Source organism: Crinia signifera, chromosome 1, assembly GCF_055691185.1.
Source record: "Crinia signifera chromosome 1, ASM5569118v1, whole genome shotgun sequence".
Taxonomy (NCBI): Eukaryota; Metazoa; Chordata; class Amphibia; order Anura; family Myobatrachidae; genus Crinia; species Crinia signifera.
The window spans coordinates 426,146,361-426,365,597 of record NC_139217.1 but is presented as its reverse complement, the minus strand read 5'-3'; the positions used below and the strand labels follow the sequence as shown (position 1 = coordinate 426,365,597).

At 44.7% G+C, this 219,237-nt stretch overlaps 4 protein-coding genes across 6 annotated transcripts; 1 reads left to right on the top strand and 3 right to left on the bottom strand.

Moving 5' to 3' along the window:
* Positions 1-9,458: 9,458 nt before the first annotated feature.
* On the bottom strand, positions 9,459-18,678 carry POLR2I (RNA polymerase II subunit I). Its single transcript, XM_083151939.1, has 6 exons — positions 18,449-18,678; positions 16,813-16,867; positions 14,953-15,026; positions 13,551-13,625; positions 13,395-13,446; positions 9,459-9,605 (listed from the first exon to the last, which is right to left on the bottom strand). The coding sequence occupies exons 1-6, from the start codon at positions 18,505-18,507 to the stop codon at positions 9,543-9,545; spliced, it is 378 nt and encodes a 125-aa protein (XP_083008065.1). The 5' UTR covers positions 18,508-18,678; the 3' UTR covers positions 9,459-9,542.
* On the top strand, positions 18,596-20,665 carry BLOC1S3 (biogenesis of lysosomal organelles complex 1 subunit 3). Of its 2 annotated transcripts, none has more exons than XM_083151938.1 (2): positions 18,596-18,892; positions 19,673-20,665. In XM_083151938.1, the coding sequence occupies exon 2, from the start codon at positions 19,688-19,690 to the stop codon at positions 20,240-20,242; it is 555 nt and encodes a 184-aa protein (XP_083008064.1). In that variant the 5' UTR covers positions 18,596-18,892; positions 19,673-19,687; the 3' UTR covers positions 20,243-20,665. The 2 variants fall into 2 exon arrangements, with proteins under 2 accessions (XP_083008064.1, XP_083008062.1); XM_083151936.1 differs by having other exon boundaries at positions 18,597-18,892; positions 19,669-20,665.
* A 9,238-nt stretch (positions 20,666-29,903) lies between these two features.
* On the bottom strand, positions 29,904-125,024 carry ANKDD1B (ankyrin repeat and death domain containing 1B). Its single transcript, XM_083151610.1, has 15 exons — positions 124,841-125,024; positions 105,631-105,734; positions 101,112-101,210; positions 98,719-98,817; positions 94,958-95,062; positions 87,835-87,933; positions 86,031-86,129; positions 84,776-84,874; positions 52,244-52,342; positions 51,754-51,852; positions 49,882-49,980; positions 46,385-46,480; positions 43,734-43,926; positions 37,954-38,085; positions 29,904-32,155 (listed from the first exon to the last, which is right to left on the bottom strand). Exons 1-15 carry the CDS (start codon positions 125,022-125,024, stop codon positions 32,097-32,099), a joined length of 1,665 nt encoding a protein of 554 aa, XP_083007736.1. The 3' UTR covers positions 29,904-32,096.
* An 8,991-nt stretch (positions 125,025-134,015) lies between these two features.
* On the bottom strand, positions 134,016-213,489 carry POLK (DNA polymerase kappa). 2 transcript variants are annotated; one of them, XM_083151934.1, is made up of 16 exons: positions 213,206-213,489; positions 210,616-210,846; positions 182,423-182,579; positions 181,382-181,501; positions 177,429-177,581; positions 174,102-174,233; positions 170,470-170,635; positions 167,819-168,061; positions 165,506-165,630; positions 162,751-162,917; positions 161,317-161,349; positions 156,476-156,572; positions 143,574-143,745; positions 141,370-142,272; positions 138,202-138,244; positions 134,016-135,722 (listed from the first exon to the last, which is right to left on the bottom strand). In XM_083151934.1, exons 3-16 carry the CDS (start codon positions 182,558-182,560, stop codon positions 135,638-135,640), a joined length of 2,577 nt encoding a protein of 858 aa, XP_083008060.1. In that variant the 5' UTR covers positions 182,561-182,579; positions 210,616-210,846; positions 213,206-213,489; the 3' UTR covers positions 134,016-135,637. The 2 variants fall into 2 exon arrangements, with proteins under 2 accessions (XP_083008060.1, XP_083008061.1); XM_083151935.1 differs by lacking the exon at positions 210,616-210,846.
* Positions 213,490-219,237: the final 5,748 nt, after the last annotated feature.

Genomic DNA, 219,237 nt, shown 5'->3' with positions numbered 1-219,237 from the left:
CTTCCCAATAAGAGGGCAAGGTATGGCATAAAAATGTATAAGCTGTGTGAAAGCACCTCAGGGTACACCCACATGTTTAGGGTATATGAAGGGAAGGATTCAAGAATTGAACCGCCAGAATGCCCCCCCTCCCTCGTAGGTGTTAGTGGAAAAATTGTCTGGGATTTAGTGCACCCCTTCCTGGATAAAGGTTATCACCTCTATGTGGATAACTTTTACACTAGCATCCCCCTGTTTAAGGCCCTTGGTTCAAGAGGTACAGCAGCTTGCGGTACTGTGCGCAAGAACCAAAGAGGCCTCCCAAAAACGCACATTGCCCAAGTAATGAGAAGGGGTGAAAGCAGGGGAATATGCACCGAAAATATGTTGTTGGTCAAATATAAGGACAAGAGGGATGTCCTTATACTGACAACAATTCACGGAGACAGTACCACCTCCGTCCCTGTACGAGGTACCAGTACCCACACCTCAAAACCTAATTGTATCCTGGATTACAATAGGTACATGGGCGGAGTGGATCTTTCAGATCAGGTACTGAAGCCGTACAGTGCCCTGCGGAAAACAAAAATCTGGTACAAGAAGCTGGCCGTGTATATCATCCAGATGGCACTGTATAACGCTTACGTGCTATTCCGTTCTACCGGCCAGAGGGGGACATTTATGCACTTTCAAGAGGAAGTCATAAAGGGCCTAATATTTGGGAACCAGCAGGCAGAGGGCCCCAGTACTTCTAGTACTGGCCCCCGTATTGTACCAGGGCAGCATTTTCCTGATGAAATCCCCTCCACTGGAAAAAAGGGCAGGACACAAAAAAGGTGCAAAGTTTGCTATAAAAAGGGAATAAGAAAGCAAACTATTTTCCAGTGTGACACTTGCCCCGACAAACCCGGCCTATGTATAAAGGAGTGTTTTAAAATATACCACACAGCTATGGATTATTAGGTTCATAATTTCACCGTGCTTCGGGGGTCTTGCTAATGCCACATAGCACCCACCATTTATTCCACCAGAATCTGAGCCGCAAAATCCAAAAATCACTCCTTCCCTTCTGAGTCCTGCCATGCACCCAACTGGTATTTTTTGGTCACATGTGAGGCATTGCCGTACTCGGGAGAAATTGGGGCACAGATTTTGGGGTGCTTTTTCTCCTTCATACCTTCTGAAAATGAAAAATTTTGAGCCAGAACTGCATTTTTGTGTAAAAAAATGTAATTTTTCATTTTCACTGCCCAGTTGTATCAAAATTGGTGAAACCCCTGGGGGTTTGAAATGTACACTATACCCCTAGATGAATTCCCTGAGGGGTGTAGTTTGCAAAATGGGGTCACTTGTGGGGGGGTTCCACTGTATTGGTGCTTTGGGGGTCTTGCTAATGCGACATAGCACCCACTAACATTCCACCAGAATTTGTGCTGCAAAATCCAAATATCACTCCTTCCCTTCTGAGTCCTGCCACTTTTTGGTCACACATGAGGCATTGCCGTACTCGGGAGAAATTGGGGCACAGATTTTGGGGTGCTTTTTCTCCTTCATACCTTCTGAAAATGAAAAATTTTGAGCCAGAACTGCATTTTTGTGTAAAAAAAATGTAATTTTTCATTTTCACTGCCCAGTTGTATCAAAATTGGTGAAACCCCTGGGGGTTTGAAATGTACACTATACCCCTAGATGAATTCCCTGAGGGGTGTAGTTTGCAAAATGGGGTCACTTGTGGGGGGGTTCCACTGTATTGGTGCTTGGGGGGTCTTGCTAATGCGACATAGCACCCACCAACATTCCACCAGAATCTGAGCTGCAAAATCCAAAAATCACTCCTTCCCTTCTGAGTCCTGCCATGCACCCAAATGGTATTTTTTGGTCACATGTGAGGCATTGCCGTACTGGGGAGAAATTGGGGCACAGATTTTGGGGTGCTTTGTCTCCTTCATTCCTTGTGAAAATGAAAAATTTTGAGCCAGAACTGCATTTTTGTGTAAAAAATGTAATTTTTCATTTTCACTGCCCAGTTGTATCAAAATTGGTGAAACCCCTGGGGGTTTTAAATGTACACTATACCCCTAGATGAATTCCCTGAGGGGTGTAGTTTGCAAAATGGGGTCACTTGTGGGGGGGGTTCCACTGTATTGGTGCTTTGGGGGGTCTTGCTAATGCGACATAGCACCCACCAACATTCCACCAGAATCTGAGCTGCAAAATCCAAAAATCACTCCTTCCCTTCTGAGTCCTGCCATGCACCCAAATGGTATTTTTTGGTCACATGTGAGGCATTGCCGTACTGGGGAGAAATTGGGGCACAGATTTTGGGGTGCTTTGTCTCCTTCATTCCTTGTGAAAATTAAAAATTTTGAGCCAGAACTGCATTTTTGTGTAAAAAATGTAATTTTTCATTTTCACTGCCCAGTTGTATCAAAATTGGTGAAACCCCTGGGGGTTTGAAATGTACACTATACCCCTAGATGAATTCCCTGAGGGGTGTAGTTTGCAAAATGGGGTCACTTGTGGGGGGGTTCCACTGTATTGGTGCTTGGGGGGTCTTGCTAATGCGACATAGCACCCACCAACATTCCACCAGAATCTGAGCTGCAAAATCCAAAAATCACTCCTTCCCTTCTGAGTCCTGCCATGCACCCAAATGGTATTTTTTGGTCACATGTGAGGCAGTGCCGTACTGGGGAGAAATTGGGGCACAGATTTTGGGGTGCTTTGTCTCCTTCATTCCTTGTGAAAATGAAAATTTTTGAGCCAGAACTGCATTTTTGTGTAAAAATTGTAATTTTTCATTTGCACAGCCCAGTTGTATCAAAATTGGTGAAACCCCTGGGGGTTTGAAATGTACACTATACCCCTAGATGAATTCCCTGAGGGGTGTAGTTTGCAAAATGGGGTCACTTGTGGGGGGGTTCCACTGTATTGGTGCTTGGGGGGTCTTGCTAATGCGACATAGCACCCACCAACATTCCACCAGAATCTGAGCTGCAAAATCCAAAAATCACTCCTTCCCTTCTGAGTCCTGCCATGCACCCAAATGGTATTTTTTGGTCACATGTGAGGCATTGCCGTACTGGGGAGAAATTGGGGCACAGATTTTGGGGTGCTTTGTCTCCTTCATTCCTTGTGAAAATGAAAAATTTTGAGCCAGAACTGCATTTTTGTGTAAAAAATGTAATTTTTCATTTGCACAGCCCAGTTGTATCAAAATTGGTGAAACCCCTGGGGGTTTGAAATGTACACTATACCCCTAGATGAATTCCCTGAGGGGTGTAGTTTGCAAAATGGGGTCACTTGTGGGGGGGGTTCCTAAATTTTAGCATCTTATGGTGCCTAGAAACCTACATGGTGCCTAAAAAATAATCTCATAAAAAGGAGGCTCCAAAATCAAGTAGGTGCTCCTTCTATTATGAAGCCTGTGGTTTGGTCAACGTGCACACTAGGGCCACATATAGGATATTTATGAAAACAAAAGAATTGGGGGAATCAATTTTTAGTCACATTTCTCTAGTAAAATCTACTGTGTTCCTTAGAAAAATGTATTAAAATTGCAAATCTGCAAAAAGAAATAAATTTTGAAATTTCACCTACACTTTGTTTTAATTCCTGTGAAACACCTAAAGGGTTAACAAACTTCCAAAATGCTGTTTTGAATACTGTGAGGGGTGCAGTTTTTGAAATGGCATCATTTATGGGGGTGTCTCACATACAAGTCCCTCAAAGTCACATCAGAACTGAACTGGTCCCTAAAAAAATCAGTGTTTGAAATTTTCTTGAAAATTTGAGAATTTGCTATTCATATTGTAAGCCTCCTAGTGTCCAAACAAATTAAAAGGAAGTTGAAATAATGATGGAAACATAAAGTAGACATATGGTCTATGTTAGTTATTAACTATTTTTAGTGGTATGATTATTTGTCTCACAAGCAGAAAATTTAACATTTTGCAAATTGCTAAATTTTCCATTTTTTTACGACATTTTGGTATTTTTCACAAAAAAACACAGACTGTATCGACCCAAATTTACCACTAACTTGAAGTACAATGTGTCACGAGAAAACAATCTCAAAATCACTGGGTTAAGTAAAAGCAAAAAAAAGTTATCCCCACTTAAGTGATACATGTCCGATTTGAAAAAAAGGGCTCTGTCAGGAAGGCAAAAACATGCTGTGTCAGGAAGGGGTTAAACTATCTTTTCATCTATTACTTTATAATCTATATGTGACCTACGCAGTCATACATCAGTGCTTCCCAAACTTTTTCAACTCACAGCACCCCAGAGTATCAGAATGGTTTTCACAGCACCCCTAGGATAAAAGTTTCTTATTTAGAAAAACATACTAAAGTAAATTGTTTACTCAGACTACGTGGATGGACAAAAGTGAATCGTGTCCCTCACTATGGCCCTTATTCAGATTCGAACGGTACGGCCCGCGTGCGGCCGTACCGCCGATGTTTTCCGTCTGCACATGCGCAGAGGTCAATCTGCGCATGTGCAGGCGAATTCGCCGCACATAAATTTACTACGCCGCAAAGGGGGCGTATAGGGGAGTGAGGGGCTTCATGCCCTCATTTCCCTATGTATACGCCCCGCGTTTCATGGGCGTTCCCATGCAAACGCGGGGCGTATGCATGGTAATGAGGCTATGACGCCAGTGATGGGGGCGGAAAGCTGACATCGCCGGATGTCAGCTGCCCGCCCCAATACAAGCTTTCACACGGACGATTGTCCGTGTGCTCTAAGCTTGCGTGAGCGGGGGGAGCGTGCGGCCCTGCCTTCGATGGTCATCGACCATCGAATGCAGGGGGCAGCTCCCAACATGGTGGAGGCGTACGCCCCGCCATTTTTATGCGGATCGGCAGCCGTCCGTGTACGGACGGCCGTGCCGATCCGTCTTGTAGGCGGGGATTCGTCTGGTGCGGTCGGAGCCGCATATGCGGCTCGACCGCACCAACCAGAATAAGGGCCTATATGATTGCCACTGGTTTTGCCTATTACAATGACCATATATAATTTGCATTGTCCTGGACCACCAAGCTGAGAAACCCCAGGGCGCCACAGCACACAGTTTGGGAACCTCTGGCATACATGTACATAATGCATTCTAGGTAATATGTAATTACAAATGTTTACTTGGTCCATCTGCTATAACAGGTCTGCCTACAGGTAGGTTCAGGGGAAATGTAAGGAACAATTATTTCACAGAACATGGTGCCTGCAGCGCATTCCAGGGGACACTTCTGTAAAATAGGAAGCAGGTGACATTTTCCCAGTGATTTTTACAGATGCGCAGCCAATGACGTCTCAACGGAGAGGTGTGATTAAACGGGCGGAGAGTGTGCAGTTTACGCTTTTCAGGGCATCAAAGAACTTGCACCCTCACATGATGATTTGAGTTTTTTGGATGGCAATATAACAAATTGTATGATTGTCTTTAGTTGAGTAGAATGAAATGTGCATCATATTTCAAGTGAGCTTTTCCTTGTGGCGCATCAATGCCCATGTGACTGGCAGCACTAAAGATCATTTTATTATGATTCTGGGTAAGTTATGACTAGAGACAGGATTATATGCAACAAAAAAAGCTTGAAATATGCATGCAAATATGCATGAAAAATACTTAAAATATGCATGAAAAGTGTTAAAATATGCTACATTAAATAATAAAAAAGTAATTTTTAACTTATTTATTTAAAAATCAGCATACAATTAGTTGCAAATAAACCTCAAAAATAGGCCCACAGCATCTGCAGATGTCAGTATGCTGGCTGCTAAAGCAGACTGCAGCGTCCAAAGCTCTTCTTGCATCAACTGCACGGACCCTCATCTCCAGCGCCGATGGATCAAATGTCAGCATAGCGTGTGAGGGCGGCTCAGTGGAAGGCTTCCTCCCTGCGCCGCATACTCACTGTGACACGGCATTTCCTCCACACCGCGTAATGTCACAACCCTTCTGCCCGCCTCCTCTGCTGCAGAAGCCTGTCTCTTGGTGTAAAGTCCCAGGCCAGGGGCAGGCAAAGGTTCAGGAGCTTCGTAATGGCATCCGCTCTGACTGAATTTTATCAACATGGATTGGCAGCCTAGAGCAGTGTCAGACATAGCGTACATCCAAGGTTCCCCACACTGCGCACATATTGCCCCAGCCTGCACACTCTACCACTACCTGGCCAGCAGCAGCAAGGCAATGCAGTGCTGTGACTCGCTGGTGGGAAGAGGGCGGGGCCTAAAATATGCACCATCACTAGATTTTAGGTAAAATATGCAATAACCAGTAAGAATGGGCAACATATGCAAATGCATATAATCCTGTCTCTAGTTATGACCCATGCATGTGCATTGAGTTGGTACACCACAACATGAATATGAGTGGAAGATATGTGAAAACACATCGCACATGTTTTTGTGCCAACTGTCACAATTAAATGAAAGGTTTGGCTGTGATTGAGAAACATACAAACATCTGATTTATTTATAATATCCATGCTGGCCATCATATTTTTCACACCTTTCAAATTCACGCATCTGACGTCTTTTGAAGTAACGGTGGGGTTTGCTATTCAAATGGCTTTTTTTTTCTTTAGAGGTCTAATCTGTTGTAGTTGTCTTAATTATCACACCCATTTATTCCCCTCTTTTAATCTCACACCCAATTTATCTCTTTTTAAAAAAAAATATATCACAGATTGCATTATTATATTTGCGTGCCATTTTATTCCCTATTTTGTTGCACCCTGTTTAACTCCGCCCACCGTATTTTGCCCCGCCCTGCTGGTTTATTTAGCTGCAGTGCTGCATTTTATGGGAGAGAACATGCGGAGCATTGAGGAGTAGTTTTGCCCCTGTTGAAGAGAGGCTTGCGAGGTTTTCTGTGTGTAAAGTATTATTTTTTAGTTTTTATCTGCCTTTCCCCCATTGCTGCCCCAAATTAGATGCCCACAAGTTCACCCTGCCCTATGCCCAGTCATACAAGTTTGTCTCCATTATAAGAGCGCCCCTCACCTTATTAAGCAGACACCATTTAATTCACATGACCCTCACCTGACTACACCCTGATGTGTCCTGCTCTGTGCTTTCAAAAAGCAGATGTGCGAGCAGGCAGATGCCACATTCAGGAAACACTGGGGAAGACGAAAAGCAGAGGAGGTGTGCTGTAGCCCACAGGAGAGGATGAGCCGCTGTGCATGGAGCCTGCCACCCACAGGAGAGAAAATGGGCCGCTACGCTGTGCAGGGAGCCGGCCGCCCACAGGAGAGAAGACGAGCCGCTGCGCTGTGCAGGGAGCCAGAGCCTGGCGCCCACAGAAGAGGAGCCACTGAGCTGTGCAGGGAGCCAGAGCCAGTCACCGCTGACCCACGGGTGATCTGTCTGACACACACACACTTGTGAAACTTGTGTGTGAAAGAGTGTGGGGGGCATTTGCCCGTACACAGTCAATAGGTCGACAGTATTAAGGTCGTAATGCATTGGGTCAACCACTGAAGGGCTAAAGGGCTTTGGTAGACATGGAAAAGGTCAACAGAAGCATCAGGTTAACAATAGGAAGGTCAATATTTAAAGAGTCTACATGGATTTTTCACGTTTTTTCTGAGCCGACAGGTGGTATTTCATGCCCTACTAGAGCGTGGAGGGAGAATATAATAGTATGATGAGGGCAGCGAGGCACCAAGCCCGAAGCATGGCGAGCACACGCAGGGCACTTTTTCGGTGTCAATGTCGACTACTTTATGTCAACATTAGGGACAAGAAAAGTGAAAAAACAATGTCAACGTTTTGACTGTTCACCTTCGACCTAATGCATGTGTCAACCTTTTGACCCAGACAACCTTAGCCATGTTGACCTTTTCCAAGTCTCAACCTAAGCCCTGTTGACCTTCAGTGGTCGACCCAATGACCCATACGACTGCACAGCGTGGGGAGCTCAATGAAGCCCCTTGCGGGCTCGCTGCACTCGCCACACTGCCCTCACCACCTATTTTATTCTCCCTCTATGGGGGTCGTGGACCCCGACGTCGGAGTACTGACTGTCGGAATCCCGACTGTCGGAGAGTCGTCCGGCACCCGGTAGGTGTGCCTATACTCTATTGCACAGGTTCTCAAACTTGGTCCTCAGGACCCAACACAGTGCATGTTTTGCAGGTCTCCTCACAGAATCACAAATTAAATAATTAGCTCCACCTGTGGATCTTTTAAAATGTGTCCGTGAGTAATGAATACACCTGTGCACCTGCCGGGTGACCTGGAAAATGTGAACTGTGTGGGGTCCTGAGGACAGAGTTTGAGAACACCTGCTCCATTTTTTTTTTTTTTTTTTTTTTTTTTTTTAAGTTTATCCTTAACCTCTTATAAAAAAAAAAAAAAAAGGATTAAATAAAACATTCATTTAAAAACAAAAATCACCACCCGACACCCACGTGAATTATGAGAAAATGACCAAGTTTAGACGACTATTAAAAGGCGGGAAACTTATCACCAAACATTTGAATACGAAGCCCATTGAAAATGACTGTGAAATAAAAGATGTTCAAAAAACTGTAAACTTTTAAAAGACAGGGAAGAATTGAATGGGTGTGGTATATGGTCCTGACAGTAATAATCCCTACTGGCCGGACTCAGACAGCGGGGCAAGCGCAATGAAGCGCCTTGCGGGCTCGCTACGCTCGCCACCTATTCTATTCTCCGGTGGCCGTCGGGACCGAGTGCCAGGGTTTTTATCGGTCGGGATCCCGACTGTCGGGAAACTGTCCGGCACCCGAATTGAATATCACAACATATAAAAGGTTGTGAAATAAAGGGAGAACAGGCGTGAACAAAAGAACAGACCAACATTTGAATACCCCCATAGTCTGTATATCTGTTTATCCATGGCGCAGCTGTTCTCCCAGTGTCAGTCCACAGTGTATATACAGGTGTCTGTAGGGGGTGATTGCTCTGGACTTTATTTTAAATACAATTTTCTGCTGTATTCAACCCAGTGTTCTCCTAAAGGTGCCCATACATGCACAGATATTCGTGTGCTGTTCGTTTTGAACTTTACAGGTGCCATGCGATTTTGGCACTGGAAGGGGATGCGATGCGATGCGATGTACTGTGCAGGTGCAATGCGATTTCAGCCTCTTTTATTTTTTTATTTTTAAGTTAATAGTCACTAATGAACATCGCATCGCATGTACTCCAACTGATGCAATGAAGCACAAAAAGTACTGCCTGCAGATACTTTTTGTGCTTTACAATATTGTACCTGTGGGGACGCGCATCACATCGCATCCCCGCAGGTACACGCTGCGAGTTAAGCCAATGCGATTTGAACTTTAAAAGTTCAAAACGCATGCTAAAATCGCAGTGTGTATGGGCACCTTAAGACTAATGGGAGCTTGAAGAATCATCTTCATCAGATCAACTTACATAAATGTTATATGTATAGTAACCCAGACAAGTGAACACTGTCTTTCCATGCAAAAATACTACACATGAACATTTTCTTGATTTTAATAAAAAAATGACATTTATTCAAAATAAAAACCTCTAAACACAAACTAGATAAACACCCAAGGAGATCACTCTGTCCAGCGATGCCCGCAGTGTGGTGCAGTACAGACATAATACAGTCGCATGGCATCCTAAAATAAAGGGATAAAAAGAAACTGAAATTCATGTCAAATTTAATAACATATATCTAAAATATTTTGGGAAGGCACCGGGCCATCTCTACATCTTACACCAGGGAGTGCCGACTGCTCTACACATTTTCTAGTTTATCATTTATAATATTATATTTATATATGAATAAAGAAGCACAGCGGAAGCCAGTAAATCTTCAATAGAGAGAATATACATGAAATATATTGTTATAGCCTAACCGAGGTATAGAGTCACAATAATAGTAATATGATAATATACTAGAAGACAGAAGGTGAAAATACAGGTTACATAATTCAGCAATTGATAACACACGATAGTTATGTTTCCTTTAAGATTAATGGTTTGTAAGCGATTAATCCATGTAGGCTCTCTCCTCAGAAGAGTGGCATCCCTATCACCCCCTCTCTTTAACAGAGGTGTATGATCAATCATGCCTTAGCGGAGGCTTGACAGATTGTGTTTACTTTCCAGAAAATGAAGCGCTGTACAGATGGATGATCGATATTGATTGCAGCCTCACATACATCGGTAAGACACAGAGGAAGTCTAGGGAGAGAACGGCGGGCAAAGACAGATGATCTGATAGATCACATACATACTCTCACAGGTAAGATGATGGTATTTGGATATTAGCCATTGCGTGGATGTGTAAAGTATCACCGGAAATGAGGTATTTACATGTCACACACATCCACATCTCAGGCAGCCTCGCTTTTGACACCTAACAAGTTCTTAACAGGTTTCTTGCCTTTCCCTGTAATGTCAGATTTTACTAGTATCCTGTGTAAATTACTAGCCTGTAAATAACAGACCGTTAAATCAGTGTTACTCAGATCCAGATCCTTATCGGTTTTAATAATCTGCCATAATTTAACTTAGAAATCTGACTAAATTCAGCTGACGCAGCAACATATTGTGCTACCCAGGGCAATTTCTTACTAATATCTGTTTTAAAATTCATACACACTGGGCGATTTTGCCCAGCATATATGCTGACCGATGATGGGGGGGGGATCACTGGGTTGAAAGACGCCGAACAATTTTCACTTGTTTTAGCGATTTTCCCAGGGATGGATGACTTTCCATAGGACGCTATGGAAAGCCATCTACTCCATCGCTCATCTGCTGATAATACCGGCAGTAGAACAGCTGGGCCAGCGATGATGCAGGATGATACTTACCGCTGTTTTGTACATACTGGGCGGCTTTCGAGCTGAAAGCAGCTCAAATGAGTAAACTTTAGGTTTAGTTTGTAATAAGTCAGATTGGTTCATGGATAGAACCTCCAATTTTGAGGAAATCAAGTTTAATGAGTAACCTCTAACAATAAATTTATCAACGAGAGCATCGATCTGTCTAGGAAGGCAAGGAACCTGTTAAGAACTTGTTAGGTGTCACAAGCGAGGCTGCTTCAGATGTGGATATGTTACCTCATTGACGGTGATACTTTACACATCCAGACAAGGGCTCTAATATCCACATTTACCATCATCTTACCTGTGAGAGTATGTATGTGATCTATCAGATCATCTGTCCTTGCGGCCTCACATACATCCGTAAGACACAGAGGAAGTTTAGGGAGAGAACGGCCGGCCATCGACCATCCATCAGTACAGCGGTCAGAGTGGTTCTAGTGAGCAGTCGGTGGCCCGGAATTTTCTGGAAAGTAAACACAATCTGTCAAGCCTCCGCTAAGGCATGACTGATCATGTACCTCTGTTACAGAGAGGGGATGATAGGGAGAGAGGCTACATGGATTAATTGCTTATAAACCATTCATCCTAAAGGATTGAATGAGACATTACCAGCACCATGTTTTATTATTTGCTGACTTATGTAACATGTATCTTCTGCGTTTTAGTATATTATCATATTACTATTATTGTGTCTCTATACCTCCGTTAGGCTATAACAATATATTTCATGTACCGGTATATTCTCTCTATGTATTATGTTGATCTGTTACGGCAGTCTTATGTGTCTTATGTGTTTATCAACACAGTGGGTATCATGGTGTCTGGGTTACGGTGCGGTGGTGTGATTGCGTCATATGTCTTAGGCGCATGGACATGACGTTATCACGCTGTGTCTGGAATTGCCTACTGGAGGGGCGGCTACACATGCAGGGTGATGGGATATAAGGTATGAGCTTTTTACAAACTGATGTTTTTCCAGATGACAATCTGAGTGATTGAAATGTTGAAGAAGATTTACCGGCTTCTGTTGTGCTTCTTTATTCGAGTTGTGAGTGCCGCATATCAGTGTTCAAGGACCTATTGGGAACTAGGCTCATAGAAGCATATTTAAATAACCAGCTAAAAATCAATAGCGTCATGGACAATATAGCTGCTTATTTCTGCCCCATAGCTAGTCATTAAAACGGCGCAATCTAAGGTTGACAATAAAATATGGCACAGTACAGCCATGGAGAAAATCTCAGTTTAATGTGAATAAAATCCAAATATTGACATAAATAGGATACCTCAACCTGTAAACACCACTAATCGTGCAGTTTCAGGCTCTCTACAGTAGTTGCCTCATGGTTTCCTACCAGAAGGCTGTGTTTTTATCTTTTTGCTGCCCTTACCCTGCCCTCCCTTATATTATTTCAAATATCTTTCTCCATTATTGTTAACCAACGGAATTTGTCAAAACAGGAGTGAAATTTGGCAAGAAAACATTTGCATTCATCATAATGACCTGTAATGTTTGCCTTACATAGGCAATAGAATTTTTTTATTATTATTTGAATTTATATAACAAATGTGAGCAACGCTGGCATTTTTAGTGGATATTTTGCACTTCTCTCACAGATGTTGGCACTCAAAGGGTTAATGTCATTTTCCCAGTATCTGGATGGAAGATGGATGTTATAAACATCCAATAGTTAACACCAGATGGCCGACAGTCGATAAGTTGCCAATAGGTCAACCAAAAGACAAAAAAAATAAGTAAATGGTTTTTCATGATTTTTAGGGTTCGGCTGCGGAAGGGCATGGTTAGAGTTAGCCACCAAGGGAAGGGTTAGATGTAGGGTTAAATCAACACAATTTGCATATGAACACTTTGACCCCGTCAACCTAAATCTATGTTGACCATTAACTGTAGACCATTTGGTCATTGGTTGACATACTGACTGTCCGCGGTCTCTTTGCGCTTTCCTTTTTCTAAACCAAAATAAATGGTTGACCATTAACTGTAGACCATTTGGTCTATGTTGACCATTAACTGTAGACCATTTGGTCATTGGTTGACATACTGACTGTCCGCGGTCTCTTTGCGCTTTCCTTTTTCTAAACCAAAATAAAGCTGTAGAAATAAAATATCTAAATGTGAAGTATTTGTATATCTTATGGCGATCTTAAGCACGTTTTACAAGTAATTGCACTGTATATTGCCTTACTGGCTCGATAATCAATGTGAACCACACGAAGATAAGCTAAAAGCAGGTAGACATTAGCAGCTTGTAGACTTATCACTAGTTCTTGCATTCACGTTCTTGGTATAGTCCGCTACATGACTAGAGGACTGGCGTGTTGTATTCCACCACTACTAAGAAAGAATAAAGTTCTCTCTACATTTATACCTGGGTTGGTTGGTTTTGTATCTAAAATCGCTGCTATAAATCTAGTGACTGAAGTTTCTCCAGCTCCCACAATCTGCTGGCTACTATACTTGGCCCTAAGAGTGGAGTCTTCAGGTAGAGGATACTGTAGGTTGAGGGACAATGCTATGTAAGCTGGAAGAGGCTGAATATAATACAATACCTCAGCTTTGGCGCTGTGAGACTGGAAAAACACAGCTTCTTTATGCCCGCACCTGCATGAGAGAAGTGCATTAGATACAGTCCTGACAACATAAAGTAAGAGACTGTGAGAAAGAACAGGAAGGGACGTTCTGCTCTGTGAGAGGAGGACACTTACTTAGAACAGGGATGATCCTCAGTACGAGGTAGTGTGGGGTCTTGGGACACATCAGCAATAATCTGAGTCAGCTCACTAAGCAAAGACATAGAAATCAGTTGGAGAGCTATAATCATAGGATAACTTATTTTAACAAATGAAAGCACTTCCTCTTACTCTCCAAAAATGATTTAGCTGGAAAAGACTTCATCAGCTACAAACCTCCCAGAACAATCCGGGAAATGCAGGGGGTTTTTTAGGGAGCGCTCCCCACTGGGCAAAGGTTTTATTGGGGAGTGCTCCCTAAACAAAATCCTTTCCCGGGGCTGGGCAGCAGCGCTGAGCACTCCATCAGCTGCTGCCCGACCCTGCCCCCGGCAACCCCGCTGTGTGTGGCGTGATGTTAGCAAGGTCACGCCGCACACAGACGGGGGAAGGAGGCAGGCCCAGGCAGAGGCTGAAGCTGTATGTAGTATACAATACTGGAGGAAAAAGATTCTAAATCGAAACGCGTTGGCTGGCTTTCTGGATCTGCACAACCTCCTTTTTAAACTTTGGACCATTCTATGCTGGACATTTAAACAAAGGTACTGGGTGTTCACTCGCCATCATCTCTAAGCTTATCCGGAGAGTTTATTGGTGTCATTTAGTGTGAGTCTCAATCAACATCTATCACCCACCTTTGGAATATTTTACAGTGTACCTATGGTCTAAGTGTATTTTAATAATTTTTTGGCATAAAAATAATTTTTTTCCAAGCAAAAGAAACCCAGATGTGCTTTGAAAATTCCTGCCAATTGTGAGTTATTGGTACGCTTGCCTCAAAAAGAAACCTTTATATGTTTTATAACATCTTTATTTTGTGAGTGAAAACGTACGCCCAATCTATTTCTATTGAACACCAGGGTGGACTTGGTGAAGGCTATATTATCATTGAGGGGGAAAAAAAAGATACCTTTACGTATTTGAAACACACACTCCTTTTGTGAGTGTGGTACGTTCTATTTCCATTTCCCTTGTATGTTTTGAAGTATAAATACAGTTCTACACATTGTGTTCTTTTCCTTTTTCCGCATATCGACTCACGGGGACGGGAGATTTGAAGAGAACACACACAGACAGCGCTTGAATATATCCTTACTCCTGTTTATTTATCAGAGGCTGAAGCTGAGCACATCACTGACCTCAGCAGCGCTGCCCGACAGGAAGGAGCGCAGGCAGTGGCACTCCTGAGAATTTTCCAGGTTTGCCAGTTTGCACACTGGAGAATAACCCATAAAATTCTCGGAAGTACCAGTGAAGGGGTTAATATAAGTCTTTTGTCACCCCTAACTATTCGATGTCATCATTTTTATAAAGAGCCAGAAATGATCTTCATCACAGTACAAATGGAGAAAATTTCCCACCAAGATACGATACTCACTCTACTTCGTGCGTAATCTTATTAACATATATACAGCTGTTGTCGGCCTCTTGCTGGTAGTCACAGTTCCGGCACTGTAAAGAAAAAGATGTTGCTTAAATAAGTTGCATTATCAGGAAAATAAAGAATGAATCCATTATACAGATATCATAGTCAGAGCACATGGAATATTGCATTTCTTCTCAGCAGGTGGTGCGATTCTGTGGTGTTCTGCTATATTAAACTAGGACCCATGCCATGTACTCTATGGAGAACATAACTTCTAGGCACACTCCAAAAATACAATAAAAGACTTCATGCAACAACTAAAGCATAGCAGAAAGGGGTATTTGGATCCGCACAGACTTAATTCATCTATTCATGCATCTTAAACAGAAACATCATTTGTACCAATATGTTGGACTACCTCTCAATACTTGTTGTAGTCTTGGATTGGTGGTGCGCCTAACACAATCAGTATTGTGACTGAATAAGAAGGGATTTGTTCACCAAGGTGTGAACAGAAAGACAAATGTGCCTTTTTGGGTGCACTCTTTTGACAACTAAAGCATGCAAGAGAGAGTAACAGCCCCATCCCTCATGCTAAATGAAAGACAGGCCACGCTAAGCAGTATTTAAGAGATTAACATGAAGCTTATGTGGTACAAGTAAGGCTAGACGTGGTATAAAGTCAGCGATACAGTAGATGTAACATTTACACAGAGCTGCTGTCTTGCGGGGGATACGGTCGTTATGGTCGACACATCTTAGGTCAACATAAATTGGGTCAACCACTGAAGGTCAACACTGCTTAGATCGACAATGGCAAGGTCAACAGTCAAAAGGTGGACATGAGTTTTTCACCCGACAGGCGGTATTTCATGCCCTACCATCCAGTACAGAGAATAAAATAGTGTGCCGAGCATAGCAAGCCATTGTGCCCGAAGCAAGGCGAGCGTAGTGGGCCATGCAAGGGGACGCGGTACCCTTAGATGGTGTCCATGTTGACATTTTGGACAAAAAAAGTGACAAACTCATGTCGACATTTTAACATTGCCATTGTCGACCTAAGTGACGTCAACCTTCCATGGTCGACCCAACGTATGTCAGCCCAATGATTCATATCTGTCTGAGGAGGCATCTACTAATGCCATGTTCTCACTGCGAGTGAGAAATACACGGCTTTTCCCCGGCATTGAAATGCTGGGGACTGCCGCGCTGGACCCCCGTTCTCACTGCAAGGCAAATTCCCGGGTGAAGAAGTTCTACCCGGGAATTTGCCTTTTAACACGGGTATTTTCACAGTGTGAACGGGTCAACCCGTGTCTGCATACCCGGATCTCAGACACGGGTAAAAAGAAGGGTCACACTGCCGAAAATCCCATGTTAAAAGGAAAATTTCCGGGTCTGCATGCTAGACCCGGGAATTTGGCTGCAGTGGGAAAGGGGTATAAGACAGAATACACCGTGAAGTCACTGGCATGAATGAGGTATATCTGCTTACAATGAATGCACACTGGAAATCATCTCTTCCATCTAATATGATGCTACACTAATACAAAACAGAACTGGCGGAGTTAGAGCACAGGCCTAGATAATTATTACTGCTATGTGGTCTTTAAAGCAGATGTTCCTAGAAATCATTAGCTCCTGGAGGACTGACAGCCACATACAAACAGGGATAAAGGCAGAGCTAGGAGGAGGAGAGGGAGGATTTTACAGTATACACAGAGCTCAGGACGGTATTCCAGGTCACCCATCTATGCTCACTCTGCCCCCATTCACCACCATCATGACTAGCAGTGGAATGAAATGATGCCATCATGTGCTCATTATCCTTGAACAGTCCTAGACTGAAACAGTATACAGTAGCTTACTCACTGCATATAGGAGGATGCGATTCTCTTTGTCTTCTTTAGGGTACAACATGTTGTTGCTACAAGAGAAGAAAAACTTATTAACAGCGAGCACCATCTTACCTCACTGTAATTACCCAGATTTGTTTTATTACCATGTTTATTCCAAAGTGTGAAGTTTCGCTGCATAAAATCAGCTTTTCATCAAATATCCCTGCAGGTATGCTGCAGGGATATTTCAGAGGGATTTGTAGATTTAGGCCAATATTCAATTACTGGTGAAAAATCATCAGGTATTTTTTTTTTTTTTGCTCTATCCAATTTGGACGGCCAAAATTAAACCATTTTTGCCTGAAAACACATGGTTTCAGTGTGTTTTCATTCAGAAAAGACATTGAGGGAAATGTAATAGGATGAGAGAATCAGAATGTGAGATTTGGTAAGAAATCTCAAAAAAAAAATTTCAAGCGGCAATCATTTACAATTCAAAATCAACCAGGTTGATTTGAAGTGTAAATGATTGCCACTTAAAAAAAAAAACCTGGAGATTTCTTACCAAATCTCTCACTTTTTGAATCTCTCATCCTATTACATTTTCCCCATGGTTTCAGATGAAAACAGGGCTGGTTTCAGGGATTTTGCTTCAAAATCCCATAAACTTAATCCCAGAGAAGCTGCAGTTTATTATAGGGACTAATAGACTAGCCCTGCAGGGAAGCAATTATTCCTTATGCCCCTATCCGATTTCCTCTGGGTAGGGGCAACGCAGTGCACAAGTAACCCATAAATATCCCTTTTACACTGAGCAGCAAATTACCCGGTTAAAAACTTCAACCCGGTAATTTGCTGAATAACACAGGTATTTCTTTGGTGTGAAAAGGGCCGACCCTGCTAAAAGGCAGTAATTTGCTGCTTGGTGTGAAAGGGGTATTAGGGATTACATGTGCACTGCATTGCCTCTACCCAGTGAAAATCAATACATAGTGCCCTGCCTCTTTCAAAACCCATGCTGTTCCTCTTGCCTGCCTGGTTTGTAGCTGTCTGCTGGGATGCTTCTAGAACAGGTCTGGTCTGGCATATCAGTGCTGAAATACAGACTGCACTGTGATAGAAGCACCACAGCAGAGAGTGACACCGCAGGCAGGGAAGAGGAACGGCTTGTGTTTTGAAAGATGCAGGTTCTAAAATGAACACTATATGGAAACATGGAGAACAGACACTCATAACACTGATAGTGGTCAGCAATTTCCTTTATTACCTCAGGGCAATGGAGCAGTAATGCTAAGTACTGTGCCGATTGCCATACAGAAAATAGCGAGACCAACATATACAGTGTGGTTTAACAGTGGAGAAAGAAAGGAAGTGGGGGTTTCTGTGTACATTCTCTCTCAGGGGAGCGTTCCTGAGTAGACACCGCACATGCAAAGACCTTTGGGAAAATGCCCTCTGCGCCATCATCCCAATGGTCACTGTGATGCCAAAGTGCTGTGAATGAGTGCAGCATTTGCCATGTGAGCCCACCTGGACCCATACCGCCGGAGCGGTCTGTAAGCAGCTCTCCCGTTATTCTATAATAGTAAAGGAGCTCATGAGATCTCTCCCTGACAGCGGCGGTCACCTGCACATATAATACTGAGTCACACTAGTCGAGACCCCCTCACCATTCCTGGCAGAACCGAATCCCCACAAAGCCCGGCTCGTAGGAACCGTCGACATCCATCTTTAGCTCGGGCGGAAATTAAGAACACTTCCGATGCTAGAATCCTCTGATCCTACAACTCCCCACTTCCGGCTCAGCGTGCCCCACTTCCGGCTCGGACTGGCAAGTTTCCAGCACGTGACAACAGACTCAGCTGACTCTCCCGCTTGCTGCCTTTTTTCCGTTTGGCGCTTGAACCCAATGCTAGTTTGGAAGTCTTGCCCCACTTCCGCCCACACAACCCAGAAGTAGGAGGGGACATTTTCTTCCTGAGAGGTGCGCAGCTGTTTCCGGCAATACATGTCACACCAACTACTGTTGTGGCTACTACTGGCAGCCCACTATCCTCCATCAGCAGCGTGACTTGTGCAGTGCCTGTACTGTAATACACTCCTGGAGGGACAAGGTAATCCATGCTTCACTGCTGGCAGCCGGGGGTGGAGACTGGTGTTCTTCTACTCAGTACAGTGTGGGGTTGCATGTAATATGATACATGCCCAGATATAAACACACTACAGTCGTACAGTATGCTAGGTAACCACTGCTGTATGAACTGGCAGAGCTTCTGGATACTATATTACGTCTCTGAATATAGCTGGAAGAGTGAGCATTACATCTCGGCCATTACTGCAGCAGTATGTGTGGCCCTCCAGCTACACATCCCAGCATGCCTTGCCATAGTTTTAGCATTCCCTAATAGCAAAACTGTGATTAGGCATGATGGGACTTGTAGTTTCTCAACAGCTGGAGGGCCGTAGTTTGGACATGCCTGGCTTATGGTGTACTAGATACCACTTATCTCTAGAAATGAAGCCATCCTCGCTGTCAAACCCCCTCGCCGGCCATTCGCTGTATTCAGTGTTCCGGGACCGGGAAAGCTGGCTGCAATTTGTGGCGAGTCCCTTCATTTTGATGGCCGCACTCACCGTTTCCACCTTACTGAAGAGAACCAGCGAGGTGGAAATGGTGAGTGAAGGGGAGGCAGTTGAATACTGATGGCGAGCACTGTGCGCCATCATAGTTCGCCATCAGAGCATTGAATATACCCCTAAGTGGAAAAGGTGCACTGGGTAAAATTGATGGTGTAGGATTGAATGATAGCCTTTTCGTTTATTTGTAACATTAAGTCATTTGCATATATGTTCCTAACCGTTTACCTTTTTTTTTTTTTTTGTGTTGAAGCCAGTTTTCGGTTTCAAAGATGTCTTCTCGAAGCTTACAAACTGTTGTAAAGGGGGAAGCATCTGAGACTGATGACGAGGAAGAGATGTATGTGACTTCTATCCCAACTGGATCATTCTCTAGTACCTGTGGTGTAAAAATCCAAGGAGAAGCCTCAGAGACTGATGATGAGGATGACAATGTTGCTGAGATAAATGACACACTTTCCATGAAGCTGGATAAGGACCTACCTCCATTGGTGGTCATCAGGAATAAGCAAGAAGGTTCCCCGGTTGGTATGGAAGAGAAACCTATTGTGAATATACAGCAGCCAGGCCGCTACAGCACATTACTACAGCAGAAACTGTTGGAAAGCAATGCTCGTCTGTACCACGACGTCAGCAACACTATACATCAGGTCTATCATACAACCACGAATGAGATCCGAACATTGACCAGTCAGCTTAACCACTCACAAAATGGCATTATTAATGCGTCTCATAGTATCCGACTGGCCCTAGAAGATTTGAAAGGAGTGTGTGAGAAGATTGACATCATAACAAGCTGTAATCTACTTCCTGATATCAAGATCTAATTGCTCTGAACTTTGGTTATTAAGAGTTACAGGGTAAAGCATATAGACTAGTCTAGTGCAGATGAAGGGTAGGGATGACAGCCCATTAATCTGGCTACTTTAACGATGGTCCGAAGGATCGCCCAGGTTTGATAACCAAATTATACAGACTGATTTACAGTCATTTTTTTAGGCTGTGAACGATAATGGTTCACAACTATTGAGTTCTCAGCTGAGCTAAATCACCATTGTTCAGTGTAGTGGCTGCTATAGATCCGTGGGGTAAAAATCTCTTGAAGATTTGCCTTCATCTGCAATTACATGTAGTCTAATTGGGGCATCTACCCAACTAATTAATTGAAAAATTGATTTCTGTTTGCAAAAATACCAGTTGGATGTATTAAGTATAATAACTAAAAGAAAATAAAAAAAACACAAGTATAAGGACTTCTGTCTATTTATATTATATAGATACTGTAGATATATTTTCACAAAGAAAACGTTTGGTGGACAGGTGCTCAAAATACGACTGTGTAGTTCAAGACTTGTCCAAATGGAACAGACCTAATAGTAAAATTAGGTACGCGTAAAATTGGACTACACCTCCCTCCAGAATTAGTACCTTGGATCCAAATGCACACAAATCTGAAAAAAGAGAGAAATGGAGGGGTGCACTGTAGTGCATTAAAAGATAGCTTTAATGACAAAATACTCTGTGGGCTGGTTACCACAATTTCTTCTACGATCCCCATGGCAGCCATAACATTGGGATGTATCCCTTTCCCCATAGATTAGACAGGAGTTTTTTCTCTAGGACCGCCCACCTTGGGTATAACAGCCTCCTCCTCCTTAGCCTCAGTGTCTTTTTTTCCTGTCTCCGTTAGAGAGGACAGAGTAGGAGTCAGTTATTTTACTTTCTAACAGGGCTACCTCCTATACCAGTGGGAAGGAGAGCTTGCGAGGGGGACCAGATTTATCTATACCCCTATGCACAACACCCGTTTTTATGACCAGTCAAATACCTGTCAGACACCAGTCTGGGTGCAGGAGCTGTGGATAAAGTTCGTTTCCAGCTGGACACAACCTACAGGCGCTGTGGTACAGGCGGCAGCAGGGCTGAGGTGATACAGGCTAAGACGCTGTTGGAAACAGCGTGGTGAGCAAGCGGCAGTCCCAGCTGTAAGCCGTGACTGCACGCTGCGGGGATAGACACACTAGGGCGGAAGTACGCGCGGCGTCTACTTCCGCCCAGAACAGCTCCAGTGCGCACTACAACATTGCCCCCGGAAACACGGAGGGGAATGTCTGTTCCGCTCGGCTATCCTGAAAACGGCTGGCGCAGTAATGAAGGAGTTAAGGCGCCATATTTAAACGCAGCAGATAACGCTGTGCTGTGCACACGCTGGACTGCAGAAACAATGGCTGAGATGGAAGTGCCTGCTTCCCCTAAGCTGGACAGTGCCCCTATGAGGTAAGCCCTTAGTGTTTTTGGGGCATTAGATTTCTTTTATTTCTAGCTACTTAGTGTATTCATTGTCTCTTATAGTGTGCCTACAGAAGTTATCCCTGTGCCAAAGAAAAGGTTGTCTAAAAAGAAATACATTGAATCTAACTGCATGTCATGTGATAAGGTGTTCTCTGCGTGTCAAAACAAGTCACTATGTGAAGAATGTGAGACAAGACATAAGGAGCCCATAAAAGAAGTGCCAAAAAAATCAGATCATACGGAGATACTAAAAGAACTGATGGCTTGGATGAAACAAAACTTTGTGTCGAAGCATGAATTCGTCCAGTCACAGACAGCTAAGAGGTCTAGGGCCCTTATTCAGATTCGAGCGGTACGGCCCGCGTGCGGCCGTACCGCCGATGTTTTCCGTCTGCACATGCGCAGAGGTCAATCTGCGCATGTGCAGGCGAATTCGCCGCACATAAATTTACTACGCCGCAAAGGGGGCGTATAGGGGAGTGAGGGGCTTCATGCCCTCATTTCCCTATGTATACGCCCCGCGTTTCATGGGCGTTCCCATGCAAACGCGGGGCGTATGCATGGTAATGAGGCTATGACGCCAGTGATGGGGGCGGAAAGCTGACATCGCCGGATGTCAGCTGCCCGCCCCAATACAAGCTTTCACACGGACGATTGTCCGTGTGCTCTAAGCTTGCGTGAGCGGGGGGAGCGTGCGGCCCTGCCTTCGATGGTCATCGACCATCGAATGCAGGGGGCAGCTCCCAACATGGTGGAGGCGTACGCCCCGCCATTTTCATGCGGATCGGCAGCCGTCCGTGTACGGACGGCCGTGCCGATCCGTCTTGTAGGCGGGGATTCGTCTGGTGCGGTCGGAGCCGCATATGCGGCTCGACCGCACCAACCAGAATAAGGGCCTAGGTCTCAAGCCGGGCTGAGCCAAGAGGAGGGTTCATCCGGCATGGAGGAACCAGATAAAAATTCCACTGATGAGTCAGGAGAAATAGAGGAGGATAGAACCTTTAACCTGGATATAGTGGAGAGCGTTCTAAAGAACATATACAAGGCAATGAACTACCAAGAGGCTGCAGGTACCACTACGGGAAAGGACCCGCTATTTGAGGATAGATCAAAGAAGGGGAGGTCCTTCCCAGTGAATAAGGTAGTGAGGGAAATAATTGCTAAGGAGTGGGTAAATGTTGACAAGAAACTCACCCTTAGTAATAGAGTGGATAAAATGTATCCATACAAGGATGAAGAATTCATGGCGTGGTGCAAGATCCCTAAGGTAGACGCGGCGGTGGCGGAGCTCACGTCAAGGTCTACAATACCGGTGGAAGACGCTGCGGCCTTCAAGGATTCCATGGATAAGAAAGTGGAAACTGCCTTAAGAAAGGTACACACGGCATCTTCAGGGGCACTCAGGTCATCAGTCGCTATTGCCTCAGTATCCCGTGCTCTGAGACTCTGGGCAGCAAACCTACATACGGATGTAGAAGATAAAATATCTAAAACATATATCTTACGCAGTTTAGAGATTATGCAAAAATCTATTGACTACCTGTGTGAAGCGTCACTGGACTCGGTGGCATTTGCATCAAAATCCATGGCAGCCGGGATAACTGCAAGACGAGCACTATGGCTAAAACCATGGAGTGCCGACGCAAATTCCAAAAACAAACTAACAGCATTACCCTTCGAGGGAAACTATTTATTTGGGTCTAAACTTGACGCCATGATACAGAAACTGTCTGGCGGAAAATCGGTCCGGCTGCCACAGGATAGAAGGAATAGGTTTCCCTATCCGGGAACACCTAAACCGTCCTTTAAGGACGCAAGAAGCTACAGGCCTGGAAAGCCATACTATAGAAGAGGGAACCCTAATCTCTCCCGTCAGTCCTTTCGCCAGTCTTACCGAGGAAAATTTCAGTCGGACAGAGGTGGAAGGCTATGACTATCCACTAAACATCAAGATAGGTGCAAGACTATTGAATTTCCCAGAAGTCTGGAAAAGGACGATTGCGGACAGATGGGTCCTGAATATAATTCAGAGGGGCTATTCAATAGAGTTTGCATGTCACCCGAGACAAGACCGGTTTTTAAAATCCAGAACACCAATATTGAAGGAAGAAAGAAGAGAGTTGAAAATAAAGATAGAGCAACTCTTAGAAATAAACGCCATAGAGGAAATTCCCAGGCTACAACACAAGAGAGGCTTTTACTCGAACTTATTTCTAGTGAAGAAACCCAATGGAGAATACAGGACAATCCTGGATCTGAGGGATCTCAACCTGAATATAAAAAAGATAAAATTCAGGATGGAGAGCCTGTCATCCATTCTAACTGGGATAAGGAAGGGAGCGTTCCTAGCGTCAATAGACCTAATGGACGCCTACTATCACATCCCAGTAAACAGATACCACAGAAGGTTCCTCAGGTTCGAAGTGTTAAACAGGCATTTCCAGTTTACTTGCCTGCCCTTTGGGCTAAGAACATCTCCGAGGGTCTTCACGAAGGTTCTAGTAACCTTGATTGCAGAGCTAAGGAAGCAGGGAGTCCTGATTTGGCCATACCTGGACGATCTGCTAATCGTAGGGGATTCGGAAGTAGAAGTCCTACAAGGTCTAGAGTTGACACTATCTACACTAAGGAGACACGGCTGGGTAGTAAACGAAACCAAGAGCCACCTTCTACCAAGTCAGATTATTCAGTTCCCGGGGGTCCTGATAGACACTGTGAATTTCAACATTGCTCTATCACCAGAGAGATGTATAAGAATCCAGGAGATGATAGAAAAGGTCCTGTATTCGAAGAAAGTGACCTTCTTGATGGCCGTACAGTTGCTGGGCATGATGACGTCCTGCATAAAGGTTATACCTTGGGCCCAGGCAAATATGAGAGGGCTACAAGGGTGCCTGTTACCTCTGATCCGAAGAGGGTACGGGGACCATCAGCTTATCACACTGAACGAATCAGTAAGAAGATCCATACTGTGGTGGACAAGGGATCTGGAGAAAAGAAGGTCCAGTCTAGAGAGTCCAAGATATGCGGTAGTAACTACAGATGCCAGTCTGACTGGTTGGGGAGCACATATGAAGAATGCATCAGTGCAAGGAATATGGTCCCTAGAAGAAACTATGAATTCCTCGAACGTAAGAGAACTTCAAGCAGTCTGGGAAGCAGTAAGGCTACTGAAGAATTACATAGTGGGGAATCATGTCAGAATAATGTCGGACAACGTCACGGTGGTCTCACATATAAATCATCAGGGAGGCACCAGAAGCAGGAAACTGATGAGAATATCACAGGATATTATGATATGGGCGGAGAAATACCTTCTCTCGATCTCGGCTATATACATACCAGGAAGGAGGAACGTAGTAGCAGATTTCCTGAGTCGAAAGCTACTAGATCCGGGAGAATGGGAACTGAACGAAGAGGTGTTCAGGGAGATTGTGCAGAGATTCGGACTCCCGGAAGTGGACCTGATGGCTACTTATGCCAACAAGAAGGTGAGGACATTCTGCTCAAGATATTATCATGCCCAAGCAGCAACATTGGATGCCCTCACGATCAGATGGCAATTCAAACTAGGGTACATATTCCCACCTTTTCCCCTGATAAACAAGGTGATAAAGAAGATACAAGAGGACAAGGCAGATCTAGTGGCAATCCTACCATACTGGCCACGGAGGGGCTGGTTCACAAACGCCATGAGGTTATCAGTGCAGAAACCATGGGAACTACCCAACAGACCGGACCTACTGACACAAGGCCCAGTACTACACTCAGAACCCGCGACATTATGTCTAAGGGCGTGGAGATTGAGCGGCAAATACTAAAGAAACATAATCTCTCTTCACAAGTCACAGACATGATGTTGAAAGCCAGAAAAGATGTTTCTTCTCTAGCATACTACAGGACATGGATGAAATTCATCGAATGGGGGCAGTTCTCAGGTGACTATGGTAAGATTTCCACTGGAGAGGTGTTACAGTTCCTCTTTGATGGATTTCTCTTAGGGCTGGCAACGGCCACCATTAAAGCTCAGGTATCAGCGTTAAGCGTTCTGCTAGACAGACCATTGGCGGAAGAAAAGGTGGTAAAGAGGTTCAGCAGAGCCATGAAGAGAGTAAGACCCCCAATCAAGTCGATAGTAGCCCCTTGGGACTTGAACTTACTTCTTACAGTATTAGCCAAGCATCCATTTGAACCACTCATGGACATTCCACTCAAACTGCTTAACTGGAAGGTGGTCTTTCTCGTAGCAGTCACATCTGCAAGGAGAGTGAGTGAACTACAGGCGCTGTGGATCGAGGAACCCTATCTTATCGTGTTCCCAGACAGGGTGGTGCTGAGGACACACCCACAGTTCTTACCTAAGGTAATCTCTAGATTTCACCTTAATCAGGAGATAACCCTTCCCGAGTTTTACCCAAATCCTCAGAGTGATGAGGAGGAAATGTGGCATAACTTGGACCTGGTGAGGGCCATATACTTGGAAAGAACCAAGACATTTAGAACCTCCAAACACTTATTTGTAATTCCTGAAGGAATAAAGAAGGGAGGAGCACCTGTGAAGCAAACGATCTCTAGGTGGATAAGAGAAATGATCTTATTCGCCTACAAGAAAGAGAACAAGGTGGCACCTCCGATCGTACAGGCACACTCGACTCGGGCAGTCTCCACATCATGGGGAAATAAGGCGAAGGCATCAGTTACAGAGATCTGTAAAGCGGCTACCTGGTCGTCAGTCCATACATTTTCTAACCATTATGCACTCAACGTATCTACTGCCCACTTTGGGAACCACGTGTTGCAAGGAGCTATGTCAGCGGGACTGACATCGCCATAAGTAATTATAATACAGCTATCCCTCCCGTGTGGTGTACTTGGGTATGTCCCAATGTTATGGCTGCCATGGGGATCGTAGAAGAAAGAGCCGAATTATACTCACCGATAATTCCTTTTTCTTCCTAGAGATCCCATGGCAGCCACTTGTTACCCTCCCGTGTTATTATTGTGTTTTTTCTCCAGGCTACGGAGACACTCAAAAGACACTGAGGCTAAGGAGGAGGAGGCTGTTATACCCAAGGTGGGCGGTCCTAGAGAAAAAACTCCTGTCTAATCTATGGGGAAAGGGATACATCCCAATGTTATGGCTGCCATGGGATCTCTAGGAAGAAAAAGGAATTATCGGTGAGTATAATTCGGCTCTATATGTATCACAATAATACCAAGCAACAGCACCAACGTATATATAAATAATATTATATATATATATATATATATATATATATATATATATATATATATATATATATATATATATATATATATATACACATTGATGCAAAGCGGATCAGTTCCCATTTTTAGTAGTAACTTTTCTCTATCTCCTCCCCTCTTAGAGCCCAACTACAGTACATCTGTACCTGTCCCTGGAAAGCTGTCCCTGTTTTTTGATATGTTCAACTGAGAGAGATGATTTTGCAGCCTGTAAAATGCCGGTCTCACCATTATCTCCTTTCATCTGTACCTACCACATTTATATTTAAAATGCTAAAAAGTATTCTAGTAAAATAGTATATACAGTACAACGCATTAGGAATTGTGCTGTATGATACTCTAGCTCTTGTGACAGTATTTTGGACCCATCATTTGCCACATCAATAGTGACTTGCCTGTCTATCATCTGAAACATTCTTTCAAGTCAGATGCTCTGTGCTTAGAGATAATCGAGGATGACTTCACCAAGCGAGATTCTGATGCGTTTCATCACAGGAGAATTGTGCCTGATGAGTACTCCTGTGGGGAGCATTGCGGCCTTTCATATGTCTTTCGAAATCTTATAGCACAGAGCAGATATCCCAGTGAGAGAGAGTATATCTAGCATGAGTGCTCTAAAATCGAAAATTACCCACATTTAGCATATTTGTCCCCAATCACTGTGGTGCAATAATTCAGCGGTGCTTTCAGTAGAGGGGTGATTTTGCACTTTAGAAGAGCTAGTCATATTGTGACTTATATGTGCCAATGATTTGACAAAATGTTTCCTTTTTGGGGGAGATGTGCCTGCATTAAATGTAAGCTATGGATTTTATGCATTAAAAGATTTAGTAAAGTATTTTATACACTACGGTGCTCTCATCATTTGATAGTCTCTGGTTTCAGTTAAAGACCAATGATTCTGGTGACGTCTAAGAACCGGTGGTGCAGGTACAGTTTTTGGTCTGGGAACTGATGGCTCAGTGGTCGGTCTGGGAACCTATGGTTCAGGGTATCCTGTGCTGTAGTCTGGAAGCCGATGATAACTGGAGGTGGTATTAGCAGAGTATCAGGCAGGTGAACTAGGGATAGGCCGCAGTAGCAACAGGATAAGGCAACGCTGGATTCAAGTAATCTTAAGCTGAGAAATCAGCCTCTTGGATCTCTCTTAGGTGGAATACAATTGTTTAAGGCGCTGAGCTGTTCTAAACTCACTCCTTTTATCCTCCTCAGTGGCAGCTGATTGGTGAGCTTTCTTGTGACTGCAGAATGGTCCAGGATTGGACAGCAGGGTTTAGACAGGTCACAATGGGGTTTATTCTAGTTCATTCTTTCTGACAAAATCCTTCTTAGATGGACAAAACCATGTGCACTGCAGAAGGGCAGATGTAACATGTGCAGAGAGAAATTTGGGTGAGTTATTTTGTTTCTGTGCAGGGAAAATACTGACTGCATGATTTTACACTTCAATATAGATCTCACTTTGAAGAAAAACCCCACCCAAATCTAATTCTCTCTGCACAAGTTACATCTGCCCCACCCGCAGTGCACATGGTTTTGTCCATCTAAGAAGGATTTTGTCAGAAAGAATGGACTAGAATAACCCCCCAATGTACCTGAGTCAGATGACACATGCTGTGCTTTGGGGAATGGAGTGCATGGATCAGCTGACTCTGGGTGTCATGGCGGCACCTATGCAGCCACACGCTGGACTACATGCCGAACCACAGCGATAAGGTGCCACTGGGACATCAGGTCAGCCCACAGTAGCTCCGGCAACCGACCTGAGACAGAGTATTGACCAACATATGGGTAAAACTTGCGTGCAAATGCAGCATTTCCTGACACCTATTTTAGTTTGTCTTGGTACATAGGGCCTGATTCAGAGTTGATCACTGCATCAGTGAATTCGCAAATCAGCGATTATTGAATAATTGCACATGCAAGAAAACCATGAAAGAGAAAAGCAACAGAAAATGCATATGGACCATAAACCCAAAGCGGCAAAGGTTGACTGACAGAAAACCGGCGTTTGGGGGTGGTAATAAGCTATTTTCTAAGTGTCAGAAAAAAACACAAGCGTGCCTATGTGTTTTTAAGGAGGGGTTGTGATGTCAGCGATGACAACTTCCACCCTGTCTCAGTTGCAGATTATGATTTGCGGGTAGATAACTATTTGCAGTCCATTTTGAAATTACTTGCAAATTTACACAGGGTGGGTTTCCTTTCTGTCTGCGCGGCAGCTGTCTATAGGCATTCATCTGAAACTTTGCAGAATACCAATCAGGTGTCAATGAGGCCCTTAGTTTGTAGTAATTCTGTTTTCAATTATGTATATTAAGCACAATGGAACTTGGTATAAAAATAAGTGATGGTCGCTACATCATAGCACTTTGTATACAGATGCGGGCTCATTTGCACACAGAGTTGCATATGAAATGAATCAGCGCTTTTATTGCATCAGATTAAGACTAAGGCACACATTCTACTGAAAAATACGCTGGGCGCAGAAGAACTCCCACAAAAGTAGAACTGAGATTTGCAACTTCGTATGTGTACAGCTACCAGTGATAGGAAACCTGATACAGTACGTCGGCCACACTGGGTTGCCCTCCAAACTTCAAAAGGAGCGAATTACTCTTACACTCCATAGCAAGTTAAAGAAATACATATAATCAATGAGAGACACCTTTCTGCATTAACATATAGTATTGGTAGAGATTTTAAACAAGCATTCTAAGTAATCAATTATGACCTTGATGTTGGTCTCTATATGTATATCACGGTTTCTTTGTTTTTAGATACACTTCATCCAATCTAAGAGGTCCTTTATAGTTCACTGACCTTAGGGAAAACCCTATTTTATCATACGGGTATCCGTGTAGCAGATGGATGCAAAATGTGTGCAAAACAGTACAATACAGACGGTAACCAGTACATTTTATTTATTTACAGTTTCTTATATAGCGCAGCAGATTCCGTTGCGCTTTACAATAGTAGACAGTGATAAGACAAACTGGGTAACAACAGACAGACTTGGAGGTAGGAGGGCCCTGCTGCAAGCTTATAATCTACATTAAATACCACAATTCCTAGTCCACAATACAGTTGTGTATGCAGTAGTGTTTTCTGCATCGGCTGATTCTGTACCCAATAGCATGGAGCAACAAATCGGTTCAGAGCTGCTGAAAGAGACGTCGAGGCCACAAGTGAATGGAGTAAAATGGTGTAAGGCCAGGGAGGTGGTGTATACTGTAGGTGATGTGCAAAATAAGCCAGTGTAGGGGTACTTGAGGGCAGTAAGATACAATGGTAGAGATGATTGTGCTACGTAGTGATACATATGGTCGACGGATATATTTTTATGACCATTTGGATATTCAGCATCCTTTTTAATGTATGAAATGGGAAAGTCTGATAGAATGAGAGAGATTGTTTCAGTGTTCTTTATGGGACTGAATGGGAGAAATTTTGTTTATGGGAATGATGTGTAGTAACCAGGCTGCAGGAGAGGCAACGGTCGTTGGCTGAAAGTTCAAGGTGTTGGGTGGAGTGGGGTTGGTGAGTTTAAAGAGAGGGTACTGTAGTGGAAGGGGAGCAAGTTCACGGTAGGGGTGGGGGGCAGCTGCTGCATTGACAATAGGTTGAAAGGAAGCTGGAGTGGCCGGTAAGTAGAAGGTTGCAGTAGTCAAGATGAGAAATGATCAGAGAGTGGATACTAGTTTTGGTGGCATTCTAGGAGAGAGCGGGTCTGATGCAAGCAAAGTTGCAGAGCTGGAAGCGACAGGTTTGGTTAAGAGATTAAATGCAGGTGAGCAAAAGAAGACCGATACAGTGGAGAGGGGAGAAAGTGGTGTTGACAGTGATGAAGAAATCATGACGGTAGGAGACTCAGGATGGAGGAAATATATGTCATGCATTTGGCAGTGTTGAGCTTGAGGATATCCAGAAGGAGATGTCCGAGAGGCAACTGAACACCCAAGAAAGGATGGAAGGGGAGAGGGTCAGGAGAGTTGAGTTTCATAGTCATATAGGTGACTTTCAAGAAGGAAGGGACTGATTTTACCTAGGGCGGAAGTGTACAGAGAGAAGACTAACGACAGAACCCTTTGTCCACAGGAGTGATGTATAAAGGGAGGTGAAATATGAGGAGGAGACAGAGATTGATGGGGTAGTAGGTTAACCAGCAGTGCCAGAGAGGCCACTGGTCTGAGGTGTGCAGAATAGAAGATGGTGATACACAGTGAGAAAGGCTACGGAGAGCTCCAGGAGGAGGAGTAGGGAGAGCTTATCCTTGCATTTGGGGGGAGAGCATTTCCAGTAGGTTGAAGGTGGTATAATCCAGATTGGAGTGCTATGCAATATGCTTATGTAATTGACATTTTTATGCTTCTGTTAAAGTTATACTTTTAGACATTGTATTTTTATTCTCCTTTATTTACAGTATATGGCTACACAAGGGCTCTGCAGTGCCAATCACACAGTACATAAACAGATAAGCAAAACCGGAAACAGTGAGTACAATGGAGGAAAAGTACAGGGTACATAAACATAGCTGAATCAGCAGAGGACACTAGAGTTTGACTCGCATGTATTTTGTCTACAGGCAACTGGGATTAAGTTACACCACTGTACAACAAATTTGTTTGGAAAATGGGCAAAACCATGTGCACTGCAGGTGGGGCAGATGTAACGTGCAGAGAGAGTTAGATTTGGGTGAGTTATCTTGTTTCTGTGCAGGGTAAATACTGGGTGCATTATTTTTACAGATTTCAGTTTGAACACACCCCACACAAATGTAACTCTCGCTGCACATGTTACATCTGCCCCACCAACAAATTTGTACTGCAATCAGATCTGAATAAGGGCCATTATGTTCACTGGAAGTTCCCCTGTGGAAGTGGGATAAACTTGGACCTACAGTACAATAACTACATGGCACACAACAAAAAACACATTTCTAAAGTGAACAGTATGCGACCTGGCATATATAAAACTGTACATATACACATTGGGCCGTAGGCCTTTATTATTATTATTGCATTTTATTTATAAGCCTTTATTGTTGCTGAAAGGACACCGGTAAGCTGGTGCAGGTGTTACCTTATACCATAATGTTGTTAAAAGTGCTTTTATCCTGTATCAAGAAATGATGCATTTCTTGGGCTGTATACCATCACTGCTCTGTAATCTGAAGTTTTCTGTGGAAGAAAGGAAGATAATAAATATATTGCACTATAGACAATAGGGAACTTGTTTTGTGCTCACAATATAATTTTTATAGTCTAAACTGAGAAGCCTGGGGGTGCGGGATACTCAACACTCATTCAGCAATCCTATGATCATTTATCCGACATCAGAATCCCAACTATAGTGTGAATAGAATAGGTGGTGAGCACGGCAAGCCAAAAAAGGGGCTTTAATTCACTTGCCCCCCTCTCAGGCTCCTGATGGTCGGGATTCCCATGTCGGAGAAACGACCATTGGAATCCCGACAGTCGGAGTGTTATACCATACCCAAGCCTGTCAGTCAGTGAGAAAAGACATCACTGGTGGTTTTAATGCATGGAAAAATCCCATTGATTCTGCAGTTTACAAAAAAGAAGTGGGTTAGCATGCGTTATCCCCGGATTTACCATCCAGGGAAATCCTATTTAATTGTGTAGCTTTTTCCCCCACGTGGCATAGATAATTGGGTTTCCCATATTCTCTTAAAATACCCTTCATTCTCTGTAACATTTGTGTAGTATTAGGTCACACACTTCTCTCTTACTAAATTGTTCTTGCTATAACACTACACCTTTATCCATTAAGAAAACACTTTACAGTAATGTACATAAAGCAATTACAATGCAAGTATTCAAGGAATAAAATGCTATACAAGTAAACACTGTAGATCACATTCGGTCATGGAGAAATCCCATCTAACAGATAAGTATAGGCTAATGCATGCTGACGCCGTAATATGACTAATGCATGCTAACTCTTTCCTAATAAAGAGGAAACACTCCTGCAAGAGAACAATAGTACACATGATTCAAAATATATATTTCTCAGTATAATGGAACGGTAGAAAACAAACAGAAAACGAAAAGGCAAAAAATATATATATATTTTCTCCTGGATTCGGAGAATGAATAATTTGTTTCACGGAGAGAAAAATTTCAAGTTCAGATAACATCCTAGGGTACTTGTTTCCTAGCACGGCCACAATCGTTGGGATCGTGTACCTTTAAGTTAAGGTACACGTTCCCAATGATGGACCCGATTTCTTTTGAAATCAGGTCCATTTTGCCGGCAAAGGGAAAAAATCGGGGGCATCGCGTCGGTCGGGACCATTAACATTGGTCCCGACGCGACCGACGCGATGCCCCCGATTTTGCCATAGGCTTCAATGTTAAAATATTTTTTAACATTGAAATCGTGAGCACAATGATGAGATGGACTTGATTAAGTCCATCTCACATTGAGAAAAATGTGAAATGGGCCAATATGACCAATTTCACATTATATATGGCCCCGTCGTCACCCCACGATAGACGCCAACCCGAAGCGTGGCGAGCGGCGGCGGTGCGCGTCCTCCGACCTTTTCATTCCCCTACTATCCACGTCGGCGTGGAGTTGAGAATATATAGTGTGGCGAGCCCTGCGAGGGGACGCGTATACCTGTGAAGTTATACGTGTCCCCTAGCGGGGCTTGCTGCGCTCGCCACGCTTCTGGCTCGGTGGCTCGCTGCGCTCGCCACATAATATATTCTCAACTCCACGCCGACGTGGATAGTAGGGGAATGAAAAGGTCGTAGGACGCGCACCGCCGCCGCTCGCCACGCTTCGGGTTGGCGTCTATCGTGGGGTGGGGTTTACGTAGTAAAATTTGGGGGTCTAGGGAATATTTTACATTTAATCCAATGTAAAATCGCGTCCCAGGGACCCGATTCACATTTGATTCAATAAAAAAATCGGGTCGGTCGCATCGCATCGCATGCGACCAAATTGCATGCGATGGACGCGATTTTTACGACACGACCACCCCGATGTAAATCGGTGTGGCCGTGCTAGGAAACAAGTACCCATCCTAGTAATAACACATAGGCCATGATTCTGACCCGGTCGCTATGCAGATGTTCATGTACTTAAGCAGTTTGCTACTATACAGATAGAGCCCCTCTCATTATTGTCCGGCTCTCGCCAGACCATCCCCGCTGGCGAGAGGGACTCCATCAGACTGGGACGCGTGTGCGTCTCACGCACACATGCGTCCCAGTCTCTCGGCGGCTGGGAAGCGACACCCTGCCCATCTCTGCTTCAGGGAGACGTGCATGGTTATGGGGGGTCGAGGTGACGGACGTCAATGGGGAGCTCCGTTGCCACTGGCGGGAGCTGCCTATAGAATCTCCAGCCCCTGCAACGATGACACGGGCTACATCTGTACATGCATGAAAAACAGCAGGACAGACTTTCAAGATGAGCAGTGTTCCGGCTGGCCAAGCACATCCAACACAGATGCCAGTTTAAGCCGCATTGAATGAAGCAATTCAGGGGCAGATTTAGTGTTCTTCCTCCCACCACCTGTGCAGTAATGGAGTAATTAGCAGAAGTTACTGCTCCAGGTCCTACATGTTGAGTGGAAGATAGAGCACCCCTGCCATTCGTGGGAGGGGAGAATGGGTAAGGGCCCCAGTGTATTGCTTTGCCCAGGGGTCCACACTGCTGTAAAGATGGCCCTGCTCGTCCCCACCTTCAAAGAAATTCAAAACAACTCCAGCAGCAAAGAAGGTCACGGCAGTCATGTTTTGAGACCACAAGGGCATGCTTCTTGTTGATTTCCTTACCAAGGGTGATGGGTGTGGACCACTATTGTGACATATTGAGCTGCGGCCAGAGGGCACGTCATTGAAAAATTACCTGGGATGCTGCGAACATGTATATATACTGGCAGACTCTCATTCAGTTTAGTGATATCACTCAGGTGCATGGAAGGAAGGGAAGGATCATTTTAAGTAAGAAAAAACACATTGTTTCCCCCATCATACTCAATGATACCAGTATCAACACCCCAAACAACACCAGAGCTATGTACAGAAACTGACGGCTTGGGACTTACCATGTATTTGCAAATATATGTAACCAAGATCTTTGAATTATGCGAACAGTGGTTTTTAAATCTGGTTACTGGTATAATTCAGTGTGAGGGGAAACAATAGCCTTTATTCAGATCTGATCGCAGTACAAATTTGTTCTCAAAATGGGCAAAACCATGTGCACTGCAGGTGGGGCAGATGTAACATGTGCAGAGAGAGTTAGATTTGGGTGGGGAGTGTTGAAACTGAAATCTAAATTGCAGTGTAAAAATTATGCAGCCAGTATTTACCCTGCACAGAAGCAAAATAACTCACACAAATCTAACTCTCTCTGCACATGTTACATCTGCCTCACCTGCAGTGCACATGGTGTTGCCCATTTTGAGAAAAAATTTGTACTGCGATCAGGTCTGAATAAGGGCAATGTGTGTTTTTTCTTACTGCAAACAAGTGTCATATTGTTGCATGGTAACTCAAGGCCTCACTCAGGCAACCGCACAAGTGAGTTTTTATGGTGCTACCATTGGGAAGTATTGGGTCATCCTCCCAACATCCCATACCTGTCACTGAGTGATTGCCACCTATTTGGGCCATTGAAGAAGCCCTTGGTTAGAAGGTGATTTGCAACTGACGGTGAAGCTCAGCAGCTGTCATGTCCTGGCATCAAGAGCTTGACTTTTGTCTTCTTCTGTGCTGAGATAGATGCTTTGGTGTACCCATAAACAAGTATGGGGGCTATGTGAAAAAATTATCTGTACCCGGGTCATACTATTGATTATACATACTGTATATGAATGAGTTGAATAGATTTCTACAATTAGAGGTCTTGTTACTTTGGGGCAGATTTATTAAGCTTGGTGAAGTGATAAAGTGTCTGGTTTTTATCACCGGCCAATCAGCTCATATCTGTCATTTTTCAAACCAAGCCTGAAACTTCACAGGTAGGAGCTGATTGGCCGGTGTTAAAAACCAGACACTTTATCACTTCAACAAGCTTAATAAATCTGCCCCTGAATTAATTGAACCAGCCTTTTAAATTATAGTTAGAATTCAGTGTCTCATTATACCCAACAAATCAATAAAATTGATGGTCACTTTCCTGAGTACCGATGCCCTTCTTCTAGATTAGAAAAATGGTACTTGTTTCCTAGCATGGCCATCGGAAAAAATCGCGTCGGTCGCGTCGGGTGCATACCAAAACGCACACGACGCGACCGACGCGATGTACCCGATTTCTCCATAGGCTTCAATGTTAAATTATTTTAACATTGAAACTGAGTACATTTAACATAGAAAAAAAAGGTAAATGGCCCAATATGGGCCATTTCTCATTGGCTATGGCCCCGGCATGTGTGTGAAAAATAATGGCCCCCCATTGTGGCCGCCACCCCCACGATTGACGCGAACCCGAAGCGTGTCGAGCGCAGCGAGCCCGCGAGGGGCGGCGGTGCGCGTCCTCCGACCTTTTTTATTCCCCTACTATCCACGTCGGCGTGGAGTTGAGAATATATAGTGTGGCGAGCGTAGCGAGCCACCGAGCCCGAAGCGTGGCGAGCGGACGCGGATACCTGTCAAGCCCGCGAGGGACGCCCCTCGTGGGCTTGACAGGTATCCGCGTCCGCTCGCCACGCTTCGGGCTCGGTGGCTCGCTGCGCTCGCCACACTTTATATTCTCCACGCCGACGTGGATAGTAGGGGAATGAAAAGGTCGGAGGACGCGCACCGCCGCCCCTCGCGGGCTCGCTGTGCTCGACACGCTTCGGGTTCGCGTCAATCGTGGGGGTGGCTGTCACAATGAGAAATGGCCGAAAGTGTGGCGAGCGTAGCGAGCCACCGAGCCCGAAGCGTGGCGAGCACAGCGAGCCCCGCGAGGGGACGCGGATACCTGTCAAGCCCGCGAGGGACGCCCCTCGTGGGCTTGACAGGTATCCGCGTCCGCTCGCCACGCTTCGGGCTCGGTGGCTCGCTACGCTCGCCAGACTTTATATTCTCAACTGCACGCCGACGTGGATAGTAGGGGAATGAAAAGGTCGGAGGACGCGCACCGCTGCGCTCGCCACGCTTCGGGTTCGCGTCAATCGTGGGGGTGGCGGTCACAATGAGAAATGGCCTATATTGGGCCATTTCCCATTTTTTCCTATGTTAAATGCACTCATTTTCAATGCTAAAATATTTTAACATCTAAGCCTATGGACAAATCGGGTCCATCGCATAGGCTTCAATGTTAAAATATTTTAACATTGAAGCCTATGGAGAAATCGGGGGCATCGCGTCGGACGCGCATAGGCTTCAATGTTAAAATATTTTAACATTGAAGCCTATAGGGAAATCGCGGGCATCGTGTGCCTTAAAGTTAAGGCACACGATGCCCGCGATTGTCGCCGTGCTAGGAAACAAGTACCAGAAAAATAAATACTCACCACAAGAGGGCAGTGTAGTGTAATCATCTATTGCAAGAGTAAAAGCTTAACCGCACTGTGTTAATTAGTATGTGTACTGCATATACTCAGGGCAGCCGAGAGAGGGGGGGAGCGGGTACAAATTACCCGGGCCCAGGCTTGCTGGGGGGGCCCCACAGGGGCCCTGGTCCGACCCCTCCCTTCCCCCTCCATCCCTCCCGGGTAGCAACAGCAGCACACACTTTTATAGCATGTGCTGTGCTGACAGCAGGCTCAGCATGAGTGTCTCGCTGACAGCGTGAGTGGTCATGCTGAGCCTGCTGTCAGCACAGCACATGCTGTTGGTGTGTGCTGATGCTGAAATTACAGTTTTTAGAGTTTTCTTTCACCCTCCTTTAAACATTTTGGGGGCGTGGCCTAAGTGCGGTAGGTGCCCACACTTAGGCTACGCCTCAACATTTTTACCGGGGCCCAGCATTTCTTTCGGCTGCCCTGCATATACTGTATATGAATATTTACCAGCGAGCTGCAGGTGTCCTGTTCTTACCAGATCTTCATACAAAGATTTAATTGGATTATGGTTTTGTAGTAAAATCCCATGCAACCATATTAGTAGTGTCCTGTGGCCATGTTCTTTGTAACTTGTTGTATCTGTTAGAGACAATATACAATTATTACAGATGAAACTATGAATGACACTGGTTTTAGTAGCATTAGGTTTCCTCTGATGTCTGACAGTGTTACATGGCATAGAGAAATGTATCCTCATTCAGTAACGCCTTAATGTAACAGCATGGTAAGTGCTATATGCAGCAGGAGCACAGCTGAGATAATGCCTACACGTTTCAGAGACACACCATAGCTCTTCACATGCATAATTCACACAGTTTGTACATTTACAATAAACGGAATCTTTAAAATATTTCTGCCTTTTAAGGCAAAAGCCCCACCCAGATGTCAGAGTACAGGGAATGCTATGCCCAGACCCCCGTCCATACAGTGCACATTTACAATCCAAGCTCCTATCTAATGGCTGATGGCAGAAAGGTTTTAAAACTCCACTTGTCTTAATTTTTGCACCATGATATGTCTCGAGATCAATTGGTGAGTACTTATCACAGTGCATTAGCCCATTATTATTATTATATGGTACCACAAGGGATGTGCAGTGCCCAATACAGTGACTTACAGTTGAATACAATAGAGGACAAGTCAGTGGCTTAACAATAGCCCCCCCCCAGACCCCGTGCTCGCAGGGAGGCGCTGATTAAATGTGGGGGCCGGGGGTCTGCGGGGCTATCATTCACTGCACTGCTGCTGGAGCTGCCGGGACCTCAGATCTACTTGTCTCTTGTCTGCGGTCCAGACTCCCCTCCTGTCAGGCTTGTTAATGAAAAATGACCATCACAAAATGGCCACCCCCTAACAGCAGACTGTTTTTCAGGATGCTAGAGGAGGCCGCTGCCTCCTCTAGCATCCTTAAAAAGTGGGAAGATGATCAGCCTCCACATGTAGCGATGTGCATTGTGAGCGATGCTAGATGATCAGCCTCCACACGTAGCGATGAGCATTGTGAGCGATGCTAGATGATCAGCCTCCACACGTAGCGATGAGCATTGTGAGCGATGCTAGATGATCAGCCTCCACACGTAGCGATGTGCGTTGTGAGCGATGCTAGACGATCAGCCTCCACACGTAGCGATGAGCATTGTGAGCGATGCTAGATGATCAGCCTCCACACGTAGCGATGTGCATTGTGAGGGATGCTAGATGATCAGCCTCCACACGTAGCGATGTGCATTGTGAGCGATGCTAGATGATCAGCCTCCACACGTAGCGATGAGCATTGTGAGCGATGCTAGATGATCAGCCTCCACACGTAGCGATGAGCATTGTGAGCGATGCTAGATGATCAGCCTCCACACGTAGCGATGAGCATTGTGAGCGATGCTAGATGATCAGCCTCCACACGTAGCGATGAGCATTGTGAGCGATGCTAGATGATCAGCCTCCACACGTAGCGATGAGCGATGCTAGATGATCAGCCTCCACACGTAGCGATGAGCATTGTGAGCGATGCTAGATGATCAGCCTCCACACGTAGCGATGTGCGTTGTGAGCGATGCTAGATGATCAGCCTCCACACGTAGCGATGTGCGTTGTGAGCGCTGCTAGATGATCAGCCTCCACACGTAGCGATGAGCATTGTGAGCGATGCTAGATGATCAGCCTCCACACGTAGCGATGAGCATTGTGAGCGATGCTAGATGATCAGCCTCCACACGTAGCGATGAGCATTGTGAGCGATGCTAGATGATCAGCCTCCACACGTAGCGATGAGCATTGTGAGCGATGCTAGATGATCAGCCTCCACACGTAGCGATGTGCGTTGTGAGCGATGCTAGATGATCAGCCTCCACACGTAGCGATGTGCGTTGTGAGCGCTGCTAGATGATCAGCCTCCACACGTAGCGATGAGCATTGTGAGCGATGCTAGATGATCAGCCTCCACACGTAGCGATGTGCATTGTGAGCGATGCTAGATGATCAGCCTCCACATGTAGCGATGAGCATTGTGAGCGATGCTAGATCGCTCACAATGATTAGATTGCTCAGCACACAGCAATGCACATGATGTGATTCCCACGACCTGGCGATTAACTAGATTTATCCAGTATGCTGGATATTAATCGCCAGGGCGATAGCGACAAGCAGGGCCAAGCATCCCTATCGCTATGCCCCTACACACAGAGCAATGTGGGTCATTCTTTAAGTTACATGTGTAGGCCCCATAGAGACATGTTAAATGTAAGAAAGCCCTGGGACATACAAGAGGAGATACCAGAGAGACATTTCAAAACAGGAGTAAGGGAGTGCAGGATAACGTTCAGGGGATGAAAGGTTGATTCGTGTATCATCAGCATAGAAATTGTATTGGAAGCCAAAAGAGCTAATGAGTTCTCCTAAAGAGGATGTATAGAGAATTAAATGGAGAGTACCAAGAACAGAATCTTTGGGGACACCTATAGCCTATAGGGGGAGATTCAGTTGCCTGCAAATCCTTGGTCTGGCCATATCTGCATGGTGGACACCGCACTTTATGGAAGCAAGAACTCGCACCAAAGTGTTTTCTATTCCATACAATATTGAGCACTTTTGTGTAAATAGGGAATTTCGCTAAGAGGCAACATGCTCTCTTTGCCAGCAATTGGAACAGCCCCCCCCCCCTCTCAGTTTATATATGGTGTCACCAAAATGACATGTTTGCACCCCAATCTGTCCTCCCTAAGAGGCCAGGCCCCCTCCCCCCACGTTCATCTAGGCCAGTGGTTCTCAATATCGGTCCTCAGGGACCCCCAACAGTGTACGTTTTCCAGGTCTCTACACAGAATCACAGGTGAAATAAATAGCTCCACCTGTGATCTTTTAAAATGTGCCAGTGAGTAATTAGTGCACCTGTGTATCTGTGAGGTAACATGGAACCATGCACCGTTGGGGTCCCTGAGGACCAAGGTTGAGAACCACTAATCTAGGCCATCCTTAGACAATCATGTCAAATTTCTCCCCCCCCCCCCCCCCCAGAGGTCTTGATGATCAATAATAGTACACACCCCCCCCCCCCTCACTCACCCACACACACACACACTCACCCTTAGTCCTAAAAGAAAATCCATGTTTATACACCATGTAAAAAGCCCCGTTTTTGCACTACACTCCTCTTGCTGTACCCTTAGAACATGGGTCTCCAGATGTTGTGAAACTACAAATCCCAGCATGCCTTGCCAGTTTTGCTATAAGGGAGTGTTTAAACTGTGGCAAGGCATGCTGGGATTTGTAGTTTCACAACATCTGGAGGGCCACAGTTTGAAGACCCATGCCTTAGAACAATGTGTTTTACCCCCTCCATCATCACATATCTTTTTTTTTTTCTTTTTTTTTTACCCCTCCTTTGCTTCCACTTGGGGTTACCCCCAACACACACTCTCCTATCGGCATATACTCCTTCCCCTACATGCAGAGTGCAGAGGAGTGTGTATCAATGGGGACTGATGATCAGTCTCCCATGCTGCAGCTGATCTCTGCCAAATAGTGCACAGTGGGGAAGCATTACTCCATCTTCATTGCACTTTGATCACCTGCACAATGCCAGTTGCAAGGCAATCTGGGGCACAATTCTGGCAATGTTGACAGTGATCAAAGGCCGCCGCATCTCTGCAGCGTGGTTACAGCACTGTTCTCTTGGAAGATGACATCATATGTATTTAACTTTATTTAACAAGAACAACAACTAAAGTAAAACCATTAACATATTTTTGATAATCATGTTGTCACAATCGTGGGAAAATGTAATTTACTGTGCAATTTAACCAGAGTATTGATAAAATAGTGCGTGCATAATAGAGCCACGCCTCTTTTACAGCCAAATATCCATTTAGTAGGGGGTTCTGATAGTTATATTAACCCAGGATGAGCAAAAAGAGATATTGGACAGACATAAAGCATGGATTAATGAGGAACCTCTGCCAACTATATGGAGGCAAGGTGTAAAACAGATGTTACATGGGCAGCACAGTGGTTAGCTTGCGGGTTCCAGAAGGCTGGCAGACCTGATATCAGAGGTCACGCTGCGGAGCCTGTCTGCTTCTCTGCGCCCACCCGCCAGACCACCGCCCGGCATCACTGCCAGGCTCCTGCACCGCTGCCCACCTCCCGACCACCGTCACTCCGGCTCCCAATCACAGCCGCCCAGCTACTGACCACCCCCGCCCGACTCCCGCCCTGATGGCCGAGTAAATTACACTGGGTTTGGGGGGACAGAGGGGGATTAAAGTTACTAATTATTTTTCAATACCAAATTCCAGGATTGAAAAAATGCCCCGGGATTGGCATCCCTAGTTGATACCGAAAGTTAGACATGTATTATTATGCCCATACACAAGAGCGATATTGCTTACAATCATTCGATTTCGACCACATCGATAGCAATAAATTGCATGATTGTATGCGCATTGAATGTGTCACCTGATGTGATTTGCGGACCTGCCTGTCGAATGTCGCGCTGCAAAATATTATGTGCTGAGCATAATATGTATCTAATTGCATGAGCGATGGCATGTTGTTTTTAACCACATGCGATCACTCTCAATGTGATCATCGGGGTGGCAGGAGGGCTGGTGGCAGGCGTCTGTGTAGCAGATTAGGTGGCAGGAGGGGTGGCAGTGGGCATCCGTGTAGCAGAGTGGGCGGCAGGAGGGTTGGCGTGCGGCAGATTTGAAAATGCATTTCAAAAGAGAGCTCTCTCAGCCGCCCGAATGTGAGGTCCCTGAGAGCTCTTTCAACAAATCAGAGGGCTGTCCAGTGTTTTGAAATGTTTTTTTCAAATTCTGCCGCCCGCCCCACGCCAGCCCTCCCACCCCTGCTCCACTACACCGCTGACAACCCTTTCCAGCACCCAATGTGGAATCGCAGGTTGCATGTGACATTGGATGCTGGATAAAAAGCACTTGGACAACATAAGATGTGATCGGATGGGATGGGACTTCGCATTGCGATGTCACATTGCATCTGATCGCACAAGTGTATGGCCACCATTAGTTAGACATTGACAAAAGTTAGACATGCATTAGTTAGACATTGACAAAAGTTAGACATGCCAACTCACTCAATATGGCAACAACCAACTTTTTTTTTTTAAACCAACTTGTTCATACTTTACCATCCCAGTGGGCATAGAGGGAGAACACAATTGTGTGCCGACCACAGCGATGCACCACGCTCGCCATGTCCGTGGACGCGGTACACTTATACGGTGTCCGTGTACACATAATGATTTTCCATATCGAAATTTTAGTTGTGTCATTACCTTTGTCACTGTTTAGACATCAATGTCTAACTAATGCATGTCTAAATTTTTTCAATGTCTAACTAATACATGTCTAACTTTTCTCAATGTCTAACTAATACATGTCTAACTTTTCTCAATGTCTAACTAATGCTTGTCTAACTTTTCTCAATGTCTAACTAATGCATGTCTAACTTTTCTCAATGTCTAACTAATACATGTCTAACTTTCTCAATGTCTAACTAATACATGTCTAACTTTTGGTGACAACCTATTGACTGTCTGATTAGACACTGTCTCTGAGCTATTTCATACCCTCCCAACTCTGAGGTCTTGTGTTCCCTTCAGACAGCCACTGAAATATTCTCTGCAGAATATGTGTGCACTAAATAAATAACCTAATAAATAAATGCTAGAGAATCGTTGACAATACAGAGACATTTAGCTCACCAATTACCTGTCCACTGCATCTCAATGGCTTTAATCTGCGGCTCTGTGAACTGCCACAAATGAGCCAGTGCCTTCCATTTGTCAGGTTTGAGCTGCTGATATGCCAAATTCCAGAGAGCTGAGCGAATCTGGCTGGTCTTTGAAGCGTGATCTTGTTTGAACGTCACAGAGTCCTCCGTGTTAGCACATCCTATAAGCTCCTAACAAAAGCAATAGAGTCCAATGGTGTCAAAGATGACAACTCAGGATAGGAACAACATTCCATTTGATTGTATGCAAGATTACAAATTGGTAGGTTAAAGCCACATTTTCATTATTATACTATTTCATTTCTAATGCTACACAGGTACAATTCATTTAGTCTAATAGGAATTAACATAGAATTTGATGGCAGATAAGAACCATTTGGCCCATCTAGTCTGCCCTTTTTTTTACCCTTCAGGTAATCTCAACCCTTTTTAATCCTTATTTATTTGTAAGGATATTCACATGCCTATCCCAAGCATGTTTAAATTGTTCTACTGTCTACTGTTATTCCACTTATCCACTACCCTTTATGTGAAGTAATTATTTCTAACATTTCCCCTGAACCTACCTCCCTCCAGTTTCAGTGCATGTCCTCGTGTTCTATTACTTCCTTTCCTTTGAAGAAAATTTCCCTCCTGCTGTACTATGTTAAAACCCTTGATATATTTGAAGATTTCTATCATGTCCCCCCTTTCCCTTCTCTGCTCCAAACTATACATGTTAAGATCTTTTAGTCTTTCCAGGTAAGTTTTGTGATGTAGGCCATGCACCATTTTAGTTGCCCTTCTTTGTACACTCTCCAATGTATTTATAGCCTTCTGAAGATATGGTCTCCAGAACTGGACACAGTATTCCAGATGAGGCCGTACCAATGACCTATAAAGTGGCATTATTACGTCTTTTTTTCTGCTACTGATTCCTCTCCCTATGCATCCAATCATCTGACTAGCCTTCCTCATTGCAAGTAGTAGACTAAATTAATGTAGACTTAAAAAAATAGTTATAAGAGAGTTTGCAATCTAATGGGACATAAGCAGAGACAAGAGGAGTGTACATTGGGATAGTACCAGGTCTTTAACAGTGTACATAGTGTAGATAGGAGTAGGCCAAGGTATTGAACTTTCAGAGAGCATTTAAAAAGATTTCAAAGCTGTGTCTGGTCAGGTGTGTAAGGAATTCCGCATGTAGGTTGCAGCACGGGAGAAGTGATGTGGGAGGAACGGATAGCTTTCAGAGGAAGATAGATCTAGGAAGAGTATTTCACGTTGAGATGCTGAAGGGGTTTAGTGTTGAGGGCTTTTTAGAGGAGGGTCAATAACCTAGTTTCTCATTGATATGTAAAGATATATGCAGAGTGGCTCAGTGGATGCTGGAATAGGATAGAATAAAGCGGAAATGGATCAGTGAGGAGAAATCCAGGTAAGAAAAGGCTGCAGTAGACAAGGTAGGAGAGAAAGAGTTTGTTGTATACAGTGTGTTAAATGGGCATATTTTAGCAATGTTTTGAAGGTGGAGGTGACAGGATCAGGAGGGGCACTGTGTATATATATATATATATATATATATTAGTGTGGAGTCAAATGTGATAAGAAAGGCTGCTATATTGGAGCAGATTTATCGACAAGTGATATCCTTGTTACGAATAATAAATGATGCTCCAGCCAATCAGCTAGCAACTATTTGAAAAATGACAAATCTGCCCCATTTCCAAAGAAGAACAACATTATATTAAGGGGGTTGCTATCATGCTAAGCAGCAAAAATAAATAAATCGCTGCTTAGTGAGCCATCTAACACCGCCCATGGGAATGCCTGCCCCCGCCGCAGTCCATCCATATCCTCCGCTTTGGATGTTTTGCATTCGCAGACCATCAGTTGACTTTTCCCCTGTTAGCAAATATAAGTCAGCAGCTCTGCACATGCGTATATGTGAATGTGCGCATACGCAGAGCACAAACATTGGTCCCCAGGCGAATACGCTGAAGACCGATCAGATTAGAATCATCCCCTAAGTGTACACATCATATTACACTTCACAGCTCATTGTAAGCAATATACTGGATTTCAGTGTTGCAAGTAAGGGGGTACGGCGTGGTACGGAGTACCTGTAAGAAATATGTTGCAGGTACGCAGTACCACTTACCCCTGATCCACTGTCATTTCTATTTTAATTTTAAGTCTAAATATAATGCATCCGCAGCCCGCCCACCCAGCGTTATGATTGGTGCTGTATGCAGCTACCGGCTACTGCTGATTTAGCCTGTCACACTGACTGGCATCAGCAGCGCCGACAGCATGAAGAGCAGGCTCCACTATTGTAAGCACAAGCTGCCTGGCTCTCCCCCAAGCAAGAGCCAACCCACCCCCAGTCATTCCCAGTTTCTCATTCCCTGTCTCCTGTGTCCACGCCTCTATTGTCATTTAGTCACTCCTCTAGCTTTGTGTGACCACGCCCCCTGATGACACATGACCATGCCCATTTTTGGTGGAGGCTATCAGTACCACCAAGAAAAAAATTCTACTTGCACCACTGCTGGATTTCATTCAGGCTTAGTACATTATACCTATAGTATTAGCTTATCCTTGTTACATGTGATCATTAGCAGATACATTTGGAATAGTATTTCCTTACCTTTATCCATGTGTGGTATCTTTCTGCTTTAATGATCATATCTACAATGAGCGTGTGATGGCTTCTTGCTGCTGCAGTCAGTGCTGTTTTACCTTGCTGTAAAAAAGCCAAATACAATCTCCCTCAGATTCACTATATGGCAGGTTTTACTAACACCACACTTCATACAGATTGCAACACAAGCATCAAGGTCATTCAAGCTGGTAGGACAGGATTAAATGCCCCCATACACTACTGAGCGGTTTTGCATATGTAGCTTACATGCGATACCCCACCGACTATCCGCTGGGAAACAACCGGGCTCCCAGGTGGCAGGATCGCATAAGATACATGTATGCTCTCCTTTTGCATATGATGTATCGTATGCAATGTCACTGACTGCCACAGGATCCAAAATAGACTTGTGGCAGCCATGGCGATCGCCGGATCCAATGCACAGGACCATGCTTTGGATCGGATCCAGAGGTAAAAGGCATACGATGTGGCACTTTTCACACCATTTCATAATAGTGTAAAAAAGTGTATGGGGGCATTTCATCCTGCCCTACCAGCTTCTGCACTTTTTTCAACTTGCTGGACAGCATCTGAGCCGAATGCTGCCGGTGCTCAGCGCTGCCCACCATAAACAGATCAAATGTGCATGGTCATTTGGATCGCTAGATCCTGGCTCCAATACCGGGATTCAAATCCTGGGGAAAATGCTCTAAATCCTGGGATCCCACCAATCCCGGGAGTGACATCCCTACTTAGATCATCAATCTCACTTCTAACAAGTCGAAAAGTAACCAATTACTGATTTCCAATAAAAATGTCTCCCTTATTTAGTAGTCCTAATCTATGTGCCTCCCGACCCTCCCCCAAGATAATCATTGTAAACATACTCTATAGGAATTCATCCCAACAGCCACGGTCATTCCCAGCAATGAGCTAATGCACTTATGGAGATATAAACCAGACGGTACTTGTTTCCTAGCACGGCCACAATCGCGGCCATCGGGTGTAATTTTTAGTGGCCTGCGACGCGACCGACGCGATGCCCACGATTTTTCATTGAAATGCATTGAAAACAGTGAAAATCGCGTCGGTCGGGTCGTATGCGGCCAAAAATGCTTAAATGGTCCACACGCGATGGCCCCATAGGGAACAATGTTAAATGGCTAACTTTACCCCCGATGACCGCGATTTCCCATAGGAAACAATGTTAAATGGGTCAATTTACCCAAATCATCATAGGGAACAATGGTAAATGGGCCAGAAACCCCAAAAAACACCCCTGAACATTGACATGTCCCCCCAAAATTATTTCACGCCACCCCGCGATCAACGTGAACCCAAAGCGTGGCGAGCGGCGGCGGTACGCGTCCTCCGACCTTTTCATACCCCCACTATCCACGTCGGCGTGGAGTTGAGAATAGAATAGTGTGGCGAGCGCAGCGAGCCACCGAGCCCGAAGCATGGCGAGCACAGCGGATACCTTCACAGGTAAACGCGTCCCTTCGCGGGCTTCACAGGTAACCGCGTCCCCTCGCGGGGCTCGGTGCGCTCGCCACGCTTCGGGCTCGGTGGCTCGCTGCGCTCGCCACACTTTCTATTCTCAACTCCACGCCGACGTGGATAGTGGGGGTATGAAAAGGTCGGAGGACGCGTACCGCCGCCCCTCGCGGGCGCGCTGCGCTCGCCACGCTTCGGGTTCACGTGCAATGTTCAGGGGTGTTTTTGGGCCATTTACCATTGTTCCTATGATAATTTGGTTAAATTGAGCCATTTCACATTGTTTCCTATGGGAAATCGTGGTCATCGCGGGTAAATTGAGGCATTTAACATTGGTCTCTATGGGGAAATCGCGGGCATCGCTACTGGCCCATCGCACCCGATTTTTTAGTGCATGCCCCCGATTTTACACCCGATGACCACGATCATGATCGTTGTGGCCGTGCTAGGAAACAAGTACCGAACAGACATTAAGGCTTGCCCTAATCCAGGTATAGATCCTGACTATACACTGCAGGGGGTATGGGTCATAGGGTTGACAGTACAAAGGTCAACATGCATTGGGTAGCCATGCATCAAGGTTGACATGAGTTAGGTCGACAGGGACATTAGGTCGCCATGGTTTTTTAAAACTTTTTATCCCGAATGTTGACACAGTCGACATGGACACTACAAAAGTGCACCTCCTCCCGTTGCATGGCTCACTCCACTCAGCATGTTTCGGGTACTATTTTATTCTTCCGCCACACCCTAATGGATGGTAGGGCATGAAATATCGCCTGTCGCACATGTCGGCTAAAAGAAAAGTGAAAAACCCCATGTCAACCTTTTGACCATCGACCCAGCACATGCCAACCTAACGCTTGTATCAATCTAATGACCCTGTCGTCCCAATGCATGTCGAGCTTAGTGCTGTCAACTTAACGACCGTATACCCACTGCAGGCCAGTTTATATGAGATATGGTGCAGATGTAACAATTCAACAATGAGCCAATAGGAAGAGTTTCATTCACTCATGACTATTTCCTCTGCTAGTCTTGTGGTATAAAATATACGCTCGCGCTCCTCCATCTAATAGCAGATGTTTCATTGTAGAAAACAAGAAAAAAAAAAACTGAAATTTTTTTTGGTTCTCTCTACACATTTGTGTTCTAGGCATGTTCTCTGTATGATTACTATGTGAAAATATAAGAGTGGTATAACTTGCAGGCGGTTGGGATGCTGACGGTCAGCATGACGAAATTGAAATCCCCCTCGCTGGTACTCAGACAGGGGGGGTGAGCACAAAAATACCCCTTGTGGGCTCAGTGGCTTGCAGCTTCTTTTTTCCCTCTATGGGGGTCGCGGACCCTCACGAGGGAGAATAGCCCATGCTAGTTGGGATCCCGACTGACGGGCAGTTGAACAGTTGGGATTTCGACATCAGTATACTGTCGCAACTGTCAGACAGTCATCTGGCAACCGAAAATATAACCCTCATGTTGCGTCTGTCACCATCAGTGTGCGACCAGTCTCTGAACCTGTAACCTGTATGCAGTGGCTGCTGTTTTTGTCCATACCAAGTCCGCTGTGCTTCATATACAGAACACAGATATACAAGTGTTGCAAATCAAATGAATCAGCACAGTCACTCAGTGTGTCCTAGTTGAATCACACTACAACAATTTTCTGTGTGAAAGGAACTTGGTGCTAGCAGAGGTGCATGAGTCCTCCGGTTGGCTCACTCACGCCAGGCATCTCATGCTGCATGATGTATTGAGGCCAGATGTATGAGGAGAATACAATGTGAGAGACTCCCAGACATTTTGAGGCTAGTAAGCATCAATGGCTATGCCAAAGCCAACCATACATAAAGAGTGTGCTGGGTGCTCTGTATTGTAAACTGTGTAGACGTAGATTGTGAAAATGATGGTAAAAGGGAATGACTGCATCCTCACTGACAAAACCATGTACTAGACTCAGCCACCCCGCTCCGTCCTTTACACACTTATTATTATAAAGTCACCTTATCTGCAATCGTGAAGTCACAGCCGGCTTTAAGAAATTTTTCCACCATATCCACGTTCTTTAGTTCAGCTGCTAGATGCAGGGGGGTCTGTCCTCTCTATAATGCATACATACAGATGAGGGAAGTGTTAGTGTTTATATCATCAGAACAATACATTTTTTATAAAACAAGTGTCGCTGGCACCCTGGGTTTATTCAGTGATTAAGAATCTAGTCACCTGACAGCCTCATATACAGGATCATACAAGTGGCATTTGGCATTGAGTGGGCGAACATAGAATAATAACAATTGGTACCCATCGGGTCGCATCGTTATACCACTAATTAAGGTATACAATGGGACCCAATGGGACCCGATTTCAGGGATTTTAAAAGCCGACTATACAATTTTTATATTGCGTCGCATGCCATTATAATGCATGCGATGTGATGCGACGCGATCATAGCCGATTTGCCATTGTACACCCACCCTGATGGCTGATTGCTATGTTAAATGCACCCCCATTGTTAACGCCACCCCACTATCAACGCCAACCCGAAGCGTGGCGAGCGGCGGCGGTACGCGTCCTCTGACCTTTTCATATCCCCACTATCCACGTCGGCGTGGAGTTGATTTTATATAGTGTGGCAAGGGCAGCGAGTCACCGAGCCCGAAACATGGCGAGAGCAGCGAGCCAACGAGGGGCCGCGGAATACATGTGAAGTAATCCGCGTCCCCTTGTTGGGCTCCCTACGCTCGCCACACTATTTAAAATCAACTCCACGCCGACGTGGACAGTGGGCGTATGAAAAAGGTCAGAGGACGCGTACCGCCGCTTTAACAATGGGGGGGGGGGGGGGGGCATTTAACATATTAATCAGCCATCAGGGTGGCTGTACAATAAAAAAGCGGGTCGCATCGCACGCGATATGATTGCATGTGATGCGATACGACCAATTTTTGGTCGTACAATGCCCTACGATGGAAATCGTGGGCGCCGTGATAATACACAAGTACCAAACCATTTAAAATAAAACATTAGTAACATAACATTGAACATTATACTGTTAAGAAATCACAGGAACTGTACCCTACAACGGTAGCATTTAAAATATGACATGTTTCCATAAATGCAGTAAATGACCCAAACGTGCGGAATGCAATTGTTTATTATGTCAGCAGACACTAGATGGTACAGTATCCTAAGGAACAATTCAATTGTTGCTTCTTTCGGGCGAGAACAGCTGATGCCGCCATTTTAGATTGCAGCCCCCAGAGGTCTCACCGGCTTGATTCGGTTTCATAATAGTCAAATGTATTATGATAAGTAACAGTAATTCATGTTCATCATTTCATTACACTAGCTGCAATTATATGCATTTTCGATACCATTCAGTCATTAGTGAATGTCATGACCGTGTTGATGTTCTAGATTGTGTTAATTAGCCGTCAATTAATTGCACACGGCTCGACTTTCATACACAACTATATTCTTGTGTTACATAGCCACTAGTGAATCCTGACACAGCCTGATTACAAGAACCTGACAGCATATTATTTTGTTTTTTAATATATCACTATTTTTTTTTATCTGTGACCAGGATCTTGCCACGACAAGCACACTTCACTTTAGACACGAGATTGGGCATACATCTGTGAACTGGGTTGACCCTTTCACACCAAGCCAATACACATGTTGTCCTTGCAATAGCCTGGGAGATAGATTGATAGATAGATAGATAGATAGATAAATAGATAGATAGATACTATATCAAACATGTTATATTACCAAAACAAACTATTAATAAAGGTAAAATATAAGACATTGGTTTTAATTTAAATAAATGAATTTCCTACCAATAAAGAAGACGGTTATATTTGTTAACTTACCACATTGGTGGCATTGATATCATATCCCGTCTCTAGAAACACATCCACCACATCCATGTGATCACCAAGGATGGCCAAATGGATAGGAGAGTTCCTATCCTGAAATGAACAAAGGTTACATTAAAGTCAACACATTCTAACCTGTATTATTGTGCCTAATTATTCTTAATGATAATAACAAGTTATTGTTGTTATTATTATTTGTATATTTTATTTATAAGGCACAACGTGTATACATGTATACACATACATATATTTAAATAAGGTGCTGTGCGTGGGGGGGGGGGGGGGGGGCGGGCGCATCAATAGTTATCTTGTCTCTGAGCAACTAGGACAAACTTACGCCATTGGCTAGATGTGCAGGTAGCCATCTCTTATCATTGGTCACTAATATAAAGTCACAAGACCAATTTTAAAACAAAAGCAATGTGACATTTCACATAGTTGGGGAATTACAATGTAATAATCATTAGAGCTGCTATTTACTTACATTGGGATTTGGTGTCCAGTCAATGTCGTTCTTAATGAGGAACTTGACCAGGGATAAGTGACCCTTCTCTGCTGCTATATGTAATGGAGTGTACCATTCCTGAAAGTCAAATATATTGTAGATAACAGAATTGATATTTTAATTAAGCAAGATTAAATGACACTAATGAAAGTAGAACCATACAAACCACAAAGTAAAGTTATTGTACAAAACTGGGCTATTAAAAAAATATCGTAAAATAAATGTTTAATTATTATCACATGAACATTTTGTATTAGAATAAAAGGGTTATTAGGCTAGGTTCAATTGACACAGAATAAAGCTGGGATGAGGAAAATCAATCCAGTGGTTGGGATCAGTGAATGCAAAACCACGAAGGAGGGAACGGGATGTGAGAAATGGGGAGGAGAGGCCATAAGCAGAGCTAAGTGTGCAGGAGGGAGTGGTAGGTGTAGGGGGAAGGAGTGCTGTGTAGGGTTGAGGGGAATCCGAGTTTGATTTCTGTACTAGATAGATAGATAGATAGATAGATAGAGAGAGAGATAGATAGATAGATAGATAGATAGATAGATAGATAGATAGATAGATAGAATTCCTTTATTCGTCTCACAATGGAGAAATTTACAATTGTTACAGCAAGGTTCAAGTACAGATAAGGGTGAAAATAGCAATAAGATAAGAAGTCCAAACAATATAAATCTAGAATCTAAGAACATGTAGGTCTCTACAGACCATGACAGTTGTACATTCTGATTGCAGCAGGTAGAAAAGACCTGCGGTACCTCTCCGTTATAGCTATAATGGGGTTTTGGTTTGTGATCACATGACTCACCAGACAATGGATATGAGTCAGACTTGATGGCTCATATGCAAATTTGCCGGTAACTGCCCTGTGCAAAACTTGCTATTCACTATTCACTGCAAATCTATACGCAATTCATTGACCATCTAATGAGTTTTCCAGTCTGTGCAAGTGAGACAACCCAAACTTTAAGACTCACAGATTTACCCTGTTATACAACATCCAAAAAAGGATGGACCAACTAAAGTTAGATAAGTCAAGGACAGTTCTGGCAATTCAATTGTTTTCCCCACACTGGGCACTAGGGAGGTGCGACATGGAGAAATTCAATTGTTGCTTTGTTTAAAAGTACGTTAGCTGCGGGGACTTTAGAGGCCCAAAACTGTAATTTAGATGGATTTAGACATTTTATGAGTCTAAGCCCTGTTAAGGGGGGACATGCGCTATATGCATGAGCACCCAAATACAATTAAATAGTAAAAAAAAATTGAGAAACTAAATATCTCTTTTGGACTGGAAAAATAGATAATCAAATCCAATTGAATTACTACTATTTACTCGTTGTTCAAAAATTCTTAGCACACCATGTTATAGCCAAAATTATCTTTTGGTAACAAGTTTAGTTTGTTATATATTGTAGAATCAGTCATGGAAGCTGGGGAATTCAAATAACTGCAATCATTTTTATTGATGCACAAAGCTGATTTTTTTCATCTTCAGTATTTTGCTATTTTTTTTTCCGGAATATCCAATTAGCCCCCTGCTTTTTGCGCCTGAAAAATATCAATATATGTTTTCCCTTACGGATTGTCGAAAACTGGCTTTTTATCAGGCAATCAAAAATTCCCAATAAAAGTTGTTGGTGGACCCATTTCAGGATGAATTGGATAGCACTGGGGAATCAATTAGCCTTTAAACATAATACAGAATTATTTGCTTCAATAAGGGCCCTTGCTTCATAATAAAAATAAAAAATATTTGTGGTTTTCTTTTTTCAAAACTTTCATAGTCCAGTATAAAATTAACAATATAATAAAAAATGTTTACTGAGAAATCCTTTAATTATATTTGAAGTACAATTAAATGAGAAGTGTTCCAACAAACCTAGCAGCGCTTCTCATTTCTAGAGTGATATCCAGGGGTAGATACAGAAAAAACAAGGGGGAAACCATGATAGGGGAAGAGGTGTAGGCAACATGTCTATTTGCAGGCAGTGGGTGATAGAGAATGTGACAGAAAGAGGCATTGGCGGCACCAGAGAGAGAATGACAGAGAATAGGTGATAGAGAGAGAGGCAGTGGGTGGCACCAGGGAGAGAATGACAGGGAATAGGTGATGGAGAGAGGTAGGGGATGGCACCAAGGAGAGAATGACAGGGAATAGGTGATGGAGAGAGAGGCAGTGGGTGGCACCAAGGAGAGAATGACAGAGAATAGGTGATGGAGAGAGAGGCAGTGGGTGGCACCAGGGAGAGAATGACAGGGAATAGGTGATGGAGAGAGGTAGGGGATGGCACCAAGGAGAGAATGACAGGGAATAGGTGATGGAGAGAGAGGCAGTGGGTGGCACCAAGGAGAGAATGACAGGGAATAGGTGATGGAGAGAGAGGCAGTGGGTGGCACCAGGGAGAGAATGACAGGGAATAGGTGATGGAGAGAGGTAGTGGATAGCACCAGGGAGGGAATGACAGGTATTAGGTGATGGACAGAGAGGCAGTGGGTGGCACCAGGAAGAGAATGACAGGGAATAGGTGATAGAGAGAGAGGCAGTGGGCGGCACAGGGAGAGAATGACAGGGAATAGGTGATCAGGGCCCTTATTCAGATCGGAACGGTACGGCCCGCGTGCGGCCGTACCGCCGATGTTTTTGGTCTGCACATGCGCAGAGGTGAATCTGCGCATGTGCAGCCCCCTTCGCTGCAGACGGATTTCGTCCGCCGCAAAGGGGGCGGATAGGGGCGTGAGAGGCATCATGCCCTCATTTCCCTATGTGTACGCCCCGCGTTTCATTGGCGTTCCCATGCAAACGCGGGGCGTATGCATGGTAATGAGGGCATGACGCCACTCATGGGGGCGGAAAGCTGACGTCGCCGGATGTCAGCTTTCAGCCCCCATACAAGCTACCACACGGACAATTGTCCGTGTGGTCTTAGCTTGCGGGAGCTGCCGCGGCGTGCGGACCTGCCTTCGATGGTCGACGACCATCGAATGCAGGGGGCAGCTCCCACCATGGTGGAGGCGTAGCCTCCACCATTTTAATGCGGATCGCCAGCCGTCCGTGTACGGACGGCCGTGGCGATCCGTAGGGTGGGCGGGGATTGGTTTGTGCGGCCGGAGCCCCGTGTGCGGCTCTGGCCGCACCAACCAGAATAAGGGCCAAAGAGAGAGAGGCAGTGGGCGGCATCAGAGAGAGAATGACATGGAATAGGTGATGGAGAGAGGCAGTGGGTGGCACCAGGGAGAGAATGACAGGGAATAGATGATGGAGAGAGGTAGTTGATGTCACCAGGGAGGGAATGACAGGGAATAGGTGATGGACAGAGAGGCAGTAGGTGGCACAGGTAGAGAATGATAGGGAATAGGTGATGGAGAGAGAGACAGTGGGTGGCACCAGGGAGAGAATGACAGGGAATAGGTGGTAGAGAGAAGTAGTGGGTGGCACCAGGGAGAGAATGACAGGGAATAGGTGATGGAGAGAGAGAGGCAGTAGATGGCACCAGGGAGAGAATGACAGGGAATAGGTGATAGAGAGAGTGGCAGTGGGTGGCACCAGGGAGAGAATGACAGAGAATAGGTGAAGGAGAGAGGCAGTAGGTGGCACCAGGGAGAGAATGACATGGAATAGGTGATGGAGAGAGAGAGGCAGTGGGTGGCACCAGGGAGAGAATGACAGGGAATAGGTGATGGAGAGAGAGGCAGTGGGTGGCACCAGGGAGAGAATGACAGGGAATAGGTGATGGAGAGAGAGGCAGTGGGTGGCACCAGGGAGAGAATGACAGGGAATAGGTGATAGAAAAAGAGGCAGTGGGTGACACCAGGGAGAGAATGACAGAGAATAGGTGATGGAGAGAGGCAGTGGGTGGCACCAGGGAGAGAACGACAGGGAATAGGTGATGGAGAGAGAGAGAGAGGCAGTGGGTGGCACCAGGGAGAGAATGACAGGGAATAGGTGATGGAGAGAGAGAGGCAGTGGGTGGCACCAGGGAGAGAATGACAGGGAATAGGTGATGGAGAGAGAGGCAGTGGGTGGCACCAGGGAGAGAATGACAGGGAATAGGTGATGGAGAGAGGTAGTGGATAGCACCAGGGAGGGAATGACAGGTATTAGGTGATGGACAGAGAGGCAGTGGGTGGCACCAGGGAGAGAATGACAGGCAATAGGTGATAGAAAAAGAGGCAGTGGGAGGCACCAGGGAGAGAATGACAGAGAATAGGTGATGGAGAGAGGCAGTGGGTGGCACCAGGGAGAGAATGACAGGGAATAGGTGATGGAAAGAGAGAGGCAGTGGGTGGCACCATGGAGAGAATGACAGGGAAAAGGTGATGGAGAGAGAGGCAGTGGGTGGCACCAGGGAGAGAATGACAGGGAATAGGTGATAGAAAAAGAGGCAGTGGGTGACACCAGGGAGAGAATGACAGAGAATAGGTGATGGAGAGAGGCAGTGGGTGGCACCAGGGAGAGAACGACAGGGAATAGGTGATGGAGAGAGAGAGAGAGGCAGTGGGTGGCACCAGGGAGAGAATGACAGGGAATAGGTGATGGAGAGAGAGAGGCAGTGGGTGGCACCAGGGAGAGAATGACAGGGAATAGGTGATGGAGAGAGAGGCAGTGGGTGGCACCAGGGAGAGAATGACAGGGAATAGGTGATAGAAAAAGAGACAGTGGGTGGCACCAGGGAGAGAATGACAGAGAATAGGTGATGGAGAGAGGCAGTGGGTGGCACCAGGGAGAGAACGACAGGGAATAGGTGATGGAGAGAGAGAGGCACTGGGTGGCACCAGGGAGAGAATGACAGGGAATAGGTGATGGAGAGAGAGGCAGTGGGTGGCACCAGGGAGAGAATGACAGGGAATAGGTGATAGAAAAGAGGCAGTGGGTGACACCAGGGAGAGAATGACAGAGAATAGGTGATGGAGAGAGGCAGTGGGTGGCACCAGGGAGAGAACGATAGGGAATAGGTGATGGAGAGAGAGAGAGGCAGTGGGTGGCACCAGGGAGAGAATGACAGGGAATAGGTGATGGAGAGAGAGAGGCAGTGGGTGGCACCAGGGAGAGAATGACAGGGAATAGGTGATGGAGAGAGAGGCAGTGGGTGGCACCAGGTAGAGAATGACAGGGAATAGGTGATAGAAAAAGAGGCAGTGGGTGGCACCAGGGAGAGAATGACAGAGAATAGGTGATGGAGAGAGGCAGTGGGTGGCACAGGGAGATAATGACAGGGATTAGGTGATTGAGAGAGAGGCAGTGGGTGGCACAGGGAGAGAATGACAGGGATTAGGTGATTGAGAGAGAGGCAGTGGGTGGCACCAGGGAGAGAATGACAGGGAATAGGTGATAGAAAAAGAGACAGTGGGTGGCACCAGGGAGAGAATGACAGAGAATAGGTGATGGAGAGAGGCAGTGGGTGGCACCAGGGAGAGAACGACAGGGAATAGGTGATGGAGAGAGAGAGGCACTGGGTGGCACCAGGGAGAGAATGACAGGGAATAGGTGATGGAGAGAGAGGCAGTGGGTGGCACCAGGGAGAGAATGACAGGGAATAGGTGATAGAAAAAGAGACAGTGGGTGGCACCAGGGAGAGAATGGCAGAGGATAGGTGATGAAGAGAGGCAGTGGGTGGCACCAGGGAGAGAACGACAGGGAATAGGTGATGGAGAGAGAGAGGCACTGGGTGGCACCAGGGAGAGAATGACAGGGAATAGGTGATGGAGAGAGAGGCAGTGGGTGGCACCAGGGAGAGAATGACAGGGAATAGGTGATAGAAAAAGAGGCAGTGGGTGACACCAGGGAGAGAATGACAGAGAATAGGTGATGGAGAGAGGCAGTGGGTGGCACCAGGGAGAGAACGACAGGGAATAGGTGATGGAGAGAGAGAGGCAGTGGGTGGCACCAGGGAGAGAATGACAGGGAATAGGTGATGGAGAGAGAGAGGCAGTGGGTGGCACCAGGGAGAGAATGACAGGGAATAGGTGATGGAGAGAGAGGCAGTGGGTGGCACCAGGGAGAGAATGACAGGGAATAGGTGATAGAGAGAGTGGCAGTGGGTGGCACCAGGGAGAGAATGACAGGCAATAGGTGATAGAAAAAGAGGCAGTGGGTGGCACCAGGGAGAGAATGACAGAGAATAGGTGATGGAGAGAGAGGCAGTGGGTGGCACCAGGGAGAAAATGACAGGGAATAGGTGATGGAGAGAGAGGCATTGGGTAAGTACTACTGTACATTACAATGTATGTAACTGGGCCCAGATCCCCGGCAGCAATGACAGCCTCAATCAAGGGAAGGTCAGGTTTGGAGTAACAGGCAGAGAAGCTGGGAGGAGAGGGGATCGTGGCCCCTCCTCTACCTCTGACCGGACAGTCACCGCATAGGCCCCTGTCACATGCTTCGGCTCCTGCCGGGCAGTGAAACCCTGCACGGACAAAAGCTGTGCCGTGCACAGTAGTTAATAATGGACACGATTGTGCCCATTCACACAGGACAGCCACAGCCCGCCGCCCGGTTGCAGCTGGCTGTCACCTCTGGAAGGGATGGCTGCAGGGCCGGTGCAAGGCGGTTTGGCACCCTAGGCAAAACTTCTAATAATGCCGCCCCCCCCCCCCCCCCCAATTTCGTTAGGAATATATATATATATATATATATATATATGTATATAGTGTTCATTCTAGCACCCGCTATATTTGAAAACCCATGCAGTTCATCTTCCCTGCTGGGGTGTCGCTGTCTGCTGTGGTGTTTCTAGCACAGGTCTGGTTTGCATATCAGTGCTGATATACAGACCACACTGTGCTAGAACCTCTACAGCAGACAGCGACACCCAGGCAGGGAAGAGGAACTGCATGGCTTTTCAAATATAGCGGGTGCTAGAATGAACACTATATATATATATATATATATATGGGCTGGTGCATCACTCAAAGCGACTGTAGATATTGTCCTGGCTGATACAATATTAAGAGCAACGTTTCAATGCCTTCGTTATGGCATTTTCATCAGGCCATAATAAAGGCATTGAAACGTTGCTCTTAATTTTGTATCAGCGTGGACATTATTTACAGTCGCCTGGAGTGCTGCATCAGCCCCCTCCTGTCTAGCATTGCTTCTGTGCGGGCACCCGGTGCACAGCAATGTACTTCAAAGGGGGAGCCAGATCACTGAGGACTATATTATATATATTTCCTTCTCACACCTGTACTCCAGCTCTGCACCCAGCAGTATCCCTTACACACATGTAAGCAGGCCCGGCCTGCACCATGCTCTTCCCTAACACGTTTCCCAGCCCTGCAACACACGTCCCCCAACTCTACACTTTACCCAACACACATGTTCCCCAGCCCTGCAACACACATGTTCCCCAGCCCTGCAACACACATGTTCCCCAGCCCTGCAACACACATGTTCCCCAGCCCTGCACTTTAACCAACCCACATGGGGATGTACTCCACTGTCATTCCTTTTAGTATGTCCCTACACAGGTCCCCCAGCCCTGCACTTCAACCAACACACACATGTAAAACCATCCCTACACTTCCCCCAACACACATGTAAAACCATCCCTGCACTTCCCCCAACACACATGTAAAACCATCCCTGCACTTCCCCCAACACACATGTAAAACCATCCCTGCACTTCCCCCAACACACATGTAAAACCATCCCTGCACTTCCCCCAACACACATGTAAAACCATCCCTGCACTTCCCCCAACACACATGTAAAACCATCCCTGCACTTCCCCCAACACACATGTAAAACCATCCCTGCACTTCTACCAACACACATGCTTTACTAAAACCATCCCTGCACTTCCCCCAACACAAATGTAAAACCATCCCTGCACCTCCCCTCCCTCAAATACAAGTATGTCCCAGGCCAGTCACCTTTTCTTTATGTTTGGATGATCTGGGCTGGCAACCATGCTGGCAGCAGTGGCAGGGTGAGGTCTCTTTAGGATCATCATCTTGTGCTGGAGGGGGCGGAGCTTAGACGATCTCTGTGTGAACGAAGAGCAGCAGCAGGAAGCAGCAGAACTAGAGCAGGGACACAAGCCTTGTGTTTGCCAGCTGCTGCTGGAAGCTGAGCCCAGCAATCACCCGCAGTACCTGCTCCCAGGACCGGGTAACAGGTTTCCGATGTACAAAATGTGCTGGGGGAAAGTGTCAGACTCTCCTACAACTCACGAAGTCCATTAAAATACTTAATTAACATGATCACAGTACTGGAGCGCCCTCTAGTGGCCAGCGCCCTAGGCAGCTGCCTAACTCTGCCTAGTGGTAGCTCCGGCCCTGGATGGCTGCCAGGCTGTGGCCATCCCCACCATTCTAAACTTTTGCGTGCGGCACGGCTTCTTGGCCGTGTGGAGTTTCGCCGGCTGGCAGGAGCCGGAGCGTGTGAAACAGCCCTTAAGAGTTTATTTCCAAAGATGGAAGTTCTATTTCAGAATGGATCTTGCTATTGGCATCCAATCAGATTCTACTTCTCCTAGAAGATAATAAATAGAATCTGATTGGTTGCCCATAGCAACATCCCATCTGAAATAGAACTCGCATCTTAGTAAATAAACCTATTGGGGTCCCATTTATTAATTAAAATAACACCAGCAGCATTTTTACGTTTTATAACCCATGCGATACGAATGAGTATGCAGCTAGTGTAATTCTGACCTCTGACAGGGGCATAACTAGACATTCATAGGCCCCATAGCAAAGTTTGTAATGGCCCCTATGTACCAACTAATGGTGATAAATGTATATAGAAAATATTATGGGTACAGTAAAGATGGGCCCCCTTCAGCTCTAGGCCCCATAGCTGCACCCCTTGCACCTATGGTAGTTACGCCTTTGCCTCTCCAGCACTGTCTCCCCACCCACAGCAGTGTCCTCTGGTCTACTGCTGGCAGCCTAACATTGCCAGCAACAGCAAAAAACAATAGGTTTGACAGATGGATAGCTGCGCCCGGGGCTGCTGCTGTGTGTAATTTCTGTGGGTCACCAAACTCCCACCAACAAAGTACAATACACAAGAAAATGAAAAAACACTTCAGCGCTGTCCCTAATTGATTCTGGAATGAACTTGCTTGATGACTTCCTGGTTTGACTGATGTCTTACGACACTGTCTGAACAGGATGAGGCCTCTTACTGACCTCTGTGGGGGTCCCTATATGCACATAAAGGTATCTTTTATGTGTTCCCCAGGATTGTCTCACTTCACTCCTCCTCTGACCTCGCACTCTCTTTCATAGACCCAATATAGATGTTACTGACCTTATATAAAGGCCCTATTTTCATATAAAGGTATCTTTAGTACAGGTTTAACGATCCTCTGATGACTTCCTTGTCACTTTAGACTCCCAACATTCACATCAACACGTCTCAAAGACCAACACTCACCTCTATATGAGGCCCTATAGGCACATAACGGTTTCTTTGGTCTTTTCAAGGTAAGGATATTCTCCACAACCAGCGTACTCCATAAAAAATTTATTCCATATGGTACAAAGTAAAAACAGACGATAAAAAATGTGTTAAAAAAACAAACACAAGAATGGTGAGACCTTAAAGTTCAAACTCTCCCTGTATCCGGAACAGGTTGAGCTGAATTTGCCAGATGTAAAATAGCACAAAAAAGTCTCACCATCAGCTGTGTCCCCTCCTTCACCAACGCGTTTCGGGCTCCAGGTTATAGCCCTTTTTCAAGGTGTGAGAGGTAAGTATACTGGGGTGGTTTATATACCTGTCCCCTTCATTACTATAAAATAGCAATACAAAAAACCTGGGCCGGAGCAGAAAATAACTGCCTCCTATAAGCCCTCCTAAACAACTAACTAATACATTTTCAGTTCCTGGCTACACTTCTAATATATCAATATACCTAATACACATGCTATCACATAATATAAGTAATGCAGCGCATACAGTATGGGGGAAATCCACCGCTTCCCTTCCGGGATTATAGTCCATGTTTCCTTTCTTTCTCAACAACTCCTCACACACCTGTGAGAGTTGCGTCGCGTCACTTCCGGTCCGGCGGAAGTGACTTCCGGTTACCGGATCGTGCGCAAACACCCGCTTCAGTGGTTCCACTTGTCACTATACAGCTCTCCTCCCTGTGCGTGCGTGAAACGCTTCCTCTATGCGCTTCCTCTGCAAGCACAGATGTCACATCCTTCTCCGTTTGTATATACAGCGGGGGCCATTTTGGATGTTCCATTTTCATAAGAATCAATGCTGTAAGCTATGTGTCCCCACTTCAGGGAACCATGATGTAGCCAAAAACGTAATTGCTCTCTCCATGGATTAATCCAGACATAGACAAACATAATAAAAAGCACACGTTAGTAAATTGCAATTTCATAAAAACATTTTCATAAAAAACACTTTACTTCAAAAGCCACATTTAACCCATTTGGTTCAATTGTCTTGTGAGAATAGATTTTTTTCATTTCAGCACAAGACAATCTTTTCTCCCTGTCATTGACTCTCCAGTGCTCCTTTATTACATTTACACCACAGAATGAAAATAAATGTTTAGTGTCGCAATTATGTATATTTTTAAAATGCAGAGACACATTATGGGTTTCAGTCCCCTTTTTAATATTTCTCACATGTTCTGCCATGCGGGTCTTCAACATTCTAGTGGTTTTACCAATGTATTGTTTGTGACAAGTACATTCAATTATATATATGCAGAATTTAGTGCTGCAGGTGATAAAATCATCGATGGTGTACCACTCATTTGTCTGCGTGGACTTATATTGATTAATCACCCTATTGTCACTTTTACACACCCTGCACATTGAGCAGGTCCCACACCGATAAAAACCTTTCGATTTTATAGGGTTCAGGGGGGATGGTGTATTAATGGCACTGGTGACCAGGAGATTCTTTAAGTTATTGGCTTTCCTGTAAATAAAATGGGGATTTTCGTCAACGAACTGCTTAAGGATGGGATCACTCTTAAGGATACCCCAATGTTTCCTGATGATTTTTTCAACCTGTTTGGATTGGCTGGTGAATTTGGTGATAAAATTCACCCCTCTATGTGCATTACTCCTTTCAGGTTGGGGGACCGCTGGTGTTGCCTTCACTACATTTTGTACTGATCCCCTACCCTTTTCTCTGGCTTTAGTAATGACATTCTCTTGGTAACCCTTATTTATAAATTGCTTTTCCAATTTATCTGCATGGACCTCATATATGTCCAGTTCCGTGCAATTTCTGCCAATCCTCTGGAACTGACCATTGGGTATGCTGCGCAACCAATTTATATGATGGTTGCTTGTGTAATTGATAAATGAGTTACAATCCGTAGTTTTCTCAAAATTGCGGGTTTTAACCTTACCATCCTCCACATAAATATATAAGTCGAGGAAATTAACATTTGTTTGACTTTTATCAAAAGTCAATTTTACATTGATATCATTACAATTCAAAACATCACAAAAATTACTTAAAGAAACATCGTCCCCATTCCAAATAAACAAAATGTCATCAATGTACCGCTTCCAGGACACCAGGCTGGCACCGAGCTGCATGTTGGTAAAAATGCTCTCCTCCTCCCACTTTGCCATAAATAAATTGGCATAGCTCGGTGCCAGCCTGGTGCCCATCGCGGTACCCGTTAGCTGCAAATAAAAATCCCCATCAAACCAAAAATAATTATTATTTAAAATGAGTGCTATACCCTCCAATATAAAATTTCTTTCATCTGTTGGAGTCCCTTCCTTGTTTAAGAAATGTTCTACGGCTTTTAAGCCTACTGTATGATCAATTATAGTGTACAGGGAGGTCACATCAGATGTGACCAAGGTGTACCCTGTTTGCCACTGAACACTATTGAGAACATCAAGGGTAGCTGGGGTGTCTTTGAGATAGGATGCAGTTTTTTGAACCAGTGGCTGCAGCAACGTGTCCAAATAGTGCGACAAATTTGAAAGCACTGAATTGGTGCCCGCTACAATCGGGCGACCTGGCGGATTTATCATACTTTTGTGTATTTTGGGGAGTATGTATACTACAGGTATGGAAGGTGTTTCAATCATAATATACTCCTTGGTTTTCTCCTCCAATACACCCTTCAGTGCATACATGTTGAGAAAGACCTCCAATTTTTTACTAATTGCCCCTGTAGGGTTGCCTCTTAATTTTTTATAGGTTTTATTGTCTAGCAACTGTCTATAAATTTCCTTATTGTAGTCCTCTGTATTTAAGACTACAATACTCCCCCCTTTGTCCGCCGGTTTTACTATAATTTGGTCGTTGTCTTTCAACGTTTTGATAGCATTCCTTTCACCTTTGGTTAAATTGAGGTTCTTAGGGGCCTTAATTTGCATTCTATCAAGATCGTCCCTTACTAATTTTTCAAAGGTCTCAACTAGATGTCCCCTTTTATGAGCGGGATAAAAAGTGGATTTTTTCCTGAAAATTGATACAGTATCGGTGAGAACTTCTGCACCATTATCTTGTATTTCCCCTGCTGAATTTTTTTCATCAAAGAACCGTTTTAGGGATAACTTCCTTACAAACTTTTGGAGGTCGACATACACCTCGAATTTGTCAATTTTGTTCGAGGGAGCAAATTTTAGACCCTTCTCTAGTAAGGAGCTCTCATCTTGTGTAAGCTGGTAATTACTCAGGTTAACAATTTTTGTTTTGTGATCCTCTACAGGAATAATATTAATTCCTTCATTATCAGCTTCTAGAGTGGTTTGGGTGGGACTTTTCTTTTTTGGTTTAGTCCTATGAATTCCCTTCCCTCTCTTACCCCTCTTTCTATACGTTTTGACCTTTTCTATCTGTACCTGGGGGTTGTCGGTCTCCGGTCTAAAAAATGCTGATCATTACCATTAACTTCATTAGGGCTGTTGGTTACTTCCCAAGATGATTTATTTTCCCTCCAATTATTGGTTTGTCTGTAATTGTTCCTCCTCCACCGTTTTTCTTTTGGTCTTTCCCATCTGTTCTCTTCCCACCTGTCATGGTCTCTCTCATCTCTATCCCTAGATGGCAAAAATTCTGTTTGCTTGGGTCTAGGTGTGTTTCCATGGACATTAAGTGGTTTTTTTCTTAATCCATAATTGAACACTTTTTTAGGGATATTAGTGGGGGGGGGGGGGTTCACTGTTTTCATTACTTTTAACTGTATCAATTTTGGGTAAACGTTTTTCTTTATTGGTTAAGTTGTGTTGGTTCCCTTTTTTATAATCATCCTTATCCCTCCAGAATTTTTTCTTTTTCTTAGCCATAATATCCCTCTCATTCCTTTCTATTTTAACAGTTTGCAGCTAACGGGTACCGCGATGGGCACCAGGCTGGCACCGAGCTATGCCAATTTATTTATGGCAAAGTGGGAGGAGGAGAGCATTTTTACCAACATGCAGCTCGGTGCCAGCCTGGTGTCCTGGAAGCGGTACATTGATGACATTTTGTTTATTTGGAATGGGGACGATGTTTCTTTAAGTAATTTTTGTGATGTTTTGAATTGTAATGATATCAATGTAAAATTGACTTTTGATAAAAGTCAAACAAATGTTAATTTCCTCGACTTATATATTTATGTGGAGGATGGTAAGGTTAAAACCCGCAATTTTGAGAAAACTACGGATTGTAACTCATTTATCAATTACACAAGCAACCATCATATAAATTGGTTGCGCAGCATACCCAATGGTCAGTTCCAGAGGATTGGCAGAAATTGCACGGAACTGGACATATATGAGGTCCATGCAGATAAATTGGAAAAGCAATTTATAAATAAGGGTTACCAAGAGAATGTCATTACTAAAGCCAGAGAAAAGGGTAGGGGATCAGTACAAAATGTAGTAAAGGCAACACCAGCGGTCCCCCAACCTGAAAGGAGTAATGCACATAGAGGGGTGAATTTTATCACCAAATTCACCAGCCAATCCAAACAGGTTGAAAAAATCATCAGGAAACATTGGGGTATCCTTAAGAGTGATCCCATCCTTAAGCAGTTCGTTGACGAAAATCCCCATTTTATTTACAGGAAAGCCAATAACTTAAAGAATCTCCTGGTCACCAGTGCCATTAATACACCATCCCCCCTGAACCCTATAAAATCGAAAGGTTTTTATCGGTGTGGGACCTGCTCAATGTGCAGGGTGTGTAAAAGTGACAATAGGGTGATTAATCAATATAAGTCCACGCAGACAAATGAGTGGTACACCATCGATGATTTTATCACCTGCAGCACTAAATTCTGCATATATATAATTGAATGTACTTGTCACAAACAATACATTGGTAAAACCACTAGAATGTTGAAGACCCGCATGGCAGAACATGTGAGAAATATTAAAAAGGGGACTGAAACCCATAATGTGTCTCTGCATTTTAAAAATATACATAATTGCGACACTAAACATTTATTTTCATTCTGTGGTGTAAATGTAATAAAGGAGCACTGGAGAGTCAATGACAGGGAGAAAAGATTGTCTTGTGCTGAAATGAAAAAAATCTATTCTCACAAGACAATTGAACCAAATGGGTTAAATGTGGCTTTTGAAGTAAAGTGTTTTTTATGAAAATGTTTTTATGAAATTGCAATTTACTAACGTGTGCTTTTTATTATGTTTGTCTATGTCTGGATTAATCCATGGAGAGAGCAATTACGTTTTTGGCTACATCATGGTTCCCTGAAATGGGGACACATAGCTTACAGCATTGATTCTTATGAAAATGGAACATCCAAAATGGCCCCCGCTGTATATACAAACGGAGAAGGATGTGACATCTGTGCTTGCAGAGGAAGCGCATAGAGGAAGCGTTTCACGCACGCACAGGGAGGAGAGCTGTATAGTGACAAGTGGAACCACTGAAGCGGGTGTTTGCGCACGATCCGGTAACCGGAAGTCACTTCCGCCGGACCGGAAGTGACGCGACGCAACTCTCACAGGTGTGTGAGGAGTTGTTGAGAAAGAAAGGAAACATGGACTATAATCCCGGAAGGTAAGCGGTGGATTTCCCCCATACTGTATGCGCTGCATTACTTATATTATGTGATAGCATGTGTATTAGGTATATTGATATATTAGAAGTGTAGCCAGGAACTGAAAATGTATTAGTTAGTTGTTTAGGAGGGCTTATAGGAGGCAGTTATTTTCTGCTCCGGCCCAGGTTTTTTGTATTGCTATTTTATAGTAATGAAGGGGACAGGTATATAAACCACCCCAGTATACTTACCTCTCACACCTTGAAAAAGGGCTATAACCTGGAGCCCGAAACGCGTTGGTGAAGGAGGGGACACAGCTGATGGTGAGACTTTTTTGTGCTATTTTACATCTGGCAAATTCAGCTCAACCTGTTCCGGATACAGGGAGAGTTTGAACTTTAAGGTCTCACCATTCTTGTGTTTGTTTTTTAACACATTTTTTATCGTCTGTTTTTACTTTGTACCATATGGAATACATTTTTTATGGAGTACGCTGGTTGTGGAGAATATCCTTACCTTGAAAAGACCAAAGAAACCGTTATGTGCCTATAGGGCCTCATATAGAGGTGAGTGTTGGTCTTTGAGACGTGTTGATGTGAATGTTGGGAGTCTAAAGTGACAAGGAAGTCATCAGAGGATCGTTAAACCTGTACTAAAGATACCTTTATATGAAAATAGGGCCTTTATATAAGGTCAGTAACATCTATATTGGGTCTATGAAAGAGAGTGCGAGGTCAGAGGAGGAGTGAAGTGAGACAATCCTGGGGAACACATAAAAGATACCTTTATGTGCATATAGGGACCCCCACAGAGGTCAGTAAGAGGCCTCATCCTGTTCAGACAGTGTCGTAAGACATCAGTCAAACCAGGAAGTCATCAAGCAAGTTCATTCCAGAATCAATTAGGGACAGCGCTGAAGTGTTTTTTCATTTTCTTGTGTATTGTACTTTGTTGGTGGGAGTTTGGTGACCCACAGAAATTACACACAGCAGCAGCCCCGGGCGCAGCTATCCATCTGTCGAACCTATTGTTTTTTGCTGTACTATTCTATCACTAAAAGACAGAGGGACGGTTTGCGACCATTCTTCTATAAAATCATGTTTGCCCATAGGGGACGTCGCAATATATATGCGAAGGAGACTTTCTTGAGAGAAAGTAATGATGAAGTAGTGTGTACTACTGATGAGGATTTAGAGACGGCTATGCTTAAATTAGAGAAAGCATTAATACGGGAGGGAAAAATATGGTGGGAACTCACTACTCTAGAAACCTACTGTGCTGAAAAAATTGTCCCCCGTGGTTTGAGGTTGGAGAAAATCCCTTCCTTTGGTAATGAGTCTAAAGAGTTTATGGACTCTTGGTTCAAAATTCTTGATGACTGTTCCATAAAATTAATGCAATTAATTATAACCCAAAAAAAAGAGGAGTTGGAAAAGATAGAAGGGGAAATAGCCGTATATAAATCATTGGTGGAACCCTATGCAAAATCTAAAGAATATAAGGATTTAGAAGAAGCCGTAACTGTTAAAATAGAAAGGAATGAGAGGGATATTATGGCTAAGAAAAAGAAAAAATTCTGGAGGGATAAGGATGATTATAAAAAAGGGAACCAACACAACTTAACCAATAAAGAAAAACGTTTACCCAAAATTGATACAGTTAAAAGTAATGAAAACAGTGAAACCCCCCCCCCACTAATATCCCTAAAAAAGTGTTCAATTATGGATTAAGAAAAAAACCACTTAATGTCCATGGAAACACACCTAGACCCAAGCAAACAGAATTTTTGCCATCTAGGGATAGAGATGAGAGAGACCATGACAGGTGGGAAGAGAACAGATGGGAAAGACCAAAAGAAAAACGGTGGAGGAGGAACAATTACAGACAAACCAATAATTGGAGGGAAAATAAATCATCTTGGGAAGTAACCAACAGCCCTAATGAAGTTAATGGTAATGATCAGCATTTTTTAGACCGGAGACCGACAACCCCCAGGTACAGATAGAAAAGGTCAAAACGTATAGAAAGAGGGGTAAGAGAGGGAAGGGAATTCATAGGACTAAACCAAAAAAGAAAAGTCCCACCCAAACCACTCTAGAAGCTGATAATGAAGGAATTAATATTATTCCTGTAGAGGATCACAAAACAAAAATTGTTAACCTGAGTAATTACCAGCTTACACAAGATGAGAGCTCCTTACTAGAGAAGGGTCTAAAATTTGCTCCCTCGAATAAAATTGACAAATTCGAGGTGTATGTCGACCTCCAAAAGTTTGTAAGGAAGTTATCCCTAAAACGGTTCTTTGATGAAAAAAATTTAGCAGGGGAAATACAAGATAATGGTGCAGAAGTTCTCACCGATACTGTATCAATTTTCAGGAAAAAATCCACTTTTTATCCCGCTCATAAAAGGGGACATCTAGTTGAGACCTTTGAAAAATTAGTAAGGGACGATCTTGATAGAATGCAAATTAAGGCCCCTAAGAACCTCAATTTAACCAAAGGTGAAAGGAATGCTATCAAAACGTTGAAAGACAACGACCAAATTATAGTAAAACCGGCGGACAAAGGGGGGAGTATTGTAGTCTTAAATACAGAGGACTACAATAAGGAAATTTATAGACAGTTGCTAGACAATAAAACCTATAAAAAATTAAGAGGCAACCCTACAGGGGCAATTAGTAAAAAATTGGAGGTCTTTCTCAACATGTATGCACTGAAGGGTGTATTGGAGGAGAAAACCAAGGAGTATATTATGATTGAAACACCTTCCATACCTGTAGTATACATACTCCCCAAAATACACAAAAGTATGATAAATCCGCCAGGTCGCCCGATTGTAGCGGGCACCAATTCAGTGCTTTCAAATTTGTCGCACTATTTGGACACGTTGCTGCAGCCACTGGTTCAAAAAACTGCATCCTATCTCAAAGACACCCCAGCTACCCTTGATGTTCTCAATAGTGTTCAGTGGCAAACAGGGTACACCTTGGTCACATCTGATGTGACCTCCCTGTACACTATAATTGATCATACAGTAGGCTTAAAAGCCGTAGAACATTTCTTAAACAAGGAAGGGACTCCAACAGATGAAATAAATTTTATATTGGAGGGTATAGCACTCATTTTAAATAATAATTATTTTTGGTTTGAGGGGGATTTTTATTTGCAGCTAACGGGTACCGCGATGGGCACCAGGCTGGCACCGAGCTATGCCAATTTATTTATGGCAAAGTGGGAGGAGGAGAGCATTTTTACCAACATGCAGCTCGGTGCCAGCCTGGTGTCCTGGAAGCGGTACATTGATGACATTTTGTTTATTTGGAATGGGGACGATGTTTCTTTAAGTAATTTTTGTGATGTTTTGAATTGTAATGATATCAATGTAAAATTGACTTTTGATAAAAGTCAAACAAATGTTAATTTCCTCGACTTATATATTTATGTGGAGGATGGTAAGGTTAAAACCCGCAATTTTGAGAAAACTACGGATTGTAACTCATTTATCAATTACACAAGCAACCATCATATAAATTGGTTGCGCAGCATACTATGGAAGTCGAGTTACACACACGCCATTTTAGGATAGTATGGCCGCCATTTTGGTTCGCAGAGTTGCGCAAATAAAGTTTCCATACCCGAGTATGCGTGGCAAAGTGGACCAGAAGAGTAACCATACTATCACACATAAATTCATAAATACATACTGACACTAAGTAAAATGTAGTTAAAGGTTTAGAACGCCACACATAGCTTAGTTAGCCCTGCATACATCTGTCTGTATCGTGTTTAGTATCGTTCCGTTCCGTTCATTGTGCGAAGTATTCCGGTCATTGCGAATATTTCGCAATATACACGACTCAATAGTTATGGACATAATCCATAATCCAGGGACAGTTTCTGTTGAAAGAATGTAACAAAGAAATCCAGATGAAACTAGCTCTTATCACTGCTGACGCCGAAACCACCGAACAAAGGACTCTTAAAGTTCACTCCCCTGGACCTAGCCAAACCAGGTGTATCAGCTTACCTTCCAATCACAGATGACCTGACATTCGACCCCTGACCAATGAGAACGGCCTTTGACCTCCCCTTTCTGACCCTATAAGATAGGCGACCCAGAGCAGCCAAAGTCTCTTCGGCACATCTACCTTTCCCTGACCTGACCACCGGACTATAGTTCATCCCTGAACGATAGTGAGCTCTGACCGGACTACACTTCGCATATTTGATGAGAACGGTAACGGTTGCATTTCACGGTATTTATTCTTAAAGTATTGTTGGCTGGTTGTGTCTTGTATCTGTATTCTTTCCCCTTAGCAGAGTCTGTTTAGTGTTCATTGTTAGTATATTGTATTACTTGTTATACCTGTTTATTCTCATTTCTGTAACCCCCTTTTGTCCATTAGGGACTTAAATACAACCTTTTTACGGAGTTCTTATCTCCTTATTTCTATACAGTGGTCGTGTCTGTTTATTCGCATAATAGCGACAAGGTATATTACGGACACTGTCAGATAAGGTATATTCGCAGATTAGAGACAAAGTACTGCGAAGGAATCTCTGATTAAGGTATTGGTTCTTGGTGTACATAATACAATAAAAGGTACGCTACGCTTTGTTCGCACGTAGTTAGGTATAAAGGGTACGTTGGTTGCGGACTTATTACGTAACCAGTGCTTTTCACTTATTGTCTCTCTGGTCATAATCAAATCAGCATTAACAATTGGGGTGCTCGCCCGGCCGTTTCACATTCCAGAACTCAGTACCAGGCGTGCGACCCGACCTATACCAGCAAAAGGGTGGAAGTATTATCCATTGCTGGATAGGCCAGGTCCGCGGCGGTGCGGGGTTTGGGAAGTGCTAGCGTTGAACCCGGAGCACAATAAGTGAAAGCCACGTGTTTAAAGCATACATTAAGTGTTTAGTAAACTGTACTTCTGCCTGCCACAAGTAGTTTAACGGGGTATAGTGTCTTGAGTTGCTTGTTCATTACAGTATATGTACCACGTGCGATAAGGTTCGCACACGTGGAATCTGTGTTTATTATAGTACATAGAGGATCCCCTCTGCGCAAAACTATAATTGTTTATTGTTAGTTACCGCAAAAACAGGGACTCCGCCACGTGGCGACAAGTCCTGGGCCTTTTGCAGTAATGTAAAGCGTCTATTGTGTATTACGCAAGGTGCGCGCGCACGTGCCCACATCGGGAAAGTTTCGCATCTTTGTACGTGGTTTACGGATAAAGTGCGGGATTTATTTCGCATCTTGATACGTAACGCTCGGACAGAGTTAAGGGATTTATTCCACATTTAGGCGCAATTACTGCGTATAGCGAAACCCGAGCGCAACCTTGCAAATACACTATAGAACACGTGGGTGGCCGATTCATCGGCGGCCTGTGAACAACACACGTACACACGTGGCTGTTCATTGGTACTGCACACGCAGCACACATAGGAACTAAAAGGTGAACAGTGTTAAACCACTAACTTTATTTAAACAAGTATAGTAATATACTGCGAATAAGGCGGTGATTAATAAAAGAAAAAAAAAAAAGTTTTTTCTTTTTGTTCATTTTTTTCATAAGCAAGCAACTCAAGCATTATTTTAATAGATTCCTATAGTTTATTATAAGGGATTTATACCTGCATAAGAATCTAGTGAAAAGCTACCGGCCTGGGAAAATTTTCTGTACAGAAATATTTCAAAAATAAGCATAAGACCGAGGTGTAACTAGCGCCCAGTGTGAAAAATAACTGAGGCGGACGGGTGTGGGACGGACACGACCCAAGCGCAGTGTAGTCCAGTGTAGGACAGGTCCAGTTAGGACAGGGTGTACGTGCCGACGTACACATAGGAACTGCCCCTTCAGTGGAATTAATTCCGCTAGGAGGGTACAAGAAGATACATCGGAACGCACTTGTTTCCGATTAGCTACTTTAGAAATCCAATTTTTGAGGGTATAGGAAAACAAGTTTGTTATACCCTGGAAAAATTGTGCCGCACCAAGCAAGTTGGCTAGAAGTTCGCTGCTAGTTGAAAGACTTGGTGATTGAGTATCGTACCTCGTAGCCTTCGCACCTGCTGAATTGTGGGACTGTTCTAGGTTGCTGTAGAAGTGAGTGGTTGGGGAGCTCTCAGATAAGTAATAACCCACCGATATCTATTAAGCTGTGAACGTTTATTCATGTAACTATGGGTAATAACGGGTCACACTGTGATAACGTGCAAGATAGGGAGGAAGCAAGCCGGCCAAAAGGATCGGCTGCTTTTATTATGTGCAGGAAGCACGGTGAACTCGCAGTTGTTTACCAAAATAAATGGAGAAAAATGACACAAGGCAGCAAGTTAGAATTTCCCAGTGTTGGTAGCTTCGATCCAGAAATCTTATCGGCAGTAAAAGATGAAATATGCCTACTCTCCAGTCGTAAGGAGAGAGTGAAGCATATAAATATTCTTAAATTGTGGCAGAAGGAAGGACAGGAACAATGGGGAACCAGAAGTCTGGCAATACCTGATGCAATCAGCCACAATAAAAATGCAAATGCAACCGCTGCCACAATAGAATCAGCTCCCCCACCCCCATATGTGCCGAAGGGGTTAATGACTTATAAGAAAGACATAAGTAAGAACGTATCAGTTGCTAACTTGTACCCTGTTTTATCCCCTTATAAGGAAACCCGAGAGGAGAACGAGCAGCTGTTGGCATTGGCCGTCTCCCATGCAATTAACATGATTGAGGGAAAAGCTCAATCCGCTGTTGAGGCCCCAGCACAGGAGGAGGAGACGGCTGATGCCAACAGCGTAGTATTGGACTCAGGTAAGGATGCACTACACAGCACAGACACGGACGATTCCCAAGCAGGTCCCAGTAATGCAGATGTGGTACAAACATACCCTGTACGCACACTGGAGGTTCCCTATGGTAAGGCAGACAGAGAAGGTGTGATACCTACCAGAAAGATGACCATGCTAAACCCATGGACACGGTTAGAGCTGCGGTCCATCATTACAGACTTCCCTGATCCTAGGAAAGATCTGGCAGTGTGCCGGAAATTTGTAAGGGATCTGGGAAACTCTGATGAGCCCACCAACAAGGATTGGAGAATCATGTTGAGGGCCTGTCTCCCCACTCACATTGACATCCCGAAATTCATTCAGGATAGTGGATTGAAAGTGGACAAGGACATAAATGATGAGATCAACCAGGAAAATATACGCCTGATTAACTTACAGTTGGGAGTATATTTTCCTGCGACAGTGGAATATAGCAAGATGTTTACCATCAAACAAAAGGATGGCGAACCTGCTGCTGATTATTTCGCGAAGGCTTTGCTAGCGGTATCAAGATACACTGGTGTCTCCGAGCCTAAGGACGACCCCCACCTGAGGGAAATGATTGTCTCTGTGCTGGTGGAAGGGCTTAGCGAAAACCTGAGAGCCAGAGTCCAAACTTCTTTCCCAAATTGGCGTGGAATGACGGTGGATGCCCTAAGGGAATCCGCTGTGGACCACGACCGCAACATCAAGAAACGCAGAGAACTGCAAACTGACAAACTGATGATGGTTAGCATCCAGGCCCTTACTAATGCCCCAAACAAAGCTGCATACCAACAACGAAACACCAGGGACACAGGTAGAAAGCCAATTATCTGTTACAACTGCAATAAGGAGGGACACATCGCAGCTCATTGTAGGTTAGGAAACCACAGGAGTTATCAGACACATAAGCGAGAATGGGAATCTCACAAAGGTGAGACACGGAGATACCCAGCCCCTAGACAATGGGAGGAGACAGACAGGTCACGCAACATGCCTCCTCCCCATCTGATGGCTGACACTGTGCTAAGGGCAACCCAGGTCAGACCATAGGAAACAGGTCATACCTGTATCCTACAGCCAGTTAGACTAACACAACACCTTGGAGAGGAACCTCAGGTGAAGGTTGGAGTAAGGCAAACCTTTTTGGTTGATACAGGGGCGGCCAGATCTGTTCTCAACACTCCTCTTCACTTGGGTTTCACTAACCAATCAGTAGCAGCAATTGGGGTAACAGGAAAAATACAACATTACCCACTGACGAAACCAGCGGAGGTTACAATTGGGCCTTTGCATACCAAACATTCTTTCCTGTTGGCTGCAGCGGCCCCGACTAACCTCCTGGGTAGAGATTTACTATGCAAAATGGGATGTGTCATCTATTGCACCCCCGATGGGGTATTTCTGGACACTCCTAGAAATCTTACACAAGAAGTGCAAGATATGCTGGATAGTCCTCAGAGGCTAATGTTGTGTTCCACTGTTGTAGAATCAAATCCATCTAGGGTAGCTGAAATTACAGCACAAATACCGAGTTCCCTTTGGACTAAAGATGGACAGGATGCTGGGCTGATGGCAAATGTAGCTCCAGTAGAAATCGGCTTAAAAGAAGGCAGGATAGCCCCAAAAATACCGCAATACCCTTTAAAACCTGAAGTTGAGCTAGGAATATTTCCAGTGATCCAACGATTGCTCCAACAGGAAATCTTAGTTAGAACTTCCAGCACGGCCAATAGTCCCATCTTTCCTGTGAAAAAGAGCGGGGGGAGGGGCTACAGACTAGTGCAGGATTTAAGAGGGGTAAACAAGGTAGTTGAGAGCCAATTCCCCGTAGTGCCAAACCCAGCTGTCATCCTAATGCAAATCCCACCTCATTGTACTCATTTCACAGTCATTGATTTGTGTTCAGCATTCTTCTCCGTCCCTTTGCATCCTGACAGCCAGTATCTGTTCGCCTTTACTTACAGAGGAGTACAGTATACCTGGACACGACTTCCCCAAGGGTTCATAGACAGCCCCAGCATCTTCTCCCAGGCCTTGCATGATTGTTTACAATCCTTTCAACCCATGAGTGGTTCGATACTGATACAATATGTCGATGACTTGTTGTTGTGTTCTGGGTCACTGGAGTCATCAGTGGATGACACTAGACAGCTACTGATGCATCTCTCAGAGACAGGACATAAAGTATCAAAGGATAAGCTGCAATTATGCCAGACCAGGGTTAAGTATCTGGGACACTGCCTTACCCAAGGGCTGAGACACCTCACCGACGACAGAATCCAGGCGATTCAGAACATGGTACTGCCACAGACCCAGCATCAGATCCGTACGTTCCTAGGCATGTGTGGATACTGTCGCAATTGGATCCCAGGATTCTCTATTCTGGCATTACCACTGCAAGAGATGGTTTCCTCAACTAAGCCTGATCGGGTCTCTCATACTGAGGAATCTGAACTGGCTTTCGAGGAACTAAAGGTGAGCCTAACCAAGGCCCCAGCACTGGGAATGCCAGATTATGGGAAACCCTTTGAACTGTACGGAACTGAATCAGGTGGGTGTGCGGCAGGAGTGCTTGTACAAAAACATGGTGATGCCAACCGACCAATAGCGTACTACAGTGGCCAGCTGGACACAGTAGCACGCTCACTCCCAACTTGCTTACGAAGTGTGGCTGCAATAGCACAACTAGTAAGTAAGAGTGAGGACGTAGTGTTGGGACACGATTTAACTGTTCATGCTCCCCATGCTGTCTCTGCCCTCCTAAATTCTGCCCAAACACGTCATGTGTCCTCAGCACGGTTCACTAAGTGGGAACTGGCGCTGATGGCCCCAGTAAATATTACCATCAAAAGATGCAACACACTAAACCCAGCCACATTCCTTCCTCATGTGCCTTCCAAGGCACAAAGGGTGGAGGGTGATGGGAATGTTGCTGAATATGGTAAAGCAGAGTTTAGTGAGAGTGAGGACAAACATGATTGCATGTCCTACCTGAATCAGACCTTCACAGCACGTCCTGACATAAGCGACAGCCCATTAAGTGAGGTAGACATAACCTTATTCACAGATGGTAGCTGTCATAGACAGACGGACACGGGAGAGCTGTGCACAGGCTACGCAGTAGTAGATGGAGAAGGTATTGTGGAAGCTGAACCCTTGGGACCACCTCACTCAGCACAAGTAGCGGAACTGGTGGCACTGACCAGAGCATGTGAACTGGCCCAAGGAAAATCAGTCAACATATATACCGACTCCAGATATGCTTTCGGAGTAGTCCATGATTTTGGAGCCCTATGGCGCCTCCGAAATTTCATGACGGCGGCTGGCACACCAGTGGCGCATGCGACATATATTAGGAGACTTCTGGGAGCTATTCAGCTTCCAGACAGAGTGGCTGTTATCAAGTGCAAAGCTCACACATCAGAGAAGGACCCGGTGTCACTTGGTAACAGCCGCGCTGATGAGGCAGCGAAAAGGGCCGCATGCCCTGTAAATATTTTCACCCATCCCACCAACCTTTGTACACTGAACATGGTATCCACATCCAAACTGATAGACATGCAGAATTTGTGTTCCCCACAGGAAAGAGCAGTATGGAAGTCGAAGGGATGTGGCCAAGAGTCCACCGGACTTTGGAGAGATGGACACGGGAAACCAGTGGCCCCCAGAGCATACCTTCCTAGTCTAGCCGAGGCGGCCCATGGGCTGACACATCTTGGGAAGGAAGGTATGTGCAAGCTGGTAAAGGCCTACTGGTGTGCACCAGGGTTCGCTTCTCAAGCAGGTAGAGTGGCAATGTCATGCCTCACCTGCTTGAGGAAGAACGTTGGAAAAGCCATCCCAACAGAGCCATCCCACATCCCTCCTACAGAAGGCCCTTTCCAGGTAATACAAATCGACTTCATACAGTTACCACCCTGTAGAAATTTGAAATATGTATTAGTTTGTGTTGACATGTTTTCCAGCTGGGTGGAGGCTTTCCCCGCTGCCTCCAACACTGCTACCTTTACAGCAAAGAAAATATGTCAGGAGTTTGTCTGTAGGTATGGTATCCCAAAGGTCATTGAGAGTGACAGAGGCACTCACTTCACAGGAGAGGTCTTCCAAATCATGTGTAAACTCCTGGGGATTAATAGTAAACTTCATACTCCATATCGTCCCCAGGCGAGCGCCAAAGTTGAGAGAATGAATGGTACTATTAAGAACAAATTGGGTAAAGTGATGGCTGAAACAGGGTTGTTATGGCCAGAGGCACTGCCTATTGTGTTGTATAGCATTAGGACCACTCCCAGGACTCCGCTCAACCTGTCCCCCTTCGAGATATTGTTTGGTCGGCAGCCACACATCATGATAGACCCACAGGATGATCTAAAATGTAATAATGAGCTAACTGTACAGTATATCCTAAAGCTAAACAAACAGCTAAGGGAGCAACAAAAGCAGCTGAATTTACTGAACCCTGATATGCCTACCGAGAATTGTCATAATCTTAAACCAGGAGACTTTGTTATGATCCGAAATTTCTTACGCTCAGGTTGTTTGATAGACCGTTGGGAAGGACCGTACCAAGTTTTGTTGACCAGCACTACATCGATTAAAGTCGCAGAGAGAGAGACTTGGATACATTCGTCCCACTGCAAGAAAGCCAGTAACCCAGAATCCCAGTGTGCAGAGAGCGAGAGAGAAGAAGTGTCGCTAGAAGCATTGTTTCGGGAACACTGAGAAGCAGCCAAGGTCGAGCAACCTGAGCGAACAAAGGTCTAAGAGCAGAGCAAAATAAAAGTCCCCTGGTAGAGATGATGGAAGGACTCCAAGCAAAAGGTTCACAGTTATGCATATATGTCTTTGTTTTCTTTCTGTGTTCTTCTCTTCATCCTAAAATACTCGGTGGCTGCCACATTCTAGAGCGATTGGAGCGGAGTTCTGACAGTGTAATAATGGACCCAGATATGGGTGAGGTAGAATCCCTAAACCAGCTTGACACTTTGCCCATGACAGGAGAAGGTAAAAGGTATGAGGGAAACGTAGTTCAAGGGCTATGTGATGAGTTATTGTCTGGTGAGTACTGTGTCTGTAGATATTGTCAACCTAAAATTGAAGAAGAATGCATCCAGCGATGTCAGTCCACAAGTAAGGCAACTACAGGCCGACATCCTTTGAGTGATTACCACTCACTAGTGGGTAAGGTCTTAAACCAAACAGAATGCTGGGTGTGTTCACAAGTGTTACATAAAAGGAGTAGTGTAGGCCTAGTCCCATACCCGCTTAATATTACAGAGATAAGCGTATTAAATAAGGGGAGGCCATTGGATAAGAGATACCTGTATACCAGGTCCCCTAGTCTTAGATTACACCCATACCAAGTGGATAAATCCCTGGTATGTATGAACTTCTCGAGTTCCAGAGCGATTGGTACTTGGGAAGTGACATGGCATAACCAGACAATAACTTACTCCCAGCGTCCAGATGGAGAGCCTATTGATAAAGAATTGTTGTTAAAAATCCGAACCAGTGGGAGACACTATAAATATGTCTACACGGTGAAGAGAAGTAAAATGATGGCCGGCAGAGTATCAGCCGGCTACTGTAATGTAACCCTACAGCCAGAAATCTGTGAGGAACAAGTCAGGGAACAGGGGACGGGGATGTTCTTATGGATAATGTGTGACAAGATCATGAAATACTCTGTCCCTTATTTTCTCCCTGACGATGTTTATTATATTTGTGGTAGGAGGGCGTACAAATGGCTCTCCATGAACTACGTTGGTATTTGTTATCTAGGCAGAGTGTTACCGGAAGTGATGACCCTCACACACGATGAGATGATGAACATACACAGAGGTATTTCTCCTCCTTACACTCATACCCATTATGACCAAATCCATAAAAGGGATTTAACAATAAGAAAAGAACCCCTAGCTTCTGAAATGATACACGAGTCGTTCGGTATCCAACTCCTAATTGCTTTAGATATCACCCATACCGCCAGAGGAGTCATCAATTTTAAATATATACAAGCATTAGCAAGCTTGGTAGATAACATCACTGAGATTTATGATGACACCTTTAGGTACACTGGGAAGGAGTTGCAAGCGTATAAAAGAGAGCTAGTCCAACATCGGATGGTGCTGAACTATCTGACAGCTATGACAGGAGGATATTGTGTCACCCTTTCTACACAGTTTGGGGTGAAATGTTGTACATATATCACCAACAATACTGAAGACCCAGAAGAAATCATCGATCACCGGATGGATGAGATTCTTCAGCTTAAATGGGAATTTAGAAGGGAACATAATATCAGCCTGGCAGAAATAGGTAACAAAGTTAGCGAATGGACCTCCTGGTTGAATCCAATGCACTGGTTCTCTGGTTTAGGAGAATAGGCGCAGGGGATCATAGCTAGCATAGGAAAACTCCTTCTCTGCATCGGTGGTGCCATCATAGTCTTTGTGTTATTGTTCAAATGTTTAAAGGTGGTGACCCGGGGAAAGACAAAACGTACCGAAATCATGAGTGTAAGAACGAGAGATACAGAGGAAGACCAGGGTTTGGTATATGACCCTAAAATCGAAACCACCTCCCTTTAAAGAAACCATATTTGTGAACGTGTATATGTTGTAACCACCCCTGTTTTTATTTTTATCCCAAAATTGTACATTATCCTTCGTGACCCTGAGTAGGTTGTTCGATAAATGCGGCCCATCGTTTATCCATGATCCTGGATCGGCCGAGAGCAGATGGTTTACTCCCCTTATATGTTTAATTCATGTATCCCAATTTCTCTGTTAGGATTATGAATTTCTGTATTGTCGTGTGAAATGTTTTGTATTGTAACAGTTTTATAATTACTGTTAAAGGGTGGACTATGGAAGTCGAGTTACACACACGCCATTTTAGGATAGTATGGCCGCCATTTTGGTTCGCAGAGTTGCGCAAATAAAGTTTCCATACCCGAGTATGCGTGGCAAAGTGGACCAGAAGAGTAACCATACTATCACACATAAATTCATAAATACATACTGACACTAAGTAAAATGTAGTTAAAGGTTTAGAACGCCACACATAGCTTAGTTAGCCCTGCATACATCTGTCTGTATCGTGTTTAGTATCGTTCCGTTCCGTTCATTGTGCGAAGTATTCCGGTCATTGCGAATATTTCGCAATATACACGACTCAATAGTTATGGACATAATCCATAATCCAGGGACAGTTTCTGTTGAAAGAATGTAACAAAGAAATCCAGATGAAACTAGCTCTTATCACTGCTGACGCCGAAACCACCGAACAAAGGACTCTTAAAGTTCACTCCCCTGGACCTAGCCAAACCAGGTGTATCAGCTTACCTTCCAATCACAGATGACCTGACATTCGACCCCTGACCAATGAGAACGGCCTTTGACCTCCCCTTTCTGACCCTATAAGATAGGCGACCCAGAGCAGCCAAAGTCTCTTCGGCACATCTACCTTTCCCTGACCTGACCACCGGACTATAGTTCATCCCTGAACGATAGTGAGCTCTGACCGGACTACACTTCGCATATTTGATGAGAACGGTAACGGTTGCATTTCACGGTATTTATTCTTAAAGTATTGTTGGCTGGTTGTGTCTTGTATCTGTATTCTTTCCCCTTAGCAGAGTCTGTTTAGTGTTCATTGTTAGTATATTGTATTACTTGTTATACCTGTTTATTCTCATTTCTGTAACCCCCTTTTGTCCATTAGGGACTTAAATACAACCTTTTTACGGAGTTCTTATCTCCTTATTTCTATACAGTGGTCGTGTCTGTTTATTCGCATAATAGCGACAAGGTATATTACGGACACTGTCAGATAAGGTATATTCGCAGATTAGAGACAAAGTACTGCGAAGGAATCTCTGATTAAGGTATTGGTTCTTGGTGTACATAATACAATAAAAGGTACGCTACGCTTTGTTCGCACGTAGTTAGGTATAAAGGGTACGTTGGTTGCGGACTTATTACGTAACCAGTGCTTTTCACTTATTGTCTCTCTGGTCATAATCAAATCAGCATTACAATACCCAATGGTCAGTTCCAGAGGATTGGCAGAAATTGCACGGAACTGGACATATATGAGGTCCATGCAGATAAATTGGAAAAGCAATTTATAAATAAGGGTTACCAAGAGAATGTCATTACTAAAGCCAGAGAAAAGGGTAGGGGATCAGTACAAAATGTAGTGAAGGCAACACCAGCGGTCCCCCAACCTGAAAGGAGTAATGCACATAGAGGGGTGAATTTTATCACCAAATTCACCAGCCAATCCAAACAGGTTGAAAAAATCATCAGGAAACATTGGGGTATCCTTAAGAGTGATCCCATCCTTAAGCAGTTCGTTGACGAAAATCCCCATTTTATTTACAGGAAAGCCAATAACTTAAAGAATCTCCTGGTCACCAGTGCCATTAATACACCATCCCCCCTGAACCCTATAAAATCGAAAGGTTTTTATCGGTGTGGGACCTGCTCAATGTGCAGGGTGTGTAAAAGTGACAATAGGGTGATTAATCAATATAAGTCCACGCAGACAAATGAGTGGTACACCATCGATGATTTTATCACCTGCAGCACTAAATTCTGCATATATATAATTGAATGTACTTGTCACAAACAATACATTGGTAAAACCACTAGAATGTTGAAGACCCGCATGGCAGAACATGTGAGAAATATTAAAAAGGGGACTGAAACCCATAATGTGTCTCTGCATTTTAAAAATATACATAATTGCGACACTAAACATTTATTTTCATTCTGTGGTGTAAATGTAATAAAGGAGCATTGGAGAGTCAATGACAGGGAGAAAAGATTGTCTTGTGCTGAAATGAAAAAAATCTATTCTCACAAGACAATTGAACCAAATGGGTTAAATGTGGCTTTTGAAGTAAAGTGTTTTTTATGAAAATGTTTTTATGAAATTGCAATTTACTAACGTGTGCTTTTTATTATGTTTGTCTATGTCTGGATTAATCCATGGAGAGAGCAATTACGTTTTTGGCTACATCATGGTTCCCTGAAGTGGGGACACATAGCTTACAGCATTGATTCTTATGAAAATGGAACATCCAAAATGGCCCCCGCTGTATATACAAACGGAGAAGGATGTGACATCTGTGCTTGCAGAGGAAGCGCATAGAGGAAGCGTTTCACGCACGCACAGGGAGGAGAGCTGTATAGTGACAAGTGGAACCACTGAAGCGGGTGTTTGCGCACGATCCGGTAACCGGAAGTCACTTCCGCCGGACCGGAAGTGACGCGACGCAACTCTCACAGGTGTGTGAGGAGTTGTTGAGAAAGAAAGGAAACATGGACTATAATCCCGGAAGGGAAGCGGTGGATTTCCCCCATACTGTATGCGCTGCATTACTTATATTATGTGATAGCATGTGTATTAGGTATATTGATATATTAGAAGTGTAGCCAGGAACTGAAAATGTATTAGTTAGTTGTTTAGGAGGGCTTATAGGAGGCAGTTATTTTCTGCTCCGGCCCAGGTTTTTTGTATTGCTATTTTATAGTAATGAAGGGGACAGGTATATAAACCACCCCAGTATACTTACCTCTCACACCTTGAAAAAGGGCTATAACCTGGAGCCCGAAACGCGTTGGTGAAGGAGGGGACACAGCTGATGGTGAGACTTTTTTGTGCTATTTTACATCTGGCAAATTCAGCTCAACCTGTTCCGGATACAGGGAGAGTTTGAACTTTAAGGTCTCACCATTCTTGTGTTTGTTTTTTTAACACATTTTTTATCGTCTGTTTTTACTTTGTACCATATGGAATAAATTTTTTATGGAGTACGCTGGTTGTGGAGAATATCCTTACCTTGAAAAGACCAAAGAAACCGTTATGTGCCTATAGGGCCTCATATAGAGGTGAGTGTTGGTCTTTGAGACGTGTTGATGTGAATGTTGGGAGTCTAAAGTGACAAGGAAGTCATCAGAGGATCGTTAAACCTGTACTAAAGATACCTTTATATGAAAATAGGGCCTTTATATAAGGTCAGTAACATCTATATTGGGTCTATGAAAGAGAGTGCGAGGTCAGAGGAGGAGTGAAGTGAGACAATCCTGGGGAACACATAAAAGATACCTTTATGTGCATATAGGGACCCCCACAGAGGTCAGTAAGAGGCCTCATCCTGTTCAGACAGTGTCGTAAGACATCAGTCAAACCAGGAAGTCATCAAGCAAGTTCATTCCAGAATCAATTAGGGACAGCGCTGAAGTGTTTTTTCATTTTCTTGTGTATTGCCAGCAACAGGCTGCGGAGACCACCAGTCTGCACATGTATATGGCTTCTACTCCAGTCAGGGACATAGCAATACCAGGAAGGATGCTCCCCCAACGTGCCATTCCATGACTCCTGCTTCAGGTCCCCACACACAGTGCTCCGTTGCCCCCTAAAGTACTAGCACTATGGACAACTCTATAAAAAACAAACAAAAGGGAGACAGGAGCAGAGCCGCCATTCTCTCCGTTGGGGAAAAAAGGCCCTGAAACGATAGGGAGAGCACGGCCCCCTGTGCCCCCTGTGCCCCCACCCTGCATCCACCAGTGGTGATAACCAGAGAAAAGAGATTGACATGTAAATTGCATACCATCTATTTCAGGTGCTTTATGTACAATTACTAGTCCTTTTGTTATGGTATAGTATTAAACATATTATTATAACATTATTTGCTGCTAGTGGAATTGCAAAATAAAAGACCTACCTTGGTTGTAGTGTTAATATCGCTTCCATCCTGCAATAACTGATCAGCACACGTTTCATGTCCTCCTTCCACTGCCAGGTAGAATGGTGTAGCCCCTCTCTACAGAAGAATGTATGGAGATATAGGAGGTTATTCTGGTTCACACGCAATGCTACGTGTGATTTAAATGCCCCCTGTCGCTTGTCCAGCTGCCCACCCTCTTGCTCGCCAAATTTGCCTGCACGGCTGCGAATGGATGTTTTGCATAAACATTGATTCGCAGCCTTGTGGGCAAAGACCACATCATTCGATGGTCGCCAACCATCGAATGATGTGGAACGAGCACGCAAAACAAAGATACTCTCATCACTGCCCCATTTGCATGGGAATGCTCTGCGTTATCATGGGAACACCCATGAAATGATGGGCGTTAATGGGCACATCGATCCGCCACTACCCCACGCCCTCCGCCCACATTGTTCGCTGCACTCGGCGTCTGCACATGTGCAGAAATGTTTTGGGGCATGGCCTAGCGAGAAGGGTGTGTGGCCTATACTCGCGATGCCCCCGCGAGGCCATGTCCATGATTTCGCCACTGTGGGGGCATGAATGCGCACATCGCCTATTCACTGGTGACAGGGGGGACTCCCAAGTGCCCCCACCGCTGCGGGACACAGGATGCGGGAACGTCCCCAAAAAACGGGATGTTCTCACGGAGAGTGGGACAGTTGGGAGGTATGCCTATGGTTATTGAGAATAATCTCCCTGATAACAGCTGGCATCAGAAACAATTGACTATCCCCAGGGAGGGTAACTATCTGTGGTAAATTACTATGACTTATTGAATATCCCCATCACCATTCATTTAAAGCACATTTTAAAAAACTCTAAAACTCTAAAACTCTGACTAAATACACTATATGGGGCCAATTCGGCATTACAGCGCATGTGCAAACACCGGCACCAAACGGCTTTGGCGAGTTACACATTCGCGTGGCCATTCCTTGAGGGGAGGGAGGGCTGGGGCCAGATGGGGGTGGAAACAGGGCTGGACCATGGGAAAGCAGACAGGCTGATGCCGGCTGGCGGCGGCGGGCGGCTGACGTCACAGGATATCAGCGCCCGCCCTGTCTTCGGCAATTAGGCAACAAAGAGTTCAAAGGACGAATAATGGGCATCATGATTGGCATTCTTAGTTAAGTATAAAAACACTTTAGGTTTTTTTATGCTCTCATTAAACATCATGAATTTTATTTCTAGCTATTCTTCTACGTACCTTATTGGGACTGTCCTTTTCTTTCCAATCCTCCAACAGAACCTTCACCACTACACCGTGCCCATTAGCGGCAGCCAAGTGTAGCGCTGTATTGCCGTCCTGTAACAGATTTTAGTAAAAAAAATGTGAACAAGAATGATGAACGAGTCGAGTGGCTGTTCCACATGTGTTTCAGCCTGTGTCCTACAATCAGTACCCGGCTAATAGATCTACAGTGAAAAAATACAGACAATAGGTCAACCCAAACAGTTGACAGGGTCAAAAGGTCAACATTTAATACAGTGCTGAAGGTACAATCTCTTCATCATTTCCCATCCACATGGACTACAATTGGGAATAGTCCTTGTTCGAAGTGTGGAGAGCAAAATGAGTCTGCAAGGTACATATTTATTCTCATTTGACTTTGATTTGATTTTGTGAAAAATACAAAATGACCACTCACACAAACAGACACTCACAAACAACTGTTGTCAACCATTTTTGTGTCAACCTATTCACCTACTTTTCTACTGTCTAGTCTATCTTTGTACTGTAGAACTATTGAACCAAACTCTTATAATCTACAATGATTAATCACACTAAAACCAATTGAAATATAACTTAAACCATTTTCAGACAGAAATGTTGGGTAATTTTGCCTAGCCCAAACCCCCCCATCCCTCCCCCACACACAGGAAAGCAAATTACCGGGTTAGAAATTCCTACCCGGTAATTTGCTGAATAACAATGACCCTTTCTTCTGTGTGAAAGGGTCAACCCAAGGTCAAAAATCCCAGGTCCTTGACCCTGGTAAATTCCTGGGTCCGAGACCTGGGATTTAGGACCCGGGTTGACCTTTCACACAGAAAAAGGACCCGTGTAGAACTGCAAATGACCTGGTAGAACTGCTTCACCCAGTAATTTAGTTTTCTGTGTAAAAGGAGTATTACTGATATATGCAACAACATTGTTTCAGACACTTAACAATAAGGGCTGTATGTGCAAATGTAAATAAATTGCACCAGTCGCAGGGATTTCAAAATGATCATGCGGGGCACACAAGATGGCGACCCCCATGGCCTAAAATAGAAAGTACCATATCATTATGCAATAAAACATTTCTCAAGGTCATGTAGAATCTTTCACAAATGGGGTTGATGCACTAAAAAAAGGGGTTTTACTGCATTTCTGAATGTACCAAAGCTCCCATAGGCTGGGCTTTGATGCAGGGGGTAACGTCATCTGCAGCTGGCATTACATCATAGAAGCCTACTGCTTCTCTACACAGCCCTGCTGTGTGAGGGATCCAACATGGAATCTTCCCAGCATGTCCCACAGCCACCGGGCGCCGGCGTCACTCTGCACATGCGCAGATCGACTCCGGGGTCAGAAACTCAGAAGTTCAGGGACCGACGGAGATCGCAAAGGGAAGCTTTCTTAGTACATATGCGATGAGCATCACTACGTTGGGCAGTGTGATGTACCGACAGTGATTAGTACATCCCACCCATGGTAATTGTCATACATCTGCAAGGAGATGTATCAAGCATATATAGGTTTCTTTACCACAGTAACTGTCCTTATTCTTAACTTAAAATCTATACATTTGTACAAAACTATATTTACTATTTCACATAAACTACGCTATTGGATATAGGTTTGTAGCAAACATTAACATCATCTACACGCCTGCTTAAATTTCATTTCAAATAATGTTTCATTGGAGCCACAAAAACTCCCATGCAGGCTGACCTGCTGTCACCATGACATACTGTACTGTATAATATGTTTGTGTGAAGGTAGATGTGCCCGGAGATTACTGTACCTTATCTTCTACTGATGAGAACATTCCCAGGGAAATCAGAATGTTGATTATATCAAGATGTCCATTCTCAGCAGCATGATGAAATGGCTCCTTACCTTTCTGGGGAGGAAAATAAAAACAGAAATAATGAAGAAAAAAAACTTAATTAGATAAAATGCAAAAAATACAAAGATAATTTTTATAAGACAACTTATTATCTGTATTTTCTTAATGATTTATGGGGTAAGACGCTGTGCGGGAGGCAGCGGGAGCTGTGCCTCCAGCTAACAATTGAATAACCAGCCACGGATCTCACAGCCTAGGATAGTACTGGTAAATACAGGGGAAAACATGTCATGGCATTCCACCTGTTTTGTCACTTGCACCAAGTTGAACCAGCAAGGGAGAGAACACTATAGTAGGGAGGGAATCGGTACATCTGTCAGAATGAACTTAGGTCTACAGTCATTAGGTCGACCCCACTAGGTCAACTGGCAGGAAGGTCGACCTGACTTAAGGTCGATATGGGCCAAGGTCGACATGACTTAAGGTCGAATTTGCATAAAGGTCGACATGAGGAAGGTCTACTGGTCATAAGGTCGACATGGGTTTTTCCCATTGTGTATTACTCTATCAGCTGTTTGCTGGCATTTGGGGGGAAAAAATATATATATATTTTTTTGGCAGGGGGAGCATCATTTCTAGTTACGCCACTGATTCCGCTGGTAGGCCCTTAATGCCCCAGTCTGACAATGAGGGGTACATTTACTAAGATGGGAGTTCTATTGAAGATGTGATTTTGCCCATAGCAATCAATCAGATTCTATTATATTCTAGTAGGTGTTTAAATAAATAAGTAGAATTTCGTTGGTATGGGCAACATCCCATCTTTTATAGCACTCCCATTTTATTAAATTTACCCCTGATAGTCCATATGGGTATTGTGTTTATACCCTGAACATTTGTTTTAATCAAATTAATTGCTTCCCTTATAACCACACTAACACTTTTCTGTTTGCTTTACCTGAAGCACAATTTCAAAAATAATTATTGCTGCATTACACATTATGCCGAGTGCTGACACGGCATGCTTTATCCCAAATGCCGGGTCGCTCCAGAGCCAGAACCAGGTGAAAATCCTGGGTGTGACCTGGCATTGGCAATGTGAAAGGGGGGTATTCAATACCGGGTCCCAACTGTGGGTACGTTCGTGACAGTCAGGACCCTTGCCCGTTTTCATTCCACTCGCCAGTTTATCGGCAGGTCAATGTCCCACCTGCCGAAAAAGGGGGCGTTTCTGCGAACATGGCCATGGATTGTCGAGCTGCCTCTTCAATGCTGTTGGGAACGACAGCAATGAATAGGCGACCGCCGCTATTTCCCCTGACGGAAATAGCGGCGGGAATTGAATACCCCCCTTAGTGTTTAGTTATGGCACAGCAATGTATCATACACACAGTGACAGCTATTGCAACTGCCATAATCACAGTTCAGGCACAATGTAATGTGAGCAAATATCAAGTGCTCCTGTGTAAATATGACCTTCAAAGTACTTTGAGTGTCCCAATATGTGCGTTAGAGTTACCTAGAAAAGAACAGATCTGCGGGGTAATGTACAACAATGTAATAGGGTGCAGACTCTAAAAATTAGGATACATTGTACATACAAAGTGCTGTAGTGCTTTCATGAATATGTTTTTGTTATGTAGACTGTACACAGACATATTGCTGGAGCTAGAGAAGAAGAACTCATAAAAGGAACTAGAGTCAAATGTCTCAAAGGCCCTTATTCAGATCTGATCGCAGTACAAATGTGTTTGGAAAATGGGCAAAACCATGTGCACTGCAGGTGGGGCAGATGTAACATGTGCTGAGGGAATTAGATTTTTGTGAGTTATTTTGTTTCTGTGCAGGGTAAATACTGGCTGCATTATTTTTACACAGCAATTTAGATTTCAGTTTCAACACACCCCACCCTGGTGGGGCAGATGTAACTCTCTCTGCATATGTTACATCTGCCCCACTTGCAGTGCACATGGTTTTGTCCATTTTCCAAACAAATTTGTACTGCGATCCGATCTGAATAAGGGCCAAAGAGTGTATTGTATCAACCTCATACTGCTCTGACCTAAACCTAGAATTGGAATCCAACATAGGAACAGCCCCAGTGCAAACATTTAAAACAGGAGAAACCAAAACCTGCTAGGCAGACCTAAGGAAAACAGCCAGAGCTACAGAGCAAGGCTCCAAATATGTGCTCGATGTTGGGGAATCCCCCGGAACAAACACAGCAGATGGCACAGCAGGTGCATGCCAGGATGGCAGGATACAGATGACAGGTGGTAATTCCATGTTTCCATTGCCACCCTGGGTTTTTGGCAGGCACAGATCATCTCAGCTCACAGACTCCTTTCACACTGCACCTTGGACCCATTCATGGGTCTGCGCACATTACATATGCACAGGGTGGAGACCCGCTCATTAAATATGCAATGCGCTGGCTTCCCACTCATTAGATATGCCCGGAGCGGGACCAGCTCAGCGCTCAATGCCTGTCAGCTCAGCCAGTGTCGCCCGTAGTCCATCGCCTCACCCCTTCTTGCAGGCTATGCTTGCTCTGGGCATGTGCTCACTCAATGTGCAGATATAAGTAGCAGACAGTCCAGCCTTCTTGGGGCAGAGGATCAGGTCAGGGGACTGGTTGGCTCAGGTGAATCACCTGACAGTCAGTCATGGCTGTGCCCATGTTCCTGATGATTTGTTTACCTTAAGGAATCATGAATAAATGCATGCAGTGCTCAGATATGTTGAAGACACCAATTTATACATGAATCACAGGGACTAGGGAGGCAGCACTGATAAACATAGTAAGGCTCAGACCCCGATCTATGACAGCAACATCCACAAAACCTACTTATTCACCCTTGTTTACTGGATCTCTGAATCCTATCACCTTCCCTCCCTCCCACTTCACTAACTGTTGTATCTGCTCACTACGGGCGGGATGTATTAATATACATCGCCGCCCCTCACCGCCCAGCCGCCGCGATGCTACCGCATATGTACTAACATATGCGGCTAGCATCGGGGTGCGGTGACGGAGGCCCCCACGATACCTGTGATGTGGATTGCGGGGGTCTCCGTCACATCCCGGTGGCTGTCAGTGTCCCCCTGCGTCTCCTCCTCCCCCCTGCAGCCGGATGTCCTCCCGGCTGCGACACCTGCTGGAGGAGGAGGAGATCGACAGAGGACGGGGGGGGGGGGCGAACGGGCAGCGTGTGGCGATAGAAGCCCATAGGCTTCTATAGGGTATCGCCACCCAGAGGCGATACCCTGCCCGGCAGAGACGGGTCGGATGGGTAATGGTACATAGGAAAATGCGGTAATACCTCAGTTTTACCGCATTTTCCCTTTAGTACATTCTGCTGTACATCACTTCCTTCCTTTGACTTTTAGAATGTAAGCTTTGCAGGCAGGGCCCTTCTTTCTAATGTTTATTCCCTCCCCTATATCCATTATCTCATTCAGCTGGTTAAAATAAATGATTAATGCCTATAATTATTAAATGTCAGTATTATTCTCACACTTGCAACTATGGAGCTATGCTTGCACTATTTACTGTATATTTATTATGTGCCAGTTTTAGGCCCGGGACTAATTTCCAGGTGGGTGACCACCATCTCCCCCACCCCCCACCCCACCCTTCACTTACCGCCTGACTCAGCAGGTCCCGAAGCGCATCCTGGTTTCTTCAATGCAGGACTCCAAATTAAAATGCAGCACCGGTGGGTGAGCCAATCAGAGCTTGTGCACTGGCAGCGGCTCTGATTGTCTAACAGTACACAAGCTCTGATTGACTCAAAAGCCGTTGCAGTATTTTAATTGGCTGCCGACTTCCTGTATTGAAGAAGCCAGGCTGTGCTTCGGAACCTGCTGCGCAGCGCAGGCAGTACACAGCGGAGGGTTGCTGTGGGCAAAATGAGCTGCCCTGGCCCTTCCAGAGGCTGGGGCCTGAGACAGCTGTACCCACAGCACCCCCCTGTTGGCTGCCCTGCCTCCAATCTCTGTCTGCACAGCCCCCTCTGTCTATGTGCAGCAAGTTTAAAACAGATCATCTTGCTTTCTGTTAAGTAGTAATTTGGTCCATCAAGAGGCCTCTAGTGGTGACTGGCGGTACTCCACCTCAGAATTGAGGAGTAGTTAGCCTTTTATATATAGATACTGTTACTTGGTTTACAAATCTTTGGGGCCTTATATATAAAAGCTAGCAAATATATACAGCATCCAAAATCACTGTCCCCTTCAGATTGCGTTAATTGTGTCTGCGGTTACTACGCTCTCACGTGGATTATCACTTGGTCATTGCATCTGGCAGCTACGACAATAAGAGAATGGGCACACCTTTGCAGAATCAATATTTAAAGATTTTGTTTTTGTACGAGTAATACTAAATCTCATTAAGAAAACAACAGCATTGTTTTATATTTACAAAAAGGGAGTACTATGTAATATAATCCAAACCCTACATATATTATACAGGGCTGCAAATGGCCTGCTTCCGTATCAATGGCAAAATCTCAGAGTGCTGATGTTATCAAAGTGATCATTATTATACTTCTTCACACAAACACCGCAACACATAGGCACATATGCAATTAGTGTCGGATCCATTCACCAACAGTGGCATTGGGATGGATCTATAAATATATAGCATATATCTGGAAGGGATGCGGTTACCATCCCAATGGACAGGATGCAGGTGTTCAATATGCCAATGCCAGTATCCCGGCTGCTGTCAGAGCACCTGCGCCGGAACTTTGAAAACATCAGCATGCCGAAGCCGGAATGCTGACATCCGGTAATCTGATGCCGGACAACATCCTGAGCACTGGGATATTGTATGTATCCCCATCTGGAAATTCCCCTTTTGAAATCCTGTGTTTGGCCCTGCACAGATGCACAGTGTAATGTGAGAGGGAATGGGACACAGATACACAGTAATGTGAGAGGGTATGGGACGCAGATGCACAGTGTAATGTGAGAGTTTATGGGACGCAGATGCACAGTGTAATGTGAGAGGGTATAGGACACAGATGCACAGCGTAATGTGAGAGGGTTTGGGATGCAGATGCACAGTGTAATGTGAGAGGGTATGGGACGCAGATGCACAGTGTAATGTGAGAGGGTATGGGACGCAGATGCACAGTGTAATGTGAGAGGGTATGGGACGCAGATGCACAGTGTAATGTGAGAGTTTATGGGACGCAGATGCACAGTGTAATGTGAGAGGGTATAGGACACAGATGAACAGGGTAATGTGAGAGGGTATGGGACACAGGTGCACAGTGTAATGTGAGAGGGTATGGGACACAGGTGCACAGTGTAATGTGAGAGGGTATGGGACGAAGATGCACAGTGTAATGTGAGAGGGTATGAGACACAGATGCACAGTGTAATAGAGGGTATGGGACACAGGTGCACAGTGTAATGTGAGAGGGTATGTGAAACAGATGCACAGTGTAACGTGAGAGGGTATGGGGCACAGATGCACAGTGTAATGTGAGAGGTTATGGGACATAGGTGCACAGTGTAATGTGAGAGGGTATGGGACGCAGATGCACAGTGTAATGTGAGAGGGTATGGGATGCAGATGCACAGTGTAATGTGAGAGGGTATGGGATGCAGATGCACAGTGTAATGTGAGAGGGTATGGGGCGCAGATACACAGTGTAATGTGAGAGGGTATGGGATGCAGATGCACAGTGTAACGTGAGAGGGTATGGGATGCAGATGCACAGTGTAATGTGAGAGGGTATGGGACACAGATGCACAGTGTAATGTGAGAGGGTATGGGACGCAGATGCACAGTGTAATGTGAGAGGGTATGGGACGCAGATGCACAGTGTAATAGAGGGTATGGGACACAGGCGCACAGTGTAATGTGAGAGGGTATGTGACACAGATGCACAGTGCAACGTGAGAGGGTATGGGGCACAGATGCACAGTGTAATGTGAGAGGGTATGGGACGCAGATGCACAGTGTAATGTGAGAGGGTATGGGACGCAGATGCGCAGTGTAATGTGAGAGGGAATGGGATACAGATGCACAGTGTAACGTGAGAGGTTATGGGACGTAGGTGCACAGTGTAATGTGAGAGGGTATGGGACGCAGATGCACAGTAATGTGAGAGGGTATGGGACGCCAGTGCACAGTGTAATGTGAGAGGGTATGGGGCACAGATGCACAGTGTAATGTGAGAGGGTATGTGACACAGATGCACAGTGTAACGTGAGAGGGTATGGGACACAGATGCCCAGTGTAATGTGAGAGGGTATGGGATGCAGATGCACAGTGTAATGTGAGAGGGTATGGAACGCAGATGCACAGTGTAATGTGAGAGGATATGGGACACAGATGCACAGTGTAATGTGAGAGGGTATGGGATGCAGATGCACAGTGTAATGTGAGAGGGTATGGGACGCAGATGCACAGTGTAACGTGAGAGAATATGGGACACAGATGCACAGTGTAATGTGAAAGGGTATGGGGCACAGATGCACAGTGTAATTTGAGAGGGTATGGGATGCAGATGCAGTGTAATGTGAGAGGGTATGGGGCACAGATGCACAGTGTAATGTGAGAGGGTATGGGGCACAGATGCACAGTGTAATGTGATAGGGTATAGGACGCAGATGCACAGTGTAATGTGAGAGGATATGGGACACAGATGCACAGTGTAATGTGAGAGGGTATGGGGCACAGATGCACAGTGTAATTTGAGAGGGTATGGGATGCAGATGCACAGTGTAATGTGAGAGGATATGGGACGCAGATGCACAGTGTAATGTTAGAGGGTATGGGACACAGATGCACAGTGTAACGTGAGAGGTTATGGGACGTAGGTGCACAGTGTAATGTGAGAGGGTATGGAACACAGATGCACAGTGTAACGTGAGAGGTTATGGGACGCAGCAGGTGCACAGTGTAATGTGAGAGGGTATGGGGCACAGATGCACAGTGTAATGTAAGAGGATATGGGGCACAGAAGCACAGTGTAATAGAGGGTATGGGGCACAGATGCACAGTGTAATGTAAGAGGATATGGGGCACAGATGCACAGTGTAATGTGAGAGGGAAACATACCACATCTTTGATGTTTAAGTCTCTCAACTGCATTTCTTTTAGCAGATATTCCACGATCTCTGTCTTATTCTGCTGGGCAGCAAAATGGAGAACATTCATTCCATCCTGCAAGACAAAATCATGTTTCCTTCTAGTTAATATTACAAAAAGTACAATTCGTTTTTATGATGACATAAAGTGAACATTAATGGCTGTGGGTGAGGTGAACATATTACAAGCTGGTATACTGTCACAGTACTGTTACATAATGAAACTATATTATCAGGAAATCGGAAATAATATTTTTTTCTGCCATTGTTTTTATTTCCTTTATTACATATTTAAAAAAAAAAACTGTTAACAAAAGTTATCATCAAAATGATTCCTTGGAACATGCTGCACTTCCAGGATACATTTCACCCATTGTATGTACAACCTTAATATAACCTCCTGAGCATGTCACCATGCGCTCCCGTCACTCTCCACTATCCCACAAAAAAACGACCAAACAGCAGGTCTTAAGGTGACACCATATGGTCCACATGGATTAGGTCGACAGGTGCAAGTTTGACATGGAAAAGGTAGACAGTTGCAAAAGTTGACAGGTAAAAAAAAGTCTCCAGGATTTGATAAAGCTCCCACAATGGAGAGAAACGCGTCAGCACCTGCCCGGACCCCAACCGCACAGCGTTTGCACAGACCTGGTCGGACCCTACACTAACATCATTAACCGCCTCTGCCGGAGGTCTACAACCCAACAAGCACTGCCGAGGAGAGAACCAGACGTCCTGGTGAAGTTCTGATCACGGCTTTCCTCCTTTCACTGCTGGTAGTTGAGGAGAGATAACATAAGCTACAAGACCGGGCTGGGTAACTCCTGCCTCCCGCACATCAATACGAATACGAATTGCCGTATTTTCGGGATAGTAAATGTAAAAAATAAGTGTATTTCTGGATACAAATACGCCTATTTTTTTTACAAATTTCCTTTAGTAAATTTCCCTCTTTGACTATGTTGACTTAATGCATGTTGACAATATGGCATTGACCTGTTGACTAGCAATCTATCAGATCTATAAGTGGGGCATATGTACAATGGGCATCATATGTGGGGCATATGTATAATGGGGCATCACGTTGTGGGGCATATGTAGAATGGGCATATGTATAATGGGCATCATGTGTGTGGCATATGTATAATGGATCATCATGTGTGTGGCATATGTATAATGGATCATCATGTGTGTGGCATATGTATAATGGGCATCATGTGTGGCATATGTATAATGGAGCATCACGGTGTGTGGCATATGTTTAATGGAGCATCACGGTGTGTGGCATATGTTTAATGGAGCATCACGGTGGGTGGCATATGTTTAATGGAGCATCATGTGTGTGGCATATGTTTAATGGGCATCATGTGTGGCATATGTTTAATGGAGCGTCACGCTGTGGGATGTTTGCATAATGGAGTGTCACGTTGTGGGGCATATGTACTGTATAATGGGCATATGTATAATGGGCATCATGTGTGTGGCATATGTATAATGAGCATTCAGGTGTGGGGCATATGTATAATGGGCATCACAGTATGCGGCATAGGTATAATGAGCATCACGGACTGCACTATTGGGGTCATGTGTATCTGGCACTCTACTATTGGGGGCATATGTGTATCACATCTCCATTTTCCATGGCTGCACCCCATGTGGCTACAGCTCTTAGAGAGCTGACCATGCCCTCATATTGGAAAAAATGGGGGATGTAGCCTCGCAGGAGTTCCACGGTAGTAGGTGAACCCTCTAATTTTGGGCGCGTGCCTTCGGCACGCGCAGATGTCTCCTCTCCTCTGCCTCGTGTTGGGAGGTATGTTTGTGACATATTGGACATAGCAGTGTGTGGCATATTGTGTCTGGGGCATTGCAGTGTGTGGCATAAGGTGTCAGGGGCATTTCGGTGTGTGGCATAATGTGTAAATGGCATTTTTTTGGATATTATGCAGATTTTTAGAAACAAATTTAATTTAGTAGCTCTTCGGGCGGTTTATTTTGTCGCGAGTAGCTCCCGCCCCGAAAAAGGTTGGAGACCACTGGTCTAGTGTGTTGCCATAACATCAATATTACCGTCTGAACATACATGTACAATATCGGCTAGTGTGTGCCCACTACATAATTAATATCGTCTGTACATGCATGTCCAATGTCATCTAGTGTGTACCCATTACATCATTAATATCGTCTGTACATGCATTATTTATTTATTTTATTTATTAACAGTTTCTTATATAGCGCACACATATTCCGCAGCGCTTTACAGAGAATATTTGAACATTCACATCAGTCCCTGCCCCAGAGGAGCTTTCAATCTATATTCCCTACCACATGTACACGCACACACAGACATTCTAGGGTTATTTTTTTTTTTGTTGGAAGCCAATTAACCTATGTGTATATTTTTGGATTGTGGGAGGAAACCGGAGTACCCGGAGGAAACCAACGCAAGCACAGGGAGAATATACAAACTCTGCACAGTTAGGGCCATGGTGGGAATCGGACCCATGACCTCAGCGCTGTGAGGCAGTAATGCTAACCACTACACCGTCCGTGTACAATATTGGCTGTTGTGTACCCATTACATCATTAATACCATCTGTACATACATGTACAATATCGGCTAGTGTGTGCCCACTACATGATTAACATCGTCTGTACATGCATGTACAATATCGGCTGTTGTGTACCCACTACATCATTGATATTGTCTGTACATGCATGTACAATATCCTCTAGTGTGTACCCATAGTCAGTTTATGTCAATTCAATCGTTAGGGCGTGAACAGCTACCGATACTGCCAGCATTTCAGCTTGTGGCCACCAGGGTGCCCAAACTACACTTTTTGCGGTACTTGTGAGTTATCTGGGCGCCCGATTTTTTTATTGTATGCCTTAAGTTAAGGCATACAATCAGATGCGATGGGATGCGATATCGCATCGCATCGCATCGCATGCGACCATCGGATGCGATGACCCGATTTTTCCATAGGAATCAATGTTAAAATGATTCCTATGGAAAAAGGGGTCCTTTTCATACCCCTACTATCCAAGTGGGCATGGAGTTGGATATAAACCTGTGGCGAGCGTAGCGAGCCACCGAGCCCGAAGCGTGGCGAGCGTAGCGAGCCCCGCGAGGGGACGGTATTCTGTGTCCCCTCGCGGGGCTCGCTACGCTCGCCACGCTTCGGGCTCGGTGGCTCGCTACGCTCGCCACAGGTTTATATCCAACTCCATGCCCACTTGGATAGTAGGGGTATGAAAAGAACCCCTTTTTCCCATTGAATTCCATGTTAAAATGGACTCAGTCCATTTTAACATTGATTCCTATGGAAAAATCGGGTCATCGCATCGCATCCGATGGTCGCATGCGATGCGATGCGATGTGCCCGATCCGACCCGATTTAGAAATCGGGCGCCCAGATAACTCACAAGTACCCTTTTTGCTTTGTGCCCATTAGATTAGTCGGGCATAGCAGCCTCTTTACACTGATAAACCCATTCTATATGAACACGACATGTACATGAGAACAAATTCCAAGGAAGGACCAATATTGCTATATAAGTTAAATAAGTATAAAAGCACTAAGGTTAAAAGTCGTGTGATTTATTTGATCACAAAACTCCTCATCACTGTCCTTTGATAACCATAACATTTAAAGTACAGACTGGTAAAGTGCTTTCATTGTAATAATCAATGGCTGGTTCACTGCAGGTTTATGGCATACTGACCTGATTTGTGTTCTTCTGACTGGCTCCTGCTTTAATTAACATCTGCATCATACGCAGGTCTGACGCCCAGGCAGCCAAGTGCAGGGCAGTGAGGCCATGCTGGAAGCAAGAAGAGACATCAGAATATGCACAATCCACTTAGAACCAACAATCGTTTTTACTGGAAATGATCATAATACAATTCTATTACACTCTATAACATATATGTAGAACAATACACCTGCCCCATATGTCTTGTCCACTGGACAAACTTAGACTACACCTCCCACAGGACACTACATCTCCAAACAATAGGGGACATTTACTAAGATGGGAGATCTATTTCACATAGGATGTTGCTATGGGCAACCAGTCAGATTATGGTCCAGATGCACTAAGCTTCAAAAATGCTAAAATTGAGAATGGTAAACAACCAACCAATCAGCTCCTGTCTGACATTTTTCAAACACCGTCTGTGACATGGCAGGTAGGAGCTGATTGGCTGGCTGTTTATCACTCTCCATTTTATCACTTTTGAAGCTTAGTGCATCTGGCCCAAAAACTATTATCTTCTAGAAGGTGCTAAATAAATAAGTAGATTCTGATCGGTTGCCCATAGTGACATCCCATGTGAAATAGAACTTACATCTAAGTCAATGTCCCCCAACAGAAGCCACATCCAGTGTAGGGATAATTTTCTGTGGAAATCTCTTATATATTTAGCCAGATCTGTCACTCATCCCCTGTGTATATAACGTTCCCACCCAGCGGGATACACAAACCTGCCCCCCTAGGGAAAAGACCAGTGTTTTATGTGTATAACGTTCCCGCCCAGCGTTATACATAAACCCGCCCCCCATAAGGAAAAGACCAGTGTTCTACTCACCCCCTTGACATCACCTCCCCCCGCCCAGCCAGGGCTACAGTACACGCCCACCATCCACCATTTCTCCACAGCCACCATCCACCATTACTCCCGCACCCCCCTCCTGCCCCCCGCAGCACACCCCCCCCCCATGATTCACGGGACCCCCACGCCCTCTCCCGCAACCCTCCACCCCTCCCGCGATTCGCGCCACCCCCCTCCCACGATTCACGGCACCCCCCTCCCGCGATTTGCGCGCCACCCTCCCGCGATTTGCGGAACCAAGCCCCCTCCCGCGATTCACGGCACCCCCCGCGGACCCCCTCCCGCAATTTGCGGCCCCCTGCGATCCCCCCTCCCGCGATTTGCGGCCCCCTGTGATCCCCCCTCCCGCGATTTGCGGGCCCCCTGCGATTCCCCGCGCCCCCTCCCGCGATTCACGGCACCCCCCTCCTGCTATTTGCGACCCCCCGTGACCCCCCCTCCCGTGATTCACGACCCCCTCCCGCGTTTCCAACCCTCCCCTCTGCGATTCGTGGCCCCCCCAGTGATTTGCGGACCCCCGCCCCCTCCCACGATTCACTCCCCCCCTCCCTCGATTCGCGGCACCCCCCCTCCCACTATTTGCGGCCCCCCACGACCCCCCCTCCTGAGATTCATGACCCCCCCGCGTCCCCCTCTCGAGATTCGCGGACCCCCGCACACACCCCCCCTGCGCCCCCTCCCTTGATTCACGGCACCCCCCGCACCCCTCCCGCGATTGACGGACCCCCACAACCCCCCCTCCCGCAATTCACTGACCTCCACAACCCCCCTCCCGCAATTTGCGGACCTCCCTTCCCGCGATTCAAGAGCCCGCCCCCTCCCGCTAATTGCAGATCCCCGCAACACACCCCCCTTCCCGCAATTTGCAGACCCCCCTGCCCCCCTTCCAGCAATTCCCCCCAGCGGACCTCCGCGACCCCGCTCCCGCATTTCACATACCCTCGTGAGAATGGGGGATCCTGTACCGCCACAAGCAAGTGCCGCCCCTAGGTGGGAAATTCGTCCCTAGCTGCTGCGCTGCAGGTTCCCCCACTGTCCTCTGCACCAGCACCACAACTTTTATCAATGTCTTGCCCTCATACCACTATTATACAGCCTCCTGTTCTCATGCACCCTCACTCCCTCCCAGTGGGAGGAGACGCTCACCCACTGCCGGGAGCTGCATACTGTCCCCCACCCTCTTCCAGTTTTAGGGATGCCCATCGACCATCAATGATTTCAAATCATCGATGGTTTATGGCCGATGTTGAATACTTTTGCCATTGATGTGAGAGGACCAGATGGTTTCCCTACATCAATGTCAAAGGAGAACCAATCAAGTTTTAATATTTTTTAAGGTGCCGGGACACAGAGCATAGCTCCGCCCCCCCCCCCCCCCCTTTACACCCGGAAGTCCCGCCACCGAGTTCTGATTGACCCATGGCCTATTCAGTCAGATATAATGGATGACCATCGATAGCTACAACAATCGATGTTTGTTAAATACCATGGTCGTGTATTTTACCTTATCAGCGATATCCACTCGGGCTTTGTGTTTGAGAAGAAACGTCACTGCATCGTGGTGGTTTCCGGCTACAGCAAAATGAAGTGCTGTGCGATCCAGCTATGTGAGGAATACAGATAGTTATGCACAGATTAACACCTGTATTAGACTAGTATTTATCATTTACTTTGCCACCAAACTTGCAAATCAATGTTTCACTATAGTACAGCGGTTCCCAAACTTTCTAGAATTACGGCAGCCTTGAATAGACCATGAACATTTTTTTCCACGGAACCACTAGGATAAAAGTTTTTTTTTATGATACATTTCGAAAAAATATTAAATGAAGTAAATTGTGTCTACCTCTTAGGGTCCATTATGTGGTGGTGTACGATTGTGCTTCTGATTGTCTACATCTATATATACTGTATATAAAAAGGCTTACTACTCCTCGCTGCTATAAGGTGAAGTACCACCACTGACCACTAGAGGCCACTCGACTGACCAAATGACTCCTTTGTCCTAAGAGATGTCATAACAGAAAGTGAAAGCAATATTTTCAGGGACACTAATATGTTTTAAACTTGCTGGATATGGAGAGAGGGAGCTGTGAAGACAGAGATTGGAGGTAGGAGCAGTTAGTGACAGGGGGTGGGGTGTTGTGGGGTAAAAACTTTCACAGCTCAAAGTGAAAGTTAAAACTTTCACAGCTCAAAGTGAACGTAAAAACTTTCACAGCTCAAAGTGAACGTAAAAACTTTCACAGCTCAAAGAGAAAGGATATTGCAGAAGCTGTCGGTTGTGGGACCGTGCATCACCGTAGCTGGGGTGAGTACACAAGGAGGGGTCCGTGCTTAATTTGTAAGCAATGTAGTCAGATTGCTTAGAAATAGGGCTACAATCCATGTGTATCCCATATAACTCCCAATTGCAAAGACGGCAAAAACCGTTAAATGGTTCAGAAATTGTGTATGATTTGCGAGTGGATCGCGATTAGCGATCCATATGCAATTCTCTCGCAATTTAGCCAGGGGGGGTCTTTTCTTTCTGTCTGAGTGGTGGCTTTCTCCTTGCAGTTTACTGTGACTTCTCATATTAAAGGTCAGGTCTGAATCAGGCCTTGGATGCACTAGATTTGAATAGTACCACAGAACATGCAACTGGTGGGAACCATGTTTACATCCATGCAAATGTTTACATTTTTTCTTTTTCATTTTTTACTTTAAATCAGATGCCTTATATCAATACTTCGGGTAACATTCTATGGGATGCGTTGTTTTTTTTTTTTTGCGATTTTTTTTTTTTGCAAAAACGTCCGAAATCGCATGTTTTTCCATTTTCGCATATTTAATGAGCTGCGAAAATGTGAAAAAAGTGCGATTTTGGCCAACAAATTTGACATTCTGGAAATGCGATGGCTGTTTTTCGCAGCACATCGCATCCAGATGTTTTCACATTGAAAAGTATACAAATCGCATATTTAATGGTATGCGATTTGTATAAATGTATCTAAAATTTGCCCAAAAATCAGACCAGGTTCTGATGGGCGAATTAGCCAGAACCCTGCACAGATTATTGAGATCTGTGCATGGTTCTGTTTGAAAAAAAGTGTTAACCAGTGTAAAAAAAAAAAAAACAGCGCGGGGTCCCCCGCCAGAGCATAACCAGCCCCGGGCTCATTGAGCCGGTGCTGGTGACATAAAATCACGGTCCCCGACAAATAGGGGTCCCCTTTATTTAATGAAACCAGCACCAGGCTCAAGGTCCGGCACTGGTTCCCAAAATACGGGGGACAAAATGACTAGGGGTCGCCCGCATTTCAAGAACCAGCACCAGACCCAACCAGCCAGCAGGGTAATGCCACAGCCGGGGGACACTTATTATATAAGGTCCCGCGGCCAAAGCATTATCCCCCTGGCTGGTCAGCATGGGCAGGGGTCCTGGGGAAGTGGGGACCCCCCCAAAGAAGGGGTCCCCCCCCTCCAGGACTTACCAGCCCATGCTGAAAGTCCGGGGCTGTCCCCGATGCCCCTGGGCGGTGGGCATCGGGCCGACTGACCAGCCAGGGGGATAATGCTTTGGCCGCGGGACCTTATATATTAAGTGTCCCCCGGCTGTGGCATTACCCTGCTGGCTGGTTGGGTCTGGTGCTGGTTCTTGAAATGCGGGGGACCCCTAGTCATTTTGTCCCCCGTATTTTGGGAACCAGCGCCAGACCTTGAGCCTGGTGATGGTTTCATTAAATCAAGGGGACCCCTATTTGTCGGGGACCGTGATTTTATGTCACCAGCACCGGCTCAATGAGCCCGGGGCTGGTTATGCTCTTGCGGGGGAACCCGCGCATTTATTTTTTTTATTTTAAATTGCGATTTCCTGCAAATGTGCGATTTTCAGACCTGAAAATCGCACATTTTCAGGACTAAAGAAATTGCATCAAATCGCACCTATTCACACTATTTGGGCCGTTTTTCGCATCTCATTAAATATGCGAAAAACGGCCCAATCTTGCGATTTTCAAAAATGCGATTAGGTGCGATAAAAAACATGCGGATTTTACCGCATCCCATAGAATGTCACCCATCATGTTATTTGCAGTTTGTGTGACTTGCACATTATTTATTTTACATTGTACCCCCTGCTTCTTGTAACACTGTATTTGGAAAATGTATGTGTATTTATGCAAGGGACAGCTAAGTGTTTCATCTGATATTCAGGTAAATTTCCATTGATATTGCAGGGTTGCCGACTTTTGTTATCTCCTCTCCGGGAGAAGCCGGGAGAGGAGACTTTCAGCAAGAGTTTGGGGGTGGGGCTTGAGAGTGATGTCATTAAGCCCCGCCCCAAGCACAAAAATGACCCTGTTTTCCTATCTGGGCTAAATGACATGATTATGACAATTTAGTCCCGCCCCCTCCCGGAGATCGGCAAATCAGGTTAGCTAAACGCCGTGATTAGGGGGGGAGGAAGCCACAAACAGGAGGGGCAAGCGGGGGTCCCCCAGAAGCCTGGAGGGTTGCTCACCTTTCTGGGAGCTGGGAGGGGGACCCGATTTTCGAGACCCTCCCAGCCATTCCGGGAGGGTAGGCAACCCTGTGATAGTCATGCTGATCATGAGTCTGTGAAACATTTGGAGCACAAACGGCACATATCTGTGCAATGTGGGGGGACAGGTGTGGTGTAGTGTGGTTGGCTAATAGGATGACCAGGTGTAGTGTGGTTGGCTAATAGGATGATCAGGTGTAGTGTGGTTGGCTAATAGGATGATCAGGTGTAGTGTGGTTGGCTAAGAGGATGATCAGGTGTAGTGTGGTTGGCTAAGAGGATGATCAGGTGTATTGTGGTTGGCTAAGAGGATGATCAGGTGTAGTGTGGTTGGCTAAGAGGATGATCAGGTGTAGTGTAGTTGGCTAAGAGGATGATCAGGTGTATTGTGGTTGGCTAAGAGGATGATCAGGTGTAGTGTGGTTGGCTAAGAGGATGATCAGGTGTAGTGTGGACAGTTTAGTGCTTTAGGCTAAGATTAAGTCACTCACTCACGAAGTGTAAGACACTCTTGGCTGTATTCCATTAGCTCACCCCCATGCGTCCATACAGCTATATGCCGCACATACAGTAGCCAGTACTTGTTTGATATCCTGAGTTTACTGTGTATGATCTCAGCTATCCTAGTGACCATTCCTGTCTGCTCCCAGTGTTCTGCTTCTGCGGTTTCTGGTGTATGATTTCGACTATTCTCCTGCTTGGTCCTTCTGTGCCTTACCTGTGATATTCAGTGTATGACCTCAGCTTGCCTTGTGACTATTCTATTGCCTGCTCCCAGTGTACCACATTCCATGACTCCCTGTGTATGACCTGGCTAGTACTTGGACTTTCGCTCATGCCTGCTCCTTTGTTACCTGTATCTGTTCACAAGTTCCAGACTCAACTAGTTAGACCACAAATTCTCCAGAGCTCACTCTGCCTTACTCCCGGTATTTACCAGCACTATGTGGGAAACCTGAGCAGGGGACCATGACCGGCATACCAGGTCACTGGTTAAAACCAACGATACGGTTAGACTTCACTCCCATGAGTCCTGTCAAGCCAATTCCCGGGTTCCTGACATGGCTAGTTAGACCATGAGTACTCCAAAGCTTTCTCTGCCTTACTCCCAGTGTTTACTAGCGACCAACGTACCATGTGCAGAGAAACTGAAAGCCAGCTTGGAGGGGTCACTGGCAAAAACCACTGGTACAGTTAGACTCCACCCCCCTGAGTCAGGTCTAGCCAATTCCCAGTCTGGTATTCACCATCCCAAGCCTAAGGATGTGACATCCCAGTTGGGCAGCTCAGAAAATGCTGGACCCATATAATTGGTATCCCCTCTGCACCGAAACAGATATATCAGGCACCTTCTTGCACAGGTACCCATCCACCAGTTTGCATATTAGTCCTACTCCTTCCTTGACCTTAAGTGTCTGTAAATCCTAAGTTCTTCAGTGTAACCCCACAGAAGAATCAAATATTACAATGACTATTGTTAAGGAGCACAAATACTTACAACATTTCTAGAGTTAATGTTCAGTTTTTTTTCTTTAAGTTTGGTCATTTTCTCCACATCATTTTTTTTGGCCGCTTGATGGAACTCCATTTCGTTTTTTAGCACTGAAACAACAAACATTCACATGTTCGGTAAACTCACCCAGGATTCACCTACAACAGCAAGTAAGTTATTCAATTCACTGGCCACCACCTTTCAGCAACAACACAGCAGATGTTGTAGTAGCCAACTATGGACTTGAGGATCATTATACATTGTAAAAAAGATACCAGCTGTCTTCCAGCTGGGTGGAGTTTATCTCTTGGGAGTGGACTCTATATAGTGGGCTTCCTTGATAAACTGGGCCTCCCCCAGGTGTGGAACATAACCCACCACTATTGGAGGTCCTGATACACTTCATAATAGATAAGGGTATGGGTCATAGGGTCGACAGTAATTAGGTCGACAATCAATAGGTCGACCACTATTGGTCAACAGTCGAAAGCTGGACACATGAAAAAGATTAGCATGCATTAAGTCGACTTGGTCACAAGTTTGATAGAAGCAATAGGTCGACATGGAAAAGAATGACATGAAAAAATGTTGACGCATATTTTTTTCATGTTTTTTTGTTGTCTATGTCGACATGGACACCTTATAAGTGTACCGCTTCCCCTCGCTACGCTCGCCATGCTTCGGGCATGGTGCCTTGCTACTCTCGGCACACTATTATATTCTCCCTCGATGTCCACGTGGATAGTTGAGTATGAAAACCCACCTTGAAAAAATAAAAAAATCATTTTTAAAAACTCAGTCGATCTTTTTCATGTCGACCTATTGCTTGTATCGACAGTTTAGTTTGACCATGTCGACCTAATTCATGTCGACATTTTCATGTGCCGACCTTTGGACTGTTGGCCAATAATGGATTATCTATTGACTGTCAACCTATCGACCGCATGCATAGATAACTAATCCAAGCAATCGGTCATGGCCCTCCCCCCACTTTGACATTTGCACCGGTTCCACTTGTTATGAAATTCTCTGCACCAATAATAATACATGTGCTTTAAAAATAACAGTAAAGCCCCGTACACACTAGATGATCCACGCTACTGTCAATATCATTAATGACATCGCAGTGCTGTGGGTGGACGATATTGTTTAGTGTGGTGTACGCACTATAGAACCTGCACCTTAAAAAAGGGGTTAAGCACCCCGAAACATCGGTTTTTGTTGCACCCATGTTCATTACATAAAAAAATATTTTTTGCTTAAACCAGTCTCTGAGTGCCACTGACTACTACAAGAGCTTTACCTATACCGCAGAAGGTACCTGAGCATTGCAAGCCGCGCTGGAGGGAGTGCCGGTCCGCATCAGACTGTTATAATTACAGTATAGAAATGACCCAACGCGTTTCATCTAGACAAGACTTCATCAAGGGAACATTTTAACAATCTTCCAGCAAAAATAGATTCTAAGAAAGTCCTTGGAAAAATCCCTTTTATTTTTGTGAAATTTGGAAGTATTCCTGATCCTAGATTTTATTTAGGTTCTCAAAAGGAACTTTATTTGATAGAAATAAATTTGTGATTATAAAGAACAAAAGAAGAAAAGAATGTCCCAAGGCGCAATCAAGGAGTTCGTGCTGCCTCAATGTTGATGGAGGATCACTGGAAACGCCTCCTTTAAAAAGTACTGTAGCTGGAAAACAACAATGATGGCGCTTGACTCCGAATAATATTTGATGGTAGAACAATTGATGTGACGTTCATATGGACGAAAATCAAAAATATGTGTCAGATTCTTCAAAGTGAATAAATCATATATGATAGACAGCAGTTGGCTGTTGAAACGCGTTGGTAAAGGAGTGACTGATCTTTTCACCTGGGTTGTGGCCTTGCCCACTCCTGGCCACTACTCAGACGGTTCCCATTTTTATTTTTACACTATCCCACATGTGAGATTATATATCTGGGACATCGAGTATTACTAAAGAAACCGCTATGCACACATAATTTCCAGTCTTGCTGTAAGTACGGTACGCATAATTGATACTTGGGACCCCTCACCTGTGGTGTCGTCCTATAAAGAAACCTTTATGAACACGGTGTTATAAGACCTCCTGTGAGTTTGGTACGCCATAAAAATTCCCTATGTACCCTAACCTATTAATGGATCCATTGTTATCCTGAATTATATATATATGTATTTTCCTTTTCATTACGTAATATTGATTTATGGACCTACATCAATGGAGCTCTAGATACAACTGACGGAAGTTAAAGTAACTATTATGAGTGTATAAAGATATTTTTCTTAGTGAGTAGGTACGCAGCCTACTTACACCCTATAGTGTTTGGCACGGAAGCTGTTCCCATAAAAGAAACCTTTATACACACGATTCATTTTGTGAGTTTGGTACGACTTCATTCACCATTCCCTTCACATATATGATTTATTCACTTTGAAGAATCTGGCACATTATATTTTTGATTTTCTTCCATATGAACGTCACATCAATCGTTCCACTGTCACCTATTATTCAAGCGCCATCAAATTTGTGATTATATTAACACCATAAAAGCACTTAGGTATGCTTATTAAGCCGATCCCTGTGGGGCTATAACCTTACCCAGTATGAAAGATGGATGAATTTGAAGGTCTATCCAGGGCCGGCGCTACCCACTCAGCAGAGGATGCAAGGCAGGTAGGCGCCAGGCAGCAGAGGTGCACTCCCAGTCCTGCATCCCCTGCTGTCCTGTCACTGTGTCCTCTGTGGCTGCTGCCGGGCGACTGCTGCTGCGCCTGTCATACATACATGACAGGCAGCAGCACCGACAACACAGAGCTCCCTCAGGCTCCTTAATCACCTGGAAACAAAAGAATATAAGTGGAGTCTACACAGCGCTAATAGATGACAGATATGACAAAAAGTACACACGTCACTTCCCTTATTTATCGTTGAGGGTCTGATGGCGTAAAGAATCTTAACTTCCTCAATGGTGTCTCATAGGAATATTCACATACAGAAGCATGGGAAAATAAAAATAATGTATTTTCTGTCAGAATACATATAATCATACATAGGAAAAATAAAGTCCCAATGTGATTCACTCTCAGGGGAAAAACACAGGTGCTTTGATAGATGTCCTTCCACCCTCAAGTGCAGGAAAGTTATCGTACCGATGAACTCACTTTAGTGAGGTGCGGGACCCACACGTAAAGGTATCTTTAAGAATATGGAAGATCGTACCCCACTCACAGTAAAAGAAGGTAGAAAATTCATATAAAGGTATCTTTTAGAAAGAAAATTTCATGGGGGAGCGTACCCCAACTCACTGTGGAAAAAGAGGTGCAACTCCCATCAAGGTTTCTTTATGACACTTGGGTTTGGTGTCCAAAAAAGATTTTATTCATAAAACACTCCGAACATATGAAAGATAAAAAATGTACAATCCAAAAAAGTTTACAGGGAGGCCCTTTTCACCTTGGAGAAAAAACTAGATACACAAGTCAAAGATGGAAGAAATATGACCTGGATGTGGGTAGGTCCGGACTGTCCACACAGATGGTAAGGGTCCAGGGTGTATCAGTCTTGACTGGCAAGGGGTCAGGGTGTCTCCACACAGCTGTGGAGACACCCTGACCCCTTGCCAGTCAAGACTGATACACCCTGGACCCTTACCATCTGTGTGGACAGTCCGGACCTACCCACATCCAGGTCATATTTCTTCCATCTTTGACTTGTGTATCTAGTTTTTTCTCCAAGGTGAAAAGGGCCTCCCTGTAAACTTTTTTGGATTGTACATTTTTTATCTTTCATATGTTCGGAGTGTTTTATGAATAAAATCTTTTTTGGACACCAAACCCAAGTGTCATAAAGAAACCTTGATGGGAGTTGCACCTCTTTTTCCACAGTGAGTTGGGGTACGCTCCCCCATGAAATTTTCTTTCTAAAAGATACCTTTATATGAATTTTCTACCTTCTTTTACTGTGAGTGGGGTACGATCTTCCATATTCTTAAAGATACCTTTACGTGTGGGTCCCGCACCTCACTAAAGTGAGTTCATCGGTACGATAACTTTCCTGCACTTGAGGGTGGAAGGACATCTATCAAAGCACCTGTGTTTTTCCCCTGAGAGTGAATCACATTGGGACTTTATTTTTCCTATGTATGATTATATGTATTCTGACAGAAAATACATTATTTTTATTTTCCCATGCTTCTGTATGTGAATATTCCTATGAGACACCATTGAGGAAGTTAAGATTCTTCACGCCATCAGACCCTCAACGATAAATAAGGGAAGTGACGTGTGTACTTTTTGTCATATCTGTCATCTATTAGCGCTGTGTAGACTCCACTTATATTCTTTTGTTTCCATATTTGTACATGTGGGGAAGGTGATCCCCCGATAAGTGTCAGAGTCAGGCATAGCAGCTGCGCAAGGAGGAGTAGGAGTTGTGGCCCCCCTTTTGTTCCTTAATCACCTGGTCATCAGCAGGGATGGAAAGGGGGCAGGGCTACGTGGCTGAGGGGGCGCTACTTCTGTAGGTTACTGTGGGAATCATGTATAAGCAGCGCTACTACTATCACCAACTGGTATGGCCATTATGTATAAGCAGCGCTACTACTGTCGGCAACTGTGGGCATTTTATATAAGCAGCGATACCACTGTGGGGATGTGCAGGAGTACTTGGGCCATTACGTGTAGCATAAAGTGTGTCATTATGTCATATGGGCATTATGTTGTGTGGCATAATGTGTAATGGGCATTACAGTGTGCTGCATATTATGTAAGGGGCATCTGGATGTATGGCATAATGTATAATGGGCATTACTGTGTGTGGTATAATGTGTAATGGGCATTATGGTGTGTAGCAAAATGTGTAATCGGCATTACGGTGTCATTGGTACTTTTATATGGCCACGCCCCTTCCCCAAGAAGCCACGCTGCTACATTTGTGCTGCGCGCCTTTGGCGCAAACTTTTCCTGTTTTGCCTGTGGGGAAAAGGCAGTCACCAATTCCCTTTCTGGCACAGGGCACCAAAATGGCTAGTTAAGGCACTGGTGCTGTGTAATGTGAATAAGATTGTGCTACTGTGTGGTGTAATTTGAAATGGGAGTACTATTGTGTGGCCACACCCCTTCATTGTGAGACCACACGTCTTTCTTTCAGTGTACGCTGTACCAGTGGCGTAACTATACAGGGTGCAGGGGATGCAGCTGCTATGGGGCCCGGCGGCTCGGGGGGGCCCGAAGGTTTAGCAGGCTATCCCCTGCACCCTCCAGAAGTTTTTTTCAATTAGTTTTTTTAAACATTTAGCTGCCGCACGAATAATTGCGACGCGCACGTCACCCCCAGCGGATGTGGTCCCCGACTCCTCCCCTATGCTTTCCGCATCACCTTTTGCCGGCATCTATGAGCAGGAGACCCAGCGCTGATGAAGAGACTGCCGGGGTACAGCCCATCCTAACAGCGCAGCTTACAAGGAGAGACTGCCGGGTTCAACGACCGGCAATGTGGAGAGTCCATTAGAGAGCACAGTGCGCAGATGGAGAAAGCCTGCCGGGACACAGGAGATCACACTGCGCCGCAGACTAGGAGCTGCCCAAGCGCCTGCCAGGGCACAGTGCCACCAATGAGGAGAGCCTGCTGAGCCTGAGGCTTACTATGGTACACAGTGGGGGAGGGGTTATCCAGGTACACGATGGGGGAGGGGGGCTTAGTGAGGCACACAGTGGGGAGGGGGGGACTTAGCGAAGTACACAGTGGTGGTGGATAATTAGGAGGTACAAAGTGATGCCTAAACAGCCCTGCTCGTTGTCTCTTTTTCTGTCTCTCCCCTCCCCAGTCTCTCTCCTCTATATCCTGCTGTCTCTGCCACGGCCCCCTCGCAGTCTCTCATTTTCATTTTCTGTCTCCCTCTGGTCTCCCCTAGCCATTGCTCCCTCCTTTTCTCTCTCCCCCTTCTCCATTCACTGCTTTCTTTGCCCCTGTCCACTCTCTTTCTCTCAACCCTCTCTCTCAATTTCCCTCAATTTCTGTCTCACCTCTCTTAGGGGGGAATGCCCTAATGCAAAAATGCAGTAAAAACCCGTTATCGGGTTTTTATCGCATTTGGGGTGCACTGAAGCCCCACTGCAGGATTACCGCGACAGGGGGGATCGCCAGCAAAACCTGGCGATACCCGATAGAAGCCTATGGGCTTCTTACTGTGACCCCCACCACCCTGCGCTGACCAACGCTGCACCACAATGATGCATGCCTCCCCCCCTCACCTGAGTCAGGGCAGAACAGTGCTGTCTTTTGCAATAATTATTGCATATATTAGTGCATACGCAATAATTATCTATGCGGTAGAGGGGGGGGCCTTTCCAAGATTTTGCTATGGGGCCCACAAAGTTCTAGTTACGCCCCTGCGCTGTACCTTTCTAAAGTATGGGAGGGCACAAATTTATAGTTTGCAGGAGGGCGCCGAACACCCTAGCACCGGCCCTGGGTCTATCTCTACAGAGGACCTCTGTCTCCTACAGGGAATGGCAAGCAGAAGCCCATTGAAGGATCGAAATAAACAATCATTGGATGAACTTTCTCTCTCTGCTTCATTGAAATTGGATCAAGATTTATGGACTGTATATTTAAACTGTAGGCGCCATACCACTAGTGGGTAATATATTGTGGTTTTCTGTTCCCTATTAATTATATTATATTCAATTTTGTTTGTGCCCACTGTAGCATAAGAATAGAAGTGGAAAAAAAGGCAGCGGCACTCGGAGACTTTCAAAAAGTGATTGTGTATTCAAATCATATAAACAGACATGTATGGCAAAGCCAATGTTTTGGGGAGCACTTGTCCCATATGTATGCCTTGAAAGAGGTGACAAGTGCTCCCCGAAACGTTGGCTTTGCCATACATGTCTGTTTATATGATTTGAATACACAATCACTTTTTGAAAGTCTCCGAGTGCCGCTGCCTTTTTTTCCACTTCTATATACAGTACACATATATATTAGTAGTCATATGGGAATAATACTTTGCCGGGTGCCTTCAACAAGGTTAATAATAGACGTCGATAGTGCTGCGGCACTCCAGACGCATTGCTTGCGGTAATGATATATTTATTGAAACTAGCAACGTTGCTAGTTTCAATAAATATATCATTACCGCAAGCAATGTCATCAGTCTGGAGTGCCGCAGCACTATCTATGTCTATTGTATATATTTTATTTCTTTTTTTCCTTTCCTGGTGTATTCTACATCTGCATGGGAAACCAGGTGCATCACTATTTCGCTGCCATTGGTACTGTGCATTGAGTACAGCACTAATAACCTGAAAGGGCTCCTGGTTTAATACAATAGTCCTTTGCTTTAGTTATTGCTTATTGACAAGACCGAAGAAACCTAAAATGTCAGCCAGTAATGTGTATTGACAATGCTTTTAAAATACATCTGTATATAGTTCACAGTGAAGGCCATCAGCAGCCCCATATAATGTGATGTGCACTTACCAGAGCCATCTTAACCGCAGTGTGGGCCCCTGGGCAAAGCAATGCACTGGGGCCCTTACCCATTCTCCCCTCCTAGGGGTGGGGGTTGCTATCAGCAGCAGATTTGATGTCCCACGGGTGGCAGGGGGTGCTCTATCTTCCACTCAACATGTAGGACCTGGAGCAGTAACTTCTGCTAATTACTCCTTTACTGCACAGGTGGTGGGAGGGAGAACACTAACGTGTGGAAGGGGGCACTGAGCTGAATGAAGGGTCCCTTGTAAATGACTTCCAGGGAGGTAGGGGGTGTTTTATATGCAGGGGAGAGTTGGATAATGGAGTGGGCTTAATATTCGTCATTTTCCGGTGGAAGGGCAGCTTGTTTGACTGCAGATATCGCCATTATCTGGAAATAGATTTCTTAGCCTTCAATAGTATAAAAACCTAGAGTCCCAACTTTCAGGCGGTGCTGGGAACTTGGGGATCAGAGATCAGGAGCCAGAGCAATCCATTGACAAAAATATAAAACTGTACACCAGACGTTTGGAGCTGGAGCAGGGACCGGCTGCTGGAAGGCTGATATATCTGGTTCTGGGCATGATAGCGACAAGCCGCTTGTGTCGACAGAAAGGGGAGAGTCCCAGCTTTTGTAATATACTCTCAGAAAAACTCTAAGTCAGAGAGAACCTGAGAAATATGACTGGGAATTGCAATTAACAGGTCGGATGTGGACTGCTGCTTTGAAGTTAGATATCTCCAGTTCCCCAGGGCCGATTTTCAAAATTCTGGTATCCCTGGAAAAAGGGGATCATCAGTTTTCAGCATAGGGCCCTTATACACCTGGGGCCCCTGGGCAAGTGCCCATTAAGCCCATACGAAAAGACGGCCCTGGCACTTACTGGTCTCTTCTGCAACATCCTTATACTCTAAAGAGAACACCCAGTATTTGCAGTAAGCTAATTTACCACTACAGGGCAAGGTATCATTGACTGATACTCTTTTTAACTGTCTTTTGGTCCTCATATAATGCAGGGTTGCAGATTTTTACAGTCTCCTCTCCGGGAGAACGCCAGAGAGGAGACTGTCAGCATCACTTCTGGGGGCGGGGCCTGATGGAGACATCATCAGTCCCTGCCCCCAGTGATGCAAATTCCGCAATATGCGGGTCTCCGATGAGGGGTGGAGCTAAATATGCCTGATTTGCATATTTAGCATCACCCCCTTGTGCCGAAACGCCTCGAATCGCGGCAATTTCAATCTTATGCCCCCAGGTAAATGAGGGGGGGAAGGGGACCGCCAAAATCCGGGAGGGTTGCCCACCTTTCCGGGGGGCGGGAGGGGTACCCGATTTTTGGGATCCTCCCGGCCATTCCGGGAGGGTTGGCAACCCTGATATATTTGTTATGTACAGTCTATTTGTACTTTCTTATACTGACACTTGGGGGGTTATTCACGTTGGCTCAGTAAGCAACGTACATTTACTGCTTACAAAGCGGTTAGTAGCCAGCCACTGGGCGAGCAAATTCACGCCCCCTTTCCGATTCAAACGGCCGCATTTGCATGCAAATGGATGTGTATGCTCACATATCTATTAGCATGTGAGTGTACGGGGAAAAACATCATTCAATGATCGGTGACCAACGAATGATTGTTCCACACATTCGCAAATGAAATTCAGTCGATGCTGTTAAAGAGGATTCCGGAGGTCGTCATAGATGCCAGGGGACACTGTGGACATTGGGGCACCGAGAGGGGACCAGGTAAGTATACAAAAAATTAAATAAATTCCAAAATCTGTACAAAATCCATTATCCAAAATGTTTGTGGTCCTGATACTCAAGGGATCCTAAGGGATACTTAACCTGTATATATAAAAGGCTAACTACTGCTCACCTCTTTGAAGGACCAAATGAATCCTTTGTGAAAGTGAAAGTAGAGGGGGAAGGGAGGGGTCAGACCAGGGCCCCTGCAGGGCCCCTCCAGCAAGCCTGGGCCCGGGTAATTAGTATTCCCCCCCCCTCTCGGCTACCCTGTTTCCCTGCACAGAAACAAAATAACTCACCCAAATCTAACTCTCTTTGCACATGTTACATCTGCCCCCCTGCAGTGCACATGGTTTTGTCCATTTGAGAAGGAATTTGCCTTTGCGAGTGAACCAGAATAAGGGCCCTTGTCTGTTAATACAGAGTTGATGGGCAATGAGTTGGCTGATTAAGCTACGGATAAATTATTTTAATTGTTTTGTGCCTTGCTACACAGTCTTGGGGTTATTATAATAAGGGCTGCCTTGCAAAAGCTTCCAATTATCAATGTGTTGAGGTAGTAAATATAAAAAGGCAATACATGCGATTTGACATTTCCTTCATAGACACGCCAAGAATGGCGGCTTAGTCGTTTATCCCCTGGATTTAAGACACAGTTTACAGTTTGAATTGAAAAAAACCAAAAGCAATCAATCCAGTTGTGTGGCTTTGGGTGCATTACAGGTAGGACTCACCCTGCACATAACAGCAGTAACAACTCACAACTCTGGTTAAACTCAAGCCAAACTGGATCAACGAGGTTGTAACATTTCATGTTGCCGGCAGTGCAGATTGCTGTTGATCAGCTGCTAACTTATGGACTCTAACAAACACGTTCTAGCTCCCGGAGTTTTATAGCCTAGGTAATCCATGTAAATCATTTATGTAATCCAGAGCCAGTGGCAAACGCATGATTTTTAGAGGGAAGTTTCCAAATGTAATCCAAAGTCTTTCGCTCTGCAGCACATTGGAGTAAGTACGGGAGTCTGGGGGGAGCGGTAACAGCCCTGAAGATTGGTATTTTTATACACTGAATACAGTATTAATATTTAACAGTACAGATGGTCTATAGCAGGGATCGCCAACCCGTCGCTCGCGAGCGACGGGTAGCTCGCCCGGTGACTTTTGGTAGCTAGCCTGACATTTGATGGGTTTGTGTTTGTCGCCCGGCGGCAGGAGGTCAACACCGCAAGAAAGTGACCTCCTGCTGCTCCGCCGCCGTGTAGTGGATCTTGCTTGGTGGCAGGAGGTCAACGCCGCAAGAAAGTGACCTCCTGCTGTAAAGTGACTCACTTTGCAGCAGGAGGTCACATTCTTGCGGCGTGAGCGGGAGATTCCGCACCTCCTAATAGGTATCTACATGTCCCAATGAGAGGGAGACTTGCCGCTGGAGGGGGAGGAGACGGTATGCTCTGCTACTGCAGGCGGAGGTCCGGGCTGAACAGTGTGGGAGAATGGCAGCATCAAGTACACCCAGGGTGAGCAAGCCCACCACCATTGTTATGTGTTACATACAGTGGTGCAACTGATCCCTTCATCCCCACAAGATGCGTCCTCCCATCCCTGTGCCACCTACTCACCACTGGGCATCCTCCTCATCCCTGTGTGCCACCTACCCACCACAGGGCATCCTCCACATCCCTGTGTGCCACCCACCATGAGGCATCCTCTGATCCCATAATGCAACCCACCCACTACGAGGGCCTTCTCCCATCCTTGTGTGCCCCCCACCACAGGGTATCCTCACATCCCCATGTGCCAGCCACCCACCTTTGGGCATCCTCAAGCCTCTGTGTTCCAGCCACCCACCCACCATGGGGCATCCTTGTGTGTCACCCACTCAACACTGGGCATCCCTATGTACCAGACATAATTCTGGGCATACCTGAATCCCTGTGTGCCACACTCACAGCAACTGACTTCCCTCTGTGCCCCACACACCACTGGCATGTCCACATACATGCATGCCAAACAGCTTCTGTACTGAACATTGTTTTCTCTCTGTACAGAGCATAATGTGTTTAATGCAGAATTTAAGTACAGATCACTCACATCACTGAATATATTTGTACTTTATGGAGCCCTCTACTAGTGTTCTCCCTGTAAATTATGGATGCATAGGTATTCTATATGTCCTCTTCCTATTCTAAGCCTCTCATCCCTAGGTATGTAGTTATTAGTCCCCTCCGTTTATGAAGTCCCCTGATCACTGGATATATGTGTATTGTACTTGTTCTGGCATAATATGTACTGGGCATTATGGTGTGTGGCATGTTGTGTAATGGGCATAACAGTGTGGCATAATGGTGTGCGTAATCCTAGCACAGTGTGTCCAAGTGGGTCTAGCTGGCGCAGTGTGTATAAGTGGCACTATTGTGTGGTGTAATGTAAAATGGTACTATTATGTGGTCATGCCCCTTCCCCACAAAGCCATGTCCTAAATTTTTGACACAGACCTTCGGCATGCACTGTACCTGTTTCAGGGTTGTCTTTTCTACAATATATCTATTTTGCTTTATGTTAGTTGGCCAATTAATACTTCCCCCTGACCCACAATAACCACAGTGAGGGGTGCCCAAATCTATGTTTGCTTACCCCCCAAAAATAGGCTACAGTTCTTAGAGCTCTGGCCATGCCCCCACAGCAAAAAAAAAATGTGATGTAGCCTTGCAGGAGTACCACGGTAGCAGATGTCCATTCTCCTCTACCTCCAGTGTTGGGAGGTATGTATGCAGCATATTGGACATTGCAGTGTGTGGCATTTTGTGTCTGGGGCATTGCGGTGTGTGGCATAATGTGTCAGGGGGATTACGGTGTGTAAAGGGCATTTTTCGGCTATTATGCATTTATTTTTTTTATTTTTTTAGTAGCTCTTCGGGCGGTTTATTTTGTCGCGAGTAGCTCCCGCCCCCAAAAAGGTTGGAGACCACTGGTCTATAGTATAGGCTGTTTCAAACATTTAAATAAGATAAGTGGTCAGGAAAAGGTTAAACATGCCATAATAAATAAATACACAGGCATAATAGAACCAGTACTGCACTTTCCAAGCTCACATTGCAGGGGCAAACGCAGAATTTTCAGAAGGGGATTTCCAGAGAGGGGCAGAGGAAAGCACGGAGATGGACACTGAGGCTGGTTTCACACACTCTGGCTCCTGCCGGACGGTGAAATCCCGCACGGCCAGGGAGCCGTGCCGCACACACTAGTTTAACATGGAAGGGATGGCCACAGCCCGGCAGCCGTCCCTTCTAGTGGTGGGATCCGGCTGCAGCCGTGCGGCCGGGTCGTGGCCGTCCCGTGTGAATGGACACAATAGTGTCCATTCACAACTAATGTGTGCGGCACGGCTCCCTGGCCGTGCGGGATTTCACCGTCTGGCAGGAGCCGGAGTGTGTGAAACCGCCCTTAGGTGACTCAGTATATGCCGGGTCAGTTAAAGTATTATAGATATACCAAATTTATATATATATATATATATATATATATATACAGTATATATATATATATATATATATATATATATATATATATATACACACACACAGTATATATATATATGTATATATATATATTCACATAACAGCAGTGTAGACCCCTGGGCATAGCAATGTATTGGGGCCCCTACCGATCCTCCAGCAGTAGGGGTGGGGGGTGCTATGAGTGTAAGCTTTCATGTCCCATGGATGGTAGGTGGTATTATATCAACCGCGTGTAGGGCCTGCATCAGTCATTTCCACTAATTACCCCTTTACTGCACAGATGGTGGGAGAAGGGGGCATTGGGCTGAATGAAGGGGCCCTGCTACATAACTTCCAGGGTGGTAGAGGATGTTTAATATGCAGAGGAGGGATGTATAGTGGAGTGGGATTATTATTCATAATTTTCTGGTGGGAGGACAGATTGCTTGACTGCAGATATCGGGGGGGGGGGGGGGGATCTTAGAATGCACACCCAATATACATGTGGTGCTATCATGCCGGGACTTGTAGTTTTGCAAAGAAAAACACGTGGTGCAGATGCACACTCCATATTATTAATCAATCAATCAATAACAGAGGTTCTTGGTATATCAATTGGCCAAGAAATATTTGCCCACCAACCAGCTTCACGGTAACCTCATTTCTGGTGGGTCCCTAATACTAAGTTTGGATCTGGGGCGCAGAACCCCAAAAAGGCCAGTATAAGCAATTCACCCCAGGGCAGCACACAAGTGAAAAAACTAAGCTAGAAGTGTGTTAATAAGAAAGTAGCAGAAGCTAGAGGTTAAAATGTGTAGTGCTAGAGAAAGTATAATATTAGTGAAAATTAAATAGTGCTAAATAAATGTTAGGGTGTGCCACCCCGAAAGCAACTCGGTTACAGCAACCTAAGGGGAGCCGCGCCCCAAATTCATCCCCAAGACTAGCAATAAGTGTCAATTTTTAGGTCTTACCTTCATTGTGCCTACAGTTTGCAGTCAGATATTCAGATCAGGTATTTGACTGCAGATATCTCCAGTTTCCGGAAATAGATTTATTCGATTTTAATGGAATTAGGCTGGTTTCACACACTCCGGCTCCTGCCGGACGGTGAAATCCAGCACGGCCAGGCAGCCGTGCCGCACACAGTAGTTGTGAATGGACACTATTGTGTCCATTCACACTGGAAGGCCACGACCCGGCCGCACGGTTGCAGCCGGATCCCGCCACTGGAAGGGACGGCTGCCGGGCAGTGGCCATCCCTTCTATGATAAACTAGTGTGTGCGGCACGGCTCCCTGGCCGTGCGGGATTTTACCGTCCGGCAGGAGCCGGAGTGTGTGAAACCAGCCTTAAAAACTAGAGAATCCCACCTACCAAATGGTATTGGGGACTAAGGGATCAGAGTCCAGGAGGCAGAGAAATCTGCCAACGAGAATATAAAACTACATACCAGGTGTGTGGAGCTGGAGCAGTAACCAGCTGCTGGAAGGCTGATATCTCTGGTTCTGGGAACAGTAGTGACAAGCTGCTTATGTCCATCAAAGGGGGAGAGTCCCAGCTTTTGGAATATATTCTCAGAAAAACTCTAAATCAGACAAAACCTGAAATATCTGACTGGGAAGAGCAATTAACACGCTTGGATGGGGACCACTGCTTTGAAGTCAGATATCTCCGGTTTCCCAGGCCCCATTTTTAAAATTCTTGTACCCATGGAAAGAGGGGACCTTCAGCTTTCAGTCTAGGGGCCTTAGATTCCTGGGGGGTTTCTGGGTACTCAGAAACCCCCCTGCATGCGCTACTGCATTCTCCCACTTCATGGTAAGGCTCCTGTCTCTTCTTCCTGGCAGCTACACTCTGGTCTATTGCGATGTTTGAGGGCTAAGATCCACACACACACACAGCAAACTTGGTAGAAGAAGCTGCTCCCACAGGACATCTGCTTCGTCCCTTACACTGATGTGGTGGCAGCTCTATTGATCATACTATATGCCAGTGCGATTTTCATAATTTAAGGCACTTGCCAAGAGGAGGGGGGTTTCTATGCAACCAGAACACCCCCCCCCCCCCCCCGCATTTGCCTATGAGAGCTGATATGCATAATTTCTGTGCAGCAGAAGAGAAGCAATCATGTACAGCACAATGGCAAAGTTGTCAGTACCGAGACACAGAATGACTAGCTGCCTGCATGGCTGGTGTTTCTTATTCATATTATGTGGCCTCCACACACCCTTAAGAACATCTAGTGCTGCTGATATCAGAAGACGAGCAGTAACGGTATGACAGCTACAAAGGTACTTATGTAGTATCTGGGTGCCCGATTTTGTGATTGTATGCCTTACCTTAAGGTATACAATCAGATGCAATTCTACGCGATTTTCGGCAAAATCGCATGGCGAGCGCAGCGAGCCCCGCTAGGGGACGCGGAAAACTAAATAAAATCAACTCTATGCCCACTTGGATAGTGGGAAAATGAACAGGACCATGTTAACATTGAATCCTATAGAAAATCGCATCGCATTGCATCGCATGCAATATCGCATGCGATTTCGATGCGATTTTCCGACCCGATCACAAAATCGGGCGCCCAGATACTACATAAGTACCGCTACAAATTATTGGGACGTGGCTTGGACCAAATATTTTTCCTGAAACTTGGAGCAACCCTAAAATGTATTAAATGTTTTTCCCGTCCTCATTAAATTGTTTAGCAGAGATAATCACAGTGACAAAAGGTATACGGGCCCTCATTCAGAGGTGGTTACAGGAACCATCACTGCTGCTTACATTATAGCAGCAGTGATAGCACTAATACCCTGTTACACTAGTGATAGCACTAATACGTTATTGCAGCTCCAGCAGCATTACTTGATCTGAGCTGCATCCAAGGACGCAGTAACAGAATCATCTGCAACTTGTGAGTGGTGGGCCCAGGTGCATAAGTATCATTCGGGCCGCACACCAGTGGAAGATGGGTACAAGCTACTGGTCTGGGCAGCAGTGGGCCTCTTAGTCCTCGGGGGACCAATGGTAGTTACGCCTCTGAACTGCAATACCATTGGTGGGCTGCATCAGGGCCGGATTAAATGGGGGGCAAAGGGGGTGAGTACCCCTGGGCCCCCTCTAGCTAGGGGCCCCCTCTTTTTGTCATGTATAAAAAACATTTTTTTTTTAGTGCTGCAGCTTCACCTATCTGCCAATGTGACAATCATTAATGGTGCTGAGCATCGGGTGCCAAGGCACACCAACTGCACAAGTGTGCAGTGCATTACTGGGAGTTGACTAAGTCCCATGAGACTTTGTACAGGAGGGGAGAGGCTGAGAGGTTTGTGCTGAGCTCTGATTGGTGGAGTTCATTTCATGCTTCTCAGGCCCATGAAGGACAGCAGCTGCAGCCTAGTCATGAGAGGGTTTTTAATCAGAGGCAGCACTGAGCCTGTGAGGTCTCCTACATAGATAGGTGCAGCGGGACAAACATAGGCTTATCATGTGGTATGTGTATATATATATATATATATATATATATATATATATTTTTGTCAGTATTGATTGACATTTGCGGTGCCCTATTACAGCATGGTCTGGTTGCCAGCTGTGCTGTTTGAGGCTTGGACTGACACTTTCAATGGGCGTGTTCCCTGTCCCGGCACGTTGTGGATTGACGTGATCGGAGGTATATATGCTGGGCCAGCACGCGTAGTAGCCACGCCCTCTGACGAAGTCTTACGACGAAACGCGTCAGGGCGTGGCCTACGACGTGCCCCCAGCTGATCTCCTCGCTGTCTCCTGTCTCCGGCTGTCTGTGACGTCCTCGATCGCGGCAGAGCAAACCAGCCCTGTGGTTACCTGAGAAACGTCTCTGGATGTCCGGTCCTGGTTCAGCGTGAGCAGTTTTGCCTTTGGTTTTATATCATATCGTGTGGTACCCAGTCCACAGAGTTGTATTTTATGGTACGGGTCTTTGACTCTTTTTACCGTGGAGTTTTTACCTTACTCCCAATAAATTTGTTTTACGTTATTGCACCATGAAGCGCCTTTTTCTACATTTTTCTTAGATATTGCTGCCTTTGTGGATTCCAGGGGCTTCCCGTTTTCCCTTCCCGCTTCTCAGAAAAAGTGCTCCACTGCTGATATTGGTGGTTTGGTGCCATTTGATACCCTTAATAGGGTTCTGGACAACTAGTATTAGAGGACTGTTCTAAGCGCATGGTCCTATATTTTCTTTCCAAAATATATATATATATATATATATATATATATATATATATATATATATATATATATATATCCCTGCAGTTATCCATTGACCCATTGAGTTTATACTGCCTTTACTCTGAGTACATACACACTGGCGATGTTGTCCAGTGTGTATGGTGCACGATGATGGGACAAAATAGCTGGGCTGGAAACCACTGAGTACATACACACTGAACGTTTTTCCCCATGCCCAGCCATTTTCCCCGAGGGTGGACGGCATTCCATAGCAGGAGGCTATGGAAAGCCGACCTCTCCGTCACTCATCTGCTGGTAATACCGGCAGAAGAGCGGCGTCCGGCAGCGATGATGCAGGAGCGTGCAGCAGCGCTCACCTTTCATCGCTGCCCCATACACAGTGGATGGCTTTCATGCTGAAAGCTGCTCAGACGATAAAACTGACCGGCTTTCACATAACAGTCGCCCAGTGTGTACGGTACTTTAGCTCTCTAGAAATATCAAATATGGTATTATCTGGGCTGCCGATTTTTTGATTGTATGCCTTAACTTAAGGCATACAATCAGATGCGATGCGATATCGCATCGCATACGACCATATCGCATGCGATGCGATGACCCGATTTTTCCATAGGATTCAATGTTAAAATGGACATTTTAACATGGAATTCAATGGGAAAAAGGGGTCCTTTTCATACCCCTACTATCCAAGTGGGCATGGAGTTGGATATAAACCTGTGGCGAGCGTAGCGAGCCACCGAGCCCGAAGCATGGCGAGTGAAGCGCACCCCGCGAGGGGACGGTATTCTGTGTCCGCTCGCCACGCTTCGGGCTCGGTGGCTCGCTACGCTCGCCACAGGTTTATATCTAACTCCATGCCCACATGAATAGTAGGGGTATGAAAAGGACCCCTTTTCCCATTGAATTCCATGTTAAAATGTCCATTTTAACATTGAATCCTATGGAAAAATCGGGTCATCGCATCGCATGCGATATGGTCGGATGCGATGCGATGCGATGGACCTGATTTCAAAATCGGCAGCCCAGTTAGTACATAAGTACCTCAAATATTTAGATTTTTTGTTAAATATAGAAATAAATATATCAAACTTTTTTACACTATTTTTAATATATTTCTGTTTTTTCCACATATATCCTAATACCCTTTACATACTTAACCCAAACTTATGGGATAAAATCTAATGCTGAGTACACACGGTGGGAATTTGGCTATTTTTTTCCCTTAGGATTTTGACTATATAGTAAAAATCGAAAGACAGCCAAAATAGCACAGTGTTACGGGGGCTTGCTATAGCGATGCATGGCCAGCGGCAACCGTATCGCAAGTAGAATCAGACTGCGCAGCACATTTTATTTCTACTAGATGGTAAGAAGGGTAATGATGCTCAATACAGGCTGGCTGTTTATCACTCTCCATTTTATCACTTTTGAAGCTTAGTACATCTGGCCCACTGTCTGCGAGCTAATCCACACCCAGGTACAGATATATATAGACACTCGTTATTGATTTATCAGTGGTTGGACACTTTGCATTTATATGCAACATGTACAATGTGAATACAATGAGATGTCACAAATATCTGGATCTATTCAAATAACTATATACAGAATAACTATTACGTTTCTACAGAACAAAATAACATTACATTCGGTTATTGTGTATGGCTGCCCCTAGGGCATTAGCATTGTTTCTCAGCAGAATTCTCTCTGTGAATACAATTCCAGGCACAGATTGTGGCCGCACAGGGGCACTACATGGGCAACATCACATCACATGCCCATTACAGTATATAGTGATTTTTAATATTGACTTATTCAGCGTATGGAATAAAAATGAGATACTGAGAATTGTACCAGTGAAATCATGCTGGGCCAATGGTCTGTATTAATGAATGGGGACTTAAAAAAAAAAAAAATATTATATATATATATAGATATATATATATATATACATCATTAACCCTTTGAGTGCCACGTGAATTTGTCAAAATAGGTGTGATAATACGCATCATAATGACCTGTAATGTTACCTTATATAAGAAATATAATTTTTTTTTTACACAACAGTTTTTATTTGAATATATATAACAAATGTGAGCGACGCCGGCATTTTAAGTGGATATTTTGCACATCTCTCACAGAGATGTTGGCACTGAAAGGGTTAATATACAATATTGTTTTGGGTAAATTGGGGACAGCAGGCGACTATGTTGTAATCACGTTCTCGGTCTGTAACTTACGTGTTTCGTTATTTTCCTCTGAGTGTTCCATGAAGGCTTTATTCCGGACATTCTGCACCAGCCCGGAGACTGTTCCAGAGACTGTACCAGAGACTAGTCCAAACATTTTCTGGGCACTGTTCCCCAAATCTGCCAGCACCACATTCCCATCTGCTCCCCTTTGGGAGCCCTCTTCTTCCCTCATCTTTCTTATTTGCAGACTTTAGTCCTCTTTTGCGGAGATAGCACTTTCCTGTATTATCCTCAATGAAACGTTGTCTTCTGCAACTCCCACCTGTCCCTCATGCAGACACCTATTTACTATGTGGAGCCTTCATTCAGCGACTGTGTTCTCTACCTCCTGCAGTACTGTACACATGAGATGACAGAGCGGGGCTGGCCTGTTGTTCAGGTCTTTCCTCCCTGCCCAGGTTTTCTTAGCACATAGTGCACAGGTATTTCTGTGTGTGAGATGGGAGTCCCCTGTAGGTATAACCGGTATACAGTGACTCATACAGGGAGGTATTCACGCTATATAAGGTTCATTTTAATTCTTCACAAAATGGTCAATAAGACCAAAGGCAAGACTAAAACACACAAAGCAAAGGATACAACAGGATAAGAGGAATCTTACCTTTCGCACACTCAGCACGTTTAAGTATTTGCTTATAATACAGCACAGGGCAGTACAGAGGGTGTAATGGTTAGCATTACTGCCTCACAGCACCGAGGTCATGGGTTCGATTCTCACCATGGCCCTAACAGTGCAGAGTTTGTATATTCTCCCTGTGCTTGCATGGGTTTCCCCCAGGTACTCCGGTTTCCTCCCACAATATACAAAATATACTGGTAGGTTAATTGGCTCCTAACAAAACTAACCCTAGAATGTCTGTGTGTGTGTGTGTGTGTGTGTGCAAATGTGGTAGAGAATATAGATTGCAAGCTCCACTGGGGCAGGGACTGATGTAAATGCTCAAAATATTCTCTTTAAAAATGCTGCGGAATATGTGTGCGCCATATAAGAAACTGTTAATAAATAAATAATAATATACTGTATGCCATTTTCTGATTCTAACAGGGATCACAATCTATTTGACACATAAAGAGTATATACAGTATACAACTGGGTAATACATCATTATATAACAAAATCTCAACGATTTAAATTGCAGCCGCAGCGTCCAGCATTCCAGAAAAGGATGGGTGTTGGTTATGGGTATCTGTTGGGTGCTACGCTCAACACAGGTTATTTTCTCCCTCTATGGGGCTCGTGGACCCCCACAAGGGAGAATAGCCCCTGTGAGTCAGGGATCGAGCACCGGCAGTCGGGATTCCGACGTCGGGATACTGACTGTCAGGGTCCGCATTGTTGGAGCATCATCGGGCACCCCAGCGATGTAAGGGCAGGTACAAATGGGGACTGGGATTGCTGGCCCTACCTTCAGAATCCATTGGACATTTTTGTATTTGCTGTGTATTACAATTATTTTCTGATTTTTTTTTTTCTGGAATCTGCCCCTGTTTGACTGATACAGGGGGCCAGGTGCAGTGCACATATACGTGTGGCCTGGCATTGTAGCGATTCCAATATACCACAGGCGCTATTGAGGTATTCGCTGGTAATAAAAGCTAAACTGATTTATGAGCAGCAGAATTTTCTTGAGGTGGCATATAAAGATTTCATATAGAATGAACCAAACACAATAATAAATGATAACTCTGTGACATTTAATAAAGCAGGGCTGAAATGGATCATAAAATCTCAACATTTAGTAAACATATAATAAATTCTGTCTGTCACTTAATTGGTTACCTGTATTCTACCGTATTCAATACAAAATACCCATAAACCAAACTACACCAACATACATATCTTCTCTTATATCAAAATATCTTCCAACCTGACCTCTACGCTCCTCCCAAGATCTGCGTCTCTCATCTGCACTCATTACTCGCTCCCATTCCCGACTGCAGGACTTCCTTCGGGCTGCACCCACTCTGTGGAATGTCCTCCCAAGCACAATAAGACTCTCCTCCAGTCTCCAAACCTACAGCATAAGCTTTACCTGAAAACTCATCTCTTCAGGCAAGCTTATCAAATTCCAGAACCAGTCACGGAACCTTGCATTCTGGTGGAATCGATGCAATAAAGAATACAGTATCTATCAATTATATACAGTATCAATGCCTATTTCCCTATAAAATTGTAAGCTTGCGAGCAGGGCCCTCCTACCTTTTTGACTGTCTGTAAATTCCCTGTTTGATGTATTACTGTCTCCTTTTGTAAAGCGCAATGGATTATGCTGCGCTATATAAGAAACTGTTAATAAAAATAAATATATACAGTATATATATATAAATATAAAAAAGCATCAATCTTGACAATTAATAAATGTTATTATAACTAGAATGAAGAGTACTTGGGGCAGGATGGACGGTGTAATGGTTAGCATTACTGCCTTACAGCGCTGAGGTAATGGAGTTTGTATATTATCCCTTTGGTCGCGTGGGTTTACTCCGGGTACTCAAATTTCCTCCCACAATTAAAAAATATACTGGTAGGTTAATTGGCTTCCAACAAAATTAATCCAAGACATGTACATGTTGTAGGGAATATAGAGTGTAAGCTCCAAGGGTGCCGAACGGGTTCCCGACAGTCGCTTACCCGACTGTCAAAACGCAGACAGCTGGGTGCCCGACGGCCACCCGCTATTTTCCCACGTGGGGGTCCATGACCCCCATAGAGGGAGAATAGAATAGGTGGCTCGTGTAGCGAGCCACTTTGCCCGCAGCACGGCGAGCCCGCAAGGGGCTTTTTTGCGCTCGCCATGCTGTCTGACTCCGGGCAATCGGGATTTCGACGTCGGGATAATGACTGTTGGGATCCCGACTGTCGGAGTCCCATACCACACCCAAGCTCCACTGGGGCTGATGTTAATGTTCAATAATTCTCTGCTGCGGAATGTGTGTGTGCTATGCTAATAATTATATAGTCATTTTATGCACATATATAAAAAACAGCAAACTGAAAAAGAGATGGTTCGAATTCTTAATCGCTTGACACAATGGGCGATTTTGTGCTGAAAGCAGCTCACTTATCGTTTTAGCTGTTTTCAGATGAAAAAGCCACCCTGTATCGGTGAGCACGGATGTGCACTCCCGCATCATCACCGGCTGCTGCCGCTCATCTGCTACTATGGAAAGCCGTTCACCCCATGGAAAAATCGATAAGACGTGTGAAATCAGAAACTCAGAGGTACTTGTGTATTATCATGGCGCCGATCGCATCACATACCACTAAATAAGGTATGCGATTTTCGCGTCAAAATCGCATGCCAGTGAATGATTTGTAATTGTACAAGCACCCTGATGGGTGCATACAATGTTAAATGCCCCCCCCCCCCCCCCACACTGTCAACGCGACCCCCACTATGAATGCCAACCCAAAGCATGGCGAGCGCAGCGAGCCCACGAGGGGCGGCGGTTCGCGTCCTCCGACCTTTTCATACCCCCACTATCCAGTTGATTTTAGATAGTGTGGCAAGCGCAGCGAGCCACCAAGCCGGAAGCGTGGCGAGCCCCGGGAGGGGATGCAGAATACGAGCCCGAGCCGGAAGCGTGGCGAGCACAGCGAGCCCACGAGGGGCCGCAAAATACATGTAAAGTCATCCGCGTCCCCTCCTCCTCCCCCTACCCCCCTCAGGGGAGACCCAGCCTGGGCTGAAGCCTGGGGCTATATCCGCCACCCACAGGCCAGCTGATGTTATTATAATTAAAACAAAATGAAAGCATTGGTGGACAGTGGAAGCAGCAGCCTCGGATTTTCTCCTGTCTGAGGCTGCTGCGCTGCTGGGGAGGGAGTAGGGCGGAAGTAGGGGAGCTGCTGCTGCTACTGCTGCCGGATGGAAGGAGGGAGAGCCCTGCGAAGTCTCCCAGCTTCGTGCGCTCCTCCTGATGACCCGCTGATGTATTGTTTAATGCATTTCGTAATTGCTATTTTGTTACTTCTTGTTATTTTATATGGCTTCGGCTAGTAATTACGCATCTCTCTTATACCGACCACTTTCACACTAATCCCGGGTCATCCATTACACAGAGGGTGGCCTGGGTTTAACCCTACTTACAAACTTGGTTGCATTGCTGGGTTGGTTGACCTGGGTTACTGGGTGCGGTGCTTTCAGACCCCCACTTTAACCAGTGTCAACCCAGCAGCAACCCAGCAATTACCCAGGTTATTTTTGCAATCTGAAATGGGTAGCATTCTCTTTGTCTAAAATGCTCACACTATTATTTTACACTTACACCATATGCGTGTTTATGACTGTTTGTTCAATTACTTCTAATAAAGGATCTAAAAAAAAGTTAAAAGATAAGTAGTGATTGCTGCAGAAAACAAAATACATTACAAACATGCAAACTAAAGCGACTTATTTTCATTATTAAACAATTTTCTTTGCTTTCATAAATAACTTTCAGAAAATTTAATATTACAGAAATGTAATTTGTAAAATGGATTTACTGTAGCACAAGTCTCATTTATTACCGGCACATTTCGATTAGATACTGTATAGCTAGGGGAACATTCTCAGACATGGAGCTAGATATAAATGAACAAAATAGTGTTGATAATTGCACATTCACAACCATCTAAAATTTGTTGTGTGTAACCGCGGCACACCCAAGTTTACCAAATGAAATGGCGCTCGGCATGCTTCTGGCTCGGTGTCTCGCTGCGCTTGGCACACTATTTTATTCTCCCTCCATGCCCTAGTGGATGGTAGGGCATGAAATACCGCCTGTCGGCACAAGTCGGCTCAAAGGACAGTGAAAAACCCCATATCGAGTTTTTGACTGTCGACCTAGCCTATGTCAACCTAATGCATGTGTCGACCTAACCCCATGTCAACCTTGATGCATGTCAAGCTATAGTGGTCGACCCAATGCATGTTGACCTTAGTGCTGTGGATTTAACCTTATACCCATGGTAGCATGCATCGTTAGCGATATAGTGCGTACACACTGGACGATATACAGGAAAATGTCGTTATGACTGGTTGTCATCGTTCAGAACATTTAAAATATCACCCAGTGTGTATGCACCTTAAATGACAATATCAGCCTCCATTGTTTGTATAGGTAAACCTCACACATTTACTTTAAACCAGTGGTTCCCAAACTGGGTGCAGCAGGGGTGCTATAGGTTCGTGGTCCAGAATCAAATCAAATTATTCCAGTGCTGTTGGCTGCTAATCATAAAAATGTGACAAACTGAAGACACTCCTGTCCCCCACCCAGGGCAGCCGAGAGGTATGCCGGTCCCCGATAAAATATTGGGGGCATGGCCTAATCACGGAAGGTGGCCATCTCCCATGATTAAGCCACACCCCCAAAATGTTGTCAGGGAAGGTGTGTGTGACGTCAGTGCTGGTCTCACAGTTGTGGAAGGGTCAGAGTTACGCATACTTGCACAGACTGGGAATTCATTCCATGATGACTGCGTTGCAAATGGACTTGCAGATCAGCAATCCATTCACAAGTCTTTTGCAGGCTTGATCCGGGTGAAATTTAACTCTGTTTGGGTGGCAGCTAGCTGATCACAGGCCTCTGAAAATTGCAAAATATTGCCGGCTGTGGCATTACCATGCTGGCTGGTTGGGACCGGTGCTGGTTCTTGAAATACGGGGGACCCCTACTCGTTTTGTCTCCCATATTTTGGGAACCAGGACTGGCCCTTAAGCCTGGTACTGGTTTAAAAAAAAAAAAAAAAAATGAGGGGCCCTATTTCTTTTGCCCCATGATTTTTATAAAATCAGGACCGGCTCTTTGAGCCAGGGGCTAGTTATGCTCAGGAGGGGGAACCCCACACAGTTTAAAAAAAAAAAAAAAAAAAAAAAACACAAATGACCATGTCTCAAAAATCGTACATTTTCATGAATAAAAATTGCACCATATCGCATTTTTTTTGCCACGAATTCGCATCTCATTAAATAGTCAAATTTTTTTTTTAAAAATCCAGAGTTTCCAAAATGCGATAAAGTGCGATTTTAGAACCTTACTGAAAATTGCATCCCATTAAATGTCCCCCTATATTTCCTATAGAAGGTAAACATTACAGGTCATTATGATGAATAGAAAGGTTTGCTTGGCAATTTTCACACCTACTTTGACAAATTCACTTTGCACTCAATGGGTTAAGTTTAAATCAGGCCTGGAGAACATAAAAATCCATCTATCCTACATGCAAAACATGTTGTTTTATAAATAATGCATGAGCTCCATGTGACTCTGCAGTGCCGGTGTGTTTTTGCAACCTTTTCCATTAGCATGGGTCTTTTTTTTTGCAAAGTGGAACAAATATGACACACTAGCAGCTACTGCTGATTAAAATTATTAACAGCATGCTTATATGTGTTGTGTGACTGCGTCTGGAAATGTAACGTTACAGTGTTTCCCAGAAGCTGCCAGTGCATCCTATTCACTCTGTTTTGCAAATAAAATACATTGTAATGGAAAAAGTGGCAAATACGATGCCGACGCCAAGTGCGGTTTAATATGAAAGGTAAGCTAGATGTATGTGGGCACATCTGAATGCTTGGCCCATGGTTAATCCCTTCTTTGAGCTGTTAAATTTAACACTTTGTTGAGTCTTTATTAAGCAAATATAAAAAGAGACAAAACAATATACAGTATACTGTGCAATTTTTTATTTTAATATAAATATATCAAATTATAACATTCTATTAAAATAATTATTTCTATGTGACTTGCTTTATTTTAGTAATAAATACATAACATAATGGTACAGGCTTTACAAATTCCTGCCACACATCAGCATACAGATCACACTTACTGATTACCGATGTCTTTGAACAGGTAGCACGTTGCTGAAAATGTAGACACATGGAACATGCAATTAACTGGCACCAGGAAAAGGACCATTAGTCTCTAGGTCTGTGTGTGATGCGCAGATGAAAACTATTAGAAGTTTACATTCAGTACAGTACACAGACTAGAAATTATTGGTCTCAATGACGAACTGTGGTCCCGAATAAGATTTGCAAGCAACTGGGCAAAACCATGCTGTATGCTGTACCAGTGTGTGCCATCTATATACCTGTGAACGGCGTCCTTTACGGGTATTTTACACCGGCTGTGCAACACATCCTTCTATATGTATGGGCAATCTGAATGCCCATACAGCCGCTGCAGTTGCCACCGGTGATTGATAGCCCAGTTGTGAGGTCATTCCCAGTGGATCAGGCAGAGTTTATGGCGAACACACAGCCCGATCCATTTGTAGATATAGCTGCAGATAGATCTACTAGTGTGTACCCAGCTTGATATTTGGGTGGGGTGTGCTTAAACTGAAATCTTAATTGCTGTGTGAAATTAAAGCTGTCTAACATGTGTGGGCTACATGCAAAAGCAGCCATTATTTACCCTGCACAGAAAAATTATAAATGTATTTGCTTCCCTTACATGGCAACATGGTTTGCTCCAGACAGGAAGTTCCTTGTTTTTTTTTGCCTTACATACAAATCAGAATCAAGACCCTGTGTGCGCTGTTCATGTGGCACATATTAAAGGTGCAGTACTGACCAAAATGCAACAAGTTTTGTCCTGAGCAGAGTTATTGGTGCTACACTAAAGGTGGCCATACACACGCAGATTTATCTGCAGATCTGTCTGGTTGGAACAAAAACATGGTTATGGATGAGAGCAAATGAGAGTTGACCATTTGCTTGGAAATGCTGGAAAACTGACAAACTGTCACTCATCCATATCCATGTTTTTGTTCCAACCAACCAGATCTGAAGATAAATCTTACTAGTGTATGGGCACCTTTACAGTACACACACACTTAGGACACACTAAAAGCACACACATTTAGGTCACACTAACAGCATACACATTTAGGCATATAGTTCAATTAGGCTTTGCCTGCTGAGAAGCAATAGCAGTCTACATGTTCACTGTCATTTTCTGTTACATCTGAACAAGGCTGTCCTTCATATGGCTAAATTAGATTTCATGGTAAAGAACAGACATGTACATTCTCCTCCCTGAACCTATAGAAACCAATGTTCTCTATAAAAGGACATGAATCAGATCCATTTACTCACACGCAGAAGTAAGCAGTTTAAGAGAATCTACGGTACCGATACTTTAATAATTGCACACAAATGAAATGATAAAATAATGCAAATCTTTTCTTGTATGATAAACTAAAAGGTCCCTTTATGTGGCTCAGTTACTTCTGTGGGAAGTTCTCATACGACCCTCTAACGAGGACAATTATATAGCAGCCTTCACCGGTAATAAAAAATATATATACAGTGAATCAATGTGATGGAAAGGTCCCGTTAATTACTCACATACTGTATGGCATTAGGGCCCTTATTCAGATCTGATCACAGTACAAATTTGTTCTCAGAATGGGCAAAACCATGTGCACTGCAGGTGGGGCAGATGTAACATGTGCAGAGAGTTAAGGCCCCCATACATTAGGCCGACTTGTCCTAGGGACAAGTCGGACCCAATTTACCTGCGAGCCGCCCGGCAGCTCCCCGGGAGGCTCACATACAATTTGGCACTTGATGTGCCATTTTTTTACATGGGATAAATCGCATGCGAGGAGTAGTGGGGGAGGAAGCGGCGGCCAGCGGTGGTGGGGGCGGGCAGCGGTGGTGGGGGCGGGCAGCGGCGGGCAGCGGTGGTGGGGGCGGGCAGCGGCGGCCAGCGGTGGTGGGGGCGGGCGGCGGGTGCGGTGAGCGCTGCTGACCTGGCCGGGCAGTGTACTTACACATAGCAGCAGCGGGGACGGGACGCGTAGTGGCGGCTATTAGATTTTTAAAATATTTGTCAAATGACCGGCCGCTCTCTGATTGGCCGGAGAGCTCTCAGCCAATCAGAGAGCGTCCGGTCATTTGACAAGTATTTTAAAAATATAATAGCCGCCACTGCGCTGCCCGTCCCCGCTGCTGCTATGTATGAATGGGCAGCCTGTGATTGGCTGAGCGCTCTCTCAGCCAATTGCTGACTGGCTGAGAGAGCGCTCAGCCAATCACAGGCCGCCATTCATTGTATGGGCTTTTTTTTTTATTCCGTACTGACAGCTCCCGCCGGCTTCCCCTGCCCGGCTCTATGCCGCCTGTGTCCCCCGCAGCGTCCCCAGCCCCCCCTGCTCCCTCTACCGCCGCGCCGCCCCACTAGGTCCCAAGTCGGGTGGTCGGACGTGCAGCAGATCCAACCACCCGACGCAGATCCAATGCGCACGGGACCGCGCATCGGATCTGAGAGGACATCAAAACTAGCCGATTTTGGTCCGATTTCGGTCCGATTTCGGCCAGATCCGACTGATCTGGCTGAAATCTGACTAAAATCGGCTAGTGTATGGGGGCCTTTAGATTTGGGTGGGGTGTATTGAAACGGAAATCTAAATTACCGTGTAAAAATAATGCAGTCAGTATTTACCCTGCACAGAAACAAAATAACTCAGGACACATCTAACTCTATGCACATGATACATCTGCCCCACCTGCAGTACACATGGTTTTGCCCATTTTGAGAACAAATTTGTACTGCGATCAGATCTGAATAAGGGCCTAGAAGTAGACACCTATGACTACATTGCCCATAGCAACTGCCCCACAGATGCGCTCGTTAGTGGGCAAGAATACATAAATGAATGTTCAAATGTAATCAACTGTATGCCAGTAGTATACTTCACATTACCTTTACCACAATCATAATAACATTTCTGGTCACACAGCCAAGTCTGGAGTAGTGGGTAACTTTGTGTCATCTCTACTGACTTGCTTGTCGGTGTATTATATTGTCATGTGAAATTATACTGTACAATGTATTTGCAGAAACAAAAAATAAATATATACATATAAATAGAAGTGCTACTATCACTGCCCCTGCTTGGCATGACATAGCCGCGCTACACAGAACCACTTCAAAAACATTCTTCATTCATCATAAAGAGAACTTCTCATTTAAGTCACACGTATTAGAATAAAATGTTCTGTGTAAAACAGAACTTATACAACTGATTTAAATTAGCAAATAAATATTATTAAAATGACAGTACCACGCTGACATAGACGTGGACAACACAATCTAGAAGTATTAATACAATAGGTGAAGTGCAAAAGTGCTGCTTTTCTCGATACCACGATATGCCAGGAATGGTAGAAGTTTCCAGATGAAAACCAATTTCCAATTCTAAAAAAAATGTCTTCCATTTTTAATTCTGGTCATCATAACTAAGGTTCCAACAAAATGGAGGCCGTGTTCTTTTCCATCCCCTTCCAACAGGGAGGCGGAATAGGACTTAGCTTTAATGTCTATAGCAATATATCTCAGCTATAGTTACTAATATAGGGCACACAATTATCTCTATGCTTGCAGCATTGCGCTCTGTCCAGACTCTATATATATCATATCAGACTCTATATATATCAGGCCTGGGCAACCTGTGGCTCGCCAGCTGTTGTGAAAAAGTCCCAGCATGCCTTGCCACAGTTTTGGTATTCAACATTCTCAACAGCTGGAGAGCCACAGGTTGGCCAGGCCTGGTATATATCTTCCATACGGACCTCACCCCACATTGAGGTAATGACATCAGCAGCTGACCCATCACTTCCGAAAATCTTGTCAAATTAAATAAAACCGATATAAATAAGTTGTATAATGAAAAGTAATTTCAGAAGAAACCAAAGAAAAAGAAAAAAAAATAGCCATGGCTTCCTTTGTGATCTAAGCTGTGAGATCTCAAATTGTACGGACACCTGTAATTTATATTTTAAAATATTATTTAAAAAATTTGTCAATGGTGTTGCAGGATCGGCTTGTTTTGGCTTTCTTAGAAGCTGGGTTCTGCTGTGTGGTTCCTGGCCTGTAACAAGAGCAAAACAGGAATAAAAGCCTGCATTATTAATACAAAATGGCCGACTTGCTTCTGAAACATGAATGTGGTTAGTCTGAATTCTGACACATCTTATATTATATTATATCTTATATTCCATATTCTTATATTATATTATATCTTATATTCCATATTCTTATATTTCTGAATGAAAATAAACACAGCCTCTGAATTAAACACATATAACAAGATGAAGCTGGTATGTGTAAATGATTGGTTAGCCTTCCAATTGAGTCATTAATATTGTGTCTTAGATCCTTATACTTCATCTAAGCCAAATAAATACAGTGAGGGAAATGAACTAAGATGGGAGTTCTATTGAAGATGGGACGTTGTCTATAGCAACCAATCAGATCCCATCTGTTATCTTCTAGAAGGGGCTAAATAAACAAGATGCGTATTCTAATTGGTTGCCCATAGCAACATCTCATTTGAAATAGAAGTCCTATATTAGTGAAATTACCCCAATGACCCTACAAACCTCTTAAGGTGTTGTGCCTTCCCTAAACAGTCACAGGCTCTTATAAGCAGCAAGCTGAGATCTTGAAAATACAGACATTGGTCTGCTGCAAGTCAGTGGATGGGAAGGGGGCTTTAAAAGCTAAATGCTTCCAGGCTGAAGGATTTTTCATTTTTATTTAATGGAGCTGGATTATACACCATACACCATCACCATACACCTCCTAACACTGGAGCATCAAAACCACAACAGGAGACGGGGCTACTGCATGGTGGGTGTGTGGGCAGATAGCAAAGTGTGTTTGTGTGTGTGTGTGTGTGTGTGTGTGTGTGTGTGTGTGTGTGGGGGGGGGGGGGGGGGGGTTGTGCACAGGAACGAGCAGCAAAACTGGATATTGTGCTGTGCAAATGCACGGGAAGAGAGTGGGGTTGAACACGGATACAGAGCCCTCAAATCCGGAATATCTCCTTTGTATCAGAGCAGTGGGGAGGTATCTAATTATTTGTAGATTTAATAGTAAAAATGAAATCAAAGAGGTACAATAAACCTAACATGGATAACACAGAAAACATAGCCACAGGAGCGTGACCGCGAAATGTTTGCAAGAAGAAAAGGAGATTTGTTTGCTAAATGGTGTAATACATGATAGGCACACCCCTGAGTGTATGTATGGGAAAGGCCAAGCTACAGTCCTGGCTAACACTCCCAGCATCCCACAGCTTAGGGCAGATATATTAGGCCTGGTGAAGAGATAAAGTGGAGATAACGTATCAGCCAATCAACACCTGTCATTTTTCTAACACAGCTGATTGGCTGGTGCATTATCTCCTTCTACTTTATCTCCACTTTCTCTCTCCACCAGGCTTAATACATCTTCCCCAGTATTTGTTATTAAGGGCTCTGGTTGCATGTTGACAGGGTCAGTAATGGCAAGTTATTACACACAGACATATGCAAATATGTAACTGGGGGCAAAATCCAGAGAAGCCCCTAAAAGGTCATCATGTCTAGGTTACCAAAAGCCCCAGAGCAAATACAATTTTTCATTAAATTGCACAAGGTCAATACTTGCAAAAGGTTGACATGAGTGTTTCTCTTTGTGTTATGCCGACACCTTAGGACATGGCCCCACAAGTTGTGTAGCGCTGCACTCGCCATGCTACAGGCCGGGGGTGTCTCGCACCACTACTGCAGTGCTCGGCACACTTTGCCGTTCCCAATCGGAATCCAAGTGGATGGTAAAGTATGAAAAAGTGCAAATAAATCCCATCACACCTTTCCATATGTCGACCATTGTTGTGTCGACTTTTCCACGATTGACCTAGGCCAGGCTTTCCCAGCCACGGCCCAGTGCAGGTTTTGTAGATATCCAGGCTTGAGCACAGGTGATGTAATTAGTGCCTGAGTGATTCTGATGAAACCATCTGCGCTGAAGCCTGGATATCACTAAAACCTGCACTGTTGGTGTGCCTTGAGGACCGTGGTTGGGAATGCCTGACCTAGACCTTGCCTTTCAGCCATCCGGATACCTTTTAGACACCCCCTTATGAATAATTAAGCAATTGGAGGTATCCAATGAACAATTAGTGCGGAATTTTGCATTCCTGTCCTCCTTCGCTACCCCAACAATGCCAGTACGCTGCAGTGAGTGTGAGATTGCTTGTTATGTATGAGATCTCCATCATGGGGCATTTACTCCCATGTAACGTGCAGAGTGTGTTAGATTTGGGTGGGGTGCGTCCAAACTCAAATATAATATTGCAGTGTAATAATAAAGCATTGTGAGGTACAAGCGCCCATTGCAGTGCAACATGATATGTCCAGGTACAGTGTTTTACTGCCACCTAAGATTCAGGCCCCTGATTGGTTGCTGATTCTATACTACATATGTGGACACTGCAACAAGCGATCAAATCAGAGTAGAAAACGATCTACAAACAAAGCAGTAATATAATCTTTCTGAGGCAGATTTTAACTTTTTAATCCCACCTTTTTGTCCGGGCTGTGGATTTACTGCTTACATTTTTTCTCCCTGTTGGTTATAAAAAGAAAGATCTATTGTAACTGGTATACAACAAACGGAACCTAAATAAAACTCTAAATACTGTGAATGATTGCGACAGTCACAAGAACCCCTTGTTGTAGTGACATACTGGTAGTTATTTCTTAGCCAGACAGGTCTCCTTTGTATGAACATGTCCAGCCTGTCCTCTCTGTTACCCTAGTAAATATATTACTTTTATTACTGTATACTGCGTGCAGAGGGAAAATAATTTGTTTTCATTAATCTTATATAAAACGTATTTGCCTGTATGCAATTTTGTAGGTGGAAAACTGCTGGTTGGTGTCCTTGGTACATTTGTCATTTAGGTCAGAGGTATGCAGTCATTGGGGAGAATTCAATTCATTGCAATGTTCCACCGGACGATGATCACATGTGCACATATTAGTCATACTCAGTAGGCTCAACCTCGGGATACCATCACTAGGTCTATAGCATTAGGTCGACATGCATTATGGTCGACATGGGGTTTTCTCACTTTTTCAGCCGACATGTGCCGACAGGCGGTATTTCATGCCCTACCACTCACTAGGCCGTGGTGCCAGAATAAAGTAGTGTGCCGCGTGACACTGCGCCCGAAGCATGGCGAGTGCAGCGAGCCATGTGAGGGGACGCGGTGCTACGTTTCAGTGTCATAGGAGTTGTACATGTGTAAAAAAAAAAACTTTTTAGTGCACATGAAAACATCTGCAGTGAGGCTGGCTGGGGATTTAACTGGGGGCGGTACCATCGTAACACCATCTAACGATTACCATTCAATGGTGAAAAACCATCGGAACACTGCCAATGATTGGTAAAAACACTACTGCATGACACCATCACCAACAGGACAGGTTTTACCAGCAGACTGAGGTCCAGATGCAGCAAGCTTCAAACAGTGATAAAGTGGAGTGAGAAACAACCAGCCAATTAGCTCCTACCTGTCATTTTTCAAACCCAGCCTGTAACATGACAGGGTAAGAGCTGATTGGCTGGTTGTTTATCACTCTTCAATTTATCACTTTTTGATTCTTGATACATCTGGCCCTTAATGGCTTTCCATAGCCTCCTATGGAAAGCAGCTCAAAGTGGCGAAAATCACTGGCCAGGGGGGAAATTGCTCAGTGTGTTTGGAACTTTACTGTATTCACTTCCTTTCCTGGCTTACGGAGCAAACCATTTTTAATTTTATGCAAAGCTCTGTTACCTTTGCTTGTGTCTGGGGAAACCTTCCCTCTCTGCCACAATAGGGAAACCCTGCTGCCGGATCAGGAATTTGCCATCAAGGTAACTCTGACATGTACCACATACTCTACAGTCTACACACTTGTCATACCGGGGTATGAAAAGCTTCGGTCTAGTGCAAGTCAGACAATAGAAGCAACTACGTTATTGGTTTCCATGCCTCGTGCACACTTGTATCTAAACACAACTTCCGCCAAGAGGATGAGCAAATTCAGCTACAGCACACTATATGCCCCTGGACAAGCCATGCTGGGACACAGAGTATTCTGCAAGCACAAACAGTGGTTACCAACACATTCTTCACTGCAGGAAATGTGTGCGACACAAAAGAATGATTGCTTTCTGCAGATACGCTCTTCTGTATAATTTATGGTTTCGAACATTTCAAGTTAAAAAATACAGCTGAACATAAATGAAAAGCAACAGTCCAAACTAGTATTAATCAAAGCACGGCATTCCCAATTTACATTTACAGGGATATGGGGGATCGATCATACAGACCCCCAGGTCATTACGCAGAAAGGTGGAACGTACGTATTCTTCCCAGTTCTGAATATCAGTCACTCACGTGTTCCTATGCCTGGGGAATACAGATGAATCCGCACTGCAATTTGTTACAGTGAAGACGTGTTATGTGTTATACAACGTGCAAAGGAAGATGGAAAGCGAAAATATGTTTTCCCCCACTGTAAGTAACTCTCATTGGCACTTCCAAGTCCATTAAAAGATCAGAGAATTGGTTCATTAACCGACATCCTGGCCACTCTGATCTGCAGAGAACCGGCACATACAGGAAACATTATCTTAGGCTTCTAATAACCACTTGAAATTCTGAGTGAATTAATAATATTTATTAAATAATGAAGATCGAAATGGTAACATTTGCTAAAATGACTTTTTAACAAAACAAGTAAAAAAAATGTGCCTGAATGCAGCTTGTGTATCTACCTTTATAGACACGCAAAAGTAGGGTTACCACCACCCATCCGGGATTACTCCGGACAGTCCGGTAATGAAGGCTGGCATCCGCAGGGGTGGCGTTCACGGACTATACAATGTCCAGGAATAGGCAGCTAGGAGCTGCCTATTGCCATATATTGTATAGTCCGGGAACGCCACCCCTCCGGACGCCGGCCTTAATTACCAGACTGTCCTGGATGGGTGGTAACCCTACGCAAAAGGGGGTGAGGCCTCACAGGATAGGGGGTGGGGCCTTGTGTGTTAGATGATGGGATTTCACATCCCAAACCCTTATTTTAGTAGCTGCAGGGGTCCGTGAGCAGCAGCAACCCCCCCCCCCCCCCGTGCAGACTCCTACACATGAAGTTGTTGTACCGGAGCACAGGATTTCTCTGGGCAGCCCTGCTTATGACGGACACCATAAAACTGTATGTATCAATCTGAATAAGTGGCATAAATGGGCAAATGAAGCATAGGCCACTGTATCATGGATGGAGGAGTCTACTATTTCAACCATAAATGCAGAAAACGATTTAGTCATTTGGACAATGCCAATATTAAACACATTTCTCCTTTAATATAATATACAAACAATAGGGATAAGTAGTCAATGGCGCAAAGGAGATGATACTTAGATTTCTTCAATTTGGGCTTTTTCTTTTCTTGTAAGATGTTATTTTATAATAATCATAACATCTTACAAGAAAAGAAAAAGCCCAAATTGAAGAAATCTAAGTATCATCTCCTTTGTGCCATTGACTACTTATCCCTATTGTTTGTATATTATATTGTTGAAGTAAAGGTGTATCTTCAGGGATAGTCATCTTAGGCAGCATTGCGCCTCGCACCAACTGTCATTCTTGTTGTTCTATTGTAACATTTCTCCTTTACTCCTGTGTTAAAGCACTCACCATTTTGCTGAATATTTTTGATTGTGTTATTTGTACCCTTGTTTGCGGTGTCCCCTTTGAGCTCTTCTAGTATCCCTTTGTTGAGACAAACATCGACATGTCGGTTAAAAGCTGCAAGGTCTGTTGTATCCTGCTGCATATTGCACACTGGGCATATCAGAGTGGAATCTCCCAGAGACAATGCTGGACTTGGCAGTGTTGTGGCGTTACCATCAGGACCTTTAATTCCGTCATGACTTCTTAAACTATTGTTTTCTAAAGCGCTGTCAGATGTTAGGTCATCATTATAAATACTCTGGCTCATCTTTAAGTCTTGTTTGCTTATTATTGTGTTTTTGTCGATAACAAAGTCTTCCAAGTCATCACCCGGTGCTATAGTCACCATTTTGTTTTTAAGATTGTTCTTGTGGTCATCATTACCAAGGTCTGCACAAGACACTTCATTAGTTCCAGCCAGTAAGTCTTTACATTTGTTTGAGGTTTCAACACCACTGGAAGGGGGTGACTTACTTAAACACATGTCGATATGCTTATTGAAACCTAACAAATCCCAATCACTTTGCTTCATCATGCAAATTGGACATGTGAAATCTGGTTCCTGGCAAAGATCGTCTACCTTGGACTCTTCTTCTCGCTCCTGGTATGAGACAGGAGTGGTGATTGGCTCTGTGCTGGTGACCTCACAGCTTGTGGAACCTTCATGCACCCCCAGCTGCCGAGCTGCCCGCTTCTGATTGAAGAAACTCTCTCTCTGAGGAGCAGGGGCCTGCGTTGCTTGGTTGGCTGTGTCTGGCTTCTCCAATAAGCACGTCCTTTCTGGTGGCTTACTTGAACACAGGAAGCTAGTTATACTTTTCTGATGCAATTTGTCATCTTCAGACAGGAATCCTGAAACTCTCACACCTTCAAACATTAAAATAAAAAGAACCATAATTACAACAAATAAAGGACAAACTATATGAGGAGTAATGTATTCTATGATGTGAAAGGTAATTACAGGACCTTTTGTCTGTAACAATATTTTTTTTACATATCTTTGATGTCTCAGGTTAGAGATTTACCCCTGATGAAGTCCCGGCTATAAGATGAAATGCGTTGGATTTTTAAAAAACACTTCTGAACAATACAAGAATTTGAAGAGACTGAAGCATGAAATGTTATGATGCACTGGACTGTGTATATGATGCACTGGAGTGTGTATATGATGCACTGGAGTGTGCTTCTCCATTTTAATAAATAGTATACTATTTAATATATGTCAAAATGGATAAACATGGCATGATGATAAAGAGAGATAAACGTCCAGCCAATCAGCTCCTTGCTGACTTTTTTCAAACACAGGCTGTAACATGGCAGTTAGCAGGTGATTGGCTGGACGTTTATCGCTCTTTATCCCCCTTGCATTTATCTCTTGTTATAGCTTAATACATCTGCCCCATAGTTCTGTATGTGATGGCACAGAGAAAATGTACCCGCAGACCTGTAAATGGAGAAGCCTTATCCCTCTCACCATCATGTAGAAAGGAGTACAGTATGAGTGATGAAATCAGGATTAAGAGGGGTTTTTAATTAAAGATCGTACAGAAAAAAAATGCCATAACCATACCTGGGATAAGAATCAGAGGGGTAGATGTATGACGCAGTGATAAGGGAGGAGAAGTTATCAAGTGCCTGGTACTTTATCACCGTCCAATTAGCCACTAACGGTTCCTTTTTAAAACCCAGCCTGTAACTTTACAGTCAGGAGCTGATTGGCCGGTGATAAAGTACCAGGCACTTTATCACTTCTCCTCCCTTATCACTGCTTCATACATCTACGCCGGAGAATTTTTCTAGTGCATAGAAATAAATCATTGGAAAGACGCATCAGGAGAAACTCAACACAAGAGCGCATGACTGTTTGAGGTGCCAAATTAGCACATAACTATGGCAGTGAAAAGGTTAAATGTGACAGTGGCATCCCATGATCTGTTTTGAATTTTGATGACTTAAATGTGAGGCTTTTAAATGTTAAATATTCTACAACCATGTACAATAAAGTGAGATCAAATGAAACTAAAATAAGAAAATGTAGAACACACAGAGAAATAGATCAAAGGGTACCACACGGTACAGCTTAAATGTAATCATATGCTGTACACCATGTAGAAAAATAATGATAGTTATAAATGGGTTATTACATAGAATTAAACTTTTAGATTTACCCATCAGCCTAAGGCGCAAAGGTTCTGGTGAAGCTAAATCAATTTCTGCCTTAAGAATTTCCTTGGCAACAGAGAAGATTTCCTCTTCTGTAGAGACTGCGAAGGATACGGTACACGCTCTGGTCTTGACTTCAAATTTGACATTTTTCAGTTTAAGTGTCACAGTTCTACCCTGTAATAAAGGAAGACACCGGACGGTTATAATAACCCTGTAAGGCTCCAGTGTGTTGCCTTTGGCAGCTGGATGAAAGTTCACACACAGGTTAGTAGCTACACTCATAATGGGAAATGGGAGTCCCACCCATTGACTGAACTCTTGTCTCACTTAGCGGATGCCAAACTAATACTACTAAAATGTAATAAATGCTTTGAAAACATCAGCTCCCCATCCCCAAGACAAAGCAGGAAATAACTGTGGACAAGGACAGCTATAAAACAACTAAAACAGGAAGTGCACAGAAAAGTAAAACATAAATAAAAGCTTTTCCCTGGATAAGAACCTGGAAAATATTTATTTTCACAAATGGAGACTGCAAAATTAAAAAAACTTTTTTTTTCTGCTTCCAGGAACCACTGGTAACTTTTCAAGACTTTCGGGAGGTTCTCTTTATCAGGTCATTCAAAACATAAAAATATAAGAATAACCGTTAAAGAATTTAGATTCTGCTCAACAGATTTACAAATGGAATTCTCTGCAATTGCCACCCACGGGACACCAGCTGCCCGATTCTGAGATTCGCAGAAGATCTGCAGTTTCTCAAAGGTTCTACAAAATCTAGTATGTTTTAAATCGAGTCGACAATGAAGATCATTTATTGGTCAGAATCACACTAAAGGAGGGTGGGAGTAGGGAGCATTAAGGAAGGGTGCAGGGAACAGTGAAAGAGGATATGTGGGTGGGGGGGGGACAGGATGGATTTGGTTGGGATTGTTTGGTCGGTCTAATGATGGTCGACATTCATTAGGTCGACATATTGCAAGGTCGACAGGTTTCTAGGTCAACATGGCACAATGTCGACAGGTGTTTAGGTCGACATGGGACAAGATCGACATGTGTCTATGTCGACACATGTGTTAGGACGACAGTCAAAAGGTCGACATGGGGTTTTCACTGTTTTTTTACCCGAATGTCGACACAGTCGACATGGACACTGTTTTAACTAGCCACCATCCAATCAGAGTTGGCGGACAGCATGAAATAGGTTGTTTTTGGGTGTCAACTGGGCGTACTAATAGTATAATACCATCTGGTTGCAGAGTTATAGGCATTTAGTAGGGTTGTAACCATAGTTAAGGCCCCCATACACTAATTTTGGGCCAATTTTACCCGATGTGTGACATAAGATCCGACCCGTGCACATCGGGTCAGGCCCTGCTGCAGGTTCAATCCACTAGAGACCCATCAGTGGCACATCGTGGGTGGTTTTTAGCACCCGCGACATATTGGACCTGATCCATAGGTGTGCGCCATCGGTGAAGCACGGCTGGCACACACCTATGTGCAGGGGCGGACAGTGGCAGGTGCTAGGAAGCAGCAGGTGCCGGACAGAGACAAGTAGTGGGCAGTTGGTAGCGGCAGGTGCCAGCTGAATTGAAACAAATATTTTCAAAAGACTGGGCGGTCGGAAAGTCTTTCGAAAACATTTTTTTTTTTTTTTTTTGAAAATAATTTTTATTTGGTTTTTCAAGTTTATATTGTTGAACAGATACTTTTACAATTATATATACATAGTAAAATTGGTTGCATATAAAAATGTTAAACCCCGATTAGGGCACAAGAGACAATATAGTAAAATATAAACATTTCCTAAATCTCTCCCCACAGTGGCCTGCCCTCCATTGGGGGCCCCCGAGTGGAGCGAACCAAGAACAAAGAAGCACCCAGATTCCTGAGAACCTTAGGGATTTGCCAGGATAATGTCCAGTGTCCTTTGCGTCATTTATTGTAGCGAGTCTTTCGCTAAGCCGGTAACTGCCGAAAGGTATTAACACATGCTGTAATATGTAATATTATGTATACTCTGCAAACAGTATTTTCAATAATAAACCTAATAAAGTTATATGAAATGAACCAGTTGTTAAATTTTCTGTTAACTGGGGGGTGGGAAGAGGGAGGAGAAAGAGGTAGGAGGGTTGGGAGTGAGGGGGGGGGGGGGGGAGGGGGGGGGGGGGGGAGTGGAGGGACATGGGATTGAGATTAAGCGCTTCTGATTATGTCACTTCATTCGATGTTTTACTAACACATTTCCAGTATTACATGAAACTGTGGGAGGTTTGTGTCATCATATATATATTAGTCAGTCCCAGGCGATGTGTTCACTGGTAAAGTAAGCTGGCGGTAAGTATTCCACGTTGTTGAGTCAAATATGGACATAATTTGATTTTGTTGGGTTGAGTCTAGCACCTCAATATATGGTCCCCACTTTTTATAGAAACGTAAACCACCTTCTTCTATATTAGACATAGTAGATTGCCTTTCCAAGTATAAGGTTTTAAGAAGATGGGCGCGTATTGTGTCGATCCTGGGCGCAGACCCGACAGTCCAGTTGGTTAAAATTAATTTCTTACCTATCGTAAGGATTAAGCACAGCAAGGGCGTTAGGAGTTTCTGTTTACCTTTAAGGTGCCAGATAGAAAAATTTAGCATTAGAATTGGTAATGGGTCAAAAATTAGGTGAAGTTTGAAGGTGTTGTTAATGAAGTTCAGTAGCTTATTCCAAAACTTTTTAATTTTTGGACAAAACCAGAAACAATGAATAAATAACGCTACTGAGGCACCACATTTTGGGCATTTTGAGGAGGCATCTGGCACTATGTGGGCCCGTTGGCCTGGCGAGATGTAGGCCTTGTGTAAAAAGCGTATGTGTGTCTCCTGTAGCCTCGCAGAGTGCAAGAATTTGAGGGTATTGGTAAGATCCCAATGTATGTCTTTGAGGACCAGCGGTTTGCCCAAGTCCGATTCCCAGGTCGACACTCCACGCGCCCAGAGCTTGTTGGGGGATAAAGACAAGAAATCCCAATACAATAAGTTAATTTTGTATGGAGCTAGAGAGATCTTGGCGGTTAAAGAGGTAAGTGGGTCTAAAGAGAGTGAGGTGTCAAATGGGGGGGGGTAGCGACTGTACATAATGCCTTAGTTGCAAATACATGAAAAGATCTGAATTGGAGATTTGATATTTCTCAACTAGAGAGTTAAGAGATAAAATGGTGCCCCCTGGGTCGAAGACATCCCTGACAGCTATGATACCTTTTCTTTTCCATGTAGTGAACCTTGAGTTGGTTTGTGCTGCTGGAAAACAAGGGTTACCACAGAATTGTAGGAACCTAGAGTGAGACGGATTCCTTTTTAATAGTATATTACCAGACCACCATGCCATATATGTATGCCAGAACAGTGGGTGTATTTTCGCCTCCGGAGGAAGCATGGCTTTGGGTGTGTGTAAAAGAGCCGCCAATGAGTAGGGGTGCATTGATTTTTGTTCTAATTCTAAATTGGTGTATGTTGATGTGCCCAGGAGCCAATCCCAGACATACCTAAATGCTGTGGCCTTTGAGAAGGCTTTAACATCAGGAATTGCCATGCCCCCCTCACTTTTTTTTAGTTTCAATTTGGATAGTGATATCCTAGATTTCTTTCCCCTCCAGAGGAACTTGGAAAACATTCTCTCACAACGTTTAACATCAGCTGCTGTAGGGTACATTGGGAGCATCTGTATAACATAGGATAGTTTTGGGAAAATAATACTTTTCAAAACAGCTGCTCTACCTTGTAGGGAGATTGGCATATTAATCCATGATTGGAGAAGTGTGTTTATTTTGGTGAATACAGGGGTGTAGTTGAGGTGATATAGTCTACCTATCTCCGAGGGCAGCTGAACTCCCAGGTATTTCAGTGAAGGGCTATTAAGTTTGAATTTAGAGACTGCAGGTGGGGGTGGGGAAGCTATAAGACGGGCTGCAGGTTTGTTTAGAGGGAGAAGTTCTGACTTATCAGCATTTATTTTGTATCCCGCGAAGGAGCCGAATTCATCTATTTGTTTCATTATGGCCGGAATGGAAGTCAGGGGATCACTAACAAAAAGGAGCATATCATCCGCGAATAACGCGAGTTTTAATTCCTTTGTGGCAACCAATATACCCGAGAATTCAGCTAGTCCCCTCAGGGCCACTGCCAGAGGCTCAATGGCAAGCGCAAAAAGGAGTGGGGACAAGGGGCACCCCTGCCGCGTTCCTCTGGATAGTTGTATAGGGTTCGATAGATATCCATTACAGATAAGCCTGGAGGTAGAACCAGTGTAGAGGGATTTAATTATATGAATTAAGTTTGAAGGGAAGTTAAATTTTGTAAGTGTGAGGAAGATATGGTCCCAAGAGACCATATCAAATGCCTTTTCGGCGTCTACTGCTAGTAAGTAGGAGGCATCCATGTCCTCATGGGTGGCTATCCAATGCATGGTTGATAACACTTTTCTAATATTAGATGTGGAGTGCCTACCTACTATGAATCCTGTTTGATCCGTATTCACTATATTGGGGAGGAGGAATTTGATACGATTGGAAAGTATGGAAGTAAACAATTTGTAATCCACATTTAAAAGGGATATAGGCCTGTATGAGCCTGGCAAATGCGGATCTCGGCCTGGTTTGGGAATAAGACGGATGATAGCATCGTTAAAGTATTTCGGGACACTTCCAGAACTAATGATGGCATTAAATGCTTTAGTAAGTTGAGGTTTTATTCTGGGTAGGAGGACTTTAAAGAATTCCCCTGACAAGCCATCCGGGCCGGGGGATTTTAGTGGTTTTAATTTTTTGATAGCCTCTTCTACTTCTTGGGGTTCAATGGGGGCGCCTAGGAGGGTGGTTTTATCTTGAGCTAGCTGCGGAAGGGATATAGTGTCCCAGAATGCCCGTTCATTAACTAGGTTACGAGGGGGTTGTGAATATATTTCAGCATAAAAGGAGGATAATAGTTCAGCTATGTCCGAGCCAGACCCTGCCAGGGTACCATCCGATTTTTTGAATAATAGTTGGTGGAGCATTAGCTTTCAGTAAGCTGGATAAGAGGCGGCCAGTTTTGTTGCCGAATTTATGGAATTGGTGGTCCCTATAAAAAGAGTGTCTGTCTCCCATAGCTGAAAGAAGGGCGTCAAAACTATCTTTTGCTGTAGTGTATGATAGTTTATTTCGGGGGGTTGGGGCTTGTTTATACGTTTGGTATGTTTTTGTTAAGTCAGATTGGAGGGTCTTGTATCTGGTTACCGATTCCCTTTTATGTTTTGAGACATATTGGATGATTCGTCCTCTGATGACAGCTTTCGCCGTCTGCCAAAATAAGGCTGGGTTATCATCCAGGGTTTCTAAATTATCCATTTTATATTCCTCCCAAAACGTGTCTAGTTTATTTCTAAAGTCAATGGAAGAGGTGAGGTGAGAGGGGAATCTCCATAGACGGTATGTGCCTATGTCTAATGAGAGGGATAAGGAGATCCATATGAGGGAGTGATCAGAAAGACACATGGGTTCTATTTGGGCTTCAATGCAGTTAGGCAGCATACCCTCAGAAATAAGCAAATAATCTATCCGGGATAATGTCCCATGTGCTGCCGACTGACAGGTAAAATCTCGGTCAGTAGGGTGCAGTGCTCTCCAGGTATCTATGAGGGCAAGCTGCTCTGCCAGAAAGGGAATTCCTATTTTTGGTGGTTTTCTGGATGTTGATTTGGAGTTCGTGTCGAGATATGCGGATGATATGACATTAAAGTCACCCCCCAGTATTACTTGATGAGGCATATATTGAGCCAGAATTGTAAGAACATGCTGAAAAAATTTCTTCGGGTTCGCATTGGGGGCATATACATTCATAATAATATATCTAATAGAGTGTATTTTTAAATCTAATAAGACATATCACCCTTCTGGGTCTACTAATGTTTTAGAAATCTCCACTGGGAGGCGTTTTCTAGCTAAAACAGTCACCCCTCTGGCTTTTGATGTATAAGGAGCTGATGCCAAAACGCGCCAGCCCAGTATGTTCATTTTGGCATATTCGGGTTCGAGTAGGTGTGTCTCTTGTAGCATTACCACATCTATTGCATTTTTGTTTAGATACATTAACAATTTTTTCCTTTTTACTGGTGAATGTATGCCGCCCACGTTCCATGAAGCAACTTTGATCATAGACATAACATCCGGTAGTTGACACTAATATCTGGTATCAGAAGCACATTACATATAACAAAATGAGGAAGCAAGGGGGGGTTGGAGATAAGGGGATAGGGAGTGTATCGAACAAAACCATACCATAAATTACTCTTTGAAGAACTCCCAACTTTTCTAATCTCTAAGTGGCTTCCCAGTGTGCTGGGAATTAATCACAATACACAAAATATATCAATACAACCTTGGCGGTGGCTCCGCATCTGCTCCGCCGCAACAATAATTAGAACAATAAACAATTTTGTCCAAGAGCAATCCAGGCCTGGATCGCCCTTGTACCTTAGCACTTTTTCATTGTGCACCTGTACACGTGCACTTGGAATATAAAATGCCTCAGCCCTTCTTCTTTGTGACATAGTTGAGACCAGTCGTATAGAACAGTTAGTCTCAGCGTCAGAGTCACAGTTAGTGGCACATTTAGATCCCTGAATGTGTCAACAGGAGAGTACACCTTTCCTTAGTATTCCTTGTATGTAGGAATAGGATTGTTGATTCCAAAACATGGTGTCGGAGATAGCAATTAGATTATATTTTCCACTAGGTGATTCAGGTGTGGGCTGAGGTTGGACCCTCAGTAACTTTGGACTTTGTAGCCTTTTGCAGTCTAATGCCCAAAAATGTTCGTAACCAAATGTTTAGAACTTCTGTGGTGCGTCATTATTATCGGTCATCTGGTGGATGCTAGGCAGTGTCTTATTCATTTTCTTCAGCCTGAAGCTGCAGGTTCTGTTCTTGTATGTATGCCTCAGCATCACCAGAGTTGGTGAAATCTTTGAATGTAGATCCCATAAAAATCCGGAGTCGAGCCGGGTATAGAAGGGCAAATTTCCTCCCAGATTGGGCCAGAGTGGTACATGCAGGTTGGAATGCTTTTCTTGCCCGTGTGAGTTCAGGGGAGTAGTCCTGAAAAATTAGCAACTTGGCATCATTCCACCGCAGATCTCTCTTACGGCGCGATGCTGCCCATATCGCCTCTTTATGGACGTAGTTAAGGCATTTAAACAGGACTACTCTTGGTTTGGCGCCATTGGATTCTGATGCCCGACCCGTCCTGTGTGCTCGTTCGATAACAAGGTCGTTGCAAACATCATTTATTTCTAGGAGCTCCGGGAGTGTCTGCCGTAGGAACATATAAAGGGCTGGGCCCTTAACTGTTTCAGGAATACCTACAACCCGTAGGTTGTTCCTACGTGATCTGTTTTCCAGGTCGTCTAGTTTAGCCCAGACCTGGACTTCAGATTTATGCAGGGCAGCTGTGGTCTCTTGTAGTTCAGAAACTATTTTAAAGTTCTCCCCTGCTATATGCTCTACATGGGATACCCTCTTGTTCAATTGTTTGTGCTGGCTTTTAATGTCAGCCACAGCTTGCTGCAGCATTTGCTTGTGCCTGTTCTGTCAGCATGGGTTGTACTGTTTCTCTAATAGCCTGTACAATATCTTCGTAGGTGAGAGCTTGGTTAGGAGGGATTTTGCGCTCTGAATGGGGAGCTTTGTATGTCCCTTGTGAGAGAGGGGGATTGGTATGTACCTGCGGGAGCGTGATGGTCGCGTCCCATGGGTCTCTGTAAGGTTCAGCCGCCATCTTTGATGTCTGAGCGCGGTCTCCGTCTTTGGTGCCGCGCTGCTGTTTGCTCGCCATTCCGGGTTCCAAACTGCGTCTGCAGGCTTCCCAGCGTTGTGGTGAGGGTCGTGCTGCTGCTGGTGCAAGGTAGGGTGAGCCTTCAGGCTCTAGCAGGGTAATTGCGGCGGGTTGGGTACGGAGCTGCGGGGAGACGCGTCCTACATCCGCCGCACCGGAACCGGAAGCCTCTCGAAAACATTTTTTTAAATTCTGCTGCTGCTTCCCGCACCCCAGCACCTACCGATATCAGCTGTCTGCGACTGCTGCCCCACAAATCACCACTGCCCGGCTCTCCTGCAGCTCCCTTGGAGTTTTACATGTGATTTATCGCATGAAAAATGGCACATCAAATGAGTCTCTCTGGGAGCTGCCAGGGGAGCTCAAGGGCAATTTGGTCCGACTTGTCGTTAGAACAAGTCGGGCTAGTATATAAGGGGGCCTTTACATTATATTCAAGTTGGGTGTATGCCAACAAGATGTATATTTTTTGCATTAAGCATGGGGTAAATGTCAATGATAATAAAAACGTACAGAAAATGGGACGTAATGCGTAGAAATTAAATGAAGTTTACAGTCAATTTGTATTCACACTGCGGCCACATTTGGATAAGCATTCACCTCAGCCATGCAACTGCCAAAGAAGTTCTGAGCCTAAACAACCAAGCACCTTACCGCGCTGGTTGGATCTTTCCAACAAAACAGCTCAAATGAAGAAACAATAAATAAAAGCATTAAAAGAACTGAAAAACTTTTGTGAATACTTGTTACATAACAAGGGTGTACCACCATGGAGCTTTTACCTAATGTTAATGCTGATATTAATATAACCAGAAGGACAATAAGTGAAATGCGCAGTTTACGTACTCTTTCCGTAACCTGCGTACCCTTTATCCCTAGCTACGTGCGAACAAAGCGTAGCGGACCTTTTCCGTGTGTTGTACACGCTGGATCAGTGCCAGTAATAGAATATCCCTTCGCAGTACTTAATCCCTTAACTGCGAATACCTTTTAAGGACAATGTCCGTAATAAACCTTATCGCTAGATGCGAATAATAGACGAGACCAGGATATAACTCAAAGTGAGGAGATAGATTCTCCAAATAGTGTATTTTAGTCCCTAGCGGACAGCAGGGGGTTACAGAAAGAGAGAACACAGTATAACACGTGATACAGTTAAATTAACAATACTAAGTACACTTTAAACTAACAGGGGAACAGAAACAGATACAGAATATAATCAGCCACATTACATAAACAGGAATACAAATGTTACCGTCATGGAATAGCGCAGCGCAGTCCGGTCGGAGCTCGCTATATTCAGATTGAACTATAGCCCGGTCAATGGTGAAGGGATAGATGCAGTGCCAAAGTGACCGAGCCAGCTCAGAGATAGCTATTTTATAGGGTCCAAGAAGGGGGGTCAAAGGCCGTTGTAATTGGTCAAGGGCTCGAATGTCCAGTCCTCAGTGATTGGGGAAAAGAATTACGCTTGAATAGGATTGGTGCAGGGGGAGTGTACTCCAGTGTCCTTTGTGTGTTGGCATCGTCGTCGGGGTCGTAAAAAGCAACAAGAACCGGTTATAACTTGATTTCCTTTGTCTCACACAGTTTAGCAGAAATAGTACATAGAATATGGATTTTGTCCGTAACTCTCGGACCTTATGGTTTGCGAATTTTTCGCTACGACCGGAGTGCTGCGCATGAGAAACGGAACATACCGATACTAAACATTATACAGACATAATTCTGTATTGCTGATTAACCTATGTGTGGTGCACTAAAACTTTAATAAACTATATTTTATTTGGTGTAAGTTTGGTATTATGAATTTATGTGTATTAGTATGGCTGCGCTTATGGTCCACTTTGCTACACAGACTCGGGTATAATACTTTATTTGCGCAACTCTGCGAACCAAGATGGTGGCCATACTATCCTAAAATGGCGTGTGTGCAACTCGACTTTAACACTAACATATAACCACACACACCCACACGCATGTTAAATCTGTCAGAAATACTTACCACCAGTGGCGGCTCCAGATGTGGGGTGGCAGCGCAGTACAATATTCAGGAACAGTAGCCCCACATCTGGAGCTGCCACTTCTGGCCATTATGCCAAAATCTACCATGTACATCCCTGTGAGTCCTAAATAAGAAAACAGCTTTAATCATGGTAACAGGTGTACTGTGAGTTATAGAGATGGAGTAGGAAAAGCAGGGACTGTTCTCTGAAAACAACCATCTTGCAAGCTATATAAATCAGAATTGGACAGATACACTGCCTGAATCAGAAGTGGAAGCAAGAGGGGTCAGTACTGCATCTTTGGTCGCAGCGAATCAGAGACCACATGCTAATGCCGCAGGAACCGTCTTTTGTAAAAGGACTCCCACTGCCAGCTTCCCCGATCCGCTGCATGCGCCCGAAGACACAGTTTGAGATTGACATGGAAACATCTCATGGACCATCAGACATCTGAGCAGCCACAATGCCCACCACAAATTGGGCAACATGGCCCTATTTTTCTCAACACTGCCACACAAATGCCAGCAGCCTGTCACTCAAGCTATAGCCACACTGTAACCACCAACACAAGAACATAGCGGCAGATGCACACTGCGGCTCCGACACATACGCAGTTAATCATGTCGATTGAATCAGAACTGCATCCGCCACTCAATCAGGTCTACAATGTTGACATGGAGAAAATAGTAAAGGGAAGCAGGAACCAATAGGCTGGCTTAAGAATAGAGCGGGGTCCCCCAAGGGCACAGTGGCTTTTGGCACAATGATGAAGGAAGAGTGTTGGCTGAGAGAGCACTTTTATATGAAACCAAGTTCAGACATCCAATTTTAAATATATACTTTGTTCTAAAGCAAATGAGTCATTTTTAAGGTCATCTAACCCATTGATTTACTGCAGTGATTCTCCAAGTGTGTAAAATTCTACAAGGTTATTTTTATGGTGTGAAGAGAGTTAGAACAATATAAAACGGTGATTCAAATGCTGCCTATAAAAAGCGTTCTTGTCCTGGCGAGGACTATGGAGTAGAATATGAAAACTGAAAGTGGAATTTTTATGGTGAGTAAATACATTGCATAATAAACCACAATCCATTTTATAACCTGAAAGTTAAAAAACTGGTTTAGAAGCATCTATACCCTGGCCAAATAATACAATTTACCTTTGGAAAAAGAAAAAAAAAAATCAACTTTGTATGATACATTTTAAGTCCGTGTCTATGAACATTTTCTGAACATCCAATAAACAGAGACATGCAACAAAAAAAGCTTAATAAAGGTGTTAAAACAGTGTTTGAATGGTATAAACCAGATCCTCCACTGAAAAGTGTTTCCATTTCCAAGTGAGCGTTTCGGCCTAGTAATAATAGTCTACTTGTATTCACAAGTAAGTATTTTTCTTGTTTGCTTCGATCACATGTTGATATTTCATACCAACATTGGAGAGATGCGCTCTCTTCATCAACCAAACAGTACGAAACTGCTACTTATTATTTTATAGAATGCACTGGGGCAGATGTATTAAGCCTTAACAAGAGATAAATGTAAGGGTGATAAAGAGAGATAACTGTCCAGCCAATCACCTGCTAACTGCCATGTTACAGGCTGTGTTTGGAAAAAGTCAGTAAGGAGCTGATTGGCTGGCTGTTCATCTCTCCTTATCACCCTTGCATTTATCTCTTGTTAAGGCTTAATACATCTGCCCCAGTGGATGTTATTTAAAAGCTGATTGGATGCCCTGGGCAACTTCTCCAGAGGCACACTTTCACTGCTTCCTTGCAAGCCAGGATTGAGCCATGATTTAGAATGGCATGAATGAGTCTGATACACGTCATATATTGTCTAAATTGGTGTTAAATCTTAGCAAAGGAAAAAGGTAGAAAACCAAAAATGAATGTATGTTTCTTTAAACGGTCTACAACATGATCATCAATAGAGTCTTAGAAAACCTTAAACCCTAATCTTTTGTTGTTTTGTTTCAAAATTAGGTTTTATTCTTGATTCCCGAACTGTACTGTACTGGGACACCGCCCCTTTCATAACCGACATTTATTTGGTCAGCCCACCCACTGAGCACATTACTTAAAACAAATGATTAAAAACGTCAAATGTATTTATTCAATCAATATCATATAATGGCTTAAGCGTTCTACACATGGGGAGATGTGCTGCTGTGCCGAGCGATCTGTCAGGGCCAGTGTTCCAGCCCTGAGAGCAGCGATTATAGATTTATCCAGCATGCTGGATATTTATTGTCAGGCGATAGCAACGTGCAGCTATCGCTATGTCCCCTGCACATGGAGCAATGTAAGGACGTTTTTTTAAGTGATCTAGTGAGATCGTTTAGAAAATGCCTCTAAATCACTATGTAAGTAGGCTCCACTGGATTCAGGATATTAAAGTAATCGACTCCGTAGAACCACAGCAAGACATTACTTTTAAGATTGTCAGTGACAAGAAATTCCATCTGCTTTCCACCTGCTCGGGGTCCCGACAGTCAGGATCCCGACAGGCATTTACCCGACGTCGGGATCCCGACTGTCAAAACACCGACAGCCGGGTTCCCGACGGCCGTCGGCTATTTTCCCTCGTTTCGGTCCACGACCCCCCATAGAGGGAGAATAGAATAGGTGGCTCGCGTAGCAAGCCACCGTGCCCGCAGCGTGGTGAGCGCAGCGAGCCCACAAGGGGCTTAGTTGCGCTCACCATGCTGTCTGGTCCAGCCAGTCGGCATCCCGACGTCGGGATAATGACTGTCGGGATCCCGACTGTCGGACCCATGTACCACACCCCTTTATAACAGATATCTCCCCCTGCCTGACAACATGCTATGGTCCAGATGTACTAAGCTTGAAAAGTGATAAAATAGACAGTGATAAACCATCAGCCAATCAGCTGCTACCTGTCATGTCATAGTCTGTGTTTGAAAAATGACAAGTAGGAACTGATTGGTTGGTGGTTTATCAATCTTTATTTTGTCACTTTTCCAAGCTTAGTACATCTGGCCTGCAGTCTGTAAATGAAAAAGCTGCTAAACAAACCTTTAGTGCTTCTTTCCGAATTTCTTCAGCTAGGTCCTTGCAGAGTTCCCGGCACAATTCATACTGTTCCTCGGCTACATTAATCTCACTGAACGTCCTAAAATGATTAATGAAGAGAAAAACATTATCTTTCATATTTGAGATGCAGGAGAAAATGTTTTAGGGGAACCGCACTATGTACTCAGGAAAAATGATTGTATTGATTGAATGTTCTTGGGGTCATAACTTAATTTTGTTTTAACATCACCTCCCAACATTGACCCTTGGGTCTTGAATTGTGTGTGCGATGATCAGTGGTGCACCCCGAGTTGTGACACGTTTATATAAAAGGAAAAAAAGAAACTTGGGTGGGGTGCACGTGCACCCCACCGAGTTTCTTTTTTCCTTTTATATATTTGAGATACATTAAGAGCAACGTCATAATCATATATAAATGCTCCTATCTGTAGGAGCTGCTACTTCTTGAAGATCAGAGATGTGGGGGAGGGGTCTTGGACTACACTCCCTAATTCTAAACATTACTGGAGGTGCCACTATGCTGAGACTTTTAGTTTCACACACACACAAAAAGAGAAAAATGCAGGTGCACACTCTAAGTTCATAGTAAATATGAGGTGCGTGGCATCATTTTTTGAAAAAAAATATGCCCACCTACCGCAACTAGGTGACCGCATCTGGTGGGTTCCTAACACTAAAGGCCCCCATACACGGTGCGATAGCACTGTGCGATGCGATGCGCGCTCACGCGGGCCTCGCATCGTACAGTACAAAAAGTATGTGCTGCACATACTTTTTGTACTGCCCACAGATCGCATCGCACACACGCACATTGCATGCAAAACGCATGCCATGCGATGTAGCCCATAACGCATGTGATTCTCTCAGCGTGAATGGGCACCTTAAGGTATCATAGGTGCCCCTTTCAGTTTAAAGCAGCCATGTCCAAACTATGGTCATTCAGCTGCTGTGAAACAACAAGTCCCATGATGCCTTGCGATTCGATGTAGCCCATAACGCATGCGATTCTCTCAGCGTGTATGGGCACCTTAAGGTTCATGTCAAGGGCACGGGGGACCCCCCCCCCCCCCAGGCCAGGATAAGAGATCCCCCCCCAGGCCAGGATAAGAGATCCCCCCCCCCCCAGGCCAGGATAAGAGATGTGCTCACACTTGTTTACATAAATGGAAACTACAATGAATGGGTCAATGAACAAATAAATGAGCAAGGAACATAATATACACTAACCAATCAGATTACAGTTAACTTGTTATGTACAGTTTGGAAAATGCATATAAATTGTATGAACAATTGCTATAGGTGACAGCAGCGGTTCTTAAGTCCACCAGTAATCATAGGTGCCCCTTTAAGTTTTGCAGCCATGTCCAAACTATGGTCATTCAGCTGTTGTGAAACAACAAGTCCCAGCATGCCTTGCCACCGTTTTGCTATTAGGGAATGCTAAAACTATGGCAGGGCATGCTGGGATTTGCAGTTTCACAACAGTTGGAGAACCATAGTTTGGACATGCCTGGTTTAAAGTATGGAAAGGAGCATTTTAATCTTAAATAAACCACTGTTAAAAAAAGAAAGTTCCTCTTGATGAGCTTATCTTGTCTGCCATAATCTAAACACAACTTTCCTTGACAATAATGAGTCTTGAAAGGAATACAAAGCAATCAATACCTTCAGACTGTGCGCACAACAATTTATTAGGTTACCAAAATTAATTACGGTAATGAAATGTCACACAGAACATTTCATCTACTTAACACTGGCGGATGAACAGCTGAGTTAAAGGTAAAGGAAATCCTGGCCTTCCTGTAACACAATGGAGGGTATTCAATGCTGCAGCGAGTGGCCGGCGAGGGGGTTAAACAGCGAGGATTGCAAAAAACCAGCGAACCTTGCTGTTTAACCCCCGCGCCGGCCGCTCGCTCTATTCAACCTTCTGGGAAAATCCTCGCCGTCACAGGACGGCGAGAATTCCCCAAAACAGCGAGACCCGCGGCTACTGAAGAAAACTTGCTGTTTTTAGCCACGAGTCTCGCTGCTTCTGGAGCCGCATCCGCCAATTCTCCCTCGCTCAAAAAACGGAGCGAGGGGGAATTGGCGTATGCGGAGGGTGTGTTGAATGCTGTCAGGGTGAGTGGTGACAGCAAGCAGGAAGCCCTGCTCGCTGTCACCACTCGCAAACAGCATTGAATACCTGCCAATAGCCACACCTGAAAATGGTCTGTCAGTGAGTAACATCAAAAGACTTGTACTGTAAGTACAATAACTAAACTTAAGGAATGGCTATTGTGTTCCCGATAGGCTGTTTTTGCCCAATTTTTAAAGGGCAAAATGCGCCCTGCCCCTCTCACAGTGCCCCGCTAAAACAGCCTCACGGGGAAGCCCAGCGTTGCTGCAGACGGCGATGCCCGGCGCTTCCCCGGCAGCACAGTGGCGTTCGGAGGGGCCAGGCCCACCCTCTTTGAGGACGGAGGTGGTCAGGCCCACCCCCTTTGATGACGGCGGCAGTCCGGGCACGCCCCTTTCATGACAGCGGAGGCCCGGGCACGCCCCTTTCATGACGGCGGCGGCCCGGGCACGCCCCTGTGACGACGGCATGCCCAGTCCGCCACCCGGCGCCCTGTCCGCTGTCACTCCTAGAGTGAACACTATTAAAGAAATACCATATTGCCAACTCACTCCCTTACAGACACTGGGAGCACTGCTCATAGTAAGGACAGTTGGGCAAATTTACTAAGTTGGGAGTTATATTTCATATGGGATGTCACTATGGGAAACCAATCAGAATCTACTTATTTAGCACCTTCTAGAAGATAAAAGATAGTAACTGACTGGTTGCCCATAGCAACATCCCAGGTGAAGTAGAACATCTTAGTAAATGTTCCCCAGTGTTCTTATTGGGATTTGACATCAGACGACGGGGGAAGAGTAGACAACAGGAATGTGAGATAACAGGAAAGTCTGCCAAGCTGTCAGTCACTGTGCTTAGTAAGAGGATCTCTTTTGCCTGAGGATGAGTGACAGAGCGTGGTGGACTTCTGTATCTATTCATATATATTATTCAGAGCAGTAATACACAATCTTTGATTTGTACCATTGGGTCCAATTCAGAGCTGATCGCAGGGTGAATGTGTTCTCAAAATGGGCAAAACCATGTTGCTCTGCAGGTGGGGCAAATGAAACATGCAAAGGGAATTTAGATTTAGGTGGGGAGTGTTGAAACCGAAATCTATATTGCGATGTAAAAATAAAGCAGCCAGTTCACCGTTTAAAATGGCAAGTAGTGTATAGTATTTTTTGTCCTGATGAAAATGCGACAATTTTTGGCATGCCACAAAGCCGTAGGGCCAGGCATTTTTTTTTTGCAACTTCTTTCATTTAAGAAAAAAAAAAAAAAAGAGGATGCTCAAGCAGCTTCTGCGGATTAAAATGATATGCGGCATGCCTATATTGTGTGTGTGTCTGCGGCTGTATCTCCATACCAAATGCTACTTTAGTGTTTTCCTGCAGAGTACAGAGGATAGATTTATTTGGATACATCTGTGTATAAAGCACCTTATGTGGTCACACGGACCTGTGTCAAAGCTTCTGGTTGACACAGTAAAACAAGTCAGTAACATTCTCTGTCAGCAGTCATTCTTCTACAAAGGCCTAAATAGAACAATAGTCTGGCAGCTATGATCTCACCCCACTCTTGTTATATGTTGCTACTTAGGATCCCCCCAGCAGTGTTTTATAGGAAACGCTCTACAAGGACCTCGCTGATGCCTCTAAAAGTATTAATTGCCTTCTTTTGAGATTCCAGCCTACTTGCAGTGTTTACAAGGGTAACGACCAACAGGACGCTGACATACATCAGTAATCTGGACCATGCTGACAATTTGGGTACTGCATACGCCACCCATCTGTGGAATTTGTAATGGTTTTTTTTCTAAGTGTTGAGTGTGATCTGGTGAGGACATGTGATTACCAGACAGTATTACTCAGGGTACTGGGAGATCTTTCAACATCCCTGGACTACTAGTTTTCTGCAGGGTTAATACATGGTGTTAACACTGATTATCAGCCAATAACGTCCATGGGAGTACATAGGTTTTAAAAATGATTCAGAGATGAATGCTGCGGAAACTACTTGCAACTGTTGGAAGAACCGCAGGAGCGGTAATATACAAATGCTAGTTTCATGCTTGTGTACTAGAGTACGACTGAATGAGACACCCACTTTCTATATTGTGGCTGTTGATACTGGACACAGCTCCATTGGTGCACTATTTACACTTGCACGTCTGTCAGGCTCCTATGGCTGCTGCACCAGACAATGCAGCTACTGTCATGGGCACATCCGCACACTCACAAATAAGCCCATGAGAAAGACTTTTCGGCATTCCCTGTAGACCATCTCTGAGTCACCGACTAGGAACGCCAATAGCTTTTCAGCTCTTGTACGCTGCAGTGTCTTTAGGGATGGGGACCTTTGGCCCTTCAGCTGTTGTTGAACTACACATCCCAGCATGCCCTGGTACAGTTTTGCTATTTGCCCATGCTAACACTGTAGGATGTGGGATGTGTAGTTTAACAACATCTGGAGGGCCGAAAGTTCCCCACCCCTGCTTTAGGCGTACACTTGGTAAGCCAAGCGCGGACCGGGTGTTCTTAAATTTCCACTCATGCGTAGTATCGAATAATCGCTCAGCTATGGCATTCTGTCAGCCTTTTTGTTTTAATAAGTGCCACCATTTTACTTTTAACAAAAGTTGGCAAAATAAAAACAAACAGGTTCCAATGGAGCTTTTAGAAATTAATCAGTAATAGGATTTTACACAACGTACCGCTCGGTGCTCATGCTTTTCCTTTCGCCGTCCCTGACAAGGGAAGAAAACCGCAAATTAATATAAAAATGTACAACAAGGATTTCATTATTTATGTATTATAAATAGAATATGGTTTTATATTTTTAATTAAGCTTTAGGTATTATGGATTCAGGTTGATGCAAAAAGCACTGTATTGAATATGGCAATTCCTTGGATGAACAAGTCTCTCCAAACTGGTGTCAAGGTCTCACATTCCATCCCATCTGCGTTCATTCTCTAGTCACTTACATGCAACTTGGGTGGAAATTTACTACAGATCGATTGCTATGGGAAACTTCCCATCTTCAATTAAACTGTCCTATTAGAAAATAAACCCCTTTCATTTATAGGTGACCTCTATGCAATGGGTTATTGAGGAAAAAAGAAAAAGAAAAAAACAACAGTAAAATAGACATATTAAAAATAAAATAATGAACCAAAAGGCTTAAAACAAACAGTCTTGACAGCAGGGTTGCCGACTTTTACAGTCTCCTCTCCGGGAGAACCCCGGAGAGGAGACTGTCAGCATCACATCTGGGGGCGGGGCCTGATGGAGATATCATCAGTCCCTGCCCCCAGTGATGCAAATCCCACAATATGCGGGTCTCCGATGAGGGGGCGGAGCTAAATATGCAGATTTGCATATTTAGCCCCGCCCCTTCCGCCGAAAACCCACGAATCGCGGCAATTTCAAGGACTTCTGCACCCAGGTACATGAGGGGGGGACGACCGCTGGAATCCGGGAGTGTTGCCCACCTTTTCGGGGGGCCGGGAGGATGACCCGATTTTCGGGATCCTCCCGGCCCTTCCGGGAGGGTTGACAACCCTGCTTGACAGTGTCCTATAGTTTTATTAGAAGTCATTTTGGCAGCACCTAAGGACTGGTATTTAGGGATATCCCTTTACATACTATGGGGGGTATTCAATCCTGGGTCACAACCGTTGGGGCGTCCAGACAGTCGTGACCCTGGCCCGGTCTTGGACTGCTCGCCTGTTTATCGGCAGGCAGGATTATTATTATAATAATCATATATATATATATATATATATATATATATATATATATATATATATATATATATATATATATATATATATATATATATATATATATATATATATATATATGATTACATATAAGGGCGGGGATTGAATATCCCTCCAATGAGGTTTTCATTCTGGTTTTAATGTGTAAATTGTTTAACAGTAACAGAAAGGCAGAAGGAGATTACTGTATATTCCACGTTGTATGTTCTCTATAGATTCAGTTGGCACATTTTGTACATTTAATGAGACTCGGTAGAACGTTTCTGAGGATTACACTGGTTCTTTAAAACGTTTACATTGAATAATGATGAAGGACAAAGAATGTGTTAAGAAAGTAACGGCACACAAACACCTACAGTACTTACCTTTCTAGGTGTGTTGAGCCAAGGCCCAGGGAAATATGTAGGAAGTTATGCCAGGATATCTCAGAGAAAAGAAGTGACAGCAGAGCCCTCTGCTGGTAGAGGTCAGTACAGGTTATTATTCCAAGCGCTCGGAACATTTTCTCAGTTACTTTCCCAATACCTGGAACCTGCAGCAATGAACACATCTGTTTACAATACTTTACAGAGAACTGGTAGCAGGTTGTAAGTTATTCCTGAGAGTGTGGTACTGTAGCTTCCAGGTGTTTTTGCTACAGCATGCTGATAAAGCCTATGGATTTTATTAAGCCGTCATTCTTTTTGCATGCCAGGGGCACACAATGAGCTGCGGCTTGAGGAATGTTTGTGGAGGGTGCTGAGGAGAGGCTTAGAATAAATTATAAATGTCTTATCACTTAATCCTCCCTTCAACAGTTCCAATAGAAGATATGACAAATGAGGATGTTGGAGGCTTCCCAGTGAAAACAGTCATGTGGATGACCTGGCACTTGAAAAACCAAATACATTACTGAGCCCCTGGCTCTTACAACCAGGTCAAAATAGGAAATAGAAATGTCTACGAACAATGGTGGTTATTCTGATTCACTCGGAAAGGCTCAATCACTCTCTAATGGACAAAACCATATGCACAAACATGTGCAGAGAGAGTTAGATTTGGGTGAGGGGTGTACTTGAAACCGATATCTATGTTGCAGTGTAAAAATAAAGCTGCCAGTATTTACCCTGCACAGAAACAATGAAACACCCAAATCTAACTCTCTCTGCACACGTTACATCAGCCCCACCTGCAGTGCATATGGTTTTGTCCATTAGCGAGTGATTGTGCCTTTCCGAGTGAATCAGAATGTGATGCAAAGTTGTGGCCACTGCCAGTGAGAGTCTGTTGCGTGGGTTGTGGATAAGATCAACAGCCAATAGGACCAAACCAGATGGTCGATATCGGTTGACAGGGGCAAAGAGACGACTTGGAGATGATAAATGGAGGTGATAAATATTTTATGTTAGTTTAACCCTATTGCTAACCCTAAAATGAATCCACCTCTAGTGCTTAACCCTCCCCCTGATGTCTAAAGCTAGGTACACACTACAGGGTCAATTTACTAAGATGGGAGTTACAGTATATTGAAGATGGCAACCAATCAGAATCCACTTCTTATTTATTAAGCACCCTCTAGAAGATAATATATAGAACCTGATTAGATCACCATAGTAATGTCCCATCTTCAATAGGGGAAAAATTGAACTGATCCGAATACCAACTTTTCTATTGCAGCCGTTTTCGCAGCTATTGAAGCCATTTTTCTCCTTTTTTTGTGCAAAAAGGTAATGGTGAAAAATGCATCAAAAAAGTCTATAACAGGCACCATTTCGCTGTCAATGTGGTGTAAACATGTGGATCAGAAGCCAATTTCTTATGGAATTTCACTTATGTATTTCATTTAATGTTGTAGTGAAAAAAAAATAAAAAAAGATTTGATTTGAATTCACCAATCCAGGTGTTTTTCGCCACTTTGCCATTTTTTGCCTAGGTAAAAAATCCGCCCGAAAAAAAAAAAATACAGATTTCTTTGTACGTACAACTAATACTAGAATTATTTTTCTAGTTGTTTCATGGTCTCAATCAGGCAATTGGCATTGGATGGACAAGTAGGCTCCTGTCTTCTGACTACGGCCTTGTATGTGAAAGGAATGATGAAGATTAAACATGGAGAGATTGGAAATTGATATTATGCCTCTATCTTATTCTGTTCCAATGTGTATGTTAATTTGTCTCTAAAATATAAAGTAAGAAATGACGTATACAATGGCGTATCTCTGCAATGCAGTGGGGGAGCCAGTCTGCAACACCATGTGAATGCGGCACTGTCAATGTATCAGAAAGAAAACCCACCCGGAACACAGATTGATGGAAAAGGGTGGGTTAACATTGTTTTTTACTGCAACTTAAGTATTACATCTTATGATGAAAGGTACAGTAATCAAAATAGCATAGGGTCCTGTCCGAATAAACTATGGGTGAAATTTAATAGGATGAGAGATTCAGAAAGTGAGAGATTTGGTAAGAAATCTCCAGTTTTTTAAAGCGGCAATCATTTACACTACAAAACCAGTTGGATTTTGCAGTGTAAATGATTGCCGCTTTAAAAAACCTGGAGATTTCTCACCAAATCTCTCACTTTCTGAATCTCTCATCCTGTTACATTTCAACCTATATTTGGAATGATTTCACATGATTAAGGAGCTATGGGCCTGAATTGGAGCCACGTGCAATGCCGATATCCACATGAGTGGTTGATTCCACAGTCTTTACGCACAGAGACACCATTGCCATTTAGATGGACTGTATATGAAATGTGCCGTGTGCTCCTTGGAGGTGGCTAGTAGATGCAAGAAGATGGTCAGGGTTTCGCTGAATTGGTTGCAAACTCGGGTGGAGATTCTACACCCGATATGGGACTGGTGCAAGTTTTCATGGCAGTATAAGCACGTCTCACAACACACACCAGCAACATACCCCCAGATGCGGCACCATACAATTACATAGAATCGTCCTCTATGCCCCAAAGGAAAGGATCAATCACTAGCAATGTATCCATCCTAGCAGAACCTCAGCTATTGAGCTACATAGTTATTCTATATTATAGAGGCTTAGCAAAGCTTTATTAGAGCCTTGGGGACATTTACAACAAGCAGTGCAGAGAAAACAAGCTGGTGTTGGGAATAAGTGTAGCTTTACCTTTCTAATAGGCAAGTCCTTGATGAAGTCCATTACTGCCTGTCTGTCATGGGGAATTACATACTGTCCATTGGGCTTATTCTTGTCACTGCAAACCTTTGCCAGCATCATATTTGGAGCAATACCTAAATGCAGGACAACACAGGAAAAGATATGCAAAACGTACATTTCCACATTTAATTGCAGGATAACGTATAGATTTGGGGCAGTACAGACGGTGTAATGTTAGCATTACTGCCTCACAGAATGATTCCCACCATGGCCCTAACTGTGCAGAGTTTGTATATTCTCCCCGTGTTTGTGTGGGTTTCCTCAGGGTGCTCCGTTGTGCTACCACAATCCAAAAATATATTGGTAGGTTAATTGGCTCCCAACAAAGATTAACCCTAGAATGTCTGTGTGTGCGTGTGGTAGGGAATATAGGGCCTTATTCTAGTTCACTCTTTCTGACAAAATCCTTCTTAGATGGACAAAACCATGTGCACTGCAGGTAGGGCAGATGTAACTTGTGCAGAGAGAATTAGATTTGGGTGGGGTTTTCTTCAAAGTGAGATCTATATTGCTGTGTAAAAATAAAGCAGCCAGTATTTTCCCTGCACAGAAACAAAATAACTTACACAAATCTGATTCTCTCTGCACATTTTACATCTGCCCCCCTGCAGTGCACATGGTTTTGTCCATCTAAGAAGGATTTTGTCAGAAAGAGTGAACTAGAATAAGGCCCATAGATTGTAAACTCCATTGGGGCAGGGACTGATGTGACTGCTCAAATATTTTCTGTAAAGTGCAGCGGAATAGGTGTGAGCTATATAAATAACTGGTAATAATAATAATAATAATAATATATCTGTGAAAGTGGCTATACATCCACCACCTGTGCCACAAGCAAATAAAACAACTACAGTTTGGAGCTGAAAATAGAACATTCTAGAAAAAGACAAAAGTCTTTTGCTTGTTATAAAATCTAAAAAGTTTCTCATTACTAATAAATGCAAAGGAATAAACGAGATGTTAGAAATGAGATGTAACCATGAACTGAGTAATAGCACTGCAGAAAACAAGCGTACACAAGGGAATAAACCGATAACTATGTCATCTACAATATGACCGCTAATTTGCTTATAATGTGGTACTATTGATACCATTCATTACGTGGTGGAGAAATGAACTGGCAGCAACCGCAGAAGTAAATAAGGCAATGCGATTGTTGCCAGGTAACAGGAGAAAGACCCTCGCTGGGCATCCCCTCACCCGTTGCCTAACAGAACACTAAAAAAATAGAACAGAACCAGAAGGATAGATTATGGGCCGGCAACTTTTACCACTACGATTAGTTTTCAATGTAAGGGCCCCACAAAGAGGACATACAGGTACTTTAATAATTGATGCTCATAGTTCCTATGGATGTCAGTTGTACTGACACCTTTCTAGTGATATTTATGCTATGTACAGTAGGGAAGCCTACCATGATTTCAGTCTCATAAATCCTGGGGATTATGGGATTCAAAACACACTGCGGATTGGGCTGAGGCAGTGGGAGGCGACTAACATTCTGAGTTCCAGTTGCATTATTTAGGGTTCTATAAGCTGCCCATAGAACAGATTGAGTCGCACGATGCGGATGCTCTCAGTCACTGATAAACTGGAAGCCCAATTCACAGAGACATCATGTGGCATCACCCCAGCCAATCAGTGACTGAGAGCAGCCGCATTAAAGCACTCAAGCTCTTCTACTGCAGCTGAGTCTGGGAGAGGAATAGACAACATACCCGCTGACAAGAGAAGTCATTCTGGCATATGCGGTGTGACTAAATTAGGTAAAAGGGGAGGAGGGAGAGGGATGCCAGGGTACAAGGGAGGAGGAAAGTGGTACGTGAGGATATTATCAGTTGGTACGCAATGGGAAGGGTTAACATGGAAAGAAAGGGATGAGTTGGATGTTAAAGATAAGGGTGGAGATGGACGGCATGAAGGACTGGACGTAGAAGATGGATGCGAGAAAGAGCACAACGGGTGGAAGAATAACGGTCAAGGAGGACAGGAGGGAGATCTAGATGGCAGAGACTATACAATAAACATTGCATCAATATGAAGTCACTTAGGGGCAGATTTATTAAGCTCGGTGAAGTGATAAACTGTCTGGCTTATATCACTATCCAATCAGCTGTGGGACACAGATGCTGCTGCGACTGAGATGCTGCCGCTGTGAAACTAAACAAGTACCTTGTTTTCTCCTTTGGTAAAACACTAAGGGCAAGACATCTGTGAAAGGAAAGCTGCGTCATATCCAGTCAGTGAGTGATTACCCCTTACCAGCACTGGCCGTCAGGGTGGTTTTCTGTTCTATACGGAACCGCATTTCTTTCACCGCTTCCTCGGCTGATGTCCCAAAAACAATCACGTTTTCCAGCGTCTGTTGTTCATTTAAATGCTCAGAATCTTGTCCAAGCCGAGCAAGGTTTTCCTCCGGTAGGAAGGGCGGGCTGTCCTCAAACAGCACCGGTGATGTGCACTGCACTTGCTCAGCCTCACAGGTCACAGGAATGGGCTCTACTCCTGCACTCAATACAGAGATATTAAATGATTGATAAATAAGACCAGATCTAAGAAGAAGAAGAAGAACAACAACAACAACAATATTGAGAATACTATGGGTACAATGCAATGTGTGGAACCATCTGAATTAAAAATAATGAGCTACCAAGACAATTAGTCGGAAGATGCTTGAAATATACAAGTTGATTATCCATCATCTAAAAACCAAAATATTCAGAAAACAATAAGGTTTTGTTTTTTCCCGACCCCCAACTTTTTTCATACTCACCTGCCTGGTCTCCCGGGGTCCATCTTCAGAGGAATTCCCGCTCCAATGATGCATTGCGCAGGTGCGCCAATGACATCACCTACGAAATGCATCATTGGTAGTGAGGATGCCGGGGACGCCTGGGAACCAGGTGGGTATAAAAAAGAAATATATATATTCCCAAATCCAAAATGATCCCTTATCCAAAATGCTCCAAGTCCCTAGCATTTCGGATAAGGGATACTCAACCTGTACTGCATGTGTCAGTATGCAGTCATGAAGTCACCAATTGGAATATTGGCAACACATGGTCAACATTCATGACTCAACATGGTTAAAATGTTGACATCTGCAAAATGACAACATTGATAAATGTCATTATTTTGAATTTGTCTACATTCTGTCATTGCCAATATGCTAAATATCAACATCAAGAACATGCTAACATGTTCAATGTGGATAGGACAACGTTATCAACATACTCATGTCACCTTATAAACAACATTTTTAATTTCAACATAACATGCCACCTCCCATGTAGCACAATACCTAAGTGCTGTTCTCGGAGTACTTAAAATAGTATCAACAGTTGATGGCGATAAAAAGCAGGGGTACTTGTTTCCTAGCACGGCCACAACGATCATGATCGTGGTCATCGGGTGTAAAATCGTGGGCATCGCGGCCATCGCATGCTCTAAAAAAATCGGGTGCGATGGGCCAGACGCGATGCCCGCGATTTCCCCATAGAGAACAATGTTAAATGCCTCAATTTACCCGCGATGACCACGGTTTCCCATAGGAAACAATGTGAAATGGCTCAATTTAACCAAATTATCATAGGAACAATGGTAAATGGCCCAAAAACACCCCTGAACATTTAAATGTCCCCCCAAAAGTAGTTTACGCCACCCCGCGATCAACGTGAACCCGAAGCGTGGCGAGCGCAGCGAGCCCACGAGGGGCGGCGGTACGCGTCCTCCGACCTTTTCATACCCCCACTATCCACGTCGGCGTGGAGTTGAGAATAGAATAGTGTGGCGAGCGCAGCGAGCCACAGAGCCCGAAGCATGGCGAGCGCAGCGCGCCACAGAGCCCGAAGCGTGGCGAGCGCAGCGAGCCCCGCGGATACCTGTGAAGCCCGCGAAGGGACGCGTTTACCTGTGAAGGTATCCGCGTCCCCTCGCCATGCTTCGGGCTCGGTGGCTCGCTATGCTCGCCACACTATTCTATTCTCAACTCCACGCCGACGTGGATAGTGGGGGTATGAAAAGGTCGTAGGACGCGTACCGCCGCCCCTCGCGGGCTCGCTGCGCTAGCCACGCTTCGGGTTCACGTTGATCGCGGGGTGGCGTGAAATACTTTTGGGGGGACATGTCAATGTTCAGGGGTGTTTTTTTGGGGTTTCTGGCCCATTTACCATTGTTCCCTATGATGATTTGGGTAAATTGACCCATTTAACATTGTTTCCTATGGGAAATCGCGGTCATCGCGGGTAAATTGAGGCATTTAACATTGTTCCCTATGGGGAAATCGCGGCCATCGCGTGTGGACCATTTAAGCATTTTTGGCCGCATACGACCCGACCGACGCGATTTTCACTGTTTCCAATGCATTTCAATGGAAAAATCGGGGGCATCGCATCAGTCGCGTCGCAGGCCACTAAAAATTACACCCGATGGCCGCGATTGTGGCCGTGCTAGGAAACAAGTACCAAAGCAGGAAATATGGAGAACTATTGCCACCACCCTTAACGGTTTCCACCTTAAGCTATGGTGAAATGGTTGTGGTGCTCTACTGCTCTGCCCAGACATCTAACCTGGCTCCTCTCTCACTCCCCCCACATTAGATTTATGCAGGCCACAAGCCACGTTCTAGCTACAGTTTCACGTTCTACTGTTATGTATAAATATTGAAGAAAAGTCCTTGTAGCTTATATTCAAAACATTGAATATTATTCAGTATCACAAGTTAATTCATTGTCTATTTAGGACAACTGCTTTGCTAATTAGTGATCCCCAGCCATGATTAAGCAATTTAACTTGCCCAGTCTTAAGAAGAGTCTGTTCTGAAGCAGCTGATCCCTTTAAACTACACGATAAGACCTACAAAAACTATATCAATTGACTGATTTGACGGTTGACAAGATTGCAGATCACTGTACCTGATGGAATGTCTGCATTATCGACATTGCCTGGTCTAATGACAAATCTTCTTCGTTCTTCTGGCCATGTCAGCCTTTCCTCCAAGTGAGCTGTTAAGTCCACATAGGCTTCATCGAGGCTTAGCGGTAAAAAATTAGGATCATAGTCTGCAAATATTTTTCGAACCTGGGGAAGTGCAATAATATGTATCACTGTGTCAACTACTAAAAAAAATGACTAAAGTACAAATGGAAGTTACAAACTTAGCATAAGATGTTTGAAACATGGAGAAGAGAATTGGACAAGAGGAGAGATTGCCTATAGCAACCAATCAGCTTTCGCCATTTATTTTAAAGAATGTACTTTAGAAATGTAAGGTAGAAGGTGATTGGTAGCTGTGGGCAACTTCAATACTCTTGATAAATACATCTTTGATAAATGCAAAAATACTGTAAGAGTCTGGTCAGTTGTGTGTCGGTGGAGGTCTACTTATCCATAACTACCCAGACTAAGCTGACTGGATCGGCGGTTCTGCTAGTGGTTTCTTCCTTCCTTTGAGTCTGATTCTGAAGCGCAAGCAACTCTGCTGAAATTCTGTGCACCGACTGCATCCTGATATCTGGTAGAATATCTGGACAGTGCATGGATGCCTGCAACTGCAACACCCATACCTCTCCATCTTCTAGCAGAACTCTCATCACTTACATTTACCCCATACTAGGTGCAAGAGATACAAACATAAATGGCGTCCACATGACAGAATAGAGCACAACTAAGGCAAACAGGGTACTTGTGTATTATCACGGCGCCCACTAAGCTATTTGCTTAGTGGGCTATTCTGCATAGGAAAATGCGATTATCCTATGCAATTTATTCAGTGCTATTTTATTTATATTGTATAGGGTGTACAATGCCATTAGGTATACAATAATGACATACAATTAGGTTTTAGGCACCCCCCACTATCCACACCACCCCGAAGCATGGCGAGCGCAGCGAGCCCCGCGAGGGTCAGCGGACCGTGTCCTCCGACCTTTTTGTACCCCTACTATCCACGTCGGTGTGGAGTTCATTTTATATAGTGTGGCGAGCGCAGCGAGCCACCGCGCCCGAAGCGTGGCGAGCCCCGCAAGGGGACGCGGAATACATGTAAAGTAATCCGCGTCCGCTCGCCACGCTTCGGGCTCGGTGGCTCGCCACACTATATAAAATAAACTCCACGCCGACGTGGATAGTAGGGGTATGAAAAGGTCGGAGGACGCGCTCGCCACGCTTCGGTGACGTGGATAGTGGGGGGGGGTGCCTAAAACCTCATTGCATGTCATTATTGTATACCTAATGGCATTGTACACCTAATGGCATTGTACAGGTACAATGCAATGCGATTCCCCGGGGCTAAGAGAGCAACGAATAAATTACATAGAAAAATCGCATTGCATCGCACGGACGTTATAATGGCCCATGCGATGCTATTTTCCTACGGTGCCGTACATAAGAAACTTGGGCGCCGTGATAATACACAAGCACCGCGAACAGTCCACAAGCCTGTTTTCTTAAGCCCATTTGACACCCAGAAATTCAGGCTCATACAAAGGTACATCCAGGATCAGTCAGATTCAGAACAGCTCGGTGATACGTAAAGATGTTTATGTGCCGTATGTGCAGTTTGCTCGGCCTCAATCATGGCAGCCCCCCCCCCCCCCCCCCCCCCCGCCGCTTCTGTGCTAAATCTGTCTATTACTCTGTATACATTGTTTACTGAATATATTCTAATATCAGAATCAGAATCAGAATCCTCTTTATTGGCCAGGTATACTTGCGTATGCTTGGAATTTTTTGTGGTAACAGTGCAGCATCAATCAGGGAACACAAAGGGGGTGGGAGGCATAAACATACATCACATACATTTCACATTTCACATGTATCTAGAAAAGTTCGAGTTAGTATTTGGTATGTTCAATACGGTTTAGTTGGTGGACAGCTATTGGGAAGAAGCCTTTTGTAGTTCTTGTCGTCTTTGCTGGGATGGACCTAAAACGTCTGCCTGACGGAAGGGGTTCAAACAGGTTGTGGCCAGGGTGTAGCTTGTCCGCCAAGATCTTTCCTGCACGCTTATTGACCCTGGCTAGGTATAGTTCTTGGACAGTGGGGAGCTCCGCCCCAATGATCTTTTCTGCCATCCTCACCACTCTTTGCAACCTTCGTCTGTCATTCTCGTTTGCTCCTCCGAACCAGATTGTGATCGAGGAGCAAAGGACAGACTCTACTATGGCAGTGTAGAAGATGAGCAGCAGCTCCTGCGGGATGTTGAATTTCTTGAGTTGCCTCAGGAAGAACAACCGCTGTATGTAAAAACTAAAAATACAGTACTGAAAACCATATATATATATATATATATATATATATATATATATATATATATATATATATATATATATATATATCACACATACATACATACATACATACATACATACATATATATATATACACACACACACGCACACACACACACACTACAGATATCAATACTACAAATGTTATATGCTATAATTGAATGATCAACATACATTTTTTCAATTCTCTCTTAAGCCTACTCGAAGTCTAAAGTGTCAAAAAAAAATGAGATTCTGCTCCTTGTATCCACTTTGAAAGAGCATAATGCATGTTTTTCATTAGATGGAGGCATTCCTACAGTAACATTAGCACATAAAGAGCAATGAGGGGTACCAAATAGCATCTTACAGTGAAATGTACATAGATACAACTACAAAATCGGGAAACAGTTCCTTGGTTTCGGTATATATTGTCGCGGATAGAATGTGACATGCATCATGTGGACATTGTGCATTATGTTGCTATGTTTAACACTGATGAAATTTCAGCTTGCCAACAACAAGGTGGTGCAGCTGGTCATGCAGCTGCAGAGGAGAGTACCCTAATGAACAACTGTGGCTATTGTCATCAAACTGCAACCACACTTTACGTGTTCCTATCCTTAACATCCGGATTTTGCTAAATATAATAATAGCATTTCACATGTCATCGCAGATATCTGCATGTTCATTGTAAACATTTAAACAATCGTGACATCACACTGTCACCATCGACATGCCAACCCAAGATCTGCGTCTCTCATCCCCGCTCATTACTCACTCCCTTTCCCGATTGCAGGACTTTCTTCGGGCTGCACCCACTCTGTGGAATGCCCTCCCAAGCACAATAAGAATCTCCTCCAGTCTCCAAACCTACAAGCGTTCCCTGAAAACTCATCTCTTCAGGCAAACTTATCAAATTCCAGAACCAGTCACGGAAGCTTGCATTCTGGTGGAATCGATGCAATAAAGAATACAGTATCTATCCATATGTATCAATGCCTATTTCCCTATAAATTTTAAGCTTGCGAGCAGGTCCCTCCGACCTATTTGACTGTCTGTAAATACCCTGTTTGTTGTATCACGGTCTCCTTTTGTAAAGCGTAACGGAATATGCTGCACTATATAAGAAACTGTTAATAAATAAATAAACCACATTCCAATACATTCCTATGGAGACCAGTACAATTAGACAGTTATTATTGGGGTAATATGGGTAGGTTTGTCAACAGCAGTCAATTTATAAAAGAATCAGAAGAAACCCTTTATATACGCACCTCTTTACTTACTGCCCGATATTTATCAAAGTTTAATGGGACGATGATTAGATCAGGGCACAGCTTCTTGGCAATAAATCCTGGCATAGCTGCACGGACACCAAACCTCCTCGCCAAGTAGTTTGATGTAGACTTGCAAAAAGAAAAAGCAGGTGAAACAAACATTTTTATTTTTTTTAAAGCTTCTGTGGGAATCTTAAACAAAGGCACACATATTGCCAAGCGATGGCTGGGCACATTTAAGCCAACATAAGTGTATCTTTAAATTACCAAGTAGTGTGTAATATTTATATTTCTTTTGTATTAAAAAAGTAAAACATGGAAATTTGATATTATACCAAAAGTGTTGTACCTTTCTTTGTGATGAATGACCATACAAAAATGTTTGCTGTATCCATCTATATAGCAATGTTGCTGTAGCAATATATAGAATATTTAATAGCTAAGCCTGCCCGAAGCAACAGTTTTAAAAGTTAGTCTGCGACTTTGTGATTGCCTCTGTGTTTCTGTATGTGTGATTGCCTCTGTGTTTCTGTATGTGTGAAAGAGATGTATCTGTGTTTCTGTATGTGTGATTGCCTCTGTGTTTCTGTATGTGTGAAAGAGATGTAGTTTCACTCACTGCCAGCAGATGGCAGTGTTTCGTTTACACACGGACACTAGACATAGATTAATTTTATATTTCCCTCTGCACAAAACAAGGAGAACAGTTATACAGTAAGGACCCTCATACACTAAAAGTGATTTGGGCCAATTTCACCTATTTCCAACAGATTGGACCGAGAAATCGTCCCAAAACAAATGTGTATGACATACCATCGGGTCTGATAAATCATAGGGCCACCATATACAGTAAATAGTACTTTTGAAGATATCCCTGAATTTTCACTATGGCTATGCTGAGCGTATGACTATCACTAGCATCAGGGCCACGATTTTGCAGATCGTGCAGATCCCCAAGTCGAGATGCAGTTAGGGCAGAGCTGTATATAATACAATTAATATTCTGTTACATTATATTGTACACCTCTCTTCTGCCACCACTTGTGGTAAGTGAAGGAGCCACAGGTCTAACACTTATCACAGATTATATAGATAGACCTGCAACTTCAAAGTAAAAGGCAGAAACTTACACAGAATGAAATGCAGTCTATTCTGGCTGGGAGGAAATGCATATCCAGGCTTAAATTTGAATTGATCAACCGAGGGGTATATTCAATGCCAAACAGGGGAGAAGTTCCTATTGCTCACCGCCATAGCCGCCTCAGTACTCCGTATTCAACACTCCCCCTGCACTCACCATTTCCACCTCGCTGTTTCTTTTTTTTTTATTAAACGTTTCCAAATATAATAGACAAAACAAGTCACATACATTTTACAAATCCGGAAAGAAAAACTGAAGTTAACATCAATATGATTGTATGCACATTAACCCACAATATTTCAATCATCAGATTGACCATATAAGAGAACAAATAACGAGATTTCAAACCGCATGTAATCAAGTTGCTAATAGTCAAATTACAATATATACCTTCCCAAAGTTTCACAACAAAACTGATGTAATTCTGGTGAATAAAAGACAAGACTTTAAATGAAACAAACAAATGTGTGGACATTTCATTCATTCACTCATTCATACCAAAAGGTTTGGAAATAGGGTAGGGTTGGAAATAGGTTAATAAGTCTTTTTCACCTATTGGAAATAACCAGGTACAATTACGGCATAAAAAATACAAATAGACCCACACATCAGTTTTTATAACTAATGATTGACAGTAATAGGCAAATAAACAGGTATTTACAAAATTTGAAAAATATTATCTCTCTGGTCAGATTGCAGCGTAAGAATATAGACTCCATTTATCTTGAAATTTCTTTACTTTATAATGCACATCAGAAAGTGTGGATTGGTGTAACAAAGGGATGTGGTTAAAGTATTTTTTAAAGTTTCAAGTCTAGGAGGAGCCGACACTATCCATTGCTTAAGTACAAGTTTCTTGGCTACTGTGAGTATAACTACCAGCAAAGGAATTTTTACATTTTCAGACAATGCCAGAAATTGTGCATGAACAAAGCTTTTGGGGAACGGCACTTAGGGTCCTCGCTGTTTCTTAAAAGCGAGGTGGAAACGGCAAGCGCGGCCATCAAAACGGCGAGTCTCGTGCCGAGTGCAGTGGGTGTGTTGAATACTGAAGATGGGCTATGACGGCGAACAATAGCAACTCTGAAGTGCCATGTGGCGAGTTAACCCCTTAGGGTTAGTTAACCAGTATAATACAGGTGCACAGTCTAAAACTTGATCCTTAGAGGAGGAGGAGGCAGGGCCGGTGCAAGGCATCTAGACGCCCTAGGCAAACGTACAGGATACCGCCCCCCCCCCTCCCTATAGAGGGAGGAAGCGACACCTTGTAAAAAAAAAAAATACTGCCACCATCCTATAGGAGATGACCCCCCCCCATAGAGATAGGAAGCGCACCTTGTAAAATAATAACTGCCACGTGCCACCACGCCACCATCCAGATGACTGGCAGTGGGTGGCATATGAGAGTGATACTGTCTGAGTAGTTGGGTGGGTAGGAGGGGGCGGGCGGCGGCTCCTCCACCCGCCGGAGATTTGCAGGCCTGCTGTGAGCCTGTGTCGGTGTCTAAGCGCACGGGCACGGCACCGGGTGGGGGGGCAGTGGATTCACGCTGTCTTGCCAGCGGGGGCAGGGGCTGCCGCCGCCCGCCCCGCCGCCGAAGTTTCCCGCTGGCTGCTGTACTTAGTAGGCCTGATGACCGTCCGGGCGACTGACTTACTACTGTCTGTCAGCGCTGGCGGCAGGCCGGCAGCCATGTACACGGGCGGGCGGGGGCGGGGGACGGGGGGGACACTGACAGAGGTCCGAATTATACTCACAAGCAAGCTGCAGTTGTTGTTGCTGTGTGGGTGTGGAGTCTCTCTCTGCAGCCGCTGCCTTCGCCTTCTTGTTTATCCTCTCTCCTCTGCGGTAGCGACGTGCGTTGCGTAGCAGCTGAGCTTCCTCCTGCTGCTGCTGCTGGCCAGGCCAGCTCCCTACCGCCCTCCAGTGGCCGGCGCCCTAGGCAAATGCCTAACCTTGCCTAGTGGTGGCGCCGGCCCTGGGAGGAGGTGAACCCCAAGGCCGTGAGGCCCACCCATATGGACCAGTTCAACAATGACTGATGTTTTTGTGTGAATCCAGTGAAACAGAAAAAAAACTAAAACCAAATAAAGTGATCACATAGAGGTAAATAAAACTCCTTGTGGAATAAATAGAGAGTAAGTATATTTGGACCTAAAACCTATCCGCAAACAGGACTTACCAGCATGCTCATAGAACCCACTGCCATAGGTTTATCCTTCAGATCGGGGTTGTCTCGCATTTCTACAGCGGCATAAAATGCATCCATATCAATATGCACAATGACACGGCTCAAGTCGCGTCTCCGTTCCAGTTCCAGGGCGAGCCTGTCCACCTGTTCCAAGTGGATGATTAAGCAAAAACAGGTCTGATTATAATGTATATTTACTGGGTTTTAATAAATTAGGTCATTACATGACATCATACTAGCTGTGATATCATTGCCTGGATCAAATGCAACTCATTTAATTTTCAATATAAGATATAGTTATACTAGGAAATAAGAGAACCCTGAATGCTGTTATTGCCTCAGTGTAGGCAGGTCTAGTCAGGCTGGACCTAGATTACCTGTAACAGAACATCCATAAATGTTTTAGTATAGAGCTTTCCTATGTAGATTTTAGTGAACCATCTCAATGCTAATTATCAGTACAGCAGGATTACTGTTTGCAATGCCCGCTAAAGCGATGTTCTGCCTGAACGTTGGTGTCCCTGATGGCAAGGCGCTGCCAATGAAGTCCCCAGCCACTCCCTCGGCTGGCAGACTCGGTTCAGTTGCTAGGAAACACCATTGCCTAATAACTGAACTGGTAGCGAGTTTAATTCCATATTTCACATATTCATTTTCTATGTTAACTTTTTTTTGAGGATTATTTTGGACTAGCTTCGTTCTGAGACATAGGTACCAATGGCTCCAATGAGAAACTGTAACCAATAAACACACATTGCACTAGTGGTTGGCCAGTCCGTTGTGCAACCACAAAGCCCATCCCCTCAGAGATAGCTGTGCAGGAGGATTATTGGGTGGGGAATTTGGCTGCAAACTGTGGTGTGGGAGGTGTGGTTGGGTTGCTTTGGCAGTTTGGAGGAAATGGGACCAGCAAGAGCATGAAGGTGGCAGCACCACAATGGAGAGTAACCAGTAAAGTAGTGCATAGCGGTGGCAGGATCCCTAAATATGCCCTAGGCATTTACTTATTCAAATGTTTAACTATAAGAATAATAAAAATGAATAAATACAATTTAGAGTAGAAGCAGGTCTCAAAACACATTTATCCATGACAATATCTGTCTTAACCTCATTACACAGGCTGCACCCAAATGCAGACTGTTCCACATTCCTAACTTGTTATTTCCATAACCGCTTATTTCTTCACACTGGTAGCAATGATTGTCTTTATTCCAGCTCCATCTTGTGATTGCCAAGTCTCATAAAAACTCTTGATCTGAGCACGAGCGGACCCTATGACTGGATTAGGACACATTCAGACAAACAATAGGAGTCTCTCTCATAACTTCACACAGGCATCCATTTAACCTTGACTTTCAGAACTGTCAGCAAGCCAAACACAAATATCAAGTACAATCCCCTCTAACACTAGAAAAAGAGTAATGGTGCTTTCAAGATAAAAAAATGAGATGTTTATTTATATGAACTGGTTACACCTAACACCCATAAATAAAAGCTAGTGAGCTTTCAGGAAGTTGCTATAACTGGAAATATAGGCTTTCCTGTGGGAGAAAACACTTGTCCTCTCCGTGCACACAAGACTACTAGAAGTCCAACTGTAGGACACAGCAAGGGGCTGAAAGTCATTAACTGGAAAGTATAGATACCACTCTGCACTGTTGGCATACTTGGCACAACAGATATAAATAGGCAATATTAGCAGCACTTTTTTAATTAAGGGATACAGGCCAGATGCAGTAAGCTTCAAAAGTGCTAAAATGGAGAGTGATAAACAGCCAGCCAATCCGCTCCTACCTGCCATGTCACAGACTGTGTTTAAAAATGTCAGGCAGGAGCTGATTGGTTGTTTGTTTATCACTTTTGAAGCTTAGTGCCCACTGTCATATGTCAGCATATATTAGGTTGACATGCGTTGGGTCGACCACTGAAGGTCAGCATGACTTAGGAAAACACATGAAATACTGTAGGTCAACATAGCTAAGGACAACAGGGATGAAAGGCCGACACAAGCATTAGGTCAACAATGGCAAGGTTGACATGAGTTTTTTCTCTTTTTTTTTCAGGAGGTATTTTATGCCCTCACATTCACTAGGGCATGGAGAATAGAACAGTGTGCCGACGGCAGCGAGGCACCATGCCTGAAGCATGGGGAGCAGACGGTGTGTATGTTACCAGCTTGGTCGTCCCTGCGCTGAGCTGTTGTCAGCGGTGGACGCCGCCTCCTTCTGCTGCTGCACAGCGGCACCTTACATATAGCAGCAGCAGGCAGAGTGGAGGGAGGTGGCGCGTGGTTTTTACCGGCTTCTGAACCCGGCACCATAGCATCCTCCTTTGGTGCTGATGGTGCGGGGGTGTGATGGGTGGGCGGTTGCGGCACAGGGATGTCGGCGGTATTCTGCTGCTGCTGCACAGCGGCGCGTTACACGCAGCAGCCTGCATTGAGGTGGGCGGCGGGTGGCTTTTACTGGCCCAGCCGTAGCACCATGGCATCCTCCTTTGGTGGTGGTGCGGGGGTGTGACAGGTGGGCACAGGGAGATCTGTGGTAATTGGAGGCGGAGTAATGGCGGTTTTTGTGCTGTGCTCTCTTATAGAATAGGCCAGATCTGTAAAACACTGGGCAGAGTCTCACTACGACTCCTCCCAGCGTTATACACACAGTTGATAGACAGATCTGGCTAAAAATATAAGAGAGAAATATATATATATCCCCTAAACCCCCACCACCACCACCACCACCACCACCACACTCACACACACAGTTTGTGGTGTTATGCTGAGGAGCGGTTTCAGCTGGTTTTGCATGGGTCCTTTAGTTGTAACCGGTGGTGGCTCCAGAGGAGAGGACTGCAGCGCAGTTCAAAATTCAAATAAGGGAGGCACGCCAACTGCCATACCAAAATGAGTCACTTGCAGTGGGTGTGGCTCCCCCATTTAAATTTTGAACTGTGCTGCAGTCCCACCTCTGGAGCATGCTCACATTAACTTTGAGAAGTAAAAGATGGGCTTGTGCTCCCTACCTTGTGGCAGTTGTATGAAAACAACAAATGTTTGTATCTGGACAACAATGGTATACAGAAAATTCAGTAACTCGGATGGACTAGCCAGATCAGAGACCAGCTATTAACCCCATTTAGAACCTTTGGGATGTACTGGTGCAGTGGGTGCGTTGTAGGCCGACTCAACCTTCTTCAGTGTTACACAGTTTGCCAAGAAGGTGTCTGCAATAATCACTGCACGTGGTAGACCTACAAAGTACCGACGTCAATAAAGTCTTGCTGATCTTTTTGCTGTCAGTGTCCAATAACTTTTGTCTACACAATTTTAATTTTTATTATTAATGACTCCCTAAATACTACTGATATAATAAACACTGATCTTTGGACTTTAATATACAGCTCTATCCAGCAATATAAAGTCAATTCTCTACTCCCTCTACTGGCTGCCCGGATGATGGCAAATTGTTTTTAAGACCAGCTTAACTGACTTTCAACATAACCGCACCAAAGGCACCTGAAGCAGCTTCTGATTCCATACTGTCCGGCTTGATAACTGCGATTAGTAGATGAAGGACTTTTATCAGTACCTGGAATCTCCCATAATTCATTGGGCAGTCAAGCTTTTAGCCATGCAGCTCTAACTTTATGGAACTCTTCCCCACACAGTGCGAGAGGCTCCTACTGAAGAATCCATAGCAACATGTGGGACTGCACATCACCTTCGCTGGTGGCCATACACATGTACCTAGTCAGATCCCTAGAAATAGGGCTTTAATCACCAAGTGTATGCCCCATTACCGTGCCTTTAATACATCTTCAGGCCTTAATTTTTGTTTGGTTTCAAATTCAGAAACCATAAATAAAATTAAAAAAACCTCTGACAATGAAAATAAAACTAAACAAAAACTCCATTGTGCAAACACTACACTCCCCAGAACCGAACGTACCTGAATTTGAGCTTTCCTGATTTGTGAACTGGTCAACAGAGATTTTTGTTGGAGCATTTTCTCAATGCGCTGGTTAACTTGCTGGTCTTTCTTGAGTTCGTTGTCATAAAATCTGGAACCCTGCAACACATGGATAGTTCCATATAGTCTCTTTAACAACTAGTGGTAAAAACGTCATGTTGTTACACAGAGAGGCCACTTTCATGGCCTACAAGATTACTCGCAAAGACAAATGGGGGTATTCAATCCCCGCCACTATTTCCAGGGGGGGGGGGGGGGGGGGGAATAGTGGCGGGTGGCTATTCAATGTGGTCTTTCCCGACCGCATTGAAGAGGTAGATCGACAGAACGGACTTGAATTTAAAAGCGGTTGCACCCGGTTTGCCAAGAACGGCCGTATATTGTCGAGCTCATGGGAGTATCTAGACCATGGGTCTTCAAACTGTGGCCCTCCAGATGTTGTAAAACTACAAATCCCAGCATGCCTTGCCACAGTTTTAACACTTCCTTATAGCAAAACTGTGGCACAACATCTGGAGGGCCACAGTTTGAAGACCCGTGATCTAGACAATCCACAGCCGTTTTCACAGACACGCCCCCTTTCCAACGATCGGCAGTCTGGACATTGAATCCCGCCTACCGATAAATAGGCGAAACCATGCCAGGGTCATGACTGTCCGGACATACCGACAGTCGTGACCTGGGATTGAATACCCCCCTTAGTGTGCATCTCAGACAAGGGAAAATAGGTCAAAATTTCATGGGTGCCAATCATCATTGCTAAAAATGTATTTTATTTTTTTAATAGACAGAATTTTCATTGACAACAGCATGTTTTGTTACTGGGAATTCCCTGGGAAAACTGAACCTAGCAGTAGTCAAGTTTTAAACGTTAATGTCAAAATCTTTTTCTCCTAAAAAAAAAATAAAGGCAATCAATGTTTGCTACGTTTACTGGCAGCCTAATTACAGTGTCCTGCTGGTGATGAATACATGTTCTTCAGCATAACTACCAATCTACGTCATACAGAATCCACTTACTTTGGTTACATCCATAATGATCTTATTGATTTTATCTTTATCCAGGCCCTCCATTCCGGCCTTGTTGTCATTGAGGCCCATTCTAAACTGAAAAGCCTCGTTGCTGGGGGCAATCTCTTTGTCTTCTGGTTGATCCATTGTTATATAAGGATCACACCTGTGATAAAAAAAAAAAAAATCACAATTAATTTCTTAAATTTAGAATCGGATTGGTTTCTATAGGCAACATCCCCACTTTTCACTTTTAGAAGCTTTAGTAAATTTTCCCCTTAGTGTGTACTAGCATTACCGTTCAATCAGCTCATAAGACTATGTACAATGTTTAACTATTGGGGGGGGGGGGTACCTAATTTGTGCTTACCTCTTAAGCCTACACTACTGCAACTTCTCCCCTGGAGATGTCGCAGCCAGTCCCCCTTGAGCCGCCCAAGAAGCAGGATTGCATACAATATACTGCATGCGGTTCTTTTGCATGCGATATATCACATGCGATCCCAATCCCCGCTGCCGGGAAGCTGTCCGATTCGTAGGTCGATGTGTAAGCAAGTCCGATCTCCGACTTATGCACACAGGACTGCACATTGGATTGGATAAGATATCAAATACTGTACCTGCAATTTGGCCACCTGTCACCCAATTTCTCGGCGCAATCCCTTAGAGTTGGGTGAAAAGTGGCCACAACGGACAAGTGTATGGCCAGCTTTAGATTAATTTTTGTTGTGGTTGGACATAGATGTGCTCCTACTTGTAGACATCAATTAGGATTCCCACCCTCCAGCACTGGATTTGCCTATCACTTTGACCATAAAAAATGTGATTTGGACCTGGACCACCAACCTGAGGCACCCCAGGATGCCTATTATCATTAACCTTTATTTATATGGTGCCACAACAGGATCTGCAGTGCCGAATTACAGAGTACACAGTTTGGGAATCACTGGTCTATGTTATAGAAGGAACTGAAGCCTACCATGACATGTAACAAGCTATGGATCTCCGTCAGGGCCGTATGACAGATGTAACGTGGCTCTACCCTATTAAGCCCCCATCTGTTGCAAGACTGTCTTTTCATGTATATAACTTACTCAGGATTGCTGTGCCCGACCTAGCTATATTCATATTCAATTCACTCCTCACAATCCATTTCCTCCCCCCCTTTTTTCCCCATCACAGGGAAAATAGATGTATTCAGTAAGTTTTAAATTATGCAAAAATCTGATTTTTTTACAGCTCTGTCAAAGAGCCATAGCTCTATACGTGATGGCATATGACAGATGAAAGGAGGTCTGGCAAGGGAGAGAGAGGAACAGGTAGTGTGAGAAACCGTGAGCAGAGCCAGAGGTTCTGGACCCTCTCACTCCTTAAGATCTATAGTTTTAGCAATCGCAAATGCAGGCAGAAGGTGGTATGCAGAAGGTGGTATGCAGGGGGTGGTATGCACCTCCTCTTGCATTTGCATCACTAAAAATCACATAAGCTAAGCTACTACAAGCAGCTTAGCATATACAATCAGAGGCGCCAACAAAAATGGGCCACATTAAAATGGAGGGGGTGTGGCTATCAGTGGGGAGGGGCCTCCATTAGGGAGTGTGGCAACATCCCTATGAAAACACTTATAGAACGATAGGAAGAGAGATGACAGTCTGCCGCTGCAGCTGCCTCTTTCCCCAGCTCAGCACATGGCACTGAGCAGCATGTGCTGAACTGGGATGAGAGGCTGTGCTGGTGTGGTAGCCTGTCAGCTCTCTCCCTACTGCCTGGCTCCCTGCAACAGGGGAGGGGGGAGCGGAACCTGGGCCCCTCCAGCAAACCCAAGACCAGGTAAAAAGTACCCGGGCCCCTCCTCCCTCTTGACGCCACTTAATACAATCAAACCTGAATCAAGCCACACAGCCTAGGTATAATTAGTGTTTTCTGCAGTTATTCGTATTTGGAAACTCAGGGATATATACTGCCATGTTTCCGCTCTCTATACAAGTAAAAAAAAAAACAAAAAAAAGTCAGCGTTTATAAATAAATAAATCATTAAAAAAAAATATGGACAACCGTCATATAATTCGGTGTCTGGAGACTGGATCAGAGAAGAGTGGGAGAAAGCGCCAGCGGAGAGGAAAGAATGCCAGTGACTTACAGATATTTAGCGCACAGTGTATGCTTCTAAATTGGAGCGTTCACAGGAATGAGTGTTCCATATTGTCTCGCTCTACAGGGGATTCATGTGTCTTGTCAGAAGTATTCCTCGAGCACAAGTCAATCTGATTGCTCTTTGAATGAGGAAAAAGGATTTGTTTGAAATGTGTGCAGGCACTGCAGGGAAACTAGTCAGCTGCACAATTACATGTCAGGAACAATCTACACTCACTACATCCACCACAGATTGTGAGCACTTCAAGAGCAGACTGACAGCTATTCACAGCAGCCAGGTCCTCTGCAATCAGATCCTATCACTGCACACGGGGCTTACATGTGACAAATTATTCTTTTAATGTACAATATTTTGCTCAACAACATAATCTATGATTATTTCACCACACAGAGTAGAGGAAACGTAGGTCACCTTAAAGATTACCAGTGGTTTACAAGGGATCTAGTGGCAATGATGAGGTAAGAGGCATGACATGTGTGAGCACCGTTGTCAGAACAGTAGGTCCTATTCAGGTGTGTGTTGGGGGCACTTGTTTAGTTTCACGGCGGCAGCTACGTACTTAGCGTAGCGTCCCTTTTAGAATCGGGCTCGTGTTCCCATGACCAGCGTACTTAGCGTAGTCAGTCAGAAACAGCGTAGTGTGTTCCGCGCGACCAGCGTAGTCAGTCAGAAGCAGTGTAGAGTAGTCAGCGTAAGCGTCCCTGTCAAAATCGGCGTAGTGTTTCCGCGACTAGCGTAGTCAGAAGTAGCGTCCCTGTCAGAAACCAAGTCTAGATCTCGCGGCAAAGTCAGTCAGCTGGTAGATTGAGCGGTACACAGTTAGCGTAGTCAGTCAGGTGTTAGATTCTGTGACAGGCAGAAGTATTTCAGACATGGCTGTTGAGAACCTGACATTGTTCAACCTGCCCCAGACTGAGAAGCAGGCGGTGGCTTTTCTGCAGGGCCACAAATTCATGCCTGACACCCAGACCTGCCCCGATGGGCACCCTATGAGGCTCAGTGTCAGGGAGCGGACGTGGCGCTGCCATATCCGCAGCTGTGGCAAAAAGGTCAGTCTGAGGGCTGCGCAGTGGTTCAGAGGGTGTCATCTGACATTTGTCACCCTCATCTGCTTTGTGTTCTGCTGGGTAGAGGAGCTGACCAGCATATGCTTTTGTCTGCGACATCTCTCCGTCTCCCAGGCAACCACTGTGCAGTACAGCAACATAATGCGGGAGGCCTGCACCGTCGACCTCCTGTCGCAGCCTCACCGTCAAATTGGGGGCCCAGGCACCATTGTCGAAGTCGACGAAAGCCTCTTCGTCAAACGTAAGAGTAACGTTGTCCGCAAGCTGCCCCAGCAGTGGATCTTCGGGGGCATCTCCAGGGAGACCGGAGAGTGCTTTTTGACAGCAGTCGAGAGGTGTGATGCCAGCACCCTCATGGCTGCCATCGAGAGGCACATGCGACTGGGGACGGCAATTTATTCAGACTGCTGGAGGGCCTACAGAACGGACCAGCTGGAGAAGGCTGGGTACCACCACGCCCGGCTGAACCACTGGTACCACTTCGTGGATCCGGAGAGTGAGGTTCACACCCGGAATATATAAAGACTGTGGGGATCCTGCAAGTGGCGCAATAAGCGCCAAAGGGGGACTGCACGCAATCAACTGGACTCCTACCTGCAGGAGTTCATCTGGAGGAAGACACTTGGTGCTGAAGACCCCTTCCAGCACATCCTACACGCGCTGACCCTGCTCCCTCAGGCAGAGAAAGTTGACGCCGCAGAGGCAGAGTTCGACTTCGGCTGCTGTTACTGCCAGTGCAGTTTCTGAGGATTGAACTTTTTCAAAACAATTTTTTTCTTCTTGTTATTCATTGTCTTGTTATTTAATAATTTTTTCTTGATTCTTTTTATTAATCTTTACTAAAGTCAAGTTAACAGTTAACACATGTCATCATTACTGGCTCAGGTGTGAATGTGTTCCTGAAACAAGCCCACTATCCACGCCAAGCATGGGGAGCGCAGCGAGGGGACGCGTTACGCGTCCTACTGACCTTTTCATACCCCCACTATCCACGTCAGCGTGGAGTTGATTTTATAAAGTGTGGCGAGCGTGAAGTGTGGCTTGCGAGGGGACACGGAATACATGTGAAGTTACCCGCGTCCGTTCGCCACGATTTATAAAATCAACTCCACGCCGGCGTGGATAGTGGGGGTATGAAAAGGTCGGTCACCATGCTTCGGGCTGGCGTGGATAGTGGAATAAACAAGGTCGACAGCTGTTACGTCAACAAGTGTCATTGTCGACAGGTTTACTAGTGTTTTTAGCATTTTTTTGGTCGGTGTATTTTTTGGGATAATGCTGCACCCCTATACCAGACTAAAATTTAGACGCTGTAAGGGTCTTAATTTAGATGCACCCTTGTTAGCGGTTTGCAGAGCATCTAAATTTAGATGCTAAAGCGCCGGGGCTACGCTGATAACGTTCAATTCAAACTTAACATAGAGCTGCCGCCGTGAAACTAAACAAGTACCGGTGGTTAGGGGGGATGCTTAATGAGTTTTAGCAAACGAAGGATGGCCACAAAAACTACTGCCATTGACTGGAACCCATGCAGATAAGAGGGACAGAAAATGGTATTCCACTGGCCCTTACTGGACTGAAGCATAAAGACACAGACTATCTGATATAGACTAATTGTAATCATGATATACTACCTCCCTGTGTGCACTAAGAGAAGGACACACCATGCACCGGCAGTACAGTTCCTCCTCCAGAGTACAATCTCTGATTAACCTGCCAACCTCCCAGCTCAAAGACGTTCCTGACTTTTGCCCTTGATCATGGATGGGTGGAAGGTGGCAGACCTGATAAACTGATGGGCCACCTATAGCCCTTGGGTCATATTTTTTCCACCTGTGAATACCAATTCAGCTGACAAAATCATGCTTACCTGGGTTTAGTACATAATTACCTACTCCCCCAATAGGTCCTAGAAACTCACAAATTATAGACAGCCCTAACCCAGTATAGACCATAGAGTATAGACCAATAGAGTATAGACCAACCCTCCCGGATCTGCCCACATTCTAATGATAACATGATTTGAAAAGTATTGTGTCATCAGGACTATGGCTCTCTTGGAATGCAGTCCATAGGTCGACAGTAATTAGGTTGACCACTATTGGTCAACAGTCAAAAGGTTGACACAGGAACAATGTCAACATGCATTAGGTCGGCATGCCCAAAGGGTCAACACAAGCAATAGTTCAACATGGTAAAAGGTCTTTCACGGATTTTTTATTCAAAAATGTGTTTTTTTTGTTTTTTTTTTGAAGGGCCTGGTCACTTTTTTGTATACACAATAGATCGCATGGACCAATGATCTACAATAAGTGACACAGCAAGTTGGGTGCACTGTCCTATTCACGTGCACAAAAGGCTGCAACATCTTGGCTCCCTTACAAACCCTGCACTAATGTGTAGATCAGCATCAGTTCTTATATCAAAATGATATCATACTGTGCATGTAAGCACATTAATATCTACCTGTACTTGCCAAGAAGGCAGCTAATTTGCAGCAATAAATATAATTGCAGTATTCAAGACTGGTGCCAGTGTATGTAAAGTGGATAATATAAAACAAGGAAATTCAAGTTCTTGAAAAGCAGGAACATGAACTCCTAATTGTTCTGACTATTAATATACTTTCTAGTGTTCATTCTAGCACCCTGCACCTTCAAAACCCTGAGAGATTCCTCTTCTGTTCCTGGAGTATCGCTGTCTGCTGTGGTGTTCTAGCATTGCTTGGTTTGGATCTCAATACAGACCAGACTGTACTGGAAGCACCAAAGCAGACAGCGACACCCCAGGCAGGAAGGAGGAACTGCACAGGGTTCTAGAATGAACATTACCTTCAACTTACTGTCAGCATGCTACTAATTACTGAACATTTATTATTTTTTTATTAACAGTTTCTTATATAGCGCATACATATTCCGCAGCGCTTTACAGAGAATAGAAGAACATTCACATCAGTCCCTGCCCGAGTGGAGCTTACAATCTATATTCCCTACCACATGTACAAGCACACACACACAGACATTCTAGGGTTAATTTGTTGGAAGCCAATTAACCTATTTTTGGATTGTGGGAGGAAACCGGAGTGCCCGGAGGAAACCCACGCAAGGACGGGAAGAATGATCTGCAATCGCAATGCGCATGCGTCAAGCTGCCAGAGAGATTATGTTTGGGGCCGGGTTCAGCAGTCAACAAATGGTTTGTTATCTCTTGTAAAAATATTTGTTTTTTTGGTCACATCCTAATCATAGATTTGGAATCATGTGCTTGAACATTTGCTCGTGGCAATTTTTGAGAGGGTTATAAATACCATACCATGAGTTTATTAAATGTATTTTTTATTTATGAATTTTTTTTTTTTTAAGGCTGAAAGTACATTTTACGCTGCACTGTACCAATCTACCATATATTCCGTATACACAAACACATTATGGTTAAAGTACATGTTTTGGAGTGTTGACCAAAACGAATGCAGCAAGAACATACAAACTCCAAGAATATAGAGAGCACAGGTGTGAAATAAGCTTGAGCCTTGAGGGCTGAGAGGCAGCAATGCTAACTACTGTGCCACTGGAGAGTGCAATAAAATGCAAGTTATTATTATATTAAAAACTAACAATAGGTCTGAGACTGGTATATAGGTTTAAAAAGTGAGGTAAAATCGGAAAAAAAAGTAAGGAAAGTTTGTTGAGCGCAGATCATAATTATATTGACTTTTTCAATGGATTGAGGACCAGTCATCCTCAGTAAGTCCTCCTGGCAGTGATTTGCTATTAGAAGAGATGGACAAATCCCAGGGGTGGGGGGGGGAGCCATTTTTTCCTGCGCTTCCAATGGAAATTCTCTCCTCTGTCTTTGCATGAGCCCTACCCGGCTTGGAGGGGCTGCAGCCGATGCAGTCCTTAGAAGCTTGTATTTGTAAGCATCTGCCAGTTAAAATCTCTGAAGGACATCTTCAAGCGGTAGAGCTGAGGCAGGAAGTTAAGGTTCATTTCACAGAAAGCAAGAGGATTCCTCATGGATTTCAGAAATGTAGAATTAATGTGTCCAAGCAATAAACGATTATCTCAGAATATAATAATCTACCACTACATCTTCTGGCAACATCAGAACCTCCAGTTTCTCTCCTCTTACCAAACCCTTTCAGAGGGGATCCCCATAGGTTCTTATATAAAGGAAGATGACATTTCAACTATACAAGTCCCATTTTAACGATTCTGTGACTGCTTCTTTAGCATTCTCTTTGTTAAAGGAAATAATAGCACTTACTCAGTGTCATTACAATTACAGCTATGATGGACGCAGAGTGTTATGGCAATTTAATGGACATTATTTTTGCTTAGATAAAAATTTTGGCTCCAACAAAAAGTGGAAACTCTGGTCCACTAAATCAGTGGTTCTCAACCTCAGTCTTCCAGTACCCCCAACAGTGCAAGTTTTCCAGGTCTCCACACAGAATCACAGGTGAAATAATTAGCTCCACCTGTGACCTTTTAAAATGTGACAGTGAGTAATGAGTGCACCTGTGCACACGCTGGGTGACCTAGAAAACATGTACTGTTGGGGGTCCTTGAGGACCGAGGTTGAGAATCACTGCACTAACTCATAAATCTAAGGATCTGCATATAATAATCGTGCTGAATTACTTTTGTTGGCAGTCTAGAATCATCTATTAACTGAGAATCTAGAACCATTTCTTTCCCATATGAGACAGAAAATTCAGATCTGATTCCTTATTAATGTAACTAGTAGAACCTGTTCTAATGCCCTGAAACAAATTCCTACATCCACAATATACAAGGATTCTCAGATGAATAGCGTCCCTCAAGTGGGATTAATTAATACACTAGCATGTGAACCATACCATACTTTATATGGGAGGCAGAATGTATGTGTCCCTCAAAACAGTCTAGATCAGTGGTTCCCAACCCTTGTCCACAAGTACCCCCAACAGTGCATGTGCATGCATTAGGTCGACATGGGCAAAGTTGATGGTCAAAAGGTCGACATGGGTGTTTTCACTTTTTTGTCCCTAATGTTGACACAGTCGACATGGACACAGTATCGACGCACCATGTCTGCTCAGGATGCTTCAGGCACCATTTTATTCTCCCACCATGCCCTAGTGGAAAGTAGGGCATGAAATACTGCCTGTTGCCACATGTAGGCTCAAAAAAAAGGTGAGTTGACCTAGGCCAACGTCAACCTTCCGAAGTATCAACCTTGGCTCATGTCGACTATCAGTGGTTGACCTAACTACTGTATACCGTTATTGTTTGATCACTGTTGTTTACAATTCATACTTACTCTCCTCAGCATTATACAGCGGGGAGTGTTACAACGCGGCCACAACACCCCTATACCACCCCTGTGACATGTCATTCCCTTGCAGTGCGACCCCTCCAGAATGAGCGGGGGAGACAGTAGCCAGGACGTTGGCAAGACGGCACGTACAGTATGTTACTATTGTACAAAGCAGCGGAATTTGCTGTGCTATTGAAGAAACATATTATTATTTTTCCTTTTCTTCCAAGTATATTCATATACACAACATTCCTTACAGAAAACTGAGAAGTCTCATGCTGATGTGTCATTACACCACATTACTTACATGGCAAGGACTCTATACCAATTGTCCATCTAATAAACTTTTATCTGATCCTCCGCTAGATAATGCTAACGTTGCCAAAGTAATAAGAGCCAGCCAGCACTTCATGGCCCAGCAAACAGTCTTATCACTAAAGGAATGAGAAAGCATCTAGAGCATTTATGGGCAGAGAGCCGAGTGTTTTATAAAGGGCTGACCTAGAACAAGCACGTGTGCAGTCTGATTTATAGGACAACGCAGGCCGTGTTTAGTGCGGTTCAGGTGCCTCAACTGATGAATCTTTTAGTCCAGGAGAACACGGTGACATAGTTTACGGAATGGATGATTCTATCTCCTATTTTTCTGTTTTTTTGCCCATGGGTCTTAAAAAGCAAATAAAACCCCCTGGACAATAATATAAATCAAATGTTGGATATTACACAGCTGAATTATATAGAGCACAGTACCTGCGTGTTTATTCTTAATTAAATAGGTCTACCATGCTAAAGGCCCATACATACTGGGCGATTTTGAGCTGAAAGCAGTTCATTTTGTTGTTTGAGCTGCTTTCCGCTCAGAAGCCGCCCAGTGTGTATGGGGCAGCAATGAGCAGTGATGCGCACTCCTGCATCAGCGCCGGTGCCCGACGCTCAACTGCTGGTATTGCCAGCAGGTAAGCATAGAGCAGGATAGAGTATGGGGTACATTTACAAAAGCGTCTAAAGATGAAAAGAGGTGATGTTGTCCATAGAAACCAGATTTGGTCTATCATTTCTCTATTGTATACTAAGAAATGACTGGCGGAATCTGATTGGTTGCTAGGGGCAACATCACCTCTTTTCATTTTTAGAAGCTTTATAAAATTTACCCCTATGAGACACACTTGCTTTATAAAACTGTACAAATTAGTGACAAGTACAGGGGCGCAGCAGGTTATTTCATAGGAGCTTTCATTATTGCACGGTCATCTTTTAGTTCTGCACCAGATGTCAGCAGGATGTTCAAATAAAGATATGGTCATGTGACTAAAATTCGTCTCTCCTCTACACCTCCTTTGTCAGCCTCTTTGCGGTATTTGTATTCTATAGGATTTCTCATCTGATGCTGCAGATGGTAGAAGCTGGTATGGGGAGGAAGCTCAGGTTTATGCTGAGCGTTGTATTTAACCGTCATGGTTCAAAGTTTCAATTTTGTGGTTTACTGGTCCTTTCAGCAACACTGGTCATGCTTCGATTCCTCCGGCCCATTGTTTATAGTACACCATATACTTATAGGACATTTCCAAGAGCGTTGACCATTACATCGATACATGTGGATTTTTATTCTCAGTCCAGGCTCAGGACTCTGCTCGTTCCCTTGACTCGAACATCACTTATTGCAGCAGCTAATTTCCAGGCTGCTTCCCTACATCTTCTGCATCATTAACTTGATATTGCAATATTGTATGTGCGTTTTCTTATCAGCGCAATATACATTTAGCATGGCGATATAATAATTCTGCTATATTATATTGCTGCATTCTCGCTGTATAATGCAGCAATTTGTTATTCTACTATTCCAGTGATGGCTAACCTTGACACTCCAGCTGTTGTTGAACTACACAATCCAGCATGCCCTGCATCAGTTTTGCCATGGCCAAATAGCAAAACTGTAGCAGGGCATGCTGGGATGTGTAGTTCAACAACAGCTGGAGTGTCAGGGTTAGCCATCACTGTACTACTCAATGCATTTTCTTTCTATAATCTACGGATATTAGTCCTTCAGTGTTCACTGGTTTGCTGGATTCACATTGCAGGAATAGTCTATCGGCCCTACACACATGCGGATGTGTGTAGGGCGACCTAGCTACTGTAAGCTAGGTTGGGCCGTTCTGCTTCTCTGTCGCTCAGCACCCAGAGCTGACAGCCCACACACAGAGCGAGCTGTCAGCTCTGTGTGCTGAGCGAGCGGACAGTGCCAGTGTTCTCCGGTGAGAGAGCCCTGGCGATGCCGATATTGATGGACACTGTTCATCAATCTCGGCAAGCAACAGCGATGCCCGGGGACGCGCATTGCTGTCTCTATAGCCCCTACACACACACCCCGATGTAGGGGCAGCTGTAGATGTATGGGCAGCTTAAGTGACTTTGCCAAACTAAGCAAAATCGCTTAGAAAATGCCTTAATATCGGCATGTGTGTAGGCCGTATTAGGGGATCATTTGTGATGAACATTATCTTTAAGTACAGCAGTTAAATCTGGGTATTCAAGCATAGCTATTTCCAGAGACAACCTAGAGCATGTATAGTAGTCATCTGCAAGGCCAAAGTTAGAAGCCAGAGAAGGTAGTCATCTCAAAACCAATAACAGGAACTAGAGGAGGTTCCCAAGTAAGAGCCGTGGTCAGAAGCCAATCTCCCAAGAGCCAGGGTTGAAAGCATGGAGAAGCAGGAAGGAAGATACAAGTATCCTTGAGTCCTGTTGGAAAAAGTGCGCTATACTGTATATTACTAACTTACTAGAGTGCGGTTTCCGAGAAATGAGCCAATCAACTGCCAGGAATCTGTTTAAAGAAGCATAGAGATTTAGGATTAAGAATCATAGATGAATCCTTTGGTCCGGCCTATTTCTGCTCTATTTTAATGGCACCATACTGGTGAAAATTATTGAGAGCTCCTGTGTTCATTACATAGAAGCTGTACTGCTCTGGCCCAGTTTTAACAGTTGAAGAAATTCCCTCTGAGCGCTGGAGGTATCTAACTCAATCTACCACAAAGCGTCAAAACACATGAAAGGATCATTGGACAAAGGCATACTTATATGTTAGTTGGGCGCCCACTAAGCTATTTGCTTTGTTTTCCGCGTACGTATACTCGCCTCGCTACACTATATAACATCAGCTCGATGCCGACATGGATAGTGGGGGTATGAGTGTACGAACTATAGTGGGCGCCCAACTAACATATAAGTACCGACAAAGGAGTTGATTGAGTAACATAATAGGTTAAACAATGTCAGGATATAAAACTGGAAAATTGAATCTGAGAGTAGCATAATCTTAATCTGTAATTTTGGATTCCTATGTATTTGGGTAATATAAAAAGGTATAAATAAAAACTATTGTATTACATTGTTAAATTGGTGATAGATTTGTGAGAAATGATTGACATGTTAAGATGTGTTTGATATCGGCGGTACTTGTGTATTATCACGGCGCCACCGATATTAAGTTGCCCGATTTTTCATTGCATTGCATCGCATGCCATACACCCGATGCACAGCGATGCAATGCGATTTAAGCCCCCTAGACGATTTTAAATTGTATAAGCACCCTAATGGGTGCTTTTAAGCACCCTAATGGGTGGTTACAATGTTAAATGCACCCCCATGCCACCCCCACTATGAACGTGAACGGTGCGCGTCCGCCGACCTTTTCATACCCCCACTATCCACGTCGGCGTGGAGTTGATTTTATATAGCGTGGCGAGCCCCGCGAGGGGACGCATATTACTTTACATTTATTCCATGTGCGCTCACCACGCTGCGCTCGCCACACTATATAAAATCAACTCCACGCCGACGTGGATAGTGGGTTTATGAAAAGGTTGGAGGACGCGTACCGCCGCCCCTCGCAGGCTCGCTGCGCTCGCCACGCTTCGGGTTCACGTTCATAGTTGGGGTGGCGTGGGGGACCATTTAACATTGTAAGCCCCCATTAGGGTGCTTATACAATTTATAATCGCATCGCATTGCATTGTATGCCATATAATTTTAACATTGTATGACATCGGGGGACATCGCATCGCATGTCTTATGGTCTGCGATGCGATGGGCGCCGTGACAATACACAAGTACCATATTGGCTTATTTTAGGCCTAGTCAAAAAAAAAAGGGAAACCATGATATTAGTTATCACAGACTTCTCAATCGGAAGCAATATTATAATAGCACATACTTGCCTACTTTTGAATATTAGTTTCAGGGAGATAATAGTTGGTAATAGAATTTTGCACTGTGTTCCACTTAGCGGGTGTCATGCTCCACCCAAAGGGCATGTTCCATATATGGAGAGATGGTGAAAAGAGATTGAGAACGTGGCACCTAGAAGCATGGGTGTGCACTGCTACATCTTTGGACTTATATACAAATATAGATGAGCCCCAAAGCTACTATATATCTTATAGTTACTAAGAGCTACTATATTTGGTAAAGTGCTAGGCAATGACACTGATGATTCAATGTAAGCATCTATCTCTCATTCCTTTTTTCCCCTAAAATGTAACAGTGTAATGTGGGCTAGGTGAAATGAGGGAGATTGCTGTTATTTCAGGGAGTCTCCTGCAGAATTCCAGAGGGGAGGCAAATATGCAATAGCATGAAATCACTGTCAATGGCGGTTGTGGGAAAAGCTAAATATTCAAGGAGATTGCTTAGAAAAATTACACTTAAGCCCCGTACACATGGGGTGACATGGGAGCCGGTGATGTGGGAGACGTGCTTAAACATGGATCGCTCAGCACAGATCGCTGCACATCCACGGTGCACCCACAATGTGTGCTTTTGCCTATACTAATCTATAATAAATCGCCGGGTGCGCGCTCCCGTTTTAGCCCCCAATGGTCGCTGATCATAGGAGCAGCTATTTCCCCCTGCCGAGTCTCCTTTTCATCCGCGACCATCTCTGGTCGCTGATGAAAATGGGACACTAAGCAATATATTGCACCATGTGTACGAAGCTTTAATTCTACTGGAACAAACTATTTCAGCATTACCAGATAAATGTTAGACAATAATGTTCCAAAAGATTCTGCATCAAACATTAATCTAATCAGTTTCTAACAAGAAAATAGGTTGTTTTCAACCCAGGCTTATGCAGTAACAATACAGGAGCATTTTTGCAGAAATAAGTGACATTTGTTTTTTCGGAAATATCCCTTCCAACTGAACACAACCGCTGTCAAGAAGTTGGTATTATGCTATATATATTGCCTATTGTCTTCCCAAGAACAGACTCTCGCCACTGCAATCCATTCAAAATGCTGCTGCTAGGCTGATCTTCCTAGCAAGACGCTCATCATCTGCTGATCCGCTCTGCCAGTCCCTCCATTGGTTACCGTATTCAATATAAAACCCTTCTCCTAGCATAGAAAACTATTAACCATACTGCACCAGATTATGGGGGAGATTCTCTAAGTTAAAAATGCGGTAAAAACCCAGTTATCAGGGTTTTTACCGCATTTTGGGATGCTCTAAGAAAAATCTGGCGATGCCCCATAGAAGCCAATGGGCTTCTAACGCGAACCCACCGTCGCCCCGCATCGCCCCCTCCCCCCTCACCTGTGTCCGGGCAGCACAGAGCTGTGCTGCCCGGACCTGTGACCTCCTCCCTGCACTGATCCTCTTCCGGGTGCAGGGAGGACGAGAGCCCGGCGCAGCAGCAGCAGCGCTGGGTGTGGGAGGGAGGGGGGAGCCACCGGGACCTACTGGGACCCGGCGACTCTCACCGCAAAGGACAGCTCTTAACGCAAGAGCTGTCCTTTGCTATAATTATCACATGTTAGAACATATGCGATAATTATGTATGCAAAGAGAGGCGAAGGGCGAATATTAGAGAATCTCGCCCTATATCTCTTTACTTATCTCAAAATATCTCCCATCTCCACCACTTCGCTCTGCACAAGATCTGCGTCTCTCTTCTACATGGATCACCAGCTCCCATTCACTATTACAGGACTTTCATCGTGCTGCTCCCATTCTATGGAATGCCCTTCCACGCACAATAAGACTCTCCACTAGCCTCCAAACATTCCCAGAAAACTCACCTCTTCAGGCAAGCCTATCATATTTAAGTTCCATACGCATAACCCTCTGAGGCACTTATGTATTATATAGCTTCCCTTCTGGACCTACAAGCTATGCTATTACTGGTGCCTGTCCTTGTGTTTCCCTCCTATGTCCCTATAGATTGTAAGCTTGCAGCAGGGCCCTCTTACCTCCAAGTCTGTCTGTTGTTACCCAGTTTGTTTTATCTCTGTTTACAATTGTAAAGCGCAACTGAATCTGCTGCGCTATATAAGAAACGGTACTCTTTACCTAGAAGGGCGCCAGCGATTGGAATCGCGGGCGTCGGGGGTAAAAATCGCGGTCATCGCGGGCAAATCGCGGGTACATAAAAATCTGCTACCCGCGATGACCGCGATTTTCCCATAGGGAACAATGTTAAAAAGGCTGATTGAGCGCGATTTTCATGTAAAATGCCTCAATGCCCGCGATTTGGCCATAGGAATCAATGTTAAATGGGCTACAGAGCCCAAATAGGCACAATTAACCCTTAAATGTCCCCCCAAATTTTTAACGCCACCCCACGATCCACGCCAACCCGAAGCGTGGCGAGCGCAGCGAGCCCGCGAGGGGCGGCGGTACGCGTCCTCCGACCTTTTCATGCCCTACTATCCACTAGGGCGTGGAGTGAGAATAGAATAGTGTGGCGAGCGCAGTGAGCCACCGAGCCCGAAGCGTGGCGAGCGCAGCGAGCCCCGCGAGGGGACGCGGATACCTTCACAGGTAAACGCGTCCCCTCGCGGGCTTCACAGGTGTCCGCGTCGCCACGGACACCTGTGAAGCCCGCGAGGGGACGCGTATAACTGTGAAGGTATCGCTGCGTTCGCCACACTATTCTATTCTCACTCCACGCCCTAGTGGATAGTAGGGCATGAAAAGGTCGGAGGACGCGTACCGCCGCCCCTCGCGGGCTCGCTGCGCTCGCCACGCTTCGGGTTGGCGTGGATCGTGGGGTGGCGTTAAAAATTTGGGGGGACATTTAAGGGTTAATTGTGCCTATTTGGGCTCTGTAGCCCATTTAACATTGATTCCTATGGCCAAATCGGGTCCATTGAGGCATTTAACAGTAAAATCGCGCCGGTCGGGCCATTTAACATTGATTCCTATGGGAAATCGGGTGCATCGCGTCGCGGGCATCGCGGGTACATTTATGGACGGCCGCGACGCGACCGACGCGATTTCCATGTTTAACATGGGTTTCAATGGGAAATCGCGGGCATCGCGTCCAGACATAAATGTACCCGCGATCACCACGACGGGCGCCCTTCTAGGTAAAGAGTACCTAAGAAACGGAATCTGCTGCGCTTTATAAGAAACTGTAAATAAATAAAATAAATAAATATATATATAAAGGGTAGACTGGGAGTTAATAAAGACCATATCCCAGCAGACCTACAAGACATATTACAAAAATAGGGAGTTTGCGTCAGTATACAAAAACAGAGCAGTAAGATAAAACCCAAGTAGGTGTTTCACACAAACTTCAAATGGTAAGTGGCATCCTGCACAGCTTCATAAACAGGCATATCCTATGTTTAAGTGCCAGGAAAGTATCTTTACTCGCATGAGAATCCTTCCTGACTCCTGTGAACCCCAGGCACTAATGTAGCAAGAAATATTGTAATAAAACATGTCACACTTGCACAGATTCGAACAGTTACACAAAAGCTTAAAACAGGATCCATATGAAACTTTCATATTTAAAAAATTCAACACTTCTCATCTTACGCTGACAATTGTTTCTCCAGTCCTCAAGGACCTCTAGCAGTTACTGTTTTACAGATCTCCTAGATATTGCACAGGTGTATTCATTACTAGCTGACACATTTTGTAAGATCTGCAGGTGGTGTTAATTATCTCACATACATCTAATAGTGGTCCCTGAGTGCTGAAGTTAAGGCCCCCATACACTGGCCCTTATTAAGATCTGATCGCAGTACAAGTTTGTTCTCAAAATGGGCAAAACCATGTGCATTGCACGTGGGGCAGATGTAACATGTGCAGAGAGAGTTAAATTTGGGTGAGGAGTGTTGAAACTGAAATCTAAATTGCAGTGTAAAAAATAATGCAGCCAGTATTTACCCTGCACAGAAATGAAATAAACTATCAAAATCTAACTCTCTCTGCACATGTTACATCTGCCCAACCTGCAGTGCACATGGTTTTGCCCATGTTGAGAACAAATTTGGGTACTCTTTACTTAGAACGGCGCCCACGATTTTGATCGTGGGCATCGTTAGTAAAAAATCTCGGGCATCTCGGGCATTGAATGCACTAAAAAAAATCGGGTGCGATGCGACCGACGCGATGCCCGCGATTTCCCATAGGGAACAATGTTAAATGTCTCAATTGACCCGATTTTCCTGTTCAATGCCTCAATTGACCCGATTTTTCCATAGGAAACAATGGTAAATGGCCCACAGAGGCCAAATAGGCACCCTGAAGTGTGAAATGGCCCCCACAATTGTTAACGCCACCCCACGATCAACGTTAACCCGAAGCGTGGCGAGCGCAGCGAGCCCGCGAGGGGCGGCGGTACGCGTCCTACGACCTTTTCATACCCCCACTATCCACGTGGGCGTGGAGTTGAGAATAGAAAGTGTGGCGAGCGCAGTGAGCCACCGAGCCCGAAGCGTGGCGAGCGCAGCGAGCCCCGCGAGGGGACGCGGACAGCTGTGAAGCCCGCGAGGGGACGCGGATACCTGTGAAGGTATCCGCGTCCGCTCGCCACGCTTCGGGCTCGGTGGCTCGCTGTGCTCGCCACACTTTCTATTCTCAGCTCCACGCCGACGTGGATAGTGGGGGTATGAAAAGGTCGTAGGACGCGTACCGCCGCCCCTCGCGGGCTTGCTGCACTCGCCACGCTTCGGGTTGACGTTGATCGTGGGGTGCCGCTAACAATTCGGGTGGCCATTTCACACTTCAGGGTGCCTATTTGGCCTCTGTGGCCCATTTAACATTGTTTCCTATGGAAAAATCGGGTCAATTGAGGCATTGAACAGGAAAATCTGGTCAATTGAGACATTTAACATTGTTCCCTATGGGAAATCACGGGCATCTCGTCGGTCGCATCTCACCCGATTTTTTAGTGCATTCAATGCCCGAGATGGCCACGATGGGCGCCCTTCTAAGTAAAGAGTACCCAAATTTGTACTGCGATCAGATCTGAATAAGGGCCACTATGCGATTTGGGCACGATTTGGGCACGATTTCACCCGATTCGGATGAATCGGGCCATGAAATTGCACTTGTAGACATCCCGTCCGATCCGATGCGCGGTCCCGTGCGGGGGAGCCAGGCAGGAGGAAGCTGTGGCGTTGCCCGGAGCACGGCGCCGGGCAGGGAGAAGACGCTGGCTGCTGGACAGGGGCGGGAGCCGGGAGAAACTGAGAACTTGAAAATGCACATACAGATGACTAGGAAGCCATTGATTGGCTGAGACCTCTCTCAGCCAATCGCTGACTGTAAAGTCCAACCATTCTGATCTACTCAGATCAGCACTGGGGACTTGATGTAACGTCACAACAAATTTATCCATAACACATGGCACTGCGGATATGACTGTATTGGGTCAACTCAATTAGCCAAGAATGAGACGAGTTGCAGGTTTAACTTTGTGAAAATACGGTCACGGTCTCTGCAAGACCTAGGCCATATCCTCACAGACTTGTGGAGTTTTGAGGTAATGTCACTCACAGCTAATTGAATGTGGTACGGAACGCCACCACAATTTGGAACAAACATTTCCACGTTCTCACCGATAGAAAGGATCTCACTAAAGGAAAACTATTATACACAATATCTGACCAATACTATTCTCAAGCTCAGGGCATCAATGAAAAAGAAATCTGGTGTATGATTAAAAAAAAAAAAAAAGACATGTTTATTCTCTACCAGAAAAGTGAATACGTAAATGCTTCTAAACTGATATAGGATAGTCTGAGTACCTTTGTTCAGTAATGGCGACATGGTCATTACCATGCTGTATTCCGTTCTCTCAATGTCACCATCCCACATCCTGTGGCTCTATCTGAAAATGGGTACTGCCACATGGAGCAGGCATAGAAGACACAGCCGGAGCTCCCATAGTTAGCGACGCTGACTGTGTTGCTCTATGGAATTCTGTGACTATATCAGGAAGTACAATGGGCCTAATTCAGACTTGATCGCTGATTTGTAAATTTGTAGATGACTGCAAGTGGTTAGCCACCGCCCAGACAGAGCAAAAACCTACCCTAAGTAAATCTGCTAGAGAATTGTGATCCAGTATCCAGTTGCATCCATCCATAAGCAATTCACGTACCATCAAATTATTTTACTGTGCAAGTCTGTGCAAATGTAAGTCTGACACTTCCACAACTCTGTGACAGAGACAGGCTGATCGAGACCTGCGCTGATGACACTGGGCACGCCTACTTTTTTTTTTTTAATTGTTAACGCCACCCCACGATCAACGTGAACCCGAAGCGTGGCGAGCGCAGCGAGCCCGCGAGGGGCGGCGGTACGCGTCCTACGACCTTTTCATACCCCCACTATCCACGTGGGCGTGGAGTTGAGAATAGAAAGTGTGGCGAGCGCAGTGAGCCACCGAGCCCGAAGCGTGGCGAGCCCTGCGAGGGGACGCGGACAGCTGTGAAGCCCGCGAGGGGACGCGGATACCTGTGAAGGTATCCGCGTCCGCTCGCCACGCTTCGGGCTCGGTGGCTCGCTGCGCTCGCCACACTTTCTATTCTCAGCTCCACGCCGACGTGGATAGTGGGGGTATGAAAAGGTCGTAGGACGCGTACCGCCGCCCCTCGCGGGCTTGCTGCACTCGCCACGCTTCGGGTTGACGTTGATCGTGGAGTGCCGTTAACAATTCGGGTGGCCATTTCACACTTCAGGGTGCCTATTTGGCCTCTGTGGCCCATTTAACATTGTTTCCTATGGAAAAATCGGGTCAATTGAGGCATTGAACAGGAAAATCTGGTCAATTGAGACATTTAACATTGTTCCCTATGGGAAATCACGGGCATCTCGTCGGTCGCATCTCACCCGATTTTTTAGTGCATTCAATGCCCGAGATGGCCACGATGGGCGCCCTTCTAAGTAAAGAGTACCCAAATTTGTACTGCGATCAGATCTGAATAAGGGCCACTATGCGATTTGGGCACGATTTCACCCGATTCGGATGAATCGGGCCATGAAATTGCACTTGTAGACATCCCGTCCGATCCGATGCGCGGTCCCGTGCGGGGGAGCCAGGCAGGAGGAAACTGTGGCGTTGCCCGGAGCACGGCGCCGGGCAGGGAGAAGACGCTGGCTGCTGGACAGCGGCGGGAGCCGGGAGAAACTGAGAACTTGAAAATGCACATACAGATGACTAGGAAGCCATTGATTGGCTGAGACCTCTCTCAGCCAATCGATGACTGTAAAGTCCAACCATTCTGATCTACTCAGATCAGCACTGGGGACTTGATGTAACGTCACAACAAATTTATCCATAACACATGGCACTGCGGATATGACTGTATTGGGTCAACTCAATTAGCCAAGAATGAGACGAGTTGCAGGTTTAACTTTGTGAAAATACGGTCACGGTCTCTGCAAGACCTAGGCCATATCCTCACAGACTTGTGGAGTTTTGAGGTAATGTCACTCACAGCTAATTGAATGTGGTACGGAACGCCACCACAATTTGGAACAAACATTTCCACGTTCTCACCGATAGAAAGGATCTCACTAAAGGAAAACTATTATACACAATATCTGACCAATACTATTCTCAAGCTCAGGGCATCAATGAAAAAGAAATCTGGTGTATGATTAAAAAAAAAAAAAAGACATGTTTATTCTCTACCAGAAAAGTGAATACGTAAATGCTTCTAAACTGATATAGGATAGTCTGAGTACCTTTGTTCAGTAATGGCGACATGGTCATTACCATGCTGTATTCCGTTCTCTCAATGTCACCATCCCACATCCTGTGGCTCTATCTGAAAATGGGTACTGCCACATGGAGCAGGCATAGAAGACACAGCCGGAGCTCCCATAGTTAGCGACGCTGACTGTGTTGCTCTATGGAATTCTGTGACTATATCAGGAAGTACAATGGGCCTAATTCAGACTTGATCGCTGATTTGTAAATTTGTAGATGACTGCAAGTGGTTAGCCACCGCCCAGACAGAGCAAAAACCTACCCTAAGTAAATCTGCTAGAGAATTGTGATCCAGTATCCAGTTGCATCCATCCATAAGCAATTCACGTACCATCAAATTATTTTACTGTGCAAGTCTGTGCAAATGTAAGTCTGACACTTCCACAACTCTGCGACAGAGACAGGCTGATCGAGACCTGCGCTGATGACACTGGGCACGCCTACTTTTTTTTTTCCAGATACTCCCAGAAAACAGCCAGTGTCCACCCCCAAAAGCCAACTTCCTGTCCATCAAATTGCCATTAGAAATGTTAGCTTTTTCTGTCATTATTTTGGTCCATGCGTGCTACGGTCCGTATGCATTTACAATCATTCAATACTCAAACGGATTCCGAATTTGCACAACAGCGGTCAACTGATTTACTGTAAGTCCAATATTACTAGTTGCAACTGAAATTTGTACTCAAGGGTAGGTTATAATGGTCTGCACTGTTATTGGTGTTCACACTATTACTGAAGTCAACACTGTTAATAAACTAACTGGGTTTTCAGGTTATGGAATTTATACAGCTACGAACAATTAAAGAAATCTACATTTTTTTCAAATGCTGGAGTGGGATCATCTGCAAATCGCAACATGTTGGAAAACCTTGATTCGGCAATTCGACAAACAAATGATTGGCAAATTAGGGATTTTTAACACAGGATTTAGCCAATCCCCAACAAATCGTCAATTATGGCAGCCCTATAGAAGCATGGGCCGTATTACATTGGTCAAAAAGTGTTGTAGGGCTGCTTACTAGCGAAGGAGACAGGATGAAGAAGTATCTAGCAAATCAATAAAAACTAATGCAAGCCAATGCAGTTCTGTCAATCTGGGTCCAGTGAACTCCAATAATAGATGATTTGTTAGGATTTTACTCTAGAGTCGGAGTTGGCAAATAGAGAGTTTCCAACAGGCTGGATTTAGCTTATGGCCCAACTCAGGCAGTGTCAAAAATAGGGGATTTGACACAATTAATTGTAGACGTACGGGACCCATAAAACTGTCTGGGACAGCTCTCATCAGAAAGCAAGATACTTTGCCAAAGTTTTTGGAAACCATGTGTACCAATGGATGATTGCGTAACAAAGCTTGGGAATCTACACTAGCACAGAATAGAATAAGGCCCTATGTTTGGGTGCAATTTGCAATATACTAATAAAAAAAATGAACTAAGCAGGCAAAAGACAAAAATACCATCCAGACAGATGTACAAAATTAGAAACAACTACATGTATTTTTTTTTAGCAACCCAATACAGTGTTTCTGTTCTATTACAGACATTTTATACAAATATCTGTTTTTGAGACACAATATTACATTTGTTCTTTTTTTATAATTATGCATTGAACAAAAAGGTGTAAAACAGACTTTGAGTAGGTGAATATACATATATGCAAAAATATGTAAAAGAGTGTTTGTTTAAAGGGAGACAAGTGTTCTGGGAGCATTTTAACCTTCTTCAGGATCAAGGACACGACTTACGAGAAGGCTAAAAGGCTCTCAGAAATGTCTCTTTCATTTTCTCTAGAGTACTCTGGGGATTATCTCTTCCGTTACAGACACAGACTTTGGCTTCTGTTGTACAATGTCTGGTTACGTGAAAGCACGCCATTTGATGTATCTGAAACGTGTCAAAAATACTAGTGTCTGGTCTTTAATATGCCTACAAAAGGAAGGTTTTACTTTTTATGTCAAATCTCTCTGCATTTTTTTTTTCTTCAATTCAAACGCAGATCTCAATCCAATGATATAAGTACCAAACTAAGAGCCTGATAAAGCTTCAGATGCATATTTTCTAAAATTGCAAAACTGTAACCGTTTTCTCTTGCATGCTGGGGGCCGCCAGCACACGGCAAGGCTGCCTAGCATATAAAAATGATTATGATCGCAACGAGAAGGGTAGCCTAACTATTTTTGGCATCCCAGTAGCTTATGCCCCAAAAACAGTCTGTCTGGACACGAATGCATTGTCTGGACCTTGCCAACCAAACACTGAATCGCCGTTAAATGGAAGAAGTCTTAAAGCATGATCTCCTCCACTGTCTCTTAGCAGAACGTGAACAGTTTTGCAGATATCTGGTGAAATTGGAATGCCAGAGTGAAGGTATTGATCTGCAAGGGTGAACAGTTATCGCTGGAGCAATAGAGAAGTTAGTCGAGAATAAGAAAATGGTGTTGATGGCCTCAGTGTTACGCTTATACCACTTTTACACCAGAACTGACGGTTCGCAGCCGGATCTTTGGACTTGGATCCAACTCGGATGCGACTCGTCAGTTGTTCCCTTTTACACCAGCGCCCCCCCCCCCCCCTGACATTATGCTGGGCGGGCGACACCAGTGAAGATGGGCAGTCAGATGACATCACCTCCAAGTGCAGGGAAACCCACCAGCCAGGACCCATGCGACGCCGACCAACACACTGGGGGCACCTGGTAAAGCTGCTGGGAGTATGAATTGGAATAATACCCCTTTTCCACTAGAAGAAATAACACGGTAATCTCCGCGGGGACGCGCTTCTACCCGGGTTTTTCTGCTAGTGGAAATGCTCCCTTTCAAATAACCCGGTTTGGATTCCCCGGCAATCCTACCCAGGTCATGATCAGGGTAGCACCCGGATTCAAGGGTAGTGGAAACGCTCCCTAACCGGGTTATTTGACTGAGCATGTAAAAATCTTCACTGATTGGTGCTGCTGGGGCGCTGGTGAGTGATGTCATCACTCAGAGCCCCGCAGACTGCGCACATAGCACGGAGGACAGCGTTGTGTGCACATGTGCTGCATGTCTGTCCTGACTTTCCCCTGCTGTATCAGAGGCTGCTCCAGCAGCCACCTTCCTCTCTGCCGCCAGCACCACAGGCTGCCCCAGCGGACACTGCTAATCATCCCGCAGCACAACATCATTATGGCTGTCAGCAATTGGTCTGATGCTGAAGTGAAGGAGCTGCTGCTCATAAGGGCAGAGGAGGAAATCAAGCGCCAGGTGACTGGTACCGTAAAATACGAAATCTTGAACAGAAATATTGCCCAGATGCTGGAGTCTAGGGGGATACACCGCTCTCACCAGCAAGTGCTTAACAAATTGAAAGCACTAAAGAGGCAGTTCACCAAGGTCTCTGACCAGAACAGGAAAAAAAGCGGTGCCGCACGTGTCGAGTGGGTCCATTACGATCTATGCTGCAGGGCATTTGGCAACACAGCTCTGATTAATCCTGTGGCACTGTCATCCTCGTTGGCCAGCCAGATGGAGAGTAGCCAGGAGCCACCAATGGAGAGTAGCCAGGAGCCACCTGACACACAGTCCACCATGGCAATGTCACCGTGCTGCCCAACTTCTCCGCTCCTGATTTCGGAAGATGGCGATGAAGAGTACAGTCTACTTGATAGGTCTGCTTTGTCTGACACCGCACAGTCCATGGTGGAGGAGGGGTCCGAAACAGCAACGGAGCAACCGACTCAACAACAAACACCAAAACTGCGTTCAAATAGTAAGTAAAAAAACAAAAAAAAAATTCCCACTAATCAACGGTATATGTTGCAGAGTGCCGCAAGTGTGCAGGTGGGATAGGGCCGCAAGCACAGGGCTGCAAACACCTCTGCTATTTTATGTTTATAGTGTATTTTTGTTTGTCCCACTTGCAGTTTACAAGGTGCCGCCAAAGAAGAAAAAAACAAACCGTTCCGATCAAGCAGCGAGAGCTTTCTCTTCAATAGTAATAGATCAACTGCGTGAAATGGACTCCGACATGCAGGCCAATGAGGATGCTCGTATGGAGAAGTTTTTAGAAAATGAAAGACAGATGCAGCACTCTTTCTTGGATCAATTAAAAGACATGCAGGACAGACAATTGTCCTTCTTGGAACGGATACTTAATCGTGGGTATATGCCACCTCCTCATTATCCAACGTGTCCGCCACATGCTTCACAGGCCCCAGCATACCCAGTACACCATGAGTATGCATATGGCCAATACAGTAGAGGGCCAACTCCCTCCGCCCCTAGCACTTCGTGTGAGCAACAGCCACACCGAGAGCCTCTACCATATAGAGGCCCCAGTAGCCACGCCCCCAGCACAGCAACTAGCTACCACCCCACCACTGGTGCTAGCCACGCCCCCAACACTTCCATTAGCTATGCCTCCAGCACTGCTACCAGTGCCCCACTAAACCCAGAGTATAGTGAGGCAAACACCACTAGCCGTGACAACACGCTGCTGCCAAACCTAGACTCCCCTTAATTTACGGTATATCGTAATTTGTCATAAGAAATACTTGTTTTTTTCTTCGAAATTCTTTATTGCATTATTGCAATAAGAATGTTGAATACATTTATTGCATTCAGTCGCCTTATGGGCACAGTTTGGTTAAAGCCTACATCTTGCACTTTTAAAATTTTTTATGGGCACTTGTTTTTTTAACATGTTTACGTGCACTTTTTTCATTGTTATGTATGCCAAAGGCTCAGTGTACGGCAAACATTTTACCTGAACATGTCTTTTCTTGTCAATAGTTTTTTTGGTAAGGAATAAGGCGCTACATCAGATTCCTTACCAAAATACCTATTTGTATTGCTTCTATTGGGGCGAAGAAGGAATAGCCCTCTCAGGTTAAGGCAAGGCAGCATAACACCAGAAAGAAGCAGCCAGGACTCTGTTTGTTACCCTTTTTTGGCATGTCTTTTCTTGTGTTGTGTGAAGAAACTTTTAAAAGTTCCAAATATTTAATATTTTACAGTAAAATATTAAAAAAGTTATTTTAAAAGAAATGAGTGTGGTAATATTTGCCAGTAAAAAAAAAAGTTATTTTAAAATAAATGAGTGTGGTCTCTTCTTCTAATATGGTAATATTTTTAATGGTGGCCCTATTTTGTGACCTCCCATGGTAAAGCCCTTTAAAAAGGCTTTTTCTTATGTTTGTCTATAGGGAAAAAAAGGCCTTACCCGGGTTAAGTGTAAAAGGGGATGATCAGGCAATATACCGGGTAGCACTGTAGTGGAAATGTGTCTCCTACCCATGTCCCTCCCGGGTTCGAACCGGGTACAAATTACCGGGTCCGACCCAGGTTGCTAGTGGAAAAGGGGTATAAGTAATATGAGCATAGAAGGACAAAAATGTATGGGTGTAGATTGCGCTGAATTGATGGCAGAACAAGGTTTATGTTTAAAAATAATAATAACAATTTATTAAATACATATAACAGGCTAAAATAGGTGCAATTGCAATAGGGGATTCAGTATTGAATCCCGGCGGTCGGGATCCCGGCGTTCAGAATCCCGACGCCGGAATCCCGACAGCCGAAATGCCGACAAGGGGGGGACGTGGATCGCCCCCCCTTGCGGGCTCGCCACGCACCGGGCCCGGTGCCTCGCTACGCTCGGCACACTAATTTATTCTCCCTCCAGGGGTGTCGTGGACACCCCAGGAGGGAGAATGTGTCGGCATTTCGGCGGTCGGGATTCCGGCGTTGGGATTCTGAACGCCGGGATTTTAACTGCATCCCCCAATAGGATAAGTAAAAATAGAAATAAGGATTTGGAAAGGCTGCGTCCAGTTTTTAGCGATATCACCTTAGTCCACAAGTGGATGGAAGAGAGGGAGATTTGGACGATGGAATTGTCCTCCAGACAATAGGACGTGGTTGCCCTTATGTTGCTTCCTCCAATCGAGATTGAGGGGGTGACATTCCTCTCAGTTGGAATATCTGAAGCCGTGAGGGATCCACTGAATGACCATGGATGGGTACCTTAGATAGGTGGCTTTCCTTCAGATAGTTGGTACCATATTAGATTTCGGTCTGGAACAGCAGCAAATAGTGTGGGGGGGGGGGGGGCTGGTTGCCTGTGCCAACGCATTTCGCTGCAAGGCGCAGCTTTTTCACCTTGAAAAAGCTGCACCTAGCAGCAAAATGCGTTGGATCATGGCTCAGTGTGTACCCTTATATGCCCGCTCTCTTGCAAACGTCCCTCATTAATATTGCTTCCGTGTGTACATGCAATCCGAGCTGATAGGGATTTGATACAAAGTCAGAACAAATTTCCATTGCTCCAGTGTGTACCCAGCTTAAGGCAGATGTACTCAAGCTGGGTACATACGATGCGATTTTCATTTACGATATGCATGATAAGATTATCGTTGATGATGTTATTGTGTGTATCGTTCAGTGTGTATCCACTATATCATTATCAATGCGCTCTCCCAGGAGTCATTAATGGATTTCCCCTGTTGTCTTAACATGAAGTCAAATCTGACAATATCGACATCGACTGCATGTTCAGTGGGGTTCCCAGTGACATCACTCAACAATATCCTTGTTCCGTAACAATCGAATTGTTCCGTAAGCCTTGAGAAAGATAAAGTATCATCCAATCAGCTCCTAACTGCCATGTCACAGGTTGTATTTGAAAAATGACAGGAGCTCTATACTCCTATACTTTATCTCTCTCCAAGGCTTAGTATATCTGGCCCCTAGCTAGTAATGCAGCTAGTGTGTGTGTCTAGTGTCCATGAGTCTCTGCTGGCAGAGAGTGAAACTACATCTCTTTCTCACACATGCACAAACACAGGATGTAGCAGACTAGCTTTCAAAGCTTTTGCTTAACTATAACCCCAATTGCTCTTGCATTATGGTTTAGCAATGTTGGTACTTCCTCATCTTTGTGGCACAGCTTATGCCAGTTACGTTACCCGCTTTCAGAATAACACCATTGTCCCCTTGAGGGCTCACTTTGCTCACCACGGTTTGGGCTCAGTGTCTCACGTCGCTCCCCACAACTTTACTAAAGTAAGAGATGGTGGCGTGGACACAGGAGGGTGGCATGGACCCCGGGTGGGTGTGGGTTACACTACGTAAATTCCGTAGCATAAGCTGTGGCCGCAAAGATGAGGAAGTACCTACAGAAGGTAATTCTCATACTTAATTTATGGTCAAGACCCAGAATATAATATTATATATAATTACAAGAGGTTTTCCTCTGTTGTTGTATTTTCTGTAAATTCTAAGGATGCTTATTGTATGCAAAACACATCTTCCATCTAAACGAAATAATGTATAATCTAATAATATATACATAAGGTATGACTAAGGAGTACAAACATTAAGATGATGAGACACAGACATGTAGGGACATACCCCTACAGCTGAGCCAGGGACAGGCAGTTCCAGACCCAGACCAGCTATATACACTAATGCATAGAATGTATCCTCCATTTTCACAGTGTAACACACCTGCAGAAAGAAGCTTCTTGTTTTCAAGCAATACACAAAATGAAAACAACACAGCAAACATAAGTAGTAATTGTGACCTCCCCCTCTGTCAGCCCCATTGCATACACAAGCTGCCAGGCAGAGTCAGTCTATCAGGTCACTGTGTCCCAATTACATTCAGTTATACACATTTACCAGGCTCTGCTGTCATGTAACTGCCGGTTCCAGAATGCTCTCACTTTCTTTTTCCCTCCATTCACACAAAGTTCTTGCTTCCTTTCTGCAGCCTACACTACACTACAGTCGGCTTCTTCTGTTTCCTGAATGAAGTTTGATCCGCCTCCCTAGGAAGCCCTGTCGGCCATATTTAATAAGGGAATCTGATGTACAACAGGATATGTTCACTTTCCAGGGTTTGTTTTCTTTCTTAACGACAAGAGTAGTCACAGGTGATTATATGCTATGCTAGCATTGTCAGGAGTAACTACTGTACCTTCATTAACAATATAAAAAAAATATACATTTTCCATTATATGTGTATTATGTGTTTATGCACAAGAGGGACAGTAAACTAATTGGTGATATGTTATCAGGAGTGGCGCCAGGGGGTCTATTAGTTGTCCAGGTCAGATGGAGGGGCCCAATGGGGTCCCTGGACCTCCTCCCATCATTGACTCATAACCATCGATAGTTTATAGTTGATGTAGAATATGGTGTCCCTACATTGATGGCACAGCAAACATTTTTTAATTTTCACCAAGGTACTAGGACATGGAATATAGCCCTGCCCCTAACACCCAGGAAGCCCCGCACCCAGTTCTGATTTACCCACAGTCCAGTTCCTCAGAGGTAAGTGATGACTATCGATGTGTAAAACCATTGATGGTCTTCCATTGCATAATTTGATGCCATCGATGGCCATTTGCAATATCACCATCAATGTCAACCACCTATGACGAGACCCACCTACATCGACGAGCACAATGGCAGAGTTTGCTGCAGGCAGCTGATCCAGCCAAGTATTCTGGGGTGATCATATGGGTGTGTGTGCACGAGTGTTTGTGTGTGTTAGATAATACTGGAAACACAATTTTTTGGGGAATAACCAAAGCAGATATGAAACTTGCTTGTGGTTCTGGAGAGTAGATGATATGGTGGTGAACAATTGGAACCACACTTACTTTATAGTTCACTCTCGAATACACATAGCAGTTTCTTTAAATCCTTAGTGGAATCGGTCAGGTCAATTAGCCATTAAAGACCCACACTTACTTCATCTTTCCTACTCGAGTGCAGGGCCGCCGAGAGGTATGCTGGGCCCGGTAAAATGTTGGGGGTGTGACCTAATTGAGAGAGGCGTGGCCACCTCCCACAATTAGGCATGCCCCCAAAATGTTTAGAGGGGGTGAAAAAACACTCTAAAGTTGAGCTTTCATGGTGTCAGTGAGATGTTCATGCTGAGCTTGCTGTCAGCACAGCACATGCTGAAGAGGTGTGTGCTGCTGTCCGGGAGGCACGAAGTTGGGGGGGGTGAGACAACCAGGGCCCCGAAGGGCCCCTCCAGCAAGCCCGGGTAATTAGTACCCGCCCCCCCTCTCGGCTTCCCTACTCGAGTGTATCAAAAGGTATCTTTAAAACGTCTCAACTGAGGTAATAATCAGCAAAGAGAATCAAGGCAAAATAACTTACGGTACTCTTTACCTAGAACGGCGCCAGCGATTGAAATCGCGGTCGTCGGGGGTAAAAATCGCGGTGATCGCGGGCATCGCGGGTAAATCGGGATGGCCGCGATGCCCGCGATGACCGCGATGACCGCGATCACCGCGATTTTCCCATAGGGAACAATGTTAAAACGGCAGATTGACCGCGATTTTACTGTTAAATGCCTCAATGGACCGGATTTGGGGCCAAATAGGCCAAATTAACCCTTAAATGTCCCCCCAAATTTTTAACGCCACCCCACGATCCACACCAACCCGAAGCGTGGCGAGCGCAGCTAGCCCGCGAGGGGCGGCGGTACGCGTCCTCCGACCTTTTCATGCCCTACTATCCACTAGGGCGTGGTGTGAGAATATAATAGTGTGGCGAGCGCAGCGAGCCACCGAGCCCGAAGCGTGGCGAGCGCAGCGAGCCCCGCGAGGGGCCGCGGATACCTTCACAGGTAGACGCGTCCCCTCGCGGGCTTCACAGGTGTCCGCCTCGCCACGGACACCTGTGAAGCCTGCGAGGGGACGCGCATAACTGTGAAGGTATCCGCGTCCCCTCGCGGGGCTCGCTGCGCTCGCCACGCTTCGGGCTCGGTGGCTCGCTGCGCTCGCCACACTATTATATTCTCACACCACGCCCTAGTGGATAGTAGGGCATGAAAAGGTCGGAGGACGCGTACCGCCGCCCCTCGCGGGCTCGCTGCGCTCGCCACGCTTCGGGTTGCCGTGGATCGTGGGGTGGCGTTAAAAATTTGGGGGGACATTTAAGGGTTAATGGGCTCTGTGGCCCATTTAACATTGATTCCTATGGCCAAATCGGGTGGATTGAGCCATTTAACAGTAAAATCGGGTCCATCGCGCCTTTTAACATTGATTCCTATGGGAAATCGGGAGCATCGCGTCGCGGGCATCGCGGGTACATTTATGGCCGGCCGCGACGCGACCGACACGATTTCCATGTTTAACATTGGTTTCAATGGGAAATCGCGGGCATCGCGTCGGTCGCGTCGCGGCCATACATAAATGTACCCGCGATGCCCGCGACGGGCGCCGTTCTAGGTAAAGAGTACCTAACTTACTTTATTGTTCAGTCATGAGTACCCGTAGCAGTTTCTTTAATCATGCGGCCGCAATGAAGTCAAGGTTTTATTAAAATCCACAAACGTACATAAAACAAAAAAAGCAAGTCCTCTGGAAAAAAGGAAAACAAGTCCTCTGGAAAGTCCAGCCTGATGGAACAACCTGTCCTCAACATCCCACATGCTGCAGACACACGGAAGGTAAGTAAAACGGCTTAGGGCTTACGGCTTCCAACAGAAGGACACAGATGAATGGCGCTGACCGGTCTGTCAGCGCCAGCAGCAGTGACGTCAAGGCGTTTCGGATTCAATTCTTTCTCAAGACGTGCTGCTCAAATTGCCGGACTCTATTTTATAGCCCAGGCGTTCCAATCACATGGTAGGATTCCACCAATCTCCACTTGATACCTATACCCTCTTTAATTGTACATGCGGTTGCCTCAATTAACTCATACATACTCTCACACTCAGTATCTACATTAAGCAAGCCTTTGTAAAGCAATCTATATATGAATCAAAATAAAATCACACATAAAAGACTTATTAGAAAAATGCAGAGTCAGAGACAAAAATGCCTCTGACTAAAGAGCGCTTTAATCTGTGTTGTTTCCTTATAGCAGCTGCTCGGGTGGGGTGGGTCGGTCCCCAAAGAAATCGGAAAAAAAGAGGAGGGTGATAAGCAGCGCTAAATTAATGATGGTGAATCAATTCTGTTAAAAAAGAATACAATTTATCACAATACAAATGAATAAAATAATGATAAAGGATGTACATTAAAAACAGTAAAAAAAGGGGTTTGATCCAGATCTCACGTGGTAGGGAATGTCCACCCTCAAAGTGTGTACGGCCGCTACTGTCCTCACTGTCAATGGTCCCTGTGAAGGGCAAGGTCCAGAAAGGCCTTGATAAAGCTGGCGGCAGCCCAGTGAAACGCGTCGGTGGTGCTACTCCTGTCCCAGATCCGTGTTGTTTCAGTGGACCTCATCGGTGTACCTGGCCACACAATTGACCCTCCTGTCCTGGACCTCCATAACCTGGATCATTTTCCTCCAATTGGATACAAATGATGGTGAGGTAGCAGTTGGGCTCTATACATCAGCCACTCCCTCAACCACCCCACTCACCCCACAAGGGTCTTCATCCCCTTTCTGGACCTTGCCCTTCACAGGGACCATTGACAGTGAGGACAGTACAGGCCGTACACACTTTGAGGGTGGACATTCCCTTCCACGTGAGATCTGGATCAAACCCCTTTTTTTACTGTTTTTAATGTACATCCTTTATCATTATTTTATTCATTTGTATTGTAATAAATTGTATTCTTTTTTAACAGAATTGATTCACCATCATTAATTTAGCGCTGCTTATCACCCTCCTCTTTTTTTTTCAGATAAAAGACTTATTAACATATATTCTAAGTCGATATACATTTTGGGTAATATCATGTGCTAATATACATATTTAATAAAATAAAAATATATATTAGCGCAAGATATTGGGTGGAGATTGGTGGAATCCTACCATGTGATTGGAGGAAGAGTTGTACTGCTGTGAACAAATTGTATGCTGTACCCACAAGCAAAACTTGCAAAGGGGTAGAGACTTTTTAAGACTCTTTGGGAAACAAACATCTCACCTTTAAGATGACTACCTGTATCCTGCAGCCAACAGCAGTTTGACAAATGCAATCCTGTTCTACGGCTGTTGAGCCAGCGCCTCCAATCTCTGCCCTCGGCCAGATACTATGTAAACTTGGTACATGGTAAGTGACCAGTGGAAACTGTGCTGCAGTCGAGTGAGGAGGGGGATGCTGTTGATTGTCCGATCTCTGCTGCCCACAGTGATTATTTGCTTGCTGACTTTTTAATGTCCCTCTCTGGGAGAAGCCCAGAGAGGACAACCAAATGTACAGGTCGGGGGGGGGGGCTGTTACAAGGCTGATGTATCAAAGCCCCGCCCCCAATCCACGCAACCGCTGCGATTCGGGGGTCCGTGAGTAGGGGGCGGGGCTAAAATGTTGTAAAATGACACGAATCGCATCATTTCAGTCCCGCCCCTCCCCCAGACCCGCGATTTACGGCACTTCTTTGCCCAGCTCCAGGGGGAATCGGGGACTCTGGGGGGGAATGCGGGAGACTTGCCCACCTTCCTGGGGGGCCGGGAGGGGGACCAGATTTTTGGGAGACTCCAGGCCATTCCAGGAGGGTAGACAAGTATGTGTTACAGGCTGGGTTTGAAAAATAACAGGTAGGAGCTGATTGGCTGGTTGCTTATCAGTTTGTGAGGATTGATACATCTGGCCCTATGTCTAATCTGCAGTGTATCTGACCTGCCCTATATCCCACACTGTATCCAACCCACATTGTATACCGTTCTATGGGCCTGATTCAGACCTTATTGCTGCTGTGCGAATTCACAGGCGACCAATTATCGCCAGACTGTGCATGCATACAGGTCTCAGTATGCAAGTGAAAGGACATCCTGCGATGAAAGCCTGCTACTTTTTTTAATTGCTGGCCACTCACTAGGTGACTGACAGAAAGCTGTCATAAGTATTAAAATTGTATTTCTCTTTTCGACACATTTATGCAAGTTTCATACTTTTATATATTTAGGGAAACATTTGGGGCCAAATGTAATAGGGTGCGAGAATCAGAGTGGGAGATTTTGGGAGAGTTTTTGGTACTCTTTACCTAGAACGGCGCCCATCGCGGGCAACGCATGTACATCGCATGCCATTATAATGGCATGCGATGCGACCGATGAGATGCCCGTGATTTCACCTAGAAATACATGTTAAAATGTAAATCGCGTCGGTCGCATTGCATGTGACCAAAAATCGCATGCAATACGACCGACACGATTACCGCGATTTCACATAGGGAACAATGTTAAATGGCCCAATTGACCCGATTTTACATAGGGAACAATGTTAAATGGCCCACAGAGAGCAGCTCGCCACCGAGCCCGAAGCGTGGCGAGCGTAGCGAGTATCCGCGTCCCCTCGCGGGGCTCGCTGCGCTCGCCACGCTTCGGGCTCGGTTGCTCGCTGCGCTCGCCACACTTTCTATTCTCAACTCCACGCCAACGTGGATAGTGGGGATATAAAAAGGTCGGAGAACGCGTACCGCCGCCCCTCACGGGCTCGCTGCGCTCGCCACGCTTCGGGTTGACGTTGATCGTGGGGTGGCGTTAACAATTGGGGGGGGGGGGCATTTCACACTTGAGGGTGCCTATTTGGGCTCTGTGGGCCATTTAACATTGTTCCCTATGTAAAATCGTGTCAATTGGGCCATTTAACATTGTGAAATCGCAGTAATCGCGTCGGTCGCATCACATGCAATTTTTTGGTCGCATGCGATGCCCAAGATCCAAATCTTGGGTGCCGTTCTAGGTAAAGAGTACCGAGTTTTTTTAAAGCGGCAATCGTTTACACTGCAAAACCAGGTTGATTTTGCCATGTAAATGATTGCCGCTTTAAGAAATTCTCCCAAAATCTCTCACTTTCTGATTCTCGCACCCTATTACATTTGGCCCTTGGGCTTATTGTGTATGGGTTTTACATATGACCAGGGCTGACTAGGGCCACCAGGGTGCAATGCAGCTACTACTAGAACAGACAACTGGTGCCCAGGGCCGATGCAAAGTGTTTCCGCCTGGGCAAAGCTTCAGGTTGCTGCCCCCACCATCCCCCAAATCTCAATACCCACTGTTCAGACCCTCAGGTCAACACCTGCCATTTGCACTAAGGGCAATGTGTGTTTTGTTATGTGGCAGGGGATGCATATGGATTGGGTGGAAGGGTGGTTGGAATGGGGTCTCCAAACATTCTCACACAGGGTGCAAGTAGACCTGGGGCAGATGTGGGCCGACCTGGGCTTGTTTATATGTTGGTGCGTCCGCCTGTGGATATGAGTGTCCCCGCATGCCCACCCCCTCCCCCGCATCTGCCCATTGTTTTATCTGTCTCCTTGTAGTCCCTCTGACAAGCATTCTGTACAGCACCCTCCTGGTCTGCTGGTTCACTGTGTGACTCCGTCAGAACTTACATGGCTGTAGTTACATATGTAGACCTAAGGGCTTCTTGAAATGAGATAGGAGGCCCGGCTTGTGAGTGTGCCTCAAGTTACATTATGATCTCCAGACCACTTGTGGATCCTTACAGTATGTCAGACAGGAATTAATGCAGCACATATTATATAGTATCAGTTAGTAATGACTATACAGGTTGGGCATCACATAGCCAAAATGCCCGGGACCGGAAGCATTTTAGATAACGGATTATTCCGTATTTCGGAATATTTTTATATTTCAATGATGTACCTGGAGGTATCTTGAATATATGTTGTATAAACACATCAAACACATGAAATACACAAATATCTGAAAGCATGAAACAAAGTTTGTGTACTATCTCAGGCCAGTGGCGTAACTAGATATTCGTAGGCCCCATAGCAAAGGTTTGTAAGGGCCCCCCATTTAGCAACTGATGGTGACAAATGTATGTAAAACATATTACTTAGACAGTAAAGATGGGCCCCCTTCAGCTCTGGGCCCCATAGCAGCTGCACCCCTTGCACCTATGGTAGTTACGCCCTTGTCTCAGGCGCTGAATTTGAATGTCAAGCAATCATTTTCTTGCACAGTGGTAGTGCCAGTTACAGATGTCCCCAGTAGTGCCAGTTACAGATGTTCCCAGTAGTGCCAGTTACAGATGTCTCCAGTAGTGCCAGTTACAGATGTCCCCAGTAGTGCTAGTTACAGATGTTCCCAGTAGTGCTAGTTACAGATGTTCCCAGTAGTGCCAGTTACAGATGTTCCCAGTAGTGCCAGTTACAGATGTTCCCAGTAGTGCCAGTTACAGATGTCCCCAGTAGTGCTAGTTACAGATGTTCCCAGAAGTGCCAGTTACAGTTGCCCCCAGTAGTGCTAGTTACAGATGTCCCCAGTAGTGCTAGTTACAGATGTCTCCAGTAGTGCCAGTTACAGATGTTCCCAGTAGTGCCAGTTACAGATGTCCCCAGTAGTGCTAGTTACAGATGTTCCCAGTAGTTCTCGTTACAGATGGTCCCAGTAGTGCTAGTTACAGCTGTTCCCAGTAGTGCCAGTTACAGATGTTCCCAGTAGTGCCAGTTACAGATGTCCCCAGTAGAGCTAGTTACAGATGTCCCCAGTAGTGCTAGTTACAGATGTCCCCAGTAGTGCTGGTAACAGATGTTCCCAGTAGTTCTAGTTACAGATGTTCCCAGTAGTGCTGGTTACAGTTGTTCCCAGTAGTGCCATTTACAGATGTCCCCAGTAGTGCTAGTTACAGTTGTTCCAGTAGTGCTAGTTACAGATGTCCCCAGTAGTGCTAGTTACAGATGTCCCCAGTAGTGCTAGTTACAGTTGTTCCCAGTAGTGCCATTTACAGATGTCCCCAGTATTGCTAGTTCCAGTTGTTCCAGTAGTGCCAGTTACAGATGTCCCCAGTAGTGCCAGTTACAGATGTCCCCAGTAGTGCTAGTCACTTCTGTCCTCATTTCGGCATCTGTGTGTCCTGTCCCCATCCCGGCACTATCTTGGTCTTGGCCTTCAAACTCGTGGGTGCAGGAAAATACAATAAATAGCATTGATAAAATAAAAGAATGAAAAGCTAACTGGGCCTGATTCAGATGGGGTTGAAGTCGCTCTCACTGCTGCTTACAGAACATTGTAATACTTGCATGCCTCCCAACTTCTTAATCTGCAGAAGAAGGACACTCGCGCATCCGAAAACGGGACAGTTATACTTATGATTTATGGCTGACCATGTGGCCGGCTGGTGTCCGTCTGGTGATCATCATGTTGTCATGATAATGGGCCTATTATTATGTGAAGGCCTGGAGCTGCGACTCTTGTCTGCCCCATTGTTAATCTGGCCATGGGTCCGGTGCAGAGTACTGGTATGTATGCTGCTGCAGTAACATCTGATTTATTTTAGGTCCAATATCCCTTTTTAAAAGTTCTTGGAAAACAGGTGCAAACCTCATCTATACAGAATTTTCCAGTAA

Excerpts from the sequence above, each read along its gene's own strand:
- POLK (XM_083151934.1), bottom strand. The coding sequence starts at position 182,560 with ATGGATCAACCAGAAGACAAAGAGATTGCCCCCAGCAACGAGGCTTTT. Across the intron at positions 174,234-177,428 it reads TGGGTTCTATGAGCATGCTG|TCTACATCAAACTACTTGGC; the intron begins GTAAGTCCTGTT and ends TCTTTTTGCAAG. Across the intron at positions 168,062-170,469 it reads TAATGCAGACATTCCATCAG|GAGTAGAGCCCATTCCTGTG; the intron begins GTACAGTGATCT and ends TATTGAGTGCAG.
- BLOC1S3 (XM_083151938.1), top strand. The coding sequence starts at position 19,688 with ATGTCTTCTCGAAGCTTACAAACTGTTGTAAAGGGGGAAGCATCTGAG.
- POLR2I (XM_083151939.1), bottom strand. The coding sequence starts at position 18,507 with ATGGATGTCGACGGTTCCTACGAGCCGGGCTTTGTGGGGATTCGGTTC. Across the intron at positions 13,447-13,550 it reads GAGGATCATCCCTGTTCTAA|GTGCGGGCATAAAGAAGCTG; the intron begins GTAAGTGTCCTC and ends TCTCTCATGCAG. Across the intron at positions 9,606-13,394 it reads CTCACAGCGCCAAAGCTGAG|GATGCCATGCGACTGTATTA; the intron begins GTATTGTATTAT and ends CCTTTATTTTAG.
- ANKDD1B (XM_083151610.1), bottom strand. The coding sequence starts at position 125,024 with ATGAGGGAAGAAGAGGGCTCCCAAAGGGGAGCAGATGGGAATGTGGTG. Across the intron at positions 87,934-94,957 it reads ACTTAAACATCAAAGATGTG|AAAGGTAAGGAGCCATTTCA; the intron begins GTATGTTTCCCT and ends TTTCCTCCCCAG. Across the intron at positions 84,875-86,030 it reads AAAAGGACAGTCCCAATAAG|AGAGGGGCTACACCATTCTA; the intron begins GTACGTAGAAGA and ends ATTCTTCTGTAG.